Source organism: Mustela putorius, unplaced genomic scaffold, assembly GCF_011764305.1.
Source record: "Mustela putorius furo isolate JIRA1106 unplaced genomic scaffold, ASM1176430v1.1 tig00000721_pilon_pilon_pilon, whole genome shotgun sequence".
Lineage (NCBI taxonomy): Eukaryota > Metazoa > Chordata > Mammalia > Carnivora > Mustelidae > Mustela > Mustela putorius.
The window spans coordinates 227120-515477 of NW_025421456.1; the positions used below are offsets into that span (position 1 = coordinate 227120).

The 288358-nt window shown below is 37.9% G+C and overlaps 1 protein-coding gene across 4 annotated transcripts; it reads right to left on the minus strand.

The window, feature by feature from the left end:
* Nucleotides 1-5506: 5506 nt before the first annotated feature.
* Nucleotides 5507-155418, minus strand: PDE5A (phosphodiesterase 5A). Of its 4 annotated transcripts, none has more exons than XM_004747992.3 (21): nt 154905-155418; nt 133863-134451; nt 122417-122506; nt 94005-94076; nt 91841-91930; nt 89347-89484; nt 87304-87371; nt 76092-76200; nt 74987-75074; nt 64609-64784; nt 61012-61071; nt 41918-42064; nt 36709-36834; nt 35049-35143; nt 26505-26592; nt 19149-19249; nt 17087-17164; nt 14800-14863; nt 9196-9270; nt 7708-7791; nt 5507-6149 (listed from the first exon to the last, which is right to left on the minus strand). In XM_004747992.3, exons 1-21 carry the CDS (start codon nt 155024-155026, stop codon nt 6012-6014), a joined length of 2598 nt encoding a protein of 865 aa, XP_004748049.1. In that variant the 5' UTR covers nt 155027-155418; the 3' UTR covers nt 5507-6011. The 4 variants fall into 4 exon arrangements, with proteins under 4 accessions (XP_004748049.1, XP_004748051.1, XP_004748050.1 ...); XM_004747994.3 differs by lacking the exon at nt 154905-155418 and adding an exon at nt 154328-154406; XM_004747993.3 differs by lacking the exon at nt 154905-155418 and adding an exon at nt 153439-153563.
* Between the last annotated feature and the right edge of the window lie 132940 nt (nt 155419-288358).

The following is a 288358-nucleotide window of genomic DNA, read 5'->3' on the forward strand; positions in this document are numbered from 1 at the left end:
CAGATCAGCGAGACCAGAGAAGTCCTGAATTTCAGAGAGCTGGTTGGTAAAGGGTGAAGCTTGTTTCTTACAGGCATATGTTAGATCAGTGTTACATAAAGCCTAAAAACACTCCTGTTGGGTAAGGGGAAATAGTGATAAGAAGTGAAATATGGTTTTAAAAGTAATCAATATTGGGGATATGAAGGTTGAAAGCTATTGTAACAGTCCTTGTTTATTGCTTCTCCCCTGCCATTGGCCATGGAAGCTTGTCCTTTACATGGCAATTTAGAAAGAGGAATCCTAAAAGGTGCCATTGGGATTGCTGTCAGATGATTGAGAATCAACTTAGTTCCTGTATATTTTGCGCGCGCGCGCGCACACACACACACACAGTTAAAATGAGGCAAGCCAGAGAGAAAAAATCATGCATGCCATTTAATTAGTCAGATTTCTTTCAGTTTCAAATAATTATTTTGATTCCGTACATAACCTTTGTGAATGTTTATTTTGAAAATGTGGTTTGTGAGCTGGAAAGATAGCTCTTGTTTGTTTGCCAAGGCTGAATGTAGCTTACAATCAGAGAATATTCTCTTTAAGTTCAAAGAGTTTCTGTTAATTTAATGCCATGTGCCTTAAAAATAGAAAATCATATCCTGACATTTGCATATATCAAACACTTCCTTTTTCTACAGAAAGGGGTGATGTCTCCATGGTTGGAATATTGGCGACTTCAGGTGACCAGTTATTGTTTGGAGAACATCTTGATGAAATGATCACTGATCAAAGAGGAAGCAAGAACTGATTCTCTACTGATTATTTCCATTTTGCTTTTCTTTAGATAGTAAAAATTTTTAAAAATGCAGTTTTATTCATTGTTCCCAGTAAGGGATTACTTCTTTAAATAATCAGGAACTCTGGCGCCCTCAAGTGGTCAGGAGATCTAAACTATTATTTTACATGAGCTTTCATTTTATTTTTGTCTTCAGTTTTGTGAACTAGGCATAGCCTAGATATTCTGTCTCACATGAAGAGGGCTTGTCTAGTGGCAAAACTGAATGATGAATCAAAACCTCAAAATTTAATTATACCTCCACATCTTTACATTAACAGCGGAAGCATGGTGGTATCTGGAGTTCTGTGAAGGCCTGTCATTTGCTATGATCAGATGAACTCCAGGAATGTTAACAGTAAAAACCCAAACAAAACCAAATCTGCAAGGTCAGGGAAATTTTACCTCTAATGCTTCTAGATAGTCCATTTGATCCACCAAGAATGGATCTGAGATCTTTTACAATTAAAATTCAAGAAGAGAATTAAATGGAATAAATACCTGCTGTGAAACCAGACGTGTCTGGACTCAAATCCAACTCGTGCCCTTTGGCAAGTATGGAACTCCCTTAGCTCCTCCTGCAACAGGAGACTGTTACTATCACCCTTCATGGAGCTGTTAGGAGCTTTATGTGAAGAAGGTATGCAAAATGTTGCCCTCAGATTGGTAGCAAAAGATGTTAATACAAAGAAGACTATTACTGAAAGGGGTCTTGGTTAAGGAAAGGATTTGATTAAATCACATCTTTTTCAGCTAATAGGACCACAGGTTAGCTTGATTGAAGTCTCTCAAACCATTGGGTCCATTCTCCCTGCCTAAAATTCCCCTAAAAATCACACAATACTCATACCTATTTGTTCATTCTTCTTTTTATTTTTACAAAGCATAGCAAAATGAGTTAACAACCAACAGGTGAAGAGTTTGCACAACAGAAGACCACCCTGACCATCTCTTGATTTTATGGGCATCAGAGGTGGGGAGGTGTTCCTTTAAAGTGATTTTGTCATAGAAGAGTCATCGGAAATGGTTCTTATGGTGGGGGAGAGGAAACACATGAAATCAACAGTCGCAGTTATTTAAAAGGACTTAAAAGCTAAACATAATATACATAATAACTCCTTTATCCTAGTACAAAAATAGTGCCAGAAACTATATATTTGTTCAAATATATTGAAAAAGGTATAAGAATACAAATAGATATTAACAGTGGCTAGTGATGATTCATAAGGTTTTCTTAAACTGTAATAGAAATTTATATTTTCAACTATTTACACTGCTTTCAACGACATTTATTAAGACACGTTTACACAGGCTTTTGAGAAACATATGGAAAGGTGAAGTGAGCTTTAGTACTTTCTTCCTTGCTCCCTGGAGGGCAGCAGAAGGGGTCCAAAACTGTGCACAGTTTAACAATCTAAAAGAACTCTGAGTAATCTCTACCTGGCTAGCATATGGGAAAAAAAACTCTATATAGTAGAATACATGACTCCTTACCTAAGGTGTTCTCTAAGCTACCAACAGGGTAAATGATGCATATTTGTAAGAAGACAGGATATTCACTGATGGAGTCTTAGTAAGTTCCAGGTAAAGAAGGTCCTTGGAAAACTGTCTATAATACATATGTTATAGATGACAATGCAAGTGATATAATGTACCCTATATTTTCAGGTTCAGTTGGCAGGATCAGAAGCTGGTAAGTCTCTCATCTAGCCCTTTTTGCAGACTGTGGGCAACTTGAGGTCACTGCTCTATTTCCACGGCGGAGCACAGTGCCTGTTGTGTCACAGGGACTCAATAAAGGGTGGACTGTTCCATGTCTGATACTGAGCAATTCAGTTATACTACCTGATTTCAACTACACTCATTCACAGAACAGGACGGCAATTTCACCTTTTCCTCTTCTCATCTTAAAATCACTCTTGCAATCAAATCAAAATAAAAACCAAAACAACAGCAACTGCTTGTGATGACCTATCAAGCATTAGGAGTAAAATCTGGTGAAAAACACAGAAAACTTGAAAATCAGATCGGAGTATGTCTAACATTTGTGCTCTATGCTGAAAATAAAGGCACTTTACTGCTAGGCAAGAACAGATCTGTGACCAGTTTCCTCCCAGATCCCAAGATTTCCAGTGTATTTTCATACACTTTCTAATCTCAGTACTCCTATCTAATAGAAACTATTCTTCAGATTAACAAAAAACTGGTGACAACATGACTCCCCAGAGTTTGTACCTTGAGGCAAGGTACTCAAAATCTCACATTCACTTGTGAATGAGAAACCAAATAAATGTATTATCTTTTTTTCAGTCTTTGAAACAGAGGAAGTGACATGTGGGATTAGATACGTGCTCTGCAGCCCAGTATCCCACTTCTGACAGTGGTCTCCAGGGCCCATGAGGGTTGCCGTGGTGGCTGCCTTCTGTGACATCCTCCATGAAGACAGAGGCTTTGCCCAAACATGAGTCCTCTAATAACACTTGTTCAGGCACACAGAGGTTAAGTGACTCACACAGGTTCACAAAAGACTGTGACTGGCAAGGGCCAATCCTGCGAAAAATATAAGGCCTGGCAATTTTAAAGACATCTTTTTAACGACTTAGTAAAATAGTGGGCACTTCTGGGGCTGAAAATTGAAATGATATGTCATCATTCAGCTATAACTATAACAATGTTAGGAAAAAAACAGCTTCTTACTAGTAATACAGATACATTGCAGGGGAGGAAGGACTATAAATAGATTTTTTCCAACTTGGGAAGATACTGGAAAAAAAAAATTCATATAAGAACAAAAGCTTCGATTTGTGCCCATGTACCAGATAACCTACGTATGGAATGATTTTCCTAAAAAGTAAAAATTATTTGAACCATCTAACTGGTCCTAAAGAAGTACTCTTCTTGTAAGAACTAAAACTTCACAATAGAACAGGCATGGTGCTACCCAACTTCTTTTAATGCTAAACTAGTAAAGTAAAATAAACCATTATCTAAAGGAAACCAAACAATTTCTAATCTACATAGAACTTCTTGTTTGTTAAAATGGCACACATACAAAACCTCCATACATCTCAGTGACAGATGGGTCTAAAAAACTACTAAAGTACATGATTACAGATTTTAGCATAGCTACTAAATCACAAGGTGTATGATGAAAACGTTACCAAAGACTGCTCTTCTTTAAACGATTTTTCTATACTAAAGAATTATGTCTGCATGCATGGGTGTATACCAGTATATAGATACATTATTTTAGTGACAGCCTGTGTAATTTACACACCAGCGCCACCAAGAGGCAACTTTACAGATCTCACCTATAGGACATCAAATAAAAACTGAATAGCATCCTCAAAATACAAGTTTTACAACAATTACACATATAGTAAAAAACAGTTGGTAACTTCCTAGACCAGCATTTACCACTCTAAAGTAATGGCAAGACAATTTTTTTTTACATGAATGTTAAGAATAAAATCACATTATGTAAGATTCACACTCAGAATTTTAAAAACGCAATGAGGATATTGAGTTTTAGGCAGTTGAGAGAAAAAAACAATATGAATAGGAAACAATGTTTAGTGAAAGTCCTTTGAGGATGCTGCACCATGTCCCCAAGAGATTTTCTACCCAATTGGTGACTGAAACTCAGAAACTTTTTTTGGTGGTTAACAAATCAGACAAATACTTCTCTTCCTACTTTCCTTGAGTCCAAACGTTTCTGCATGCTTGGAACAGATTTTCCTTTCCTGAACCAGCTGCTCGATTCAGTATCTGCTTCTCTAATGATGAATGAATGTGTATTTAGGGTACACATGATCAATGGGCTCAAATCTAAGACAATGTTAACGTTTTCTAAATGTGCTAAAAAGCTCTAAAAAGTATCAACAACCTTAAGCTCAGGGTCAGCATTTAGTGCACACAGCCAAACTTCAGTGATTCCGAGTTGACTAGTCCTATAAACTGAAATATGGCAGTTTCTCAGCTGCAGACTCAATAAGCTTAAGTTTTATTCAGGCCTAAGCTCTCCTCCTCTCCTGCTTCGTCAATTTAATTTTTGACCTGAACATCAAGGATAGCCCCTTTCTGTTTATACAATTAAAACTACTCTCTATGCTTCCTTTGACAAAGAAAAATAATGATTCATTTTACCTTTTATCTGCAGTCATATCTTACCTCAGGTCAGTGCTCCAATGATCACTTTTATTCTCAGTTTTCTGTCAAGACTTAAACTGTTCACTTATAAACTATGGTTTGTAAGAGAAACGATAAGGAAGTTATTTAAAAGAGGAAGTTCAATATTCAAAACACTGACTCTCAGAGGACTCTTCCAACAGAATGTTTCTTTTCACTGACAGACAGATATGGCCATTCCATTTCTGGATCACACCCATCCCTCAGTAAAGTCAAGGACCATGGACTTCAGCCCATGAAATCAGTGTCTCCTCCTAAGGTTTTCCCTGCTTTCCATCAGAGAGGGTAGACTGCAGGGGTTTTATGGGTAATGTTTGGATAGACATATGTACTGAAATGAAAGAGTTCTCTCCTTCCTGCTCACTAACAAAAACAGCAAATCAATTAACAATACCTTTTCTTTACCATACTGCCTTATAGTACTTGCCATTTGTTTCAGAGTTTTACTTTTTTGTTGACAAATACTATCCTTTCCCCTTAAATCCACTAGGCCAGCACTTTTCTCTATCCTATGATAGAGAAAAAAAAAAAAAAAAAAGATAGGTTTTAAATGTCACAGAATACATTCAATTTTCTCCTAGACTATTTTTGAGAATGAGGATTCCAAACATTCTTTAAAAGATTGGTAATTCAGAAAACACAAAAACAATTATTTAAAACCCCCAAGCAAAAAACAAAACCCCTAAAATTCCCCCAAAATAAAACAAAAAAATCTCAGCACAAGAATTTAACTTGCACTTTGTAGTACACAACATATCACAAACAGAGCTCTTATCCATGTGCTAAGAGTGAGTGGGTGTCGTTGATAATCTCAGATCAGTGGCATAAAACAAATATACAGAAAATATGTAATAGTCCCCTAAAAAAATTTCATGCTGTGCCCTTAAAAGTTGTGCAAAAATAAAAATACAGCAGTGGCAAAGTATACACTAAACTCGTACAGTGTATAGCAAAACTAGACATATGGCAGAATACACGGTCTGTAAACTTGAACTCGGCGTGAACAGACCGCTCAGTTCCGCTTGGCCTGGCTGCTCTCCCCATTAATCAGCATTTTCTCCTGCTGTTCTGCGAGAGCCTGCCATTTTTGCCTGTTTTTTCTGCAGCCATCCAGCAAAGGGAAACAGTCCTCTGATACATGGGTCAGGGCCTAAAGAAAGAAAAAGAAAGCAAACAACTAGAAGGCATCCAGGAAATAAGCCCCCTCCTCGGGCTTATTCCCAAGAGCCACAATCTCACACTCATTTCACCAGCAGGCCCACTGTAGGGTTTTCACAAGCTGTGTGAACAACTATGCAGATCATTTATGACTGAGTTCTCTTAATCTGTGCAGACAAGGAGTAGGTGATGAGAGATAGAGCATACACATACATTCCAAAGTAACCTTATTGAGTTACAATAGAGACAGATCTGTATGGAATCCACTTCTCAGGGAAATAATACATTTTGCTTTTTGGTAGTACAGATGGCTCTCCTGAAGTGTGATCCTGTCAGGAACTGCTTATTTGTGTTTTCCTATAAAACAGTTTTATACAACGTACTTAAATAGACTTGTATCAAAGATCATGATAAAGATTAACTTATTAATGGTATTATTTACCAATTATCAGTGCCACACATATTTAGATACAAAATGCTCACTGCAGGTTTCTTTGTAACAGAGAAACTCTGAAAATAACTTTAAATACCCAACAACAGGGTCAGGTATATTATGTTACTATTTTGCAGCGTTTAAAATTATCACAGAAACACACATGACATGAAAAAATACACATTATGATGTATTATAAATTACAAAAACCAAATTTGCGAAGTGAAAAAAATGCAAAAATTTCATAAAGCATATACACTAATGTATTAACAGTAGTTGTCTGAGTAGTGGAATTCTCTTAGTTTTCTATAATGACTCTGTAATAAATAATAGTAAAAACACATATCAATATTACATAGAATTTAACAGCAGATTCAAATGAAATAAATCCATATACATATATGAAATGGAGGAGAAAGAAGTTACTGAATTGTGAAATGTCTGGATTAGAAGATTCTAGGGTTTCTTTGGGTCTTGACATTCTATGATAACTCTATGAAAAAATGTGCTTTTCCCAAATAATTAAAACTTAAGATGGTTTCCTATATAAACTTTAAAAACAAGGATAGTGTCTACTTTCTGTACTTTGGGAATAAGCATCTAAACTAGCAAACCGGGATGTTTTAGGGAGAATATCTTTATCTAAAAGAATAAAAATCCCAAGCCAGAAGGTGTAAGGAAATGGGAGCTTGTAATATTTGTCCAGTTATCTCCTTTACATCCTCATAGAAATTTTAATAATACTAAAGCTGCATTATACAATGAGAAAAAGCTGGATAATTTTTTTCTTTATTTAGGCCTAAACTTAAAAAAGAATATGCTGACAGAGTATGCACAGAATCCCTCCTAAAGGTAACACTGACATATAATTCTTTTTAGTGTTCTCACATCAGTTTGCTAGTCTAGCACAGAGTAGGCACTCAGCAGATAGTCATACACAGATGAATTAAAGTTTCTGAGAAAAATCAAATGTAAAATGTGTTCTTTCTTCAATGCAAACAGCATGTTCATCAGAAAAAAAAACCAAAAAACAGCCTAGTGTTAATCGCTTCAATTTACTTGAGGTTTTAATTCATAACACAGTCTAAGTTTAGCAAGTCTGTTTTCATATACATACCTCATAGAGTTGCAAGCAGATGGCATCTATGAACCCAACTTGCATACTTGGAATTTTATTTTTCTTCTCCCTGTTCATTAGATCCTGAAAATACAAACACAGAAAACAGACAGACAGACAGACAGACAGACACACACACACACATCTAGTTACTTAAAGAACACAATTCAAGTTGGCCCCCAAAACATCAATCGCTTTGTTAGCTGAGAAAGGCCAGACACAAGCCTATCTGTCTCTTTCCCCCTCGGTCTCCTGCACTCTGCTGGCACTGGGCTCAGGGAGACCCTAATCCTATCTGGCTTGTTCATCCTGGTTGGCTTTTCCCACTCTACCCGTGGCATTGATCACTTGTCTAGAGTCAACCATTGACCCAGAGTCGACCACTGCCGTTTATCTGGAGAACACACAGCTTTGAATCGTCTATTGATATGGAGTGGAACACCCTCAGCTTTGTGGAAGAAGTCACTGAGGCTACAGCTGATTACGATTCAATTCATGCAGAGAGCTTTCTGAAGGATAATTATGCAGATGTCATCCTGATTATTCCCAGGAGGTCATGACTGGAGCAGTAGACAAGCCCGGCACTGGCCATGGGAAGCAATGAGTCTGCACTAAGTGCTTGTTTAAAATGAAGCAAATTCCCCATTAGCGGTGATCATCACTCTCCTACCCACCACTTTCTAAGAAGGTTCTGAGCCTTGGAATAAACCCACCATTACATCAGAAGACAGGGAGTAACTGTGAAAGACTAGTGAGACACAGGATGTGCCCAGCTGAGGCTAAAGAGCGAGCAGAGTGGATGGAACTGTACACAGGGAGGGGGTGAGGACCATGTGCCCTTTAATACGGACTTGATAAATGTCCATTTGAATTGAAAAAAAAAAAAGACTCTATGTTTCATTTTTAGGAAAAGTGTACTCCAAAAGCCAGAAATGGTTTGAGAAGACTCTTACTCTTGTCTGTGAGAGCCACGCTCTATGTAAAAAAAGACAGTATGTCTCAAAAACCTTTAAAAATCTGTGCCCTTCAACACAGCAATTCGGGGAATCTGTCCTAACAAGAGAATGAAAACTGTCATTAGCAACAAAGACGTTTATCAAAGTGCTGCTGGTCCTAGTGAACGTTGCAGACATGACACCAAAGGAAGTAGGTAAACTGTGGCTCCGTCTGTTTCATGTGATCATCATAAATAATACGCATAAGAATATCCATTAGAATGAAAATAGCTTACGATGTTGAAATAGAAAAAACAAATTACAAAAAAGTAGGTACAATATGATGGCCCAAAGAGTCTTTTTTGTCTTCTTTTATTTGCTTTTGTTTTCTGTAATAAACATATTCTTTTTATATGTAATCTTTTAATAAGAAGGATGTTTTAAAAACTAAAATGAAAAGAAACTGTGTTCCTAATATCCCACAGAAAGTGTAAGAAGTCTAAACTAAACAAGTGTATTTGAATAATTCCTACCAACTAGGTCTCATACTTACAGCAGGCTCTATGTTGAGCTCTTTTCTCTCTCTGTCTCCTTGGTCAAAAAATTCAGTCGCTACAAGTTCTGCTATCTGAAATAAATAACCGATTAAGTTTTGGCAATTAAAAGCATATAACTCTGTAAAATAGAGACTTTGAATAAAGATAATGAAATCTACCAAAGCTAGTTTTCAACCACTTCAGTAAAAAGATAATAAAACAATAACGAGTAATAGAAATTATATTTTATTTGCTTTTAAATATGTGCCTAATCACCAAGGCTAGAGTTCATAACCTGTAATTAGGCAGAAAAAAGCAACATGTTATTTCAACTTTAGCAATCAGTGGGGGAAAGATAGAGTGTGCCCATCTGTGTATATAATCAATGAGCTATTTGTTAAGTACCTGTTATGCCAGGTGCTGTGAAAAACACGGTATCAATATAGGGGTGTATATGGTGATTGATAGATATGACTTTTAAGTTTATTTATTTACTTTTTAAAGATTTTATTTATTTGAGAGTCAAAGAGAGAGAGAGCGAGTGAGAGAGAATATGAGAGCGGGGAGGGTAAAAGGGAGAAGCAGTGATGCGGGACTCCATCCTGGGACCTCAGGATCATGACCTGAGATGAAGGCAGTGAACCAACTGGGCCACCCAGGCGCCCTAAATTTATTTTAATCTACATGTTCCTCCTCTTTTCAAAAATTGTCCTTATCATTTTTGTTTTTGTTGTTAGGTAAACAGGTTGTTTATCCTGCAGTTCTCCTCTATGTGGATTTTGCTGATTGCATTCCCATGACGTCATTTCATGTTCCTCTGTGCCCTGTATTTCCACACACTGCTAATAAGATCTAGACGCTTGATTAGATTTTTTTTTTTTTTTGGCTGCTTCATAGGCATTGCTGTGTACCTCCATCAGGGGCCATATGAAGCCTGGCTGCCTCTCTTTTTGTAATATTAAACACCAGGAATGATCTTTGTCTAGATCCACTACTTTAGGGGCTAAAAAAGGTGATATTCAAAGCGATCATTTCTTTTTCTTTTATTAGTTGAAGTACAATAAAAAGAAAGTTCCCCTCATCAATTATTTAGTTACTCTAAAGCACGATTCATATAAGAAAAGCAGGAGAAATGCTTGATTTTTTCCACTTTAATTGCCATTTGACAAAAAGCAACTTGGTTTCCAAGCAACTATCAAGGATGACCAGGGAAGGTTTCGTTTTATTATTTTTATTACTAATTCGGACTTTTAGATGGAAACATATTTAATGGATTTCAATCCTTATTGATACTCAGATTGTCCCATCTCAGCCAGTGGGAGCTTATTAATTTGGCTTCTCTGTTCTTTTGAAAAAACCCTACCAGTCTTTAATAGCTTCCCTGCTTTCTGATACAGTAAGATGTTCTAGGCTCATTTTGTTCATGTCCTGCTTTAGAACTGCTATCAGCTGTTTCTTTTCAGAGCCCTTATTCCTTCAAAATGAAGTACTTAGAAACCTCAATATGGGCACCAGGTTTGTTCATTACCACCAGGTTGGTCATTATTTTTAAGCCCTTTTAGAGGATGGAGCTAGGGCACAACAGAAGTCCATACAACATTTCAATTCAAATTCAGAACTACACCATTTCTGCCCAACCTTATCCACGTTTATCTTTCTACTACAGTATTTTTTATTTGCTTTTATCCCGCATCATCTAAAGCAGTGATTGAGTATCTAGGCAAAATCACCACTATAATAAGATTACTGAAAACAGTTTAAAGCTTTTTTTGGTAATTCCTTTTTGTTTTTAGGGTACACTCCACTAGAGATACATGGTCAAAGTATTGTTTTAATGTCACTTGGAATGAAATAGTTCCCTTCATGTATGGTTTTGCAACCAAAATCAGGCTTGTTTCACTTACTTTCAAGGCTTATGGATACTTAGAATTCAATTTCATAATTTTAGAAATGATTTAAACCGTTCCAAAGTTAAATCTATAGAACTAGTACACTCAGCATCTCTAGCTTCCATTTCTGTTCCCTAAGTGCTATTTCCTCCTTCCCTTACAGGGAATCATTAACTTTTTTGTAGTAAATCCTGGGTTTTTAAAATATGAAGAAAATATGTACACATATTCATATTTTACCCTCTTCTTAGATAAATGGTAGAGTACATTTTCTATACTTTTTTCTATACCTTGCTTTTTTCCCTTAAAAATACATTCTTGTAATCGCTCCGTAGTAGTATACAGATACTCCCCCATTTTTTTTTTCTTTACAGTTGCATAGAACTCATCGTGTAAATGTGCTGTAAATTACTCAGTCAGTACCCTACTGATGAATATTTGGGATACTTCCGGTCTTTGCCATTACAAATAGTACTATAGTGAGTAGCCCTGTATAAATATCTTTTTATGTTCTTTCCAGTATATCTTTGGGATAAGGTGCCTAGAAGTAATGGTAGATGAATATATTTATAAACTTCCAAAGAGCTATAGTATTTTGCATTCCTGTTTTCCCTCAACTTCCCCAGCAGAGTATCTCATGAAGTCTTTTGGATTTTGCCAACTGGACAAGTAAGATATAATATCTCAGTGTTTGTTTGTTTGTTTTTTAAGATTTTATTTATTTATTTGTCAGAGAGAGAGAGAGAGCACGAGCACAGGCAGACAGAGTGGCAGGCAGAGTCAGAGGAAGAAGCAGGCTCCCCGCGGACAAGGATCCCAGGACGCTGGGATCGTGACCTGAGCAGAAGGCAGCTGCTCAGGTGTCCCTGTTTGTTTGTTTTTAAATGAAGTAGAATTTACATACTTTGAATCGCACAGTTCATGAGTTCACTGTATTGACCAACGCATATAACTATGTAATAAATTCCCCATCCAAGATACAGAATACTTCTATCACTTCTATGACCCTTCCCAGTGATTTCCTGCCCCTTCTTTCCTCTCTCCCCTCCCCTTTTATTTCTTTCCCCAGAGATTAGTTTGCCTAGTCTGGAACTTCATAGAAATGGAGTCACAGAACATACTCTTCTGCGTCTGGCTTCTTTTGCTCTGTATGGTGTTTATGAGAGTCATCGTGTTATCGAATGTATCAATGGTGAGTTTCTTTTTACTGCTGAGCAGTACTCCACTGTATAAGTGGATACAATACAGGAATAAATATTACACTATATAAGGAATATATAAGGAATAAGGAATACACTACAATATTAAGTAGTTCATACAATTTGTGTGAGTTATATGGAATACACTACAGTATGTTTAGCTATCCTCCTGCTGATTGACGTTTGGGTTGTTTCTAGTCCTGACCAGAGTAATCTCCCTTATCCACAGTTTTGCTTTCCATGGTTTCAAACTGCGGTCCAGAAGCAGATGATCCTCCCTCTGATAAATGGTCAGAAGCCAACAGAAGCCTAACGCTCCATCCCAATGCCTGTATCATCCACCCCACTACCTCTCCACTTTATTATCTCCTATCATCACGAAGAGGAGGAGGGAGAGTGCAATCAAATAAGAGAGAGAGAGAGAGAGAGACCCTATATTCACATAACTTCTATTATAGTATACTGTTAGAATTGTTCTATTTTATTATTAGTTATTGTTGTTAATCTCTTCCTGTCCTTAATTTATAAGTTAAACTTTACCATAGTGATGTATACATAGGAAAAAACATAGTATATATAAGGGTTCAGTCCTATCTGTGGTTTCAGGCATTCACTGGGGATCTTGGAACATGTCTGCCATATATAATACTACCATGTTAGGAATGGAGCTGTTATGAGATTCTTTTTTTTAAGATTTTATTTATTTCTTTGACAGAGAGATACAGCAAGAGAGGGAACACAAGCAGGGGAGAGTGAGAGAGAGAGAAGCAGACTTCCTGTTGAACAGGGAGTTCGACACCAGGCTTGATCCCAGGACTCTGCGATCAGGACCTGAGCTGAAGGCAGACACTTAAGGACTGAGCCACCCAGGTGCCCCCTGTTACGAGATTCTATACCAGCTTTTCTGTGTCAAGTTTATTTGTAGTTCTTCTTATGAATGAGGTTCTGAGGACCTCTGCAAATGAGTAAGAGCCATTCACATTTCATCAACTTTTTGTTCAAAAATTTGGCCCATTTTTCTGAAGGATTGTTGCTGTTTTTCTTCTCTATTTTTATGAGTTCTTTAATGTTGGGGTATTAAATATAAAACATAAGTTGTAAATATTTTTATCAGTTTCTCATTTACTTTTACTTTGCTTACAGTGTCTTTTACCATGCAAAAGTTTGCTTTTTAAAAAATTTTTATGTAATCAAGTTTATTAATCTTTCCCATTGTTTCTAAATGTTGAGCCATAGTTAGGTAAGTTTTCTTACTCCTAAGTTATAGAAGAATTCACAGATGTTTTTATTTAGTACTTCTATGGTTTAATTCTCTACAGTGGACTCTATGCTCCATTTGGAATGTAAGTATGCAAAGTACATCCAATTTTGTCTTTCGGCATCTGGTTATGGAAGATGGGAAAGTCCCCCTAAGATTATTTCAAAAAAAGTCTCTCTCTTCCCCCAGTTATTTGAAATGCTATCTTTATTATACACTAAATGTTCTATGCAATTCTCAATGCTCTATTGTTTCCACTGGTCTATCACCAATACCAAACTATTTTAATTAGAGGCTTTAAGTATTATTTTTTATGTCTGGATCCCCCACCTCATGGCTCTACCTTTCTGGGATCTGATTAAGCTGAAAGGATAAATGAAAAAACAAATTCTTCCCTCTTCCACCCTCTTCCCTATTTGGAAATGGGCAGATAGTCCCATTTATTACAGAGCAGGACAGTCCATGAAGACCATCTTTCTTGAGTGCTTCCAGCACGTCGGCAGCTATGGTGCCTGCAGAGTCCATTTCTAATCTTGTTTTCTCAGCATTTGTGTTTTATGAGATGAACCTGTCACTGGCCTCCATGACTGTGCAGCTCAGAGCCCAGCCCTGACCAGCAGCAGACTGTCAACAGTCTTGCGTAGTGCACTTAGGATTAAAAACCCAAAGCACGATATATGTAGCACTGTATGTACAGCCGTCCCTTGTCTGAGCCCAGGGCCTTTACTGCCTCTGCGAAATGTTATGGCAGTTACTTATTTAGAGAGAAGGATATATTTCTAGCCTCCTGGCCACAGGCCCTGATCACATCCTTCCTGACACCTTATATCAACATTTCCTATATTTATAAGCCCCAGGAAATGTTTAAGTTCTACTCATTAATGCCTACTTGGAGCTGAGGTATAGCCTAGAAGGCAAACCATAAAGAAAAATCATAAAAAGAAAAATAATTTGCTGCTTCTGTTTTTCAAGGTTATTAAAAAAATGTGCTAAAAATATTCCCAAGTGAGCCAGAAGTACTGGAATTAAAGATTATCAACAGCTAGATTTTTGCTGTGTTAATACAGGTGCTCTCTCTCACTGTATCTTATAAATATTAGTAAATGCTAAGGAATCTTCTACAAAAGACAACCTGTTTATGTCCAATTATCTGCTTTTAATGCCACTTAAAAAATTAGAAAAAATACCACAAATACTCCCGAAGCTATTTTAGAATACAGACTTTTCTTCCTTTGACTGTTTAATCCCTGCTTTTACTATCAGCGAGCAACATACCCGTTGTTGAATAGGCCAGGGTTTGGTAATGGCAGAGAGATCGCAAGCTGTCATCAACATCGCTCTGTTAAGGGAAAAAAGAAGCCCAAGGCTACGATTTACTTTTTTTTTTTTTTAATTAAATTTAATTTTCTTCGGTGTTCCAGGATTCATTGTTTATGCACCACACCCAGTGCTCCACGCAATACGTGCCCTCCTTAGTACCCACCGCCAGGCTCACCCAACCCCCCCTCTAAAACCCTGAGTTTGTTTCTCAGAGTCCACAGTCTCTCATGGTTTTTCTCCCCCTCCTTTTTATGCAAATATATATTCTTGGTAAATAGTTACTGGTAAAAACTTTAAATTTAAAGCCCCCTAACCTATGTAGGATGGCTGCTTATAAAGACCAAAGAAACAGAAACAATTTTTCTAAAGTTTGATTGATTTAGCAACAGCATGTGTCACGGTTTTGGCTGTCTACTGAACTATTGGGATTTGCCCTAAAACTGCCTCCTTTAGTTCCAGATTGGCACAGGGAGAGAAATTACTAACCTCTGGGCAAAAGCTTACCTGCTCTTACTATTTTTTTTTCACCTTGGTATCCCATTCTCAGTGACACTAAGATGAAAACACATTGTCTACTAGTAATTTGCCATTAAAGGGTAACACCAGATATTCTACTGATAGAAGTTCTAGGAGAGCAAGAATGATGGTGGGTCATCCCAATGCTGACCTCAGCATATGAAGTGACTTCTTTCTGTGTGAAAAGTTCTGACTTAAACAGTATCTGCCAGAGAAAGGGGGAAATGAGAGGACAGTGCCCTTTTGTCTTTCTGTGGTTGAGAGAAGCGAAAGTCATGCTGAGCTCTGGTGTCGATACAGCTCTAGAAACTCAATAGCATAACTGTCATGACAATGGCTCTGTACTTAGTGCAATGTTTCCCTCTTGGAGCCAGAGGCCTGTCTGTAATAATTTCGTTTGAATGAAGAAGAAGAAAGGCCATTGCTGTAATACAGAAACACTTGCAGTAAAGGGATGTATCCCTCGTCCCTGCAGGGAAACCCAACCTAAAAGCACGTTCTCCTTTAAATTTGTGAGGCAAAAAGGAAGTGGTTTGCTGCTGCTACTCGACCTCTTCTACCAACTCTCTTGGAGAAGCAGGTGCAGGAGAGATATCTGCAATCACTATAAACCCGCTGTCATGCAGGATTTCGGTGCTCATCAGTATAAACTGTCTTCCCCAGAGGAGACTATGCCCCTCGGTGAGCTTCACTAAAATCTGAAAAACAGGTGCTCATGGGACATCGTGCTCTAGAACTGGGAGCTCTTCTCCGCAAGCGAGTGGGACCCGGCAGTGGGAGCAGCTGCAGACTTGGAACTGCCTTTAAATTTCTTTTTTGTTATTGGGACAAACTGTTCACTAACTACAGTAGCATGTCTATACTTTAAAAAAATTTTTTTTTTTTTAATTTTTAAGTAATCTCTACACTCAGTGTGGGGTTTGAACTTATAACCCCAAGATCAAGAGGTATGCTCTACCGACTGAGCCAGTCAGGCGCCCCTACAGGTCTCTACTTTTCTAAGGAACTGTTATGAAAAACATTTTGAGGCTAAGAAGTCAAGCATGATTGTGCAGAACAAAACAGACAAGCTGGGCATTTGTGCATTGTTCCCTTAAAATTTGCATCTTCTTTTGCATGCTAAGTAGTATCAATCCATTTAAAGAAATGTTGATTTCAAAATTATGATAGCACTCTCCTTGGTGTTCTGAGTCATTCTTTTCTCTATGATTGACCACCTGTTCTTTGTGATGGATCCGGTTCTTGCTGTGGCAAAGGTAGGAATGCTAAAACCGAAGGGATGGTCTCTGCAGCTAGAAGGGAAGGACAGGTGTACAGGGGAGGGGAATGGAAATCCTGATGTTCTGACTGTGCTACTCTGCCATCACTCAAGAGAAGTGAACACTTCACAGCGACCTTCTTGCTCCCACAGTCTTTGAGCCGCTATTTTCAGCTATTCCATTCCAAACAATTGAGAATATGAGCAAGGGAACCTTACAGCTTTGTATTGATATTCTACCACATTTTAAAGGTCCTTCTAGGACAAAGGAGTGATTTATTCACTTGTATTGGCAAATGCATTTCTTTTCAAATAAATATTCATATTCAGCCCTTTATACAACACTCTAGAGAAATCTAACAACCTCTAAGATCATCACATTGTAACAAATAATTGCAATAAAATCTGATAGTGATAAAATTAATTGGGTAACAAGACTTCAGCTTTAAGAACAGGAAACCTACTTACAAAAACAATTCTTTTTGATGAGGATCTTCTAAGTTGAATTGATTTTTTCTTATAAGTTCAAAAAATTCTCCTCGTCTCCTTGAAAATAAAGAAAAACATTTGGTAGTTATGATGAGTCTCCAGGCTCTTATTTCTTTGGTTGACAAAGACCCATAGAGTAAATTTTTTTGGAAAAAAAAAAATCTCTAAATTTTTTCCTCCACCTTAGAATCCAATATAGAAGTCATCATTTAAAAAACTAAAAATATTGAGGTGCCTGGGTGGCTCACTGGGTTAAAACCTCTGCCTTTGGCTCAGTTCATGATCCCAGGGTCCTAGGATTCAGCCCAGCATCGGGCTCTCTGCTCAGCAGAGGAATCGGCTTCCTCCTCTCTCTCTGCCTGCCTCTCTGCCTACTTATGATCTGTCTGTCAAATAAATAAATAAAATCTTTTAAAATAAATAAATAAAAATTAAAATTAAAAAGACTAAAAATATCTCACTCTCCCCCCTTCTACCATTTTCTTTGGGTAAAACAGATTATTTTAAAATTTAAATTATTTTCAAATTATTATTTCACTATGGCTCACAAATAATGGTCACTTCAATTCTTAAATATGATCTTCAGAAAATAAAACAAATATGAGTTAAAAATTTGATGCCAAGAATGACTTAAGAAATTTTAAGGGCATGGCATAATCAGATCTATATGGCTTTGGTTTAATTTCATTTATCTTACACATTATGGTATAGGGTAGAATAATGTTCATAATTACTCTATATTCTATACTCAGTATAAAGTAGCAAAGGTCTTCTGAAGCAAAGACCAAATAAAGTGTACAATGATATTCACTCAGTGTTGAGTGATATCTCCTCTGTGCCCAGCACTTGTTAAGCATGTTGGGAAGTTATAAGGCATGAGCCCTTCTGACCGTGTTTAAAATCTAGTTGGAGACACAAAACAAATGTAAGAAACACTTATATAACAAAACGGACTGTATGTGATTAGAGTATAAAAAATGGAAAATAGGTCTCATATGGGTTCAGAGGCAAGACCCTTGTGGCCTGGAAAGGCTGGGAAGTCTTTGTGCTCACAGAAATTTTTTTAAATCCTTCATAATCTGATAATCTCTGTTCTGCAGTCATTTTTAAATAAACTGAAGTTTGCGGTCTTTTCTTTCATCCTATTTAACTTTCAAGTGCTCCAAAATCCAATGACCCAGACCCTTTTAGATGCTGTTATTTTTAAATGTACAGGAGTGGGTATCTGGTATGTGATTTTGTGTGTCTGTTCTACTTGTTTTTACTTCTAATCAGAGTGGTTAAAGCCATGAGTGTGAATCTTTGTGCTTCAAGGAAATCCCGTGAGTGTGACCTCCAGACTCCTCTCCCCTCACTCCTACAAGTGCAGCAAAGATCTCAGTCTGCATGTGGGAAACTGGCCTGCCCGAAGGCAGCAAAGGCTTTTCTCGCTTTTAGAAAGGCAGTTTAATTATAGGTAAATGCATACATGCATGACAAATATTACTCTAATGCCCACTTTATTTTTTGAGTCTGTAACTTCACTAACTAAAGTTCTATATTAATAGTCTTCTGCCAGGATCAAATAAAAAGAAACAAGATTTATTTGTCTGGCACTTAGCACCTTTTCCTGCCCACCTAAGCTTAGATGACAGTGTAAAGGAGCTGTAACATGACCAGAGATCACAACTAACACTGCAGAGGGGCAGTGAAGGAAAGGAGGAAAAGCAAACAGACTATATCATCTTTAGGTTGCACAACCTAGCTTGGAATGACCTGGGTATGATAATTTACTTTGTACATCACTTTAGAGACATAGCAGTAGATCAACAGCACAAATAACTCTGTATTCTGGAACTTGTAGAATTAAGTGAGAATTCAAAGAAATAGCCTTTTCTGGCTTCCTTTAGGAAACTGCTTCATAGTTTGAAAAACAAGACATTTGACTCGCCAGGACATTTGTCTTTATAATCTAAAAATTTCCCAACATGCATTTTAAAAGTTTGAAACAGTGCAAACACCTCCAAGACCTATTTATTACAAAATATTTCTTAGGACTTACTTAATGTACAGTGCTAGGTCTGTAGCTAAAATAGCTTGCTTGATCATTTTCAGCGTGGTTTTATATTCTTCAATGGAGAGGCCACTGAGGATCTGGTTGCCCTTTATAAAAAGAAACCATCATTAGCACTCCACCTGGAGGAAGGGCTGACAAGAACAAAATCTGAAGCTAGAATGATGTATCTTAAACACATGCCCAGTGTTCTGAACTCATGAATACAGAGGACAGCTGCTTACTTCAGAGTAAATACCATCAAAGGACATTTGCCCTCTATGCTCCCCCCCCCACCTTGTCCAAGAAGAAAAGACAGCTTCATAATGGTACATTTGCCTACACATGTATGTCTTTCCAAATCTTATACACCTTGGGTCTTGGGCCAGGCCTGAAATCTAATAACTACATCTTTGACCTTTGGGCAGGTGAATTGCTGTAACAGCAAGAGAAACCTTTGAAAAATCAAAGCCATGTTAATGGACGTGAAGAATGGAGTAGTGGAACTTTTAAACAATTGATTATTAAAGAAACCAGTTCTCTATGGCTTTTGTAATAAATCCAAAAACACTTTTTGGGTGCAAAGTTATATAATTTAACTTAATCAATGTTGAGAACACTGTGCATTCTTTAGGAACATGCTAATACAGATGGGTACAGGACATGAGCCAAAGGTGCGCTTACTGGTGATAAATAGCAAACATGGGTTGAAACATCTATAAGAAATATTGAAAAGCTGGCTAATCCAGATGTAAATAATGGAACATTTTTGCCATATAACCATTTAAAAAATTTTTTATCTGTAATTTAAAGCATAGTAGTTCTCTCATCTTGAACTACAGAAAACATTCCTTGGGTACTCAGCATATCCTCAAAATAGTATCTGTAAATTAAGTGAGATGTGCTTCCTAAATCTCAGGTCCAATGGAAAAAAAAAAAACAAAACCCAGAAGTGTAGGAATGATATCTGGAGGCAAAGGATATGTTCTAAAGACAGGGAAACTGCTGAGTGCGGCAGGCAACACTGGTTTGAGGGTAACTAGATGCAAACACTGTGGTGTGTATCTAATTAATGAATCTGTGATTGTAACCATGCACATTGTTTTTAACTATGAAGTCATTTTAGATTCTAGGCCAGAAAGAAAACTATTTAGAAAATAACTCCCACTACTCTTACTTAACATAAAACAACTTCAAATGGAAAAGGAAGTATCTTTTGCTGTTATGTTTTTATTTTCCATTCCGAAATGGAAAATACAGTGACCGTAAGTTCTTATGTTTTGGTGCTTACAAAGACAGAATACACACATGGTCTTATAACATACTACTTGGTAAGCTATGTTATTGAATGACATGGGTACCTCTGATAGGGATACTGTTAAATATGCTTTAGGAAAAGGTTAGCATATTTTCTTTCTTTAAAACTGAACGGGATATTGGAATAAAAGTTTTATATTTTTCAATAAGGCACATAGATAGCAAACCCCAAGGAAAGTACAGATGCTTCTACTACCACACAATATGTGATTCCTGCAAAGTCTCTGTTCTGAAACCCTACACACTAAAAATGATATGGTTTGTGGGACAAATCGTGTTGGGGCAGATCACACAAAGCCCGTGCAACTTTAGGAAGCAGAGCATAAAGCAGACTGAAGACTGGTGCATGTGGAGGTAACCTGGACAGCTCAGACCGGCCAGTCTGGATGCCCTCTGCGAACAGTCAAGACGTACGGAACAAAGGCATGCATGCTGGTGTGTGGGGGCCCAGAGACAACGTGGCTGGGATTGGATCTTGAGACAGTGGGGCAGCTTAGGTCAGCACTGAAGGAAGAGCAGCCTCCTCCAAGCCCAAAGCCAGTGCCCAAAGCAAAAGATCAAGGCCTCAGGTGCAAGTGACCTTGTCAACTCCCTTAATATAGGACAGAAAGGGTACATGAGCAAAAGCCAAGGGGAGGGAATTTTTTTTTTTTTTTCTTTCTTGCTGAAGGTCAAAATTCAACTCCCACAATTCCAGTACCATACCCAAGGGAATGTGTATAGGAATGAATACAACCTGTACATTTATGCTAATGTCATTTAAGCACCAACCACACATGAACTAATTCATATTAAACAATCACAAACTTTAGCAATCTGTATGAGACTGTAGGCAGAATTTATAATGAGGATGCCAATCTGGTTGTGTAACTCTTAACCCCTCACCCACACTGAGATGTTTAGGGAGTGGTGTGATCGTGTTCCTCGTCACCTCAGGTAAGAGAGGAGCATGAAGTCCCTACATATGTCTCCTGTAGCCTAGTGGGTGTGGGAGGGCCCACAGTGGTCTCATGTCTAATTCCTGTCTGGAAAATCTAAAAGGCAAGACACAAGTTAACTAGCCACATTGACTTTGGCAGTAAAGAAGAGCTTACTACTATACAGGACGGCTTGCATTTTCCGAGTTTTGGAGGTGGGGGTTCCTTTCCACCCTGTCCTTTTCAAGAGGGCCACAAAGAAGGCTAAAGAACCTTCACAGAAAGGTTTTCAAAGTGAGTGATCTGACTTTCAGGAGCTGAGGAAGGAGCCATACATAGAGTAGACAGAGATGACCATTCACATTAAAAAAACATCTGGTAGAAAAACCCCACAATAAGGGAGCCTGGCAGGGATTATGAACTTGCCCATAAGAAAATAACTTGGTTTAAACACCTACTAGACCCAAAGAGTGAGACATTCCTAACAGTATCAGTCTCCAGTCTATTGAGAAGGTTCTTGCCCCTCTTCTTACTCATTCCCCCTTCCTACTCTCCAAGTCTGGAGCGGTAGGAAACTACATGGGGTTTAGGAATGAGGAAGGAGTTAGAAATAACACAAGGTAGGGATGAAAGAAGCCAACCAGAGCAGGAAGGGGAGAACCTGAAGACTTTAAACCAAATCCAGAATCCGGACTTACATAGGACTAGACATTTTGGTTTCTTTTTTCTTTTTCTTTTTCTTTTTTTTAAGAGACAGGGTCTGGCTATATGTTGCACTCAGGCTGGAGTGCAGTGGCTATTCACAGGTGCGATCCCAATTATTAATCAGCACGGGAGCTTTGACCTGCTCTGTTTCCAACCTGGGCCAGTTCACCCCTCCTTAGGCAACCTGGTGGCCCTGCGCTGCCGGGAGGTCACTATATTGATGCTGAACTTAGTGTGGACACCTGATTGGCATAGCGCACTATAGCCCAGAACTCCTGGGCTCAAGTGATCCTCCTGCTTCAGACTGCCGAGTAGCTGGGTCTACAAGCCTGGGCACCACGCCCAGTGATATTTTGGTTTCTAAATTGAGACCTGTACATATTTTGGGACTTAAGGTAATTAGAAGGCTTTTACTTAAAAAGAATGACCAGAAATGGGGCACCTGGGTGGCTCAGTCAATTGAGCGTCTGACTCTTGATTTCGGTTCAGGTCACGACCTTGGGATCATGGGATCGCAGGCTCAAGCTCTGCATCAGGCTGGCACTGGGCATGGAGTCTGCTTGAGATTCTCTCTCCCTCTGTACCCACCCCCACTCATTTGCTCCCTGTCTCTCTTGAAAGACAAGGAAAGGAAAGAAAAGATAAGAAGAAAGAATGACCAGAAAAGTTATGGGCCTCCTCAGTTTAGTTCTAGGGCTCAGAGAAGAGCTAGTCCCAGCGAGCAAGCATAAAAAGATGGAGGTAAAACTGCTTTAAGATTATTTACCATGAGGACCCAAATAAATAAAATCATGAATGAAAGAGGAGAGATCACAACTAACACCAAAGAAATACAAACGATTGTAAGAACATTCTATGAGCAATCCTATGCCAACAAATTTGACAATCTGGAAGAAATGGATGCATTCCTAGAAACATATAAACTACCACAACTGAACCAGGAAGAAATAGAAAGCCTGAACAGACCAATAACCAGAAAGGATATTGAAACAGTCATTAAAAATCTCCAAACAAACAAAAGCCCAGGGCCAGACGGCTTCCCGGGGGAATTCTACCAAACATTTAAAGAAGAACTAATTCCTATTCTCCTGAAACTGTTCCAAAAAACAGAAATGGAAGGAAAACTTCCAAACTCATTTTATGAGGCCAGCATCACCTTGATCCCCAAACCAGACAAGGATCCCATCAAAAAGAGAGCTATAGACCAATATCCTTGATGAACACAGATGCGAAAATTCTCACCAAAATACTAGCCAATAGGATTCAACAGTACATTAAAAGGATTATTCACCACGACCAAGTGGGATTTATTCCAGGGCTGCAAGGTTCGTTCAACATCTGCAAATCAGTCAATGTAATACAACACATCAATAAAAGAAAGAACAAGAACCATATGATACTCTCAATAGATGCTGAAAAAGCAATTGACAAAGTACAGCATCCCTTCCTGATCAAAACTCTTCAAAGTGTAGGGATAGAGGGCACATACCTCAATATCATCAAAGCCATCTATGAAAAACCCACTGCAAATATCATTCTCAATGGAGAAAAACTAAAAGCTTTTCTGCTAAGGTCAGGAACACGGCAGGGATGTCCATTATCACCACTGCTGTTTAACATAGTACTAGAAGTCCTAGCCTCAGCAATCAGACAACAAAAGGAAATTAAAGGCATCCAAATCGGCAAAGAAGAAGTCAAATTATCACTCTTCACAGATGATATGATACTATATGTGGAAAACCCGAAAGACTCCACTCCAAAACTGCTAGAACTTGTACAGGAATTCAGTAAAGTGTCAGGATATAAAATCAATGCACAGAAATCAGTTGCATTTCTCTACACCAACAACAAGACAGAAGAAAGAGAAATTAAGGAGTCTATCCCATTTACAATTGCACCCCAAACCATAAGATACCTAGGAATAAACCTAACCAAAGAGGCTAAGAATCTATACTCAGAAAACTATAAAGTACTCATGAAAGAAATTGAGGAAGACACAAAGAAATGGAAAAATGTTCCATGCTCCTGGATTGGAAGAATAAATATTGTGAAAATGTCTATGCTACCTAAAGCAACCTACACATTTAATGCAATTCCTATCAAAGTACCATCCATCTTTTTCAAAGAATTGTAACAAATAATTCTAAAATTTATATGGAACCAGAAAAGACCTCGAATAGCCAAAGGGATATTGAAAAAGAAAGCCAACGTTGGTGGCATCACAATTCCGGACTTCAAGCTCTATTACAAAGCTGTCATCATCAAGACAGCATGGTACTGGCACAAAAACAGACACATAGATCAATGGAACAGAATAGAGATCCCAGAAATAGACCCTCAACTCTATGGTCAACTAATCTTTGACAAAGCAGGAAAGAATGTCCAATTGAAAAAAGACAGCCTCTTCAATAAATGGTGTTGGGAAAATTGGACAGCCACATGCAGAAAAATGAAATTGGACCATTTCCTTACACCACACAGAAAAATAGACTCAAAATGGATGAAGGACCTCAATGTGAGAAAGGAATCCATCAAAATCCTTGAGGAGAACACAGGCAGCAACCTCTTCGACCTCAGCTGCAGCAACATCTTCCTAGGAACATCACCAAAGGCAAGGGAAGCAAGGGCAAAAATGAACTACTGGGATTTCATCAAGATCAAAAGCTTTTGCACAGCAAAGGAAATAGTTAACAAAATCAAAGGACAACTGACAGAATGGGAGAAGATATTTGCAAACGACATAACAGATAAAGGACTAGTGTCCAAAATCTATAAAGAACTTAGCAAACTCAACACCCAAAGAACAAATAATCCAATCAAGAAATGGGCAGAGGACATGAACAGACATTTCTGCAAAGAAGACATCCAGATGGCCAACAGACACATGAAAAAGTGCTCCATATCACTCAGCATCAGGGAAATACAAATCAAAACCACAATGAGATATCACCTCACACCAGTCAGAATGGCTAAAATCAACAAGTCAGGAAATGACAGATGCTGGCGAGGATGCAGAGAAAGGGGAACCCTCCTACACTGTTGGTGGGAATGCAAGCTGGTGTAACCACTCTGGAAAACAGCATGGAGGTTCCTCAAAATGTTGAAAATAGAACTGCCCTATGACCCAGCAACTGCACTACTTGGTATTTACCCTAAAGATACGAACGTAGTGATCCGAAGGGGCACGTGCACCCGAATGTTTATAGCAGCCATGTCCACAATAGCCAAACTATGGAAAGAACCTAGATGTCCATCAACAGATGAATGGATAAAGAAGATGTGGTATATATACACAATGGAATACTATGCAGCCATCAAAAGAAATGAAATCTTGCCATTTGCGACAACATGGATGGAACTAGAGCGTATCATGCTTAGCGAAATAAGTCAAGCAGAGAAAGACAACTATCATATGATCTCCCTGATATGAGGAAGTGGTGATGCAACATGGGGGCTTAAGTGGGTAGGAGAAGAATCAATGAAAGAAGATGGGATTGGGAGGGAGACAAACCATAAGTGACTCTTAATCTCACAAAACAAACTGAGGGTTGCTGCGGGGAGGGGGGTTGGGAGAAGGGGGGTGGGGTTATGGACATTGGGCTTTGGTGAGTGCTGTGAAGTGTGTAAACCTGGCGATTCACAGACCTGTACCCCTGGGGATAAAAATATATGTTTATAAAAAATAAAAAATTTAAAAAAAAGATTATATACCATATATTGTGTTTGTTCCATGTGATAGTTATAGCTTAACTTTTTTTCTTATTATAAAGGTAATACATGCATGTAGTAGATAGTGTGAATAATGAACAAATCAAAATGAGAACATAAAAAGTATTAATAATTTAACTAGGCAGAGACAACATTTGTTAACGCTTTGGTGTACATTACTTGATTTCCCTTCATACAAGTTTGTCTAGCGTAGCATATCATATGCTTTTTTGCATTGATAAATATTCATTTAACCAAACTGTTGAACAGCTCTATTTCTTAACATAACAGTTTGTGAGTAGTCAGAATATTCAATAAAAAGAGGAACAGGCCTGGTTTTGTGAAAGCAAACCTCTGACATTTATATAAACCACTTCATTTGACCAAAAAAAAAAGGAAAAGAAAAAGAAAAAGAAAGAAAAAAAAAAGAATTAACTGCCAGCCATAAAATACTAGTTTTGTTTGTTTCTAGTTTGCAAAAACCAAACAGAGGTGAGTAACCAGATATCCTTTATCAGGGAACATTAAGACAGGCTTGGTTGTCTAGAGAAGCGAGGCTGGGAAGATCTTAAATGTTTTGGCTTTGCCTTCCTTACCCAAAAAGGAATAAAGCAGGCTCAAGAATTTATGGTGCTGGGAACACATCCAAAACTTAAAAATAAAACTGAATTTATAAAGTTCTCTTTTAAAATTCTGCCACCACAAAGTAGGTACTTACTGGGCTATTAAGAATCATCAGGCACTGGTCAAAATGATGATGTTCCATGATTGAATGGCAGTAGAGCTGAGCAAGTGGGTGTTCACTTCTGAAACAGATTTTGTTGAAGAGAGAAAAACAGATTAAAAATTACCCATTTCCCCAACATGTCAGTGTATTAGTGTCTCCTTAATGCTGGTCAATGAAAAAAGAGGGTACTGCACACAATTAACCAAACTAACAATACTCTCTTCTTTCGCCGAGGAAGAGGTTGAATTAATCTCTGTGGAATACAGTGTCAAGTTGTTCTCAAATAATCAGTGTAATTAGTGCCAGTTCAGAGTATGAACAATTTCACTGATTTTAATATTGATAAAACAGTAGAAGGAATAAGGACAAGGGACTCATTCTTCTAAACATGAAAAAAATTTCTGAAATAATTGCACCAATTCTATTTTTCAATTTCAAAACTGCAATTAGTTTAAAATCTGAGACAAACGTCAAGGTTAGTGTTTCCTCTGAAACAAGGCTGAAGGTCAGCATCTTCACACGTGCCTCCATACCCAGAGAGAGTGGACTGAGATGGAATGATCAGGCGCGAGTGAGGAAAGGCACAGAAAAGGGGCAGAGTCGGCGCACATCCCCCTTTGAAGGCAGGAAGGAGACAGATGAGTCAGAACAAGTGCCCTTTGTGGGATCCAGGTTATTTGAGTATAGGATATCCCACGAGCTCGTTCATTTGAACTTGGGGAAAACTGTGGAGATCATGTGGCTGAGTGAAGGGAGTGGGAAGGACATTCTACTCAGTTCATTATATGTAACAGGGAGTCACAAATCAAGTTCTAAAGCATGACAAGCACCGTCCTCTGCCTCATATTTCTCATGACCCCTTCACATGTGAATATGAAGCGTAATTTTCACTATTTTTTTCTTTAAAAGAAGAAGTTAGAGTTCCTGCCCAGTCTCTCTTCCTAAAATTTATAGGACAGGGGTTTATGAATTGTAAAGTACAACACAAGTGTTAGATAATACAGTGGGCCTGTTATTTCTTTATACTGCTATTTGAATCAATAATTTATGAATCATTTAATTTGAAGACAGAGAAGCTGCCCAACACTGAAGGAACGGGACACAGGAAGAAACTGAGTAGAGTCAGAGATGCTTAAGGGAAAACAGAAACAATAAAAGGGAAATGAAGGCAAGAGAACGGGCAACCTCCTCTGTTCCTGTTGTTTAATCTACCGCTGATACTGCTGACCCCAGACCTCCATTTTCTGTGCTGTTTTAACCTTTCCAAGTCAACTCCTGCCTGCTTGTCTTTGCTTCTTCCACATTTAGTGAGTTGTATGATGGACCAGACACTGTGCTTATCATCAGACAACAGGAAGACAATAGATGAAGTAAAATGAGCAGATTTATTAAAAAGAGAGAGAAAGAGATTTGCTGAAATCGAAACTGGAGATGACTGGAAGTTAGTTAGGAGACTACTGGGAAGCTAGCAGTCCCAGTTCTAGTAATGTTGGTATAAGACAGCCCAGACTCGGGTGACGGAATCCTGCATATTGAGAAGCAGAATTACCTGAAAACTGTTTAGGAGGTAGTAGGAGTTGGCATGAATCCCAATGTGAGGACCCAGCAGGGATGATGGTTGGGGGAAAGGATGCCTGCCAAGTGTCTGCCTTCTCATTTACCGACAGAGGGAAAGAGGGAGAGAATGATCAGGGATGGGGCATGAAGGAGGGTAAGGTTTCTAGCCGAGGGTTGGATCTGTTGATTTTAAGGTGCCTGAGGCCTAGAAAGTACTCGGTCTGTAGTCGGGTCTGGGCTGGAGATGCAGACTTGGAACGCATCAGCCCACATAGGTAATAGTCCGCGTCCCATTCTGGATGGGCCGCTGCTGAGGACCGGAGGGCCCAGGGTAAACAGAATTATGGCCTCCCTTCTGTACGTTCTCTACTTTGGCCACAACCTTTTCTCACCACTCAGACCAGCTATGCTGAAGCCAGCTTCAACAGGGCAATTGCAGCCTTCCCCATTCCTTTCACTTCTAGAATATCTGCTTATTTTCATTTATGTAAGAAATCCAGGGACATATGGTATTAGTTTAATGTCCATTTTGTTCTGCCTGTTGTTTACTGTTTATACGTCTATTACCTTGTTAGACTGTAAACCTCTTGAACTTGGTCAGATCTGTTTTCCCTAATGATAATAATTAACATTTACTGAGAGCCTCGAACATGTCAGGCACTGTTGTACTAAGTAGTTTATATTTAATTTTTATTTAATATGGGACATTTCCGTTCTCCACATCCAAATCCTCAGCCCAGGTCTGACTCCAGCCCCTGGTGCAGCATTGAGTTTCATGTGAGATTTAACAGACCCCCTGCAGGGGTTGACTAGGAGAAGCTCTGCCTTCTAGAAGGTTCGTGGCCACCCCACCATGAGTCCCTCTTGACTCTGCCCGAAGCTCTCTGCCCTCACAGCTGGTGTCCACGGGAACTCTCGTGTGGCACCCCCACGTGTTGAGCCTAGGGGATGGAAGAGTTAAGGTCCACAGAGGTCATTTTTGACCAATGGGGCACGGGAGCTTGTGGACGGCTGCCCCTCTCTGCTCTGTCCCTGTCCATATAAACAGTTCTGGGTCTCATTTCCTAAGACTTCTCCAAAGCACCTGGCAGGACGGAGCCCCAGCTTCCTGGATGGGTGGACAGCTGGTAGCTCATCCTTCCCTTGGCTTCTCCTTCCCTGTTTCCCACCCGCCGGCCTGCGTTCCTGCTCCCTGGGGACCACATATACAAATAAGCTGTGTGCACACCAGCGTTCATGTCAGGCTGTGCCCTCCCGGCGGGACCCAGGCCTAGACCTCTCTAAAATGGGCATTTTAGCATTTATTTTTTAGACAACCAAGAGATCGGAGGGATTATCTAACTTGTTCAAGGTCAATATAAATGGCCGAGCTGGGATTCGAACACATCCCCTCACCACGTCACGCTGGCCCAGGACCCCACAAGCACTTTGCATACAGCAGCTGCTCACGGACCTAGTTAGAAGCCAGACCAGAAATGCAATTACGAGGCCGCAATGCAAACAAGTTTAAAATGCTGAGCGCACATCACATTTTTAGACAATGCAGAAAGGACTGTTTCATATTAGAAAAACTTCTCAGGGTGTGGGAGAGATGAATGTAAATTATGTGTGTTTGTCTTTACTTACGTTCTAAAAATAAGGATTTATGAATCAATAAAAGGGTGACAAATGCCCCAAGTTTCCTGTTTATAAAAATATTCATGGACACCCCTGTATTCTACATCCCATTGCTTTCCACTCTTTCAAATACAAGGCTGTGCTTCTTTCTGTGAGATCCTGTCAGAGGGACCTGTGTAAGCCCCCACCGCCACCGAATGTTATGCCCCCACTGAAGGCAGTGAGCAGTACGGACTGGACACCCTCCCACGTTTTCCTCTTGTCCTGCAGTCGTCTGTCCATCTCTGAGAGCGGTGTTAGGATGTCAGTGTCCAAATCAGAATGATGTTCTAGAAATAGAAAGCCTCAGAAATCAATAGAAAGTGTAAGCTCTGTGAGAAAAACAATGCCTGCTGCCCTAGGATTCCTTTTTATAGACTCTTCACACGCCCTGCTTCTGCTTCTCGTCCAGGTGGATGGCTCTGAGCTCGGATCTCTTCCCTGCTCTTGGTAAGCCCTGTCAGCCCCACCGAGTTCTTTACTTCCCACGTTCTCTCCGAATCATCGCTGCTGTATTTGAGTGGCTGGGGGTCATTTTACCTTCACATTCTCTGTGATCACATTAGATGCCACAGATGTTCAAGCTCATGACTCGTTGGGTCTTTGGACCCGCATTCTTTGACTACCTTGACCCCACGTATAGTCTCTGTTCACGTCAATGATCCGTGCGCCCTTCTTTGTTCTACAGCTGTGAGGTGCTGCCAGATGCACTATTTCTGCTGTGGCCTGCTCCATGTCCCACCATGGGACGAAGCAAGATCCTGAATTCAAATGTATGTCCTTAATAGTATCCCCATTTGAAAATGCTAAGATTAGGGCACCTGGGTGACCCAGCTGGTTAAGTGTCTGCCTTTGGCTCCAGTCATGATCTCAGGGGCCCGGGATCGAGTCTCATGTCAGGATCCCTGCTCAGCTGGGAGTCTGCTTCTCCTTCTGTCTCCGCCCCAGCCCCTGCTTGTGCTCTGGTGCTCTCTCTTACTCTCTTTCTCTCAAATAAATAATAATATCCTTACAAAAAAGAAAAAAAAGAAAGAAAGTGCTAAAAGCTGGAGAGTATCTACTCTGTGCTGGGTACTGTTCCAAGTCCTTTACATTTATTTATACTCCTTAATCCTTGTTAAAACAGAACAAACTGCAAGACAGATACTGTCATTATTCCATTGCACAGAGAAGGAAATAGAGAGAGGGATATTAAATGACTCACTCAAGGTCAGATGGAGTCAGTGTTTGCTTTTGCACCCAGGCGTCTGGCTCGAGCCAGCCTTTAACCACGGTAACCATCATAGCCACTGCGGGGTAGTCTAAGGACTAACTGAACTCATGTATATAAAGGACTAAAGAGTTCCCAGTGCCACATGGTAAGGGCCATAATAAGTGTTAACTTCTATTATTATGATTATTATTAGACAGTGACATTAGGACTCCTTGAACTAGCAGTTCTTGCAATATTGAGAGACTCTAGTCTCTCAAGCCCTCCACCCTAATAGGGAGCAATCTCATTTCTGGCTAATAGAAACTCTACCCAGCTGAACTTCACAAAGGGTGATTCCTGTGCTGTCTGCCCTGGTGAGGCCCTCGGAGCCCGCTGACCATCTACTGTCCGCATGCGGGCCTGGACTCCAGCTCACTGCCATTCCTCTGCTAGAGTCAGGGAGACCAGGGCACAGACCCAGGACGCAGACATGGTCTGATTATGGTTACCAGGAAACTCTTTTATTCTGGTTTTACAGAAACTTGGCAAAAAAGAAAAAACCCATTCCTTTAATCATTTACCTCTTCTAAGTACCACACTATTTATTATTTTCTCCTCATTGCCAACACTCCTCCCCCTTCTGCCCTTCTCGTCCCTTCCTCCCTAAGTACACACACATGCACACACTTCCCGGTTCCTCCATTTTCATCAATGGCTCCATCGCTGTTCCAGTTTCTTGGGTCACGAGTCATGATTTCCCCCTTCCTTCATGCATATTAGCATCTGTTTTGTAGTAAATGGAAAAACACTTTTTCCTCATCTCTTCCTCCCTGTAGCCAGTATGTGAGAGGCACCATGTACGCAGCAGCTGTTCGAGCCTCTGGGCTGAACTCCGTGCTCCCAATTATTACCCACTGCACCTTGTGTCTGATGTTCAGTCATCCTTCCTTCCTCAGCAAGGTCCTTATGACTCACTGCAAAGGCTCCTGGTATCTTCACTCTACCACAGCTCGAGCTTGCTGCTTAGTTTTATAGCTCTCCCTCCAAGGGGCCGCTACCTTCTACTTGTTCATGCTCTGACTCTCCGTCCTGGTCAGTGGAGCCTTTGGACTCTGCACTGGGCCAGCCATTGCTGTTCCCTGAGAATGCCTACCCACCTCCAAGTGTTTCTGGGCTATCTTCATTCCCTCTCCTCTCCAAATCCTACCCACATTTCAGGATCCACTTTGTCTCACTTGGTCCTTTGACTGGAGAGGGACTGCATGGGTCTTGACCCATCTCCTCTGCCGAATGCTTACAAGTCCACATTACAAAGCACCTCAGCACTTACTGGGTATTTTTCTTATATTGAGCACCACCATTTCATGAGACTTTGAAAATTACTTAATTACAGGAACCACATTTTATACTTCACAGCTCTCTTTCTGCCTCACAAAGTGCTGGGCCCTAGTAATTGCCCATTAGCAGGCTGCCTAAAAGGTAGGACACTTTCACTTATTCTTTTATAAAATACCAAACTCGAATCTAACCAAATAAATGCATCCACAACAGTCTTCTTATATTGACTGCCGGCCTAATGCAAGAGGATTTCAACATGAGCCGAGGGTCACGCTGTGCTTTCTCTAGTAGGTGTCTGTGACGTTTTGTCCCCATTACTGCCTGTTTTTAAAATAACAATTTAATATCTATCACAAACCACTCTCGGTTTTACCCACCCAAATGGGAGAAGAAAGCACAGCAGTGAACTCTTCCTCCAAATATTTCAGTGGCACACTTGTGGCTCTCTTCACAATGACAGTTTTCCTAATCAAGGAAGCCATCAAAGGACCAAATAATGGATCAAAACATGGTTTCCTATATATCTTACTTCAAATTAATTTTCTGAAAAGATGTTCAAGAAGAACGAATGACAGGAGAAGTTCAGTTTCTAACTTCAGTACGACATGAGTGCTTTCCATCTTTTTGATATATTAGTTTCAGTTCTGTGCCTTCTCTGACTGTAATGGTTTTCTTCATGTAGTGTTTGGTACTGACGAGAATGGACATGGTACCCCTTTTTACAAGTTAGCTCTATAAGGGAATGTTTATGGTACTCTTATTCCCCCAAGAGTCCCCTGGTTATGAAAATCCTCCTGAAGTATTACTCGTTCACCACTAAGGAAAGAAAAAAAAAAAAAGCAATATCCCTGGAAAATTCTTGGTTTCCTCTACTCAAACCACAGAGATGTAGGAAGAAATAAAAATCTCTGAAACTCCTTTAGCTTTTCTTCTTAAAGTTATTCTTACTTGGTGGAAGTCTGCTTTGTGGGGTGTGTGGAGGCAAGACTCCAGTCTCTGAATTTTTCCCAGGACTCTTTTTTTTTTTTTTTTAAGAGAAGATGACGTTTCTCCAGATGTTTTTCCGGGTAATTATTTTTAAATAAACAAAGGAAAAAATAGCTGAGTGTTTTTTTCACTCTAAAGCAGGGCAACATGCATCTTAAAGCCAACCAGAAACTAATAATATTACGTTCAGCTTTGAGGTATGGAGGCAATATACACCACTGTCTTGGATCTTCTGGCTGTGTTTGACCCACAATAACATCTTTCCATGTCGTTTTTCCTTTTTGTAATTACTCCCGTGTCAACATGAGGCTCAGGAGCACGATCGCATGGCAGAGCACATAGGACAAAGGACATGGCATCCAGCCTGTTCTCCAAAACGTTTCCTCCTTAAGTTCAGATCTTAAAGAGGAAAGAGCCAGTCTCTGACAGTTGGGCAAGAGCTTGCCATCTTTTCCCATCAAAGGTCAGCAGAGGACACGGTGGCCGCATCACTACAATTCTTGTTATATGAAGTTTTCCGTTTATTTAGATAAAGGGAATGTGACTCGAGAGCTCTCTGAAATTCCCTCGAGATATCAGACATCTGGAACTTCCTTAAGGGGTCTCCCCATTTGCTGCCTCACTTGCATACCTAAAGAAATGCTCAGTAGTAAGAGATGTTGCCATTAAGATGTAGGCTTCTTAACTATGTTGCTATGAGTAAATAAACATGTCCCAGTGGCTCAAAAATCTAAGTGATGTCACCTTTATCATCTCATTTGTTATTGCAAATGTTACTTAAGGATGGCCCAGGAGGGAGGAGCCTGAAATGCTTGTCTCCAGTTAGTATCTGCTATGAAAAGCAGCCAAAAAGCAGGCTTTTGATGTTGACAGGACCATCACTAGCATCTGTTGCTAAGAATTAACACTTAAATACACAAGGTGCATTCCACCCGCTATCAATACATGTTAGCTCTTAAAACTCACATCAACCCTATGAGGTAGGTAAGCTATTATCGCCATCATATAGACCGGGAAATTGAAGCACAGAGAAATCAGCTCCATTGCCCAAGGTCACACGGGAAACATGTGGCATAGTGAGGGTCTGCATCCTGTCTGACTGCAGGCCCCAAATTGTCTTCTCTAAGACCAACAGCCCCCTTCTACTGGGTGCTCACTAAGTACTCAGGATCGAGCTAAGCACTTTTTAGATATCATCTTCTCTATTTCAGGGTAAAATTCTATCGTTTTTGAACTGGTCTTAATATATTGTTTCCTAATGAAGCTCTTAAGCTGGGTATACATAAACCAAAGCAACACTCTTGGTAATTATCTCGTGAAAGATGATTCTCAACACAATGTTTTTTTGAATTTCAGGCCAGAAATGTTACCAACACAATATTGGATTTAGTTTTTTTTTTTTTTTCCCATTTCACTTAAGTAAAACCAGAGTATGTTATGGGGCCTCAATCAATTGAAATCTGGTACCATCAAATTTTGCTGCGGTTTTACTTTAAAAAAGACGGCCCTAGGGGCGCCTGTGTGGCTCAGTCGGTTAAGCGTCTGCCTTCAGTTCAGGTCATGATCTCATGGGTCCAGGGATGCGCACCGCCCCCCCACCCAGCTGGGCTCCCTGCTCAGTGGGGAGTCTGCTTCTCCCTCTCCCTCTGCTCCTCCTCACTGCTTGTGCTCTCTCTCACGTGCTCATGCTTTCTCCCCCAAATAAGTAAGTAAGTAAGTAAGTAAGTAAATAAATAAATAAAAAAAGACAGCCCTCCGATTTAATAGAAACATTTTCTTCTTTAGCTGGGGAAAAGGCGCCTTACCGCTGGATGTAAGAGTTATTCACACCCCGGTGGTCCAAGTCATGGCTGAGAGCCGCGATGAGCAGCGCAAGGATCTCCAGGTCAGTCAGCTTGCTCTGCTCCACCGGAGATGTCCGCGGAAAGAAAGAGAAAGACCACTTGGTGAGTTTCATTATTCTACCTCTGTTCACAAATCACGTGCTTGTTTTTCCGGGTGCTTTCCGCACTTAGGGTCACAAAGGACTCGGCCTAGAATCCTATTCTGCAGGGAATTAGCGGTACTTTGTCTTCAGAAGGGGATTATTATAAACGTCATTTATGCACACAAAAAGGGGAAGTGCCTCAAGCAATCGATCATCAGTCCACCTACGGTAAAATAGCATTAACTCTTCATTCTCTACATCTATGTGGAATCATTAAAATAAACTTTAACTAATTGCTGTCTGCCTTCCAGCTGCCTGCGGATTCTGCTGCGCTCGCTCTGCTGGTGACTGCTGGATCCTCAAGGAACAGAGACAATGTGAATATTAAGCAAAACAATACATAAAAAAGAGGACTAGAAATGAAAAATCTGGCCTTAAAAGGTTGCACAATATGTTGCAAAGCCAAATAGAGGTTATTTTGGTAATATCTGTCATTTGTATTATTTATCCTGCTGGTCTCCTTCATCAGTAAAAAAACAAAGTCGAATTCATTATCAGCTCCACTTTGCTGGAAACTCTCAACACTCTATATAGTATGTTTATAAGATTAGACAAAATCATCATTTTGTTATTCTTCATAAAAAGCACGGACAGTCTTCAGCTGTATAATCCTGATGACCTTTCCACAGTTCAAAATAAGTAGATCCTATTTTTTTAAATAAATGTTTGCTATGGCAGGGAAATACTACTATGGTATTTCATATGGCCTCTTAGACAACAACTCCTTCTTTTAGCTCTAGCCAGTTAAAATGTGCTCCCTATGGAAAGAGAGACAAAGAATAACATTTTTAGAAATTACTTAAAAAAAAAAAAAAAGCATGGAAGCTCTGAATGAAAATCAGTTATTTGATGGATGCCTGGAATCACCTACCTAGAAGAACTATTCAAGTCCCAATGAAGTTAGAACCTAAGACAGAGTTATGGATAAAATATGGCCTGGAAAGGAACGAATTACTTGAATGCTTTCTGTGTTGATCTTCCTTGTACACAGTCTCTGGTCAATGTAGATGATATTAAAACCCTTTCCGTGAGATGCGACTTAACAAAATTTAACTGAGTGCTCCAGAGAAAATGTGATAGAGAACACTGGAATTTGCTATGAAGCCACTTGAGTGGTTCTGCAGGAATTCTACTATGGAGCAGATTGAATGGGAACACGAGAAATTTGATACTTTTTCTTATAGAAGAAAATTCTTCTGGAGAAAATATTTGCCCAAAGACTATTAAATTTAACATGAAGTTATTTTAAAGATTTTTAAAAATAGGCCTTTATGTACTGCATATAGAAGAAAATTAATAACTAAGTATTTTGCCATGCTAGTCTTCTTCTACTGACAAGATGTCATTTATTTTGTAAGTGGCAACAAATATTATTCCAGTCATCGTTACTGATTGCATACTAAAAAAAGAAAGAATATGCTGTAGATTTTACTACCAAAGCAAGAAGTCTTAAATATAAGAATGGCTCTAAAAAGTACCTGAATCTTGCCTGCTTTTAGAGCAGCAAACATGCACTGAGCTGTATTAAAGGCGTGTCTCCAATTATGATAGGCAACATTCTTCCGATAATTCTTCTTAACACTTAAAATCCACCTGCAAAGAACCTTTAGGAAACAAAGCATAAGTAGTAAAAATACTTGCTAATATCACACGTTTACTATGTTCCAGGCACTGCACAAAGCCTTCACCGCTAACCCTCAGGATTCTGGGGGAGGCACTACTACTCAGATAATTTCACAGATGAGGAAATGAACATTCAGAGTGGTAACTCGCCCAAGGTCACGATGCTTGTAAAGGGAGGGGTTAAAATTCAAACTTGAATAGTCTGACTTCAGAGCCCACCATGTTGACCACCATGCTAACTAAACAAGATGTAAAATATAAGAGAGCCCTAAGGAAGGTATTTTTTGCATAGGTAGGGAGGGCACTGACGAGCTTTTTAAAAGATATCGTGTTCATGTGCCAGCAGGAGAATCCAAATAGATAACTATGTATGGATTCACTTTTAGAGAGTCATGGAAATAGTGGCTCTCAAGTTCTTCTCACGTTCCTGGTTTTTCGTTCTTTAAAGGTATTGGGTGCAAGGCTGTGCAGATGGGTTGGGGGCTGAGACACAAAGCACATGGCCAAGCACAGAATAGAGCTCCCAAGTCCTGAGACAATCAGCAGGTCTTTTGTCCCTTTTAAACTATGTTTAAGTATTCAGGCAGAGTTACTGCTTGGTTACCAAGAAGTAATTTTTAAAAATATATATGCAAAATAAAGCCCTGGGGTCCCCGTGAAAAAGATTTATTTTAAAAGATGGGAAAAAAGACAGACTTCAGAAAAATCTCAAAAGCTGGGTTTAATTCAATTTCTGAGTAGTGTATTCAACAAAATCCCCAGAGACTCTTGGGCCCTAAGCATGGTTATTTTTTGTTTGTGTTAGCATCAGAGTCTGTCTCTCTTCAATTCTGAATGATTTACTATACTTTGGGGGATCTGTAAAAATAAATATGTGCTTCTTCCTACGTATATCACTGGAGATACTTCAAACACAAAGAGCATTGCCCTGGGGTATGGAAAAAGTACCAGGCAAAAGAACGTTGCTCTAACAATATGCAACACAGAATGACTGGCTGCAGAAGCAGGCCAAAAACAAGGTTCCTTCTTTGTTGGTAGAAATTGCTTATACAGGATTTGGTGGAAAATGAGTGCTTTCATAACCCTCTTTTTCTTTTTCGGTCTTTTTGTTCCTGTTCTCTAACGCAGTTCACAGGGAGTTCTGGTAACAAGCAACTAGAATGTCCCCTAGCTCTTGCAGCTCCAAGTCACCTAACTCAGCAGAGGATTTCTGTGTGCCTAAGACGGGCGTCCATTAATCCCAAGTCCACTGCAGTTTCTTTCATCATGACCATTTCTGAACAAAACCAGCTAGAAGATGATAGTTCCCTCTTATTGGCAGAATTTAAGTAAGGGCTCTGAACTTGCTTTGATGTGCTTAGAAACTATAAAGTGTTATAGAAAATTGCTGGTGATGAATTAAAGAATCAAGGAAAGTAAGCAGGAAAACCCAAGAATTTAACCTATGAATATCTCTTTACTAATCATAAATCTGTAGATATAATTAAATGGGCACATATATCATATAATGTTAAATAAAATGACTCTTTGAAATACTAATTCCTGATGGACTATTCTATTATGCTTCTAATAACATGGACCTAAGAGGACTGGGTGATCCAATGGATACAGTAGTTAGGAACTAAATTTAAGTACAGTTTTGGATTCTATTATCAGGATAATCTTTTAAAAACATGGATTTTTTGAGTACAGTTGACACACAATGTTACATTAGTTTCAGGTCACAATGTAGCAGTTCAACTTCTCTATACATCATGCTGTGCTCACCACAAGTGTAACTTCTGTCTGTCACCATACAACCTTATTACAATATCACTGTGTTTCCAATGCTGTGCTGCTTTACTCCTGTGACCATGCCATAAGTAGAAGCCTGTATCTCCTAGTCTTCTTCATCCATCTTGACCACCCCCCCAACCAACCTCCTCCTCTCTGGTAACGACCAGTTTGTTCTGTGTATTTATAGGTCTATCAGGATGTTAACAGCATTTAGGAAAATTACGGTCAGATCTCCTCAGTGCTTGGTGGATATGTCTGGCATATTTAAATCCACAATACAGTCTTCTGTACAGGATTACTGAATGATTAGGCACCAGGTGGGTTACGCTAGGGAGCATGCTCAACCCACTGATCAATCTCCAACAATGACAAAGTCTTCCTATGTCCTGAGGGGCAGACTCGAGATGCTCTGGGAGAAAGAGAAGAACCAGAAAACAGCTCAGTTTCTGTCCTCAGGAATCTCAATCAGGAGTGAAAATGATAAAAGTACACATAGAAAAGGAATAAATAAAATCGAGACCACAAACTGTCAACAGTATTCTAAGTGGTATGAAGTCAAAACTAGGGTTGAGTCAGGCTCCTAGGAAGAGAAAAGCGTGCTGTGGCAAGAAGTGGAGAAGCCTTGCAAGTGGGGCAGTCCATTCAGACTGTCCATTCACATCACATCACATCAGGCAGTCCATTCACGTCAGAGAGGAATGATGTGTAAGATGGAAGGTGGAAATAAGCATAGCACATGCAGATTTGTTCAAGTAGAGTCAAGAGTCTGTTTCAGAAGTCAGCTGGAGCAATGGCTGCCATGTTTGTAGGAGAGTAACTCAAAATTTGGAAGACAAAAAGGGACATAAAGATTTGACAGATCTTTCAGTAAGAAAGATTCTTTGTCAGGGCAGCTTCATGATGCCAACATCCTCTCCAGCAATAACATTTTAATTTTATCACCCTTAAATTACACTGAGTATTATCTCAAATAAACACAACAGGAGAGTAACTAGGGCAGGAAGGCCAATCAGAATGACTGTGGTATTCAAGTTGATGTTGGCCAGAATCAGATAGCAGTTACTCAAAAAAAAAAAAAAAAAAAAAAAAAAAAAAAAGGGAGAGTAAATGAATGAGACATTGAAGAAAAATACCTGCCAATGAACAAAAATTCAAGAAAAGGTAAGAATAAAGATTGCTAAAGAATTCTGAGTGACCAGGGCACCTGGGAGGCTTGGTCAGTTAAGCGTCTGCGTTGGGCTCAGGGCTCCCTGCTCAGCGGGGAATCTGCTTCTTCCTCTCCTCTCTCCCTCCCCGCTTGCATGCACTCTCTCTCAAATAAACAAATCATTAAAAAAAAAAAAAAAGAACTCTGATTGACTATCATCATATCCAATACTCACACGCGATCTGAAAACACAAGTTTTTAAGAAATAAGAAATCAACTTCTAAAAACTTCATAAATAAGTATAAGGATCAGATTGCTTTGTTCTGACTGGGCCCTTTCAACACATCACTGCCAGTTTAACATATGGGAAATCTCAGAACAGAAAGGGATTTGAAATGCTGTCTTGCTTTTTAAGGTCATGTAACTAGCAAGAAGCAGAACTGAGTTTCACATTTAGAACTGGCTCTAAGTGAGGTCTTTAGTCCATTAATAGAAAAGGCTTTTAAAAAGGAACCCTACAGCCTCCCGTAGAGAAATCTATGGGGTGATCAATAAGAAGCAAAAACATCACGGGAGACAGGAACACATGTGTGTACACCACATACAGTCACATTGTGGGTACACGTGTCGTTCTCACAAGACTGCCACCGGGGAAGTCACACCATTATCCCAAGTAACAGATTGTGAAACAGAGACCGTAACGGAGACCGTAAGAGAGTAATTGCTTAAAGAAACAAGAGTGAATGACCGGTAGAGCTAGAACTCACAATCCATCATTTTTCTACTCTTCTCATGTTATCTGAATTTCAAACAGGGGCAATAACCACTGAAAAGTGTTCCTGAGAGCTTCCTGAAATGATCACATAATATGATGTCCCTCCATCAACATGAAGAGTGGATATTATGAGTCCAGAGATGGTCATTCTTTGTTTTCACCCAAGAGTCACGCCAACTTTGGCTACATTTAAGAAAGAATACCCCAAGAATTCCATCCATGGCTCTGTGTTCACCTAGCAGCATGAGGCCTTCCTTTTCATTCCCAGCTGTGAGGCTTTTGAGAGCAAGGACAATTCTCTGCTGAAATGAAGACTTAGCATGGTGTTGGGTACACTGTATACATTAATAAGGCTTCATTTTATGAATCTGTGGATTGCAAAATAGTCGAGACCTTCAAGGTATTTACATTTCCAGACAGGAAATCTGTATAAGACTAGAAATCTGATGGACCCGAAAAAAAATTAACTTTCAAGGCAAATTATTACATTTTCTTCCCCAAACAATCCTTTCTCTTCTCCCTTATTCTTCGATGCTATACACATAGCTATCCCCTGGTATCTCCAGATGGGTATTAGAAGATACTGATTGAGGGGCACCTGGGTGGCTCAGTGGGTTAAGCCGCTGCCTTCAGCTCAGGTCATGATCTCAGGGTCTTGGGATCGAGTCCCGCATCGGGCTCTCTGCTCAGCGGGGAGCCCGCTTCCCTCTCTCTCTCTCTGCCTGCCTCTCCATCTACTTGTGATTTCTCTCTGTCAAATAAATAAATAAAATCTTTAAAAAAAAAAAGAAGATACTGATTGAAGTCCTGTTGTTTTCTGAGAGGTGACTAAAGTAATTGGCAGGGGTTAAAATCAGTTTTCATCCCCCTCCCAACATGGGTAACCCCTGTTCAAACCACAGGCTTGGCCTCACATCAAGGCCTGGAGTCCCTCATTTCCAAAGGAGTTCACTGTGTTTTGGTCCTTCTCTGAACCATACCGTGTTATCATAACCTCTGGGATCGGATCAGGTTACTTCCCTGTTTACAACTCCTCAGTGACTCACCATTATTTTCAGGATAAAATCCACATTCCTCTGACTAGCTCACAGGGATATATATGACCCCCCCCACCCCCCACCCTGGCCGCAGCCCCAGCCCCACTCGCTCCTCCTGCCTTTGCTCTCCCTATTCTTCAACTAGGTGCTTGACAAATAGTAAGAAACCAGTAAATGTCGTTTTCTTTAAAAATCTCAGGTAGGCATTAGGTGACAGTGTATTGATTAATTCTCTCTCTCTCTCTCTCTCTCTCACACACACACACACACACACGCACACGCACGCTGTCTCTCTCTCTCTCCTCCAAAGGACATGACTGTATTCTTACCTCATGTTTCATCTGGAAGTTCTGCACAAGGTTGAGGTCAGTGAACATCCGAATTGTGCACAGTGCCGTTTCTAGGTCAGACAGCTCAAAGTCACTGAAGCTGAAGTCAGTAATTTTAAGTGTCTGAGCAGATGGTACCACAGCGGCCTTAGGTAAGACAAGAACAAAATGAAGTGGAACTGTTAATTTTTTAAAGCAGCAGTGATTCACAAAGTTTTCTCACTTTACTATAGGGAAATAGCAAAGGTTTTTAAGAAATAACCTTATTTTAAACTTTTTCTTTTTAAAGTATACCCTAGAAATCTTTGGATAAAAGAGCTACTTTTATTTTTTGTTTTGTTTTGTTTTAAAATGAGTCACTTGGGGGTAACAAATATGGTTCCAGGTAGGTTATGTGGAGGAGAGAGGGTGGCTGCCCGGAGGTTGTACCTAGAACAGTAAGCAGAACTAAGGACTCCAAGGATCTGGCCCCTTCATACCTCCCCCCAGTCTCAGTCATTCAACAGATAGTTATGGAGGAATTATTCTGGCCTTAACCTAGTACTATGAGCTGGGGATCAGGTAGGGAGCAAGACAGTGATAATGTTCTAAGTATTTTCTGATTAATTGGCAAGACAATCTTACTCAGCAGATACTCTAGCTCTATTTTTCAGGTACAGAAGCTTAAGCACAAGGAGGCTAGCTGCCTTACCCAGAATGGCTCTGCTGGTTAATCCAGGCAGACTATCCTACTTTCAGATCTGACACAATCTCTACTGTGGAGATGAACAGAACCCACTTCACTCAAGCCTGATCATAAGACTCACCCAGGGTGCCCATAAAAAAAAAAGCAAAAAAAAAAAAAAAACTCATTGATTCTGATTCAGTAAATCTGGGATGGGTCTTGAGAAGTCAGTTTTATTTTCTGGAGAGGAAACTCTTTTTTAATTAATACCTTTGGTTTTGAATTGATAATCATTTAATTGTAGTAAACACTTGTAATTTCTTCAAATATACCTCTTTTCATCATTGTTCATTTGTACCTCCAGCTTCTCCTACAAAGCACCTGCTCCCTTCAACTGAACTGATGGACTCCTTTAAGGCACAGCTCGCATCCAAAGAAAAGTTAATTGCCCTTCAGTGCAGACCCCACTTTGGGAATATCTGTTTAATTTCAGGAAGTTCATTGTCATATAATTTCCTGTTTATCTGTCTCCTCAGTCCCCTGGGACCTATAGGCAGGACTGTATCTTACACATCCCTGTATCAATCCATCAAGAATACCAATGGATACAGTTTTGTTAACTGCTAACATGAAGATTTATTAAATGTGCAAGAGGGGAAAATCTTATTCCCTTCACTTATCGTGAGTTATAAGTTCCAGTTTTAAGGTCCCAAAACCACCAAGGAGGGTGAAGCTCATGAACCTGAGTTAGAAAACTAGCAGACCTGGTGAGTGCATTCCAATCTGTTATACTATTTAAAAACTGGGAGATTTCAACAAGAACAACAAAAAATGGATTTCTGGCTTCTGAGAAGTCAGGCCACTCTGAGCCCCAATTCTCATGAAGCAACACTGGCCAAGGCCAAGGCCAAGGTGCCTGGCTCTCTTGGATAGCCCAGAGGTGTCAGGCTTCTCTCTTTGATTTCCTGCCGGCCCGGTGGGCATCAGAACTTGCAGGAACCCCCACCCCCCAACCCTCTTGACCATTTTCCCTGCCAGCCCTTTAACTGCTTTAGCCAGATTGGGCGCGATTCACCTGATGAAAAGAGGCTTTAAGTTGGTGCCAGGCAGAGGGAAGACAAATTAGGAAATCTGAACCCGGCTCCTTCCTTTTAATGTCTTTTCCTTGATTCCCTCCAAACCCCTGTTTTCCTAGGAGTGTCTAGGATATCACTACTCGGCTTTTCCTCCATTGTTTCCAAAGCAAAAAGGCCAAAGTAGTAAAATCTAACTGAGCAATGCACAGCTTTCCCGTACCAATCTCAGGGCACTTGCCCATTCTCCTGCTCTCCTGACCTTCACATGGTACTTACATATATCGGACTCGTTTAAACTTTAATGTCACCCTTTTCATAGTCCAGACTAAGACTCTTTTCCCAAGCCCAACATTCACGAGAAAATATGCATTCTCTTGAGATAGTTCCACAGGCTACTGCGTGGGCTGACATGGGGAAATGAGGAGGATTTAACATGTTGAGATAAAGGGCTCCATTGTTTACAGCAGCCTCAGAGAGGAGAGCCCTCAACTGCTGGGCAAGCCGGCAGTGCGGAGGTGGGAATGAGCCCACCTTGTAACTCAAAGCAGATTGCAGCTGCTTCCCAAAACGGGCTGTGCTCCACAAGAGAACAGATGTGTTTTTGTTGTTGTTGTTGTTGTTGTTTTCCTTAGGGCATCGTTATTCTTACAGAAGTTGTCTTTCGTTCCTTCCACAAAGAATATTCTAGATGCTATGGGATACGGACAGCCAACACAGCTTGCCCCTCTCTCCTTGACCCTCGAATTCCCAACCTCTCTACGGAGAGAAAGCAGTCTTGTCCTGGGCGTGTTCAGTCACCCCACACCACGACTCAGCCTCTCCGGAGCAGACCCTGGTGGGGACACGCAAATGTTTGCCTTGGGAACCTTGTGCTCGGTGTTACAGAGGTTCAGCATTTTCAGAACTGATTGCTAGCCAGCCGTGAGCATGTTGGAAGTCACTTACAGCCCTTGTAAACCGTCTCTTTGACCACTGCGGGGCAATTCAACTTTCTATGTGTCTTGAAATGGCTTGGGATAAAGGTGATTTTAAATAAAACTTATTGCCTGTAATTCTTACCATTTCATAAAGCAAGAGGAAATTCTTCATTTAAGTCACCTTTTAATGACCCTTTATTTCTAATTCCTCGACCCCTTTACACCATTTTTGCAAAATTTCTTAAAACACAACCGATTACGGAAGTGAAATTCATTAAGGGTGAAACTAAGCCTATCTTTGGGAGTAAGCCTGGACTAGGCTAAAGGAAGCAGTATTCAGAGTTTTTAAAATATTTTAATTTCTTATTGTTCTTAACTCAGAAGCAGTTGTTCTGAATGCCATCTGATAAGGAGCTAAATATTAAAGTGATCACAATTAGCTAGATTAACTACCACATTTACAGTTCAGCATTAAACAATGATCATAAAAGAACAATTTTAAAGCAAAGTGAAACACATGGAAAAAATGTATATTTGCGGGACACCTGAGTAGCTCAGTCATTTAAGGGGACAACTCTTGACTTTGGCTCAGCTCATGATCTCAGGGTCATGAGATTGAGCCCCACGTTGGGCTCTGCACTCAGTGAGGTGTCTGCTTGCCCCTCTCTCTCCCCTTAAGCCTCTCCCTGCTGCTCTATCAAATAAATGAATAAAATCATTAAAAAAAGGTATGTTTGCTATTAAGGGTTCTAGTCCCAGGGTTCCACTGACTTCATTCAACCTCAACAAGACATTCAGCCTCTCTGTTTTCTCATGTAAAATGAGAGGGTTGGGTTAAAGTGTCTCCGAGGTTTAATATTCTGAATTTACACTCTATTTATCTCTCCCGGCCAGAGGACTCCAGCATCTCTTATTGCCTCCCCACTGTGGAACGAAGTGACCACCCTGTAGGTGGCATCTGAATCTTCCCAGTGACTTCCCTGTACAGGGCTCCATCTCTTGTCTGGGACCCTCTCCTCAGTTAAGGGAAATGGGTGGGTACACCTTAGCTGTTACGTTATGTTGTGTCTTTCATGCTTGATTCCACATTCATGTCACTGTCAGGCCTCCTCACACGAGAGAAGAGATTGTCCACAACTCCTGACTAAATAAGGGCCACAACCTCCGCGTGCGTGTAGAGGATTAGACAGGGTAGCATCTCAACCTGCTGCAAGAATGCTCTAAATGAAAATTTGAGTTTCCTGAAATTGCCATTTGTATTTTTGTGGGGAAGGGGAAGGGAGGAGGCCTAAAGTTTTGCCATTTGTTTTTTAGGTTAATTAATACTCTTTCTCACTTCCAATCCTCTTTAACCATTTTTCCTCCTTAGAACGCACCACCCTCCCCAAGTTTTCATAAGCTAGTTCATCTCTCATCTTTCCCAGCTGCACCAGGGAAACACTCACCAGTGTGTCTCTTTGGTAGATATTATACCAAGATTCCATTAGCATCTATTTCAACCTTCTGCTAGTGAGCCTTCATTTTCTGAAGAGTCTAGAAGACTCAAAAATAAATTTCTGTGACTCCCTTGCAGCTAGGGTTCCAGACTGATTCTGGTTTCGTCAGTGAGGTACAGACATGCTTTGTTTCGCTGTGCTTTGCAGATGTTGTGTTTTGAACCAACTGAAGATTTATGGTAACCCTGCATCAAGAAGTCTGTCAGTACTATTTTCCACTAGCATTTGCTCACTTTGTGTCTCTACGTCACATTGTGGTAATTTTCACAATATGTTAAACTTTTCATTATCATTAATTACATTTGTTATGGTGATCCGTGATAAGGGATCTTTGATGTAACTACTGTAATTGTTTTGGGGCACCATGAACGTGCCCATATAAGACGGTAAACCTAACCGGTAAATGCTGTGTATGTCCTGCAGCTCCACTGACCCGCTGTTCCACCATCTCTCCCTCTCCTTGGGCCTCCCTATTCTCGGAGACAATAGAATAGTGAAATTAGGCCAATCAATAATCCTGCAATGACCTCTAAGTGTTCGAATGAAGGAAGAGTCGCACGTTTCTCACTTTATAAATCAAAAGGTAGAAATGATCGATCTTAGTGAGGAAGGCATGTCAAAAGCCAAGGTCAGCCAAAAGCCAGGCCTCGTGCTCTAGTTGGCCAAGTTGTGAATGCAAAGGAGGAAATTAAAGGTGCTACTCCAGTGAACACGCACATGATAAGAAAGCAAAGTAGCCTTATTGTTGATACGGAGAAAGTTGCAGTGGTCTGGAGAGAAAATCAAAGCAGCCACAACATTCCATTAAGCTAAAGCCTAATCCAGAGCAAGGCCCTCACTCTATTCAATTCTATGAGGGCTGAGAGAGGAAGCTAAAGAAAAGTTTGAAGCCAGCAGAGGTCGATTCCTAAGGTTTAAGGAAAAGACGCCGTCTCTGTGACATAAAAGTACAGGATGAAGCAGCAAGGGCTGACAGAGAAGCTACAACAAACCATCCAGAAGATCTAGCTCAGATCATCCATGAAGGTGGCTACACCAAACTACAGATTTTCAATGTAGATGAAGCATATCCTATTGGAAGAAGTGCCCGGTAGGACTTCTGTAGCTAGAGAAAAGTCATTTGCATATATCTCCCTCCATTCAGTAGGTTGCCCTTTTGTTTTGGTTTCCTTTGCTAGGTAAAACCTTTCTCCTTTGATATAGTCTCATTTGTTTATTTTTGCTTTTGTTGCCCTTGCCTGAGGAGACAGATCAAAAAAAAAAAAAAAAAATCACTGGGACTGATGTCAAAGAGTTTACTGCTTATGCTTTCTTTCAAGAATTTTGTGGTTTCCACTGTTACATTTTGAGTTTATTTTTGTATACGGTGTATGAAAGTGGTCCAGTTTCATTCTTTCCCATGTATCTGTCCAATTTCCTCAACAGCATTTATTGAAGAGGCTGTCTTTTCACCACTGTATATTCTTACCTCCTTTGTGGAAGATTAATTGACCATATAAGCATGGGTTTATTTCTGGCCTCTCTTTTCAGCTGCATTGGTCTGTGTGTCTGTTTTGTGCCAGTACCATAGTGTTATGATTACTTAGCATTGTAGTATAGTTTGAAAACAGGGAGTGTGATTCCTCCAGCTTTGGTCTTCCTTCTCAAGATCACTTTGGTTACTTGGAGTCTTTTGTGGTCCTGTGCAAATTTCAGAATTAGTCGTTTGAGTTCTGTGAAAAATGCTCTTGGTATTTTGATAGGGATTGCAACGAATCTACAAATTGCTTTGGGAAATATGGACATTTTAATAATATTAATTCCTCGAATCCATAAGCACAGGTTGATTTTTCCATTTATTTGTGTCTTTACTTTTTTTCATCAAGGCTTTACAGTTTTCAGAGAACAAGTCTTTTATGTCTTTGGTTAAATTTATTCCTAGGTAGTTATTCTTTTTGATATAATTGCAAATGGGATTGTTTTCTTAATTTCTTTCTAGTACTTTGTTATTAATGTACAGAAATGCCACAGATTCCTGTATATTAATTTTGTATCCTGTGACTCACTGAATTCATTTATTAGTTTTTTGATGGAGTTTTTAGACTTTTCCCTATATAGTATCAAGCCATCTGCAAATAGTGAGTTGTACTTTTTCCTTTCCAATTTGGATGCCTTTTATTTATTTATTTTTTTGCTTGATTCTCTGGCTAGGACTTAGAATACTATGTTTAATACAAATGGCATGAGTGGGCATCCTGTCTTATTTCTAATTTTAGAGAAAAACTTCTCAACTTTTCCATATTGAATATGATGTTTGCTATGGGTTTGTTATACATGGTCTTTATTACGTTGAGGTATGTTCCTTTTATACTCACTCTGTTGAGAGTTTTTAATCATAAGTGCATGTTAAATTTTGTTAAATGCTTTTTTTCACATCTATTGAGATGACCACATGATTTTTACCATTCATTTTATTAATGTGGTATATCACATTGATTTGCAGATACTGAATCACCCTTGTATCTCTGGAATAATCCCACTTGATCATGGTGATCCTTTTAATGTACTGGTGCATTTGGATTCTAATATTTGTTAAGAATTTCTGCATCTATGTTTATCAGCAATATTGGCCTATAATTTTCTTTTTTTGTGGTGTCTTTGCCTGGTTTTGGTATCATGGTAATGCTGGCCTCATAGAATGATTTTTGAAGCATTTCTTTGCCCTCTTTTTTGAGGGGGGGTTAATAATTTGAGAAAGGTAGATATTAACTCTTCTTTAAATATTTGGTAGAATTCACTTGTGAAGCCATCTGGTCCTGACTTTGTTTATTGGGAGTTTTTTAAATTACTGATTAAATTTCATCACTAGGAATTGTTCTGTTCGGATTTTCTATTTCTTTGTTGTTGGGGGTCTTAGAAAATTGTTTTTTCTAAGAACTGACCCAATTTTCACTTAACCAACTGATCCACCCAGGCGCCCCAAGTTCCTTTGTGTTTCTGTAGCATCTGTTATAACTTCTCTTTTACTTCTAATTTTATTTCTAATGTTCATATCTATTTGAGCCTTCTGGTTTTATTCTTTTTTTTTCCCCCTCCCTCAAGATGAGTATGGTTACAGGTTTATCTATTTTGTCTTTTCAAAGAATCAGTTCTTCATTTCTTTGATGTTTTCTATTGGATTTTTAGTCTATTTCATTTGTTTCTACTCTGATCTTTGTTATTTCCTTCATTCTATCAACTTTGGGCTTTGTTTGTTCTTTTTCTAGTTCCTTTAGACATAAAGTTAGATTATTTTTTGAACTTTATCTTCTTTCTTGAGGTAGGCCAATATGCTTTAACTTTTCCTCATAGACTTGTTTTTGCTCTGTCCCATATATTCTGGAACACTGTATTTCCATTTTCATTTGTCTCTAGGAGTTTTTTTAATTTCCTCTTTGGTTTCCTCATTGACCCATTGGTTGTTTAGTAGCCTATTGTTTAGTTTCTATGTGCTTGTGTTTTTTCCACTTTCCCTCTTGTAATTGATTTCTAGTTTCATACTGTTCTGGTGGGAAAAGATGCTTGATATATTTGCTTCTTACATTTATTAAGACATTTTTGGCCTAACATGTGACCTATCCTGGAGAATATTCCATGTGTACCTGAAAACAATGTGTATTCTGCTGTTTTTGTATGGGATGCTCTGTATATATTTAAGTCCATCTTGACTAATGTGTCACTTAAAACCAATGGTTCCTTATTGACTTTTTGTATGGATGATCTATCCATTTGATGTAAGTGGGTTTTAAATCTTCTACTATTGTTGTGTTACTGTCAATTTCCCCCTTTATGTCTGGTAATATTTTTTTATGTATTAAGCTGCCTGTATGTTGGGTGCATAGATATTTACAAGTGTCATACCCTCTCGATGGAATGATCCTTTTATCATTATGTCTTTCTCTTGTTACAGTCTCTGTTTTAAAGCATATTTTGTGGGGTGCCTGGGTGGCGCAATTGCTTAAGCATTCAACTCTTGATTTTGTCTCAGGTCATGATCTCAGATTGTGACTGAGCCCCACATCAGACTCTGCACTCAGGGCAGAGTCCTGCTTGTCCCTCTCCCTCTGCTCCTTCCCCGACTCTCTCTCCAATAAATAACAAATCTTTTTTTTTTTTTTAAAGTCATTTTGCTTTTTTCCCCCATTTATTTGCCTGTGAAATCTTTTTCCATCTCTTCATTTTCAGTCTGTGTGTATCTTTAGATCTCAAGAGAGTCTCTTTAGGTAATGTGTAGATGGGTCTTGTTTCTTTATCCATTCAGCCACACTATTTCTTTTGATTGGAGCACTTAGTCTATTTACATTATTGATAGATATGTACTTACTGACATTTTGTAGTTTTCTAGTTGTTTTTACAGTTCTCTGTTCCTTTTTCTCTTGCTTCCTTCTCTTGTGATTTGGTAACTTTCCTTAGTGTTACATTTTTATTCCTTACTCTCAATTTTTTTGTGTATCCATTATAGGTATTTTATTTCTGGTTACCATAAAGTTCATATACAACATCCTAGGTATATACCAGTCTATATTAAGTTGATGGTCACTAAAGTTTGAGCACATTCTAAAACATTAGATTTCTACTCCACTGTATGTTTTGTTTTTGACACCATATTTTACATATATTGTAATATATGTAATATATTATGTAATAGTCTCCGACTAATTATTATAAATGTAGAGGATTTTACTACTTTTGTCTTTTAACCCCCATAATAGTTATATAAATGGTTGACCCAGTACCTTTACTGTCTATTCACCTTACCAGTGAGATTTTTTCTTTAGTAATTTTCTTATTGCTAATTATGACCTTCCTTTTCCTTTTTAAGAAAGTACGTTCAACATTTCCTGTAAGGCCAGTTTATGGTGGTAAATTCCTTTAGCTTTTGTTTGTTGGGGATACTCCTCACCTTCCATTCAGTTCTGAATGATAACCTTGCCAGATAGAGTCTTTTTGGCTTTGTTTCTTCCTTTCAGCAGTTTGAATATATCGTGCAACTCTCTTCTGGCCTATAAAGTTTCTGCTGAAACACCAGTTGATAGTTTTGTAGGGGCTCCTAGTTGTTTTTCTCTTGCTGCTTTTAACATGATCTCTTTAATTTTTGACACTTGGATTATAATGTGTCTTGGTGTGGTTATCTTCGGGTTCTTCTTTTTGGGGCTTTCTGTACTTCCTGGAGTTGGATGTTTTCTTCCTTCACCAGGTTAGGAAAGTTTTTAGGCATTATTTCTTCAAACAGGTTTTCTGTCCCTTTCTCTCTCTCTTATCCTTCTGGGACCCCTATCTAAGTGTTAGTATGCTTGATGTCATCCCTTCAACTATCCTCATTTTAAAAAATTCTTTTTCTTTTTGCTCTCATTGGGTGATTTCCACTCCCCTGTTTTAGAGAAGTTGATTTGTTCTTCTGCATCATTTAATCTGCTGTTGATTCCCTTTAGTGTATTTTTAATTTCAGTTATTGTATTCTTTCAGCTGATCAGTTCTCTTTTTGTATTTTCTATCTCTTTGTTGAAGTTCTCATTGCATTCATCCATTCTTCTCCCAAGATCAGTAAGCATCTTTGTAACCATTTCTTTATCTGGTAGATTATCTACGTCCATTTCATTTATTTCTTTTCTGCAGTTTTATTTTGTTCTTTCATTTGGAACATAATCTTCTGTCTCTTCATTTTGCCCGACTCTCTGTCTGCTTCTATGGATTAGGTAGATCAGTTATGTCTCCTTGTCTTGAAGGAGTGGCTTTATGTAGAAGGTGTCTTATAGGACCCTGAGGTGCAAATTCCCCTGGTCACCCACCCGCTCTGGATATGGCAGGGTGGAGGACCACCCACTGGTTGTTGTAGGGTGAGATTACCTGGGGCTGTGCCATTGTCACCGGTCAGGGCGGTGGGGTGGAGTCACTTGGGAGTGGCGCAGGCCAGGGTGGGTGGGCTGCAGGGAAATGCCAGGGCAGGGCAAGCAATACTAGCACTGTAGATGGAGAATGTCAGAAGTGATACCTGCGAGGCAGGGCAGCTTCTCAGGGTAGCCAGGTAAAGGGGAGAGAAAAAAAAATGGCATCCACTACTATTTCTATCCTTGGAGAAGTTTCCAGCAGATCTCCAGATTAGTTCCATGCCCTAAATTTAGTCAATTAAATTAGTCAATGAATGTCATTCACATGTAACACAAACACTTTTCAAACTGTTGCTTCTGCTCTGGGAGTCAGAACAAGTGAGACTGTGCATAAGCCCTTTAATTAAGAGCAGAGTCTTAGTTTCCTACTGTCCTCTGGCTCTCCTGGACTTAAGCCCCACTGGTTTTCAAAGCCAGATGTTATGGGAGCTCATCTTCCTAGTGCAGGTTTCTTGGGTTAGAGAGCCCGATGTGGAGGTTGGGTCCTTATTCCTCAGAGAGGGCCTTTGCAATTGTGGTATTTTCCTGTTTGAAGGTTGCCATGCTGGGCGGTGTGGGTCCTGAGTAGACTGCATCTCTGCCTCCCTTGTCTTGATGTGACTTTTTCTTTTTATCTTTAGTTCCATAAAATCTTAGTTTTACTAGTCCTCAAGTCATTCTCAGAGATGTTTTATATGTAGTTGTAGTTTTGGTGTGTCTATGGAAGGCAGTGAGCTCTGAATTTTTATTGCAAATCCAAGCGTGCTATTTCTAGAAGCAGTCTGGTAGCCAAAACCTAGATGCATTTTTATCTGCAGGTTGCTGAATACAGTGCAGGATGAAATCACAGACTTGCCATATCTCTTACCTGAAAAACTACACATACCCCAGACCATTCATCCTAGAATGTCTCTATACTATGTAATTTCACAATGTAATATACTTTAAAGTCATTGCTTTTTGTTTCTGGCTATAATAATATAATACTGTATAATTATAGTATATATTGTATATAGCCCTATACTATTCAAGGTCTAAGAAGGTAGAGATTTATTATTTTTGTCATGTGGAAAACCTAATATAATGCCCACACAGAGTCAGAGATAAATACAAATGTGTAAATGAAAATCTTTTTGTGATCATTAAGCACCTAGCCAGTTCTCCATAATATTAAATTAAATTTAATTTACTTTGGCAAAGAGTTATAATATAAATGCTAACATTAATAATGAACCATGCTGTGTTAGAAACAACAGATATATGCTTTCTCATTCTATAGTTGTTTTTAATTTTATTTGCTTTAAAAATTTTCAAATATAGCTGAATACCTTTCATCTGCCCAATAAATATTTCATTTCTGTAATTTTTAAAAAATTGGCTTCAGTTTGCCTTCTCACTAAAGTTTGATTCATTCATTCATTCCAAGAACACTGGGAACACAGGATGGGATAGCTATGACCCCAATCCACTTTTTAGTAACTCTGGCAAGAAGTTACCAGTCAATTCTAGATTACTCCCCTCAAGTAGAGAACTGTTTGTACCGTATAAAAAAAGGTTTATATTTGTTCTTACGACACATGGTATTTTTTCCTACCAGATTTTCCAAAAAAAAAAGAGTGTATACTTTCTTGAAGTGCACATTATTAGAATCGCTCAGACAAAAAGAAATGAAACATGACAGGATACATCAAGATCTTGTTGCTGCTACTACTAGATTTTGAGAACTGATTTTCCTTTCGCTGTTACCACTACTAAAAATAACTAATACTTACTGGGCATAAGACACCAGAAACTCCAGACCCTACAGCTCCACTAGGTAATTTCTTTTGTTATCCTCATTTTATAGATAAAGAACCTTAGAGACGAAAGAAGTCACAGATTTGCCTGAGATGATGGAGCTGGAAGTTGAAGCAAGTTTTCCTCCAGACCCATGTGGCTTTATATATTTCATCAACAAGTGAATTATTTCTAGCTTCATAACCATTTTAAAGAAAAAAAAAGAAAGCAAAATCTTGTTGAATACTGAAGAAGCTTGAGTTGTGTATTTCAGGCGCGAGTATAGGCTCTCTAAAAGTCTGGATTCTCCAAAATCTACTGATTGATTCATTCACACAATCATCTAACAAGCTATGTAAACCAGGTTCCTGTTAAGCAACCAGTAAAGGGTAGCTATGACGATGAGGATGGGTCAAGAACAGGCTGGTGGAGAAGACAGGCACATAAATAGTTGAAATACAGTTTTTAAAGTGATGACACAAGTATGTTAGTAGTTCGCAACTGAGCTGTAACAACACAATGACAGACAATGTAAGTACACATTTAACTACTTTTTTTTGTCACTTGTGATGGTTAACTTTTTGTCTCAACTTGACTGGACAAAAGGTGCCCAAATTAAACATATTTCTGGGTATGTCTGTGAGAGTATTTCTGGATGAGATTAGCAATGAATCAGTGGACTTAGGAGAATACCCTCCCCAGTGTGGGCGGGCATCATCTGTCTGTTTAGGGCTTGAGGAGAACAAAAGATGGAGGAAGAATATGCTGGTTTTGCTTCCTATGGAGTTAGGATAACTCATCTCATCTTCTCAGGCCAATGGACTTGGATTTCAACCATCAGCTCCTCTGTCCTCGGGCCTTTAGACTCAAATTGAATTATACCACTGGCTTTCCTGGGGCTCCAGGCTTGCAGACAACAGACTGCTGGATTTCTCAGCTCCCATTAACTGTGTGAGCCAATTCCTCAGAATAAATCTCTCACCTACTGGTTCTGTTTCTCTGGAGAACCCTGACTAATATAGTCACACATTTTTTTAAAGTCAAAGAAAAGGGAACCTGGGTGGCTCAGTTGTTAAGCATTTGCCTTTGGCAAGGGTCATGATCCCGGGGTCCTGGGATGGAGCCCTGTGCTGGGTTCCCTGCTCAATGGAAGCCTGCTTCTCCCTCTCCCACTTCCCCTGCTTATGTCCCCTCTCTCGCTGCCTCTCTCTCTCTCTCTCTGGCAAATAAATAAATAAATAAATAAATATAATCTTAAAAAAAAGAAAAAAAGTCAAAGAGAATCTATCCCTAGCATCATCAGTGCCTTACATAAGATGAATGACAGACTTTTTAAAATTCAACTATTTCTTATTATGAAGGCTTTTACACAAGTGGAGAGGGCCGCTCTTTGTTCACTTAATAGAAAAATAAAACTTTATAGGAAATAAGCTATTTATAAGGTGTATAGTCTCCTTGAAGCCCAAAAAACATGTGTCCATAGAAAAATAATACACTTGGGTAAGGTAAATAAAAGAATCATTTAAAAATTATTGAGTTTCTTATTTTTGGTGGATGCCTCATGAAAAAGGTTTATATTTAGCCTGTGGCAAAGTCTCTGGTAACCTCAGAAGAAAATAAAGACATGTGGCTACATGGCTACACAATTTGCTCAATTGTATAATCTTTATACAAAAAAAGTCACATTGCTATCAAAGGCATTCTACCTGCCTTAGGTCTGAAGTATCAAATCTCAAGAGCAAAAATAGAAGTATGAAAACAACTCCTAATAGTCACCTTAAGAAAAGGCTCCTTACTCAGAAAGTTATTTATTAAAATAATTTTGAAAAGAAGAGCAGTGGGGCACCTGGGTGGCTCAGTAGTTAAGCGTCTGCCTTTGGCTCAGGTCATGATCCCGGGGTCCTGGGATTGAGCCCTGCATCAGGCTCCTCAGTTCAGTGGAAAGCCTGCTTCTCCCTCTCTCATTCCCCCTGCTTGGGTTCCCTCTCTTACTGTAGTCTCTCTCTGTCAAATAAATAAATAAAATTTAAAAAAAAAAGAAGAAGAAGAGCAGAATACTGAACTTGGTCTTTCATAAAATGTCAGATTTTTCCAATTTGCTTCAGTGTTTCAATGAAGGCATTTTGTTACATTACTCCTCCGGATGTTTATTCAATATAAATGTTAGGAAAAAAAGAGATTTTCTTTAATGATCCATTCTTCAAGGAAATTATTTTCAGGGATAAAATTAACGTAAGATAACTGAGGAGTTTATTGGTAGCTACAAGCAGGGATCCTCAGTTAGGGGTTTCGGGATCTGCCTATCAGTCTCTGATCCCTACCCCCCACCGAGTGGAGCACCATGTTAAGACGAGTGGACCAGTTTGGCTTCCAGGTCTTTGCATAAAGCCATTTGACAGCCATCACATTATACTTTACAGGAGCCTAATGTCTCTCTTCTCCACTTTTAACATGCACAGAAAATATGTTCTTAAAGAAAAAAAAATCCACACCATTCAAAAACCTTTTAGAATTTATCTAAGAACAAAGTGAATCCAAATGCATACAAGAAAGAAATCTACTTATATAAAGGGAGGTGAATATTCAAAGAACCAAATTTTACACAGAATAAAGAAGTGAATAAGGCAAAGCAGGACAGGAATAGCATATTTTCTTTAATAACTACATCAACATGTTTTATGATTTTTCTTTCTTTCTAATATTATATAAATGTGATCTTTTAAATCTCATGGTGAAGAGGCACAGATTGTAAAAAGTAATGAGCGCACAGTTTTCCAAAACCATGTAAAAATGGCACATGACAATGTCAAGATTCTGAAAAAATGTATATATGCTTTTAAGTAAAACCTTCAAGGTAAATTTCTGACTGCAGTGAGGAATAATTAGTGCAGATCTAGTTAACACCTAGTTAGGCTATAAGAAGTTCAAGAATGGCACCACTATACTTTGGAGCTAAGATTACAGTTGGAAGTAATCCACTAGGAAAATCAGAGCAGAAAAGATAAGATTAGCTTGCCAAAGGAAAACAGGGAAGAATCAAACAGAATCTATTGCCAATGTGGAAAAGATATAGCCCAGTTAGTGTTATAGACACCTATAAAAAATGAATGTATCAACTGATGGCGAACAGGAAGTCCAAAGGACTCAGATGGTTTCAGGGTAATTCTAGCACCTGTTTGAGGGAGAGGGCACCTTACTAGATGCCATAGGTTACTACAGTTCAGGGACACTGGTTATCGAGATCATAATGTCAACTCTTCTTTGTTAGTATCGGTTCAAAATTTTCCATTTGTAATTTGACTGTCCATATACATATTTTCTTCAAAAATGAGGGAACGTGATGATCATCTTGAGACAAGGAAGTGGATCTATAATCTGACACTGACCTAGACATCAGAGATGTGAGTCAGGGAGCCAGCTCTGCTGTAGGTGACAGCAGGAACACACACACCTGATCAAGGGAGTTCATGTGAAGTTTCTGGTTCTGAAAGATTAAGGTCATGATGAAATAAATTCTGTCCTAGGAAATCCTGCCTAAGTGGTCAGCTTCTTCCTCTCTCACTATTTTGAAGCAAAAAACCTTTCAGGATACAAAAGGGTCTGTTTGCTTTTAGATAAATTATGTTTGATCACAGAAGCTCTACGACTGAACTGAAAAAGCACCGAGTCCGTGACAAAACTGAGAAGCTAATTTTAAAAAACTAAACTCTAATACATATTTACTTACTGCTCTTCTAACAAGAGAGGAAAGCAGAAAAGGCAATCTGTCAATCAAATACTGGAAATAAACACTGATTACTCTCTGACATCTTAACTAATAATTTTCTAATAACCATAACCAGGTAGCTGGGGTCCATTTATTTTTATGTGATATCATTTGTGCCTAAAGATCATTAAATGGGATATGGTACAAGGCTTAATTTCTATTTCTTCTATACCCAATTTTAAGTCAAGAGAAATTAGATTAAAACCTCAGGTAAAACAAGGAAAAAAATAATAAGGATTCTGAGTTTCCTGTCAACTTTGTTATACTTCTGTTGTAATTAGAGAACTTTTCTGGACACAGGCATAAATATTTAGCATCCTGAAGTATATTATTTAATTCAAGAACTAATTTGTAAAAAATAAAAGTTAAGAATACATTACACAGCTTTTCGATTTATTTTAGGTTTTGAATTGATGGAAATCATCAGATACATGACAAAAGCAGCAGCTTTGGTAGTTGCTGGATAATGCAGACACCTGTGTAGTTGGGGCTGTAAAGGAATTTTTATTAGATTGGTAGAAAACCAGCATTGAACTCAGTTGCTGAATTTCAACCAATTTAAATAAAGTACTTGACCTACAAGCTTATAACCCTAAATTTCTCAATGCAGCTGCCAGAAATCTATTTTCCAAATGAAACAACAGATGGCTTTGAACAATACTGCAATATGGCAATTTTCAGTTACTGCAAAGGGTTTTTGTCTGGTTAAAATTATGAAAATAACTGAGAAAATAACTTTCAAATTTTTCTGAAGGACTGCTATTTTCAAAGTGAAAAGCAAAGTTTAATAACCTAAGTGATTTTCCCAGCATTATCTTTAGACATTGCTCTATTTGCTAGTTTCTATTTATCTAAAACAACACATAGCAGACTGTAACCTTGCCCTCCTTTTAGAACTAATTTAATACTCCTGCAGTGACTGCAAGCACTTCAAGATGTCTTTCCAAGTGATGATTTCCAATACATAGTATGTCTTTAGTTCAAAACTTCATCATCCTGGGAGGATTAGACAAGCGGGCCAATTAAGCCTGATGTGAAAGATATTTAAAACCTATAAACCTTTGTAAATGATTGAAAAACTGCTCATTCCTTTAAATACCATCGTGAACAAAATAAATACAGCCCACCAAGCCTCAGAATAAGGCTAACCCTAGAAGAAGCAGCTTAACCTTCCAGGACAAATCACCTCAATTTCTTAAAACTGTTCTTGCCAAAGGACTCCACTTCCCACTCACTGATTTCATTGAGAACGTCTGTAAGCTCTCCTCCTTCCTTCTTCTCGAACTCATTATACCACTCCAGTGCTGTGCGATGGAGTGCGGGCTCTGGGTGTGCGCTGTCTGGATTTAGTACTTGCACCATCACTTACCACCCAGGAGATCCTGAGATCCTCTCAACTTCAAATTCCTCAAATTCCAAATGCTAACCAGTACTGACTCCATGGGGTTGCGTGGACTAAATATACTAAACACATGCAAAGAACTTCACAGATGCCAGGTATATGGCAAGTGCTCAATAATACTATTATTATTATGACCCCTTCCCTCTTGTCTCACTCAATGCCTAGGCTGCTCCAAGGTCTAGATCTCTTCCCTGCCTTGCACTCACTCAACCCCTACCTTCACTCTCTGTCCAAGAGCATGCTGGTTTGGCTGTGAGCAAGCCCTGCACACAACAACAAAGCAAACCAAAACACAAAACTTCACATGGTTCAGTCAATACCCTTCTTTTTTTTTTTTTAATATTTTATTTATTTATTTGACAGACAGAGATCACAAGTAGGCAGAGAGGCAGGCAGAGAGAGAGAGGAGGAAGCAGGCTCCCTGCTGAGCAGAGAGCCCCATGCGGGACTCGATCCCAGGACCCTGAGATCATGACTCGAGCCGAAGGCAGAGGCTTTAACCCACTGAGCCACCCAGGCGCCCCCAGTCAATACCCTTCATAACTATTTCTCCACTCCCACTTTTATATAAAACTTCTTTTGAAACTAGGCTATGATTCATTTCCTCCATTTTGTCACCATTCACTCTTACCTCGGGCAGTTTTACACCTAAAGTTGCTTCCTCACCAATCAAGTGATCAGAGTCCGGCAGCTGTCTCTCAGTCCTGTTTCTCAACCTTCTTACCACTGATGGGCCCTCCTTCCCCTTTGAAACTCGTCCCTTTGCCTTCTGTGCCACTGCCCTATCCTAAATCTTCCTCCCTGCTTACCTACCATTTCTCAATAAGGTTCCTTTCCTACTTCTTCCATTGAAACCCAATTCCCAAGAGTTCTGCCCTCAGTCTTCCATACCCCTCTCCCAACTGCTCCACTCCCATGCGACACCTCCAAACTCCATGACAGGACCTCCAAATCTGGTTCCACACCCCACCCCTAGTCCTGACTCCACTGACTATTGAAAATGTTCATTCTGGTGATTCTACCAGAGCCTCACACTTACCACGTTCTAGGTCAAATCTACCACTTTCCCTTCTTAACATTTCCACTCTTGATAGTTAATGACCCCATCATTTTTTGAATTATGAAGGTCAAAGCACTTCAATCATCTTTAATCTTCTGTCTCTCTAACAGCTCATAACAGACAGCATAGTGGTCTGTGCATGAGCTCTGGAACTAGACCATATGGGCTCGCATCCTGACTTCCCTACTTTCTGCCAGTGTGACCTTGAGCAAGTCACTTGGCTTCTCTAGCTTCAGGGTGGCCTCCATAACACAGCTGTGCAGATTACATAAGGAAATGTATGTAAGGCCATAGCAGGTTGGCATTTGGCAAGCTATGATGACGATGACAATGAAAAAGAATCTTAGTCATCTGTTGGCACCCTTCTCATTCTTTACAGACTCTCGTCACATCTCACGTAGACCTTCTCCATGTTGCCCCAAGTAAATTTCAACTCAGAAGTCCACTTGCCTTTGTTGTCAATGTGTCAGTGTCTCAAATGATCTCAACCAAGACCGAGAGCATTTAACATTCTACTTACATATGAGGATTTTTTTCTCATAACATACTAAATAAAAAATGTAATGAGAATTCAGGAACTGACCTTATTTGAACCCAATTTCAAATAACATTTCATAAGCCACATGGTCAGACATTAAAATCACTCTCAATTCTCAATAAGGCAGAGCAGGTTATTGGCAACAAACTACAAAATCTTTGTTGTCATTACCCTTACCAAGCCACCACCTCATGGTCATCAGGCCACATTTCCCCAGGAACTGAAAGGTAAGTTATATTTTGACCTAAGAAAGATGTAACATTACTGGAAAAAAAAAATCAGAATCATATAATGTATTATAAAGTCAGTATGTTATCTTTTGCTTTGTATCCTCAGTGACTTTGTAGCCTTACAAGAAAGTAGAATTAAACAGTTTTATGAATGTCCATCTACGTATTTGCCACATTGAATTCAACGGGATCATTGCTACTAGAAGCAGTTATCCTAAGAGAACCATGTTTATGTATTAATTAGACATCAGCACTTAGTCACTTTAACCAAGAAAGAGAATTACCGCTAAGGACTGGAGTTCTCTTGTTTCTTCCTCTGCTGCTGAAGCATGATACGACAGAACCTATAGGATAAGAAACAAAGGAAAACAGGTTATCCAAGAGAGGATTACTGAATGTAGACTTTGACAGTCTTAAGCTTGAGATTCGTGCTCGCTTCGGCAGCACATATACTAAAATTAAGCTTGAGATTCTGCTAAAACTTCCTGGAGACCGAACTAGATACCTCAGACTGTCAAATCTTGTTTCCTGCTTTCTTCAACAGAAAGAAAAATCCCAGATTTTGATTCAATTGCAAGTTTCAGAAGACAAAAAGTTATATTCCCTACGCTCAGAGTAAGTCTTGTCACTTTTATTCTGCACATTATTTATCAGCCATGCTACTGGCTCAGACTTGGCAGGAAATTTGTTTTGTCCTTTTTTGTCTTTTTGTGTTGCTTTTTAAAAAATAATAGTGACTTTAATTTTTTTTCTTTTGTATTGAATTAAGAAAAAAATCTTTGCATACACTGACATTTTAACATTGATATTTGGAAAGATAGTATAGAAGTGGCCCTCAGATGAGGCCCATAACCAGCGTAGAATTTCATAAAGAAAAATTGCATGGCTGGAATATAATGTCATACAGATTCAGGGATTCCCTTCCACTCATATGTCAAGAGCGAAGAAGCATAGCACTGGCCTGTAAACCCCTCCGTTAACATCTGAGGACACTGAGGCACAGGTGTTCTCACGACTTGGTGGCAAGCTCACACTTAGTGACAGGACAGGGAGCCCTGCTTTCAACTCCTACTCTAGAGTACACTTCCGCTTACCTGAGTAGAGTTAAAAAGACAGGCTTACCATTTTCTTATACCTTAACGTAAGAGTCATTAATTCCTGATTTCAAAAGTAATAACTTCAAAGTAATGGGATAATATTTTATCTGAGGTAGTGGTCATATTTAAAATGTCTACCATATTTTTTAAAAATATTTTTGAAAGTTCATTTTTGACAGAGACAATTACAGATTTACTAAAAGCTCCAAAGATTTTAGTGTGATTGATAAGAAGGCGAGACATTTTCAGATTTTAAATGGTGACCTGAGTAACTGAGAGGTCTGAACTAGTTTTCCTTGAACGAGTCTTTAAAATTTGAAGTAATTCAGGGGCGCCTGGGTGGCTCAGTGTGTTAAAGCCTCTGCCTTCCGCTCAGGTCATGATCCCAGGGTCCTGGGATTGAGCCCTGTATCGGGCTCTCTGCTCAGCAGGGAGCCTGCTTCCTCCTCTCTCTCTACCTGCTTCTCTGCCTACTTGTGATCTCTGTCTGTCAAATTAAAAAAAAAATCAATATAAAATTTGAAGCAATTCAAAATCTAAAATGGCGTATGTGTCTCCTATCTTGTGATTCAGAACATTTATAATCCTGTACTACAACAGGCTTGTCCTCACTTTTGAACCATTAAGCACTAGGAAAGCCTGGGAAACTTGGAGCTGCTGTCTTCTGCTTACATGGCATCGATGGGTCATGGTGGCTAATGCGTTGCTGCTGGGACCACAGAGCTAGTGTGTTGGGGAAAGTGCGGACTGTGGCCACACACTAGTCTGATATAAATAAATGCAATGCAACACAGATGAATGGTTAGAACATGTCATTCTAAATTAAAAAAAAAAAAGATTTTTGTCTCAGTGAAGGTAAAAATAGCACCTTATTCATAAGGTCGTAAGGATTAATTTTGTTAATACAGGCATACCTCAGAGATACTGCGGGTTTCCAGACCACTGCCTCAAAGCCAATATCGTAATAGAGTGAGTCAAATGAATGTTTTGGTTTCCCAGTGCATGTGAAAGTTATGCTGACACTATAGTGTATTAAGTGTGCAGTAGCATTATGTCTTAAAAAATCAATGTAATACCTTATTTAAAAAATACTTCATTGCTTAAAAAAAAAAAGTGAACCCATCACCTGAACTTTCAACAGGTCCTAATCACTATCACAGATCACTACAACAAATATAATAACAATGAAGAAGCTTGAAATACTGTGGGAATTACCAATGTCCTACACAGAGACATGAAGGGAGCAAATGTTGTTGGCAAAATGACGCCAATAGACCTGCTCAACATAGGGCTGCCACAGACGGTGAGTGTATGAAAAATGCTGTATCTGTGACAGGCGATAAAGCAAAGCACCACAAAATGAGGTATGTCTGTACCTGTGGGTCTTAGAACACACAGTCAGCACATCTGATAAAGGTTAGCTATTATTATTGTTGTTGTTTTATTGTCATTATAATGATCATGGCTTCCAGGTCAAAATAATTCACCACCATAAGAAAACCTGACGAGTTTGGGTCTCTGGCTTTTATCCAGTGCCTCATAAGAACAGGAAAATCTTTTTCAGGGTTAAACTAAAGACAGCTAATGAGTACATGGGCGCTCACTAAGGTATTCTACTTCTGTATATGCTTGCAATTTCCCATAATAAAAAGTTTTACAAAAAGAGATAATTTCTAACTGATAACTGGCTTAGATTCAATTCAGTATAAAACTGTGGAACTATAAAAACTTGATTAAAAATTATACACTTACACACACATGCACAAACGTGTATATGTGTATATATGTATGAAACTACATGTGTACATATGTATTGTATAAGTATAACTTGAGTATGTGTGTCCAAGATCTCTTATATACTATGGCAAAACTATTAGTGTTATATATTCATTTTAGAAAGTAAAGTATACCATGATGGTTACTGGTAAAACTTTACAATGTATATCTTTTGAGCTACTTAGGTGAGGTGTTTTTTAAGAGGATCGGAGCAAAAGTTACCATGTTCCAAACACTGATACGCATTGATCTCAATCAACTAAGTAAGAGTAGGCAAACATTCAAATATATTTCATGGCAGTGTATGAATAAGACACTGCCATTTTGAAGTCTGTCCTAAACTGGTCTCTGATGTAAGACATTTCTGTGTGATACAAAGTGACATTTTCAGACAGTTCATGGAAGTCATCTGGAAAGGGCTGGCTGGCTCAGGCAGGCTAGTCCGACGTGGGAGGGAGTCTCCCCGAGGTCAGTGTCCCAAGCCAGTAGCTCACTAGCTGCTCGTACATTCAGAATCACCAGGGGAGCTCTGGAATAATGTCGATTCTGGCCTCTCCTGAAGACTTAGGAATCAGGATTTTCAGAAGTGGGATCCGTAAATCTGTCATCTGAAGGGGTTTCCCATGCCTCACTTCTGATTCTCCGAGTGCTTCAGGTTTCTGTTTTTATCTTTTAACATGTGTGACTACAACTGTTCACAAAGAGATGGGGAAGCTCAGGCAACAGGAAAGGGACAGGATACAGGTGACAGCAGATGTCTGTGTGACTGGATTCTTAAGGCTGAAGGAGTAAAGGGAAAGCCAGTCTGAGTTCTCGTTTGGTCATACGACCTTTGGTAAGTTTCTACAATATTCTGGGTGTCAGTTTCTTAGCTATTTATATGAGGAACTAAGGATTCAGTCTGATTCTCTGAGGAGACAGCGCCCCCACAAGTGGTTCCGGGGGGAAAGGGGAGAAGCTGAGTGTGTGGCCACAGAGACGGAGAGGGTCCCACGTGTGCCAGCCCACCTCCAGTGTGACCATTTGCTTGGCCATGGCTCTCTCCACCGCTTCATACATCTGTGTGTTCTGGATCCCCAAGCCACAAAAGATGACAAAAGCCTCCAGGAACTGTTCATCATTTCGGTTGAAAGGCTTAACCTTGCCAGTATTCTCCTCCATCTTATTAACAAGTTGGCAAACCCCTATAACAATCCAAGAAATCTGAGTAAATATTATTATTAGCATAGTTTTTATTGACTTTAAAATCCCCCTCCCCAAAGATTGTCTTATAATTTCGTGTTAGAAATGCTTGGAATCTCCAAAGAAGCAAACAGATCCTCACAAATATAAGCTAGAGAAGTAAACTGAATTAATTTATATGAGAACTTGTTTCACATAGTCCTAAATGTATGTTGCCCGTGTTCAAAAAAATCCTAGAGTACTGTTTTCTTCCAGACTCGGTCACAAATTTTAGATCAGTTGAGTCCCCAAAGACACTTTGTCCTTTGGAGACTAATTGGATTTTTGTACACTTGCCAAGAGAACAATTTTGATGCACATCAGAATTTGGGGTTACACAGACTGCCTTTCCTGACTGAGAAACCAAAAGTTAAAAAACACAATTACATACAAAATAGAATGCAGAAAATAGGCAATTCACATAGACGGTCTCAAATTTCAGATAAGCACGTCCATATCCAGGAGAATCCTATTTGCAGACAACTTTGGATACTACAAATAAATGCAAATGAAAATGACTATTTGTTTAGAAATAAAAGCAGAACAAATCTTTGAAGAAAATCATAACCACCTAAATCTTGGCTTCTCTTAGGTCAAATGTAGAGTCAATATAAATGGAAAATTACATCAACATTATGATAAATCTTTGCTGAACTACTTCTATGGGATTCTGAGCCTAGTGGCCTCTCTTTGAAGGGTTTGGTGATCTTCTACCTCTGGGTTTAACAAGTGTTGTTAAATCCTTATTTCTTCTGTCTCTGAATATATAATCGTGGAGTTCTGTTCAGGACACATGTGATCTTTAGGCCTTACAATCTCACTGTAAAGTAGTTGTGACCATCCCTATTTCACAGATGGAAAAACTGAGTCTCAGAAAGGTTAAGTCATTTGCTCAAGTTCACTTAGCAGGTAGGCTTAGATCTAAAATTCAAACCCAGCCTGGGCCAGTCCCCAAGGCCCCCGTTTCCCACACGCTGCTGCTCTGTGCCCTTGTACCTGCTTCCAGTCACTGCTGGTAGCAACCCGCTCGCTCACACCTTAACCTGTGCTTTTCCACTGGCCTCTACTGCTCCCATATACTCCCTCCTGTGATCCAGTTAACACCTCAGTCTCCTTCACCATAGCTCCTGGAGGTGGCTCACTTCTCTTTCCTTTGCCCTTAAGATGATGCCTCAGTATGTGTCTTTCTCCCACTGGCTTATTTCACTAAATTCTACTCCTGAAACCAATGTTAACACTATATGTGAACTAATTAGAATTTACATAAAAATTTGGAGAGGAAAAAAAAAAAGATCACTCGGTGTATCATGATGGATTTTATTCCTGACTCTCTTTCTAGGCTGCATGTATCGTGGGCCTAGAGATTTTATTTTTTCAGTTCCACTTCCTCAGCTAGCAAAATGCCTGGCCTATATAGCAGGAACTTGAAAAATGTTTACTGACTTAATGAAAGAATGCAGGACTGAGGCTCTGACCCAAACTACTTTCCCATGAAGACTATAGTCTGTTATCTCTTATTTTTCCCAGTGCACAAAAGGATTTCATAGGGGCCACAGTGACACATGCTTGCAACTTTAAGTCCATTTATCGCCATCGGTGTGCAATTTATTTTTAACCCTACACATTAACCATACTCCCATTTTTACTCTTTCTTGTTTGTTGTGGGAGTTCTTCTACATTTGACAGGAAAGACATCCTTATCTGTCTGCCTTAGTACCATAAGGATCACTTCTCTAACACTCCATTATCAAGAAATACTTTAAACGAAACATAATGAATTTGGACACTGCAAACTCAGTGACAATCGGCATGACCTTCGAAGCACATGTCCCATGTACATGGCACAACACGGGGGTCCTGTCCTCTAGCCTTTGCAAATTCCCAAATTATACATGTGGAACTGTTTATCGAGGATCTGACTATCTTCCAAATCACATTTTCTTGAGAGCCCCGTTTCATGCCTTATTCTCTTATCACAATAGAATTGCCTTTCAATTCTGACTAAAGTTGTCTCCTACTTGATGGTCCCTTTTCATAAACAAGATTTTTCTTTTTAACACTTCCTAAGAATCACTGTACATCCAGAAAGGAAAGGGCAACAGGAAGGAGTTGAAACATGGCTGTCAGGCAGGCCCCTGGGCTTCTGACCTAGCTAAGTAACCCTCCTGCACGCCTGTTCCAATCAAGGCCTTAAGAAAAGTCACTGAATGTGCATTAACAAGTATTAGTTTATACCTCTGGAATTCAAAGGTATCAAAGTGAATGTCAAATGCACCAATATCAGGAGTTGGCTGTCACAACCACAGCTCAGAGTGGAACAGCTAAGGTGTGTTTGCGTTACAATCTACCAGTCTAGACACAGATGTGTAGACAGAGCTAAGCTCAGTGCAAGAAAAGGGGTGAAGACGAATTATCTACTTAGGCGTATAATTTAATTCTCCTTAGAAAGCAGAATGGACAGTCATATTTATATAGCATCCTGCTGACTTCTTTATAGTTTTCAGAAAATTGAATTCTATGCAACAAAAATAGCCAAGTTAAAAAAAAAAATAAGAAGAAAAAGGTTTATAATAAACAAACAGGGTCCCTTTATGGGAGAAATATAAAGCCCGGACACATTTACAGATAGGGTTTTTAGAACTTCATTAACGTCTGGACGAGTACAATAATGCAGTTTAAAACTAATCACTTGAGATGCCACATCAACCAGCATCCCTATAAAATCAGAATCACTTCTCTACAAAAACAAAGTACTTAATGCAGAACCCAAAATAAAACGAAACCACTCAGCAAAAGTCAATTAATATACACAATCATAAAAGAAAATCCTCAAAAACATTAGGCAAAAACCAAGAGCTAGTGCAGTTAGCAAAATCTCTGTCACTTCATATTATTAGAGCACATGAAGTACTGGTACTGACGTTGTTTCAAGCAGTCATCACGGCAGCTCTGAGAGCTCAGCTGGTACCAAAGGCATCTCCAGCAATCACGTGGAAGGGACTAGTTGGATTTCTACAACCACACAATTATGTTTCCTTTTCCATAATTTCAGGGATCAATGTTGCTACCAACCAGTTTTTCTCCTGGCTTTATGGCAGAGCAGGGGATGGTCACTGAGATCCTGCTTTAGTCTCATGTACTCTCTACTGTATGGGCTGGACTGCAAAGCCAGCATCCTGTCTTGCTATGTAAGATCTGCCCTCATCACCAATCTTGAGAGTTTTGTTTTGTTTTGCACTTGTCATTTGTAAATTATCTTAATCTGAGGTTTTCTGCTGTATAGCATCTTGCTTTTAAGAGAAGCCTCCTCATTTTAAGATTATATATGAATCTATATTTTCCCCTGGTACTTTTATAGATTCATTGTATTACATTTAATTTTTTAATTTAACTTAGTTTTTTCCCCAAATTGCTACTAGATTCTTAAAATACTTGAACAGTTATCCCTTCTCCAATGATTTGAATTCTACCTTAAGTACTAGGGTCATATTTTTTTTCAACTACTATGTACTTTTTTCACATTTTAATGATTTTGAAATCAGTCTGCATCCTCATCAACTGCTTATCATAGTTTAATTGAAATCATTTTTTTTCTTTCTTGGAAGTACAGAAAATCAGCCAATGGCACCTTAGAAACAATGATCTATTATATACAATAATACTAATGTAAACATATGTACCAGACTTGGGTCTGTGTTTACACTTTCTATTGTATTCCATCAACCTTTCCATATTTTCTGGCACACATATGATACTTTCCTTTTTTATTGTTGTTTTTGTTTTTAAGATTTTATTTGTTTGACAGAGAGATAGAGAGCAAGAGAGCAGAAGCAGGGGGCGCTGCAAAAGGAGAGGGAGAAGCCGACTGAGCCATCCAGGCGCTCGATATATGATACCTTTAAATTATGTTATTTTTACAGCATTATTTTAATTTCTGACAGAGCAAATCTCAATTCATCAACTCTTTTCATATGTTATTCTGCCAGATGAGTTTTATACATGTTGGTCAGGAATTCCCCTTCCCTCTGAAAAAAACTCTTATGAGGATACGTATTAAAATTGATATAAATCTAATCTGGGGAAAGTTGATGTCTTACAGAATAGGTTATCATCGAGAAATGTTATGTCACTTCACTTACTAAAGATTTTTAAGTTACTCAGGAGAATACTATAATTTTCCTCATAAAGATGCTACATATTTCTGACTACATTTCTTCTTTGCTACTATTATAAATATTTTTTTTTCTTTACTATTTTCAAACAAACTTGTCTTGGCAAAAATTAAAGTTATTTCTATTTAGTAACTTGATAACCAGGAACTTTTAGAACTCTCTGTAGAGAAGTATTTTCAGCTGATTCCACTGGGTTTTCCACCTCACAATCTTAGTTTTTTGGAAGTTTTATTCTTTTGCCTTTTCTTTTTCTGTATTTCACATTGTTTCCTCTCCTCCCTTCTGACTGTTTGGGTTAGAATTTCCTTCGGGCAGTAGTTTTTTTGTTTTGTTTGGTTTTTCATGACTTTAGAAACTTTCTCAATTACTTCTATGAAAAAATTATTTTCTTTATTTTACTTCTATAAAAAATTTAATATTTGAGTCAGTATTGGTTATTACCAATTTTTATGGAATTTCTGCATTTCATCAAAATGTATTAACTTTTCGGTATATTGTATTACCTAATACCTTTAAAAATTTTTTCTGTATCTATAATTACATTTCCTTTCTCATTCTCACTTGTGTAATTCTCTTATTATCCTCAATACCTGTGTTGCTGGTTTATTATTATTGTGTTCCCTATTATCTATTTTTTTCACTCTCCCTTCCCACTTCATAAATTTATCATTTCAATTGCTTTTCTCTGCTTTCAATTTATTCATTTATTGGGGAGCAGGACAGAAGGTGAGAAAGAGAGGTGCTATTTTTCCAATTACTTCAGTTGAATGGTTAATTCAAATTTTATTATTTCTTAATTCAGAAATGGCTGGTTTGTGTTGCATGTGTGTATCATCAATACTTATAAGTTTCTGATGGATATCTGACAGAAGTTTGTATTTGTAAATTATGAACTATAAATTTAAATCTATAGTTGCTAATTAAATCCACTTCAGTTTTTATATTAATTTATTCTAATGTTCCCTTGTACTTTTACCCTCCATGGGATGCATACCAAAGGCTCCCACCACAATGACTACCGGTTTGTCCCTTTCTCCCTGTTTTTAATAGCTTTGGCTTTTATAGATCAATGATGTTAGTTTATTAGAAGCATTTATGACAATTATACTTTCTTGGTGGATTTTAACTTTAATCATGCAAAGCATCCCTTTACAGGATGTTTTTACCTTAAATTAGACTTTCTCTGATACTGTCATTGCTATCTGAATTTTGCCTATCTTATGTAAAATGTGCTCTTATGAATGTTATATATCTCATATCTTCCAGAAATTCCCTCATTGTTTCTAGTCCAGTAAAGGTAAGTTTCTGTTCTCCAATGCTGTGAAGTTCTTCTTACTATTTTGTCAATCAATTCTTGAAAGTATAATTCTTTTTAAAATTATTATTATTTTTTAAGATTTTTATTTATTAATTTGACAGAGAGAGAGATCACAAGTAGGCAGAGAGATGGGCAGAGAGAGGGGGGGAGCAGGCTCCCCACCAAGCAGAGAGACTGATGTGGGACTCGACCCCAGGACCTTGAGATCATGACCTGAGCCGGAGGCAGAGGCTTAACCCACTGAGCCACCCAGGCGTCCCTTTAAAATTATTTTTAATTTAAATTCAATTAATTAACATACAGTGTATTACTGATTTCAGAGGTAGAGGTCAGTGCTTCATCAGTCTTGTATAATATGCAGTGCTCGTGACATCACATGGCCTCCTTACCAACTGTCCCATCCCCCTACCTCCCTCCCCTCCAGCAACCCTCAGTTTGTTTCCTAGAGTCTGAGAGTCTCTTATGGTTTATATTTATTTTTATATTATATATTTTAACTTTTATATTTTAATCTTGTTTCCTTAGTTTTATTTTTTTTCTCATTTTCTTCCAATTATTATTGCCCCTACAGTCTTATTGCCTGGAGCTTACTATAACTAAGCATAATTTACAATTCTCTGGGGGAAAAAAAGCGGATACTTTAAGCATTATAAGCAATGTGCTTATAATGGATGACACTGCACAGTTTAATTATACTTGCATGAGGAATATCCTAACAAATATTTTTATAAACAAATGAGCAGTTAGTGATTTGCCAAATGGTAAATTATTATGAAAAATAATGTGAAGTAGCGTCAAATTTAAATGTATAATCTTAGAATATTTATCTGTGGCTTAGAATCAAATTGCAACACATAGAAGAGCAGAGAATTAGGATAGTAATCAGTTTAGAACATATATTCAGTAGGAAATATAGCTGACCTGTGAACAACGTGGATTAGGACTGTGAGGGCTCACTTATATGTGGATTTTTGGAATAAATATAATACAGTACTGTAAATGTGGGTTGTTTTTTTTTCTGATAAACACAGTATAGTACAATAAATGTATTTTCTCTTCCTTATGATTTTCTTAGTAACATTTTCTTTTCACTAACTTACTTTCTTGTAAGAAAACAATATATAATATATATAACATAGAAAATAAGTGTTAATCAATTATTTCTGTTACTGGGAAGATTTCTAGTCAACAGTAGGCTATTAGTAGTTAGGTTTTGGGGGATTTAAAAGTCATACATGGATTTTTGGGCACCTGGGTGGATCAGTGGGTTGAGCCTTTGCCTTCAGCTCAGGTCATGGTCTCAGGGTCCTGGGATCAAGCCCCACATGGGGCTCTCTGCTCTGTGGGGGGAGCCTGCTTCCCTGCCCCCACCCCTCGCCTGCCTCTCTATCTGCTAGTGATCTCTTGCACTTTGTCAAATAAATAAATAAAATATTAAAAAAATAAAAAAGCCATACATGAATTTTAGACTGAATGATGCTCCTAGTGCTCCTAGCCACACATTGTTCAAGAGTCCACTGTACATATTTCTCATACTTCACTGTGACAAAGGATTATAATTTTTGTTTTATTTTTTCATTAACAATGAGATGAATATGTAAGTTATTTAAAGTGGAGACATTCTCAGCATTTTTTTTTCCTTTGGATAGGAATGGGACTAATTTCTTTAAAAACTGTCCTGAAATTGGCATGGAAAATTGGAGTAAGAATTTCTGGTAAATATGATTTGGGGAAAAAGGCATATTTAGCCTAATAAATAGGGGAAATAATTGGTTAAAATTAATGAATGTTGAATGAGGAAAATATTTCCTTAATAGCACTGGAAGCAAAACTCTGGAAACACTCTGTATTAGCCAGAGCACTAAGAAAACATTTGATATGAAACAATACCTCGGGGAATACAACAGGCCCCATACTAGTCTAATGTCTATAATTTCATCTAAATGTCAGTAATGGAAAAATAGGAGGGGGAAGTAAGATTACAAAAAACACATGGGCCTGTCTGCCTTTCTGCATGTAGCTCTATGGGGATTCTCTATTAAAATTACATAATAGAGGAATCTGGCCTGGGCTATGCAAGAAAAATTATCTACAGCCATGACATTTTCCATGCTGCATCTGTGGGCACAAATTACAGGCAAGAACTCAAATTTTCTGTTTTGTCACACTTTTGAAAGAGCAGGGAGCACTGAAGCTGTTTCTGCCTGTATTTGGAATCAATTTGAACACCCACCCAAACCCCCATTTTTTCCTTTCTTAATAGGGAGTTTTTCCTCTCTGAAAATAACGTTTGCTTACTTTTGACTCTGTTATCAAATAGGGTGACATGAAATGCAGGTCAAGTCTGATTACTTCAAAGGGTTTTTTTTTAATGTTTTTTCTCACTTGAAGAAAACATGACAGGATCATAGCATATGAATCTGAGCAGAGCTGAAAGGTTATTTGGTTCAACTCCACAGAGCTTGAGTCATGTGCTCACAGTGTTGTATATGGTTAAGGGAAGAGTAGCGCCAAATGGAACCCTGAGTCTGCTCCCACCTGGGGCTGTGTGCACTTCACTGACCCAGCTTGCATTTACGTCAAATGCTGAGGAAGGCTGATATGTAACTTCCTGCAGTGACTCCCCATTCCCCATTATTATTCCAAAGAGATGCTGCTGAGGAAAAGCAAAGATGTGACAGGATGTGGTAAGGGGCCACTCAGTCCTCCTTATAAAAACTTACAAGGGAATAATGCATCCCTTCTGGAATTTCACTTCACATTTTCAAAGGTCAGAGGCAGCTTTGTAGTAAGCCTTCATGCTTATATCAAAAAGCTTTAAAAAAATATATTTATAAGGTATATTTCTAATGTAGTTTTCATCTTGCAATAAAATCTTATAGAAAATAAAATCTTATAATACAACGTTTCCTACAGTTTTCTTATTGCTTATGTTAGCAAACTGATGGGTGATAATCTTGATAAGAAAACCCCCACACTGCACACTCGTCAGCCTTTACTGTTCTCTCTCAGAGCTGTGAAGAGTGCAGGGGACCAAATAGCCCAGCAGCCCAGCCAGGAATTGCCAGTCTGGTTTCTGAGAGACTTGACGACGCAGTTCACTAGAAGACCATGGCTGACGACTGAACCATCTCTCTGGGGCAGAGTCACAGTTACTAAGTTCACAAGGCTGCTTTCTAACACCAGAACATTCACGTGGAGCACAAAACAGATCTGTCCCGGGGAACAGGTATGTGCACCTGCAATTGCACGGCCTCAAGCCCAGCTCAAACAATTGTCAAAGCAATCAATGTATTTCCGAGTATATTAAGTTAGGAGTTAAGCTACCTTCGGAAAAAATAATCAAAACAATGGAAGTCAGATTTGGGATGCTCAGTGGCAGACGCCACTGAAATCTCACAGGAAGGACGTACACCAGCAAAGGGGCTGGAAATCATCGAGCGTGACAACCTGCTACACCAGCTGTCCCCTGAGTGACGGCCTCACCACGAGGTCAGAATACTCTGCCCACGCCAATACAACTTACTACATCTGTCTCCGCTCGAGGGGCAAAGATTCCCTGACCCCTGGACAGAACCTCAATAGGTACGTTCAATACTTATCTTTTTTTTTCTTTTTTCATTAATAATACCCCCTACCCCTCCCTTTCTGACTGATAGCCCTCCTTCAATAAAATTACAGTTAAGTCTTGCAACCTGGAAACTACTGAGACTTTTTCAGATAAATTTATATTTCTAAGCCTCACTTCATTAGGGTTTCTAGTTAAAAGTCTGGCCTTTAGGGCACCTGGGTGGCTCAGTTGGTTGGAGACTGCCTTTGGCTCAGGTCATGATCCTGGAGTTCCAGGATCAAGCCTACATTGGGCACCCAGCTCCACGGGGAGTCTGCTTCTCCCTCTGACCTTCTCCCCTCTCATGTTCTCTCTCACACTCTCTCAAATAAATAAATAAAATCTTAAAAAAAAAAAAAAGTTTGGCCTTTAGAAGGTCCTCCTGTTTCCTCTATTTCCAAATTCTCGGGACAATGTTAACAGTTCAGACTACTTTCACATGTCAGTCATGCATGACTGGCATATAAAACCTCAAAATTTCTGTACTACTCTTAATATAACCTGCAATGCCAAATATGTCAATAATAGGTAACATTATTCCATATTTTTCAGAGAAAGCATTCTTCCAACATCCCTAAGTAGGCATTTTTCTATTACCTCAATATAAGAATATAAGCTCCCTGAGGGTGAGGATTTCCACTTAGCTCATCAATTTATTTCAAATCACTAGAACACTGGAGTGCTCAATAAATGTTTTTGAACTAATGAATACAATCTAAAATGTGAACCTCATATTTTAAAAAATCAGAAGAAATGAGACTCTTTAAATCAATTCACATTATCAACTCGATGTCTCTCACTCCACAAACTACCAACACATTCTTCAACAAACATCTCAACAATAATTGAAAAGCATTATAATAATTAATAAAATATATTATAGTTAAGATATTTAAGAATGTCTGCTAACATTTATCAACATAAAATTACTTCAAAATTCTTTTATTATTCCAATTTCTTTTTTACACATTTTATTCCTCAAAATTACACTTGAAGGAACGTGTCTGGGAACACATTTTTTTTTCCTTTGGTAAGTGCAGATTAGATGGTAGTAAAAGGTTTTACCTATCACTTTATTCTTCTTTCCATTTTTTATAGGTGTACAAAGCAAACTTCTAATGCACTGCTGGTTTATATTTCCTGTGTTTTCATTCTAAACAAAAACAAAAATAAAACAAAACAGTTACAAATTATGAAGAGACTGTTTTGCCCACTATGTGTTATATAAACTAGATCAGACATCTGAAACCGCTAACCTATTCATTTATCTTTTATTAGCTGTAGATAGCATCAGAGTATAGAAAATGTATAAATTATAATGAAGTTCACGTAAATGCAATATGCAGCAATTAGTCTTTATATAATTAAGAGTAATAAATATCCTATATTTCTTTTTTTTTTCATTCCAAACTTTCTTAGCAGACTTTGATAATATACAGCAAAATACTAACACAAATATTTACTATACTGGTGTAGCAGATGTCTCAATGACTTAAGACAGGCAGAATCCATAAAGCACTATAATACCTCGGACGCTACATGCTACACACTTGTCTTTCTTTTGGACTGCCACTGTTTCTATTGCCCATACTACTGAAGTTCTAAAGGGGTCTTAGAGATACTCAAATAACAAAATCAAGGCAGCTGCCTTAAAGTGCAATGCTTTTCCAGAGATGAGAGAAAAGACTAGAATTCAAAGTTTTCAGTGCCTGAGAAATGGACTTTTGTAGCTTTGCTGTCAAAGAAAACATACTCACTTCTCCACAGAGCTACTCACTGTAGCTGACTACTAAGTCTATAAGTTTGAGCCATATGGAATTTAATTTCTGAGGATAAACTCAAGAACTCCAGCAATACTATGTAAGGAATGCCATTGACATTAAATAGTTAATAATTAAATTATCTCATAAATTAGTTTAAGATAATTCATTATTATATATTACAGAGCTGGAAAGTACATGGGAAAAATACTTGAGTAGAGCTGACCACCCCTCAACAGATGTTATGAGCTATTTTATTTTCCTTCATCGGTCAGGGAAATCGCTGCTCACTCTGACATATAGCCAATTCTCCGGCCAGGCCTTCAGCTGAAGGCCTGAAGAGTCCCTAGAAGTACAGATCTGATGGGAAAACAGTGTTCAAGCTCCAAGTTTAAAATTGGTTTACTTACTGTCCAGGGAAATCTTTTGTCCTTACTGACATCTGGGATATTAAGTGGTTCCATAGTATTTTTGACATACTGAGCATACATGTAATTGATTCTGTTTGCATCACGTTCCCTGTGGAAAAAACAGATATGAGTTCTTCCTGTGCAGTGAAAAAACAGGGGCAAAACAAAGTTTAAATAAATGATAATATTAGATCCACAATAGCCTTAAATCATAGGTTAAAATGTGTCTCTTCATTGGAAAATGCACTTTCAATGTGATGATTTACAACTTCGTAGTTACTATAATTGAAATGCTTTGAAAAGACAAAGGCCCACGATTCCTCAGCCATCTAAAACAAATTTTAAAATGCTGTTAAGTCTCTCGTGATTCACCTCCCCTTCCAATTTACCCCAACTCCCTTCTCCTCTCTAACACCCCTTGTCCTCCATGATATTTGTTATGCTCCACAAATAAGTGAAACCATATGATAATTGACTCTCTCTGCTTGACTTATTTCACTCAGCATAGGTTGGGGGTACCAGGTGGTGGGTATTATAGAGGGCACAGATTGCATGGAGCACTGGGTGTGGTGAAAAAATAATGAATACTGTTTTTCTGAAAATAAATAAATTGAAAAAATTAAAAAAAAATGCTGTTAAGTAATGCTACCACTCCCGTTAATGGGCATGTTGATTTTTATGCCGCTTATGTAAAATTTGTAGGAGTTTTTCTTTTCATGTCTTTTCTTTTTCACCAGATTATAGAATGACTAAGATCTAGTGCCTGTTTGACTTCCTCAGTTATTTACTTTATCCACAATAGTCATTTACACATTTCAGACCAAGGGGAAATTCAAGCATGTCTAGAAGAATTTTATTAAGCTTTTTTCTTTTTTTCTGCTTTGAGATAATTTATGATACTTTTTAAAATGAAAAATGTATCTTCTTCAAAAAATTTTCCTGAGGTTACAATTTTTCCCCAGTTATTTCCCTGTTTCTTGCTTAAAATGCTGAATATTAAAGATTAATTGGATGTTAGAGGGTACATAAGCATAATGCCAGGACTGCAGCTGGGAAAACAAGATAGACCATGTTTTTACATCAGGAAACTTTGTTCCCAGCAATGGGGATGAATTGGGCAAAGAGTGTCAGGTTGTGGAAATTTACTCAAATGATAAAGATATGCCTATCTTAACTATAATATCACTAACTGAAGAAATAGGAGAGTCTAGTATTGAGAGCAGAATAAAATACATGCTTCTCGAAGTTCCAATATTTTCCCTATCTTCCATCTTCCTTCCCAACCCCTGCACCTCCAAACTGACCAAACTGCCTCTTGGGACGGCTCTCTTGAGCACTAGTGAGTCCACCAAGACTCCTGAAGGCGGTGGCCTCATTCCTGACCTTTCTTTGTAGTATATTTCAGTTTAAATGTAATTTGGTCAAAATGGGTGAAATTTGACCCCATGTCCAGTACTGTATATAAGTGAAAAAGAATAAAGAGCAAATGACAATAGTCACATAGGAGTACATAAATGCCAGCATGGACATTTACTGAGATGACAATGATGATCCGGGAAGGCATGTGGACTGTCTAACACATCAAACCTAGGACCTGACTCCTCTTTCACTCATTAATTGGGTGGAATCTAAAACAATTTAAAAAACTATTCATAAATAGCTAAAGTCTCGGGAAAAGAAAATAAGAAGCTTAATAAAGATAAGAAAAATGGAATGGTGGTTACACAGAGAAAGAAGTACACTGGAGAAGATACCCTTGTCTGAATCTTTTTAAAAATAACAATACTGTTAATGACTTTTATTATTCCTATCACCATCATTATGTTCACAGTGGGAACCAGATGAAACCCAAAATAGTTAAGGGACTTGCCAGAGATCTTAAAATCAGACCCACAGGCATTAACATAGAGAAGGATAAGTAATTTTAATTACCTTTAAATTAAATAGAAATTGAATTTTTTTAAATTTCCTGCAAATGTTCAGTTTTCTTAATGGTGACTTTAATGAAAAATAAGTATTCAGATTTATTAGGTTATGTGATACCATTTTGTTTCTTACTCTCTAAGAAATGCTGGTGAATTCTGAGTCCCCGCACTCAATACAGACTGAGCACCTGCTCCACAAGAGGCACCCTTGGTGTCACATGGGAGACAAGCTTATGCAGGCCAGTAGCTGTCACAAGGAGCTTACAACCTGGCAGAGGCCACGACACAGCACAGACAATCCTTTCAGCTGCCCGTCCTGTTTGGGTCCAGTCCAGTGCCGAGGATGCCAGCTGTCCCTCCGTAACTCTCCTCCGTTCGTCTTTATATGGACACACGGTCACCCAGAACAAACACTGTGCTGCCCAGCCACCATACTGGAAATTCTAGTCAATAGATGTAGGAAGACATATGGCGGCTTCTAAACCTCATGTACGAGAAAGCTGTTGCACGCTCTCTGCCTTTTATTTCACTGCCCTCTCCGCACCCCCTCCCCTTTAAAAGATGGCTGTGATGAGAGGAGCTACATCCCTGATAAGGAAGGCAAGGGCCATACCTTAGAGACAGGGAGTAGAAAGCCCCAAAGTGCCTGGGGGCCTGAGGCTTTGGGGAGCTCAGCTGCAGCACCCGGGCTGCTGACCTCTGGGCTTTTCGAGGAGAGAGTAATTAAACTGCATTCTAGTTTAAGCTACTTCTGTTTGGGAGCTTTTATGTGCAGTCAAGCCTAATCCTTGCTAATGCAATTGGCAAAATGCAAGCACCACACATGTGGAGCAGATCAACAGCTAACACCTACATGGAGAGGATTAGGGAAGAGGAAGCATTAGAGAAATGTGTAAAAGGCGGGATAAGATTTAAGGATGTGGAGAAACACATCAGGGATGAAAGGGAGGGTGTTCCAGCAGGAATAAAACAAAACAAAACAAAAAAACCCTCAGCATAAAACACATCTTTGAAATGCAAGAGTTCTATCTACGGATATTTGGGAAACACGAAATAGATTGTTAGGAATAAAGTGATGGTTTCAGGCTGAAGATGTTAGCCTGGGCAGACAGTGGATTATTCTGAAAGAGCAATGCAAAGAATATGGAACTCCTTCTTTAACTAACAGGACTCTTATGGAGACATACTTGAAAGAAGTTGCTGTGGCCAGTGTCGAAGTTGTTACTGCCTATGTTCTCCTCTAGGATTTTGATGGATTCCTGCCTCATGTTAAGGTCTTTTATCCATTTTGAGTTTATCTTTGTGTATGGTGTAAGAGAATGGTCGAGTTTCATTCTTCTACACACAGCTGCCCAATTTTCCCAACCATTTATTGAAAAGACTGTCTTTTTTCCAATGTATATTTTTTCCTGCTTTGTCGAAGATTATTTGACCATAGAGTTGAGGGTACATATCTGCGCTCTCTACTCTGTTACACTGGTCTATGCGTCTGTTTTTGTGCTAGTACCATGCTGTCTTGGTGATCACAGCTTTGTAGTAAAGCTTGAAATCAGGCAACGTGATGTCCCCAGTTTTGTTTTTCTTTTTCAACATTTCCTTAGCAACTCGGTGTCTCTTCTGGTTCCATACAAATTTTAGGATTGCTTGTTCCAGCTCTTTGAAAAATGCCAATGGAATTTTGATCGGGGTGGCACTGAAAATATAGACTGCTCTAGGCAGTATAGCCATTTTAACAATGTTTATTTATTCTTCCAATCCATGAGTATGGAATGGTCTTCCATCTTTTTGTGTCTTCTTCAATTTCTTTCATGAGTGTTTTGTAGTTCCTCGAGTATAGATCCTTTACTTCTTTGGTTAGGCTTATTCCCAGGTATCTTATGTTTCTTGGTGTTATAGTAAATGGAATCGATTCTCTCATTTCCCTTTGTATATTTTCATTGTTAGTGTATAAGAAAGCAACTGATTTCTGTACATTAATTTTGTATCCTGCCACATTACTGAATTGCTGTATGAGTTCTAGTAGTTTGGGGGTGGAGTTTTTGGGTTTTCCATATAAAGTATCATGTCATCTACGAAGAGAGAGAGTTTGACTTCTTCATTGCCAATTTGAATACCTTTCAAGATATGTCCCCAAAGGCAAAGGAAACAAAAGCGAAAATGAACTTTTGACCCTTCAGCAAGATCAAAAGCATCAAAAAATGGGCAGAAGACATGAACAGACACTTCTCCAAAAAAGATATACAAATAGCTAGCAGACACATGAAAAAATGTTCATCATCATTAACCATCAAGGAGATTCAAATCAAAACCACACTGAGATACCACCTCACACAAATTAGAGTGGCCAAAATTAACAAGTCAGGAAACAACAAGTGGTGGAGAGGATGTGGAGAAAGAGGGACCCTCTTACACTGTTGTGGGAATGTAAGTTGGTGTAGCCACTTTGGAAAACAGGGTGGATATTCCTTAAGAAATTAAAAATAGAGCTACCCTATGACCCTGCAATTGCACTACTGGGTATTTACCCCAAAGATACAGATGTAGTGAAAAGAAGGGCCATCTGTACCCCAATGTTCATAGCAGCAAGAGCCATAGTCACCATACTGTGGAAAGAACCAAGATGTCCTTCAAAGGACGAATGGATAAAGAAGATATGGTCTATATATACAATGGAGTATTATGCCTCCATCAGAGAGGATGAATACCCAACTTTTGTATCATCATAGATGGCACTGGAGATTATGTTGAGTGAAATAAGTCAAGCAGAGAGAGTCAAGTATCATATGGTTTCACTTATTTGTGGAGCATAAGCAATAACACGGAGGACATTGGGAGATGGAGAGAAGTGAGATGGGGGAAATCGGAGGGGAAGACGAGCCATGAGAGACTGGACTCTGAGAAACAAACTGAGGGTTCTGGAGGGGAGGAGGGGGATTGGGTGAGCTTGGTGGTGGGTATTAGGGAGAGCACATATTGCATGGAGTACTGGGTGTGGTGCATAAATAATGAATCTTGGAACACTGAAAAGAAAAATAAAATTAAATGGATAAAAAACAAAGCAAAACAGGAGTATTATGGTGGCCTTAAACACGTGCCTCTCAGAGCTCCAACTATAGGAAGCATCTCTGATGGGTGTCTCTAGCTACTGAACTCTATCTAGATCCCAGGGCCCTGATGAAGACTGCACCTCCTACAGCTGCTTCCAGATGAAGACTGAGCCCAGTGGGGATGTGAAGGCAGGTCCACTTCTGGGAGACCTGGGACTCTTCTGACAGGAGACCAGCCAGAGTTCTCCCCAGAAGTCTTGCCAAACTTTCCTCACAACTCCCCAGCTGTCCAGGATGCATCTACAAAATACTCCTTCCTTCTTCACCTACCTCCACACTCTATTGAAGTATAGTTGACACACGATGTTAACTTTGGTTTCAGGTGTACAACACAGGTTTCAGCTACTCTGTATGTTGTGCTGTGCTCACAAGTGTAGCTACCATCTGTCCCCATACAGTGCTGTTACAATACAACTATATTTCCTATGCTGCATGTTTCATTCACATGACTTATTCATTCCATAACCGCAAGCCTGTGTCTCCCACTTCCCTTCACCTCTTTTCCCATTCCTCTGCCCCCCTTCTTTTTCCTCTTTTTCACTGTAGGTCAGACTTGTGTGGGGATCCACGGGTCTCCTAGCTCTGTCTCCTTTTATTCTTACAGGGGATTCCCCTAATAAATTTCTTGCACATTTAATCCAGTCTTGACATTTTTTCTTGGAGGACTTGGGCTAATTTTGACATCTAAAGCTTTTTGCACAGTGGCTATCAATGGAATGTACATGAGTATATCCTTGGAGAGACAGGGACATGGAGCTGGGGCTCACTGAGAAATTTTTGTGCTTTAGAACTAAATGGGAATCATTGCATTTAATACTATGTGCCAAAATTTTCTGAAGCATTTTGTGTACATTATCACATTTAGTCCTTACTACAATCCTGCTATCAGTATCCCCATTTTACAGATAAAGAAATTGAGGCTTTAAGAGGTTAATTCATTTACAAAATGCTCCACGGCTCGTAGATGGTGGAACTTAAATTTCAATCAGCCTGACTTCAGAGTCTATACTCTTTTTCTACTCAGTATGCACGGTTGTTTTTAATACTACTTTTTACAGTGTTACTAGTATACATATTCCAAGAAGGTTTAAAGAATTAATTCTATGCAATTGTCATTTTATGATAAAGACGTGCATTTATAAATTAACATCAAGTTAACTGACATGGAATTACAGCACTAAAATATCATTTTTTTCTTCTAATTGGGTGGCTCTTATGAATAGAGGCACAGAAACTCCACAACGTCCCACCATCTGGAAATGAGCTAGTTTCCCTTCTGAAATTTGTAGGCAACCCAAGTTCCAAAACCTTCCTGTGCTTTATCTCACTGACGATATGATTCTGATAATTATGTATAATGTTCACCCTGAATATTTATTTTTTAGTTTTATGCTTAACATTGCAAGTCCGTCCTCAATGTGTTATTTTAATTTATAAAGGATAATTAGTGGGTTGGTTGGACAAATACCAAATGAGCAATGCTTTTCAACTGAAATGGCTGGTCTAAAAGAATGATTTGCTTACTGCTGACATCATAGAATTGCCTAGCATTTAATCTCATGGGAGAGTGTTTGGATTGGCAAAGTGTTTAAGAATGAGCATCGAAGAGTCCTGAATTCTAGCAATAATTTCAGCAAGGTGATAAAGAGTCTGCTGGTAAAGTGTCACTATCAGTTCAGTCCTTTGTCAAAATGCTGAAGGTACCACACATCATTTTTAATTCAGAGGTTTGGCAACATTAGGCCTAATATCTCATTTTTATTAAAATAATAAAGTATATTTATATCACTTAAAGACTTTTTATTGATTATTAGTATAAAGGCTAACTTTAAAGGGTGTCTGGGTTCTCTGTTGGTAAGGGTCTGCCTTCAGCTCAGGTCATGACCTGGTCTTGGGATCCAGCCCTGCATCATCAGGCTCCTTGCTCAAGGGAGCCTGCTTCTCCCTCTCCCTCTCTGCTGTTCTCCCTGCTTGTGCTCTCTTTCCCTCACAAATAAATAAATAATAAAATCTTTTAAAAAAAATTTTTTAAAGAAATAAAATGTCTAGCTGATATAAGGCATTAGTGAATACTTTTCAATACTGTAAAATTATTTAATGGATTAGTTAAAATGATCCATTAAATTACTCTCTTTTAAGGTAATCACACTGACTTATGTATCCTTTATAAAAATCTTTATACTAAGACTGTCTTGGAATGATTTTAAAAAATGGAAAAATACCTTTTGTTTTGTCTGCAGAGAGGGAACACAGTATTCATCAGAAATAAATCGAGTAAGACTACACTTTTTTAAAATGCATATTTACCAGTAGAGGTCACTATCACATCAAATGGCCTTGTTCAGCTACCAATAGAAATTAGAGGACCAGGCTGAATTGGTAATAAAATCAAAATGCCAGTATATAAAATGTAATTATGTAGACTTATGCTGCTGTACAAATATTCAAAGGTAAATGTAGATAACTCATCACTTTATACTTTTTCTTGATCTTACTTTTAAAATTCAACTATGACATATGGTGTTGTCTTAGTTTCAGGTGTACAATATAATGATTAAACAATTCCATATGCTTCTCAGTGCTCATGAAAATAAGTGCATTCCTAATCCCCTTTATCTACGTCACCCATCTCTAACCACCTCCCCTCTGGCAAACACCAATTTATCCTCCTTATTTAAGGATCTGTTTTCTGGTTTGTCTGTTTGTTTGTTCATTTGTTTCTTAAATTCCATATATGGTCATTTTATATAATTTATGTCATGTGTTATTTTCATATTATTTATAGGCTATAGCATTCCAGAATTTTGTCATACCTATGGATATATGTAAACACATTAAAAATACATGTTTATATTTATATATGTAGCAGTTCATGATGCAATTTGAAAAGTGAAAGAATCAAATATTTATGTGTCTTATAAAACATGTCTTATAAAACGTGTCTTATAAAAAGCAAAAATTTTGTAGCATCATAAATCAAAATTATATTAATGTTCTTCTTAGGAATAAGAAACTTCATCACTGATTTAGGCAGGAGATACCAGCCTTTAAAAGGGTTACACACATAATCACCAGACATGGACTTACTATCACATATTCAGAAAGGACTCAATCTAGCTAAAGAACTAAATGTCCAATATGCCAGAAAATACAATGGCACACAAAAGGGCTTAGGAAATGGGATACTTGTCATAACCAGCAATGCCAAGAGGGAAGCAGACATCAGCTATGTAATTCTAACTTTATGAACGAAAAACTCCAGGTAGTAAAAAAAATCTCTAAAGAGAACATGGTTTATCTACTTTTGACTATGCACCCCAGGCCCAAGTCAGCAAAAAAGTCCTAAGTCAGGTGTACCATGAGTTAAATGAATTCCCTTTCTGCCCCCAAGTTACATCTGTCCCTTTGTTAACTCCTCAAATTCTTTTAATCAGATAAAAAGTATTTCACTGTATCAGAATGTTAAAATAATAGTCTAGAAGTAATGAATCTTTATTTACAAAGAATCGCTTAGCCAACTAAACTTGAAGTCACTGTGGTCAATAGTGTCTCCATTTTGCTGAGGGAAGACATGAGAAGATAGAACACATGAAAGAGATAAGGAGAAGAAGGGGATGGAAGACAAGTATGCAGGCCTCACACTGATCCCAGGGGTCAGTCTTAAGAGGGTTTGAACAAAACCAGGTTGTGCACTTTAATCTTCTGTTCTAAACTCAGACAACTGTGTTTTGCAATTCTGCTTTACATGATCTACAGAAATGATTTTCATTTCCAATTTTTTTTAAAGATTTTATTTATTTATTTGACAGACAGAGATAACAAGTAGGCAGAGAGACAGGCAGAGAGAGAGGAGGAAGCAGGCTCCCTGCTGAGCAGAGAGTCCGAAGCGGGGCTCGGTCCCAGGACCCTGGGATCACGACCTAAGCTGAAGGCAGAAGCTTTAACTCACTGAGCCACCCAGGCGCCCCTTGTTTCCAATTTTTTATTACAAATATTTTCAAATTTTTAATGAACATTTTGAAATATGCAAAAAAGTTGAAAGTCAAATGAATATCCTACTCTAGATTCAACAATTTTTAATGTTTTACCAATGTATTTTATCTATATGTTTGTGTGTATATATTTATTTAAATATATGAAATTTAGATATATGTACTTATTTATCTTTGCCTGAACCATTTTTATTTTTTAAAAGATTTTTATTTATTTATTTGTTTGTTGGTGAGAGTGAAAGAGAGAGTGAGCACAAGCAGGCTCAGCCAGAGAGAGAAGCAGGCTCCCCGCTGAACAAAGAGCCTGATGCAGGACTTGATCCCAGGACCCTGGGATCCTCACCTGAGCTGAGGGCAGCAGCTTAACCAGCTGAGCTACCCAGGAGTCCCACCTGAACCATTTTAAAGTAAGGTGCAGATATCCTAATATTTCATCCTTAGGTACACCAGGATGTATCTCTTAAAAATAAAAACAGTTTCCTACTAACCACAGTATCTTCCTATTTCCAAAGAAAAGTAACAGCAATTCCCCATCAACTATCTACTACCTGATCCATATTCAGATTTCCAATAGTTCTCAAAAACTATTCATTGATAGCTGTTTTAATGTGAATCCAACCAAGATTTATACACTGTGTTTGGCTGTTATGTCCAAGATATTCCTTCCCTCCATTTTGTTCCATGATACTAATTTTTGAAAAAGATCAGGCCAGTTATCTCATAGAATGTTCTGTAGTTTAGATCTGTCAAAGGTTACTTTTAAAGCACTACCACCAAAGAGCTTGGTTACTGAAGACTGTGCTAATTGCAACCCCATACACTAAATGAAATAATGCTCTAAAAGGTCAACTGTAGTGAAAAAAATATGAAACTTTAATATCAGATAGTAAACTTAAGACAATGTTCTATTTCTATGGCCATAAAAAGCTTTTAGATATAACATCAATAATTAGGGATAAAATAATTTCAGACAAATGATTTTAGGAAGTGAAATAATTGGTAACAAATGAACAATAAAAATTATGATAAATAGCACTATACCCAAGAATTCCTGCCGCTTTATCCTGGCAGATTTGTATTTCTTAGAATATTCTGTCACTTAAACAAACAACGCCAGTTTTTTGCTAAGGGTGAAAAAGGGTATCTGTGAAAGAATATTTGGTAGTTTAGTCTAAATCCTTTCCCAAGTTCTTTGAAAAGCACAAATAAAATTGGGGCAGTAAGATCTCTAACCTCAATCATATCAAACTTTCTATTATCCAACAACAAATTAACAACAACAAAAAAATTAATACAAATTCTTAAGTTACCAAAAAAAAAAATGGCAAAGAAATGACCTGCAATAGAGATCTGGTTTGATTCTAGTCATTGGGTAGATGGCTATTGGTGTGATGGGCTTCATGGGCTTCCTTCTCTTGTTAATTAAATCCCCATAGCTGATTCCAAATCACAGCAGACTCAAAGAGAAGTTTGTTCAGAAGCCTATCAAATTTCCAGTGAGGGTCCAATATGCAATATGAATTACATACTGGAATCCAACTATCCAATATGAAACATGTAACTGCAATACAGACTTATGGATCTTAAATGAGCCAGTTCACAAAAATACCATACCCAGGTCTATACTAATCTGAACACCATTCACTGTTTTAGCAATTTTCCTATAGGTCAACTGTAGGAGAAAAAAATCCTAGAACTCTGTCATCAAATAGTTAAGTATTGTCACAAATAAAATTATTGATGGTCGGGAGGAAGCAGCAAGTAGCTTCTATGTCTTAAATTAAACAGGTCATGAAATAACCATGTAGCCAGCATTACATATACTGGCTTAAACAATGTAGGGATTAGGAGTGCCGACACCCAATACAGTAAAAAACCCGCAGATAACTTCTGTCTCTCTCAAAACTTTATCAATAGCCTGCTGTTGACAGAAGCCTTACTGATAACATATACCATCAACTGGCATATATTTTGTATGGTATATGAATTATATACTGTATTCTCACAATAAAGTAGGCTAGAGAAAACAAAATGTTACTCAGAAAATCACTTAAGGAAAAGACATCTCTAGTAATGTACTATATTTATAAAAAAAAAAAAATCTATCTCTCAGTGGAGCTCACAGGTCCAGTCATGCTGTTCAAGGGTCAGCTTACTTGTGGTAAAGACAGAGAATGAGTTATTTTACCTTGTTAAAGTATCTGACGATTTTTCTAATTCCTCACACTCCATGTGAAACACACTAGAAAAAGAATCCTGAAAACAAAGCGACAACACAGACTGAGAAGTAAGTTTGACAATGTTTTAACGAAATCTATCTAGATATACATACGCAAGTCAGTGGAATTGATGAAAGACACCAATACTTGTGATCTTTTTTGAACTTATTCTCAGACTAAACTGACACAAGTACTCACTGCCTGACAGCCTCAGGTCTGCTGCCCATGTTCTTACTATTTCTGAAACTCACTTGCAAAAATGCTCATTTGCGTATTTTTTTTTGTTCTTCTAGCAGGTGTTAATGAATATGTTAGCTTCAAATTTTCTTCTTATTTATTCAAAATGCTCGTGTTTTAGCTTTTATACATACATTGATTGCCATTGTTAGAGCTTTTTAAAAGACATGCAATTCAGTAATATTTTATGAATATTTAATGAAAATAATTGTGAAGGTTTTAACAACATAGAGAGGTACTTTGGAAAGTATATTAAAAAAACAGAATACATATTCATATCCATGCTGTATTTACAACTGAATAAAGATATAAAACAATGATATTTAATTTGGGGAGGGAAGAACTGAGTACTGTATATTTCTTGCTTACATTTGGATTTTTGCTCATGTTGTTGAAATAATTTTAATCAAAAAGTTATACTATAAATGATAATCAAGACACTTGATTCCTAAAATCAAGTTAAAAAGTGAGCAAAATATATTAACTGGCATATAAGTGAGCTATACTTCAAAGCACCAATGATCTAAGTCAGTTGCTGCCACAAAAGATGTTCACTGGTAAAAGCATGAGATGAATGTTAATTAAGGTGGCATTTAAGTTGTCTAAAAAAGGAGTGCTTCACATATAACTTTCAAATATTAAATGCTAAAGAACAGGTCACAGCAAAAATTGTGAATTGACTTGCTACATTAATGAATTCTGACCTGAACTTTAAAAGGATGGCTACTTGTAATCATCTCCATATTAAGGACTTTATAGCTGATTGAAAATATGAAATAACAACTATGAGAATAATGATTACCTTATAGCATGGTATATTCATTTGATATCCAGTGAATAAGAATTAGACACGAACACACAATCAAAATGACTGAGATAATGTTGAGTCATATCCTACAGTCTTACTATCTAAAATAATTTTTAAAATTTTAATTTAAGTATTACATATTTTCTATTATTCTACTTCCCAAAACCCCATCAATTCAGGTATCATATATGGATTACAACTGACCACACAGTGGTGGTGATCCCTACTCTCTTTCCTAACCCACCAATAAAGAGCCTATTCTCAGGGTCTAAAGAAAAAAGAAAATAAACGATGACCTCAAAAAGAAATATCCCAGGAACAGTGGCTCTAGGCTAGGAGCTCTGATTCTAAACACAACCTCAATTGGCCTGTCTAGATGAGCACTTGATGAGAACACTCCATCTTTCTACACATATCTGTTTCTTTCTGTTACACATCAATGAATTAAAATCTACCAAGTAGAACATTTAGTGGTTTTCCATTGCTGGTAAAAGATTTAGGACTGATAGGTACCTTTAATAATACTGCCTCTCTTGGGCCATGACTTTTGGTTTCTAAACAATTTCTGATAAAAAGAAAATTTTTTCCCAAGCCATTCAGAATGGGGCTCTACTTGCTCAGAGCAACCACAGCACCACTATCCCTGATAACGATGGGTGTGCATACTGTAAGGACAATGTATTTCTCCATCAAGGAAGTATGGCCATTGACAAAAACAGCACACAGACATTCCCAAGGTAACCACTCAGTGGAGGAACACGAAGGTGAAAGGGTGCTTTGAAGGCATCCTCCAACCTCCCGTCTACCCCTTTCAACCAGAACAGCTCACACTCTGATTGGCTTTGCATACACAACTGTATACCTGGGGTTCAGAGACATCTGAGGCTAACGTGAGGATTAAAAGCGACACTTTAAGGAATATAATTGCTGTCTTTCTAAAAATAAAAAAGTCATACTCTGTACTCACGGAGCAATCTTCATCCACTATGAAAATGGTGCATTTCTGCACCTGCATGAAAGAGATAATAGTGGCAGCTATTTTCTTTAGAATTACTTCTAATGATTGTTGTTCTTCAAAAATTAAGCTAGCAAGGTCAAGCAGCACCTAAACAGGAAAATTTAGAGCTTATTACTTAGTAAATATTTGTAATTATTAAAGCAATACAATGATTTATATGGTTTATAAGTTGTTTATTTATAATCTAACAAGTTACAGCCAAGTTTGCATTCAAGTATTAAATATGTAAGTCTCTATTTACTAACAGAGCTTCCTCCATATTGACTGTTAGTACAGTGGTTACAATCACAGACTTGAAAACCAGAGTCACCTGTTTCTAATCCTGCCTTCCCTTCCTGCAAGCTTTGTGATGTAGGGCCAGTTCCTTAAAAATGGGAATAACAGTAAAAAATAATGCCAAATGACAGGATTATCGTGAGGACTAAATATCCAAACATTTATAAAGCATTCTGAACAGCATCTCATACATGATATAACACTGATATTGCTGTTGTTCCCAACTGCTGAGATCAACATTTATACGCATTTTCACATAGCACAGTAAATATTTTCCAAAACAAAGTTATAAGAGCTCCTTTTGTGTTTTTCCTGGTAATCTCACTTTCCTTTGAATTCCACAGAACTTCTTCTAATCTCACAAAATATTTGTGTGATGAGGAGGAAGAAAGGGTATCACAGAAAATTGACTGGAGGAGATACTATCCTAGCTGAGGTCCGAGAGATAAGCAGGAATTATTTAGATGAAGTGGGGAAGAGAAATACTTCAGTCAAAAACAACTGAATTGAGAGAAAGTAGTATACTGCAAATCTTAATCAAGTCTAGAACATAAAGAGGAGAGCTGGGGAGATGGGATGACAGAGTCAAGTGGAGAAAGAACCTCAAAAGCCCTGCGTGTCTTTAGAGGCAGCTTGCGTGGTGAGGGGACTGCAGGAAGAAAATGACAGCCTTGCAGCTATGTTTGTAAACATGGGGACTGGATTAACGGGTGGCAAGAATGGAGCAGGGACAACAGTTAGGTAGAAACTACAGTTAAAGGCAATGGAAGATCCAGTATCTTATTAACACAAGTTCAAGAAAGAGAAAATGGGATGTGGGAGAGAGGGATTATCAAAGAAATAATGGAAAAGAATTATATAAAATGGAAGAGTCTGGGTCTCCAGGTGGAAAGGGATGTCCAGGTACCAGCATGATGAATGAAAAAAAGAGTCAGACTATAAAATTAAACTATAAAAGCAAAGAGAAAAATGATCTGAAAAGCTTACAGACAAAAGCAGAAAACAAAACAGAAAAAACATCTACATAGAGCCAAGAGTCAGAACAACATGGATGTTAGTTAGATGACAAAGCACCACTCTAAAGTCTGAGAAACTGATTTTTCAATTTGGAATTTTTTACCCAGCCAAAGTGGCAGGATGGTACAAGAGGCATTTTCATACTATGCAAGGACTCAGAAAACTTACCTGATCAATACTCTTTCTCAAGTAATTATTTGAGAATGTGCTGCAGTAAAATAAGGGTACAAACTGAGAAAAAGTTATGGGATCCAGGGGATAACCAATGGAATCCTTCTGAGAAAGCAGTGAAGGAAAATTCTGTGATGACACCTATGTAGTAGGCATGGGGAGAAACAGCTTAGCTGGGAAGAGAAACAATAGAGAACCTCAACTTGGAAATCTCCAAGAAAAAGAACTCAGCAGGATGCCTAAATAATGGGGAGTTTTGGGGGAAAAACCAACCTACACTAGCAAACAGATCAAGGGGGAAAAAAAAGAATGCAATTCAGAAACATCAGGAAAAACTAAAAGTCATATAACAAATGTAATAACAACATTTACACAGTCACGGTACTTATAAACACTCTATTTTAAATCACAACTCTAGAATTAAACTAGACAAAACTTAATAAAAGCTAACCATGATTGTAGTATAATATATATGTTATTGTCATGGGCAACAGAAAAAATCCATATGGGAAAAGCAGAGGTAAGGAGTAGCAGTTGGGAAGGAGAGATGAAGCATGCTAAGATCCTCATTTTACAAAGCATAGAATCATGAGATGATGTCTCTAGTTGAGAGAGCAAGAACTAAAAGCCTTATTTAACATGACAAATGCAGTCCATCCAGTAACTTAAAACAGAAATAATGATATTGGTAGGATAAGGACAACGGCAAGTAAAGAGTGATATAAATCAAATAAATCCACATCTGTTAAGTTAATGAAATACTGTCTAACAGTGAAAAGGCAACTGAGCATGGAAAATAGAAAATGGAAATAATTATTTCTAATTATTTTACAATTATCTAATTTATAATTATCTAATAATTATTTCTAATCCAGCTAAAATATTAACTAGATTTTAAATCATATACATATATTACTTAGACAAAATTGAACCACTAAAGAAACAATTTCTATAGTCTCTCTTTAGTCATCAGACTTGCCTGATTTCTCTTGTTCTCCAGCAGTGAAGTCTCATAGAGTTGAGCATTATGAAGAACAATACCACAAAATGCCAAATAAGCAGCAAAGTCCTAGAAAACAGGTAAGACAACAGCTAAATTAAGAAGTGTCTAGGGTCGGGGCGCCTGGGTGGCTCAGTGGGTTGGGCCGCTGCCTTCGGCTCAGGTCATGATCTCAGGGTCCTGGGATCGAGTCCCGCATCGGGCTCTCTGCTCAGCGGGGAGCCTGCTTCCCTCTCTCTCTCTCTGCCTGTCTCTCCGACTACTTGTGATTTCTCTCTGTCAAATAAATAAATAAAAAATCTAAAAAAAAAAGAAGTGTCTAGGGCGCCTGGGTGGCTCAGTGGGTTGAGCCTCTGCCTTCGGCTTAGCTCATGAACTCAGGGTCCTTGGATTAAGTCCCTCATCAGGCTCTCTGCTGCACAGGGAGTCTGCTTCCTCCTCTCTCTCTTTCTGCCTGCCTCTCTGCTTACTTGTGATCTCTGTCATCAAATAAATACATAAAATCTTTGAAAAAAAAAAAAAAAAAGAAGTGTCTACTAACTGGCCTTGTTATATTGCCTGAAACACAAAAAGCACCCAAAAATGTTTACAGTTGAAATAAAAATTAAAAATTCAAAGGGTACATGTTAATTCTGCACAAAATTAAGAACAAATGAAAAGCAAGTGCAAGTTAGCTAATTAGCACAACAAATAGATGATAAGTACGAACACAGTCTCCTCAAGTCCTACATTACTTACAAATTAACAAGAAGAGGAAAGGGAGTAGGACACAGCTCTCTTTATATCATTTGAAACTGAAATTCACTCTATGCAAAATCTAGTGTAGTCTCTGAATGATATTAAGAGTTGGGTCTGTGTTGAGACCATATAAATACCTTGTAACTCACTACTGGGGCAAATGAAAGCTAACACACTTACCTGAGAATATTGGCAATAGTAGTCTCATATAAAGTTGTATAAAATATTAGCTTAAATATGTTTTCCATGGATCTGTCATCCTCATTATACTATTCTAAGGTGATATGCTCACAATTATATTAATTATTGATTAAAAGAAGTCTCTCCATGGCAAACGTTATTCACAATCATAGATTTATTTTGCCAAGAGATGATACAGCCTAAGAACACAAATCCTTCAAGAGGGGTTTACATATATGGACTATAAAGAACTGATGAAATATAAAGTCAATCTAGAACCATTTCCCCCACCAAATATTCTCAGGTGTCATTAACAGAATAGGAGACTAGATGTCTACAATACTGATTTTAAAAGGTACTTGCTATGTTCTGAATCAATTAAGACACGGGGACCCAGACAAATGCCAATATACAGCCTACACCATGGAGACAATAATAACTCTGTCTTGTTCGAATGTCGTCCAAAAGCTCCGACTAATTTTCAGGGGAGTGACTTAAATAGCAACAGGCTTGAATAAGAAGAATTCATTGGGCTCCCATGATTTACATATAATTACGTATTCAAGAAGAAAAATAATAAAACCTACTGTCAGAATGAAGTTAGAAACAGGTTTAGGGCTTCTGTCCTTAAACGGAAAGCATGTCGACGTGGTGTATGGGATGTATTCCTTCAGTACTGGATGCGAAGAATAATAAAATAATGCTGACTGCTGCTCTTTCTGAAGCTAAATTCACATCACCCGCCGGAATTCACACCTTGGCGCCCCACCGTCTGAGTGCAAAGCTTATAAATATTCTGAAATTTTCTTCATCGGGAGGCAACTCTAATTTTTAGCCAACCTGGAGTGCTGAACTTGGAGCAGTGCTTCGAGGGTTTTTTTTACTCGGGTTGAATTTCTTTATAGCAGCGATGAAAGTTAAATAGGATAGTTAAAATACCGTGTCAGCCTCCAGATGGCCACAACACGCACACAGGCCTCCAGGAGGCTTGGTGGCACAGTGAGGAGGGAGCTGGGGGCTTCCAAGGACTGATACCACGAGTACTCTCAAGTTAGCACCGTATTTAGCCACAGGAAAAAGAGACTTTTGAACACTTCAGATCATTTTAAAACATAATCGCTTTTGTAATCAACAATTTCAGCTACAGCTAATTCTAGAGGTCTATACAGTATAAAGAAAAAACATCTTCTTAAACTGATACCATGTCAGACACAAGTTTTGGTACCTTTTCATCTTTTTCAGTGAATGTCCCACCATTTCCTGATTTCTTGTTGATGGCCTGGGCTACACCAACAACCTGGAATAGGAGAAAAAAGTGGTAATTTCATTGGCTGTAATTATTGGTATAAATTCACCAAAATGTGTTTATAAAGGAATTTCTATGTGTGCTTTAAAATAACAATAAGCTATGAAACCAAAACAAAACCCCTCAGCATTTGAGTTAGTTATCTATCATACATCTTTTTTTGCTCCTAAGAATTCGAATGTTGTCAATTTCTTGGGTCCCACTATTTTTGCTTCTGTAATTTCACCCTGCTTTGTGAAAAGAGTTATTGGCAATCACATTTTAAGTGAATATTTTTCAAGATTTTTGGATACAAAATAAACCATCAATTTCTATCACAATCAAAATAAATATAAGATAAACGCTTTACATTGCCTTTAAATTTATTATTTCAAATGGGCTAAAAATGTTCTTTTACTAAAAATGAAACAGGACCCTGTGGCCAATTAGGGTAAAAAATAATTCCTAATGTAATGGGGGTATTCCAACGTCTTTTGAAACCTCTGACCTTAAAAATTATTTTGCCTTCAATAGATTTGGTTTTGGGAGAGGTGGTTTCCTTGAAAAACCACAAATAGGAATTAGCAGGCTGAGTCTTACTTCAAATGGATCAAAGATAAACTATATCTTGAGAAGACTGGACTAAAACTCTGTCTGAGAATATGTTTTAAGTTTTCACAAAAGGTTTAGCAACACTGCAAGAATTTTCTCATCTTTCTGTATTTTACTTACCTGTGTACCAACTTCAGTTGGGTTACTACCTTAGTGTTTTAAAGGCCTTCAAAACTTACTTTTTTCAGGGCGCCTGGGTGGCTTAGTGGGTTAAAGCCTCTGCTTTCGGCTCAGGTCATGATCTCAGGGTCCTGGGATCAAGCCCCACATTGGGCTCTCTGCTCAGCGGGAAGCCTGCTTTCCTCAAAAACTTACTTTTTTCCTCTTTCTTTTATAAATTCTACTCTCTCCCTGCTTTTGTGATTTAACATCAGTAGAATAAGCTATTATTCCCTCCATGAAATCCTTGGTTTTTTATATATATTGCTCCTCCTTTTTTTTTCCTTAGCTCCTTCTAAGTCCCTTGGCTCTAAGACTAGGATATAAAATTCCCTGTTAGAATAGCAGAGAAGGAAGGGGAAATGGATTGCCTGATGTAGTTTCCTGGTCATCTCAACACCTTAACTCCAGGCACCATGCAGAGTAAAGTGATGTTTAAAAAAAAAAAAAAGAATTCTCCATTTATCCTGTACTTTTTTAATTGTCCTTAGTTCAACTCTCCCTTATTTTTATACTCTCTTTAGCTCTTCAAAATGGCTAACCGATTTCTAGATGCTCCAATCTCAATGACTAAATGCATACAAAAACTTCTGTCTAAGGTAAAAAACACCTGGATTGCAGATATAGTCACTTGAGTATAAGTGACAAGAGGCTCTTGAGGGTCACAGGGTCTGATATACAGTGGTACCAGTGTAATTTGGTTATTTCAAGTGTTTATTCATTCACCCAACAAATATTGAGGTGCCTACTATGTATGGAGGAATGATAAAAACTGGGAGGAATCTACTCTGAAGGAGGTCAGAGTCAAGAACTGGTGTCATAGGGTAGCTCTATTCTTAACATCTTGAGGAACCTCCATACTATTTTCCAGAGTGTCTGCACCAACTTGCACTCCCACCAATGTAAGAGGGTTCCCCTGTCTCCAGATCCTCGCCAACATTCGTTGTTTCCTATCTTGTTAATTTTTGCCATTCTAACTGGTGTAAAGTGGTATCTCATTGCGGTTCTGATTTGTATTTCCCTCATGGCTAGTGGTTGAACATTTTTTCATGTGTCTGTTAGCCATTTGTATGTCTTTTTTAGAGAAATGTCTGTTCATGTCTTCTGCCCATTTTTTGACTGGGTTATTAGTTTTTTGAGTGTTGAGTTTGAGAAGTTCTTTATAGATCTTGGATATCAGCCCTTTGCCTGTAATGTCATTTGCAAATATCTTCTCCCATTCTGTGGGCTGCCTCTTAGCTTTACTGACTGTTTCCTTTGCTGTGCAGAAGCTTTTTTTTTTATCTTGATGAAGTCCCAAAAGTTCATTTTTGCTTTTGTTTCAGTTGTCTTTGGAGACAAGTCATGAAAGAAATTACTGTGGCTCATGTCAAAGATGTAACTGTCTGTGTTCTCCTCCAGGATTCTGATGGATTCCTGTATCATAGTGAGGTCTTTTATCCATTTTGAGTTTATCTTTATCCAGCAACTGTACTACTGGGTATTTACCCCAAAGATATGGATGTACTGAAAAGAAGGGGCACATGCCCCTCAATGTTCATAGCAGCAATGTCCATAATAGACAAACTGTGGAAGGAGCTAAATGGATAAAGAAGATGTGGTACATATACACAATGGAATATTATTTAGCCATCAGAAACAATGAATACCCACCATTTGCACTGATGTGGATTGAACTGGAAGGGATTATGTTAAGGAAGTAAGTCAAGCAGAGAAAAATAATCGTCATAAAGTTTCACTCATGTGGAACATAAGCAATAACATGGAGGACCATAGTGGAAAGGAGGAAAATCCAAAGGGGGAGAAATCGGACAGGAGATAAACCATGAGAGACTATGGATCCCAAAAAACAATCTGGGGGTTTCAGAGGGGAGGGTGGGGGAGGGGGTAACAGGTGATCGGTATGAGGAGGGCACGTGCTGTTATGAGCACTGGGTGTTATACTTAACTGCTGAATCACTGAGCACTATATCAAGGACAAATTATGTACTATATAGTGGCTAACTGAACATAATAATAATAATAAAAAGAACAGGTAGAACCTAAACGAACACTTAAAGTGCATGGAGTGATCAGTTTGATGGTACAGATACCCACAAACTTCTAAGAGACTGAAGAGGTCACATAATATGGTCAAAGAAGCAGCTTCTCAGAAACGATAACATTTGAGTTTTTATTTGTCTTTAATAAATGGTTTTATAAAAGAAGACTTAAGTTTTACATCTTCATTTTAAGGAAGATACGTATACAAACTGTTAAAAAGACTCTGAAACAAAAATTCTCAGGTAATTATACAGTATAGAAAAGTATGTATTGATGTGCTCTATGCACCTGGAGCTGATTGAGGTAAGTACTATGCAAGAAAGGAAAGAGAAAGTTCCTGCTCGTTCAAAAATATAAAGACACAGAAAGCTAGCTGTTTATTAAATGGTCACCAGTCAAACTATGTTGGCATTTTAGTCGATCATGATGTCACCATAAATTGACAGTGGGATGACAATCAATTCTAAGTCTTAAAAGAAATGAGGAAGATCGGCTGTGTTACATATTTTCTGGAATCAGTTCTAGTAGAAGTGGTACTGATGGTCTGTTTAGATCACTAGAGTCCCTTGAGAATGAGGGCAGAGCTGGTACGGGCCCAAGAGTACACTGTGGTCCAAGGCTGCGGCTACAGATACCCTAAACCTAGTCAGTGACCTGTGGACCCCCCAGGGTGGGAGGGGAGAGCTGGGAGAAGGGAGGAGATGTTGTAGAGGTGGGTCAGTGAACAGAACCAAAGCGTGGCCTGTTCCCAGTGGGTCTGCAGCTACTCCATTTAAGAAGAACACTTCAAACAAGGCTTCTTTGTTATACTTGGATGATCCCTTCAGCTCTCCCTTAATTAGAACTTGCAGGCCAATTTCAACTTTGGTTTCAATCTGCATGTTTGGCACTCAGGACCGTTTATACGGTAGGCATTTTTCTAACTATGGGCTGAAAAGTTTTCTCTCTGGTTGAAAGAACAACATCCTTGAAACCAGACTAAATATCAGCCATTATTCACAATGTTCAACCAACCCAACAGTATTCACACGGTTCAATAACAATTTTCCATTCTGGGATTTCTTTCTTTCTTTCTTTCTTTCTTTCTTTCTTTCTTTCTTTCTTTCTTTCTTTCTTTTTTTAAAAGACTTTATTTATTTATTATTTCAGAGAGGGACAGAGAGAGATTGAGAGAACAAGTGAGAGGGGGCAGGAGAAGCAGACTTCCTGTGGAGCAGGGAGCCCAATGCAAGACTCAATCCCAGGACGCTGGGACCATGACCTGAGCTGAAGGCAGATGCTTAACCAACTGAGCTACCTAGGATGGTGTGAGGGGCAGAGGAAGAGAGAGAATCTAAAGCAGATTCCATGCTGAGTCCAGAGACTAAAGCAGGGCTCAGTCTCACCACCCTGAGATCATAACCTGAGGCAACATCAAGAGTTGGAGGCTCAACTGACTGAGCCACCCAGGTACCCTCCTCCTTCTCCTATAAATACTAGTACCCGATGTCCTTCATCTCTTTGAACACACTTAATTTTGCCTCTAAGTTCGTCTTTAGCAGGGACTGTTTTGCATGGGAGTCCCATGTTTCCTGAGTCATGAAGTGTCCATGCACAATGACTTCCTGTTTGTCTTGGCACTGTCCTGGGGCTGTGATTTTGAACCCCATACCAGTGTATGGTACAGTCTTGTGCTCTTATGGTTCACAGGCGTCTCTTCTTTCTCTCACAGCAGCAGACAGGAGGCAAGCTTCCTTGAGGCTTTCTCTGGCTGCTGGGTGGAGTTTGCTAGGCTGTTTCATGAATGGAACCACTGCTCATCTAGGCTTCAGCTCCCTGCCCCACCCTCTCACTCCCACAAAGTGGATACATGCCCTGGCCTGCGGATACTATCCCCAGACATTCATCTCCCTCCTGAATCTCAGACCTCCGTGACCCCATCTGGCCAATACTCCATGCTCACATTTCTTATCTTGGGTTCCGCTCTGTTTCTGCCACCTGGGGGTTTTCCCTTTCACGAGCTCATCTGCAATTTGTAAAACTGTTTTTGGTGAGATTTTATCTTCTACTTTTTGGCAGAATTGTGGAGGGAGATTCTTCTGCATCTATACAGTCTGGCAAACTGACAAGTCTTGTTTATAGGCTTTAAAACCCACTTTGTACCCTGTGAACACCACATCTTTACTATATTTGGGATTTTTTTCCCTCCTAACATTAGAACAAGATATTTACTTTTAGGCAATGTCATGGAATGAGGATTTCTAATGATGGATTTTTTATCCTTTCTGGTAACCAAATATTTCTCTAATAATTTTACAGATTTCAGATATTAGAGGTTAATTTGTTTAACATACAAATAATTAAATAAAATTGATTTTAAAAAATAGGCATGTTAGTTATTAGACCAAGTTATTAGACCAAGAAAATACATCTAATATATAACATGTGCCTCTATCCCTAGATAGATGGGTGATATTTTTAAAATAGCACTGATAAAAACAGGTAGAAAGAGGAGAAAAGACACAGTGTCTGTCCAAGGTCACATAATTCAGTAAAAGACCAAAAAGAGTTTAATTCTCTGAATTTCAAGGATCCTAAGCAAAACTAGCACCCTCTGCCCTCCTTGCACTGATCTTTTTCCTCTGTCATCTATTGCTCCTTTAAACAAATTAGCTCTTTGTCTTCAAGCAAAGTAACTGTTAACCATAGGTTTTTTACATGTCAATTTTGAAAGGCAGCTTTGATGACAAGTATATGTCAGACCTCACATCTGAGAGGCAAAGTCCCTGAACGTATCAGCTTCCGCACCGAAAAGCCCGGTCACGCTACCTACCTGCTGGCTACCTGGGCCCTCACACGCCTGTACTCCATGCTATTTTTTTAAGCACAAAGAAGCTTCTGTTTTCTATTTTACTGGCACTTTCCACAGCATAAATGGATATTATGTCCTCACAGGGTCAAGTGTTCTTTTAGGAATGCAAAGGGCAAGACTTGACTCTTGCTGAGTGAACAGTGTGGAATGTGACAGCTGGTCAATTCAGGGGCAAATGATCATTGCCACAGTAAGCAATTTCTTCTTCAATAAGCAGCTGCCCCAGACACTTACTGAGGCCATACATCAATCTCAATACACCTCCTCATTCCCAGTTCCAAAGGATACTCAGCATGGAGGCTAAAAGCAAGGGAGGAAAGGAAAAGACTCTACAAATCTTAGCTATCCCTCTCTCCCATCCGTGGAATATCTCTATCTATAACCTGAGCTGACATCTTACTTCACCAAGAAAATGAGAATTTAATATGTACAGGAGCCAGTGGAGAAGTCTCCCCAGTGCTCTACTGAAACTTTTTCATAACTCGGTCATTCATTCAACAAAAAATATTTTATTCAACAAATAATCACTGAGTCCCTCATGTATCATTTTTCTAGGCTATGAAGACCCAGTAGTGAACAAAATCCATGTCCTCATGGCCTGACATTCTAGTCAGAGTTTTAGGCTTGGAAGAAAATCCCACCTGTACATGGCCTTCTCCTTCCATTTCACAAGAGAGCAAACTGTAAGTGACAGGGTTGGTATGACCAATCAGGGCTTTCTCATCTCTCTTCCAAATCCTAGGCAATTATCAAAGCATGGCCATAGTCCATGTGGTAGGCAAAATAAAGTGCCCCAAAGATGTACTCATCCTAGTCCCTGGAACCTGTCAAAATGTTACCTTAAATGGCAAAAGGAAGCTCTCCAGATGCAATTAACTTAAGGATCTGGAGATGGGGACATTATCCAGAATTATCTGGCTGGGTCCAACTGTAATCAGAAGAATCCTTATGAGGGAAAGCAGGAGGAGATAGAAGAGTCAGAGTCAAAGATTTGAAGATGGTTTGCTCCAGGTTTTAAGGAGAGAGGAAGGGGCCACAGACCAACGCATGTGGGCAGCCTCCAGAAGCTGGAAAAGGCAAGAGAACAAATTCTTCCCTTGAAACTCCACACAGGAACACAGCCCTGCTGACACCCTGATTTTAGCCTAGTGAGAACTATTTTAGACTCTGGCATCCCAAACTATAAGATAATACTTCTGTGTTGTTTTAAGCCACTAAACTTTTGGTAGTTTTTTACAGAGGAAATAAGAAACTAATACATTCTGTTAGAATCATTCATTGCCTTTTCACTTTTCCTCATCCCATACTGTATCTTGTGTTTCACCATCTAAATCCTCACTTTCTTTGAAAGCCTTGACATCTCAATGCTAATTGTTTTTCCTCCTTCAGTTGACCTTTGACACTTATGCCAAATTTATCTTCTTGGGACACTGCTTTGCACAGACAAATTACCTCTTTACTCAAAATATTTTAATGTTCCACCCATCTACAGGATAAAAATTGATGACCAATTCCACACCCCCAATTTGAACTAAGGTCGCTTCAATGGCTCTCTGAATTAGAAGGCTACAGTGACCTTGTTCACATCATTCCTTGAAATATTACCTTCCCCTTTCTCTCTTGAGGCTGAGCCTACAAAAAACTTCTGTTCAAACCCTTCTGAAATTCTGTGTGGCAGCTGGGTATGCCATACATTTCACAATGAGGTATTCTCATTTTTAACCTCATTTCCTCTACTCTCACCCTGGCTCTCCAACTAGATTGCCTTCTAAGGACATGATTTATATCTATGCCTTATTGTAGCATCAGTACTTTGCTTTGTCCTGAATGCACTAAACGCTTGATAGATAGTTGCTGTCAACGATAATGGGAGAAGGGAGAGAGGGATCAACTATTTTTTAGGGTGATGTACTTACTCGACAATTCATATTCGAATAACAGTTAACTATATCTGCCCATTTTCTTTCTCTGCCATTTGCTTGATATTAAGTGATCTCTCCACATCTAAGAACTTTATGTAGCAGTAAGAAGTTTATGCTTTTAGTAAGCCTTTGGCTATGGAGCTGGAACTTAAGAGCCTAGAAAGATTTTGGGAGAGTGGGAAAGAAAAGCTTAAGATCGATCGTTTTAACACTGAATTTTAAAAATACAGAAAATCACAGAGAATAAGATAGTAAACATCCATATCTCTGTCGTTTACAACAGTGGCAGTGTGGGGCTTTTTAAACACGGTTTGTTGGGCCTCTCCCCCCAGTTTCAGATTTAGCAGATCCGGGTTAGGGCTTGTGAATTTTTATTTCTCAGAGCTCTCAGGTGATGCCACAAGCTACCAGCCCAGAGACAAAAGACATTTTGAGAACCACTGATAAAGAACTGCTATGTGTTAATATTTGGGGATATTCCCTTTTTAAAATTAAATTAAGAAAATTAAATTGAACTTTTTCCTTCCAGCCCCATTCTTCTTCCTCCTGCCCTTCCTCCCCGGAGTCAACCTCAAAACTTTCTTCTTCCTCCTGCCCTTCCTCCCCGGAGTCAACCTTCAAAACAATCTGAGGGTTTTGAAGGGCCAGGGGGAGGGAGGTTGGGTGAGCCTGGTGGTGGGTATTAAGAAGGGCACGTATTGCACGGAGCACTGGTGTGGTACATAAACAATGAATTCGGTACACTGAAAAGAAATTAAAAAAATAAAAAATTTAAAAAGAGAGAAATATATGAATCTATAAACAAGACATAGTACTTTCATCTTTCAAAAAGGTGGCTCAAACAAAATCATATAATATGCCTAGTTTTGCAACCCATTATTGTATTCAATGTTGTTTTTCTTTTTCTTTTCTTATTTTTTTTTTAAAGATTTTACTTATTTATTTGACAGACAGAGATCACAAGTAGGCAGAGAGGCAGGCAGAGAGAGAGGAAGGGAAGCAGGCTCCCCGCTGAGCAGAGAGCCCAATGTGGGGCTTGATCCCAGGACCCTGAGATCACGACCTGAGCTGAAGGCAGAGGCTTTAACCTACTGAGCCACCCAGGTGCCCCTCAATGTTGTTTTTCAATCAGTATCTATAGATCTGGCTCATTCATTTTATATATAGTGTCATACTACATACCAAATTTTGTTCATCTAATCCCCAAATGACAGATGTTTGAGTTGTTAGCAATTTTTTGCTATTAGAATAAAACCATCTACAACAAACACTTCTATTGTACACATATGCAAGAGCTTCTTCGGGGAAATCTTCAGAGGGATTACAGAAGTTATACCTTTACCAGCAATGCTTACGTGTTTTGTCAACCTTACATTCTACGCAGCACCTGGTATTAGCAGGCTTTTACATCTTTGTCCTTCTAGCGGCCATAAAACTGTATCTCACTGTTGCTCCAGTTTGCATCTTCCTGATTACTAGAGAGAATAAACAACTTTTTAAATTTTTATTGCCTATTCTGGTTCTCTTCTTCTGTGTTGCCTATGTGTATTTTTTCCAGTTTTGACCATTTTGTTGTTGTTTGGCATTTACTAAGAAATCTGAAAGTCGAGGGTTGATTTTTGAAGTTTGGGGAGACTGACTTTATTTGGTTGTGCTCCAGTTTATCCACGTATATGTAGAAGCACCACTGTTCCCACTGTTTCTCTCAAGAGCTGTGTATGGCTCTTCCAAGGTTATAGACAACACAAGTATGGACACAGAAGTGGGTGTTTTTAGTTTGTTCTCCTGGCCTGGGAGGCTAGGAAGAGGCAGCCAAGTTGAAAAGAAGCTTCGAGGAAGTTGCAAAATGTAAACAGCTACTGCCTAGGATAACTGGCATTGAAATACATGATTAATGGCCAATATCTCTAAGATAGTTAAAAATCTATTCCTAGCCAAAAAAAATTCACAATGCTAAAAAGTTTGCCATTTAAAAAAGGGAGAAGGAAAGGCCTGCTGTATTACAGGCGCTTTGTATCTGTTAATTCATTTAACCTTTGCCACAACCCTTTGAGGTGAATATTACAACTCTCATTTCATCACAGAAGTAGTGGATGTTCAGAAAAATTAAATAGGAGCCCCAGAATGTGCAACACAGATGCTCTGCAGGCCTGATCCCTAACCTGCATCTTTCTACTGCTCCTCCCAGCAGGAAAGTGAACCCTGCACGAGTATAAAATAGATTCTTAGGCATGATTCTTAAAGGAATCATGAAGACCAGGGACTTTCCAGTACATTCAAAGGCTATATACAAATCCCATATATATGCCTATCTTGCTAATGCATATTTTTACCAAAAAGAATGGAATAACTTCAAAATTATAACTTTTAAGAAATATAAACAAATCCAAAATGGCAGCTAAAAGTCATTTTTACTTCCATCGTAAATCTTTTTTTTTTTTTTTAAGATTTTATTTATTTATTTGACAGGCAGAGATTACAAGTAGGCAGAGAGGCAGGCAGAGAGAGGGAGGAGGAAGCAGGCTCCTCACTGAGCAGAGAGCCCGACGGGGGGCTCGATCCCAGGACCCTGGGATCATGACCTGAGCCGAAGGCAGAGGCTTTAACGCACTGAGCCACCCAGGTGCCCCTTCCATCGTAAATCTTATGGCACATCTTTATATCCAAGAATCTCTTATGCAACATAAAAAGGTCCTATATTTCAAGGATATATAATGCACTCTCAAAAATAAGCAGAATCTTTAAAAACAAAACACAACAATAACAACAAAAAAACCCGCAGAATTAACCTCTGGTAACAGAAATCAGAACAGTGTTGCCCAAAAGTTGTGAGATAACTTAATTGGGGTGTTAGTTACACAGATGAACACGCATTTATTAAAACTCATCAAATTGGACATTTAGATCTGTGTACTTCACTGTATATAAAGTTTAACCCACTTTTCCAAAACTATTCAAAAGTCTTAAAAGTAAATTTATAACTTCCGATGGTATATGCAAATGATGGTCCAAGTACTGAGTTCCCCGCTGTCCTGGCAATGGTAAAGCAGGCAGAGGTTCTGACCATTTGCTCTGTGCTGTTAGGCAGGATGGATGTTTCCCAGATAGGGCCAGGACAAATCCAGCCTCTGGGGGTCAGTAGCTGTCCTGCCTTGGGAACATCCAGTGGGAGAGGTGCCAACCCGAGACTGGGTTCCTTCCAGCCAAGGGGATGCTGGGCATAATTCTTGATCCTGATGTTTATTCTCATCCCTTTGCACACAAAAAATTCCTCTTCCCTGCCAAATGCTAAACTCTGGGCCTCACTAGCTTTTAAGCGTTGAGGTGAAGGTCCTAAATCTAGAACCCTAGGAAGCTTTTGCCTTCTTCTTAGACATTTCTGTCCCTTGGGATATGGAGATTTGGTCCTGAGACGAAGCAGCACATGGCCATTGTGCAAAGTCTCCTTCTGTGCCCTTTTAAAAACATGCCAGAGACACAAAGGTTACATAGCAGAGAAGAGCCTGCTGTCTTTCCCACGGCAGGGTACGCTCAGCATTTACTGTCATTTAACTTTTCCATTCCTCCATGTGTCTGGCCTCCCAGCACTCTATAAAGGGAGGAAACAGACATTTTTCTAAACCTTTACTAGGAGAAGAGCTCTGTGGTGGGCACTGTCACATTCCTTGCCTCACTAGGATCTTTAAAAGCACCCTGTGTGTTTGCATTTCATGTTGAAACTTTACAGATGAGTCACCTAAGGCACAGAGAGGTGAAGAAAATTGCTCAAGGAATTGCTGATTGGAAGCCAGCAGCATGCAAGACTAAGTCGTTTTTGCTACAAGTTCTGAGTCTCTCTTTCAAACAGCCTTTGCCCAATTGGGACTAAGTCCAAAACAGCAAAAAATATTACATACCCAATATATATTATATAATTGGAATTTGTATCAGAGTAAACCTAACACTGTTTGTGCCCACCTTTACACATGGCATTGCCAAAAATGACTTCAGAGCCTTGGATCTATTTAATAACTGAGATTTATTTTCAGGGCGGTGTTCTGCATTCTGCCAGTGGCCGGTGTGCAAAGCCCAGGCTTACTCCTGGATGGTGTTGTTGGATTTGGACTTTGTTAAACCAGGGTCAACTCTGTTCCGGCTCTGCTCACACTTATAACAGGTCACCGTCTCTACATCTTGGCAAGATGTTGCACTCCTAAGGCTTCCTGATAATTACAGGGTAAAGTGGCATGCCCACAATGTGCACTAATACAAACAGAAGAGAAATAACACAGCAGAAGTGGCAAAAGGCAAGCTTGGTGCATCAAAACACTATGTAGGCTGAATCTCATCTACAAGCTAGAGATGGCATCAAAGATTTTGAGAGAACATCTTCTCCATTAGAGCTGAACTGAGTGTTCAGGTGAGTTCTCTCACCTGTACTGGTCCAGCCAAGTACCTCATGGCCATCAGCTAGACAGTCACATCATTAGATCAAGGGAGTCAGGGTGAAAAGAGTGTATGTGCCTATTTATCATCTCTTTTTACATTCAGCAAATCCTTCACATAGAGAATACAGTCTATTATGTCATCAGAGCCAAAACATAATTTTATTCTGTTTTCTCCTTCAAATCGAAAATGAGCCTGAGAAGGTAATCATATATGAAACCTCAGATGCAGACATCTGTCTCACGAGCAAAACTCTGAACTGTAGGTGTCACCAGCAAAAAAAGACACGTCCTCCTCCACACAGCTGTGCCAAATAATACACAAAGAAATTAACAGTATTTGGAATCATTGCTTGCAACTCTGTATTTTACTATTAAATTATTCCAGTCCATAATTTGCATTTTCAAAAACTAAAATTGTAAAAGAGCTGGTTGGTAGCTTTTCAGGTACAACCATTAATAAAGATGAAAGACGGTAATAACTTCATGGTAAGAAAAATACAGCCTTAGAATAAAAACGATGTGTGTGGATCTAAATTCCAGCTCTGCCACTTAGAAGATATAGAATGTTGAGGAATTTCTGTACTTGACCAAGTCCGTATTTCCTCTTCTAAAATGCGGATGAGAGACCCGGGTGGCTCAGTCGTTAAGCATCTGCCTTTGGCTAGAGTCATTATCCCAGGGTCCTGGGAGGGAGTCCCACATCCGGCTCCCCACTCAGCAGGGAGTCTGCTTCTCCCTCTCCCTCTGCTTCTCCCCGTCCCCTGCTTGGGCTCTCTCTCTCTCAAAAAATTAAAATCTTTAAAAATAAAATATAATGGAGATGATAATATCAACAAAAAGTGTTATTACTGATCTCTAAGTATGTCAGCATGAAACCCCCAGCCCTACTGCTATTTAACATACAGCCTTGATTAAATTTCTACCTGAGATCATTTAACTTATCCATCTATTTTGGATACCATGCTTCAAGATGGCAAAGAAAAACTTCTGCAAAAGAAGTTCTTGGATCAACCAGATTACTGTATACCATAAAATGCAGTTTAAACATCACGAGCTCTGTGAAGCATTCTTGTCTCACCTTGCTTTTGTGGAGGGTACAGTCTCACAAGGAGAAATAAAAATATCCCAGTTAAGTTAATATGTAGTGTGCCAGATGGAGATTAAGTGCTCACACATTATGGAGAAAACAGAGCAGGGTTGGAAGTAATAGTTGAAATTCAATAAGGATAGCTAAAGAGAGTCTTGCTGAGATATCATTTGAATAAAAGCCCAAGGGAGATGAGAGAGTGAACCATGTGGATAATTAAGGCTGGGTAGGTGGCGGGGGGAGACACTTCTAGACAAAGGGAACAGCATGTGCAAAGGCTCTGGGGCTGGAGCTTCCCTGATGTACTGAGAAACGGCAAGGCTGCCAGTGTGCTGGAGAGAATGGGGGTGGACTAATAGGAGGTGCGATCAGAGGGGCATCAGGAGCCAGACCATGTGGAACTTTCTTATGGGATGAGGTGGTAGGACAGGGTTCTGAACAGGGAGTAATGAGATCTAACAAGTTTTATAAAATTTGTGTTCAGAATAGACTATTAGGAGTCAAAAGCTTGAAGCAGGGATACTAGCTAGAGGGTTACTACAGTGACTCACGTGCTACATAGCAGTGGCTTGAACCTGGGTGGTGGGCGTGCAGTGAGAGCAGTGACTGAAGGGAAAGCCAACAGTGTTTACTGATGAATTAGAGCTCTCCTGTGGGAGAAAGAAAGAAGGTAGAGATGGCTTCAAGATTTAGGGTGGAGAGTGGGAATGAGAGAAGTTGCTGAGTGTGGTGGGGATGAGCACAGAGCAGATCTGGTGGGAGGGACGATCAGGAGCCTGGTGTTGGATATGTTAAGTTCAAGAGGCCTATTAGACATACAGAGGTAGAGAAGTAAGCAGCTGAACAGAAGAGTCTAAATTGAAGACACAGTTCACTTGTACCTAAATGTACGTAAATGTACCTAAACCCATGGGGGCAGACAAAATCACTGAAGGAGTGAATGTAGTTAAGGGAGAGACAAGGGTCCAGGGCTGAGCCGCGCAGCACCGCTGTGATTAGCGGGCACCAGCCAACGGGGCAGAGAGGCAGCCAGAGCCAGGAGGAAAACTGGAGAGACTGAGGTCCTGGAGAGTAGGTGAAAACACTCTGTCCTGGAGGAGTAAGCGATCACCAACAAGGTCACATGCTGCTGACAGGCCTGGCGAGGTGAGGATGAAGGGATGATCACTGGCTCCCTGTGGAAGTCATGGGACCCTGCCAAGAGCGGTTTCCACAGAGTGGGGAAGGCCAAGGCTTGGATGGAGTACATTCAGGGAAGAATGGCAGGAAATGGAAAAAGGGACAACTTTTTTCAAAGATTCGCTCTGATGGTGATTAGAGAAATGAAGTGGTCCCTGAAAGGACACCTGTAATTCAGTGGGTATTAGACTTTTAAGATGGGAGAAATAACAGCATATTTGTATGCTGATGAACCCGGGTGATAGAGAGAGAAATTCTGGTGATCCTGCCCATGTGGGGGAAGGAAAGGGACCTGCTGAGATGTGGCTTTGAGCAGGTGATACAGAAAGAGATCTGGTGCACACGTGTGTGACTGACCTTTGCCATTTCACAGTTTGACAGTTTGACCCTAGAAGTAAAAGGGAGACTAGAGTATATGGACTCAGAGGCAGGGGCGGGGAAGGGAGACAGAATAACTTCTCTTGCAGAAGTATGCTTCTAATTGCTTTCTTCACTGAAATCATAAGCAAGGCCATCAGCTGAAAGTGGTGGGATTGGGGTGGGGCAGAACTGAGATTTGAGGAGAGAGAAAGTATTCAACAGTAAAATAACATGGCCAAAAAAGAGAGCTAATTGTTTTGATCCCCAGAAACCAATACTTTCTGTTGCATGTTTTACTTTAGAGAATATCACAACTCTCCTCTGTCAGATCTATCTAAAAAGCCTAGAATGTATTCTAAATTCTTCCTTCTGTTGATTTTTCCATTATATCAATCCCTCCACCTTCTAAACAGATGTGTAACAAATCCACTTCTTGTCTTCTCTGCCTCAGCCTGGGTCCTCTTCTAGCCTTGATTACTGCAAAAGCTTCCTTACCAACTTCCCTGCTTCTGGATACAGTACTTTCTCCATGTATGGACAAATATGGAAATTATTTACTTAGCAAAATCTATCAAGTGTCAAATTATGTGGCTTTGAGTCATATATTAAACAAAAAAAACCCTGTCTATCCTTAAAGCTGTGGCCATACAGATCTTTCGATAACAGCAAATATTTCCTGAACTAAAAAAAAAAAATTCCACACTCCCTCTGCATGACCCTGGAGGGCTCTTCACGATCTCGCCTCTGCTTGCCTGCATAGCTTCATCTCCAGGCTCTTCCCTCCTTCCAGCTTACACTCAAACACTGTGCCAAAGGACCACACACATTCCTTCTGCTTTTGATTCATGAGTAGACTTGAAAAACAATGGTGCAGAGAGAGAGTAAGGACGCCAGTGAGTGTTTCCTGTAGGTATTTGGAGCAAAACATTTAAATTACGTACAGTGATCTCATGTAGACTAGCATTTGTGACATAACATTTCAGAAGCCTCTTCATGTCTCAATCACTTGCCACAGCGGAAGAAGCAAGCATCTTCCTTGTTTCTCCTCAGTCTTCCTTTTTTTTTAAATTTTCTGCTTCCTTTCTTCCCTTTAACTTATACCAGCTGGGCACAGTATACATACCAACCCTCCACCTTTGTTTAAACCCAGCCTATGTCGCTTCTGGTAATTCATGTCACTTTTTTAGTACATGAAAAGCTGAGAAATAATCATTTTAATTAATGAGCAGAATTCCTTGTTTATCCTCTGGCCAGTTTTAAGGAAGGAGAATAAAGCATCAAAGTACATCTAGTACTGCTGGTGGTTTCAAAATATCTCCTCAAATTCTTTGATACTTCTCTCTTCAAGAGGTGGAGCCTAATCCCGCCCACCAACCTTGAGTCTGGGCTGGCTTGATGCCTGGCTTCTAGAGAACAGAATACCATGAAATGAAGGTGAACGGCTTTGGACGTTTGGTCAGACAAGGTACTGGTGCTTCTACCTTGCTCACTCTCGGCCACATGGTGAGGAAACTGAGCGCCTTGTGGAGAGGCCCATTTAGTGAGGAACTGAGCCCTCTGGCTAACAACCACGTGAGTGAGCCCCCTGGGAAGTAGGTACTCAAGCATGAGTCAAAACCCCTGCCTAGATGCCTAGTGTCACCCCCTGCAGGGAGCCTAGGCCAGAACCACTCAGCAGGAATGTCTGAGCCACACAAACTGAGAGAATATATGTTGGTGTTCAAAATCACTAAGCTTAGGGCAATTTGTCATGTTGAATAAGACCATAAGTACAATACTGATGATCATGAAATAATATGCAATCATCAAATAGATCTGGGATTCTAAATCTAGGTTACTTTCACTTTATTTCATTGCTATGAAGTAATGCAAAAAAGAAAAATACGATTCAAAATTTTTATAAGATCATCTCTTGCTCCTTTTTTTTTAAAGATTTTATTTATTTATTTGACAGACAGATCACAAGTAGGCAGAGAGGCAGGCAGAGAGAGAGGAGGAAGCAGGCTCCCTGCTGAACAGAGAGCCCGACTTGGGACTCGATCCCAGGACCTGAGATCATGAGCTGAGCCAAAGGCATAGGCTTCACTCACTGAGCTACCCAGGCGTCCCTCTTGCTCTTTTTTTAAAAAAAAAAAATTTATTCATTTATCTGAGAGAAAGAGAGAGAGCAAGCATATGAGTTTGGGGTGGGGGAAAGGGCAGAGAGACAAGGAGACTCCCCGCTGAGCAGGGAGCCAGACACTCAATAGCTTAATCACAGGGTCCCAGGAACAGGACCTGAGTTGGAAGCAGGTGCTTAGAAGACTGAGCCACCCAGGCACCCCTGCTCTTTGTTTTTTAAATCTTCTTAAATATAATAAATAAATAAATAAATAAATAAAAGTTTAAAAAAAAGTTCTTGAGCCTGGAATATTTATTTCCATTCTCTGGTAGAAGTAAGTAAAGATTTTTAGATGAGGATTTAAGAAGGAATACAGAGTACTTTAACAGTTTACATAAAGCATTTTACCTAAGTGACTTGGCTCTTAAAAAGTGAACACAGATGTGTGCACCTCTATCTATTGAGAGTAGGAATGTCATTGACAACACCTTAATACTTTAAAAGTACATGAAGAAAATGAAAATCATTTAATAATTAAAGACCCCTCCAAGGGCCTAATTATGTAGTTCTGGGTTAGATATCCTACAAAAAAACTGTTTATGCCATCAACAGATGAATGGATCAAGAAGATGTGGTATATATACACAATGGAATACTATGCAGCCATCAAAAGAAATGAAATCTTGCCATTTGCAACAACATGGATGGAACTAGAGCGTATCATGCTTAGCGAAATAAGTCAAGCAGAGAAAGACAACTATCATATGATCTCCCTGATATGAGGAAGTGGTGATGCAACATGGAGGCTTAAGTGGGTAGAAGAATAAATGAAACAAGATGGGATTGGGAGGGAGACAAACCATAAGTGACTCTTAATCTCACAAAACAAACTGAGGGTTGCCGGGGGGAGGGGGTTTGGGAGAAGGGGGTGGGATTATGGACATTGGGGAGGGTATGTGATTTGGTGTGTGCTGTGAAGTGTGTAAACCTGGTGATTCACAGACCTGTACCCCTGGGGATAAAAATATATGTTTATAAAAAATTAAAAAAAAAAAAAAAAAAAAAACTGTTTATGCTTATCCGCAACTTGTTCCAGACCTCTAATATTCATTATTCAGGGCCTACATGAAACTTCTCAAAATTAAATTTATAAATGGTTACATTAAAAATGTAATGCATTCCAACAAGTGCTGAAATAGTTATTCCAAAATTACCAGTGAAGATAAACTTTATATTGAATAAAACATAACCTTCAGTCTGGACTAAATTTTCTGTCCATTAAAGGTAAGATTTGGAGAAATACAGCCTATGGTGAATGTAATCATCAGCCTCAAGCCCTCATTCACCCTTTCTTCTCCTGGGTCAGCAGCGTGGCCTTAGGGATTTAACCTATTAGCACTGGAGTTTTCATTGGCTGCTGTTAACAAATGTTTTTTTCCTTAGGGAAGTGGTTACCATCTTCTTTGAAAAATATACTTATTTAAAGGGCAGTGTGGAAAAGCAAAGAGAAGAGATCATCACCATCATGACATCAAGTCCAGAACAAACGGAAACTTTGTGGACTACTTTTGTTTTGTTTCTAAAAACAAAGCTACAAGAAAGAGTATCGCAGGGGAATAAGAGCAATGAACACTTCTAATTTTTTTTTTTTAACCATGAAACTAGCCAATTCTTTAAGACTAAAATAGATTGAAATCAACTGACAATCTGCAATTCAACTCCGCTTCTTTTTGTAGCTGCATTTTCATCTAGCTTGATTTAGAACTGAAGGATTATGCATAAAGCAATGATGTTTATCTGTTTCAAGCTTATTTGTCAAATTTAAGACCCAGTCGACACAGTGAGCACGAGATCACTGGCAAGCATCTACTCCGCCTCAGCCCCCTCATTAAAGCATGTATGTGCCTCCCTTAAGTCTCTGGGATAAACAGCAAGAATCTGCCAAATGAGACCATAGCGTGTATCTTTCCTCTGTAACTTCTTGAGCTCTCAAAATCCAGTCTTTTCCTTCAAATTAGTGAGTTGAATAATGAACTCATTTAATATCTGTCTTTTACCATGTACTAATAGTTAATGTGTGGTGTACAAGATCTACATCTAGAAGTTGAAAAAAAAATTCCAGCGAGTATCTTCTTTGCTTCATTTTTTTAAATATCCTCACTGCCTACACCAGGGTTCTATGTACTGCAGTGACTTAATAGTTACTTGTTCAAACAAGAGAATTCAGAGGGGGAAAAAAATGAGATTACTTTAAAACAAGCAAAGAAGGCCATATAACTTAAATTCTAGAAAAAATTATGTTTGCAATTTATTACACATCTGATTCCATTGCTTTATTTTGTGATTTTTAATATGCATTAAATTTCTTTGATTCATCAAAGTACTTATAAAAACTCATGAAGATTAGGTTTTTAAATATTTTTAGATTCAGTTTGTCTTTTTTTTTTTTTAACAATTTATTTATTTTAGAGAGACAGCATATGTGCATGCATAGTGTGCATACAAGGAAGCTGGGGGAGGGGCAGAGGGCTAGGAAGAGAGAGCATCTCAAGCAGACCCTGAGCTGAGGGTGAAGCCTTGACATAGGGCTCAATCTCAGGACACTGAGACCATGACCCACCCTGAAATCTAGAGTCAGATGCTTAACGGACTGAGCCATCCAAGTGTCCTAAGATTTTCAGGTGTTTTTCTTTCTTTCTTTCTTTCTTTTTTTTAATTAAAGAAGATATAAATTTCGATAGCTAAAATGCTCCTTTATCACACTGGAAAAAAGTTATCATGTATCCTCTATTATAACTTATATCCACATTGGAGAGTTATGGGTACATCATCAAGTATGATAAAAATCAAGATGCTAAAATTAAAAAAAGAGGAGAAAAAAATCTGATTCCAAATTAGATTTCTACTGAGTAACTAGAGTTGACACACAACCAAGAGCCCAGCCTGAAAGACATTAGTGGATGGGGTGCCTGGGTGGCTCCATCGGTTAAGTTCTGCCTTCAGCTCAGGTCATTATCCTAGGGTCCTGGGATCAAGCCCCCAAGTTGGGATCATTGTTTAGTGAGGAATCTGCTTCTCCCTCCTCCCTCTGCTCCTATCCCTACTACTGCTTTCTCTTTCCCTCTCTCTGTCTCTCATTCACTCTCCCTCAAATAAATTAAATAAAATCTTAAAAAAAAGGAGAGAGAGACATTATTGGATATAACCTCCAGCACAGATCAGTAAGAAATTTTCAAAGAACTCACATTACTTCGAAATAATGCCTTCTACTTCACTGGTGTAATGCCTATTAATACAAAAGAACATATATCTCTACCATGTCATAATGAACAAATACTTCAGGGGAGGGCAGTGTTTCAGAAATAGGTCATCTGTGTTAGAAAGAGTTGCGCTTCCCTGCACTTCTTTACTAAACATAAAAGAATTGTCTCATTACAGAAATAACTAATGCCAAGTGACAAAAATAAAAACTGGTCCAAGTGTCCAGGTCCCAAAAATGCAGCATTAAGTATGAAAGAAACTTGACAGCAGCCCTAGAAACTCATACTTTGCTGCAGCTTTTCTCATAATGCTTCATGTGCATATCATCGTTCTCTGGAGCACACTGGCCCAGATTAATATGAAACACGCTCCTGTAACTCTTTTATCCCTGGCGAAAATTTCCTCCTGTTTACTGGACAGACTCCTCTTAGGATACTATAGAGGATGTGACTCTGATCCCTCTTTCTCTAACTTTAAAAAAAAAAAATTTTTTTAAATTAAAAGAGTCTGTCTGCAGAATGGTTTAAACACTTATCATTAAAAGTCATCAGAACACAGGCAACAGAACACTCCTTGTTTTCACCCTCAAATCCTGCCTCCATATGGAGCTATGCTAGATACATCAATGTATATCTCTCTCCTGCTTCCCCTGCTTGTGTACACACACACTCTCTGTCTCCCCTCTCTCTCTCTCTCTCTTTAAAAAAAAAAAAAAATCAGTATATTTCCCACCACCTCCTTCAGCCACCAAATAACTTAACTGCAGGGGGAAAAAAGTGGATACAGACAGCAGAATTTTAAGAAACCATTCTTCCCCCATTAATACACTATAGCCAGATTGCCTAGTTTGTGTTGTTGTTGTTGAACATAGTCAACAACATAGTTGGCCTACAATATTAGTTTCAGGTGCACAACATAGTGTTTTGACAATTACATATGTTATGAAATGCTTACCACAGCAAATGTACTCACCCTCTGTCACCATACATAGTTATTACAATATTGCTGACTACATTCCCTATGCTATATTTTTCATCCCTGTATCTTATTTATTTTTTAACTGGAAGTTTGTACTTCCTAATCCATATCACCTGTTTCACCTGCTCCTATCTTCCTCCGCTCTGGCAACTACCAGTTTGTTCTCTGTATTTATTTCTGATTTTTTTGTTTCCTTATTTTTTTCCTAGATTCCACATATAAGTGAAATCAGATGGTACTTGTTTTTTTCTGTCTGACTTCTTTCACTTAGAGTTTCCCTAGATTTGAATCTCAGCTTTGCCAGTTTTTAGTTACGTGCCTTTGGATGAGTTTCCTAAATGTTCTGTTTCCTCACCTATTAAGTAGGAACAAATAATGACTACCTGCTATGGATTCTAGGAAGATTAAATGAAGTAATATATGCCAGGTCCTTAGAATAGTTTCCATGGGACAGCAGTTATTTCCAAGGTCCTACCCCACTGTCTTCAAACCACTCTAATACACAGCCTGGGCTGGATCTCTTCTCTCCCTTGACCCTTCCTCTTCTTGTCTTCATTTATTTTTCTCTAGCCAACAGCTCTTTAGCCTTTCCAAAATAAATTATTTTAGCCTCCTCAAGCTTCTCCAGTATTTTTCCCCCCGGACTTTTCCCACTAACCCCATTCTCTTGGAAGGAAGCAGGAGAGAGAAAGATTGTCAAAACTTACTCACTATGATTCTTTTCAAAAATTTCTGCCACAGAACTTTAACAGTATCTATGATTCTTACTCCTAAAAAGGCACTGCTGTATCCATTACACTTAAGATTACAACATCAATGAAAAGAACTCCTGAAATTTTTTAATTAGTTGGGATATTGAACAGGAAGAAGATACAAATGAGATTATATGTTTCACTGAATCTTAAAAATCTTCCTCAATTTCCTGGACTATGTTATATTTCAGACTTTAGCATTCAATATTCAGCTTTCCCACTCAAGCAGCTTTCCAGAGTCAGTGCCTATGTCTTAACGGGTCATTCAAAAGTACCAGGACATTTTTAAACTGCCAGTGAAATAAACTGTTTATCGATTGTTCATAAGATCACACTTCATTTTAGGTTCCCTGGTAGTTAGATGGAATTGGTATTAGTTTACTCAGTAACACAAAGGGAAGGCACCAAATTCATTCTGCCTCATTTATAAGCAAAACAATGCAAATCATTTTTCTCTTTAAGCTGAAAGTTGGAGGATAACAGATCAGCTAAATCGGGGACTGCACTCATTATCACTTGAGCCTCGCTGGTTGGTTATCGTATGGTTCTGATGATCTCTTCATGTAATTTTATCATCCCTTATCTCTCAGAAAAGTTCTCTTAGTTCTATGTCTCCTTTTAAAAAAGTAACATTTATTATAAACACAAAATGGGTAAAAGACCTCAACATGAAGCAGGAATCTATCTCTAGATAGATATCATATCTCCTCTATGTTCTAGGAGAACATAGGCAGTAACTTCTTCGACACTGGCCATAGCAACTTGTTTTAAGACATGTCTCCAAAGGCAAAGGAAACAAAAGTGAAAATAAACTTTTGGATCCTTATCAAGATCAAAAGACTCTACACAGCAAAGGAAACAGTCAACAAAACAGAGTCAACCTACGGTATGGGAGAAGATATTCACAAGTGACACTACAGACAAAGGGCTGATATATAAGATCTATAAAGAACTCCTCAAACTCAACACACACAAAAAAGATAATCATGTCAAAAAATGGGCAGAAGACATAAACAGACACTTCTCCAATGAAGACATACAAATGGCTAACAGACACATGAAAAAATGTTCATCATCATTAGCCATCAGGGAGATTCAAATCAAAACCACATGGAGATACCACCTTACATCAGTTAGAATGGCCAAAATTAACAAGTCAGGAAACAACAAGTGTTGGAGAGGATGTGGAGAAAGGGGAACCCTCTTACACCGTTGGTGGGAATGCAAGTTGGTGCAGCCACTTTGGAAAACAGTGTGGAGATTCCTTAAGAAATTAAAAATAGAGATACCCTATGACCCTGTAATTGCACTACTGGGTATTTACCCAAAGATACAGGTGTAGTGAAAAGAAGGGTCATATGTACCCCAGTGTTCATAGCAGCAAAGTCCACAATTGCCAAACTGCAGAAAGAGCCAAGCCCTTCAACAGATGAATGGATAAAGAATGTATGGTCTGTATATACAATGGAATATTGTATTCAGAAAGGATAAATACCCAACTTTTGTATCAACATGGATGGAACTGGAGGACATTATGTTGAGTAAAATAAGTCAAGCAGAGAAAGTCAATTATCATATGGTTTCACTCATTTGTGGAGCATAAGGAATAACACGGAGGACATTAGGAGAAGGAAAGAAAAAGTGAATTGGGGTAAATCGGAGGGAGAGATGAAGCATAAGAGACTGTAGACTTTGAGAAACAAACTGAGGGTTTTGGAGGGGAGAGGGTGGGGGGATCGGTGAGCCTCGTGGTGGGTATTATGGAGGGCACGTATTACATGGAGCACTGGGTGTGATGCATAAACAATGAATCTTGGAACACTGAAAAAAATAAAAAAATAAAAAGTAAAACAACAACAACAAAATCATTTATTGATCACTTTTAGTATGCTAGGAACTATGGTAAACCTTCAGCATACAGGAAAGCCTCTGTCCTTCACAACAAGGTAGGTCCTTTCATAACACCCAGTTTGCAGATGAGAAAACTGAAAATGGAAGGGATTAACCAATTCCATCCTGGCTACTTATTAAGTAAGTGGTGAAGATGGGATTCAAGCCCAGAGCAAGCAGTCTTAGCAACTGTTTCCAAAAAGCCTTACTTATTTCATTTCAATTTAAAAAGTTTTGTGAGGGATGCCTGGGTGGCTCAGTTGGTTGGACGACTGCCTTCGGCTCAGGTCATGATCCTGGAGTCCCGGGATCGAGTCCTGCATCGGGCTCCCAGCTCCGTGGGGAGTCTGCTTCTCCCTCTGACCTTCTCCTAGCTCATGCTCTCTCTCACTGTCTCTCTCAAATAAATAAATAAATCTTTAAAAAAATAAATAAATAAAAATAAAAAGTTTTGTGAGAAAAAAAGTTTTGTGAGAAAAAAAGAGTGTGTCTGTATGTACTCTATACTTACAAAAGTAAACACTGTCTTGGGTTTGTCTACATAGCTATAAATTTTAAAATAATTCTGGAAGTCATATATTGCAACTTCTCAGTTGCCTTTGTTCTTCGTTAGCCAAATAACTTTTTTCTTTTCTTTTTTTTTTCTTTTTAACAACAGCAGAGTAGGTCTATTCTTCTGTTTCTCTTCATTCCTTGTCTCTGAAGAAAATACTCAGAGGAAATAATCATGAACTGAGTGGTGCCAGTGTTGGGGGCAGAGGGGGGAGCAGGTGGGAGAAGGCTGAAAATGAGGAATCAGCAAGGCCTCCCATCAGGGATGTGCCTAAGTCTCCAGGGAAGTTACTGAGGCTTCTTTGTCCCATGAAATGCTTGGTGTGAATGAATTTGTGGGGAGACCGGTGAAGAGCCCTGGTTTCCTAGTCAGTCATTAGAGGGTGAAGAGGAGATAGCAGGAGGATGCAGGAACATGGAGGCAGGCCTACCAAGGATTCTCAGGCACCCAGTAGGAATCTTAGGGGGAGTGCTGGACAATCACAATCTGGGGCCTGCAGCTGGACCCATTGTCATCAGATCTAGAAGTGAGCTGACAGCCATTGGCTGAGAGTGGGGTTATATATTCATGTAATCAAATACAAATCATCCTAGGAGTTCCTGGGTGGTTCAGTCAGTTAAGCATTTGCCTTCATCTCAGGTCAGGATCCCAGGGTTCTGGATCAAGCCCCGAGTCTGGCTCCTTGCTTAGTGGGGGAGCCTACTTTTCCCTCTCCCTCTGCCCCTCACCCCTGCTCATGCTCTCTCTCTGTCTCAAATAAAAGAAAACAAAACAACAAATTCAAATCATCCCTACTAAAACAGCTAAAAGTTTTAAAAACCAGTAACACCTTGGCAACATGCCAAGGAGTTGAAGCACTGAAATTCTCATATTACTGGTAAGAATGCATATGGTGCAGCCACTTTGAGAAAGTCTTTGAAGCTTCTTATAAAATTAAACACCAACTATATGACTTAGCAATTCACCTCTTGTCTATTTACCCAAAAGAAATGGAAGCGTTGTGTCCACACAAAGACCTGTATGCAAACTCTGACGGTGGCTTCTTTCAGAACAGTGGCTTGTTTCATAAAACCGGAAGCAACTCAAGTATCTATCAACTGACGAATGGATGATCAAAATGGTATATTCCCACCAGGGAATCAATCCCTTGCCAATAAGAAGGAACAAATGATTGACACATGCAACCACATGGATGAATCTCACAAATGTACAAAGGGGAAGAACCCAGACACAAGACTACCTACAACAGGATTCCGTTTACATGACATTCTAGAAAAGCAGAAAGAACAGAGACAAAAACAGACTGGTGAGGGGCACCTGGGTGGCTCAGTGGGTTAAGCCTCTGCTTTCGGCTTGGGTCATGGTCTCAGGGTCCTGGGATAGAGCCCCGCATCGGGCTCCTCGCTCAGCGGGAAGCCTGCTTCCCTCTCTCTCTCTGCCTGACTCTCTACCACTTGTGGATATCTCTCTCTGTCAAATAAATAAATAAAAATATTTATAAAAAAAAAAACAACAACAGACTGGTGATTGTCAGGGGTCCGGGTTGAGGGAGGGCGAGGACCTCCACAGCTAGGGGTACACGGAAATATCTGAGGTGACAGAAATGTTTTGTATCTTGATTACAGTGGTGGTTACATGACAGATGCGTGCACGTCTGTCAGAACACACTTAAAATGGGTGAATTTTCTCGTGTTAAATTATACTTCAACACAGTTGGGGCTGTTGTTGCTTGTTTAATTTAAATCATCCTCTCAGGTCATCATACACAAACACATATGTGCTGCGGTCACTCTTACAGGAGGAGAATCCCACGCACTTCATCCTGGTGATTTTGTTGCACATTCTCACGGGTTCCCCCGGGCCCCAGTTTCTATTTAGAAAGAGACGTTTAATTAGAGCGTGACTCAACCTGGCCTCTTGGCCACTATAAGGCTGTTTTGTGGGCCACAATGTTACCATATACTTAACTAACTGGAATCTAAACGCTCTCTTCTCAAGTGCACAGAATCACAGCCTATGGTTTGTACTGAGGGCTCTCAGATAATACAGGCAGGCTAGTCAAATTTAATTTCAGAGGAGCAAAAAATAATTTTTAGCATAACTATGCCCCCAGTATTGCATGGGGCATGCTTTTTATTTGTTTTATCTGGCAAACTCATCATTAACCCATGTATGGCCTTTTCTATTTTAATTATTCATCCACCTAATTAATGAACCAATTAAATTAATCAATCTCATAATCATGTTTTAACTGCAGGTATTTTTAGTGACTTTAACTCTAACTTTCCTCTTAAAAAAACATGTAGTGGCATGCCTGGGTGCTCAGTAGGTAAGTGTCTGCCTTTGGAGCAGGTCAGGATCCCAGGGTCCTGGGGTCAAGCCCTGCATTGGGCTCCCTGCTCCACAGGGAGTCTGCTTCTCCCTCTCCTACTCCCCCAGCTTGTATTCCTCCCTCGCTGTGTCTCTCTCTGTCAAATAAATAAATAAAATCTTAAAAAACAAAACAAAACCATGTAGCAACTCCAAGGCACTGAGAATTTATTTTAGACTACTGAGAAATGACTAGTTTAGGATCCTGTTAGTCAAATTGTGATCTGCAGACTTGAGGTGTCAGCATCAACTTAGTGTTTGTTAGAAAAGAATCTCTGGTCCCACCTGCAGCTATGGAATTCAGAAACTACATCTGAACAAAATCCCCACGGGATTCATGTGCACATTAATGTTTTAGGTGCACTGATTTAGAAAGCTGTGTTTTAGGAAAATTCCCAGGACATCTAGCAGGTTGGATGGAGAGAAACTGGCTACAAGTAGAGAAGCCTCTTACGAGAATATTTTTAAAGTTCAAGCATAACTACAATATCTGAATTATGGCAGTAGGTAAGAAAGGAAAGGAACTGAAGTGAGAAAAACTCTCAATGGGAAAAAAATCAATGGGACTTGGAAAAGGACTGGATGGAGGAGAGAAAGGAAAGATGTCAGAATGTGAATATAAGTCAAGTAGATTCATCAAAGAGCTTCTAGTATCTTTAGGAGTGGTTCTGTGGTTCTGGAACCTGGCTGCGTGCTGTAATCACCTGGGAGCTTTAAAATACTGATGCCTGAGTCCCAGGTCCAGAGACTCTGATTTAAAGTGAAGCCTGGCATTAAAATTTCTAAATAGTTTCCAGGTGATTCTAATGAGCAGCCAAGGTTGAGATCCCCCAGTACGGGTGCTTTCAATCTATTTGTTTTCAGTTAGAGTAGTGATTTTTTCAACCTGGCAACCCTTCAGAATTATTTGGAGAGCTTTAAAAATATATCAATGTCTATATCCTGCTCTTAGAGATTCAGATTTAAATGGTAATATATCAGAAGTTCCTCAGTTGATTGTAACCGGCAGCCAGAGTTGAGAGCATTTAACTGAAAGATATAATTTGATTGATAATTTATTAACTATTTTTTTTAACTAACTATTAATAAAAAGGGAATTCAGTGCTAACAGAATCCAAAATTCTAGTTAGGTGAAATATAAGCCCAAGCATTTTATTTTCTTGTTATAATTTCACAGTGAAACTTACTTGGAATTAGCCACAATTTTCATGTTTTCAAAACCTCATTTTGAATTGCCCCAAATATCAGCTGATAACCATTAAAATTGAATGACCATTTATGAAATGAGCATTATTCAGACACTTCCAATATAATATGAAATAGATTCCAACCACAACCACAGTTTTTCATCTTAGGATAAAATAAGGTCCTAGGTGGTGATGAAGGTGAGGAGGTAAGGAAATAAAATGTCTAAAATGTATTTCTTTTTTTTCTTTTCTTTTACAGAGGGAAAGATCACAAGTAGGCAGAGAGAGAGGGGGAAGCAGGCTCTCCGCTCAGCAGGGATGCTGAGGCAGATGCAGGGCTTGATCCCAGGACCCTGAGGCCATGACCTGAGCTGAAGGCAGCGGCTTAATCCACTGAGCCACCCAGGCGCCCCTGAAATGTATTTCTAAGTCAACGTAAAGTCTCTATCAAGATTCAGCCTTATCTAAATAATAAAAAAAGAAAAAAGCAAGCAGAATATTTAAGCACTTTGTAGTTAACTTGTCCCTATAGTATTATTTCATAAGTATGCAAAGTAAAACTTTTTTTTCAAAAAGAGAATGTTTTCAAATGACCTTTATAAAACGGAAAATTGGCTTACCTCTTCCCTGTGATTCTTAATTGGCATACAAAGAATACTCTGTGTCTTGTAGCCTGTAATTTGGTCAACTTCTGCATTGAACCGAGGATCCTAGTAAAGAGAAAGAAATTCAATTTAATGACTGATCTGTTCAAAGATTGATTTGATTTTTCTGATTTATAAGATTAGAAAAATCTAACCTTCGATTTACCTTATTGCTCTGAATGACAATTTTATCATTGGAAAGACATCATATCATGTAAACAAATCATCTTTGACAAAGATAAATTTACGTTTTTTAGTTGCTAGTGTTCGTGAGAAACAAAAAAATACAGACTCAAAATATGTTCAGAAATAAAGGAAATTCAAAATATTAACCAATTTAGACGGCACTCCTTAAATTCATGGAAAAGTGGCAACTCTCCACCACTATAATACAATTTGCCTATTCCCATCTCACTGTCTGATTCTTCTGTGCCATCCAAAGGAAAGCATCTCTGCTGTGAAATTTTTCCTGTAAAACCTACCACTCCAAAACAACCTGCCTAACACTAACTTTACTTCCCTCATAATGGTTGCTTATATATTCCCTCAGTATTCTGTTCTTCTATCCCAAGTGTTTGTAAGAATTTAAAATAATTTCATGTATATATGTGCATAAAAATTTTAAATATTTTCATGTATATATGTGCATTAAAATAAAACAAAACTGCATGGCCTCAATCAGACCGTAAACAACTCCTTAATCTTTGTACTTTTTTTCCCTTTCACAAAGTACGTCATGCATATCCAATAATCACAAAGGACTTCTGAAAGTTGTAAAGGTTCTAATGTGGGTTGAAGAAAGAAAGATACAGGCTATTTTCCCTTGAACTTTAGATTGAGAAGATTAAAGTTAGGTTGTAAATTCCAGGAAGGTTTTTTTTTTGGTTCCTCACCGTATTCCCAATACAACCACAAGAACTCAAAAGCATTTGTTAAATAAATGAAGGAATTCATTAACAAATGATATCATAGTCATCAGATGTGATCATTTTTAGCTTATTAGAGTTTAAAACAAACACTGTAGGTAAGAAGGAAAACATGCTAGAGGAAATGGACAGATACTACTATATGCAATAACATTAGAATGGAAACAAACATACCAGAACATGAACATTTAAAGGAGTGTTGTTCCCCTCAAAGCAAAAGCCTTGGGAAGTTTACATACTCGACCTAATAATAGCAACACTGCTCTAAAAACTCTGTTTTTGGAATTCCCTTCAGAGAATATGGAATAGCCACACTGGAAAACCCTCATCTTTGAAGGTCATTTATTTATTTTTTAATTAGTTCAAAGTCACACAAGGCCAAAGCTGTGAATGAAGTAAATGATTACAGTAGATTCCATCAACTGGGGTCAGAAATGGTGCCAATTTTCCAAGGAGAGCCATACTTGGCATTAAAGAAAATTTCGAAAGGGAAGTTATAAAATGGCAGAAAATCAGTATAAATATTTTATATTATTAATAAATACTACTGCATTTTCCTTTTTTTCTTGCAAACATGCTCAAAGTTATATTGAAATACAGAGAAAATGTTGGCTGAATAAATTTTTAAAAATTGTTCTAAAATAACATACTAAAAAGGCAGACAGGACACTGGTATTGATGAATTAAAGAAGTAAAACGATTATTAACTTATATAGTGGATTATTCTACAAGCTAATAATCAAAACATGAATAAAAATGCATCCTCAGAAATTATTTTGTTAATGAATATTTGAATTACAAACCAATTTATAAAGAAGAGGACTTAACTATCTAATCAAAGCAATAGAGTTTAACAAACTGAAATTAATAGGGCTTTCACAGCTTTGGGGCATATTGGGCATTTAAAATCAACAGCAGCCCTGGATTCCATTTCATTGAAGGAGTGGGAGTAATGCATGTTTCAAATTCACTTTAGGTGAATTCTGGCATCTCAAAGAATTTTCCTAACAATGCACTCAGTGCAAAGGCAATATAGAAAACTTTTAACCCCTTTAGGTCCAGGAAACACCAAAGAAAAAATGGAGCAGTACTACTACTGTGATTATTCCTTTCACTATTTATGAGAACATGACAGTGTAAAAAACAAAAACAAAAACAAAAACATAAGCCTTGGAAGTTCACTTGATGAAATAAAGCAATTGGTACCAGATTTGCCCCCCTACTGAAAACTGTAAGACTAGACCAAATATACAAGACAACTAAATCACAGACCATGAAAAAGGGAAATAGGACAACCGCTCTGGCTTTCTTCCTGGGACCATTTTTCTGCTGGCAAGAAGGCAGGCAGTACCCAAGTGTAGCAAGGCTTCCAAATGGAATTGAAAGGAATTCAGAGCTTCTAAAGTGGCTAATATTTGCAAGGAAAAATAACTAATAAGAAAGCTACATTGGGGGATTAGAGGGAGAGATAAAAGGAGTGGTAAAAGACTCAGTGACTACTCACTTCAGACATAGTCACTTAGAGACTTAGTGACTTAGAGAACTAGCTAAAAATCATGTATTGAAGGCTGAAAGCAGAATGGTGCTTTCAATTAGATAAAGGTTTTGAGACACTGGAGTTCCAGCTCAGCCATTCCACCTCAAGCATTCAGTTGAGACACAGAAAAGCCAATCCTTAGGAGTAAGAAACATTCCCTAGATTTGGATGCATTCCCTAAGACTGAGTTCAAACTAAAATGGATCCACCCCAACAATAACACCAAGCCTGACAGGGCAAAAAGTAACTGCACTGCCTGGAAGAACAAATGTCAGCTCCATTTAAAAAAAGATGACTATGATCCAAATATCTTGCAAGAAAACATGTACAATGTCCAGCATATGATCAAAACTCACAACATGTGAAGAAAACAGGAAACTGTAACCCACAGTGAGGAGAAAAAATAGTCAAAAGAGAATGACCCCAAGATGATTCAGATGTTGGAATTAAGAGACAAGGACTTTAAACACAGTATTATAAATGTTCTTAAGGACTTACGGAAAATGCGGTAATAATGAATAGATGGGAAACTGTAAAAAACAAAACAGTTATTTTAAAAAACCCAAATGGATGGGCGCCTGGGTGGCTCAGTGGGTTAAGCCGCTGCCTTCGGCTCAGGTCATGATCTCAGGGTCCTGGGATCGAGTCCTGCATCAGGCTCTCTGCTCAGCAGGGAGCCTGCTTCCTCCTCTCTCTCTCTCTGCCTGCCTCTCTGCCTACTTGTGATCTCTCTGTCAAATAAATAAAATCTTAAAAAAAAAAAAAACCCCAACTGGAAACTCTAGAGCTGAAAAGTACAATGTCTAAAATGAAAAGTTCATTGATGGTTTAACAGCACATTAGAAACAATGGAAGAAAATGTCAGTGAACCTGAAGACAGATCAACAGGAAATATTTAATCAGAAAGACTGAAGGGGAAAAATACACCTGTAAAAATTAGCAGCACCTTGGGTATTTTCTGGGACAATATCAAGTGGTCTAACATATATATAATTGGAGTGCCAAAGAGAAAAAAGAGAATCGAATGGAAAAATACTTAAAGACATAGACCAAAATTTCCCCAAAGTTAGTGAAAACCTTATAGTATGAAATGATACATAGCAAGAAACATGTAAGGTGAAAATACAAAGGATAGCTGACTTCTCATGAGAAAAAGGAAGACCAAAAAATGTAGGAAAACTCTTTTAAAATGTTGAAAGAAAATTACCATTAAGTGAGAACTGTCTATCCAGTGAAAATATCCTTCAAGAATATAAGCAAAAGAAAGGCATTTTCAGATAAACTAAAACTGAATTTGTCACCACAGGTCTGTACTACAAGAAATGTTAATGGAAATTGTAAAGCCTGAAGGAAAAGCTAACAGAATGTGCACAAAGGAGTAAAGAGCTTGGAACTTGGCTTAAACATATGCACAAAGATTAAGGAAGCTTGGGTCTTTATTTTTGGAGAAGGAACAACCCAACAGAAAAAGAAAAAATAAAACTAAAATACACCTTGAGGTGTTAGATTGAAATTGGAAGTATCAGTAAGATTTCACTGTTATTAACATAGGAAACTGTTATTAATATAGGTAGTAGATATAAAAATAAATAAAATATAGACATGTGTATTTATATATTTTATTCCTAGTCCTGTCTACTGACATATGGGCAGCAACAAACACATACCAGAAGCAATGAATGCATCTAGTGCTCACATCTTAGCTTCTATCTTGGTTACCATTCCCTCTAATGAAAGGAACCAGAGTTTCCTGGGAAAAAGTATGATTCTAGGGCTAAAAGGGGGAAAGTATAAATTGAGCATGGAACATATTGTTAATCCAGTTAGAACTTTCCGCCTACAAGGAAGCAAGAAAGCCCAGAGTGACAACGACATATCAAAAAGACACAGGAAGCTGGCCAATTCAATATAATTTGAGAATGTGAATAAATAAAGATAAAAACAGATCATAACTCATTATACAAAATAAAAATCCATGAGCCCACAGTGCTACTAATGAGTAAATGAATGAATGAATGAATCAAGAAGGTAAGTTCTTCTTCACATGAGAATGGCAACTAAAAACATAGAAGGTATGATGGAGTTAGAGGATCAGGGACACTAAAACTGGTAAATGTAGGTTCATGAAGAATAGAATATTTACACAATATCAAAGTATCTCACCATAAGATATTTATTGATTACAATAGGAAAACTATAACTTTATAGTGGAGAAACCTAGTGGACAATACTAACCAAGTTTTCAGAATTAACATCAACAACACTGGGGTAAACTAACTTCACATGCCATACTTCCTATTAACATATGCTGAGAAGACTATGGGCATTTAATAAATTATATATTTAGTCTTTGTCCCAGGTTCCTGGCGCAGAGCTCCTAAAACCCTCATAATTCCCTGAGAAACAGGAAAGTCTTTTGATAGTCATAGTAAGCCCCTTTCAACCATACCTGATTTCATACTAATAAGATGAATCATAGGGATGTGGACCCCAGGTGGCTTCCAGATGGGGACTGGCTACCAGAAAAACCAAACAACTTATTAGAGGGTTAGAACTTTGAGCCCTACCCCTAACCTCCAAAGAAGGGAGAGGGGGCTGGAGATTGAAATTAATCACCAATGGCCAATGGATTTAATCAATAATGCCTACATAATGAAGCCTTGATTAAAATAAGAACAACAACAACTACAACAACAACAACTCAGAACAATGAGGTTTGGAGGAGTGTCTGGATTGCTAAAGGTATCTATGTGCTGAGATGGTGGTGCACCCCCTGGAAAGGGCATGGAATTACTGTGTCCCCCCACTTCCCATTCCTTGCCCTAATGCATGTCTTCCATTTAGGTGTTCCTGAATTGTATCCATTATAATAAAATTGTAATTGTAAATATGGTGCTTCCTTAGGCTCCTGGGTAGCTCAGTTGGTTAAGCCTCTGCCTTTGCCTCAGGTCATGATCCCAGCGTCCTGGGACTGAGTCCTGAATCAGGCTCCCTGATCAGCAAGGAGTCTGCTTCTCCTTCTGCCTCTCCCCGGCTTGTGTTCACCTGCTCACTCACTCTCTCTCTCACAAAAATAAACAAACAAACAAACAAACAAATAAAATGCAGTGCTTCCTTTGAGTTCTGTGAGTCATTCAAGCAAATTATTGAACCCAAGTGGGGAAATCACCTAATTTGTAGATGGACATAAATATGTGAGTAGCCAGAGGACCCTGTTTGTGGTTGGTATCTGAACTGGGAACTGGGGACAATCTAGTGGGACTGAGTCTTCACTCTGTGGAGTTTGTGCTAATGGGTAGCAGTAGAGTATCAGAAGCTAGTTACTAGATGCTACTACTAGCATCAGAATTGAATTGGATTATAGGACACCCAGCTGGTGTTGACGAAGAGGAGAAATGACTGTTCTAGAAAATCAAAAAAGGTCTCAACACTGACATCTGTGGTATTTCTGTCCAAAGTACCTAACTTGAATCTCATCAAAATGCAGTCTACAAAAATAGCCTGTACTCTCAAAATATACATCAAGAATGATAAAGAAACACTGAGAAATTATTCCAGATTTAAAGGACATTAAAGAGACAAGGAAAGCATGTACATTACATAATTTGGGATTAGATCCTTGATCAGAGGGAAAAAAAGAACTGTAAAGAATATGAGTGGGACAATTGACTAAATTTGACTATGGACTAGTAGGTAACAGCATTGTATCATAAAAACTTTCTGATTTTGAAAAATGTACTATTATTGTATAAATGGATATTGTTAGAAAATATTTACTGAATTATAATTAGTAAAAATGTTTCCAACTTACTAAGTGGTTCAGAAAAACAGTATGCATAAGGGCACCTGGATGGCTCAGTGGGTTGAGTGACAAACTCTTGATTTTGGCTCAGGTCATGATCTCAGGCTCATGAGATTGAGCCCCTCTTTGGGCTCCACAACCAGCATGGAGTCAGCTTAAGATTCTCTCTCTCTCTCTCTCTCACTCTGCCTCTGCCCCTTCCCCTGCTCATGCTCCGTCTCTTAATAATAAATAAAATCTTAAAAAAGAGAAAAATAGTATGCATGTATTACTGACATGCATTGTATATAGAAGAAGAAAACGATAAAGCAAATGGGGCAAAACATAAACACCTGGAGAATCTGCATAAAGTATATATGAAGTTTTTTTAAGTCTTACAACTTTTCCTTAAGTTTGAAATTATATAAAAATCAAAATAACAGAAAGCAATACAGTATTCTTCCCGATTTATAGGCTAGTTTTCTTCCACAGAGTGGCATTTAATACGGTCCCTAAAGATTATTAGAACACTGAACAAAGATATAGCAGTTCCCAAACTATGTTCCCTGGGGCACAATTAGATCATGACAGATTAATAGATTTATCAAGATTAAAACAATTGCTAGTGTTACTTCTTTCTCCTAAAATTCATTTTGGACATCATTTTATTCATAGGAAATCCATTTGAGAGAGCTCATTTTTTTTTAGTAAAAAAAATTTTGACAAAGTGAGACATGCAAAACGAGAGATGATAGGGACTGATTTATCTAGATAAGGAATACAAAAGGAGGAAGGAAGTCATCAGGGTGGGAAGAATAGTAGCTACATGGTAAAGGCTGCATTAATGGCAATGAGACCCTTCCCTAAAACTCTGCAAGTCTTCTCCCTAGTCTTCCGTTTCCTAAGGAAACAGAACAGGAGCCCACGTTTTGCATCTCAGTTGACTTGGGACAGAGAGGAGTGTTTTGATCACATAAATCCTTTGAAAGGAAATCTTGGGGAATCTCAAGGCTTCCGTAGGACATGAAACTAGGTGTTCAAGGCAATCTGTGATGGTCAGTTTTAAGTGTCAACTTGACTAAGCAAAGGAATACCCAAATAGGTGGTAAAACATTATTGCAGGTATGTATGTAAGGATATCTCCAGAAGAGATTAGCATTTGAATCAATAAACTGAACAAACATCTTCACCAAGCAGGTTGGCATCATCTAAATCACTGAGGGCCTGAACAGAACAAAAAGGCAAAGGAAGGACAAATTCACTCTCTGCTTAAGTTAAAACATCTACCTTCTTTTGCTCACCTGCCCTCCAATGAGGTTCCTGGCTCTCAGGCTTTTGGACTTAACACTGGCTGCCTAATTCTTAGACCTTCAGACTCTAAATTACACCATGAGCTTTCCTGGTTATCCAGCTTGCAAGCAACAGGCAGATTGTAGAACTTCCATACCTCCATAATCGAGTGAGCTAACCTCTGTAATAATCCTCTTCATATAAATATGTATGTATATGTACTCATATACATACATATCTACAGATTGTTATATCTATATATATTTCTCTAAAGAACCCTAATACACAATCCATTCTAGATACTGGATAGTATCTATTTTCACATATAAGGAGAACACCAAATACATTTATACAGTTGTTCTGATCATTATGTGTTAATATCTTATTATCAATAAATGCTGTGCCACATTCAAGAAAGTTACACGAATCATGAATGATGGGCTGATGCAGGAGGAGATGCTGTGCAATTTAGGCAGCAAACACCCTCTCATTGATATTTGTGGTCTGACTGAGAATCACGGGTTTAAGCTGTGGATCTTGTTTTATACTTTAAATATACTAATGTGCTATCTTATTAGTAATAAAATAGCTCAATTCTCAAATGTATATCATTCTGTCATAAAGTTTTAAAAAAATGAATCAAATGTTGACCACTTCTTACAAATGACTTATCTATGAGACTGCTATGTATTTTTAGCTTCAAACTGAACTCGATTATATTTCACGACCACCTCATGGTTTTCCATTGCTACACTGCAACTTTTCAAGGGTTCTGTGGTCAAACAGGCTTTAAGAAATACTGCTGTCAGGTGTTATTTTTACAGATGTATGTTTAAAGAGGTAGGATTCAGAAGACAGAATGCATTTTCCTATCTGACTTCTCAAGAAACCATGAGACACAATTCTTATTATTCGAATTATGGGTGGGGCTGAATAATGAATTATCCATTAGCCAACTCACTTCCACTGTCAACACAGATGCAAACTGTATGTCACAGGTCAGCTCCACACCTTAAGAATGAAATTTCTGGGACACGAATGACTTTTGCTAAGGCCCCTGGAAACATGGATGAAGGCTGCCGAGGGTGAAGAGGCACCATGAAGAATCCACAGGCTAAGAGGCTTCACCCTGGAAGCACTGCAAATCAAGGACATGGGCCTTTTTCTGACCGTAGCATAAGAATTAAGTCATTACTAACCGAAACAAAAATCACACTGTCCAAACTTTGAAAATGGTAAGCATATTCAGCCAAAATGCACATAAGTGAAGAAATTCTCAGAGTTGCAGAAACTTGTAGAACCACACAGACAAATGAAGGCTTTCTCAGCAAAGCTGAAGCATATTTATGGTCCTACTGTACTTGGGACTATAGTGCCATTGAAAAGCGGAAACCCAGCTGTCACCTAGGACAGGAAGGGAATTCTGCAAATTTGGCAGCAATCCTTCAGCTGTGTCCTTAATACCACTGTTGTAGTCCGCTACGGTGTGGCGTTACTACAGAGCTCACAGAAGTCATGGAGATAGCTCCATGAAGAATCAAAATGAAATAGACTGCTCGTATACAGGGGATTCTGAAAAATATCTCATGATTTCACCTACCTAAACTATCATATCTCAGTATTACTCCCTAGTGACCATATTTATTCTCCCACATCTAAACCCTCAGTCATCCTCGACTCCTCCTTCCCCATTTCCATCTGCTAGTGGCTGCCAACTCTGGCAGATTCCACTTCTTCACTGGAAATCCATTCCCTTCTTTTGCTCCTTAAGACCAGTGTCCTGGTTCAGGTCCTCATTTCCTCACACCATTAAGTAATTTATCCTCCTGGTATCCAGTATTTTTCATTTTATGAACACTGTACAATTCATCATGCTTAATCAGTCTGAATCATATCAATTCCCCTTTGAAACCATCTTCAATTATTCCTCATGGCTTTGGACCACACACATACCCCTCAGCCTGGCATTCAAGGCTCCAGTAATCTGCATTCTCTGACCCTATAGCTCCTCAATATCAATACCGACTGTTGCCCACACATGTCCATAAAAGCACCACACGGTACACCTGCCCTGTTGCTTCTTTCAACTTCTCTTTACATCTGGACCTCACCATCTACACAAACCTATTCAAATCTTATCTATTTTCCAGGGTTGGTATCAAGTACTGCTTCCTCAAAAAAACATTTCTCAATTCCCCAAGTAATGTTATCTCCTGCTTCCCTGAACCTACCACATTTTCCTTGGCATCTGTTATGATCTGCTCTCTCTGCTACTTATCTATCCTACCTCCTATATAATTTTCATTCAGTCAATATTTATTAAGACTTGATTATGTGCCAGGCATTGTATTAACCATCAGGAATACAGGTGTGAATAAAACAGTAATGACTGCTTAAATTACATAGAGGAGTTGCAAGCTGGGATTTCCACAGAACATGCATACATACATTTATTTATTTATTTATTTGAGAGAAAGAGAAATCACAAAGAGGCAGAGAGGCAGACAGAGAGAGAGGGAGAAAGCAGGCTCCCTGCTAAGCAGGGAGCCCGATGTAGAACTCGATCTCAGGACCCTGGGATCATGACCTGAGGCAAAGGCAGAGGCTTAACGCACTGAGCCACTGAGGCACCCCACCATGGAACATTTAGAGGGCATCACATAGTTGGCTAAATCAATTTTCTATCAAGGTGCTAGAAAACACCTGATAAACAAGGCATCATTTAGTAAGATGCTGTTTAAAAAACACAATTCTACTAATAAAAAGATCATTTTAAATAGGAAATCAGAAGAATTATATAGTGTAATCTTTAAGTCCATAATTAAAGACAAAAGTGGAATACCCAGGGGCACCTGGGTGCCTCAGTGGGTTGAGGCCCCTGCTTTCGGCTCAGGTCGCGGTCCGGGGTCCTGGGATTGAGCCCCACAAGGGGCTCTCTGCTTGGCAGGGAGCCTGCTTCCCCTTCTATCTCTCTGTCTGCCTTTACCTACTTGTGATCTCTATCTGTCAAATAAATAAATAAAATCTTTCAAAACAAAAAAAGTGCAATACCCAGTATTTCCACTGAAATATTTTAGAGCAATATTGCTATTCTCCCATAGCAATATTTTTTGAAGACATAAATTTATTTAACAAACAAATGAAAAAAAGATGAAAAGAAAGACCATCAGATTTTTGTGTCAATGGGACTTCAAATAAATGAACATTATTAATCTGAATGAACAAATGAATGGAAAAAGACTACTGGTTTGGTTTTTTGAGTTTTTGGACCAAGAATTTTAGAACCTCAATGAAATCCTCCGAAGTTCATGTGCAGACAATAGATAAGGATATGGATAGTCAGTAGGCAAAACAGAAGAGAATACAACTGTGAGATGAGCTATGTTAAATTATCATGAAGGAGAAAAACAAGACAAGATTTCTCTATGGCCCATATCCTTGACTGAAACACCAGTAAAGAAACTCATTTAAAAGATGTAAAAGTTCTGGGGCACCTGGGTGGTTCAGTTGGTTAAGGATCAGATTCGTGGTCTGGGCTCAGGTCATGATCTCAGGCTTTGTGGGACTGAACCCTGAGTGGAACTCAGTATTCAGCACTGGGTCAGCTTGAGAGTCTTTGTTTCTCCCTCTCCTTCCTCCTACTCATGCTCTCTCTCTTTCAAATAAGTAAATAAAATCTTTCCAAAAATAAATAAAAGATGAGAAAGTTCTTATCACACTTACCCGTTTTAAGTAAGTATGCAAATTCCTACCTGTCAGTGATCTTATTCCATCTGACTTTGAAATACCCACCCTCCCCATCATTCACGGCAGGTGTCCAATGTTCCACCTTGTCCCATACCCTCTCCTTCTCACCCCACTCCCCCATCTCAATGATTCCCTATTTACCTCATAAGCATCTTTGATGTTCAAGGGCTCACCAAATGCTGCCACGTGCCCCACAATGCCTTTGTTCCATTCTAAGCGGATACAGTTATTTGAAGCTTCTTCCAGTGTTGAACCTTCCGCAACATCAAACAGACGGCTGATAAGAAACTTGTCATTGGAGCTGTCCTCACAGACCAGAAACAGAGAATAGCGATCGGCGGAGATAAGTCCATGAATATGCAAGAAAATTTTGTGACATAAGGCTGTGACATCCAAATGACTAGAAATATCTTTCACTAATTCCAAGAGTCTTGAGCACTGGTCCCCTTCGTCATTATCAAACCTTCGGGGGGTTAGAGGCATCTGTTCCTTCTTTTCTGAGTCAGCGAGGAAGCTCACAGTGCCCTCGGAATCCTTGACAACAATGGGTCTAAGAGGCCGATCAAATTCAGAGGCAGAGATTTTCCTGGTTGGTGTACCAGGCGCACTGCTGTCTGCACGAGGACTCGGCTGCGAGAGGCAAGAACAAGATTCCGTGTGGCTTCTGATGCCTTCCTTGCACACGGGGATTGTGTGAACTCTCTCAGCGAACCAGGCATTGACCATTTCTCTGCAGGACAGAATGCAGACTTAGTAAACGTTTAAGAAAGAAAGGGGTTATCCCTGAAAGCTGCTAAAAATTCTCCCATAGCAAACTGATTAGATAGTAATTCAATTTTTCATAGAAAATAAAAACAAGGCAGTTTATTTAAGACAGTTTTATTTTGAAAAACTATAAAGAACAATTTCTTCAATAAACATTTTAGTAAAGTCTGATGCCTATAAACATGGATTTTTAGATATCTGGTTTACAGTGCATAAAGCAGCAAGTCTTTTTCTCTCAAAAGCAGTTTACATGAGCATAAAAGACACTAAATTTGACAAGTCTTAGGAAAATATAAATATAAAAAATTTGCTGTCGAAAACATACAACTTGTTCTGAAGTTAAACGTCTGAAAATTTAAAACAAATATTTATCTAAATTTGGCTAGCTAATAATATGCTTAATTTTATATAGTTTTATCTATATTGCTATATAGAGATTAGATTTAGAAGGGGGGAAATATAAACAATTCGATCTGTTATGTAAAAAGAGTAGAGACTTCTGTAAATATTCTAATAATTCTTGTTCAACAATGGTAACAATTATCTCTTCTTCCAGATTATCTACTCCTGTATAAAAGAGAAAATCAGAAAGTAAGCAATACCTAATTTTAAAAATTTTGTCCAAGAAAATTTAAATCATTTGTCTTAAATATACCTGTCTGTTAAAGAAATCCACTTGAGCTAAAGGCTTCATGGTAGGCGATTTTTTTTTAAACAATCATCAGATCATATACATCAAAATGACTGTTCAGTTCAAATGATTTCCCTTGAAAAAAATGTAATTATACCAATTGACAGTGATATTACTTTAGACATTTTGGGGGCTCTTCTTTTGAAACTAACTTTTAAGAAAATTTATAAGGTAAATAAGGATATTAGTTTCCTCTAAAAGTTACATCTTATTTTTCACTAAGCCCTCCTCTCAAAACTAACAAATAAAACCAAAACCAAAACCAAAACCAAAACCAACAAAAACCACAAAAAACACCACACAAAAAAACCCTAGAGTAACAGCTAACTTAATATCTCTTATGCAGATTTGACTTTTCCCAAGACTCAAATTCACATTCAAAAGATAAAAACTAGCTATCACTGATGATATTTAAAAGAATTTGCCCATAATAAAAGCAAAACAATCCCCACTCTACAATGACATATTGATTATTTTCACTAAAAGGCCAGGATAAAAGTTGGACAATGCAATATTTTGGAGAGTGTTGGTATACGGACACTCTTCAATCGTTCTGGCTGTAGTAATACAAAAAAAGGAAAATAACATATTAGTTTTACACAATAGAATGATAAAACTACATTTATAGCAAAATGTTTTGTGATTTTAATGTTAAAGGACTATTTTTAACGTTTACCTACAAATCTATACTATGATTAAGATGCACGTTTAAGAGATTCAAGTTTGTTTTCGTCTATCTTTCTTGTATATATGATGCATGCAGTCTTGTGACAATTTATTTTTAAATACATTGTTCATTCAATATTATGCTTTATTTGCATGCATGTATATATATTCTTTAAGATTCCTTTATCTGAGGGCCCTGGGTCCAGATCAACACAATCTTCTGATACTGAATGATGTAAAATAAAATTCCTTCTCTACCTTAAGAGACTTTTCCAGAAAAAAAAATTTTTTTTACCACCTCATTGGAGGTAAACAGGCAATTTCTAACAAATTTTCAAATGCATTTATCCTTTATTCCAGGGATTTTATCCATGTGGCCAAAGAAGTTCCAGACTATTTATTGTAGCACCCGTTTGTTATAGCAAAGATAACAAGCTACCTGGACCAGCTGTTTAAATACATAATGATACATTTATACAATGGAATACTAGGGCAGTCCTGAAAAATTGTTGTATGTGCGGCTGTGAATAATCTCCACAATTTATTAAGTGAAAAAAGAAGAACAGAGAGGGAAAAAAGAAGAGGCTGACTTATTTCTGAATCTCTACTAAGTTTTCCATTTTTGAGATACTGTATTGATTATTTTGTATTGAACAACACTGTATTATTTGGTAAATATCTATTACTCTGAAATAGTACCAGTCTAGAAAGGATTGGGTAAAAAAAAAAAATAACAGATATTATCAGAATGACCTCAGAATTTCAAGTGTTGGATACAGTTGTAAAAACCTTTCAAAGATCGCTTTAAGAAAAAAACCTACATAACCCCCCAAAATTGCAGTAGCAGTGCCAAAGACATTGATGTCAAAAAAGCATGTGAAGCTGTCAAAAATGTACAGGAAGTTTCTGACTAAAATTGTTTTGTAAAATATAGATAGGGAAAAAGCTCTATGTCTAAATTAACATATTTTATGTGATTTAAACATATGTACATGTAACTTAAATTGTTAAATCAATATAAAATAGGCATTTGAGTTATTTCAGCTACCATTATAAAATTAAGTCCAATTTATTTCTTATCTTCTTATTGGAAAATGGTGATCAACTTTTTTTCTAATTTTTACATATTTTTAAAGATTTTATTTATTTATTTGACAGACAGAGATCACAAGTAGGCAGAGAAGCAGACAGAGAAGAGGAAGCAGGCTCCCCGCTTAGCAGAGAGCCAGATGAGGAGCTGGATCCCAGAACCCCAGGATCATGACCTGAGCCAAAGGCAGAGGCTTTAACCCACTGAGTCACCCCAGCACCCCCAACTTTTTTTTTAATCAAAATATCTACATGACAGATCCATGCAGCTATCTAAACAGACAACTTAAAATGGTGAAAGCAGAATTCCTAATGCCCTACCCATCATCTTACTCCAATCTCACTCTCTGCCATTTTTCCTCCTATTAAAAAGGGCACCATCACCTCTCTAGTTACTCAAATAAACATGTAGGAATTACTCTAAAGTTCTTTTTCCTTCAAATCTCATGTCCAAGTCAAGTTGCGTCAATGTGACTCCCCAAACCTTATATCCCAATCTGTTTATTTCTATCTCTTGCATTAAGTCCTGGTCCCAGTCCACTGTGGCCACAAGCCCCCATGGTCTCTCTATGTTATACTCGCCCCCGTTCAATCCATTCTCCCCACAGCAGTCAGAGCAATCTTTGAACATTGTCAAATTATCCTACTTGGCTTCTCAGTGAATAGAGAACAAAACCCAAAATCTTTTAATCCCCTACCACAGTTCCACTTGGCCAGGCTGGCCTCCCTGGTCCTCCTCAAGCACCCCAAGTACTAACTGTTCCCCGTCCAGAATGTTCTCCCCTCACCTAGGTCTGGCTGATCATAGCTTCTACATTCTCCACTCAGACAATTCTTCCCTGGTCATGCCCCCTAGAGTGGCCTCTGACACATGATGTTCTCACCTCCCAGCACCTAAATGTTTCTTACTGGATATTTTTCTTATTGGTTAATCTGTTGTTTTATTGTCTGTCCCCTTCAACCAGATGTAAATTTCATCAGAGCTACTTGTCTGTCTTAGAAAATGCCTGTCTCATAGTCTGTCTACAATAAATAATTCTTGAGTAAAGTGAATGGATCAAAAATCGGGCTCCTAAATTAACTACACCAAAAGGGACAACAGTCTTTGAATATATGAATGCTGGTATATTTGTTACAAGAAATCAACACTGTGGTTTAACTGTTAATATTCTTTACCTCTTGGACGTAAGTCTCCTAACTGACTATGGTTAATTTATTCTCATATAACCTGCAGGACCTACTATATGTCTTAAATGGAGCCAGTGCTTAAAAATTCTTTGTTTTATGTTTTTTATTACTGTATCTGCCTCACAAGTGTTTTTGTTTCTAGCTATTTTCTTGGTGATGGAATTTAATATTAAATTATACAGGAATAGCAGATCTTATATATTCACTCATTCAATCAACAACTTTTATTAACCACCAGTCATGGGGGATGGGGTTTCTCATGACCACATTATAATGACCACATTATTGATTATCTGAGTCCCTGTAGTTATATGCATATGCAGGAAAATATACCTTATCATAATATCAAAACACTCACTTAGGAACCACCCCACAAATAAAATTAAATCATTTCTTACATCTCTCTCTCATCACACATCCCTTAAAGTTTTGTAGTGCATGACCCAGGTGGCCATATGAAGTGGGCCTTTCCTCTTAAGACTACTAATCCTCTTCCGCTAATTTTTTAATATTTCAGTCTCTATACAAATACAAATAATCTGCAAATCAAAATTAAAATTCTTATATAAGATACAGAATTTCTAGAAGTAGATCAATGTTGGAGAACCATTACAATATATTATTTTTTTTACAATTACATTATATGACAACTATAATATTACAAAATGCCACTAACAATTAAGGGCTATGCCCAATTAAAGACCAGCTAACAAATACAAAAATAATCAACAAGGAAAATGACATGTTACTTGAAAAGAGAATTTTATTTAAATAATTATATTCAAGACTAAGATATATCCTTGAAAAATCTGAAGAAACCTCCAAAATAGTAATTTGAAAAACTATTTCTTGAAAAAAAAAAAAAATCTCTCACCCTGTTATAAAAGTCAAACATGGAGAAGTTAATTGATTATGTAATAGTTTTGTTAAAAATTGTTTATTCTAGTGCTCACTTTGGCAGCACATATACTAAAAATTGTTTATTCTAAAATTTAGCATGAAATATTCATTATAATATAAATTTTATTAAATCTAGGACAAGGTTAATTTACTTTCATAATCTGTGGGTCTGTTTTCAAGATAAAGTTGCAATCAATCCTTTCTACTGATTTTTTCCCCCATTTTAATTGGATTCATGCTTAAATATCATTTTTCTTACAGAATAAATTATTGTCCTAAGGTAAAGATCTGAGTGTGTCAGGCACTATGCTGCACACCAGAGAGTACTAAATTCCCCAGGCACACCATTGTGACCATGCCTCCAAAACTGAAGTTTATGTTGTGTTCGGGAGTTAATTTATATACATATTGGATTTTGCCAACATATGAAGTTAAGTGTAAATGGATTCAAATGAACAAAGATGGAAAAGACGACTGTGAACAAGGGTTAAAAAAAAAAAAAGCACTCGATGGGATTCAAGAAACCTAGATGGTACTTCTGACTGGGCAAATCACTCCTGTGGATAGGATAGGTTTTCTATTTTCACTTCTCTTCCTTAATTTTTAGGATTTTGAAAAGTACTTATATGAATGATACTGGGAGAAAAGGGGGGGCACCATTTTATTTAAACCTGGTAAGGGAGGCATTAATGACCCTGTTTTCTAAATTATGACGCTAAAAATAAATTGCTGAACCAAAGACCTCTATTTGATAGCAAAATCAGGAGTCAAATCCAGGTCTCCTTTTCCAAGGCTTATGGCCTATAAGAATAGAAGTGTTCCCAGAACATCAATGCTTATCCCAAAGGGGGTACTCTGTAACTTCTGGCTGCATCCAGAGGAGTCAAACTCAAGTTCAAGCATACAAGGCATAGAGAGAATAAGATCACTTAAAATAACACATTCTCTAACTTAATTTTTTGCACTCAGATCATAAAAAGATGGCCCATTAAGCCATTGAGGTAAAAAATGTCTCAAAGGACTCGGAAAATAAAGATTAAGGATTGTGTCCTGAAAAAAATCCCAGGTCTGTTTCTCTAAAATCCAGTCGTGTTTTATAAATCTAAAACAATGCACTGAAAAAAAAATGTATAATGAATGTGTTCAAGAGAATGGTGATTCTTAAGATTGCTAGATTCAGCAAAGAAAAATACAGAACACCCAGTTAAAACTGAATTTCAGATAAGCAATGAATAATTTTTAGTCTAAGTGGTATCTGAAATTCAAATTTAACTGGGTATCCTATATTTCCTCTGACCACACCACTCATTCTATATTCCTTTCCGCAACTGAAATTGTTGGCAGATAGACAACAAAGGAAAGGTAGGTTCTATACAGCATACTAATGAGCTCCAGGCTATCAAAGCACTAACACTAATTTTACCATCAAAAGAGCACAAAGGACTACCACACTGTGATCCTGTGTATAATAACTGAACCTTTGGAAAGCTTATAGATTAATGATTTGTGGTATAAAATTTCTCTTTAAACTAAGTTCTCTCATTTTACTCTCAAAACCACACCATGTATTTAATAGAAAAAAAATTATAATTGACTCATAAATGAGAGGCTGACTAATTGCTAAAAATCCTTGGGATTACAAAGCATCAAGGGGATAAGTTTTTGGGAATCCTAAATTCTAATCTAATCTAAGGATTTCCTACAAATGAATTGTATGGCCAGAAGCAAACAATTTTCCTCCTCTGAGTTTCAACTTCATCTTCTATAAAAACAGGGAAAATACCACCTCTACTGACATCTTGATGAAGTGTAAGGTGCTGTCTTCAACAGGGTATAAAATCAAGAATACCAAACAGGCCATCAGAAGCTATAAGACTACACAGAAGTGAGCCTGAACCATTTACAACTTTCTCTGGATTTCCAGTCTTTCAGTTGTAAACAAGGGCAGCTGTATTAACAGGCCATGAAGACACCCCCCACCCCCCAAAAAAGGCTTCCTTTCTCAACAGGCCAGTGGGTGATCATTAGGTCAGTCAACTCAGTAACTTTTTTTTTCCCCCTCCACTTCCTCTTTTTTAAATAGGAGAAGGACCTCCTTACTCCTTCCTTCACTCACCCTGCAGGACTGATACAGGAATCAAATTAGAAAACACTTATAAAAATATTTCAAAATCTCCTCCATATATTTAAGATTTTGCTATTTCCTGTACCCTAAGCACTCATTCCAATGGAGATGCAAGATGGTAGGAAGTGGTGCCTGTTCCTTTCTTCATAAAGTTCTAAGAATCAGAGAAACAACGAGGGGAAAAAAGGTGCTCCTGGTGTACAAACCCAGAGGCTGAGTGGGCTAACAGGTCTGGAAACAGGCTGGCTACGGGCAACCTGATGACTCAAAGCCCTTGGCCAAAGCAGATACTACAGAATGGCATTCTTAATAGAATCCCACGAAGTTCTCCCTCTTCCAAAAAAATAAGAGTCCTATCATAACTCTATACAAGTTGCAGCCTAACTATCAGAGCAAAAAGAAGGAAAGAGACACAGTTCTGCAAGTTATTCTGACCCAATGTACAAGCACTTAGGGGCTCTGCTTTCGTGGATAAGCATGTGCTTGCTAACTGCTGGCAGCAATTAAAAGCAGGGCGGCCCTCTTTAAGTCTTTCAGTTGATTTCACTTTACAAGGCTGTTAAGGAAAGCTAACAGGCTCTAGACACTTGAAATAAAGCCCCGGTCAAGGGAAATGCTGTGAAAATTGGTGCCAAAACTTTACATTCAGTGACAAGATCCTGATGTTTAACATCCCGTCCAAATCATTCCTTCTCTCCATTCCAAATTCCACTCACTTATATCCTTCCTTATTTTATGATACAAAGAATTTCTTACCTCATAAATGAGTGATACTCATTTTAAATGACTAACTTAAATTTCGTTTTGTGTGTGTTTGTTTTTAACTTTTACAGCATGTCTTAAAATAAGTAGAAAAACCCTGGAGGTTAGCAAAATCAATGTTGGGAGTTATTCCTCTCAGGTAACACAATGTGAGTATCATCTGTGGTTTCAAACTTGTATATACCTTAGATGTTGCTCAGGCACAACGGGACCCTTTCCCACACGGAGCAAGTAAAGAGCCCAAAATATTGATACTAATTCGATGACAGGAAATAAAGCTAAACGGCAGTTATCAAAAACTTGCCATGACTTGTCACAAATGTGACCTGAATTTTACATTTCAAATCCTTTTAAATATTAGTAAGTTCAATCAGAATATTCTACTTTAGGGAAGACTCTTGCAGTCCAAACTGCTCATGCAATGGCAATTTGAGTGTCATGAAGAGTAATGTTTAACACATTTTGATTTCACTGAGGTTCTTTATTAACACTACCAGCACTGCACCCTTTAAAATGGTGTTACAAAGTAGGTGGAGCGCCCTACAAAACCAAATGAGTTCATGCACTCAAAAAGCCAGGAAGCCGGGTTCTAGCAGCTGCTGCAGGAAAAGGCTGAGCTGGATATTTGTAGTTAGACATTTTGAATCTTTAGTAATACACAGAGGGATGACCAAGTTCGTTCATTTGTGAATGATAAAAAAGATAAAAAAAAAAAAACCTCGGGATAGTGGGAAAGCTTAGAAGGTAGATTGTCATTTTTTACAATGATTATAACAGAGTTTATTTCCTCAAAATTATAAATGTGGCAGAACCTTGTGTGCTTATATTTTTCTAAGTTGATGAAAAGTGTATCATTCTTAAAATGGTAACATCAACTAACTTAATGATTTAATTTAATGGTTCAAACCTAGCCATACCTTTTTTATGGATATTAAAATAGACTTAAGTTTGTTTATTGAGTACACTTCATCTTCTTTCTAAAAATATTACAAGTTGATTAGTAATCCTCACTGAAAATATGAAAGGTAACTGTAAGGCACATACACTGTTAACAATCAAAACTCTTCCTCCTTTTTCAATTTCTCATTTTTACTCAAGATTATTAAAAACCTATCACAGGAAAGAAAACTACAATTTATAGTTTGTGTTCTAGAAATTTTCCACTAATCTAGACATGTAACAGCTTCCTCAAAATGTCTTCTATCTAAAAATATGAAATAGGAAATGCACAACTTACTGACAGGACAGAGGGATAAAAACTCTTGCATAGTATTTCAAATATGATTGGCAAAGGACACACACACACAAACACACGCACGCACACAGGTGTCTGAGTCCATAAGGACTCTATGCAGCAATAACTTAACTTTCTACCAATGTTGAAGTGCTTACTCATCTTACAAAATGAATCTTAAAAAAGACAGAAATGCCTTAAAATATGTATTTAATATTCCAGATGTCCTGAAAGGGGAAAATGATTAAAATACTTTGCCTAGGTTTTATATAACATTTCTCGGCATCTGGAAAACTGAGGAAGAAAGAAGAAAAATTTACAAAGCAAAGTAAAATTGTGATATAAACACCATAACTCTCCTAAGTTAAAAACACAATTAAATGAAACCTAATTGTAGAGCAATAAGTTTAATGTGTTTGGTATTTTTGCCTAAAATAATGTATCTAAGGATAAAAATTCTTTGAAAATATACTGTACTTAGGGTATTTGTGTTCTAATACTAAAAATATAATTGTGATGGCCTAGTACCTAAATATTCAGCCATTCTATTTTAAAATGTCATTTGAGAGTTCCCACTTTTTATATCCTAAAATTATATATGGAAACTAAACCCACTTGGGCAGTCTCCAGGCACATTATTTAGTAATGCGCATGCACATTAAATGGCCCTAAGAGAAACCTGAACCTTTTCCTGCGTTAGAATCCACATGACATTAAATCTATGAGACTTTGCTTTGCTTCCCTTACCGCTTACACTAAACTCCAGTAGAGCCTAATGGGTAAGCACCCTATGTGGGACAGACTTGGGCTTCAACCCGAGTTGCTTCTTTCTAACAGTAAAACCTTAGGTACATTATTAACTCTTTCCATAAATGAATGGAGATAATGACAAACCTTCCTCGGGTTCTTAAGAAAACTAAAGTAGGGGTGTCTCGTTGGCTCAGTCAGTCAAGCAGCTGACTCCTGATTTCTGCTCAGGTCATGATCTCAGGGATCCATTGAGGCCTGTGTTGGGCTCCATGCTCAGCCAGGAATCTGTTAGAGGATTCTCTTTCTCCCTCTGCCCTTCCCCTGGTTCGCATATGCACACACACATACACACACACTCTCTCTCTAATAAATCTTTGTAAAAAACTTAAAGGAAATAATGCATATAAAGTGATAGCACAGAGTCTGGGACACACAAACTCTATGTCTAACACAATATTTAATATATGATAGTTATTATTTTTAAGTTAATCAAATATTATTAAATGGAGTATCCTCAAAACCAATCTTTTGTAAAAATAAAAATAATTTATTCAGTGGCCTTGTACAGAATAACTAGATGTGAGCCACTGCTTCTTAAGCTCCTAGTTTGGAAACACTAATGTCTCTACAGAAACACATACGAAAAACATAGTTGGTTTAATGATAGTATTTTTTCAAATTAGAACTGAAAAAACATTAAGACTCCCTAGACTAATAACTACACTTACATATGACATAATTTTCTGAATAATATATAAAAATGAAGAGCTGAACATTTTATTTTTTTATAATTTTTAAAATTATTTAATAAACACATAATGTATTATTAGCCCCAGGGGTACAGGTCTGTGAATCAAGAGCTGAACATTTAGCTCAGAAAAATAAATGCAAGAACATAACTTGTTTTTCCATTATCACTTAAAAATTAATTTTTTGCAAAAATAAATTAGAGATTTAAAGATGATTTTTTCAAAATACCGAAGATAAAATAAGACTGACAACAAATGTGAGAAAATATATACCTAACTACCTCTCATGAAAACCACAGCAATATTTCATAATAACCATAATTCTAAACTAGAGAATGGTTTTAATACTAGACAAAATAATACTTTAACACTCTGCTACAGATTTGGGGACTGAAGTTGGTCTGTTTTAGTTCCTATCCTAAGGGGCTCATGAGGAATTTCTCTAACTAGGCTGAAACCTGGGCTTCATGGAAGGCTATGCAGCAAGTCCTTGAGCAGGGTGTCTCAGATAAAACAGTAAAAAGTTGCAGGCCCTGAGTAATGTACAAAACACAGTATATCCCCATGTTTTTAAGTTTACTGTTAAAACATCATCCTTTTTTCTTTCTTGCCAATGCTTTTTTTCTTCAGTTGTGTGAATTTATCACTTTAAAACCAGGATTAGGAAAAGTGTACTAATTTCTTGTCTAGAAAGGGATGGTTAAAAACTCATATGGAAATCTGCCAAAATTATCTATAGGAAAAGCACAATAATTGCTTTTATAGTTTCAGTTATACTGCTTGCATAATTTGACCTGGATCTACTACTCATATTTGGAAAGCAGTTAAAGAAGAAAACTACTTAATCTGAGAATCTGATAATCTGTTCTTGTGAGAATCAAGAATGCTCAGAGAGGGGGTGCCCCAAGTGGTTCAGTCAAACAGCTGCCTTTGGCTGAGGCTGAGGTCAAGATCCTAGGGTTCTGGGATCAACCCAGTGTTGGGCTCCCTGCTCAGTGGGGAGTCAGCTTCTCTCTCTCTCTCTCTCTCTCTCTCTCTCTGCAGCTCCCCCTGCTTCTGTGCTCTCTCTCTCACTCTCTCAAATTACATTAAAAAAAGAAGGAAAGAGATTTTTAAACTCACTAATGAATTTCTCTGCCTTGATTCCTACCCTCTCCCACTTGAAAGGTCAGGGTTATTGATTTGGGCCAAATTGGGCTGTGGACAACACAGGGAGGTCTGGACTCTCATTCAAATTCCCTTTCCCGTACTTCACACAATCCATAAATGGTTCTATTCAAATCATTAATTAATTTTCACGTAAAAAATAAGGTCTCTTAGAATCTATGAAATCACTATTCATTGGTTCTAATTCCCACTTACCAGAATAAAAGAATGACTATTAAAATATATGATTATATTCAAAGTGCTAATGATTCTCAAGGTAAAACAGTAAACTACTGAAATTCACTCTAAAAAAGAAAAAGAAATATGCATTATCTCCTTTAAATTTCTTAAGAAGCCTATGAAATAAATGCTACTTACATTTTACAAAGAAGGCAGACAAAGCACCTAAGGTCATACTTTTTTTAAAGAGAGAGTTCTACAGTTGAAGCTAAGATTTTTCCCACCTAGGGCCCTTACCCACCATCTACCACCAGTAGAAATCAATATTAAACAGTTCAGAACAATATTAAACAGTTCAAAATACTATGTTTTTAGTATTAGAACACAAGCAATATGTATGTAGTAATATGCCCTTGGAGGCACTTGCAAATGTAGAGCATAATGATGGGGGTGCTCTGGGCCACAGAGATGTTAAACATCCTGCAGTGCGTCTAACAGCCTCTCACAACAACATAAAAAGGTCACCACTGAATGCTAATAGCATCCCCGCAACTTTTCTTTGTGGGGGGCAGGGGAGGGGCAGAAGGAGAAAGAGAGAGAGAGGGAATCTTTTTTTTTTATTTTTAAAGATTTTATTTATTTATTTGACAGACAGAGATCACAAGTGGGCAGAGAAACAGGCAGAGAGAGCGAGGAAGCAGGCTCCCTGCTGAGCAGAGAGCCTGAAGCGCGGCTCGATCCCAGCCAGGACTCCAGGATCATGACCTGAGCCTAAGGCAGAGGCTTTAACCCAATGAGCCACCCAGGTGCCCGACAGAGAGAATCTTAAGTAGGCTCCACACCCAGGATCAAGCCAGATGCGGGGCTCAATCTCACAACCCTGAGATCCCAAACTGAGTCAAAATCAAGAGCTAGACACTTAACTAACTTGGTCACTCTGGCACCCCCAATGACATCCCTTTTGAAGAGCACTGGCTTAGATGAAAAAAAGATGACTATACTATAATAGGCTATTAAATGAACCTGGGAAGATTTGGAGCATGTCCAAGTGATAACCTTGAATAATCTCTACGCTGATCTTATAGTGATTACTTCGCCTGGATCTGTCATGGAAAGGAAGTGAATGCTCTGCCTGAAGTTATTCAGTATTTCCAAGTTCACTTTAGTTATGAAAGCATCTGAGAAATTAACTGGGACCAAATATAAATAAAATACAGAATTGCATCTTATGGTTTTACATTCAAATTTGACCAAGAGTTGAATGAAACATGTTCTGTAATTTTCCGTGCATTCACAGTCACATGTGTGAAAAATATTCCTTAAAGGAAAACCTACTTATAGCTGAAAGGAAGCATAATAACTAACAAACACCGATGCTGTAAATATATAATCTGATTCGTTTTGTAGCTGAGATAAGGGAAGATTGCACTGGATTGGCATTTTTCAATCTAGGTATGTGAAGGCCTGAGAGTCCCAAACAAGTATGTCTTGAATATCTGTAATTTTTCTATGAAAAGGTCTTAATTTTGCATTTTCACACTGATGATAATTAAAACAAAACAAAACAAAACAAAAAGGTGAAAGACGTATACTTTAAAAGACTGGGATGACCACCTTAAAATCAAGCACTGTCCTGCAATCCTACCAGGTTTATACTTGTGTTTACAATCACACTACAGCTCCGTGGTTCTAGCATAAAAGAGAAAATAAAAAAGAGACAAATTTAATATATGCAAATATGCTTTCAAATCAAGTACAAACCATAAGCTGGTATGCTGTCCTATGGGAATAAAAGCTTGGTGACTGAGCAGACCCAGTAGGAGAAGTGAATCATCAGGGCAACTGTAGCAAAGGTGAGCTGACCTCACCAGACCCTTTACTGGGCAGTCAGAGCCATCTTCACTCTGCAATGTTGATTTAATAAATGCTGTCAATTAGCATCTGGCTGGAGATGTACCACTTTTATTCACAGTTCACTTATAAATTTATTTTGGTGTTATAATTGGGAAAATGCTATAATTATGATTAAACTATACCTACTCTTAAGAGTTCCACATTTAACTAACATTAAATGAAAGGAAGTCCAACACTAGGTGTGGTAGATATCTGGAACTTCTGTGTCTGTATCACCTTCTTTTGCGAATTCCCTGTCCCCTAAAGGCATTTCATCTTACAGGTTACCTGCCACATCAAAGTACTTGGATAACCCTATTCTTCTGAACACAGTGATTGGTCCAGAGCAGGCACATGACCCAAGCAAGGCCAATGTAATTTTGAAAGGACTGACATAAATAACAAGGTATTTATCTAACATGAGAATTTTAAGACCCATAGAAAGTTGCCCTGAAAATAGCTTCCAGCATATAATGAAAGCATACAGAATAAAGCCAACACAACATAGGGCCCAAAAATGGATGGATGTATGAATGGATGGATGGATGGATGGAAAGAAGGAAGAAAGAATGGACGGGTGGATGGACTGACGGAAGGCCAGATAAAAAGATATAAAGACAAGCAGAATCTTGACAATATTTGATCAGCTGAATTTCACAATCAAACTATCTCCAGGTACTTACTTATATAAGTCAATTTGGTATGAATTGAAGTAGTTACGACCAAACACTTTCTAACCAATATATTAGAGATGAATAAGAATGTCTTTTTTTAACAAAGGAACATTATTTAAGTGTAAGAAACACTGGATTACATGATCCCTCTAATTCAAAAACCCTCTGTGTGTGTGTGTGTGCTTTAATTATTTCATCAGCTTAAAAGATTAGGATCTTTTCTTACAACTTTGGCATATGTATTCAACGAAGAGTAGAAATAATGATTGCTATTTTTTGTAGTTATCACTAGGGATATGATACTAGAGGGGGAATCTTTCTTCTCCCAAATTTAGATTTAATAAAATTATTCAGAGAAGATAATTTGCAAAAGGTTGATTTTAAAATTGACAATCAAGGGGAAAGTCTTGAAGAATACCGAAGCTAAAGCAATGGCAGAAAACACTTGAAAAAGCATGTTGAGTACAAATTACAAACCAGAGAAATAATAAATAGATACCCTTAAGAGCTTTTTAGAAGTTTTTTAGAATACTTATCAAAATTAAAGATTTTACTTATCTGAGAGAAAGAGAGCATGCCCATGTGGTCCTGCACAAGCAGGGGGAGGGGCAGAGGGAGAAGCAGACTCCCCACAGAGCAGGAAGCCAGAGACAGGGCTCAAAACCAGGACCTGGAGATCATGTTCTGAGCCAAAGGCAGACGCTTAACTAACTGAGCCACCCAGGTATCCCTAGCAAAATGATTTTTTTTTTTTTTAAGATTTTATTTATTTGACAGAGAGAGATCACAAGTAGGCAGAGAGGCAGGCAGAGAGAGTGAGAGGGAAGCAGGGTCCCTGCTGAGCAGAGAGCCTGATGCAGGACTGGATCCCAGGACCCTGAGATCATGACCTGAGCCGAAGGCAGCGGCTTAACCCACTGAGCCACCCAGGCACCCCGCTAGCAAAATGATTCTTAAGAACTTAAGACTCAGTTTGCTTTACCTGCCTTAAACATTTGTTTAGCGATAAGTATAAATTCCTACCAGTTAAAGAAAATGAATAAAGCATTTATATCACACACACACAAAATATATATATATATATATATATGTACATATATATATATATATATATATATAATTCAAATTAAATGGGAATACCAAGTCAATAAATAAGATTACAGGGCTAAATATCAAATGAATGACTCATGTTGGAAATACTTTCTTCAATTTTTATTCCTAGGTATGTAGCTCACAGGGACTTTTTACTGAACACCTGATTCAACAGATATCTCCAAGACCACATCAATCAGCTGTAAACACTGGTCAAACTGAATCTACATCTGTCCAGCTAAACTAATTTCACAGGAAGTCCTGCAAAGTCAGTAGCAAGCCTGCATCCTAAATTCAGAAATTCAAGAAATTATCCTAAATTCATTTTTCAACCCTCCACGATCAATCAAATCATTGATTTATTCAATTGCCCTGCAGTCCTTACCAAAGGCTTTCATCATAGAAAGGGCCTGTGATACTACAACCAGCTCAGAGAACAAAAAACAAATATAACTCAACATAACAGTTACAGATTTAATAAATTATTAGGTTGAAAAATGTTTGGGGGATAAACTAATAAACACCAAACAGTTCTGTGTAGCCTTTTCAATTACAGAAGAAAGAAATCTTTCCTGAGCATTATTAAAATGCATTAGGAAGTTCACCTAAAAGCCAATTTCAGATATTTTAAATATCTAAATATTTAGGTGGAATTACTTTAAAAGAAAATTTTATTGCACAACATATTCAAAATGCTAAAAACTGTACACCTTGAGATGTTGGAAACATGATCTTATGAAAATATTGGTGATTTCTACAGATCTGAAAAAAAGTTACTGAATTGTACTGTATGCCTACTTAAGTTTTTGTTAGCTAAGCAAATAGATTTATTTGGAGATATCCATCTATGACTAATTGTCATTGCATTAATTCTACCACATTGTTAGGACTCATGACCTTGCACTGCAGATTTTAAAGTGGATCTGATTTTGAAACCTTGAGAACACTATTGATAGAAGGGCAATGAAAAATATCGTTTTAGGGGTTCCTATAACTTCTTCTAGGAGGAAAGAACTTGATACACATGAGTACTTTCAGGGCACTAAAAAACAGCTTAAAGTTGGCCAAATGAACCCTGCTTATAAACCATACGAAAAGAAAGGGTCATTATTGCATCAGAATTACCATCATAAAAATATTATAAATAATATTAAAGTCAGACTGAATCAATAACCACAGGGTTTTATAATCTTCGACACTAGTGACAGCTTAATAAAATATGCTTAGCAAATCATTTGTCTGAAAATTAAAAATTATATTCCTATACAATTACAGAAACAGTATTTCTAAAAAGTGGATGGCAATGTTTATTGTATATCCATCATCTGATTAGTATAAATATCTTGCAAATAAAAATGTTACAGTTTTTAGAGATAAGAAAAATTGATGAAAAAAAGAAAGAAAAAAGAAAGTAAGAAAGAGAAGAGAAAAGAAAAAAAAATCCCAAATACAGGACCCAGAATGTCAACTAATTCAGCACAGTTCTGCAGTGTCAAATAAAAAGTCTATCATAGAAAGCTACATGGAAGTGTAAAACTTCTGTTTCTGGACTTTGATCCAAGTGGTCATAAAAACTTGTCCTCACTTAGTAACTCCTATTTCCATTATACGCCAAATATTCTCAAGCTCTTGCCTAGTACAAAACAAAGCAATAAAAAGTCAATCACGTTACCCCTACTATACTAAATTCTAAAACATGCACAATGGCAGGAATGATTAGTTAACTAATGAAAGGTAACATTATTTTAATATGCTGTCAAAAACAACGACAGCTGTTAAAGTGGCATTAGCACCAAGAAGGCTTCATTTGCAAATGCATGAAGATTAGAGCCCTTAATTAACTAAGAATCTCAGGGGGGTAGAACTGCAAAGTTGTCTAGAATTGAGGTTGGGAGTTTCCATATGTTGTAGTTTACTAGTCTCAAATGAATTTTTATGCCAATAGATTGTTATGAATTGTTTGAGTGACACTCAAATTCACATAAACAGGCTGTGAATACTAAAAAGCATCTATGCCCCAAGCTTGCAGCTTTTAACTAGGTGCTTAACTCTATTTGAAGACAGTTATAGGAAACAAAGTAATACAGCAGCAGAACTTCTTTCAAGGTCAATGAAAATTCACAGGTATTTAAATGAGAATTAGGAATGCCAGAAACCTTCATTCTGTTCAAAGACAACTACTGAGCACAGATCATTCAGTCCAGGGATAGGATAAAAAAGCATGCATGAATGTCCAAAGACAATAATTAAATCGAATAAAGTAGGAATAGTTCCATTAACATACCTGTTTACAAGCACAGATGGCCAATCTAAGTGACTCCAAATTTATTTAAAATTTTAAAACATGTTAACTGTTTCTACAGAACTGTCTTGTTTCATGGGGTCCTGGATCACATACAGTACTCATTTTACACTTACAAAGTGTAACAAAGGGAAAAAGGCAAAGTAACAGCTTCCAGTTAAAAAAAAAAAAAAGGACCCTAGCTGTAGAGTTAGAATGTCTGCAATAAGTTTTTACCACAACCATATGAATCACACTGGGTTTAGAAGTTTGGAATTTTTATAACCAACTACTGTCTAATCTCTCAAACTTAAATCTCCAGTTAATGCCACCAAATATAAGGCCAAACAGGAACCTCTGACTATATTGGTTATATTCTTTAAACTGACAACTTTCAGCACTTTATATCTCCTAATGAGGGCCTGTACTACTCTTAAATATTTTACACTTCCGTTTTCAACTTACACTCAACATAAACTCTTACAAATATATAAAAATGTACATGTACACCCATACATGTCATATTATCAACATCAACTATAATATAAAAACCATAGCCAAAAAAAGTCTTTATATAGAGTTTCAGATGATCTAAATTTTACAGTGAACAGTGTAACTTTGAGAAATGAGGATTTTAATCGAATGCTACTTGGCAGAAAAAGGAAGGTGAAAAGAAAATTAAATTTAACCCTTTCCATTTAACTTCCAGTAAAATGTTACTTTCAAAGTACCAGCAGGCTTTGAGTGAAGTGTTCTTATTATGTATGACTACTTAAAAACAATCACCAAACTATCCCAAGTTTCCGTCTCTAAAGGGAGAGGGGAAAAAAGAAGAGGACGTTGATGCTGATTTAAAGACAAATCACTTTTTTCTTTCAACTACTAATAATCTGCCTACAGAACACCTCCAAAGAACACCCTGACACACTGAAAAATATCAGCCTGGCTCTCCTGCCCCCTCCCCATTCAGTAAGGACAGAAAAGTGGAAGTGGGCAAGGGCGAAAGGAAACTAGGGACAGATGGCCTCGGGTAGCAGGTGACCTTTGAAAACTGGGGGCCCACAACAATCAATATTTCCAGATCTAGATGGCCTTAGTGCCTCACCCCAAACTCGCAGGAAAGTGTCCTTTGAAAAGAAATCATTTTCTTTTCAGGATTTATCCTCTGGTTGCTCCAGATTTGGGATTTTGAAGGAGGACTACCAAAGCGGGGTTAGAGGACTTTGAAAGGAGGGAGGAGTAATTAAACGGAAGAGATAAGACTTGCCCTAAGCTGTCGTCTCAGTCCAAAACCCCCAAAAGTGATGAAATCGACACAAACTCGTTATGAGAAACAGCCTTAAGAAGAGCCCCCTCAGAGATCCCCAAGTAATTCACCGTAAAAGAATAAAGGAAGACAAAAATATCAGACAGTCCATTCTCAGTGAAGCATCCCCCCGCTGCTGTGCCCCGGGCGCCACCACCCAGCACCCAGCTCCGCGCCCCCAAGGGAAAGTGGGAAGTGGGGGTGGGGGCGATGCTGAAGGGACTACCTTGTTTTGTCTCCAAAGGGCAACATAGCAAACATGGGAAGTTCGAAGTGCAGACCATGCGGCCTCCGCAGACTCTGGACTCCAGGAGGCGTCGGGGGGCGACGACGTGCCCAGGTGAGGTGCTGACTCGAAGCCTGCTCCCTTACCGACCCCGCCACCGCGCCGCCGCCGGCTGCCGCCCGCTCGCCCCGCGCTGCGCCGCCCCCTGGCGGGGAGCGCCCGGCACAGCGGAGACCGAGTGCCGGCGGGTGGGAGCCCAGCGCCCTGCCCTGGCCGGCCGCTCCACCATCACCGCCTTGAGTGCGCTTTCCGGGCGGCCAAGGCAGCCAGCGTCAGCTGCCCGACGGCCCTTGCCTGGACAAGGCGGCAGCGGCGGCGGGTTCGGGACCGTTCCCCAAAGAGGCACTTCCAGGAGTCGGCCTGAGTCCGGGAGAGGAATCTTGCCCGGGCCAGCGGCTTCTCTCCAACTCCGCAGGCTTCGGGGGATCCGCCCGCCTCGCACTCTCTGCTCCAGCTCCTCCTTCCTCGACTTCAGCCTCAATTCCTCCCCAACTCCACAGCGAGCGTTTCCCACGCGCGCCCCAACTGCCCCCCGGGCAGCCACTTCCCAAAGGACAGGCGCCCTCCTCCCCGTCGTCCGCAGCGGCCGCCCCGGCGCTTGGCTCCCGACCAGGAAGAGCCGGCCTCTGGGGTCGGCTGGGGCCGCGCGGGACCCGTCCATCCCCCGCTGTCCGCTCCAGCCGCGCCTCCCCAGCGACCTTTGTGTGCGCGCGGCGAACCCCTCCGCGGAGCCCTTTCAGCGGCGCCGCTTTGGGAGCAAGAAAAGAGTGAAAGGAAGGGCCCGGGCCAAGCAAGGGGCTGGAGGGGGGCAAAAGAAGACAGCACTTACTCTGGGAAGATTCCGGCATGTTGCTGCCTTTGGGCTCCTCGTGGTCTCGCCCCTACCCCGGCTTCCCCGCCCCGCCAAGGGCCGGAGCGAGGGGGGACAGGGGAGGAGCGGATCCGCTAGGACCGAGCTGGAAATGGTGCTTCCGGAGCTGCAGGGAAGGGGCTCAAAAACTGTTTTGGTGTGGCTAAGGATATTTAGGGGGACCAGGAGGCTAGAGAAGGGCTGCGGGAAGGCCCGTGAGCGCGGACGTATGTAAATAATCATGCTCCCAGGGAATAACAGGGCAGCCGGGGTATGTGAATGGGGCTGGGGCGGGGGGCGTCCGCATGTACATTTCTGTATTTGAACTTTGTGAGCAAGTTAGATCGAATCCCACACTTGGGCTTTTCGACTGTACTGGCCATGAAGTCGAGGTCTTTACACCCTAACAGCACCAAAGACCTACTTAAAAAGCAAAGGGCCTGGGAACAGAGGTTGTTTAATGGTAAAGGAAGAGGAATATTCAGTAAGGGAGAGAGATGCGCCCCCAGGTCACTCTCAGCGCCCCGGGTGGGTCTTCCAGGGGTCCTCTTCTTACCTGGTGGCTTTCCTAACAAAGTAAGAGAAGGTAAAGTCCCAGTGATCATCCAGCCACGCTTCCACGCAATCCTGGTCCCGCTGCAGCTGCGACCCCCCGGAGCCGGGGCTGGCCCGCTCCATGATCCGCGCCCAGCGTCTCTGCAGCTGGTTTGTGCTGTTTTCCACCCCAGCTGGGGTCCCTCCCTCGGAGTAGCAGGACTCTGCCCCGAGACCCTCCCCCTCCTCCTTGCTCCAGTCCCGCTGGCTTTCAGCGAAGCCGCTCCCGCACTTCGCCGGCCTCTCGCCGCGCCCCGCCTCTCCTGGTCCTCAACCGCTCCCAGGTGTGGCGGGTGGGGCAGACGCAGCAGCCCCGCGTCCTCCCTGGGGTCCAACGGAGACTGGTCTTGCAGTCTGTCGGGTCCCCAGATTCTAAGGCGGCGGCGGAGGCAACTGGCTAGCTCTCCGGAAGCTAAGTGGCCACGGCTGGAAGGAGGCCACGCCGCCGCTGGGGTGCGCTGTGTGCTGAGCGGGTTCCAGGGGAGCGCGCAGAGGTGACTGTGGGTGTGTTCGCAGAGTGCCCCACAGTAAGAAAGGGAGAGTCGCGATGTGCGCGCCCGTCCCAAGTGCTGAAAGCTGGAGTTAGGGGAACTTTTCACCAAAAGTAAGACGTGCTGGTATTCCGGCAACTTTCCCTCAGGCCTGAGTGAATAATGACCATCGCGCCTCGCTTTCTTCCAAGCCAGGGCTTGGGTCTGGAAGGTGCAGGGATAGACCTCTGAGCCTAGCCAGCGCGGGGCACCGTGCGGGGAGAGTGTGTGCCGCAGATTTGCAGGCCCTGGTGGGTAACTTCCAACAAAGACATTCCCGTACTTAATATGTTAGTAATAACGACAGTAATAATTATAAACTACGTGTCTTTACATCAAGCATACCCTTTTCATGACTGGAACAAGTCTTTCCGGGAAAAGAAAATGGAAAACTCAAATAATCGTGATGGCTTGTGTATGAAGTCAGAAAACGGGCACCTCTGTACAATTAGGTTAACTTGAGAGCACAGGTGCTACCCGGGTACAGTGCGGAGCGGGCTGGTTAGCCCAAGTTTAATTATACTTATAATTAAATGGAATTAATACACACACCCCACAAAAAAACTATCCTTTTCAAAGGGCTCAGCCTTTCTACTCTGTTTTGTTCTATCCCAATGTTTTACAAAAAGGAATTGGTGTCTTCCTTTTGCTTTGTTCTCATCTCCATCTCCTTGTCCCTCAATTTGCAGTTTTAATATGATAATTTTCAATGACCTAATTTGGGGACAAAATTAGATTTAGAGTTGTATGTTTCACAACGTGTGAATGACACCATTAGCGGTGATATACCCATAGTGATTTAGCTGACATACTTTTAACAAAGTCCTTTCAAAATATTCTTGGCAAGAATGTAAGACATTACTCATAGAATGAGTATTACTACACAGAAATACATAATTAAATTGATAGTATAAGAACTTTAAAAAATGTCTTCCAATCTCCCAACGCAATTGTTTATCCTTCCTGCATTAAATAACTGTCCTTCTATAATTGAAGATTTTCTGAAACTTTACTGATGTATGCAAGTAAACAGAAACCAACAAAAACCAACAAAAAGTAAGCAAAGCAGTAAGAATGTGAAATAGCGTGTGATAAATTATATCAGATTTTAATGTGCAAGTTGTCTCTAATTTGATACTGTGATCCTGATGTGTGACTACAGTGCTCGTGAACTAGAGACTTTGTCCTCGGTGCTCAGTTTTTCCCTGTGGAAATCCATGTATTTCTCCTAACAGAGGGTCAATTACAATTTAAAACTATACTTTCCTACAAAAATGGAGTGAATTTTTGGCTTGAATCGTTTGCTTCAGTTGGCTGCTGTTAAATAAACAAGCACTACCTGTCCATTTTTCTCTTAAACTGAAAGGGTTAAATTATCAGAAACCAGAAAGATTTTTGAAAAGTTAGTGCAAGAAAAACAATCCGAGGATTCTGCCATAAATGAGTCTGAGTTCTGTGTGGTGTACATGGTAGTTTGGGGGTTCCTGTGAAGGCCTGTGATTTGAAGTGAGCATATCACAAGAGATTGGGGGATGAGCTATTTCAAACTGTTCTAGTCTCCAGAAATCTCAGATAAAATTTGTAACAAACCTCTGTAACTTTAAAGTTCTTAAAGGTGACTTCACCCTGACTTCTTGTTACCCAGCTCCATTTTATTTTTTATCTCTATTTGCTAGATTGCTTAATATTTTAACTTACTGGTATAGCTTGCACTAAGCACTTCCAATCTTGTTTTAGAATGAGTTGAAGATTGAGTAAATAATAAACATTACCAGGAAATAACTTTAAAAAAGCTGTTAATGGTGTTTACCCAAACAAATGTGCAATAGAGGCCTAACAGAAAGGCCTCCAATTCCCCTTGTACTAGAATAACACCCAAACTCTCTAAAGTAGCTTACAAAGTTCTGCATGATTTGACTTTTACCTACGTCTACTGTTGAGGTTCTGCCCATACAGCTAGAAAAAAATAAATCTGTGATGATCAAATTCCTTTCCCCAAAAAATAATGTGAATTATTAAAGTCATGAAACTTCCCTGCCTTGTTTTTTTTAATATTCAAATACCATATATATTTTTATTCAAATACCAATATATTCTGTCCCCTTTGCAACCTTACAGTATATTCAAGGCTTCAGAAAATTGATATATTTGCATTTATAATGAGATCCAATTTTCACACTATTGAAGAAAGAAGACTAGAGATACATTGTGGTGTTGAATGGAATTAGAGGTTAAAAACTAAGTGTGTGTGTGTGTATGTGTGTTATATCATGTGGAGAAATCCCACATGATGAGGAAATTCAGGCAGTTTCTAAGAGCTGTGGGATACTCCAGCTCAGAGCCTACAAAGGAGTTCTAGTCAGTAAGAAAATGAATCCCTCAGTCTTACAAATATAAGGAACTAAATTCTGCAAACAACCTGTGTGAGCACAGAAGTGGATATTTCCCCATTTGGCCCCCAGATGTGACCACAATTCCAGCCAACATATGCAGCCTTATAAGATGCTAAGGCATTTTAATAATTGACATCCTAATAATAATCTGAGTCCTATAATCCATGAACATAGTATATTTATCCACTTATTCCAGTCTTTTAAGATTTTTCTCAGGATTTTTAGTATATTTGTCTTACACGTATTTTGTTGAATATATTTCTGTATCTACTTCAGCTCTATCACTGAGAAGTACTAGAAGCAATGACATTTCGGTAGCAGTGAGTACACTTATTACCCAGATTTTGGTTTCTAAATACCATTCTTCACTTTAAAAGAAATCAGAACTCTTTGGAGAAAAAAATCCAGATCTAGGACACAAAAAGCATAAGATATGCCTGGAAAATCTTATTTAGCTAGAAAATTAGAAAGGTTTAAGATGATGGCAATAAATCAGAAGGGCAGAGGATGTATCTTCAGAGAGCTTTCAATGGATAAATCTAGAGCAATTGGAATATAAAAATATATGGTAATAGTAACAAATTTTAACAACTGACTAAAACAAGAAACTGTAATTTCACTCTCATATAAATAAATCACTAGATAAGTAAGTAAATAGGAAAGAAGAGAATGTCCCTTACAGTAGAATGCTACCTAATAAATACAAAAGGAGTTCTGTAGTAAGAGAATCATTGATGGTTGCTAAAACTAATCAGGGAGAGTTTGATGATGAATGGGTTTTTACATAGTCTTAAAGTATCTCCTTGTAAGTTTTTTATTAGTTTTCATGGGGAAATAGTATCTTTACAATGGAGAGAACTTATGGATACCTTTCTAAGCAAGTGATCTTTAATATTACTTATACTGAGACAAACCAAGCATCCATACCTTTTAATAGGATATTCTGAGAAGGACACAATATCACTTTTATGTTATTCCTGAATCTAAATCTAAACATGAGGATCAGATTGAGGGATTTCCAAACAAACACACCTAGTTTGAGATTGAGAACCTAGTTATTTACTACTTTGTAATAATATTACCACAATATTAGTGGCTTGAAGCAATGCACATTTTTTATCTCCCAGTTTTAGTGAATAAGGAGTCTAGGCTCTGCTAAACTGTGTTTTCTGGGGCACCTGGGTGGCTCAGTGTGTTAAGCCTCTGCCTTTGGCTCAAGCCATGATCTCAGGATCCTGGGGTCGATCCTAGCATCTGGCTCTCTGCTCAGCAGGGAGCCCACTTCCCTCTCTCTCTCTGCCTGTGTCTCTGCCTACATCTGACCTCCCCCTCTCCCCCCATCAAATAAATAAAATATTTTAAAAATAATAAACTGTGTTTCTGCTCAGGGGAGGTCTCACAAGGCAATCGGGGGTCAGCCAGAACTGCAATCTCATCTAAGGGTCGGTGGGAGAAAGATCTGCTTCCAAGTGCACTCAGTCTGTTGGCAGAATCCAGTTCTTTGTGGTTGTAGAACTGAGGGATTACTTTTCTTGCTGAGTTCTGGCTGGAGACCTAACAGGCTGTTGGCTGGGAGCTGCCCTTTACCTCAAGAAGCACCTTTGTTTCTCTGCCTTCATTATCCTAACATGACTGCCTGCTTTCTCAGAACCAGCAAGGGAGAGAGACCCCAGTGAGATGGGACTATAATCTTATGTACATAACCACACATTCGCATATGACATACATCCCATCACCTTTGCCATATTCTGTTTGTTGGGAGCAAGTCAAGGTTCTGCCTTCACATGAGGGGAGGGAAATCACAACAGGGTGTGAACCAGAGGAATCCATGGAGGCCATCTCAGGAATCCTTCTAGGATAACACTGTGTCATAAAGCATAGTGAGTGCGATGTAGCATGTGTCCAATAGATATTTGTGGGGCCAATTTGAAAAAAAAAAACTTTTCTTACTTTGGCAGTATCTTTGTATAGTGTATGTAAATACATTAGTAATTGATCTTTGAGGAAGGGTTATATCTTTTCATGGTCTTGGAAGTCTTATCACACTTAACAAAATCACCTTTTACTCTCAGCAGCCCTGGGCTCATGTGAAAGTTTTCTGAGGACAGTGTTGGAGTACACGCTTCAAGCTGTTGCACGGCTGGGATCAGCCCAGTATCTTAAATGTGTGAATTTAAATTAGATCATAACTTTTCATTTCAAAGACCGAGCCAGCTTATGAATAATGAAACTGTGTAACGGTGCAATTATTCCGATCAGTACATAGCATTTTCTTTCCCAAATCAAACATAGGGTTTTCTACTTAAGTCTCTTGTGGCAGCCTGGAATTCAGTTTGACATACAAAGGCTGATCCATGTGGAAAGACATTACATAGAAGATGGTGAGCAGCTGTTTTTTGTATCAGCGAAGGTCACACATAGAGGAAATGGACTTCCATGAAAACAGGAGGGATTTTGGACAGATACTAGACACACTTTCCTGACAGAGGGATGCAATACAGATGGATTTATGATGAAAAACAACTGTGGAATTTTTCCCTAGAGACTTTTACAAATGGGGTGGACAACCATCTGTTGATAATGCTTTGAAGTCCTGTATCAGAGACAGATTGACCTCAAGGGCTCTTCAGGTTCCTCACTGCCCTTTCACCTGCTTATGGACAGTATGTTAAACAGAGCGATTATGTGGTTTTCGTTGATAAATAATATTAACCGCTCATAGAAACATAACATATATCATAAATATTCAGACCCGGAACATATCTATCCTCTTCTCATCCACTTTCCTATTAAAAGAGAGATTCCATTCTCTGGAGAAAATATCCTGCACTAGTCAGAATGACTAAAAATAAAATAATTAGTTTAGAAAGAAATAGCAAGGACTGAAACACTTTTAAGTCAACTACATCCCAGGTGCGACACACTTAACTAAAAACCAGTTTAAAAGTAGGTCGTTTAAAATAGACTCTTTAAATGTTGGAGGAACAAAAATGTGTATTTTTAAAAGAAAATCTAGAGAAACAGAGATTTATTGATCTTGAATTTCTAGTCTAGAGAACCACTTGTCTTTTTAAAAAATATATAAATTACAGGTAAAAAATTTTCAGTTGATGTGGACAGTCTCATTTTAGAAATCTCATATCTTTTTGTAGACACCATGGTAGAGCCTGCCTTTTCCCAAGTTTCTAAGGACAAGTGTGGTTTAATTATTGAGCAAGAGAAAAAGAAGGAACCTCATGAACAGTGATAATTTCCATCTTTGGGGTAAATTTCTTTGAACTGATTCTCTTTTTTTTAAACCTATGTTTTATAATTTAATGAAAATCAATTTAGCAAAACTCAAGTAGCCTTCAAAATTAGCAAAAACTTTTCACTCAAATTTGATCCATGCCTTGAAAAAGTTGCATTTTTTAAATAAACAAAGTTTGTATAGAAATCTAGATTAAAATAGAAGTCCATTCTTCACAGATACAGTCACTGTGGTTCCATTTTCCCATTTTTTTCTTATAGGGAAATTAACAATATATTGAAAGGGAATAACTTGCAGCCATTCAAATCTAGAAGTTCCGTGGTAAAATTTTCTAGCGATGCTCACAGAAAATGTTGTCTTTACATAATTGCAGTCCCGAGAGACTCAATCAATAAATCAATAGAAAGAAGGAACTACATGCATAGAACAGACCCCAATGCCTTCAAGTTCATTTGTTTTCATTCTTCTCTGCCAATGAAATTACTGAGTGCATCAATTAGAAGCTTCCCATAAGCTATTCCAGCATGAGAGTCCTGCATAATCTCTTATTTTAGGGCTAGGAATCTGAAAAATGTTTCAATAATGTTTTAAAACTCTAGAATTTATCAATGCCAGTGATTTTCTCTTTGCAGTAGCTACCTTGGAAGGCTATATATTTTTATAAACTGTGTTGCCATTGCTGAAAAAATTTTGGTAAATTCCTCTTTGGAATGTTTTCAGAGTCTGAATTAGTTTTCTTGTGTCTCTTCACTAGTGACAATATTTTGGTTTCTTTATTTTATGATGAGAGGGAATTTGTTTCTTTGTATATTTTAAACACCCAAAAGTCACTCCTCCTATAGTCTGATGGGAAATACATTTTTTTTGTAAAATAAGAAATGATTATAAAGTAATGGGACTGATTTTTGTTCTCTAGATTGGAAGTTTGTATCATCTGCGATATATTTGCAGCTGCAGACCATAGGGAATTTATGTAACAACTTCATGCCTCAGTTTCTTTATCTACAACACAAGTTAAGAGCAGCCCACATACAGTTGTTGAGACTATTAAGTGATATAATAAATATACAACACTAATAATTAGAGTCCCCAGTGCATAGAGCTCAATAATTCTTTTTTTTTTTTTAAGATTCATTTATTTGTTTTAGAGACAGAAAGAGAGAGCCAGGGGGAGGGGCAGACGGAGATGGAGAAAGAGAATCTCAAGCAGACTCCTCACTGAGTGGGGAACCTTATGCAGGGCTTGATCCCATGATCCTGAGGTCATGACTCGAGCTGAAATCAAGAATCAGACACTTAACCGACTGAGCCACCCAGGCATACTAATCTCTTCTTACTAATTTCTACACCAGGCACTCTGAACTCTTACTAATAATTCTTATTGAGAGAATAACTATATAATGAGGATTCTAGCTTCATTTCCCCATCAAACTCTGTCCTCCAAGTCCAGCATGTTACTTGAAACTTACTGCAAATCTATCCTCTGAAATCAGTTTCCCCTCTTTGGTGTTACTAATTCATTTTGTAATTCTCTCTTTTCAGCCAGTCATGGAGTCCTGATGTGAATGCTTTACTAGTCTTTGCTGAGGACGATATTAACTATGTGATTTCCAAAATAAACAAAAAAAGTAAAGAGGATGTAGGATATAATTTTTAAGCCCTTCCCTGAGACTCTACCATTTCCTGCTCTCTACCCACAATTTTTTTTTTTAAAGCAAACTTCATGATGGACGAGGGCAGGCATAAGTCTAATGTTGCTAGACTCTTGAGGTATAAATGTACTGAACCCCAAGCCTCAACATACTAGCACATATGGACTGGCATGTTGCCAGTTTCCCTAGGGTAAGACTCACTTTCAATGAGGGGATTCCAACCAGAGGTGAGACCATTTTTCCTGTAGGCTTTGAAAAATTGATGTACCAGGAATGGAGGGTGTATTCTGGAAATGAAATTCTAGTCTATAAACATTACATCAGCAAGGTCTTTTGCCCTCTGACTAGTGGTTGCCTTGTTTAACAGGGAACATCAGTAAGAAATGATGAGGTAGGAGGAGAATGAGCTCAGAATTTTTATCAGCCCAATATGATGGACTAAACATGGTGGCAAATTTTTTGCTACTTCTCCCACTGAAAGGTAAAATCTGATTCTCCTCTCCCCTTTCATTGGGACTGGCCTAATGATTGGCTTAAACAACTGAGTGCAGGGCAGTGACATTTTGGGACTTCTGAGGCTAGGTCATTATAAGAAATCTTGCAGCTCCCATCTGTTCAGGTCTCTTGGAACATTCATTCTTGGAGATCTAATATATAGTGTAAGGAATATGACAACCCAGGCGCACCTGGGTGGTTCAGTAGGTTAAGCATCTGCCATCTGCTCAGGTCATGATCCCAGGGTCCTGGAATTGAGCCCCACATAAGGCTCCTTCATCATAAGGGAGTCTGATTCTTCCCCATCCCCTGCTCACACTCTCTGTCTCACTCACTCTCTCTTTCAAATAAATAAATAAAATATTGAAAAAAAATATGACGAGATTGCCCTGCTGGAGTGGGCTGTAGGGAGAGACCCCGTGGAGAGAGAGAACAATGCCAGCCATTGCCCAGCTGTTCCAACTTTTCCAGGCAGATATGTGAATGAAGACACCAACTTGAAGGACATTTTAACCCCAACGGATTCGGTGTGTGAAGAATCAGGAAACCCAGCCAATAGCAGAACTAAGACCCCAAGCATCTGACCCCTACTGATCTGTTGCAGACATTTCCAGCTGTTCAAGCCACCCCGGCTGAGGCTGAGGCTCCAGGCATTGTATCTCTGCTATGACCTGCCAGGATTTCTGCCCTACAAAATGGTGAGCATAATACATAATTAGAGTTTTACACTCTTAAGTTTGGGGGTGTGCGTTGTTATGGAGCAGTAAATAAGCAGACACCAGGTAACCTCCCAGCTGTGTCATCACTGGTTGGCCATGTTCCTCTGCCAGAGTGTCTTCAAGGCAGCCTTCTCCATATAGCTACTCATGTTTTCTAGCCTATCAGAGATAATGGCTCCCTGCTATCCCTAGCTCTACTTGCTTTTGTTTGTGACTTTCTTAAATCTTGCTCATCTTTTAAAACTAGCCCCTTAATTAAACTACCCTGAATTACCAGTTTAAGGACATTGTCTGTTTCTTGTTGGAATCTCAGCTCATGTGTCAAACCTGTTACACATGTCTTAGGAGCAGGGGAGAAAGCTATAGACTATGGAAAGAGGCTTCAGATAGCCACACAAAAATTTGCCTAGCGAAACAGTACATTTATAAACTTATATGAAGTAATTAGCGTGCTACTCTTAATGAAATACTTTAGAAAAGACTAAACTTTGAAGGCCATCCTTAAGGTTTTCTGGATTCAGTAAGTCTTACCCTTTTGCTTTGTTTGCGAGGGAAGCCATTATTCTCTAACACACTGCATTATTTTCTTTAACAAACATTTATATATTACACTTTCTATATTCCAGGCACTCTTCTTCTGCTTCTTTTTTTTTTTTCTTTAAGATTTTATTTATTTGAGAGAGAGAGCGTGCGTGCAGGAGCAGGGGGGAGGGGAAATAGACTCCCTGCTGAGCAGGGAGCCCTTCTTGGGGCTCCATCCCAGCTCCCTGAGATCATGGCCCAAACCAAAGGCAGACACTTAACCAAAGAGCCACCCACATGCCCCTTCAGACACTCTTCTAAGACCTTTACAAATAATGACTCATTTAATCACCCTAATAACACTATCAGCCCTGTGTTATTATCACCATTTTACAGAGGAAGAAACCAGGGGGTGTTGAAGTTACGTAACGGGCCCAAGGAATCACAGCTAGTAAGTGGCTGAACTAGCACTAGAAACCATAATGTTCAGCTGTAGTGTGTGTGCTCTTTACCCCTGTTTCACACCGTTAAGTCTTGCCAGGAAAGACTTAGAAAACAGGAGAAATGAGTCGCCCCTGGGGCGACTCATTTCTGTATGACTGTGCTCAATGATTGCTGGGGCCTCCTCTTCTCACAGACATCAGAGGTGATGGAGAGTGAGAAAGAGAAACAGACTGGGAGCTCCGGAGAGCACAAACAGTAGAGAAGACAAGTGGAATAGTTATGCGTTGCTGTGTAACAAATTGTCTCAAAATGTGGTGGGTTAGAGCAACAATAGATTGTTGTGTCTTATGGTCTCTGTGGGTCTGGGTTTCAGAGAAGGTCCAGCAGCATCTCTAATCTGCCATTTCTGGAATCTCAGGTGGAAGACATGGAGGCTGGGGTGGGAATCATCTGAAGACTTCTTCGGTCCCGTGTGGGCCTGGCTGAGTCTGCAACCTAGAATACTGTTCACCCTCCATCTGGTTCCAGGGATGCTGAGAGGAAATGTCCCCCCCCCCCCCCTGCCAAATGACATATGGTTTCATGTGTGGGAAGTACAATTTTGGAAAACCTAGCTTAAGTGATTTTTTGTTTCATCCAGGCTTTCTGAAGAAAGCAAAGGTCAAACTCAAACCTGGTAAAAGAATTATTATAAAAGTGTGAAGAGTGTTTAAAGAAATAAAAAAATAAGGGATGGTGTAGAACCCCAGGACTCAACAGCAGAGAGCCATTGTCTCTCCCAGGACTCAACAGCAGAGAACCACTGTCTCTCCCAGGACCAGAATCCTGAGGGGAGCTATTTGGAAAGTTGTATGACAAGAGCTGTGGCCTTTAGGAAGGAATTCAGATAACCATGGATAAGTTGGTAGAGTAGAAAGAGGGTGAATAAATACTCCTGTCTCATTGTATTCCTGCTCTCTGATCTTCTACTTATCTAAACCAAGTGGATGCCATATGGCCAGACCAGTTCATACAGGCTAGCTCCGCAGGACCACAGAGTAGAGTGATGGTAAGAAAGGTAGAGAATGGGCCTGGACAGAAGATACCTAACACATTAAAATATGACCGCTGGTAGGTGTGGGGAGTGAAGAGTATTTTTTTTGCGGGGGGGGTCACCAGACTTCTGGTGAATGCTACTATAATTTGTAATGTCACCCTTATCAGATTTTATATTATGGTGTACCATATGAAATTGCCATTTTTAAGGTTAAAACACTGGAAAAATTGGCAATTTCATATAGTTCAACCTAATATTTTGGGTACTTTCCAGTCAAGTTACAAATGAATAAATACTCACACTAGATAATGGAAATTTTTGCTTCTCATTGTTTTATGGTTGACTATTTTCTGAGTCAGGACTGTCTAAAATATTTAAGTGGGCTAGGTACTCTGATCAGACTTCATCAAGCATTTTTCTTTTGGTTGTTTAGGGGTGAGCCAAGATAAAAATACAAAGTCAGCAAAGCTTTTGAGGTAGGCTTGTTACTTACTATAGCTCATGGCAGTCTCAGTCTTAAGTAGTTTAACCTACCCACCAGTTTGCCCTTCAAAAGGTGGACAGTCTTGAATCCAAGCAGAGAATTATAAAGGATGTCCTGATACCAGAGTTTCAGGGAGGCCCAGCAGCAAATAGAAGAAACTTGGGATAGATCATGGGAATGGCAAGTTTTGAGTTTCATGTTCAAAGCACGCTGTTGACCATACTGCCCCCTAATCACACCTTATTTAGTAACTTACTGGATAAAGAAACTCTGGGGAGAAGTGAGTGAAGTTTAAAGGGATATATTGAGCTTTCCACTAATAAGTTTTGTTTTTACTGATTGGATTAATTGGAACGAAATAAGATATGCATCAATTTTTATTCTCTAGGTTTGTGGAGCAGATCACACTGGATATACATCTTTGTGTTCTATTGGAAAAGTAAAGAGGAAAAAAAATTCTAGGTTCCTTCTTATGTAGTTTTTGGAATCTGAAACTAACCTACACCAATTTCTATATTCCTTTTTTATTTCTCAGTTTCTGTATTCTTTATTGTTGCTCTTCATTAAAAATAAATCAAACAAATAATCTTGTAATTCTATAAAATTAAAGGAAATGCATTTATATGCATCACCTTCTTATAACATCAGCTTCTTTAATTGGGAGAGTCTATCAATGGGCATTTTCCAGAAGTTGCTTAACCTTTATGGATGGTCTACTTTATAGCACACATTATGATTTTACATAGCTTATCTTATTTAAATCTCCCCAAAATTCAGTGACATAGATTTTATTTCTATTTTATAAATAAGGAAATACATTCATAGGGTTCAGGAGTTTCTTCCAGGTTATAATAATAGTTGGATTTCTAACCATATTATTGCTTCCATAAGTGTTAAGATCTTACATAAACCAAGTAGCAAGTGAAGGATGAATGTTAGTAGGACACTTGAATGCATTTAGTGTAGTGACAAAAGCAAGACATAAACATAAGCTTTAATATAACAACAGTTTACATATCTCTTATTTTGTATCAGTTAATCACGCCAAACAAATCTTATCAGAAGCTAACCCAGTATATCCCGCATAAACTTTACCTCCTTCACCAATTCCCTAAACTATACATATGCCAATAGCTAATGATGGATGGATAAGGAGCCCCTAGCACAGTGCTTTAAACTGGGAGGAAGGCTCATTATAGTTTGGTTGAATGAAGGTTAGCAAAAACATAGTCTGAAATGCACAGTAACACATGGGAGAAGCAAAGAAAACGTTCGATACCATTTCCAAAGTTTTACAGCCTGATTTTAAAAATAGTAGCTATGGAATGACCAACCTGGTATATAACTCCTTTTGGCGAAAAGGATGAAAACACACCATGTATTTGAAGGACAGCACTGACCCAAAAAAAAAAAAAAAAAAAAAAAAGGACAGTCTCCTGATGATGATTCCAAAGCTACAAAATAAACATTCTTCTTTACCTATGGAAGAGTAGTGCCCTCTCAGAGTTTTTACTTGGTTTTGATTTTTGGAGGGACTATATTTTATATAGGATCCCCCATTACCATTTGAAATAGACATTTTTGCTGCCCATAAGCATTCATTTCTCTCTTCTTTCCAATAGTACCTGGACCTTACTCAAGCATCTTCCCCTTCCTCATACCCCATGGGCCTCAGGAGAACCTGAGCTCACTATTCCTTCCAGGGTGATTCTGTTACATCTTAGGTGAACGCCATCCCTAGAACAAGCCACGGGTGCCAGAGATGACCTGTGATCTAATTAATGTAAGGAGAGGTTTTCAAGGGGCATCAAAGAATGACCCATCATCACAATGACAGAGATTCTCAGAGTGACGCTCCTCTAGACATTACCATCATTCTTTGGTCATGGTTTTGCTACTGTGCTAGTACTCTGAAGAGGAAGCTTCTGTTTAGAGTGGGAAGAGACCTCTAGCGCTGCGGGAGTGTACCCTGGAAGGTTTCACCTCCTTCTCTTCTAGTCAACTGCGCCCATAAATCTCTGATTGCTTAACTAGTTTCAGTTGAGTTTTCCGTCATTTACAGCTGAAGGTATGCCAACGTATAAACCATCAACATTTTATTCTTATCAACAGTTCTGCTATCAGTATATTCTGGCTTTGAGTCAATAAAAGAAGTAAAAAAGACAGTCCTTCTCATGGGATCAATATGATGAGACTGTTGCAAACCTAGAAGTCTATACTTAGAGGTCCACAGAGCCATATACACACCCCCTAAAAACCCCATTGGTTAAAAAACTTGCCAACTCAAATATGCCATTCATCTGAAGTCATCAAGTTTTAGTTCCCTGACACTGTACATTGTGTGTTTTGTGAAATTAGATGTTTCCTGTGATAGCAAGAAACCTAAGTAATAATCTACCTGGCAAAGGACAATGAAGAGTGAAGATGAGTATGTAATTTAGGTATGGAGTGCTATAGAACTCTCGCATATTTTTAACATCACACAAAATGATTTGAATTTAAAAAAAATCCTTACAGAATTTAAAAATCCAACAAATTAAGAAAATACCATAAATTATTTTTTAGGCACACTTAAAGAGAATCACTAGACTCAGAGCCATTACAATTTGTTTCAAGCACTAAGAACATTTGACACGCGAGTAGATGATAATAGTATACATGATTTTTAAAAACCATTCTGAATTTAAATTATCATAGAACTATCAATATAGGGTTTCAAATTGAGACTACCTCAAACAATTAATCTAAAATAATGTGTCCATCTGGTTTAAAGACCTAGAAGGAAAGAATAATTAGCAACTTATGAATTATCATTTTAGTTACACTCAGATTTCAAAAGTATGCTTGTGACTTGAATAAATAGTATAAAATAAGGCCCCAATTTACTTTGAAATCTTAAAAGGTTTTGTTAAGTGATTATTTTGGCCTATAATCAAATTATAAACTTAAAAAAAATGGCATTTCTTTTCTTGTAAAGAAAGATTATTTTTTAAGTTTGCTTGTTTTCCTTCCCAACTAGTATTTATGGCACATTTATTTGGAGTAAAGGGGTTAAAACAAACCCAACTCTTATGTAAGCTAGAGAATTGACGTTTGGAGTCTCAGAGAGACTTCTTCTTTGTATTTTGCATTTGCTTTGTATTTATGTACTATGCAAAAAACAGTAATTCTATTTTTTTAAATTGAATAAGTAGCAGGATATCTGCTTTGTTGCTCAAAATGTGTTTGCATATAATCACAGTAGTGTCCCCGATTGATCATATAGTAACTACCTTCCAACTGGAAAATGAACAAATAGTTGAGACAGTATCCCAGTTGCTTTATTTACAGTAAGGAAAACCTAATCACTAACTATATAAAAAAATCTAGTTGCAAAACAAGTTGCAAAACAGAGATAGTGATCAGAATTATCATCTCAAACGTTCACTGAGTGTTGCATTTATAAAATAATATTTCCTAATGCCTTTGGAACCCTCTCTCACCTTGCCTGCTCAAGCTTCTTTCCAATATCCAATAAAGCCTGACTTTAGTAAGTAAGTGTATCCCTTTTGGTATTTTTTTCAATAAAAACTTATGGATTTAGAGTTTATAAAACTATTTTTGCTTTGTTTTGTAGTTGTTGCTTTAGGTCCCAAACAGGCACTGTTCTAGAAGGGGATATAAGTCATGAATAGAAGAATAATTCAACTATTCATAGGCTCTAGAAAGCTCCTCACTGTTTCTTCAAGGTTTATTCTTGTATTCATGTATTCAATGATAAAGGATTTTTGAATGCCCCCTAAGTAAAATAAATTGTAATTCCTCAAAAGTGTTCTCTGCAAGTATACCGTTACTGGGAGGACAGCTATTAGGCCATTCATTTTCAGTTTATTTTGCAAGGAAATGTACCCCTCTGAGCTTGTTTGATTTGGATATGTATTCCTAAAGTAAATATTGCTATTGATGGCTTCCTGTTTAATGTTAAGCAGTCAAGTGACCCTAGAAATCTTCCGGTTGTGTTAAAATTTCTTTTACATAGATTCCAACGTAATTGCTTTCATATTATTTGGTATGTAAAAACCAACGACCTCCTGTATCCGAACTTTTATACCATTTTATTCTTACAGCTCCTAAGAGACAAATTACTTGACAAAAATAACAGTATTATTTTAAAGTAATGATGTTATTTAGACCAACATTTAATGTATGTCACATTAAGTTTTAGACAGAAATTAAATTAGCTATGCTGGCTTCCTGGTTCTTGGGAAGTCATTTATTACTCTTTTTTCTTATCTGCAAAATTAAATTAAATTAAATTCCACCTAATCTATCAAGGTTCCTACATCTGGACCCAGATCATCTGCTCTTCCTGCAGGAATCAGCTCCTATCCTTTCACTTCTGTGTCAAATACAGTTCCTCTTTCACTTCCATGAGGCTCTGTGGACCCTTTCTCTCTTCTGCATCATCCTTTCTTCTGCAGTAAATTATTCACATCAGCATAAAAGCATGTTGTAATATCTTTTACCTTATTATTTTTTTTAAATCCCTCTTTTGACTCCACATCCCACTATAGTTCCGTTAATTTCTCTGCTCCCTTTTGTGGTGCTCCATCTCTGATGCTGTTTTCTTCATTTTCTCCTTCTCTACTTGGATCTTTCACCCAAACCCACTTCTTTTTCTCCTACACATCACTGTCTCTTGAACCCATTGCAGTTATGCCTTATTCCATATCCATTCCAGAAAAGAGTGCTTGTTAGGGTCACAAATGACCTCCATGGTATAACCAGTATAAAATTCTTAGTCTCATTCAACTTGGCTTATCAGCAGCATTTGGCACAGGTGACGATCCCTTCTCCATGTTCTTCACTGTGTTTCTAAGACAACTGTCTGATCTCCCTTTACCCCAACTCACAGGCTGCTTGCTTGTCTCTCTTAGTTGCTGGATTTTCCTCCTCTTCCCAACAAGGATCAGTCTTCAGCCCCCATTTTATTCTTATTCATGTCTTCAGTAATTTATTTTTTGAGCTGAAAACTTTCAAAATTTTATGCCCATCAATGCAGAACAAGACTGACTTTATTTCTAACTGTGACATAAAACTGGAAAATGGCATCCCTCTTTCCATGATTCCATGTTTATCCCCTCATTCTTGGGATCAAACATGAAGGTCATTTGTCCATTCATCTGACAAATACTTATTGAGCAATATGTGCCTGACTGTATTCTGGCTCATCCATAATCTAGGCTTCTAACAGTTTCTGGTCTTTGCCTTCTTCTTTTTCTTTTTTTCTATCATTTCTGCTTGTTCAACTTTATCTGTTCCCAACACTTCAGATATGTGCTAAGGACTGTCCTCCCGATTCATATACCCACTACCTCCAAATACTTTCTCCCCAAAGTTGCAAACCCAAAATTCTACGCACTAGATGTTTATACCTAGAACAGACACTTCAAATTCAAAAATGCAATTTAAGTGCAATTGTGTTAGGAAAGCAAACAACACAAATGCTGAAGCCCTTCCTGTCTAAGCCAGACATGAATCATTCTCAATTCTTCCTCTTCTTTTAGCTTACTGGGCCTTTTTAAGTATCTCTGTAATGGTCTGCTTAGCTCCATTCCTACTAATAGTGTTTCAGCACTTGACATGCCACAAGCATTTTTCCTGTAAGGATCTCTCCATTTCCATTCTTGTATTCCTCCATCTCTTTCCCACTTTGCTGCCAGCATCATTTACCTGAATTGAAATCTGAACATTGCACTGCTCCGAAATAACATCTATGATGGTTCTCCATTTCCTACAGAGAAAAGCTCACGGTATGATTCCTTGTAAGAATAAAACATGTGAACTTTATCAGCTCTTCTTGATGTTAAAGACTTGACATTTCTGTCCCAAAAGAATGACTTGTAGGTCTATGAGGTGGACATGGTTTTTCTGACCTTTTGTCTCTGAATACGTTTTCACACCCTCTGTATCTGTTGAATGTGTATCTTCCATCTAGATTCAGATCAGCTTAGGGTGCCTGAATGGCACAGTCAGTTAGCATCAGACTCTTGGTTTCTGCTTAAGTCATGATCTCAGGATCATGAAATTGAGCCTCACATCGAGCCCCACATGGGGCTTATGCTCAGTGTGGAGTCTGCTTGAGATTTTTTCCCTCTTTCTCTCCCCCTTCTTTTAGTCCTCGCCTCTGCTCACATGCTCTCTCTCTCAAATAAATAAATGAATAAATAAATAAATAACAGATCAACTTATAATATCTTTGAAGGTCCTTAAGCCCTGACACTCCCCATAATTAAGCCATCTCTCCTCTGTGTCATTATACCTTGTATATACATCTTTTTTTTCTATGTATTTCATATAGTGTAATTATTTACCTGTACATCTGTCTACTTCAATGTACAGGGAAAACTATGCATGTAGAGACCATGTATTATTAATCCTATAATTTCAGGGTTTTTTTCAGTTTTTTAATTTTTATTTCATCTTTTGTAAAGAACAGGGAACAGCTGATATGCACTATCATATAATGAATACTTTTAAACTGCAGAAGTTTAGATTATAAGACAAAATTTCTTTTTTCTAAAACAGAACTGTTTTCCTAATATGAGTTTCTCACTTATACCCTTATTTTTTAAAATATTGAACTATAACCCACATCATAAAATTCACCCTTTTGAGTTGTACAATTTAGTGGTTTTTAATATATTTACAAAGTTGTGTAACCACCACTACTGTCTGACCCCAGGACATTTCCAATTCCATTTTCAGTATCTCCAAAAAAATTCTGACCCCCTTTAGCTGTTATTCCTCATCCCCACCCTCTCTCCAGATTAATTAATCTGTTTTCCACCTCTAGTGGTTTGCTTATTCTGGACATTTAGTGTAAGTGGAATTATGTAATATGTGGCTTCTTACATCTGGCTTTTTTCATGTAACATCATATTTTTAAGTTTCGTCCATCTTGTAGCATGTTTTATTATTCTTTATGACTGAATCATATCCCATTGTATAGATATACCATATTTTGCTTATCCATTTTCAATTGATGGATATTTCAAAAAGTTTTCCATTTTTTGGGCTATTACGAATAATCCTTCAGTGAACATTCATGTACAAATTTTTGTGGAGGTGGACATAGGTTTTCAATTCTCTTGGGTAAATGTTAGGGATGGAATTACTGGGTCATATAATTCCATGTTCTTTGAGGAACTGCTCAACAGTCTCAAAGTGACTGCACTATTTCATGTTCCCATGAGCTATGTATAAGAGTTTCAATTTCTCTACATCCTTGCCAGCATTTGCCATTGTTCATCTCTTTGATTATAGTCCTCTTGGTGGGTATGAACTGGTATGTCATTGTAGTTATACAGGGTTTGCTATCATCCTCCCATAAAAGGATTATAAAAATTTCCATTCTATTTAAAACCTTTAATGGGGCACCTGGGTTGCTCAGTGGGTTGAGCCTCTGCCTTCAGCTCAGGTCATGATCTCAGGATCCTGGGTTCAAGCCGCGCATTGGGCTCTCTGCTCAGTGGGGAGCCTGCTTCCCCCACCTTTCTCTGCCTGCCTCTCTGCCTACTTAAATAAACAAAATATTTTTTAAAAATCCCTATAAGCAAATATTTCACTTTATATTACTCTGAAATAAATGGGAGGTAGGCTTCTCAGAAGATGGAGCTATTCTTTTTTCTTATCTAAAATATTGTTTAATGTTAAATTATGTCTTATTATTCGTAAAATACTTCCAAGATTCTCCTGCTTCCCCCCTCCCTTTTTTGTGGGGGGGGCACTATAAGACCTCCAAATGCTGTTAAGATTTGACTCATGTTGATTTTGAGGGAAAAATACTTTCTAGCTCCTATCTATCCTACATTTAAGCATTATATGTCAGTTTAAGGCTAGGGAAAAAAGATAACACATTTATTTGTCTCCCTTGTGACTTTAGACTTTTTTTCTTATTTTTCTTTATTCTTTTCTGATAACTAGCAATTACTTTGTTTTTGAATGCATTTAACCTGCCCAGATTAGTATTGTTTGAAATTTTTATAAACACACTATAAATTCCTTTCTGCTACACAACATGGGGATAGATATTCAGCATAGATAGTGTGTTTTAAAAGTCGGGTAATTTGTTTGAACATGTGGTAGTATGGAGTGACATTTGTTATAGTGGCTGTTTGTACCTTTACAGACACATTCCTTTGGCTGAGTCTTATGAATGAGGTGACTGTGATTGTGGCCAGCACTCTAGTCTCTAGTTGAAGAAAGGATATTCCAGCTTTTGCAAAAAAATAGTGACAATGATTTGCTCAGATGGATTCCCAAGCTGATAAGATATGGCCAGATGATACAGGACATTTTCTGCAGTGTTCGAGCTTTTGAGAGACTTCTGTTGACATGTCCCAAATATATTCTCATAGGGTTGTTTCTATGTTTTTTCCATGCTCAGAAGAACATTCATCCCATTCATCCAATGATCTTGTGTTCATGCACTTTAAGTATTTCTCACTTTTGCTCAGAGACTTTAGGTTAGTCATTGACTAAATGCTTTCTTCATTTAGTCACAATTTATTCACCATGGATCCTCAGTAGGGTGCCTTAGATTTTCATTATTATTATTATTATCACTAAAAAGATTTCTCTGACTTTTCCTTAAGCTTCTGTGTATTTATGTAGCTGTGTATAACCTAATTGACCCATTCCATATAATCTTACCTTAAATAGCTCAGATCAAATATTTTAACTTCACTCTCATGTGAGTGCATAGCTGAACATTTAGCTTAAATAGTATCATTCACCTTCACAAATAGGCACAACTACACATTGATCACCATATAATTCACCTTACCAATTATGCACATTTATTTTATTTTGAAGCAGAAGTCAAAATTAATAAGCATCCATATTTCTGTCTGTTACTATACGGTGATTTTTAAAAGGAAGGAAAGGAAATCATGGGGAATAATTTGTAACTGATAAATGTTTGAAAGTCACACGACCTTAAATATGTCTCATCAATGATGAGTGATTATGTCTAATTTTTACCTACTAATTCATTTTGAATATAAAGTATTTTATTTTGAGGGGCACCTGGGTGGCTCAGTGGGTTAAACCTCTGCATTCAGCTCAGGTCATGGGGGCAGGATTCTGGGATTGAGCCCAAATTGGGCTCTCTGCTCAGCAGGGAACCCGCTTCCCACCCCTCTCTCTGCCTGTCACTCTGCCTACTTGGGATCTCTCTCTCTCTCTGTCAAATAAATAAATAAAATCTTAAAAAAAATTTTTTTGTTTTGTTTTCAATTTCTTTGTTACACTGACTTTTCCTAAGAAGGGGATTAATATTTTTCATTGATTCTTAAGATTGATATTGGTAAGCATCTAACTTTCCTCTTCAAGTATATCTTTCTCACCAGTAAATTTTTTTTCTCATTATTTGTACCTCTAATAAAATTACACTTAATTTATGCCACTGGGAATTCTGAAGATGGACCATAAAAAAAGTGCCCTCTCTCCCCTTCCCCCCAAGAATATAATGCTTATCCAACTAAAAATTTGAGGCAAATTAAAGAGCAGAAATGGGTAAAGCCATGTGTTTTAGCAACTAGAATTAAAAGAAGCTGAAGCTCAGAACATATCCCATTTATCATGAAGTCTACATGGTGAGGAAATTTACCACTGCTATAGTTAGCATGTACACCTGCAAAGTCTGGGACTTACAGGGATGTCTGTAAATGGAAAGTGTATGAAGAGTTTCCGGTTACGCAGCATTTGTTTCAATCTGAATGTGTAATTTATCATATACCCACAGTGTATAAACTTGAACAGAGTGTAGCATTGGGCTTGGACAACATGGTTTTATGGTTTCAGATGTTTTAAAATTTTTCAAATTTGCTTTGAACTAAGTGATCCATCCATCTTTTTTAGAATTGTTTTTCTTTTATTGCCAATTGTATCCGTTTTATTTAATGACAAAGAAGCATTTTGACCCCCAAATAATGAATTCTTATTAGCTTCTAAACTAGTAGGTCCTATTCTATATCATATCATCATATTACTTTCAACAACTTTAAAAGTCAAGGATTTAACATTCTTCTCTTCCATTTTGTTGACTTCATTGGTCAAATTCTTCTTATTAGAATGATTTTAGAATCCTAATTTTAGTAGCAATGCACTGTAGAATGGAGACTGGATGTTGCAGATTAGATGCCTGGCTGTGTTATTGGTCAAGTTACAGATCAATGTGAAGCCTCAGTTTTCCTATATAGAAAATGGGTAATAATAAAATAGGAGAGCCTCCTTACCTGTGGAGAACTCATACTGGAAGAAAAACCCATTTATAATGAATATGCTTCAAATACCATAAATTTTATAGCAAATTATAAGAAGTTTGTGAGTTCATCTTTAAACATTCATGCTAAACTATCTAGTAATGAATTCATTTTAATTCATTGTTAAACGTTGCAAAGATAAGCTATTTTTAGCATAAAGACAGAATGAAGCAGGTATTAATTTTTGGCATAATTTTGGAGGGGTAAAGTTATACAATAGTATGATAGAAAATCTTCACTTCAGACTTCGCTTTTAAAGTGGGATCAAGATTTTTTGATATTTAAATTCCTCTTTTTTGAAAAACATTACCTGCCAACAGTTTGCTGATTTTCTTTTTCAGCTGTTAGCTGCTCTAAATTCTGCCAAGTCCTCATTTGTTCACGTCTTTGCTTGTGATTTGAATAGTGCTCCAACATATTTTTTTATCAACTTATGAAAATACACATCTTTTCCAAAATCTCAAGTATTATTTGCTGTTGGTTTTTACTGTGTTTCTGAATGTTTGGCTCAATTAATAAGAAACAGAGGGACAAAAACTTTGGCTCTTGTACTGGGATGCCGACATTAAATGGAAGGGATGTTTGAGCTCAATTCATGCTGTAAGTGGTCAATTTACTAATGAATATTTTGTGTTACAGTGACTTTTACTTCTTCTTAATATCTGAACTAAAAAAATGAATACTGACATAAGGGCGACCTAACACATCTAATTATATTATTAAGAAATGTAAATGCAGGGATATATGGACAATACTAAGCACAGTGCCTGGTATATATTAATCAAACAATACCTATTAGTGATTGTTACTCTTAAAATTATTTCATAATCAGGGCCCCTGGGTGGCTCAGTGGGTTAAGCCGCTGCCTTCGGCTCAGGTCATGATATCAGGGTCCTGGGATCAAGGTCCACATCAGGCTCTCTGCTCAGCAGGGACCCTGCTTCCCTCTCTCTCTCTCTGCCTGCCTCTCTGTCTACTTGTGATCTCTCTCTGTCAAATAAATAAATAAAATCTTTTAAAAAAAAGATTATTTCATAATCATTTTGTAACAAAGATAGTTGATTATATACAGTTGGTCTTTGGGATACCCATTTCACAGAATGAACTTAGCTGTCTAGCAATAACCCAACTGTTGAGGTCAACAGACCACTACTATGATTGGGGCCTCCTATTCCATTTATTTAACTCATCAGAGTTTATTTCCACAAACCAACTGACAAAAAATACTTTTTAGAAACTCTGCAGCCCAATCCATTCATGCTGATTTTTCTCTTCAAAGGGAGGACACAGAAAGTATAGATAGAGAGTTTTGTCTTGTAAGTCAGAAGTTGAGAAGGAGCATGGATTTTGGCTGAATTAGTGGCAGAGTGAGAGATAAGACAGTCATGTCAGCTGCAATTTCCTTTAGAGACTTTGTCTCCTTCCTTTCGCTCTTCCTTCGGTTTGTCTGCGGTCCTCTTTGAATTAAGATAGAAATCAAAAGTAAAAGGATCTAATCTTTATGATTTTTGTTTGAGACTGAGGAGAATACAGGCAAAAACTGGGATATGTGAAAAGATAAATAACCCTTGTCGAGAGCACACAGTGCCAAGTTCCCAAGACATGCAGTCAGAATGACCTTAGTAAAGGAACTGAACCTTATATGGGATGGTTGCCATTTCTTCAGTTGGACTCCCCCACCCCTAACCATTCTATCCTACCTTTCATTCCTAAATTTATTTTTTTTAAAGATTTTATTTATTTATTTGACAGACAGAGATCACAAGTAGGCAGAGAAGCAGGCAGAGGGAGAGGAGGAACCAGGCTCCCTGCTGAGCAGAGAGCCCGATGCGGGGCTCGATCCCAGGACCCTGGGACCAGGACCTGAGCCAAAGGCAGAGGCTTAACCCACTGAGCCACCCAGGCACCCCACCTAAATTTATTTTTTGAATGTGGGTTATCATATTAGTAGGTACTTGAACTATCTGTTCCAGTGCTTCTTAAAATTAAAGTGCATGAGGATTCCCTGGAGATTTTGCTAAAACGCAGGTTCTGACTCTGTAGGTCTGGGGAAGGGTCCAGGTCTGTTTCTAACAGTTCCCAGGTGATATTGCTGCTGGTCCAGGGCCAAGGACCATGCTCTGAGGAGCAAGAATGTAGTATATTCCCAGGAATGTTTGGTTAGATGAAATGAAAGGCCTTACTGATGATTAAAGAGATTAAATGTGCAGTTTCCCCTTTATCAATATTGCTTTGTTATATATCAGGAAATTAAATTGGTTTTTCTAGCACTATTTGGGCTTACAAAGGCATGTTGGTTACTTTATTTTTGGCCCTTCAAGGACATTTCAAAATGATGATGTTCTACTTTCTTCTTGGGTGTCAGCATTAAGCTGTCTCTTCTAATTTTGCTTTGACAACATTGTGAAAGTAGACAGTCTCTTGTTTTCCAAGTTACCTCATGATCTTTTGCTTTCTCCTCAGTGAAGCCTCTAAGTTTATTCCAATTATAGTGTAAATAACTAATAATGATAATGTAAGGCAGATGGGAAGGCATATGAAGTTCCTACTATGTGATGTAAGCTGTCATACGTATTGGAGACACAATGATGAACAGACGTGTATGGTATCTAATTGCCTCCCCCCTTTACATGCACAGTGAATTAAGTAAGGGCAGCAGTAACAGCTGGTACAGGGTAACCCTGAGAAATCAGTCCAGTTCATTTTGTCTCCAAAGCCCCTGTTGAAGCTACAGAACTATTTTGAATAGAAAGTTGCCTACTCCCTTGCCTCAATATATGACTGGGGTTTTTGTACTCTCTAGCATCCAAAAATGTCACTCTATTTCTTTCTTTAATCCTTTTAGAGGAAAGCCGCTGACCCTACAATGACAATTGCCTATCTGTTTTGTAAATAAAGATCCGGTCTTCAAACCCAAGTAATCCGGACATATATCGGATTTTAAGACTGCTTTGCAACAAAATAGATGTTCTCATTTTAGTGCCATTTCCTTCTTTCTATCTCTTGTCCTAGATAATTGACTATAATTGTTATTTTTTTCAAAAAGACAAAGGAAACTCCTACCATGCACGGAAATCAATTTGAAGTGATGTTGAGATCTAAATGTGAAACATGAAACATGAAACAATAAAATTATAGGTAACCCAGGAGAATGTCTTCATGAACTTGGAGGAGGGCAACTCTTCTTAAGCAGGATACAGAAAACATTAACCACAAGGGGACATATCGTTAAATCATACTATTTTAACACTTCTGTTGTTAAAAATATATTAAGGAAGTAAAAAGGCAAGTCACAGAATAGAAGATATTTACAATATATAAACCAACGGAAGACTCAGAATCAGAATACACTTAAAAAAAATTCCAGTACATCATTAGAAAAAAATAGAAAGCCTATTAGAAAAGGTTGCAAGAGACTTACAAGGGTACTTCACCCAAAAGCACATCCAAATTGCCAGTAACATGAAAATGTTCTCAATTACATTTGTTGCCAGGAAATACAGTTAAAAGCATAAAAAGATACCACTCCACACTCTGTAGAAAATCTAAAATGAAAAAGATAATACAAACTCAAGGAATGCTTAGAGCAACCGGAACTCTTATACACTGTTAGTGGGAATGTTAATTAGTACAGAAACTTCAGACCACCTTTTGGCAATAAATATGAAAACTAAACAAATGCACAGCCAATGAGTAAGGAATCCCACTCCTAAGTATATATGTAACAGATATATGGCCAAGAGAAAATAATATTTATGAATATGCATATTTCTAAACATCATAATAGTCAAAACTGGGAACACTTCAAATATTTATAAACACAAAATGGATAAATAAATTGTGTTTTATTCATTCAATGGCATACTGGTCAGCAGGGAACAGCAATAAACAATTGCTACTCACAACAATGTGGGTGAGCTCTCATAAACACAATGTCCAGCAAAAGAAGTCAGACACAAGGAAAAACACATTGCATGGTTCTGCTTAGATCAAGGTTAAAAACAGGCAGATCTGATATCTAGTGTGAGAAGTCAGGATAGACACTTGAGTGGAGGGATAAGCCACTGGCAGGGGCATGAGGATGACTTCCAGAGTCCTGGAAATATACTATTTCTTAACCTGGGTGCTGGTTACCTGTGTGTGTTCACTTTATGAAAATGCACTGAGATGTATATTTATGTATATGCAGGCTAATGAATATACCTTAGTATGCATGTGCTATTTTTTCAGTAAGAAGTAAAATGTTTGAAGGAGTAAAATTATTTAGACTCTGTGTTGTTAATGTCGTCTGTTACTAGTTTTTCTCCCTCTATAGCAAAGACGATTTTTTTTCCCTAATTTCACTCCTTCACCTTGCGTAACTGAAATCTGTTTTTTAAACAAATTTCATGACACTTACAATGTACATCTTTATTACTACTATTTTGTTCACAGGTTTTGCTTTTTTTTTAACCTCAAATTAATTCTGCATTATTATCTTTTTTGGAGTTCTGACCCAACCCTGCTTTTTGTCACTTTTCTATTTGCCTTTTCTATTTCAGTAGGGTTCTGGTAATAAATCCATTTGATCTTAAGACAAAAGCACTATCAAACATTAAATAAAGTGCAGCTGCCATGGCCTGATGAGTGACCTCATCCCTTCTAACATTTAAGGAAACAACAGCCCTCTAAGAATGATGGGACTTTTTTTTCCCCTGAGGATGTGAGGCTTATGACGAAATAGATGCTCTTTTAAAAAGAGCACAGAAGATGAGAGTCTAGGGCGCCTGGGTGGCTCAGTGGGTTAGACCTCTGCCTTTGGCTTGGGTCATGGTCTCAGGGTCCTGGGATTGAGCCCCACATCAGGCTCTCTGCTCAGCTGGGAGCATGTTCCTCCTCTCTCTCTGCCTCTCTGCCTACTTGTGAGATCTCTCTCTCTCTCTCTGTCAAATAAATAAATAAAATCTTAAAAAAAGAAGAAGATGATGATGATGAGAGTATAGAGGGAGTTTATCTTATCAAAAGGGGAAAACCACTGTATCACCATGGTGTGCTGGAAGCTGCTTCACTCACTGTCCACCACCATCACCCACCACAGCCCACAAAGCACATGGTGACAGTAGTCTGGAAAAGACGTGCGTTCCAAGGTCATCCGGTAGGAATTCAAACCCTAGATCTTACTAACAATGTATGCTTAACAATTCAGCCTCTCCTCTTAATCGACTTCCCTATAAAAATTGGAGTATAAAAAGTCTACATCACAAAGCTGTTGAAAGGAAATTCAATTACATGGATGTATAAAGTCTCTGACACAATATTTAACACATCTAGATGTTCAGAAAATGAACTATTTTCTCTTCTATATCCTCTTCCTTTTTAGGCCAAAATATGTTGTTAGAGTACTTTGCTATTTTGAGTTTTTTGTTATTGTTGTTTGTTTTTTCATTAAGTTTTTAATTTTAATTCCAGTATAGTTAACATGCAGTGTTATATTAGTTTCAGGTGTAAATTATGGAGATTCAACAATTCTACATATTTTTCAGTGGTCAGATCACTTAGTGCTCATCTTGATAAGAATACTCTTAATCTCTTTCACTTACTTCACTCATCCCCTCTCCCCCTCCCTTCTGGTAACCATCAGTGTGTTCTCTGTAGTTGAGTCTGGTTCTTGGTTTGTCTTTCTCTTTCTTTTTTTTCCTTTGTTCATTTTCTTTTTTTCTTAAATTCCATATATGAGTGAAGTCATATGTTATTTGTCTTTCTCTGACTGACTCATTTTGCTTAGCATAATACTCTCTAGCTCCATCCATGTCATTTCAAATGGTAAGATTTTATTCTTTTTAATGGCTGAGTAATATTCATATACATCCTATTATATAAAATATATATATAGGATAGTCCATATGCAGGATAGCTTATATATAAATAAAATGCATACACTTATCATGATAAGCACTTTGTTATGTGTGTGTGTATACACACACACACACACACACACCCCACATATTCTTTATGCATTCATCTGTCAATGAACACTTGGGCTGCTTCCATAATTTGGCTATTGTAGATAATGCTGCTATAAACATCGGAGTGCATGCATCCCTTTAAATTAGCATTTTTGTGTTCTTTGGATAAACACCTAGTAGTTTGATTACTGGATCATAGGGTAGTTCTATTTTTGACTTGTTGAGGAACCTACATAGTGTCTTCCAGAGTGGCTGTACCAGTTTGCATTCACACCCACAGTGCAAGAGTTTTCCCTTTTCTCTACATCCTCATTAGCATTTGTTTCTTGTGTTGTTGATTTCAGCCATTCTGACAGGTGTGAGGTAATGTCTCATTATGGTTTTGATTCCCATTTCCCTGATAATGAGTGATGTTGAGCATCTTTTCATGTGTCTATTGGCCATCTGTATCTTCTTTGGAAAAATTGTGAGCTTATGTCTTCTGCCCATTTTTAATTGGATTATTTTGGGGTGTGTGTGAAATTTTATTTGAATCTTCAGTTCACAGCAATCCAGTTTTGGACACGATAGGCTGTGGGATTTTTATTTTACAAATAGAGATTAGATCCACACATCTTTTCATATAGACTTTTTTTCCCTTTTGAATATTTCAGATGAACTCTATACCTAAAGATGATAAGAAAATGATGATATTGTTAATAAAATCCTTTAATGGAAAGAAAATATTTGATCTACTATCTATCTTTAAGGTAAAGAGAGGAATATATAAAAGAGAAGTCATTTTGTATTTCTAATCCCTATTTTAAATTCTCACAAATTTGGAAAATTTTTCAGTTGAACACATGGATATAATTATAGTTTTTAAAAGCAATGCACATTTGGCTACTTTTTATTATAGCCAGCTGAATCTGGCTTAAAAAACATGTTACCTACGAAAGTTGTAAATGAAATAGCTGGAGAGAACACTAGTATTGAGCAGTCTCCTCATTTTATATCTGAAAAATGTAGGGAAGCAAAATATTTTGCCTAAGGTGGCCATTGAAAGTTAGGAGTCAATGAATCATTCCTTCTCTTCTCTGAGTTTTAAGTGGTAGAAGGTGGACACAAATACTGGAAAAAAGAAAAGAAAAGAAAAAAAATCAGAGTCATGTATTAATAGCTGGTAATGCTGGATTACAAACCCAGCTGAGAATGAGGTTAGAATGGCAGTGTTCTGTAACTGTGCCTCAAAATCAAGACCATGGGGCTCTCTGCAAAGCTGACTCCACATACACCTGCCAACCCCTAGAGACTCCTGGGTCTGCCTAGCAAACTCAGACACTGCAGAGTGTGGTTTAAGGGAGAAAGATGAGCCCTGGTGACTTCTGCGCTTGACTCTTCTCAGATATACCCTTCAATTCCCCTGAAGGCAGCATACCCTGCTTTTAAAATGCCAGAAAATATTTGAGATGCTTGGCTAGCTCAGTCTGTTGAGCATCCGATTCTAGATTTCAGTTCAGACCATGATATCAGGGTTGTGGGATCCAACCCTAGATAGGACTCCACCCTGAGCATGGAACCTGCTTGAGATTCTCCCTCTGCTCCTGTCTGGCACCACCCCCTCCTGCCCGTGGGCGCACACATGCATACTCTCTCTCAAAAATTAAAAAATGCCAGAAAATATTTATTTCAAATACTACTTGCTCTGTAATCTTATGCAGAGTATTAACTTGTTTAGCCTACTTTTTTTAACTACTTGTGTCATATTGGGGAGAATGTCCACCTACACCTTGTCCAAATTATTGTAATTCCAGGTTATTATTATTCCTTCTTTTGTTGTTATCATTTTCTATATTGTTTGGCAGATTTATTCCTTAACATCAAACATCTAGTATAATACCTCACAAATGAAAGTCCCTAGAGGATTATACAGAACAATGTATCTTCTGCTAATTCAAATTTATGTGGGGAGAGTTCTCCCAATTCTTGAGACATTATTTTATAGTTTCTAATTGTAAAACAGCTCCATAAAATTGCAAAGCCCAAAGAGATAGAATGAAAAAAAAAAAAAGTCACCTAAGAGCTAAGGACTATTTACTACATGGCTGTCAATATAAAAATTAGGTAAAAGAGTGAGTTTCTGGTATGAATAGCAGTTTATTCCCTAAAGTTAAGAAGCTCGTAGTGAAATATAAGTGGAAAACTATAACTACTATTTTATTAAGTCACCCCATTAGCAAATCAGTTTGATATTAGTGCTAGAGTAAGCATAGGCAGGTTTGGAGGACATATTCTATTATACCCCCATCATGGCATAAAGAGTCTGAAGCAATTAAGCTGTTATTGGGAAAAGGACAAACTTGTTTTTTTTTTAGGAACTTGGTACCTAACACAACTGTATCTAGCAGTGTTGATGTGAATGAAACATACAGTGAAGAGTCCAGTAAATAATTCACAGATGTGGTCTTTATAATTTGCTAAATCCTTCATGCGTCTGGGAAACTCCAGGAACTAAAACAACTGAAAAGGCTGGGAGGGTTGACATTAAAAGGCACATGTCACATGTCTCTATGTGGACTCAACACCTCTCAAGAAAAGAACATGTTAGTTTTAATTCATTTCTTGGACATGCTTTACCAAGCTTCTCTCATTGCATCCCTTTCTTGCTCCTTTCCTCTTGTTTTCTCTCCTCCAAATAAAGTCTTGTTTTTGAGCACAGTAAATTAACCTTCAATCTCTGTGATTGTCTATCACAAATTAAAGTTGTGGAAGATATTTTGCCTTGTTTTAACCATAAAATATAAGTTAAAAAGGACATTCTTGTTCATGTAGTGAAAATGAAGTATGTGGTTCTATCTTTAGCTGAGTGGGTGGCTTTTGTTACAATGGTACCTCTTCCCATTTCTGTTTATGGGAAGTATAACTGACACAGGCTGTAAGGAGGTACCCTCCATCTGCCCTTGCTCACTCAGACTTTTATCTCTGTATTCTCTTGGAAATAGGTAATTACCTCCTATGGCTATAAATGCTGTCTTTTGTTGAAAGGAGAAAAACAGCTGAGAGCCTGGATATGGCTTGGTTTCTTTGGGTCATGAATATTCTCCTGTTTTATCATGATGACACTGCCCTCATCGTAGCATTCCTATATTCCACAGATTTGAGTGAGCCTGTTCAGAATATAGAATATCTTTTCAAAGTCTTAGTTGCTCTTCACTTTGTAAAGTGAAGCTGATGGTTCATCTGTTTCAATAGTTCTTAACCCAGGGGGCAAGAAGAGAATCACCTGCAGGGTTTTTAGAGAATATACATGATGATTTTCGAGTGGGGCCCATATGTCAGAATGTGTTTTTTTTTTCTTTTATTTTTTAAAGGCTTTATTTATTTATTTGACAGACAGAGATCACAAGCAGGCAGAGAGGCAGGCAGAGAGAAAGAGGAAGGGAAGCAGGCTCCCTGCTGAGCAGAGAACCCAATTCGAGGCTCGATTCCAGGATCGTGGGATCATGACCTGAGCCGAAGGCAGCGGCTTTAACCCACTGAGCCACCCAAGTGCCCCTCAGAATGTGTATTTTAACCTCCCACATCCCCTTCCAAAGATGCTACTGCTGAGCCTTTAGGATTGGTAATTACAGACCTAGTCACACACCTGTTTTCTGCTGTTTCGAGAAATAACGCTACATTATAGTATAATAGACTCTATAGCTAGCCTGCCTGGCTTCGAATCCTGGCTGCTGCTTTTCACTGGGATGCCTTTAGGCAAGATGCTTAGCCACTCTGATCCCGTTTTCTCATGTGGAAAATGGGGATGGTATTAACAACAGAATATACATCATACATACAAAATAATCAGACCAGTGTAGTATGTTAATAAGTATTTAATTCTACTTTTAGCATTTTTATGTTTCAAAATTGCCCCCAAATGATAGGGTAAGCCTTATTTATCTGTATATAATTTATGCATTTTTTAAAAGATTTATTTATTTATTTGAGAGAGAGAATGTGTGTGTGCACGTAAGTGGGTGGAGGGGCAGAAGGAGAGAGAATCTTAAGCAGACTCCCTGCTGAGCTTGGAGCCCAACACAAGGGCTCCATCCCAGGAATCTGAGATCATGACCTGAGCTGAAATGAAGAGCCAGATGCTTAAGCGATGGAGTCACTCAGGCACCCCATGATTTATGCATTTTAAGTGGTTAACAAATCGGTGTTCTAAGCAACACATTGGGATATTTTTACTGTTCCTTTGTTTCATCATCCCCATAATTACCCAGTGTGTGCTCAAGAAAGGCCAGCGGATTATGCAGTTTCATTAAAATTTGATTATTTATACCCTCATTTTTTTCCAAAAGGGTTTTGAGCAGGTACCTTACAAAATACATGTATAATATAACAAGTTATAAGAGATAAATACTAAAATCAGAGCAAAGGATAAACAAGGGCAAGAAGATAAATTAACCTTTTGAGTTTAGCTCTCAAGAGGGTACCCTATAAGGTCCTGTACTCTTCCAGCCCAGGCCCACATCACTCATTCAGGGCTAAATTCATACCAAAGTGATATTTTATGTTATCTGTGCAATAGCTTTCCTGTTAATACAGGAATAGAAAAATGACTTTTATTATTGTTGTTTTCAAAACAGGAAAGTTAAGGTTCTAAAAATGAAGCAAGTTATTCCAGATACTTTTATGGGTTAGTGACAATGAAATACCAATATTCAGATGTTATTTGTTTTACCTAAAAATAGCTTAATTTATATAATGTTACAAGATAAAATATAAATGCTTTAAAAATACCTGCTGGGCATTACCACCCCATAAAAGACAACTGTTTATATTCAACTGTCTAAAGAAAAGAGTCTACGGTGTGTGCCAGATATGGCATTTTTTTCCATTTCTATGATCCACTTTTATCGAAGCACGCAACTGCTTGTGGTTAGCTCTCAAGTCTATAAAAGGACACTAATAAGAAGTTAAGCAGTTTGGCCTAGAGTTCACCCCCAATCTCCTTCTGACATCCTTCCCCTGTGTTGCCAAGCAGCTGCCACAAGTACACCCTACAGCCCGATCTGTAGGGCGTCCATCCCAGCCTGCAGGCAGATGGGCTGGTGTGCATTCCCTCAGCTTCCGGAGAATACGCCACGTTCTTGTGGACTATTCCACAAGGACGGGAGAATGACAACTGTCAAATCTGAATTCGTTAGAAACAGGCCTAGTGCTCCAACACTTACTATCTCTAAGCTTGACTGTGACAGCTTTTTCTTCTCTGTGTCAGAGGAGGCAGGTTTGAGATGGAGCACATTAGTCACCGATGACCTTAAACTTCTTAGTATTGTTTTGTTTTGTGAATCTATTCCAAGACTAAAAATTTCCAAGGATCTTAAAGGTTACAGAGCCCCCTGGGACTTCCCAGGAAAAGCCACCTGTAGTATGTATGTAAAATATCTCCTCCTGTGTAGCTAACACATCTTAATCTCGCTGAAAATAATAGATTGGCAGGGAAAGTGGAACTAGGAGGTGAATGCCTCCTAATTAATCTAATTTTAGTTTTGGTCTTAAGTTCGGTCGTGTCTTCTATTTCAGACTGATAATTTTTATCATCATATTCTTACCAATCCATTCTGAAGAGTGAAGAATTAGAGTGTAGAAACTCCTTCTGTGTTTTTATTCAGAACATAGAAAATTACAGCTTTTCTTTTTTAAAGTAGGCTCCTATGCAGGGCTTGAACTCATTACTCTGAGATCAAGAACTGATCAAAGCTCAAGAGTTGGATACCAACTGAGCCACCCAGGTGCTCAAACAAATACAACTTTTAATTTCTTTCTTTGGCTGAAATATTACTGGTGGATTGTACTTAAAAATGTAATTATCCTTCTTTATATTCTGCTCACTGCCTTATAGGATAGCTGTTATTACCAGAGCATATTTATTCATTCCTTGGTTACTATTGAGTGTTTATTAAGGAAATGGTCCTGGGGTAGATATTGTGGAGAATATAGAGAACAACCCAGAAAACTTAGGTAGTAGTAAAAAAACAAACAGACATATATTTTCATGTCTGATCTGGGTTTGAATCTCAGCTCCATCATTAATTTGCTGTGAAAATTCTCAATTCTTTTCCTTTATCTGTATGACTATCCTTAGGCTCGTTCCACACCATCTTGATTACTGTAGCTTTGTAGTATTGAAGTAGGGAAGCGTGTTTTCTAGCTTTGTTCTTTTTCAAGATACTTTTTGCTATTTGGGGATCCCTTGAATCTCCATATGAATTTTAGGATCACCTTGTCAATTTCAGATAAAAATGTCAACTGGTATTTTGACTGGGATTGTGTTGAATCTATAGATTAATGTGGGGAGTATTTCCATCTTAACAGCATTGATTATTTCCATTCAAACATATCTTTCCATTTATTTAGGTTTTCATTGACTTAAATTTTAATGATGCTCTGTAGTTTTCAGTGTACTTACATTGCACTTCTTTTGTTAGATTTATTCCTTAGTGTTTTATTCTTTTTGATTCTATTATCAAATGGAATCATGGTCTTAGGTTCATTTCTGGTTTACTCATTTTTAGTGTATAGTAACATAACTGATTTTTTAAAAATATTTTTAATTTTTATTTCTTTTTTTAAATTTTTATTCAGTGTCCCAGAATCCATTGCTTATGCACCACATGCAGTGCTCTATACATGCCCTCCATAGTACCCATCACCAGGTTCACCAAACCTCCCACCCCTCCCCTCCAAAACCCTCAGATTGTTTTTCAGAGTCCACAGTCTCTCAAGATTCATCTCACCCTCTAAATTCCCCCAACTCCCTTCTCCTCTCCATCTCCCCATGTCCTCCCTGATATTCCTTATGCTCCACAAATAAGCAAAACCATATGATAATTGACTTTCTTTGCTTGACTTACTTCACTCAGCATAATCTCTTCGAGTCCTGACTGCTCTGATAGAAAAGTTCAGTATTCATACTTTCTGATGGAGGCATAATACTCCATAGTGTATATGGACCGCAACTTCCTTAACCATTCGTCTGTTGAAGGGCATATACTGGTTTTATATCCTGCAACAGTGCTGAACTCATGTTATTAGCTCTAATAGTATGTGTGTGTTTGGCATAAAAATCATGTAACCTGCAAATGGAAATGATTTTACTTCTTCCTTTCCGATCTGAATGCTTCTATTTCTTTTTCTTGTCTAACTGCCCTGGCTAGTATCTGTGGTTTAATGTTCCATAGAAATAGTGAGATGTGAACATTTTTTTCTGATTCCTGATCATAGGGGGAAATTTTTCAGTTTTTCACCATTGATGACATAAGCTGGCTTTTTTTTTTTTTTTTTTTTTTTTGGTAGATGTCATTATCAGGTTGAATGTCATTATCATTGGTTTTGTGTGTGTGTGTGTGTGTGTTTAAGATTTTATTTATGTATTTGAGAGAGAGAGAGCGCATGCATGAGCATGGGGCAGAGAGAGGGAAAGGGAGAAGCAGACTCCCTGCTGAGCAGGGAGCCCATTGTGGGACTCATTCCCAGGACACTGAGATCATGACTTTGAGCTGAAGGCAGACTCTTATCTGACTAAGCCACCCAGGTGCTCCTGATTGAATGTTTTTTTCATGAAAGAATTTTGAAATCTGGAATTTGTCAAATGCTTTGTCTGCATCTATTGAGATGATTATGAGACTTTTATCTTTTATTTAGTTAATGTACTATATTACATTGTAGTATAATATGCAACATAGTATATTACAATGTTTGATTTTCATATATTAAGCCAACCTGTATTTCTGGGTTAAAACCCATTTGGTTATTATTATTTTTAAACCACTGGTCTAAAACAGTGTTTCCCCAGTGTAAGCAAACCTTCCATAGGGATGCTAATAGCTGTTCCATGAAAAAAAGAGGTACATCATGTAAATTTAGGAAATGCTGGATTAGATTAAACAGGTATCTGTACAGCAGACTATCTCAGAGACTATAATATATTAACACACTTCAAATCTCCAAGATGGAGGTATAGAGGTATGGTAAGCCATATTTTATAAATTTATCTGGCAAGAGTATTTTGTCCATCAAACATACCTTAAGAAATTTAGTTCCAAGAATTTTGGTTAAACTTCTCCATCAGTTAGTAGTGACACAGAAAAACTTAAAATCTATAGGCTCATCAATGTTAAATTATGTTACTATGTAGAAAAATTCAATCAACATACAATAAATATTTATAGAATGTCTATTACGCTCTAGGTATTCTTCTAGGCACTGGAAAGACAGCAATGGGAAAATAGTACAAAAGAAATCTCTGCTTTTATGAAGCTTACATTCTGGAAGAGAGGCAAATAATGAATATAAAAATCATGAAAATTATAAAATATGTTAGAGAGCATTATATATTACACAAAAAAGAAAAATCAAGTATATTACATAAAAAATCATTAGCAATCATTTCTTGGATTTGAAAACAAAGCAAAGGCAAAAAAAGCAAAAATAATCAAGTGGGATTACATCAGTGAAAAAGTTTCTACACAGCAAAGGAAACCATCAACAAAATGAAAAGGCAATGTACTGAGTGGGAGAAAATATTCACAAATCATGTATCTGATAAGGCACTAATATCCAAAATACATTTAAAAATTCATACAAGCAGAGAAAGACAACTATCATATGATCTCCCTGATATGAGGAAGTGGTGATGCAACATGGGGGCTTAAGTGGGTAGGAGAAGAATAAATGAAACAAGATGGGATTGGGAGGGAGACAAACCATAAGTGACTCTTAATCTCACAAAACAAACTGAGGGTTGCTGGGGGGAGGGGGTTTGGGAGAAGGGGGTGGGATTATGGACATTGGGGAGGGTATGTGCTTTGATGAGTGCTGTGAAGTGTGTAAACCTGGTGATTCACAGACCTGTACCCCTGGGGATAAAAATATATGTTTATAAAAAATTAAAAATAAAAAAAAATTCATACAACTCAATAGCAAAACATTAAAAATCTGATTGGAAAATAAGCAGAGCATCTGAATAGACATTTTTCCAAAGTAGACATGCAGGTAGCCAGCAGATAGATGAAAAGATGCTCAACATCACTAATCATCAAGGAAATGCAAACCAAAACCATGATGCAATATTACATCATACCCGTCAGAATGGTTATAATAAAAAAGACAAGAAATAACATATATAGGTAAGGATGTGGAGAAAAGGGAACCCTTGTATACTCTTGGTGGAAATGTAAGTTAGTACAGTCATTACAGAAAACAGTATGGACTTTCCTCAAAAACTTAAAAATAAAACTTCCATATGACCCAGCATTTCCACTTCTGAGTATTTATCTGAAGAAAATGAAAATACTAATTTGAAAAGATGTATGCACTCCCAACGTTCAATGTAGCATTATTTATAATAGCCAAGACATGGAAACAACATAAGTGTTCATCAATGGATGAATAAAGAAAATAGGATATATAGATACAATGGAATGTTATTTAGCCATGAAAAATGAAATCTTGCCATTTGCAATAACATAGATAGGACTTGAGGGCATTTTGCAAAGTGAAATAAGTCAGAGAGAGATGAATACAATACAATATCACTTGTATGTGGAATATTTAAAACAAACAAAAATGAGCTCATAGATAGAGAGCAGATTTGTGGTTGCCAAAAACAGGGAGTGAGTGGTGTTTGCAATGGATGAAGGTGGTTGTCAAAAGGTACAAATTTCCAGTTATAATGTAAATAAGTCACAGGGATGTAATGTATATCATAGTTACTACAATTAATATTGTATTCCATATTTGACATTTGCAAAGAAAACGGAACTTAAAAGTACTTATCACCAAAAAAATTGTTTTTGGTAACTATGTAGATGATGGATGTTATCAAGACTTGTAGTTTTATTTTTATATTTTATTTAATATACTTAATATAGTATTTATATTTATCTATTTTGTTAAATGATATTTGAAATTTTAAAAATATATTTCATATACTTAAGGCCATATTTTATCTGTATTTTAATTTTTATATTATAATTTTATATTTCAAATATATTATATATTTTATATTATAAAATGTTATATTTTATATATTTCATTATATTATTTATATATTATATATATTTTATTTATTTATATACTGTATATGTTTTATTTTACATAGTTTACAATATATGCAAATATCAAATTATCACACTGCACACCTGAAACTACTATAATGTTATATGTCAATTACACCTCAATTTTAAAAAAAGAAAAAGGGAAATCAGTTTAAGAAGACTTGGAAATTCTGGTGGGGGCACTTGGATGGCTCAGTTAGTTGAGGGTATGCCTTCAGCTCAGTTCATGTTCCTAGGGTCCTGGGATCCAGTTCTGCATCAGGCTCCTTGCTCAGTGGGAAGTCTGCTTCTCCCTTTACTCCTCTCCCCTCCTTGTGATCTCTCTTTCTTTCAAATTAAAAGAAAAAAAGAAGACTTGGAAATTCTGGGTAGGAGGACGGGTGACACATTGGAATATTTAATAGGATGCTCAAGGGATAAGTCTTGTTTAGAAGGCAACATTGGGAAGAAAGATAAGAGAATATCTAGTTTGTGCCCAAAGAGCAATGAGGTCATTATGGCTGAAGCTAAATGAGTGAGAGAGAGAGTAGTAGGAGCACTTATTATTTCTAAACGTCATAACTGCAATAGCCTCCTAATTTCACTGCTTCTCCTTTTTCCTCTCCCTCCTCCCCCATGGGTTGAGAATAGATTCTGTGTGTGTGTGTATGTGTGTGTGTGTGTGTGTGTGTGTGTGTGTGTGTGTGTGTAAGAGCATGGAGGTGGTCATGGTGATGATGTTAGGTAGAAGTAGAAGCACTGAAATTATTTAGTGGTCTTTCTCAGTATCCAGGCAACAGAGGATGGGGGCTTGACACCGAGCAGAGAAGATGGGGAGAAGCACTTATGTTCTGAGCATTCTGAATATAGAGTCAACAGTATTTCCTGGAAGCTTAGATAAGATGTGTGAGAGAAGGAGAAAAGTAAAAAATGACTCTGAAGTTTTAGTCCTGTGGAAAAATTCAGATAGAGTTGCATCAGCAAAAAAGGGAAAAGATGTATGTGGAGCAGGTTTGTAGAGGATAAAGTCAACTTTTCAGTTTGGGGACATGTTACATTTAGGATTTCTATTAGATATTTTATGCGTGCCAGCTCAGCATAGGAATTAAGACATATGGTCTCTATTATTGAATTAAGATGCAGTTTTCACCTAATACCAGCAGCCACCTGCCTGGCACTATTTTACATTGTGAATAACTAAAGAGATGAGGAAAAAAACCAGAATTGAATAGATGCTATTTATAATATCTATTCCTTAATTTGTATCCCTCCTCCCTTTTCCAGAAAATTGACTGCTTTTTAGAATTTGCCTCACTTGTGAACTAAGGAGTTCGTGCTTAAAGTTTTTTTTGATCCTGATTTACAAAACCACCCACAAAACAACATACAACAAAACAAAACAACAACAAAACTCCTACGTGTGTCTTTTACCAGTGAATAACCATTCTCTAGGCTTCTGTTTTTAAATTGCACACCCAGGGCTGACATGTAACTGTGAATTAATTAATGAGTCTACTTTCCTCCTGCAATTGAAGAGATGATGGAGGCAGCTGGGAAAGCTCTAGTGACTGAGGAGAGGAAACTATACAGCCTGCAGGCTGGAGATTATTCAGAAGGGTAAGGCACTGTTGCCTGTCATCCCTGGCATATCTTAGGCTCTATTTCCCAGCTTCCTTTGCATGTGACCACGTTTCAGCCAGTGGAATATGAGTGGAACGCCTGGCCCAGGAAACCTTTCCACCTGATGCTATTTATTCTTTCCCTTTTTGATTGGTTGTAGGCTAGCATGGCCATATTGGAAACATGTTGAAAAGAATGGAGCCAAAACTGAAAGAAGCCTAGGTCTCTGAATTTCTGCTCAAAGGAGACCATCTGTCAAAAAAGAACTCCCATTTGGACTTAAAATGAGGAGGAGATAAATGTCTACTGTATTTGAGCTCTCATACCTCTGTAAACTAATAGTTTCAAAGCTAATACAAAGAGGCACGCCTGGTTGGTGCAGTCTGTTGAAGCGCTCGACTCCTGGTTTTGGCTTAAGTCAAGGTCTCAAGGTCCTGAGATTGAGCCCTGCTGAGCCCTGCGTCAGTCTCTACGCTCAGCAGGAAGTCTGCTAGGGGGGTGGTGTGTGTGGGAGGGGGGTTCTCTCACTCTCTCTCCCTCTGCCTTCACTCACCCTCCCCCATGAATAAATAAATACTTTTTTAAAAAAGCTAATACAAAGAGAAACAGGGGTTCAAAAGCACACTTGTCTACTGCCTACATTTCTCTATTTAGCTCTCCAATTTGGAGCCGATTACTTCCTTCAAATCTCCTAAAAGCATACAGTTGAGGAATCAGCTGGGGAACGGAATCACAAGTACATACCTTTGAAGGTGAGATTTAAACTAAACTCGTGGAACATTTCATATACTATACTTCTGACTTAAACATGGATTCAAAGGTCTAAATCCTGGAGGTTTGAGAAGCTGGCAGCATTACTGAGATGTTCAGGTTTCCCAATTTGATTTGCCTGGCCAGCTAACTCTGTTTACTGAGTGCATGGTGGCATTTAGAAATCTAATTCAATGCTCCACTTGAAAACTTCTGATCATGCTTTTGGACGAAAGCCTTTCACAAATACTGCATCTTTTCTTGGGCAGTATTCACTATAGAAAAATCTTCTTAGGAATTTTTTCTGTTTTTAATATATCCGTTCTTTGGCTTTATAGGCAGATAGAGTAAAGTCCCTATTTTCAAATCTCATGCACATGTCCTTCAGAGAAAAATGCACTTGTTTCAGCATGGGGGACATATTTTGCAGTAATTCTATGTCCAAAATATATTCTTCAAAACAAAGTACAAAAATTACAAAAGAGCATGGATTTTCCAATTTTGTACTGAGAAGAAAAAGGTATGTAAATTAACATTCCTTAAGAAAATGAAAATATTTGGAGGTTTTATCTACACATTTAGGTATCTGGAGCAAAAATCTTCCAGTATGTAAATTCCCGTTTAGTTTTCTGTGAAAACAGACACTGTAATAGTATGTTGACATTGGTAAGCTCCCCCTTGTCAAATACCTCCTCTGAGTAGATGATACAGTGTCCCAAATGTATTTAGTTTACCTTGAAAAATTCCTTGCAATTTTCTTTTTTTTTTTTTCAAAAAGATTTTATTTATTTATTTGACAGAGAGAGAGAGAGAGAGAGAGAGAGAGAGCAGAGGGAGAGGGGAGAAGCAGACTCTCGGCCTGATTCAAAACTCGATCCCTGGACTCTGGTATCACAATCTGAGCCAAAGGCAGCTGTTAAGCCACCCAGGTGCTCATCCTTGCAATTTTCATGAATCTTTTTATGTAACTCTCACAATGACCCGATGAAGAGATGAATATTATTTTCTACTTTCCCATGAGGAAACTGGAACACAGGAAACTGAAGAACAATGACTTGTTCAAAGGCATTTCTAGTATGTGGAAGAGCTGGGAATTGAACAGTGTTATAGTCTGGCTCCACAGCCCATGCTCAATGTATCTGGAAGGGTTAACATATTAAACCTCTTTCAGCATGTGCAAATCAATTCATAATTTCTATTAATGATGTTACACGTCAGGTGTTAACACCTAATGCAAGAAATTAGAAAAAGAAACTCTTAGTACTTATCTTTATATTAGTTCATATACTTACAGTTGTTTTATGGTTATGTAAGTATAGTTAAACCTATAGTATTTATTATGGGAAATATAGTACTTATATTAGTATTTATATTTATATTAGTTCATTAGTGTTATCTACTATACACAAAATTAAATCATGCTTTAAATAGTGGGAACATTTTAAACTAATTGTTACCTAAAAATGTAGCAAAAACCTTAAATATTTGATATAATACACATATATTTATACTGTACCATATGCAAAAGTGTTATACTAAAGAAACAATCATATAATCACTATAAAGTACAATTAAATAAAATATTAAAAATATCCTTATTTTGTATTCATCTTAGAAAGGCTTAGTATTATTTATGTGAAAATATGAAATATGAAACACATTAAAATGATGGTGACATATTTAGAAATAAAAGTGAGGTTTTTTTGGATGTTAAATGGTTTAGTGTCCTTGCATATCTTCAAGGAGTCAAATATATTAATATTAAATTCTACTAAGTCAAAAGTATACATTTATTCTTTCGGGAAAAAATGGGCTTCTTCTAAGTAAGTTTTTTAAAAAAATAATCTTCAGTGTTAGTCTAGTGTCTGGCATGTAGTTTGACTAAATGCTTAAGTATATAAATATTAAGGAATTGTATTGGGTAGGGTTCTCCAGAAAAACAGAATCAAGGGGCTATATATGTATATATGTAAGAGGAGATTTATTTTAGGAATGGGCTCACACTGTTACGGAGGCCAAGAAGCCCTATGATCTGCAATTTGCGACCTAAAGAGACAGAAAAGCCGGTGATATAATACAGTCTGAGCCTGAAGGCCTGAGAAGTAAGGGAGCTGAGGATGTAAGGGCCAAAGTTGCAATGTCCAAAACCCAGAAGTTCTGATGTCTGAGGTCAGGAGAAGAGGGATCTCGCAGCTCAAGAAGAGAGAATGAAAACTTGCCCTTCCTTCGTCTTTTTGTTCTATTTAGGCCCTCAGTGAGTTGGAAGATGTCCATCTGCAATGGTGAGGGCAGATCTCTTTACTCAGTTTAATTCAAATGCTAACCTCTTTTAGGAATACCGTCACAGACTCACCCAGAAATAGTTTTACCAGCTATCTGGACATCCCTTAGCCCAGTGAAATTGACACATAAAATTAACCATCTCCAGAGTGTTTCCATGTAAGGGCTCATTTAGACCTACTTCACATCAATGGATAATGAAAGTGATTCATCATTTAACAAATCTGCTATTAATTTATAAATGATTTATAAATAGTTTTAATGGTTCTAAATTAGTTTTTGTAGTTCTGCTCTTATGCAACTTTTTATCTTAATCTGATTATCAGTATTTATCAGCCATTTCTTCATTTTTTTATAGTTTGAGAAGTCAGTGACAGAGAATCTCTTAAGTGGATTCTGCACTAAATTTGGAACTCAAATTCTGCACTAAATTTGGGGCTCAATCCCATGACCCTGAGATCGTGACCTGAGCTGAAACCAAGGGTCAGTCAACTGACTAAGCCACCCAGGCATCCCAAGACAGGGAGAATTTTTAATATGAATCAATTATATTCATAGATAGTTAAAATAGATTAAATAGGTAATAAAATTCATTGATAATTTTAAAAAAACTTAACTTACGCTGGCAATTTCTTATTTTCCATAACCTCTTCCAGTAAGCCTCTAATAACATGGCTGGCCTAAATTTGAAGTCTTAAATTCCTCTAATTCAAGGTCTGGAGAAGGCACTAGCCATGGAAAAAACATGCCTAAAAGAAGCAAGTTAGTGGGCACCAGAATGGCTCAGTTGGTTAAGTGTCTGCCTTTGGCTCAGGCCATGATCTCGGGGTTCTGGGATTGAGTTTGCACTGGGCTCCCTGCTCTGTGGGGAGTCTGCTTCTCCCTCTCCCTCTGCCTGCCTTTTCTCCTCTTTGTGCTTTCTTTCTCTCTCTCTCTCTCTGTCAAATAAGCTAATAAAGTCTTTTTAAAAAATGAAGGAAGCAAGTAGAAAAGCAAAAAGAAGCAGCATAATACACAAATTTCACAGTCAGCTTTTATGAGATCTAGAAAGTTGTCTATAATACACCATAGATGAGTCATTTATTCTTACAACCTTTGGTGAGTAAAGATTTCCTTAAAAGAGGTGTAAAAGAACTATAGAGTCCTTTGTGACTCATCAGTTGGGTGATTAGCCTACAATCAATCAAACAGTACAAATAAAAAATTTAGAAACTGCTAGTATAAAAGGACATAGGTAAATTCCAAACCATCCAATAGCAATTCAACTACTGCAGAGGAGAGAATTTTTCCATGATGCTTCGATACTTACATTGTGGAGATTCCCAGGGCTTCCTTTCTTTCAGCAATCGGTCCCCTTCAGTGGATTCTTGATGTCTAGGTTTCCAAACACAACCACTAGCTCTCCTCTAGATATTAATCTCCTATTTGAACTTTTCCATCTGAAATTCCTTTTTCAAGCCTACCCCCCCAAAAAAGACTGGTTATATCCAAGTAGGTTTCCAAGGCAATGGTACAATATCAGCTATTTAAATGTTCCAGAATATTTCCTATTTCCATTACAAATACGTTCATTCCTAGCCTCTTGCTGACCCAGTTACGGTAGGTCACTGTAATTAGATCTCTTACAGTTACCATCCTCTCTTTTTCAAGCTGCATTTTAACCTGTCTCTTTTTTAAACACAATGTAATAAATATTAGATTTCAAGAATTCACAAAGACAAAAAGAAAAAGGTGTTTGCACATAAGCAGAGAAATAAATCACTGCAGTGTTTAATCTTCGTCTTTTTAAAACAAACTCTAGCTTTGTGAGGAATACTGCAGGAAACAGAAAAGGAAACAATGTCTCCAATGCTTCCAAATGTAGTTGAGACATTATAAATAAAATATTTAGTGATTTAACCAAAATTTTTTATCACCAAGCAATCCCGAGTCTTACTTGTTCATACACTGCATTGTGTAAGACACATCAATTTCATCTTAAGTAGGATTAACAAAGAATATTTACGGGAGTATTTCAGGAAGTCTTAAATCATTTTGGTGGCTTATTTTGAACTGAGCAAAAAATAAACATTAAAACTTACAATATCTAATGGTACCTTCTTAAACTACTGTGTCTAGTCCCCTGCTGGTTGTTCTCTTGGCATAAGACATATGCACGTCATTTTGGGCAGATTCTAGAGAACTGTGAGCCTCCTGGAGTTACTTGATTTATGGCATGTTTTTCTCTAATAGTAGGAGAGACACAGTATTTTCAGAGGTAAAACTTACCATGGTGTTAAGCTTGGGAGTATAATAATTTTTCCAGAAAGTCAAGAGGTTACAGACTTGACTCAACATTTTTAGTGAAATGGAGGAATAGATGAGATAATAAAATGACTGCTGATTGTCTAAAGCATGTTTATATGAAGAATTTAGGAACTTCCTTGGAAAGACGTCAAATTAAAGGAAAGAGGAATTTAGATATGACATATTTATCTATGTAAAAATACCCTCATTACTGGAGATGAGTTTCAGTTTTGAGTATAGCCATACTGGTGTGGCTCCAATTTGATTCCTGTAGGGAATGAGAGATGTGTTCTCTTCATCTCCAGCTTGCACTTTTTTAAATTATAAAAGTATTTATGAGATATATTGGTGCTGAATTAAAGTACTTTGTTGTTTCTTCAGTTGAGGCCCATATGGTCAGTGTTACACGTGGTCAAAGGAGCAGACAGAATGACATTTAATGTAGATAATCATCCAGTTCTTTATTTTTCATGGTAGGTGACACCATTTAATAAAATCAGACAGCATTCAAAACCCTTAGTCTGTGTATTAGGGATACAATAGGAAGCATGACAGACACAGTCTCATCCATGAGAACAGTTATAGTCTCATGGAAGAGGCAGAGCTCACAAATAAGTACAGCAATAATTACAAGAACGTGAGAACTTAAAACAGAAGGCTCTAATCTAATGGAGGTCATGGAGGGAAAGCCTCTTAGGGTGAGACTTAGGTTGACATCTGCAAGATAGATCAAGTTAATCTGATAAATGGAGAATGCAGAAAGCATTATAAGTACAAAGAAGGCCATGTGCAAAGATCCTGGGGGCAAGAATGAAGTTACTCTGTCTGAGGAAAAGAAAGAAGCTAGTGTGGTTGTTGCAAATAGACTGAAGAGAACGAGGTTGGGCAGGGGGTAAGTCTGCAGAAGTAGGCAAGCGCCAAATCACAGGGGGCTTTGTCAGCCTTGGTAAAGTTTTTAATTTTATCATAAGAGTAATGGGAAATCATAAAAGGGTTTTGAGTTGGAAAAGACATGATTAGAATTGTCTTATTCCAAGTCTACTTTGGCTCTTTGTCGTTGAATGGTTACAAAGTGGCCGGAATGGATAAGGGGAGCCTCTTGCAGTAACCAAAATTAAGAGACATTTGTGACTTTGGACTAGCGGGTATCTCTCAAAGTGTTGTACAAGGATCCCCAGGGCACCCCAAAATCCTTTCACAGGGCCTGAAAGGTTAAAATTTATTTTCATAATAACACTAAGATATTATTTGCCCTTTAAACTGTTTTGACATTTGCACTGACATGCAAAGCAATAATAGGTAAACTGAAAATTTAGCTTCCATGAAAGCTTATAGTTACTGGATTTTTCACTTCAACACATTCTTGATGAAAAAACCCCAAGTTTCTTTTCTTTTTTTTTTTTAAGATTTTATTTGACAGAGGGAGACCACAAGTAAGCAGAAAGGCAGGCTGAGAGAGAGGAGGAAGCAGGATCCCCGCAGAGCAGAGAGCCCGATGTGGGGCTTGATCCCAGGACCCTGGGACCATGACCCGAGCCGAAGGCAGGCAGAGGCTTTAACCCACTGAGCCACCCAGGCGCCCCCCAAGTTTTATTTAAAAATTTCCTTAGTGAAGTAGAAGTATTTACTAATTTTATTAAATCTCAATGCTGACTACATACCTTTTTAGTACTGTGTGACAAAATTGTAAACCATGTTGCTGAAGTAGCTCAAGGTGTTTGCCAGTTTCCCATAGCAGAAGTTGTTTTCTCTTTGTAGTAGCAGAGATCAGATGCTCAACGTAGCAGAGGGCTAAAGAGAGACAGCATTTGAGAGTGGACACTCGAAAATCAAGAGAAGACAAGAGATAAAGACAATGGGAGCATAGGTAAGTATGTCCATGTGCATTTAGGAGTTATTTTGCAAAGCTATTCAGTCTCCCAGTTCTGCCTGTTTCATAGTCATAAATAGGCTTTCAGTCTTAAGTTGTCCAGTGGGTACTAACAATTATGTAATTATGGCTACAGTGGGTTGATAATGAATCAGGAGAAGAGGTTATATGTATCTTTTCCCAATGCTGCATTCGGGGAGGTGAGAATACAGCTTGAAATCAAACATGACAATCATACTTATATCACATTAATTCATGAATGCTACAAATCAGACCTCCTTTTTTTTTTTTTTAAACCTGAAAAGCCAGTTGTTAAACATTTACTGCACATTACTGATCCTAGGAGGTCTCTGAATTCTCTCTCTCTCTCTCTCTCACGTTCCCAAGGCAAATCATTTGCTATCTCTGTTAACCCCCATTTATTTAATAATCTTTGTTTTTTAAAAAAATTTTGAGTTAATAGTTGGCATTATTAAAATGTAAATGTCTGGCATACAATATGTGCCCACTAAATGTTTACTGAATGTTAATTGAATAAAATATGGGTCAAAAAAAGGCTAAGAGTATATATCTTAATTGCTACTGATATATTTTATTGTCTGTCCTCCCATAGCACATATTGTGAATATAGCGATTACATCATATTAGAGTTATTTGTTTACATATAAATGCCAAAAATGCAGCCATTGGGACAAGCAGTTGAGTTTCTTAGTTCCCTTACTTCCAAGAAAATATATTTAGAGGAAGAACTAAAATCTTACTTAATTTCTTTTCTTGATGATATCATATTACTTTAAATATTCCTGGGGTTCACATCCATTTAGGGAAAAAACACCGACTTGAGCACTTTGGGAGATCCTCTGTTCAGCCATGTTTTATGATCCTCTGCAAAGCCATCCTTATCTAGTCAATAACTGAAACAAAAAAATGAGCTCACTAATAATCAATTCTCAGTCATTCAAGGATTAATGCTATAGTTTGTGGAGTCATTTGTTATCTCCATCTTTACTTTTCTTTTCTTCCTCCACTGAATCTTTGCATTATTCATGAGAACCTATACTAGTGCATGATTGAGGAAATAAAGGGCTCTGAAATGCAAATCTTTCTTTTACTGTTTGCTAGCAGTTCTCCAAAAAGTGTTGTTGCAAGAGGAGCAGGTCAAACAATTAACTTAGGTGAGATTTCTTTATATTTATAGGTTTCAAATATCCATTTAACATAAATGTAGATCTACTTAACTTTATACACTAAGGAGGGCCTAGAAGCACTGCTTCAAGTTGTTGAAAATCTCTAAAAATCTTGTATTTTGTCCATTCCTACAAAGAATGAAAAAAAATTTAAAAATCAGATAATAAGTGCTGCTCCTGCAAAAAAGCCTTCAAGTTTCACAATTTAAAAATGTATCTCCACAGCAGGTAGTTTGTCATGATGAGTGCATTTGAGCACGTTCCTTGGAAGATAAACAGTGGAAGATAAACAAAATGTTGGGCTTCAGTTATAGCAGGGCCTTCCAAAAGAAATAGAGTGACTAGTTAATCCTTAGAGTACTGGAATTTGCTGGACTGTTAGCCAAATAAATATTTAGGAGATTGCCTATGCGTTTCAGTGTACATGTCTCAAATCATGTGACTCTCTGGTATGAGGAAAGAGCAGAAGGAAGACGAATGTAGGACCACTGATCTCAAAACAGAGGGTAAGGATTGTAGAGAATATGTTCATAGGGATGTTTGTGTGTGAGTGAGCAGGTGGGGGCGAGGCAAAGAGGACAGCTAACTGTGGACACCACTTCCTTGGTGGCACTTGGGGTTAAGAAGCCAGAATCTCTAAGAGATTTTTCCTGATTTTCTTCAAAGCTGTCATGATGGAAAGAAACCTCTGGCCTGGGTGAGGTTTCAGGCAGTCTTACCCCAAATAACTTTTTTTTTTTTTTAAATTAACAAAGATACCAATGTCTCTAGTTTGAAGATTGAAAAAGTTTTATTACAACTCATTTGGTCTTTTTGCCTTGCTGCTGAGAGAGAGAGAGAGAGAGTGTGTGTGTGTGTGTGTGTGTGTGTGTGTGTGTGTTTCAGCAGTCTCTCAGGATATTGGATAAGACCCAGACACATATAAATGTCCATTACATTTATCCTGCAACATCTCAGAGTGCAAAGACATATTGTTCTGGGCACAGAAGAGAAATCCAGTTCCCTAATCCTTCTCACAAACTGTATCTTGGTAATCGGGCTTTAAATGAATCCACATCAACCACATCCCTCAATTTCTTGTGTCTGCAGCAGTCACACTGCTGGTTACACTGAAAACTAGGAAAAGCCCCAGTGTTCACATTGGTTGGCAGTGCATAGCACAGTAGGAGCTCAAGAAGCAAACCAAGACACTGAAGGTGCAATTATCAAGAGACGTAAATGCTGTGCAGTTTCCAGAAAAACTGTTTCCTGTCCTGGTGAGGTCACCCTCTGGAGTGATGTCTCATTTCTCTTCTTATGCCTTTCATATGTTAGTCAAAATGATGAAATTCTTTTATTCTTATTTATCAGGATGAAAAATTTAAGCTTCATCCTCTTCAAAATGACATAAAAGTAATTTTATTTGGAATCTGGTAGATATTTAATAATCATTCTAATCACTTACAGATGTTAATTACAGAACAGGATTCCCAAATATTTAGTATGAATAATATTTTAAATCAATAAGCAGAAGTCAGCAACTGTGTGACTACTCCCACTAAAGCACTCTGGATAAGCAAGTAATCTCCATCTAGAGTTACATTTTAATAACTGTTATCACAACCAGGTCTTTGTTAATTAGTTAATACTAACTAATACTGTAATGAGTTAATACTAACTAATACTATAATTAGTTAATACAAATAAAAGTTGATGTGTTTTCTCTCTTTCCTGGAGTGCCCCTTTAAGTAAGATCCACCTCTGTGCCTCATACCAGTTGACCCATGAGGTCATGCAACCTACGTTCCATACCCAATAATCCCATGACTTGCCACATGTTCCCATACAAGTCCAGTTGCACCTCTTTGTGGCCCCTTGGATCACACTCTCACAGGCAGCCTTGTTCCAGACTGTGGTTCTATTAGTAATACTTGGTTTTCCCAGCTATGATTCCTTGTGTTTCTTAAGGACAATGGTTTGTACCCTCCATTTTCTTTCTGGATTTTGGCTCCTTCCTCTCGAATTCCTAACCTAGCTTTAACATGTCAGGATCTAGTCCCTATGCTTTGTGGTATCTGGCCTGTGCCCCAAGTGAGCCCATTTAGTATAAAGCTGTTATATATTTAAGAGTGAATTAAGTAAGACTGATTGTAGTCGTGGTATAAGCATTCTTAAATGTTAACGAGAAACCACTTTTCTGACATATTTGCTCCGAACCTATATTTATTTTTTCTGTCAAGTCCTCTACTTACTTATAAGCAAAATGCTGATAAAAGTTACTTGAAATATGAAATCAGTTTTTTTCCTGCATTTTGACTATCCAAAGAATTTACTGATATTTGTAACTATTTGTGATTAAATGATAAATGGTAATGTATGTAAAGGCATTTTAAATAGTATTATTTAATTTGGTGCTTATGGGGATATTATTATATGCACACCCAGTAATTTCAAGATAAACCAATGTTTTAGCTTATTACTAAATGTGTACTTGAGTCAGATTTCTGTGGGAAGTAGCTTTTCCACCATATGAAATTTTGTATATTAATATCTCATTTGGAAAATTAGTTTATAAATGCTGGACAAAAAAGAGTATCAAAATGAATTCTAAGAATAAATGTCACTTTCAAATATGCTTACCGTTTTCAGTTTTACCAGTGTGCTTAAAATACTTGATTAAATACTGAAGACATGGATGAGGATTTTGTATTTTTAGAATCTCTTTCTCCATACCTCATATGAAAACAGTTTCTTTTCAAATAATAACGTATTTTAGCAAGAACACAAGGTAGCCAGCTAATGCAGTCATATGACAATTATCTTGAAGAATAACATGTAATTTACTTAGCAAAAGAACCTGAATTCTTCTACATTTTAAAATATAGTAAAATTATATAAATGTGGGTTTATATGGGTTTCATATTATTCCATGGGGAGAAATTTGAATGCTCTTCAAAATATGGGTCAACTGATCTTACTAAACATTTTAAAAATTATATAACTTCTTGCCTTGCTTAGGATGGAAGGATCATGTCACTGTCCATAAATTGAATTTATAACCCATGCAGGCCTGTGTTCAATACATTTAGTCTTTGTTCTACCTAGTATACCCTTAAATGAAAATATTGCTCACTGGAAAAAAGTTGTTCATAACCATGTATTTTCTAAATCTAAGTGGACTAATATGTTGAAATCAAAGTCACATCACAAAAACTAACCCCAAATAATTTGCTGGAGGGAAGTTCATGTATATTCAGAACTCATTGAACTCTAGTTCTGGCTAAAGACTTTGTAAATAAATCTTGTGCAGAACAGTAGACTGGGGGTTAGAGGCTATTTAGTATAAATAAGCAAAAACAGAGCTTGTATTTGACGTACCCTATTACAGAAGACTTTCCCTCAAGGTTTTCAAGTATTGGAATTCATAATAGAAAGCCAAATAGTCCTTAAAGTTTAATGGGTCTCATCAGTTATATGACATTTAAAACATATATATTGGGACCATGAGCTATGGACTATTTGAAAAATCTTTATGATTTGAAAAATCTTTCTGGAGATACGCCTGAAATTTCAATTCCCAAATTTGGGATCTCATTGAACTTTATTACAGGAAAAGATAACTCCAGACTCTGTGCCAAGCAGAATATAAGGTTTTTCATTTATAACTTTCAGTTTTTTGTAACAATCAACAAGGTAGGCATTCCACCCACAATTTGTAGATGAAGACTCTGTGACTCATGCTCAAAGAACTAGCTTTGTGGGGAGTTCTCAAACTCATTCATTCATTTATTTATTTATCTTAAGCAAATAAACTAATGCTTCATTCATTGAGAAAGATATATTTATCTACTACAGATTATAAAGGAAATGGCAGAATTCCCATGTCTGCAAGAACTCCAGGGATGATTGAATATGTGATGGGTCATTGATCCAAGAAGCTCATTTCAAGAATGGGATGATGGGGCAGGAGTTTAGAATCTAGAAAAGAGTATCAGAGAAAGACTAGAACACAGAATTATGCCTCTGGAAAAGGTACTGTCTACATACTTATAGATACAGATTTCACATTTTCATTTTGAATCTCAAAGCACTGAGGGACACCATATTCCTTAAGCTGGCTCCTAAGTAGTTACTCCACACTTAGGAGTTAGCCTGTTCTCCAGCTATCATACACATAGAACATACACATATCATACACCTAGAACACCTGAAAGAGTTCTAGGAATCAGAGAAAATACCACAAACATCTCATTCTCCAGGGTTTTGACCCTCAAATTCCTGTGGAGGAGAACCCGAGAAGCTCCTAAAATTCAATTCAGTTTAATTCAGTTAAAAAGTATTAATTTTCTCACAAGACCATCTGTTATGCCTCTCTTGACTGTTTTTTTCTCCCTTCTTCTGGGTTAACTTGAAAAACATAATCACTTCCACCTTGGGGAATTCTCCTCCTGTCCTCACCCCTGTTTGATGCAAAGATGAGATGAATGGTGCTTATATTAAATTTCTTATTTCAGTTTGCTTAAAGCCTTGACTTATTTGAAGCACTTATTCTCTTCTTTTAATTCCCTAGCCTGAGCAATCTGTTGACAACCTATGACCCAGCAGAAAACAAGATGACAGAGCTGGGTTTAGCAAAATACAGTATGGAGACAAGAGTGATTTTTATCACCTTCAACATAGCCTAATATGGGTCATATCCATGTCCGTCAGATTCAGTATTTTATTACCAATAGAATATCTGAAGGGTATGGCATCAAGTTTAAAATTTAGGTTCATCCAACTTCTTTTGGTAACATAAAATCATAATAATTTAGAGCTAGAGTGGACTTTTGTTTCTTCATTTAGTTCAATGCTCCCAGTTACCTTAGAAAAAAATAAGGAAAACTTCTGACACATGCCAAACAATATATTATATAAAGCTTTTTATACACATATTCTCTATACACATATTTTATATTCTCTCAAATTCTTATACTAACTATTGGTGTAGAAATCATTATCCTTAGTTTATAGTTGAACGCCCTGACATTCAGATTTAGGAAGATTTTTAAGATTTCTAAGAGTGGGAGAAGCAGATATTTAAAAAAACAAAACAAAACAACAACAACAACAAAAAAACCTCTGTACCATAGGAAAAAATTGTCCAGGGAACAAAACTAGATGTGAGGAAGTTAGTTCCAGCTATTCCCCTTAGTTTCAGCAAGTTATGATGTTGGTCAAGACTAGAGACTGATGTGATACAAAGAAGGGGAGAAGAGAATCAATAGAAATTTAGAGTATAGAACCAATAGGATGTAGTGCTAAATTTGCTGTGGGAGGTGGGAGGAAGAAGACAGACCCCAATTTGACAACCAATTATTGGCTTAAAGAACTGGCTGAATGGTGAGGCCACTTGCAAAATACAAAATCCTGACAAGAGGATTTGGAAAATGGGGGTGAAGAAGAGAGCAGAGCAAGGGTGCAGGGAGCAAGGAGATCATGAAATGTTGACATGGTACAGGCAACTTCTTCAAGCAGTTTTTAGGATTGGAGATATGAAGATTATATTTTCTACCAAATACCCTCTTACCCCTTCTCTTCCCTTTACCCATGTGGCAATCCAAATGGTACTTGGGCTTTGGTTTTGAAAATACAGCTGTTAATGGCATTTTCTGGGCAACTACAGAGGTTGGTATTTAGTAACTCACTTGTCAAAGACCTTGTGATCGTCTTGGATGTAGCTAGATTTTATGTAAGTTGGGAGAAAAGGGTACTGTCATAGAAGAATTACTAATATAATAGGGATCTCATCTCAGCCTAAACTGGAATTTGGAATTTTGACATTGATTTGATGAAATGTGCAGCCTAAAGCTCACAGGGGCTATTTGGGTAGAGTAGCTTACATAGTAGGAAAGTGTCTCCAAAAAGTAAGGCACCTGGAGACAGATATGGAAAGCGATATGAGTGGGCAAGGTGCTGTCACTGTAATTAATGGATAACACACAGTGAGCAGACAGGGGCTGCAGGAAAGAATCTTAGGGTTCTGTTTTCACTGGCACAGAATCACCTATCATGTGGCTTAGATACATAGGTGATGAATGAGGAACAGATTAAGGAAGAGCATCATTTTCTCTTGACACTGTACATATTTTGCTCCATTCTCTTCTTATTTTGCATGGCTTCTGAGAAGTCAGATGTCATTCTTCTCTTTGTTCTTCTGCAAATAAGGTGTTTTTATCCCCTCTGGCTTCTTTCAGAGGTTTTTTCTTTTTTTTATCTTTAATTTTCTGTAATTTCGAGATGATATTGGTGACATATAGGTAGGTTCCTTCCTCCCTCCCCCCTTCTTCCTTTCTTTCTCTCTTCTTTCTTTTCTTCTCCCCCTCTCCCTCTTCCTCTCCCTTTCCTCTTTTTTTCCCTTCCTTCCTTTCCTTCCTTCCTTCCTTCCTTCCTTCCTTTCTTTCTTTCCCTCCCTCCCTTCTTCCTCCCTTTCTTTCTCTCTCTCTCTCTTCCTGGCATTTATCATCCTTGGTGTTCTAAGCTTCCTGAACATGTGGTTTGGCATCTGATATTAATTTGGGGGAAATCTTCAGTAATTACTGTTACAATATTTCTGTTTCTCCCTTCCTTCTTCTTCTGGTATTTCCATCACACATATATTACACCTTTTGTAGTTGTCCCACAGTCCTTTGGTATTCTGTTTTTCAGTCTCTGTTCTTTTTGCTTTTTGAAGATTCAATTGTCATATCTTCAAGCTCAGAGATTCTTTCCTAAGCTTTGTCCAGTTGACTAATATGCCCACGAAAGGCATCCTTCATTTTTGTTGTAGTATTTTTTATCTGAAGCACATCTGGTTCTTTCTTAGGATTTCTATCTCTATCCTTACATTGCCCATCAGTTCTTGCATGGTTTCTATGTTATCCATTAGAGCTCTTAGCATATTAATAGTTGTTCTAATTTCCCTGTCTGGTAATTCCAATATTCCTACCATTTTTGGTGGTAATGCTTGCTCTATCTCTTCAAATTGTTTTGTCTTCTGGAATGTCTTGCAAGTTTTCCATGATAGTTGGACATGATAAACCCAATAAAAGCAACTGCTATAAATAGGCTTTAATAGTGTGGTGCTGAGGTATGGAGGGAAGGAGAAGCATTTTATAGTCCTCAGACTGGGTCTCAGTCTTTGTGAGCCTGTGCTCCTCGGCGATGGAGGAGTACCATTTCATCATGTCTGGGCATAACACAGCTTGAATCTGAGATAGCAAAGGCTGCTCAGGCTTGAGGGTTTGGCCTCCTGGAGAACCAGGTTAGGGGTCAGCTCTCTGATCAAGGAGCCAGTGTTAACTACCACTCTTAAGTGGTTCTGCTCAAGAGACCTCAACAAGGGATGAGAAACAGAAAAATCTGGGAGGAGTTCTTTCCAACCCCATGCTATGCATTTAGGGACTACAGAAATAGGTGGATGAGACCGTGCAATTACACACAGAGGACCATGAGTTTTCAGCCATTGTTGTTACTGTGGTTTTGTAAGCACAGAGTGGCCAAGCCTGGGGGAAATGTGGATTACAGGCTTGTAATTCTATAGTTTTTAAGATGTTCTTAAGATGTTCTGAAGAGGAAGTATGCTTCAGAACCACTGATTGAACTTATAAAAAAGATTCAGGCCCATGTCCCATTTTCAGGGTTTCTGATTTAAAAAGCCTAGGTTGACATCTTGGTAACTGCGTAATTAAAAAGCTCCCTAAGTAATTCTTGTGCTTATGCCTGGTTAAGAACCACAGAGAAAAAAAAAAAAGAGTTTTGGACGCATTTTCATTTTTGAATTCATTGTTTCATATCCTCATCTTTTTCTCCTCAGCTTTCCCCATTCCCATTAAAACAGCTTTCTTTCCCTGACGTTGGCTTTCTTTATTCTTCACTGAAGGCTTTTCTGAAGGAGCATTACTGAAAGATCCAGCCAGCCTTAGACTCTTAGATTCTTCATACTTGGACTCAGATGAAGGAAAAATTAAGAATGTAAACATCCTATTTTCTTCCTTAGAAGAAAATGGCTCACAATTTTATTTTGTTTGATCAGCTCAATGTTAAACAATTGTGTGAATATTTTTCTTGAAACATCCTCTCTCTTCCACTACTATTTCCACAGCTCACTCTACTGTTATTTTTGCTTAAAAGTTATCAGTGGAATTTAGACATCAAAGTACTTTCAGCTTCATTTCCCCATTCTGGCTCCACAGGCTACAACCACTGCCCTCCAGAGTTGTAAGCCACAGAAATGATCCCACATCACATATTCTTTCATTCATTGCTGTGTAAGCTAGAAGAGATTGTCTTTCTTTTGTAGAATGTATAGCATTGGAAATATATTAGGTTAGTGACCTAATTCCTGGTTAATGAGTCCTTTATTCCCTACTGTTACCGTTAATTTTTAATCCAATGGCATTCTTGTCTTCCTGAAATAAAGCTAAAATACAGTAACTGTGTAGTAATTATTTTTTTCAGTGAAAAAATTCCAAATGCCCATTCTCTTAATTAAGCAAATGGTGGTCATAGTTAACCACAGACATTAAACATATTTTTCCATTTACTCTCCAGGAATTAAAGAAGAGAAAACTGATCATGCTCCACTTTGAAAGAGCCACAATTAAGCAGTCTTTTTGTATTACTTCTCAGAGGAAGGAGCCTGAGATTCTAAAGAGAAGAATGATGCATTGAGTGTTGGGAAAAAAAAGGAGAGTCTTCATTCTTGGGAATGTAATAACTTGGTGGTCAGCTGAGTGCCCTGAGACCAACTGACCCAATCAGTGGCTGGGAAAAGTAACTCAACTGCTCCGCTGGAGGGACATACATTCTAATCAGATACTTCCACTATCCAGGGAGCTTCTGTTACCATGAGAAAAGGAAGTGCTTTTCCTTTCAACTGAGAAACTGTAGAATGTCTCACTCATCCTGTTTTTTTTTTTTTATTACTGTCTCTTTTTTTTTATTAGCTTCGTGATAAAATTTCAATTTAAAAATTGATTATATAAATTAGAAGTGCTTCAAATCCATCTCTTTTGTATACATAGAGGACATTTATCTCTCTAAAAAAAATTTTTTTTTTTTTGACAGAGAGAGATCACAAGTAGGGAGAGAGGCAGGCAGAGAGAGAGAGAGGAGGAAGCAGGCTCCCTGCTGAGCAGAGAGCCAGATGCAGGACTCGATCCCAGGACCCTGAGATTATGACCCGAGCCAAAGGCAGCGGCTTAACCCACTGAGCCACCCAGGCACCCTCTCTCTAAAAATTTTTAAAGAAAATTCTAATGTTCACTGCACAGACAATGAAATGGAAACTGAACCTCTTTATTACATTTTGTTCTTTATTCCTTGGCTTATTCGGTTAATTTGGATTTCCTATGGATAAGGTGAAAAGAAACTCTTTTCCCCAAAACTTTTGTGTTTTCTTGGGTGACCAGATAATTGATTTGCCCTACCAAGTCTCAGTATTTTACTTAGACATCAGGAAAAAATGTGAGTACCTACCTATTATCATTTCAGAATGGACTTTCAGATAAAACACTAAGAATTTACTCAAACATATTCCTCTGAACTATTTCATCATAAAAACTAACCCCATATGTGATGAAATTAATACTGCTGTTTCAATGAACTCCTTTGACAACAATTGCAAGATGCAATTTGAGGAGTTTTCCAGGCCAATGTTAAGGTTAGCCATACACTTTCTATTCTAAAATATCTGGTATCTTTGTATTATCCAGAAAATGTAGTGGAGTCAATGGATATGCCCTTGGAAATAAAAAAAAAAAAAAAAAAAGAAAAGAAAGAAAGAAAAGAAATGCCTTCTATTTGCCAATGCTTACTAATTTAAAATCCAAAATTCACTTACATTTTTCAGTGGAGGTATCATGTAGCTTAATACATAAAGTGCCTTATGAATAGTGTCAACACCAAAGAGAGGCTCGGGGACCAAGAAGTAACTATGTGTAAAATATCATAGATTGGATATAGATAGAAAGAAAAGTTAGGCATGGCCCCAGCTTTCAAAGGAGGTTTTAACCTAGTGAGTATGACAGACTGAAGGGAGTACACAAATCAGATTTAGGGAGGGAACAAGACAGAGGTTGTGGGGAAAGTGCTGAAGGTGAGCTGCAAAGGGAAGATTGTACCCCTGTGGTTCTGAAAACAGAAATGCTGTTGTTGGGATGTCTTCTAATCCCTATCCTTGAAGAGGGACGGATGTTCTACCCTCTAGGTTAGAGGGAGGATTTGTGAAGAAATTCCACCTGATTCTGAATCTGACAGTACTCATTAATCTACCCACAGTATCTAGAAGTTTTATGACATCTATACTTCAGTGGTTCTTAAACTTTGGAACAGCGTCTGTCCCTTAGAAAATGTGAATAAAATTTGGTTCCTCCTCACAAACTGGGGTGAGGGGGAAGAAGAAGATAAACAATTTCAGGGCTTCTTTCTAAAGTCTTTAGGCAGTCACCTAACCTCTGTGTGTCTCAGTTCCTCTATCTGTAAAACGGGAATGACAATACCTACTCCAAAAAGTAGTTGCAAGAATTAAACAAAATAATTATATGAGGTATCTAGCAAATAATTATATGAGGTATCTAGCACAGATCCCAGAGAAAATATTCAAAGAGTAACAGCCATTCTTTTGTTCCTTTTTCTTAATTTGTTTTTCCTTTTTCCTGTGAAACCGTATCTTTCCTGATGAGACATCGACAAAGCTTGGGAATTGAACAAGGACTGTTCACCAAGGAAGGTGAAGGACATAAAGAGCATGGATAGTCGAGTTTCATGCCCAGACATAAAATATGATATAGTACGGAAACCTGGGAACATGATAGGAAGTTATCTGTGGGAATATCTAGGAGAATTCTATTAAAAAAACAACAACAACCCATGAAGATGTTGCTCTGTACATATTTTATGGGATTAACATAATATTAATAGTATTAATTTCAATAACAATGGCAAAGGTACATGTATGGAGAATTTAATTACTATGGGCCTGACATTATGCTTAGCTTAGCTCACATAGATCACCTCATTTAATCTTCACACAATATGGAATCATACAGTCCATTATACCTCATCTGAAATTTTAAAACAAAAAAAGTCCCTGAAAATTAAAATTTTGAAATAATTGATTCAGCAACAAAATCTGACCTGAACTGACATGTGGCTATTCTTAGTCTTTATTTATCTCACTTAAAATGAATATTCATACATTTTGCTATAGAAACCTTAATGTTCGGTCATGGACATGGATATGTAGTTTCTTAGACCCCACTCAGGTAATGCTCCATATTGCCATTATAAAAAAGTCTCCAAATTTCAAAATTCACCTGGCCTCCAGGATTTTAGATAAGGTAGGACAGACTTTGAAAAAAGCTAACATTTATTGAGAACTTGCTGTGTGCCCAGTTCGGGTCCAGGTTCTACTGATCTTAATTCATTTATCCTCATAATAATCCTGAAAGGCATATACATTTATCATCCTTCTGGCTTTATACTTGATGCACCTGAGTACAGTGAGGTCAAGGAACTCAAAGGTACCAGCTAGTATCTCAGAAACACAGAATTTGGATTCAGGCAGTGTGGATGCAGGAAGCTTTTGCTTCACTGCTACACATATTGCCTCATTTATATTATTGCAACTGTTATGCTTACTATGTAAATGAATATTTTAAAAATGAAAGATTAGTAATTTTATTCAAGATCTGGGTGATCTTGGGCTGGTGTTGAACCTCTCTGTGCCTCAGCTTTCCCTTCTGTAAAATAGGGGTAATGATAATATATAGGACATGAACTTGTTAGAAGGGTTAAGTAAGTTTAAAGCATTTACAGCAGTACATACATAGACCAGTGATTGTATACCTCACACAATCATGATGCTTTAGCTCTTATTACTATTACCGCTAGGCCATGGGGATGTTACTAAGGATGAGCAAGATATAAGGAAAGTTAATTCTCATGCAAAGACTTACTACAGAAAATACTTTTCTCAGGCATTAAATCAGTGTTTTTTTTTTTTTTTTACTTTTTGTTTCCTAGTCCTAGATGATTACTGGCTGCCTTAACTGTTGGATCAAAGGTATTGCTTCAGAGTGAAAGTAGGTACAGAACAAAGAGTTCTTTTATTCCTCTCTGAGTCCTCAAGCTCGCTTCTTTTAATCCATTGCAAAAGTTTAGTCAGGAAGCTATGTTGTTAAAGAACAAGAGTGTTTTTAAATTCCAAAAATTTATCTTTACAATTGAAAGTCTGGGCTTGATTCATGCAATTCCTACAGTATTGTATATATAAGAAGACAGCATAAGGAGAATTGAGACTGGGGTGCCTGGGTGGCTCAGTGGGTTAAGCCACTGCCTTCGACTTAGGTCATGATCTCAGGGTCCTGGGATCCAGCCAAAAGTCAAGCTCTCTGCTCAGCAGGAAGCCTGCTTTCCTCTCTCTGCCTGCTTCTCTGACTACTTATGATCTCTCTCTCTGTCAAATAAATAGATGAAGTCTTTAAAAAAAAAAAAAAAAACCTGAGACTATATTACAAAGGAAGTTTCCTTATGACAGGAAAGAAAGTTTCCTTCACTAAGAAGAATTGGATTTGGGAACTAGAGAAAAAGGAGAGTATAGATATTAGTGACTTTCCCACCTACTTGGGCACTAATGCCCCAGAGAGAGGGAAGATGGAATGCTGTAAACTCCTTAGCAAAGCCTTAGATTCAACCTAGTATTTATGCTATGTAGTCACTGGGCAGAGAAGCAATATCTGAGGAAATGTTTGAAGGCTGCCTCAAAGAATTCTGCATACTGGGGCATAATGAGGAAAATCAGCTGATGGTTCTTGGGTCTCCAGTGAGGATCACAGATTTGAGACAATCAACAGGATGGAAATGAATCACTATGAGGACATTAGGATGAGGGAACATGACAAGATCCAGAGGCATTAACAGTTGTGACATCATGGAACAAGACCAGACCAGTCATACCTCAGAAGGCACTGTTGTGGGCTATCCAGTGATGAGAGAAGGAAAGGAAAATTCCAGAAACATGTGGTTCACATTCAGCATGTGGACCTCCCTATACTCACCATGCTGGCAAAGACCCAGAAGCCAGTTGCAAAGGAAAGAAAGTTAGAGAAGATTCTGTAGAGGGGAGAAATAATTGTGTCTGATATTTAATTGACTGATTCCTTCTCCCAAATATTCTAAAAATCAAAAGAAGTTGAGTTATTTTTATTTGGCCAATTTTATTTTTTCCTGCTAGTAGGACTAGACTCCAGAGGATTTGTGAGATTAAATGACAAAGGCAGCTAACTTTTTTTTTAACAGCTGAATTTACATTGAATTCTACTATATGTCTAAGACACTAAATTACAGGATTTTCTAAAACCAAACTCTGTTCTAAGTTTTGTCAGAATTTGGCCATGAGAGAGAACAAAAACTTGTAATTAATCAACCTCCATCCATAAACAACTAGAAAACTGGACAAAGTTCAGGAAATAACTGTTTTAAGAAATCTGATGATAGGCCGTACAGGGCAAAAATCTTGGAGGAAAGAGAAACACATGAGAGGAGCTCCACTTTTATAGAATTTGTGTAATTTCTACTTAAGTACAAGAAGGGGAATAAAAACAAAACTTGGGTGTATCAATGAATTGAGGAGACAGAAATCATCATTTGGGAAAGCCATGGCAATTAGAATTTGTGGGGCAGACTGCCTATAAGAAGAAGAAGCTATGCAGAAGTGCTCCAGGTATTTTCATAGGAGTCCCGTCAAATCTTTGGCTGAATATCAATCTACAAATAAATTACTGGACATGAACAATTTCAGAGGACAGAACAATTACCAGCAAGCTATATGCTGAACAAATTCCTGGAGCTCGTAAAGGTCTGAGAATCATTCAAGTTCTTATAAGCCCAAGTGAAGAGACCTTCATGAATATATGATACATCTAGTAGACAGCCCAGAAAAAACTCACCTTAAAAGTGGGGCTAAATCAGCATTAGAGATATACTAAATTCACCCAAAAAGATATAACAAAATTCAGCATTCAAGAACATAAAACCATGATGTTCTGCATCCAACTAAAATCACTGCATATATAAAGAAGCAGAAAAATGTGAGCCATAACTTGCAGCAACGTCAGTCAATAAAACAGACCCCAAATTAAAAAGATAATCAAATTAATCAACAGACAAGAACTTTAGCACAAGTCCAATATACATATTGGATAGTGATACAAGTATCCAGAATGAAGCACAGAGAAAAACAAAGATTGAAAAAAATTACTCTTTAGTGACCTCTGAGACAATAACAAATGATTTAACACTTGTGCAATTGGAATTCCAGAAAAGAAAGGAAGGGAAAAAAAAATATTTGATGAAATAATGGCCAAACTTTTTTCAAATTTTATTTAAAAAGTTATAAACTTTCAAAACCAAGACAAAATGAAACCCAAGTCAAATAAACATGAATCAAATCTGTCCAAGTTTTATTGTAATCAAACTGCCAAAAAGGCTTTAAAGAAGTAATCTTAAAAGCATCAAGAAAACAAAACAAACAAACAAAAGCATCAAGAAAACAAAGCAAACAAAACCACCAAGAAAACAGACACATCGCATGCAGAGAAACAAACATAACAGCAGACTTTTTGTCAGAAAATATGCAAATCAGAGACAACAGGCTTATCTCTCTAAAATGCTGAAAAAAATGTTCAAACATATATTCAACAAAATATCTTTCATAAATGAGGCAAAGGAGAAATTGACAAGCTTATTATATAATTTATAGGGAAATTCAAGTAATCTAGAATTTGCAAGTAATTTTTTTTTTTTTTTACAAATAATAAAGTTGGAGAGTTTACACTATTTGATCTCAAGATTATAAAGTTACAGGACTAAGGCAGTATAGGAATGACAGATACACAAATAAATGGAACTGGAATGACAATGCAGAAATAGACCAACAATTATATAATCAATTGATTTTTAACAAAGGTGTCAAAAATTCAGTGGGGGAAAAGATTGCCTTTTTTTCAATAAACTGTGCTGGAATAATTGGATATATGTACACACACAAAAATGGATCTCAGCCTTCTTATTATCCCATCCACAAGAAATCATTCAAAATCACCCCTATACCTAAACATAAGAGCTAAAACTATAAATCTTTTTAAAGAAAATATGGGAGAAAATCTTTATAACCTCTGTTGGGTCGGCGGCCCTGGGAATGCAGGAGGAACGATAAAATGGCCACCGGGCCGCTATCTTCCCCTACCAGGACTTTCCCGCCAGAAGGACATCTGTCAGGACAGGTCACCCTGAGTAAACAGAAACTTATGCGAGAAACAGAAACCAGCCACTTTGGGACTTTCCAACCCCCAAGGTCTAACCTTACCAAATATGGTTATGAGCCCCCGCCCTGCCCCGGCCTAATAAAAGCTCACTCAACCCCTTCCGGCTGCCTGCTTCCCCCACTCTCCTCTCCTGAGTCACGGAACCTCAGTCGAGGATACCTTTAATAAACCTTGCCTTCCACCTATCTCGCCTGGTATCCTGTGTGTCTCGCCTGTAAAACCTTACAACCTCGAATTAGGCAAGGATTTCTTAGACAAGACACAATAATAAGCCATACATGAAAATTTTGTTAATTGGACTTCACCAAAACCAAAACTTTTACTTGTCCAAAGACATGATTAAAAATGAAAAGGCAAGCCACAAAATGGGAAAAATATTTGCAAAACATACATTTGAGTAAAGGTGGATCCACACACATAGCCACAAAATACACAAGGAACTTGTTTAACACAATAACGAGAAAAGCGACACTTCAATTAAGAAATGAAAAAAAGAATAAAGATTTGAGTACTTCATAAAAGAAGACACTTTGTGGCTAACAAGCTCATGGAAAGATACTCAACATCATCAATCATTAGGAAAATGCAAACTAAAATCACCACAAAATACCACTATCCATCCATCGGAAGGCTTACCTTGCAAGGGCTGACAAATTCAGTTGTCGTGACAAGAATGCCGAGAAAATGGGAACTCTCGTGTGTGTCCCGTAAGAAAGTAAACACTGCAATCACTTTGTGTAACAGTTTGGCAGTTTCTTAAAAAGTTAAACATACATTTTACCATAGAATCCACATAACATGGTGGTTTTTTAAACAAAACATATACACAATGGAATACTATGCAGCCATCAAAAGAAATGAAATCTTGCCATTTGCGACAACATGGATGGAACATGGGTTTGGGAGAAGGGGGTGGGATTATGGACATTGGGGAGGGTATGTGCTTTGGTGAGTGCTGTGAAGTGTGTAAACCTGGTGATTCACAGACCTGTACCCCTGGGGATAAAAATATATGTTTATAAAAAATAAAAAATAAAAAAACATATGTCATATGTCGTAAATTGTATGAATATCTGGGCACAGAGAATGAGCTAAGGAAATGGAAAATTCAGGTATGTGAATTAGCATAATATTATTTGAAGGATAATTGGGACCAGAAGGAAGAGGAAAGTGTCCCGAAGTTTCTCTTTCCCGGCTCCAAAAATGGTTTCATCTCTCAAATGAGGCGGCTTTTCCTACATTGCTGCCTCGACCTCCGTGCAGTTCTGGCACGTGGCAAGCCGGGCTATGCGGAGCTACCATCCTCTTCCTCTCTCCCCGCCTGCTAGGCGGCGTGGCGTGGGCTGCGGGCTGAGGCCTCTTCGCCTAGCGCAGGTCAGGTGGGGCTATCAAGTTCTCCAGCCTCTTCCTCCTGTTCTCCTGAGGAGAGATCCCGTTTCCCAGGGCCCTTGTACCTCGCTGCATGTCAGTGGGTCGCGGAGAGCTGGGTTGAAGGTCATGACGCGAAAGCCGGGCCGGGAAACTCGCGGGCGCAGAGAGAGCCTTCTCGCCATTGCGAGAGGTGCTTCGGTTTGGAAGAGCACAGTTCATTTCACGTGTGGGACAGTGGCCTCCACCCAGCAAGCAGATCTGTAGACTGCTCTCTACCGCTCGCCGAAGGTGAGCGGGTTTCGGGCTGGGCGACACGAGGCCTAACCCGCGTTCCGCTCAGGTGTACTGAACAGGCTCGGTTCTGACAGGCTTGGACCGGATCCGACTGGCACAGGCCAGTTCTGAGGAGCAGCCTGGAGCTGCGCGCCAACAGAGAGGCTCACGGGAGCCGCCGCTGGCGGTCCGCGGGGCTGCAGGCACCCACACCCACCGGCTGAGGAGCAGGGGCTCCGTGAGAGAGACGCCAGTGTTTCCAGCCGGTATCAGAAGTTCAGGGTGTTGTGGCGGGGGAACCCTGTGAATGGCAGCCTGCTTGAAAATACCCGCACTGCTGCGGGCGCCTGACCCAGACCACTGTTCTTGGCCTCCCTTTGCGGCACTACCCAGGACGGCTCCCTCCAGACACCACCTGGGCTGCTGGACTCACACAAACCACTGTGCCTGCCACACTCACCGGCTCAGTGCTTCCGGGGGCCGCGGTACGGTACGTCTGGCATCCTAGTCTTGCCATCTCCACATCCCCCGGGTGGGGCGAGAGTGGGGGTGGAACCACACAATGAGAGGGTTTTAACAAAAATTGGTGATGGGGGTTGGAGGGGCGTCTGGATGGCTCAGTCGGTTGGGCGTCTGCCTTGGGCTAGGGTTGGGATCCTGGGGTCCTGGTATCAAGCCCCCAGTCCGGCTCCCTGCCTGGTGGGGAGCTGCTTCTCCCTCAGCCTCTGCCTGCTGTCCCTGCTGCTTGTGCTCTCTGTGTCAAATAGATAAATAAAATATTTAAAAAAAATAATAAAAATTGGTGATGGAATGTTTTGGAGAGGATGGATAAGGGTGCAATGATGGGAATTTGTTTTTTGCAGAACGTTTTTAAAAGTTCAGGCTATAAAAATGAATTGAGATAATGCATTCCTACTTAGATGGAATAAATTTACCTTAGTAAATCTATCACATTAAAAAATGTGTATGGTGCTTAGGAGAATAAGAGGGAAAACAATTTCTGGCAAAAGATCAGTTGGTCATTACTACTGAACTTCACAGAACAACTCTGCCTTCTACTTTATCCTTCATTTCAGTGCCCTCAAATATAATCACAAGTTCAGGGGGTGAGCTGCAGCTGTAAGAGTGTCCCTAATGCACACTCATTCTTTAAAGAGTTTGATCTTTTTCAGGATTTTCGCTTTTGTCATTTCAAGTTACGCATGAGATGGAAAGGGGCAGTGGGATAGGTGTGAAGGTCACATTGGTGTGGGTAAAACTCTTGCTTGGTCCATAAATAAATAAATTATTCATAAATAAGTTATTATTTCCTGTTTTGCATTCCATTTTTAGCTTCTAGAAATCTTATCAACAAGTAAGTAGGGCTATGTTCTTCCTATTGCTTTAGTGATAGATAGCTTCGTGGTTGTCCTTTTATTTCATTCACTGAGCTTAAAGTACCAGAACTAGATAGAATGGAAATAATTTCAGAAAGGAACACAAAGTAATAGAGCATGTCTTGATTTATGTTTCACAAATGTAGATATTTGTTAATATTATTTTTCCATAATGTATTGATATTTGGAATCATAAAAATAACAGTTTTATATTTTCTGTTCTAGAAGTCCACATGAGTGGTTTATAATGTTGGTGAAATATTCTCTACAGTACCACAAAATGTCATCTTGAAACCAACTGATGTTGATCAGTGAATTTGCTTCTTCAGTGACCTCCATGGACAGAAGAGGCTGAAGCACGTGAACAGGAGTGCTCAAGACTGTTGGGATCTCTAAGGTGCTTTATGAACACGTGAGGCTGCTCATCTGTAGCTCTAAGATGGTAGTTCACTTTGGTGGTGGGAAGATTTCAACTTTTCTTCCTTTTAAGAAGATTTAAATAAAGGTACGTGGAACATTGATTAATAGTGTACACAACAAGTCTTAGAATGAGATCTTAGAAAATTCCATACCCTGAATTTTGGTTTTGAGTAAAACTCACATAGACTAGAAGTCACGTTTATTTGAATGGTATCTTGTTATCAAATAGTCTGGATTTGCTGTGCAGGTCTTCATGGGATCCTGGATTGCACAGGACTGGAAGGGCCTTTAAGAAATGAGCTAGATATTATGCTGGGATTATACTGGAATTAAAAGAAAAAGAAGTTAGCTGTGTAAGATAAGGGTCTGATCTTCATTGAGATTTTACCTTCTGTTCCAAAAAGCTGACATGGCAAAAGTAACTGAGTAAAGCATGCATATGAGGGAATGCCTTTGCCCTACCTTTCCCTTGTTTTTAGAAAAACCAAAATGATCTTTTTGACTCCAAGATCTTAACACTTGATATAAATGAAAATATACATAAACCAACATCATTTATCTGTCTGCAACAGCTAAGTACTATTAAATGCCTTCTAGGGAGAAAGAATAAAGATCAGAAGCTTAGCTGTGTCTTTAACTGCTTTCTCAATATCTAGTCTTTCCCTTCCAGGAAAAATCCAGAGCAATGTACTAAATCAAAGCAAGTAATTTGATTGCTTTAGCTAATGGTAACTTGAAAGTTTAGAGAGTTGTCAAACTCTTTATGTGGTTATTGTTTGTATAAATGACGTGTTTTATGAACCATAATGATATGTGATAAAATCTCATAAACACCTATAGAAGTACTCAAATCACCTTAGATTAAATAGTGGACTTTTAATGAAACTTCTCCACATTTGCTTGTAGACTTCCTGGTTGATTTCTTAGAACACCGGAAGCTTCTGAGCAACAGTTTTTCCAGGACTCTGACATAGTAGTTATGTCATTTAAGAATCCAATTAATAATTTTAACCTTATTCTGGATATGCTTACATTATAAACAGGTACAACCCCCCCACACACACACACACGTGCACCAGCATACATAGGTCCATACATAAAAGACACTTTCTCTTATAAATTTTTCTGAATTGCTTTTGGTCTTTTTTTCTTCATTCAAAGAGTTCCCCTTAATATTTCTTGCAGGGCTGGTTTAGTGGTAGTGAACTCCTTTAGCTTTTTTTTTTTTTTTTCCTGCAAAACTCTTTATCTCTCCTATTCTGAATGACAGCCTTGCTGGACAGAGTATTCTTGGCTGCGTATCTTCCCATTCATCACAATCATGGTAATCTCATTCTTCTTGGTTGTTCATATCTTAGTAATAGGTATGATGCATTTCTAGTCAATGGGCTATGAAGTGGAATCTTCTGGGGTCTTAGAGAAAAACTGTGTCACAATTAAAAAGAGACTCAAAAAGACAGTATTTTTTACTGGATAGTACCTTGTCTGGTTACAAGATAGTTGACCTAATGACAAGCTTATATCCTAATGCATTATAAAGAAATGGAAAGATCCTTAATTATGTTGTTGAGGCATTGAATTAAGCAGCCCTGAAGCTGCCTCAGTGCAGAATTTCTCATATGAAATGATCAATTTCATAAGACTTCAGCTAGTTAGGTCAGGATTTTCTGGGTTTTCTTGTAGCCAAAATCTTCCTAATTAATACACTAGGGGAAATACTTCATTAGTGAATGATTTACAATTAAAGGATTTATCAGATTATGTAGAAAGGTTTTTATCTCAGCCTGTCCTGCAAAACAATTATCTTAGAAAGGAGAGGGAAAATTGGATGATTAGAAAGATAAAACAGGGGCGCCTGGGTGGCTCAGTGGGTTAAAGCCTCTTCCTTTAGCTCAGGTCATGATCCCAGGGTCCTGGGATCAAGCCCCACATGGAGCCCCACATCAAGTTCTCTGCTCCATGGGGATCGTTTCTTCTTCTCTCTCTCTGCCTGCCTCTCTGCCTACTTGCGATCTCTGTCTGTCAAATAAATAAATAAAATCTTAAAAAAAAAAAAAAGATAAAACAGAGTCAGTAAGCTTAAACAACAACAAACAAGATGTGGCAATAGCCTAGACCAGGAGTCGGAATCTATTTTAACACATTCTTTTGGATTAAAAAATGTAAAAAATATATATTGTCAATGTATATGTATATATAAATGTTTCCTCTAAGGTTGTTCAGATAGTTCATATAGTTTATGCTTCTGATGAATCTTTTCATGTTTCTTCAGTTGCTAAATCTAAGTTATTAACATTGTGTTTACTCAACAAACCTCTTATCTACCCATTTATTGAGCTTAGCTGCAATAAACTTTGAACATAAATTAAAGGTTTTTATGAACTAAGCTTCTTTTATGAAACTGATTTTTGTATCATCTCTGTATAAGCAGTGTAAGTGAGTATGGTTTAAATAAAAGGGGTGTAGGAATCCCCTCCTCTAGCCATCTCTCTTCCAGAGCAGCATGGCCCAGGGCTCTGAGGCTGGGGTAAAGCTCTTTTCCCCAAAGAGGGAACCCTCTGTGGCTGTTTCTTCTCAATTGCTTGTGACCTACTAACCTCTGGAAGAAGGAAGGGCAAGATGTGGGGACTTCTATGTAACTTTCCAAGTTACTTGAAGGGCCAAGAAGGAGTACATTGCATATCAAATAGACAGGAATCCTGACTATATATTTAAAAATGCTCAGTATGGTTGGCTTAAATTTAGGGGCAAAGAGTTCTTCATTGTGATTAGTTTTCTATTCTTTTGGAGGCAGGTATCTTAGCTGTCTACCTGTCCGTCTACATACCTATAGCTTCCTAGGTCAGCCTCTCTGTCCTATGCTCTATTCTGCCAATGAAAAGGATATAGTACACCATGACATCATTTGACAGGAACTTTACATTACAAGTTAGAATTATATAGAAAGGACAGAAATGTTTTCTAGGATAAGTCAGGTAAGTAACAGATAACTTCTCTCAAGGTACATAGTGAGAAAATATAAGTAGGTGTTCAGAGTCTTGGGGAGAGTTTGTGGGGGAGGCAAAGTGTTGGCTAAGCACCCTAATCTGTAGGCCAAATCCCACTGGCTACTCGTTTTTGTATTGTCCACAAGCTAAGGGAAAGTATCAACATTTTAAAATGGTTGAAAAAAAATAAAAGAATATTTTGTAATAAATGAAAATGGTATGAAATTGAAATTTCAGGCTTTATTGGCATAGAACCATGCCCATTTATTTACATATTTTCTTTGGCTCCTTTTGAGTTAGGAAGGCAGAGTCAAACAGGTATAACAGTCTGGAAACAAAGGTTTAAATATTTACCGTTTGATGCTTTACAGAAAGTTTGCTAACCCCTGGCCTAGACCACTGCTTCTCAACCCTTAATATGCATGTGAATCATTTGGGGATTTTGTGAAAATGTATAGTTTCTATTCAGTAGGTCAATGGAGCCTGAGTCTGCATTTCTAATGAGCTGAGGACCACATAGTAAATGGCAAAGCTCTAACGCAGGCCTAACAAACTTATTTTTTAAAGAGCCAAATAGCAAATAGTTCAGAATCTGCAGCCTATCCAGTCTTTTTTACAATTATGTACATTTTATGGGTGAAGCAGACATAGGCAACATATAAAAGAACAGGAATGGCTGTGTTTCAATAAACATTTATTTGCAGAAGGAGGCATTGGGCTGGATTTGGCACATAGATTTACTTTACTATTCACTGGCTTCAGGTGTTAGTGTTGGGCATCCTGTAAGTAATAAGTACAGTCCTGCCCTCAACTTTCTTACAAGTTTATAACACATTCCAGTAATAATGATGATAAAGATAGCAGTTACCTTTTATTGGGTAATTATTGTATGCCAGGCTCTATGTGAAGCACTATGAGTCTTCTCTGGTTTAATTATCATAACAAATCCTAGGAAGAAGATACCATCATTATCCTTGCTTACAAATGAGAATACTGGAGTTTCAGAGAAAACAGAATTTACCGAAAGCTGCCAACAGCACACCAGTGGTGGGCCTAGGATAAGACATAACCCATGCTTATTGAATGACTGTTGGATTATTAGTGGACTGGATTCAGTGGTACACTCATGGGAGTTCCACAAGCTGGAGAACCAGACTAGCTGTACTGGCTTCCTTCCACAAGCTGGAGAACCAGACTAGCTGTACTGGCTTCCTTCATTGTGAGGCCTGTGCTCAAAGACCTGAGCATAAGAGCTGAGACCTCTGTTTAGAGGCAACATTAAGTGTCAGAAACAGAATGTTTGATTCAGAGAGGGCAGAGCTTTCTTTTTTTTTTTTTTTTTTTTTTTTTTTTTCAGAGCTTTCTTTTTCATGATAGATTTAACACCTTCACTGTATGTTTTTGAAGTTAAGGCACAGAGATCTCAGAAAGCACATTTTTTCATAGTCTTGGATTTTCTGTGCTCCAAAAATGAAATTGCTTTACTTTATAACAACATGTTATTTTAGGCATCAAATAGTATGGCATTCTGCCTTCCTTGTATACTTTGGAATTTTCAATTATACAATAAATGTCCTTTCTAACCACAGTGACTGAAATTACATTTCTCTTTACAAATTCTTCTAAAATTTTTTCCCCTTCTTTGGTAGCTACAGTTACTAAAGTAAAGAGTAGACCTTGATTCTGGCCTAGAATATAAGATTACTTTCCTCTGTCTTTACACCGTTATTTCCATGTGAATGAATGTTTCTAGATAAGATGCTTATCAGCATAAGTATATTATAATAAATTAAAAGATCACTAATAGCAAATATGTTGTAAATAAAAATGCTTTGGAAAAAAGTTTTTTAGAGTCTAAGACACAATAGCTTTAGATTATAGATATCATATAGAGATGAATAGTTTTTTATGAATCCTCTGTTGAATAACTTTTATACATTGCTTTGATGAATAATAATAGTTTCCATTTTATGAACAGTCAATGCAGGTACAGGGCAAGGAGGAATATGGCAACATTTTCTAAGTCTTCAGAATCAATCATCTTAAGTTTTTAGATGGGGAAGGAAGCTGAAATATGACACTCAATTATGAAATTGCATACTTATAGATTCTTAAACCCAGACTTAGGATGTTCTAATATAGGCATCTATAAATACTCCTGTTTTTCTATGTAAGTCCAAATTGGTGAAGTGAAATCCTTAAAGTCATTTGCTTCTTCAACACAAATATATTATGGGTTTTTTTTTTTCTTTCTCCTTAATCTGGGAATATGTATTGGTTTCCTTGGGCTGTTACAAGAAGTACCATAAATTGATGGCTTAAAACAACAGAAATTTATTGTCTCACAGTTCTAGAGGCCAGAAGTCTGAACTCAATGTATTGGCAGGGCCACACTCCTTCTTAGGGTATTGGGGAAGAATCCTTTGCCTCTTCATGGGTTCTGATGAAGGCCAGCAATTCTTTGCACTCCTTGGCTTGTAGATATATCACTCTGTCTCTGCCTCTAGCTTCATACCATGATTTCTCTGTGACTCTCTGTCTTCACGTTGCTGTCTTCTTATAAGGACATCATTCATATTGGATTAGGGCTCCACTCTACTTTGATCTTGTCTTAACTAATGACATCTGCCACAGCTCTATTTTTAATTAGGTCACATTTTGAGGTACTGGGTATCAGAACTTTACTATAACTTTCTTGGGAGGGCATAGTTCACCCATAACAGAATATAGGGATGCAAAGACATTATTGTTTTCCATGCAGATCTTACAGTATAGGGAGAAGTCTTATATGTAGATTTATGAAGACACAGGTTGTAATAGTGCAATATTCACAGAATGCTGTAAATGTACCGTATTGGGGAAAGTTACTTTTTTCCCCCCAGTAAAATGGTAAATGAAGACTTTCAAAGGCAGTTGCCTTTTGAACTAGGCTTTGAGGGATAAATGGGAGTTCATTGAGAAAAGGATGCCAGGTGGGAGGAAAACATCAGCCAGAGAACTTTGGATAAAGGCATGGATGTAAGAATGAGTTAAGTGTTTGCTGTGCTTAACAGCAATTATTGCTAGCTACTTTTTACTGAGTATCAGTATGTGTCATTTAACATTGACAACACCTTTGATCCCCATTCTGCGGATGGGAAAACTGAAATTTCAGAAAACGAAGTACTTTGTTTCAAGCTAACACATCTTGAAGGTAGTACTCTTGGGGTTAGAACCCCGACAGTCTGGTTACATAGTCTGTATTTTAGCCATTGTGATAAAAATTACAGTTTAGGGTATTTGGGAGTACATATGGATAGTTAGCCATTAGGCTGAAGAGATTGGTTTATCAGTTGATTGATTGACTTATTAGGGTTTGAACTATAAGGAATATAGGCAATTGAATAATTTCCAGAGCTTTAAGGACAGGGGTCAAATGGCTACATTCCTGTGGAGTAGAGGGTGGATTGGAGGCCCAGAGGTAGAGAGGAGGCTGCTGTCATGAGCCATGTTAGAATTAATGAAGGCTGGAACTAAACAGAGACAGTGAGGTGGGAGGGGTGATAGAGTCAGAGATACTTGGGAGTCAGGGTCAGTCAGGTATTGAACCTGAGTCAGTGCCTCTGTTGGTTAGCCATTCCTGATCCTTTGACTCAAATGCTGAAAGTAGAGCTGTCTCAACTCAAGTGGTAAAAGCAATACTTTTTTTTTTTAAAGCAATAATTTCAATCCATAACCCTAACCTTAGAAAGAGTCTAGTAAGTATGTGTGCCAATGCCAATGTTATATTAACACACATATAAATGGTTATATTATAGAAGATATCAAAGTATCTAAAATTCCAAAGACTGTGTTAATGTATTTTATTTTATCATTTATTTTAAAAACATTTTATGTATTTATCTGACAGAGAGATAACACAGCAAGAGAGGAAACACAAGCAGGGAGAGTGGGAGAAGGAGAAGCAGGCTTCCTGCTGAGCAGCGAGCCTGATGCAGGGCTAGATTCCAGGACCCTGGGACCATGACCTGAGCCGAAGGCAGATGCTTAATGACTGGGCCTCCCAGGCACCCCGTATATTTTAAAACAAACTACATACAAGTGCCAGGAAATATTTTGCCATTTGCTCTGATGCAATCTCATTGATCTCTATTAAGTTGTAACTACTTTCGATTACATTCATCCAAGTATTATTGGACATATAGCCACACTTCTACAGCTCAGCTTATTCAACTAAAGCCTTGTTAATATTAAAAAAAATCTATTATTTCTTAAAAATAGCTTAATTGATTAGTGGGTTAATGTAACAACAGTTTGCCTGAATTTGAAAGCAAGGCATTAATCAAGGGCCCCAGGTTGTCTTTGTGTGGAACAGAGGGAACTAAGACTGTGTCTCCTTGTGACTTATAGCCCTCATATGAAAAGCTGCCCAAACAATCATGAAGATCCAGCAGTATATTTATGGGATTTCCTAAAAAGATATCAATTACTAGAGAAAAGTTTATTAAAACAAGCTTCATTTCTCTTAAGTGAATTTTCTTTTATTTTGAGGAATTATTTTATGCAGGTATCTGGTGCCACCACAGACCGTTCCTTGTAACTTGCTTATCTTTAGTGACTTTTGGCTTGTCTGTGTGTACTTGGCAGCTTTACCCAAACATTGGCCAGGGCCTTGTGTTACAACTGCCATTAGTCAGGCAAAAGCAAATATAAACAATGTGAATCTTTTTTTCACTTTCAGCCTGTAAGTTAAAAGTATAATATCACAAATGAGACATTTTCCCCAAATAAGTTGACATATTCATACATGCTATATCTTGCTAGATGAAAATCTAGTAAGAAATGAAAAGAATGCTAGAAATTCTTTTTTTTAAACAATTCTTTTGAATTGGTCGTATCTTGCATAGTGAAAGCAGACATGACCTGAAAATGGCATACATTCTTTCCCTAGTGTTCTTGTAAGCATCTGAACTCACAGAAAAACAAACCCTAAACTGTGGGGGAAAAGTTATGTCTTTTTGTGATTGATTTTCAACTTGATATTTTGCATCATTGTTAGATTAAAAAAATTTCCTGGAATGTTAATTTAGAATGTTGAGCACTAAATTAGAATTCAGTGTTGTAAGATTGGAAACACGCATGGCAATTAAAGGGTTTAAAATTCTTTACTTCATCACTTATGAGAGAACATTCTTTTATAAATTTAAAAGTGTTTTGTAAAATAGGAGCCCAAAGGATAAAGAGAGGAAGAAGGAAAATCGAAAAACAGGAAGGCTTGTCCTTCTTTGTTCAATTCAAAGGCACATCCAAGAAGAGTATTAAGTATAAATAGTGAGGCAAAATGCTGACATTGCAAACTTAATAACATTGACTAAGCAGCTCAGACACATTAATATTGTGATTTTCAGATTACTGGTAAAATTGTAATCCAATAGGAGGGAAAAAACCCACAGCTTTATTCTAGTATCCAAACTGTTGCTGCCAACAAGAAGAAAAGCTGTGTGTCATTTAATACTCTGCTGGGCTTACAATAAATTAGGTCTGTGGGGACCCCTAGAGCTAGTGTGCCAATACCTGAAGGTGAGATAAACTGTGAAGGGCTTTTTCCTTTGCTTAAAACTCCTGGAACTTAACAGGGAACCAACCTGGAATCTGATGGCTCTGTGGGATTTGCAATGCCTTTTTCATAGTGAAGAGTCCAAACACATCTAGAGAATGACCATATAGATATGTGGTTCATATAGATATATTGTCTACCCAGAATTCCCTATCAGTTTAAAAATGGGTCTGTAGGTAAGGGGGATAGACCTAGAGACAGAACTGGAATGCTTTCCAAGACCACCAGTTCTCAGATCCCTGGAAACGGGGCAGAAATAGCTGGTTCTGTTTGACCTATTCAGAGAGTCATTGATTTGGAGTCAGTCTGGATTAGATCACCTTGTACTTGGACACTCTGAAATTCTAGTATTATAATGCATGGCCTCAAATTATTCAAAGTCAATGGCACACGGTCAGGGAACCCTTGCAATCCTGTCCCTACTGGTCACCTTCTGTTCACTGCAGAGAGAATTTAGCAGAGAATTGGCAGGTACCTGACAATTCTCAATGCCCTCATGGACAATAAAAAAATGGTGGACACATCCAGATTCACACCAACCAGTTCATATTCTAACCTAATAGGTTTCTTAAATGATTACACATTGATCAAGTTCATGAATATCACTGGTGCAAGGAAAGCAGCAATGTTTCTGGTATTTGGTACATTCTAAGAAAAAGCCACTTGTCATTGAACTTTTCAGAGTTATAGTCATTGAAGTAGGATTTTAGTAAAGAAAATTAATAGTGTTATAATTTTTACATTATGCAATTTTACAAAGACACTTGATTTATTTTAAAACAATTTAGAGAAAAATTATAAGTCACAGCAATGATGTGAATCAGAGAAGAGGTAAGACTTCACTGATCAGGAGAGCTTGCCCTGCATGCCCTAGAAGACTTGGTTCTTAGGTATTATGTGGAGTGTAGACCAAGTGCTCTGGAGGGCTTGAATCTGAATCTGCTGCCATGAATTTGGTAGTAAGCTTAGCATATTTTTTTAAAACAGTTATTTAAAATGAGACATTAGAACTGCTAGTTAAAGTTTCTGAAAAACCGTGAAAGAAGATAGTTTAATGAACAAAATAAATGGCAGTGATTTGGAATGATCTTCTTGAATCTATAACAAGTGGCAGAGAAAAAGGAATTACCAATTTTCCAGCTGTTTGGAATGAAATGGCACTTTCTGGGATTCACATTTCATATCAGAGTTGTTTAACCAACATTTAGAATGGTGAAGTGATTAAATATGAAACCGTGAAACTAAAGCTCAAGAAAACTGTTTGGTCAGAAATGTTTCTGGAATGAGCCTTTGGCTTTAGTAGTTATTTCTTTTCTTTGGTCAGGGATGAAATGTGCTATGATCAGCCTGCTAACTTATCCACAGAGGAAGGTTTGCTTTGGTGGTTTTAAGGTGTCTTCTTTCAGAATTGCGTTGTGGCAGCACATCCCTGAACCGCTCATTTCCTGAGGGATACTAAGCAAGAGCCAAACCCAGGAAAAAAGAAAAGTTAAGGATCTCTCCCCTTACTGTGAACCCTTGGAACACAGATGACTCCTACTTAACAATCTGACCGAAACTGAACACTGTAACAAAAGCACTAAATATTTATTATGTAGAGACCCAGGGCCCATTTTTCACCAGGAAAATAAGAGCTGTCTTTAGCAGCATTGTGCTTTGCTCAGATGTGAAACTGAAGCCAAAATTAATGAAACAACCTTATTTTTGCTATGACAATTCAGTTGGAGAAAATTTCAATAGATTGATGTACAAACTATATTAATGTGTTTTGACTGCCTTTTAGGAACTGTCAAGAGTTTAGGTCTTAATTACTAAAGCATGGTGTCTCTTTAGGGCTAAATCTGGTCCTTCTATGCTGGAAGTCCTCCCTGGCCACCGCTGTCACCAAATAATGTTGGGCCTGGGAAGCTGTCTCCTCCTCTGGGATTTTTGTATTTTACATTTGTGTTTACTCTGATTTCTATTGATTTGACCACTGTCTTCTGACTCCTTTTGGTCTTACTTCAACAGAGTAATGTTCAATGACTAATTATGTAAGTATATATTTTTTCATATATGAAGCTACTCGTAAAGATAAATGCATTCTTAGGATGTCAAATTGCTCTATCAGTAGAGCTAAATCCTAGGAACAGGTGGGACAGCAGGAAGAGACGAATAAATGGAGAAACTCACTAACTTACTGGGTTTGAATAAAGTGAGCATATATCTTTGAAGGACATCATTTCCACCTTTAAAATAAGAAACAGAGTAAGCATAATCTAACGTGATTCGATTGGCCCATATTCTCTAAATTTAGTAGTAGTATCAATTCTTGAAATTTTGAAATTATTGATTGAAAAGATAAACATAAAATGTTTCAGAAGGCTTTTTGGTCAAAGTTGTATTATATAATAGTTTTTATTTTCCTTGGCATTTTATGAAAAAGTCAAGAATAGCTCTGACTAGTGGTGTACTAACTGGTAAATGTTTATTACCCAGCTCTGGAAATTGGGTAGGGAAGTCCTGATTCATAACATTTGACAGTTAACATGGTTTAAATACTCCTACATGGCCAGTTTCAGACTACCACTGGGATGTCTGTTGGCTTGAAAACCTCCTGAAAGTTTAATAATGAGCTCTTACAGGGCAAAATGAGTCAGCTCCAGCATATTGGGCAAGACCAAATTTGTACAAGCCATAAAATGATCTTCAAAACTTAAGAGTTTGTCAAATCAGTTTATCTAACATGGACATGGAACCTTAAATACTCTGACTTATGATCCTCCAAGTACCTGTAGAAAAACGGACAACATAATAGGTAGAAGAACGGAAACATTCTACTATATTTGCTATAGTTGAATCTTATACCAAATATATTGGAAGAGTATATTAGATGGAGTGAATAGTTCCTTAAGACTTTGGGATAAATAGGGGCAGCTGGGTGGCTCAGTGGGTTAAACCTCCACTTTCAGCTCAGGTCGTGATCCCAGGGTCCTGGAATCTAGCCCCGCATCAGGCTCTCTGCTCAGGAGGGAGCCTGCTTCCCCCTCTCTCTCTGTCTGCCTCTCTGCCTACTTGTGCTCTCTGTCTGTCAAATAAATAAAATGTTTAAGAAAAAAAAAAGACTTGGGGATAAATAAATGTGCCTCAAAAATAAAGATTTTAGTAATACTTAGAGCATGTCGTTGGAAATGTAATATCAATAGATGGACATGAATAAATGATTTGCTACCAGTCACTGAAACTTTCCCTTGAATTACTTTTTAATTTATATTCTTTCATTGTGTTTTTGGTATCCTTTTTCCTTCAAATTAGTTTCTGTGCACCAGGGCCAATTTATTTCACCAAAATGAATATTCTTATGAAACCTCTTTGTCAACTAGACTGTTTACAATATATAACTAAAACGATTTTTTTCCTCCTTCAACACTGCTCTTTATTTAAATGAAAAGGACATTAGATGGATATTGCTAATCCTGTGCTAGTTTCAGGAACTTTTTGAAAAATAACCTCTGAATAATCCCACTCTACCTGGAAATGTTAATAATTTAGGGAAAAGAGGCTTAATTGTTTAATCTGCCAGAATTAAAATTTACAAGAAAAAACTTCTTAACTTTATTCATTCCTTTCAGCAGCTCAGGCCTGGGACTCAGAAGGTCAATGTTAACTAAATTCTTTGCTGCTTGAGTTTTTTTTTTCTTTTCTTTTTTTAAATTGGCAGCTGGTAAGGAGTGCAGGCCAAGAAATAGATTTACCAAAGAACATAATCTTTACTGAGTTTTTTTTTTTTTAGGGCTTAAATTTTTTAACTTGCCTAGTCCTTGGAGAGGCATGATGGTGATGCTCTAGAACAATGAAGAGGAAAGGTGGTTCTAAAAAGAATGATTAGATCAGAGAAAACTTGGAAAATGACACTTCTCTTTGCTGGGCTTTAAGAGGTACTCAGGTAAAGCAAGTAGAGTGCATTGATTTTTTAGAATTTATTTTGTAAAGCACTGGCAACTCTCCCTTCCCCAAAGACTTTAGCCCTTTGCAGAAGGGCTGCCTTTAAACACACTGTATGTGATCATTTTTCTTTCCACCTCCAAGGAAATGATTAATCCATGTTCTTCCTAATCCTTCAGCATTGGCTGTTTGTCAGTTGGAAACATTGATAGATGAGTAGGTGTTAAAATAGCGCATTTGTTTTAAAAAGAAAAACAAACAGATACACACCTTACAGAGGTCACCAGTCACACAATGTACTGTTTGGAAATTTCCGTTCACTTACATTTTTGTTTCTATATATATTGAGATTAAACTCTGATTCTTTAGGGAGCTGTTTTTCAAATTACCCTATTAAACAAAATAAAGCACCTCTCTATCTGTAGCTTCTTTGGTGAAAAAAAAAAAGAAGAGAAACAAAGCTTTTGCCTCTTGGTGGATGTTAGAAAGAGATCATGATGTATGGCCAACATAAATTTGTTAAAAAGAAGAAGGTAGGGTAAATTGGTACAGTAAGCTAGTGAGTACTCCCGTGACCCAGAAACCTCCTGGACACAAATTTCCTGAAGACTTTCCTGTCTTTGAACAAGTTGTCAAGTGTTAAATCAGCTTATCTTTTTTCCTTGAATTGAGTATCATGGTTACTTAAAACTATAATCTCTCGGGACGCCTGAGTGGCTCAGTGGGTTAAGCCTCTGCCTTCAGATCAGGTCATGATCTCAGGGTCCTGGGATCAAGTCCCGCATCGGGCTCTCTGCTAGGAAGCAGGGAGCCTGCTTTCCCCTCTGTCTCTCTGCCTGCCTCTCTGCCTACTTGTCATCCCTCTCTCTCTCTGTCAAATAAAAAAATAAAAAAAAATCTTTGAAAAAAAACAAAAAACAAAAAACTATAATCTCTCTACAATCTGAACCCTTCCCACCAAAAAAAGTAAACAAATTACCCATCCAAGGAGATTACTAATCTGGTGGGTGACAGGTTATGTGATTATGTTTGTGATTTTGCTCCCTTTAATTTTCTTCCCAGATTTTCTTCTGTAGCATTTCTTTTTATTCTGTAAAGCCTTTTGAATTTCTGGTTATCTCTGGAGTATCATCAGTTGGTAAAATATTAGGTCAGTTCATAACAGTTGGATCCTTTCTACTCATATGTGCATAATGCAATAGGATTCCTGAAAATGGAAAGACTTCCATCTTCCTCCCTTTAAGGTATATAATACCAAAACAACTTGTGTCTTCCTCTTCCCAACCCCTTGCTCACCATGAGCCAGAGGAAAAAGTGTAAAAAGGACACTCATTTCTAGGAAACTGTTAGTACCTGATCTGAGCCTTTGCAGACTTCAGAGGAGAAAAACAATTCTACAATTGAGAATATTCTGCTAAAGAATGTCTGTTTTCTGTGCTTACAATAATGGAAATTAAATAAAAGGGAGAAAATTTCCTTCTAAGAAGAATGGTGGGGGTTGCCTGGGTGGCTCAGTTGGTTGGAGACTGCCTTTGGCTCAGGTCATGATCCCGGAGTCCCGGGATCGAGTCCCACATCAGGCTCCCAGCTCCATGGGGAGTCTGCTTGTCCCTCTGACCTTCTCCTCGCTCATGCTCTCTCTCACTGTCTCTCTCTCAAATAAATAAATAAAATCTTAAAAACAAAACAAAACAAAACAAAACAAAAAACCTCCTTTGCAAACCCCAGGATTTAAAAAAAAAAAAAGAAGAATGGTGGGATCAGGGGGCACCTGGGTGGCTCAGTCGGTTAAGCATCTGCCTTCGACTCAGGTCATGATCCCAAGGTCCTAGGATCGAGCCCCACCTCCAGCTCCTCACTCAGTGGGGCATCTCTTTCTGCCCCTCCCCATGCTGTTGCATGCTCTCTCCCTCTCTCTCTTTCTCAAATAAATAAATAAAATCTAAAAAGAAGAAGAAGAAGACAGCAGTAAAAGTGCAACCCTTGCTTTCAGCCAATATGTATCTAAATTTATTGCTAAAGTCCAAAATGTATAGGAGTCGTCTGGTCCCAAAAGCTGGTCAGGGCCTGCACCCTTGGTTCAGGAATAAAGAAGAGACATTAGCAGATCCATATGAGGACTGGCCAAAAAATAATAATAATAATAATAATAAAAATAGTGGGATCATAGAAAACAGAAAAAAAGAAAGGCAAATAAATATTGTCTTTGTTCTCTGGATTTGCTTGAATATTGTACGGCTCTGCATCTAGACTCATCTCTGTTGCCATCAGGGCTCTACAATTACTTCAGATTCTCCTGAAGCCAAATCTCTAGGCAGACCAATAGTTAAACTCTATCGAAAAACCACAGAGGGTAACCTACAAAACTAAACCCAACCCAAATTACCCAAACCAAAAACTGTTTAATCAAGTGAAATTTTCTCGATTTCTTCTCTTCTGAGTAAGTATGTCATTACTTAAACAGCATGGTCCTTTGCATCGTTAGTGTGTATTTGATTGCATCTCTTCATGGACCTTAATCTTCAAATGTGGTGTTTCCTTTAATTTAAAAGGTTTTCAATATTCCCATCCCCTTATTTTCTAACAGACTTGCTGCTGGGAGAGATTAACTGTTGCCCTAGAAACACTCAAAACATCAATTTCCCTGGAGCAGTATCTCACTAATCTCAGCACTCAAATCACAATGTTTAGTTAGAGCTTGTTCAGTGAGTACTTGAAGGTTGATTAAATGACTGTTAAACTTCCCAGAGCAACCAGAGTAAAAGCTCCAAAGCAGCAGGTCATCCATGTTGGAAGGCAACTCCTTCAATTCAGAGGAGATCAGTTGTGTCAAGACTGCCTAGAAGACACACAATTACCATTTACTAATGGTGACTACAGAATTACATTGGTGGTAATCCCTATGCTTAACGTGGATATAGTTTATCTAAAATTTCCTAATATTTCTTAACTGTGGTGTTTGGTCAAAGCGTAAAGAAGGATCCACGTATATATGCATGTGCATGTGTCTGTGTGTGCTCCTTCTGTAGATTATTTCTTTGATTTGCTTACCCTTTCACTTGTTGAGGTACCTGTCTTCTGTTCTCCTGGTAGAGGTTTGGCAGTTTAGTTTATGTATCTTGAGGGACACAGAGAGGACTGATTTGAGGATTTCAGATGTATTTCAAGGGTTTGATTTCATCAGGATGACCAGAATAAAACTGGGTGTTTGTAATATAGTTTAGAGATTAGATCATCTTCTGACAGAAAAACAGTGGTAAGAAAGATACAGTTTCAAAATATGCCTACACATTAACACATCTACTCATAATAGTTCCTGGAGAGGGAAGACCAAAACAAAAATAAAACAGTAGATGGAACACTGTCAATAACAGCAACAAAAACTTGATTCGTAAATCAGGAATCAAGTCAGAGAGAGACTTTGCAGGATGCCGGTAACATTCACCAAGGGAAATGCCATTTTCATCAGTTTTGAAATGATTTTCCATTAGACCATTGACAAGTGCTTCCAATCTAGCTTCCAGTCTAGCTTAGTGGAACATAGTCCTCGTCTGGGAAGGTTAGAGGGACTGTGTACGATGTCGCTGTTAGCATTCCTACTTCCTATGTGACACTGATAAAGGGTTAGTCTGTTTCTTTGCGTTTACACAGCTCTCTGAAGCAAGAATATCCAGATGAATTCTAAAAGAACAATTACACTGAAGCCTATTTTAAGATTTGTATAATATTTTGAAATAGAAGTTCATTGGAAATTTTAGCTGTTATGAATGAAAATCACCCAGAAAATGAAATCTGAGCTGCTATGAATGAACGAAAATTGAATGTCTGAAAGTAATTCATAAGGAGGCTTTCCTTTCTATACTTGAGGTTTCCATGTAAAATACATTATATTTATAACATGCTGTGCCTTATTTTTTCACATTTTTTGCTAGCCACCCACCTTTTGAAATAGTTGTGATTTTAAAAATGATAATCCTGGGGCACCTGGGTGGCTCAGTTGGTTAAGTGACTGCCTTTGGCACAGGTCATGATCCCAGAGTCCTGGGATTAAGCCCCACATCAGGCTCCCTGCTCATCAGAGAGCCTACTTTTCCCTCTTCCTCTGCCTGCTCTGCCTACTTTTGGTCTCTCTCTATCTCTCTAATGAAAATAAAAGATAATCCTGAGAGATCTGTTTCTATGCCTAGGAAAATATTTGAATACTCTTGCTGTGTCATTTCATTTTGTATTGGCTCCAGCTGCTAATTGCAGTCAATTTTCCTCCATCCAGTGGCCACTGAGATGCCTTTCTAAGGTGTCTTAAATCCATGTTTTTACTTAAAATGTATGCTTTCAAAGGCGATCACGCACTTTAAAAATAAGACACCAAAAATAAATGAAAATACCAAGTCGCTTATTCCACTGAATATTGCAGCTAGAGGGAGTGTGTGGGGTCCTGCAGTCTGAGCTCCTCATCCTCTCTTTTTTAAAGATAAGGATTCGAAGCCTATTGAGATGGAGCAGTTTGCCAAGGCCACTCAGCCAGTTAAGGAGGAGTTAAGGAGCCTTGGAGCACACATCTCTTGGCTTGCAACTGAGACCTTCTCCACTGTATTTCAGGGAGACCATATTTAGGAAAGATTAAAATGCTGAAATTTTCTCTCCACATCTGTATTTTTAGTAAATCAGGCTTGGACATGAATTATACTCACCATGTCTGGTGTTTATCTGCAAAGGCCTAGAGCCTGAACATTTTGACGTTTGCCTTTCATTAGCTACTTTGAAAATAATGAAAGAGCCAGTTCGACCTCCTCTCCTGAATGTACTGCTCCTCTCCAGTATATTCTGTTTACAGCTGCTTTGAGCCTCTCGAATACCATCCTCTTTACCTTATTGCAGAGTTATTGGGAATTTGGGAAATCAACTGAAATATTTCATAGTTTACAACAATATGTTCACCATTAAAAATCACAAAGATAAAGATACTCATTTATAGTCTGTCTTCTCTCTGGTTATTATAAATAATTTAAATAATATTAAGATAGTGTTTCAAAGGAAGATTTCAATTTTCAACATATGTGACATTTATCAATTTAATGCATAAGAAGAAATGCTTGACTCAAGAGGAATTTTGCTTTTTCAACCAGTAGGAAGCATATTATCTTAAGTATTTGTATCTGCTTTGGTTCCCTTGAGGAGCAGAATAATACTAATCATATTTTTCTTGAGTGCTTACAAGCTGCCAGTCTCGGGAATAAACACTTTATGTGCATTATCTTATTTAATTCTCATGGCTGCCCTGTAAGATGGTTGTTACTGACTCCATTTTACAGATGAAGTAATTGAGGCTATGGGATTAAGATCACAGAATTGATAAATGACAGAACTGTGGAAAAATCCAAGCAGTCTCAGTTCAGTTCCCCAGCTCTGTGCCAGAAGGTAAAACTCTCTGAGGAGGGGACAGCTTCCTAGGCCCAACATTATTTGGTTGCCTCAGTGGTCCTGGATGCAGTAATGGCCAGGTTGAGACCTGAAGGAAAGACTTGGGATAGTGGTTTCAACCTGGGCTGTAGACACATAGTGCTGATCCTTGCATCCCTGCTTTGCTCATTATGAGGCTTTATTGCCCCTGTCTGTATAATAAGGAATATGTTTTTACATATGTCTACAGGTCTGCTCTGAGCATGGGATAAAGTAATCCATGTAAAGAATTTTGCACAATGCTGGGCATGTAATGTGCACTCAGAAAAGTTTAGCTCTGCATGCTCTTGACTGGTAACAAAGACAAAAATGAACTCATAACCCATCGTTCATATCTCCAAACCATAAAAATAGTAAATACCCAGTATACAATTGGTAGGTCATAGGATAGCTCTATTTTTTATTTTATTTTTTTAAAGATTTTATTTATTTATTTGTCAGAGAGAGAGCACACACACAGCAGGCAGAGTGGCAAGCAGAGACAGAGAGAGAAGCAGGCTCCCAGCTGAGCAAGGAGCCCGATGTGGGACTCAATCCCAGGACCCCAGGATCATGACCTGAGTCAAAGGCAGCGGCTTAACCCACTGAGCCACTCAGGCGTCCCTATTTTTGACTTTTTGAGGAACTTCCATACTGTTTTCCAGAGTGGCTGCACCAGCTTGCATTCCCACCAACAGTGTTAGTTCCCCTTTCTCTGCATCCTTGCCAACACCTGTTGTTTCCTGACTTGTTAATTTTAGCCATTCTGACTAGTGTGAAGCAGTATCTCACTGTGCCTTGGATTTGTATTTCCCTGATGCCGAGTTATATTGAGCACTTTTTCATGTGTCTGTTGGCCATTTGAATGCCTTTGCAAAAAATGTCAATTCATGTCTTCTGCACATTTCTTGATTAGATTATATGTTCTTCGGGTGTTGAGTTTGATAAGTTCTTTGTAGATTTTGGATACTAGCCCTTTATCTGATATGTCATTTGCAAATATATTCCCCCATTCTGTCTGTTGGCTTTTGGTTTTGTTGACTATTTCCTTTGCTGTGCAAAAGCTTTTGATCTTGATGAAGTCCCAATAGTTCATATTTGCCCTTGCTTCCCTTGCCTTTGGTGATGTTTCTAGGAAGATGTTGCCGCAACTGAGGTCAAAGAAGTTGCTGCCTGTGTTCCTCAAGGATTTTGATGGAGTCCAGTCTCACATTGAGGTCCTTCATCCATTTTGAGTCTATTTTTGTGTGTGGTGTAAGGAAATGGTCCCATTTCATTCTTCTGCATTTGGCTGTCCAATTTTCCCAACACCATTTCTTAAAGATAAAGAAGAAGAATTTGTGGTCTGTGTGTCTCTTTCTCTCTCTTTTCCCCACACTCACACTTCCATATTCCCTAATTGGACTATCTCTTTATCCCTCCTCTCCCCACTCCTCTCCTCCTTGCTTGACCAACCCATGTAGTCTTCAGGTCTAAACTTGAGGTCTTTCTTAAAAAGTCCTCTCTGACCATAGGCTGGGTTAGGTCTTTTCCTGTGTGTACTAATAACATCCTCAGCTTACTTCTGTCCAATCTGTTTTCTTTATCTATTGCCATGAGATAAATTACCACAAATGGAGCAGCTTGAAGCAACAAATTTCTTTTCCCCCAGTTTTTGTGGGTCAGGTATCTCTGATATTCTGCTCAGGAACTAAGGATAAGATCAAGATGTTAGCCAGCTGTGTCTTTGTCTGGAAGCTTGTCTAGGGAATATTAGGCTTCCAAGTTCCCTTAGATTGTTGGCAGAATTTATATCCTTGTAGCGATAGAATTAAGCTTCTTGTTTTTTAATAGCTGTGGGCTGCGACCCACTCTCAACTCAGGTCCTTACCATGTGGCCCTGTCTACAGCATGGCAGTTTGGTACTTCAAGATCAGCAGGAGGTCTGCTAAGATAGGAGCTTATTTGTAACATTACATAATCACGGGAGTGATATCCCATCGTATTCACAAATTCTGCCTTTAGTAAGGGGAAGTCATCATACTGGGTGTGTCCACCAGAAGTAGGGGATCTAGGGAGCCCTCTCAGAATTCTGCCTACCAAAATATCCCTTATCACATTGCATTATAATTGCCAAATCGCTGAGATCCCAGAAAGACTTTTCTTGGTGACTCTAGCTTCTGCTTTCCATAGCACTTGGCAGATATTGGATCTCCGTGGATACTTCTCAGGGGCTTAATAAATGTTGACAGTTCAGTTTGGATAGTAGAGAACATGGAAGCCTAGGGAGAAAAGATCTTAATAACCAATATATTTAGTAGAATTATAGGTGAAAAGATGTTGCCAAATGGCAAAGAAGGACAGAGAAATTTTGAACTAAATCTAGAATCTATAGACTCTATTAATGAGGTATTTGGGAGCAAGAATTTCCTGTCCCCCATAGGTCCTTCCAGGTGGAATAAATCAAATTGATATGAGAAAGATTCATAGGAGAATATCAAATTTAATTTCCTGTGCATGGAGAAACCACACAGACTTGGAAATTCCAAAGAGTCCAGCAAAAGGAGGTATATATTTCATTCTGAACTAAGGAAAAAGGGGTATGCAGTTCACAGGAAGATGTAAAAGAATAAATATTTGGTTAACTAATATTTGCTGGTCCACTCAGAAAAACAACGGGCTATAGAGGACTTCAATCAAACAGGCACTGCTACCTTCTTTCCTGTCTACTATATTTAGTTTATAGTATAATGTAGTTAGATCTGATAATAGCCCTCCTCCTGGAGCAGGTTCTCTATCTAAACTATTTCTAGGCACCTGTGGGGGAGATAAAGAACTTTTCCTGAATCTACTGAGTTTTTATTGCTTTTTAACTCATAGTAATCTTCATGCCAAAGTTGCCCATCTTTGGGGTGGTCTGCCTTTGGCACCGCCAGAAGATGGTGCCATCATTGTGGTGATGGGGAAACTGCATGCTTTATTTTTGGAGGTAATGATTAAGTGATACTCAGTCAACAATGTTTGGTCCATTATACTGAATGTGGTATCGAATAAGTAAGAATGAACAGCTCTCACTAATTGTGCTGAAGTGTGGAAGGCTATCTTGATAATCATTGCTTAAAAAATACTTATTTGAGCTTTTCCTCTGATTGAGGTACAGGAATAAATACTGTTGAAGAGAGTATAGCGGCTGAACCAAGAAAATATAGGAAATTTAAAGCAGGGAATTGGTTTACTTACATGATAGCAAAGCTGAGAAGCCAAAGAAGGGACAGCGAGGTTAAAAAAGAGATTTGTGACCCCAGGAAGCCACTACTGTTTGGGTTTCCAAAGGGAGGAGGTGATCATGTAGGATCAGAGAGGAGGATTAGCTGTCTCCAGAGATGCTGACTGACTCAGAGAAGGAGGAGGAATGCTCTGACTTCTTCCTTCCTCCCACCCTTCAACCTAGTGTCTCCTATTAGTTGAACCCAACTGGAGGGAGCAGGGAAAATGCAGGCTGCAGGTATCAGAATGTTTCCCCCAGTGTCTCCTGAAGGTGGATGGTGGTGAGCATGAGAAATGGAATTGAGGGCCAACAAGCTCAGGACCAGCACAGGGACATAAAGACAAAAGACAAGAATTTGCCCTCAAGGGGCTTGGTAAAGAGCCATGCATACAGATAACTATAATAAAGGAGAGATCCATACTTTCTGAAAAGCATTTAATTTAAAAACAACAAGAACCAAACAAAACACAAGTTCTGGTATTCAAAATGGAATTTGAACAAGGAATTAAATCAGATATTAATTGGACTTGTGTTTTACCATGTAATTACCAAAAACAAAAAGTAAAGTTTAGAAGAGAAGTTGGAATATATGTATAGCTAAGGGGAGAATATTTAAAGAAAATCAAAAACCCCAAAAGCTGTAAGATAGACATTATTAATTATGCAGATTTTTAAAAAAATGGTAAAATACCATAAAACCATAAATAAAGTCAGAATTCATATGATAAATTGGGAAACAAAACACAAAAGGAGTCAATACCTAAATGTGTCTACAAAGTAAGAAAAAGACAAATAATCAAATAGAAAAGTGAGCAAAAATATTGGCCATTCACATAACAAAATCAGATAATACAATTCAAATTTTGTAAAGCAAGACATTAAATAGAAGTCCTCCATGGATAATGAAAATGGAGAGAAATGTGAAAGGTGGCATAAATGGTTGGCTTCTTACCTTAGTTGCTGGAAGGGAGGACCTTGGAGTGTGGGATGGAGATGAGGGAAGAAGAAAATAGAAGAAAAAGGAATACATAAGAAAAGTTTGAACAACCCATTCAGCATATACATGGCTCCATTCATGTAAAATTACTGAAGCATGTGGCTGTGTATGTATGTGTATATACTACTGCCATCACCCCCTCTCAAGGTCAAGCACCATCAGCTCTCACCTGGATTCCTACAAGAATTTTCTTTCTCATTACCCTCTTCCATGCCTGTCCTCTCACAGCGCTGTGCACAACAGCTGGAGTGGTTCTTTGAAAAGCTGGCAGATCATGATCCTCCTCTGATCAGCACTGTGCTGATCAATACTCTCCTGGGGCTTTTCACCCCACTCTGAGCGGGATCTAATCTCGTGTTGTTCTCTCCCCTTCTCTCAGGACACTCCAGCCAAGCTGGTCCTCACTGTTTCTCAGATGTCCTGCATGCCATGTCACCCCACAGCCTTAGTACATGCAGTCCCCTTTGCAGTCTCCATCTCCCTGCACTCACTTCCACACTTCTGTTTAAATGTCACTTCTTTACAAATGACTTTCCTGATGACCCTACCCAAAGTAACATATTTACTCTCTGACACTAATACCCTTCTTTATTTTTCTTTGGAGCATCTATTGCTGCCTGATATATGACGAGAGTATAAACACCTTGAGAATTAGGCTTTGTGTCACATGGCACACAGGAGGCACTCAAAAATTATTTGGTGAATGAATGAATAAATGAATAGAGATGTTTGGGCAAGGATAGTCACCAAAATGTTAACAATTATAGGTTTCAGGATCTTTTTGTTTCTTTTTTGTAATATTCTCTATTGCTGAAGTAGCAAAATTCTTAAACATTATTTTTCCCCATTGACATATCAGGGGATTTGGCTTGAATTTATAGCAGTCTGCGATAGGTTTAGATGAAGAAATCTAAGGAAAAACGAACTTATTGCCCTTCCTCTTAGGAATGCAGGATTATTAAAAATCTCTGTAGCTTTCATTTTTCCACAGAACTTTGGGTTGTTAGTTTAGCTGTTGCCTTGCTTATTTTCTAGACATGGGCAGAAATTCATATATCCAGGATCCTAGCTTCTATGCCTATATATTTGCCCTGCATCTTATTGTTTACTGCAGCGGAGGTAAATGTATCTTGTCCATGTTAAAAACCAAATCACTGGTGTTTGCTGTAGCACTTAAGAAAAAAGTAGGCTGACGTTTCCATTTACTCTGAGGTACATAAGAAAAGAGCAAGGTGGATTAATGGATGAATAGAAGGATGGATAGATACGGAATGAAACAAGATGGTAAGATACTAATGTTAGAATCTAGGTGGTGGGTATATAGGTCTTCACTGTGAAATTCTTTCAACTTATAAATATTTGAAAAATTCCATAATAGAATTTCTGAAAAATTAAATAGCTAAATATAATGGAATTTAAATAGTATAATATTTGAGGCTACTTATTTCTTTTTGATGAGAGGGCAAAAAGGAATTGAAATATTCTGATGAAAGCATTTTATAATATTCTTGGAGATAATAAATATTTTAGCTCATGTATTGTCTTACTTAGATTTGTGGTTGTGTAAATCACATTTGTTTGATTGGAAAAAGTCCATTTTGATCACTTGGTAGTATGGTTTCATCAGTCCCCTTTTGTATTTTAAGCATGTATAGAAGAAGCAGTGAGAGTCTGGTCTTTTCCATTAATTAGGGCTTTCAGAAGCTTACTGAAAAACACCCTCTAAACATGATAAGCCATTGAGAGCTGTTGAACTGAACTACAATTAGCACAGTTAATAATAGCTTTTCCAGGAAAAGAATTTAATGACTGTGCGGAACCAAAAAATCTAAATAAAGCATCATTATGTATATCACTCCAGTGTGTTCTTTGTTTTGCATGTGATAAATAGGCAGAAAAGTTTGTGTCACTGCTAAATACTATTACCTTCTAAAACGCTAAAACCCCATTCATTCATTTCAATGTGCCACGCTGCTTATTACACAGAGGACTTAGAGAGGCAAGGACAGAATTTCAACTCATGAAATTCAACTCAGAATTTCAACTGCCCCTCCCCCTTTCATCTTCCCCTCCCTCTTCTCTGATCCTCTTTCTCTGTCTCCTTGTTTTTTACCCTCTTTCCTTTCATTTTCTTCTCCCTTCCTCCTCCTTCTTTTCTCCTTTCTCCTGCCTTAGGCTGCCACAGAAAGGTGCTGGGTCATTCCTAATACGCATTTCTCCTACTAAAAAAGATTATGCTGAGGTAGAATATGAGAGATATATGATTCTCTATTAAAATATATATTAGCTATATATTTTTAATTGTTGGTTACACTTTTCAGTTTCTCTAGGTCTTTCTTTTTCTGTTAGGTCTCTGATTTGAAAAGAGATGTATTTAAATTTCATGCTATAAGTATATTTTTTAGTCAAGTTCTCCTTCCATTGTAATAGTTTTTGCTTTATATGGTTAGCACTTGGGTGCATTCAGAGTGCATGCTTTTGTACCTTATATAATGACACAACTTCCTTTTTTATCTATTTTAGTGCTTTTCCCTGTATATCCAATTTAAGACAATACCTTAAGTTCTGTATTGTCCGATATTAACTTTGGTATTCCTCTCTTTAATTTTGCTTGCATTTCCCTGTTATTTCTTGCCTATTTCTTTATTACAGTTTTCTAATTATTTTAAACAATTTTCTCTAATTTATTTCTTCTTTTTTAATCCGATATGACTGACTCTTTCATGAAAGTGTATGGTCCATTGACATAGAAGCTATTAATTGATTGATTCTATTATTTTCCTTAATTTTGCTCTTATTTTACATTATTTTTGTAATTTATTCTTATTTCTCTGGTTTGTTCAAGTTACTATTCATCCTGTTCCCTTTTATCTGACTTTATGTACCCCTCTTCTGCTGCTTTAAGTCAGACACACATCTCTCTGCTACTGTCTAAAAACAAGATATATATATATATATATATATATATATATTTAAACCCAAACTTAAAAGAACTATACTGAATCACAGAAAATGATGTCCAAGAGGCACAGCAGGATGAAGAAATTAAAAACCTCATGAGATTCTTGTTTTTTCTGTTTCTCCCTGCTTTCTTCCACTTTTTTTTGTTTTATTGAGGTATAACTGACAAAATTCGGATATATTTAAAATATACAATGTGATGATTTGAGATATATATATATATATACATTGTGAAAAGAGATGTTTGTATTTCTTTTCCCCATGGTGGCATCCTTCCTAATTATCATTACACTCACACCAGTAAGATGAACCCTTTCACAGACTTTCACTTACTTCTTTTCTCTTGTTTCTTCCCACCAGATGAGAGGTTTGGAATGTTTTTATTATCCAGTCTCTCCACCCTAATCCCACCCTGCCACTATTCCCAACTTCTAGGTTTTGCCGAGATAATGAAATACTTTTAGTCTAAATTGATTTGACTTTCAGTTCAAGAATTCTTATTTAGTACTTTTAAAAACACATTCCCAGACAGTCTGCCAGTATCTATTTAGACGTAAATGTATATTTAGATTGTGTGTGTGTGTACTCCACTAAAATGCTCTTCAAGTTTTTTGGTCCAACTTGTTGTAATTCTCCCCAGCAGCTCTATTTCGTTGGGTACCTATATTCTTTGGTCTTTCACTTTCAGGTTGTTATTCTAACAGGTTGTTATTTTTCTGGATGTAGACCTGGGTACAAATCTTGAAGGTTCCATAAGTGATGGGAAGTAAAGCATCACCTGCCTAACTCTCTGGGGAATTGTGTAGAAGGTAGACAGCCAGACTATCTAGACAGCAGAGAGAGCCTTCCTGCCTCTCTTTCTATTCACACTGTCCTGCACTCAGAAAAAGGGAAGTTTCAGCATACCAGATATAGTCCTTGAGCTTTGTGAGAGTCAGACTAAGAACTTCCACAAGTGGGAGTCATCCTTAGATACTTGGGGTACACAGAACTTTGAAGCTATCCCCAGCATTCATCAAATGCTTAATCTTGAGAGTTTCTGAATTTGGCTTTCAAACTCATGCCTCGCCCATGTTGGAAAAAGCCCCACATTTTCTCCTCTGCCAGGATCTTTTCAGAACTCAACATCTTACTTATACTCAGTGGTTTACCACCACCAACTGCTGCTTGGCTCAAGGTGGACGGATATATTTAAGCCAGAAATGGATAGGAAATAAGATATTCAAATTTGATCACTATTGTCTCAGAATTCTCTTAAAACAGATTCTAGTTTTTAAAAATTGATTGATTTTCAATGTTGTTAGGATGTATTTAAAACTGGGAAATAGAAATACCAAAGGTCAGGATTTGGTCATGTACAGTTTGTGATAGGAGTTATTTTTATTGACTGTCCAAAATTCTTCCAGTAACCACTGCCCTTCTCCTCAGTCAGTTCATGCAATTTCAGGCTTGATAAACTGAACTGTCAGTTAAGAATACATCTTTTGCAGATAACAGAAAAATATAATAAGGCTTGTATAAAAAAATTGTATTTGCTAGTTTCTTGAGCCAAACAGACTTTGGGGAAAATAAGTAGAGATCTATTGAACTTTGGATGACTGGATAATTACGTCATCAGTGACTAGTTTTTGCTTAGCTCCTATCTCTTCTGTGGCAGAAATGTTCCTTCTCAGAATTGTAAGATGTCTGCCAGCAATTCCCAGGGATAGCGATTTTCCTGGTCACATCCAGTGGCAAAAAGTCTTTCCATTAGCTATCTGAGAAGAGGATGTAAACTTCTTTTCCAGAAGCCCCCAGAAAACATCAGGCACATTTCATGTTCTTTATTTGGATCATATGCAGTAATGGACAAAAATCTGCCCTCCTCAATGGCTTGCACATAAATGATCAAGGTCACACACATGGGCTAACATAGGAACACAAACTGTGTCCACCAACTCTCTCTTGCCAAGGTCATCAGACATTTCTGTTTTGTGTTTTTTTTTTTCCTGCTAAATCCAGTGATCAATTCTCAGTCTTCATTTTACTTAACATACTAGTATCATTTTACTCAATTGATCATTCCCTGAAACAATTTCCATTGCTTCCATGACTCTGCACTCCTACTTTTCCTCTTACCTCACTGGCTGCTCCAACTTAGTATCCTTCACTGTTTCTTTCTCAACATCCTAATATCTTACAGCCCTGGAACTTCTTGCAGCCCTAGACTTCTCTTTTCTACATATACTCACTGCCTTCATGGTCTCATCCAATTTCATAGTTCTAAATATGAGCTATACAAATTGTGTGTAATCAATAAAATCATCTTTGTTAGCAAAATATTCTAAATTAGCATTATCATTCTTATCACTAAGTGCCAGAGAAATGTTATCTCGTTTACTCCTGAAGAACTTGGTTATATATGAGTTATTTTGGTTATGTATGAGTTATTTTTTCCATTTCACAGGTGAGAAAACTGAGATCTAAGACAACATAAGTAACTCTGGTATGGTCACAGAGCAAGTGGTAGAGCCAGGCCTTGAATATGGATAGGTGGATTCCAGTACCATTTTTTAAAAAGATTTATTTATTTATTTTAGAGAGAAAAAGACAGAGAGACCATGCATGTGAGTGGGGGGAGGTGCAGAGGGGGAGAGAGAGAAAGAGAGAATCTCAAGCACATTCCCCACTGAACACGGAGCCCAATGCCACTGAACACGGAGCCCAATGTGGGGCTCCATCTCACCCTGTGAGATCATGACCTGAGCTGCAAACGTAAATTGGATGCTTAACCTACTGAGCCATTCAGGTGCCCCCAGAACCATTCTTAACCACCATGCATTACTGCCTCCACAGTGTCAGTAGCTTCGTGATATGCACAACTCTGAATGACATTCTTTTTCATGCCAATATCTGACATTATGGTGCCCTGCTCTCAGAAGCTTATTTTCTCTTTTGCCAAGGATTTCCTAAAATCTTAAAATTTCTACTGTTTTAAATGACTTCAAAATTTTTAGTAGTGAATTTTCCTGCTACCAGGAACATTTTAGAGGCCAGACTGCTAGTGAATCTATTTTCTTAAAAGGAAGACTATGAACTGACATTAAAAAGAAGCCTAAAATACTCCTTGACACTTTTCTTTCCCTGGCTAGTGCTTCTTTTATTTCTTTCTCCACCGTTTTCCTGGAATAATATCTTTGTAAAATAAAATATTAAAAAACTGAATAAAATAAAATAATAAATACATAACAAAAAAGAATAAAATAAAATACCTTTGTTTTATTGCCTTCCATTTGAAATCTGAATTCCACCTTCCCAATTCCACTGAAATTACCCCTATATTATTTTTACCTCAATTGCCAAATCCAGTGAATGTTTTTCAGTCACTGTTTCACTCAGTTTCTCTGTTGATTATTTTTTCCTTTAAACTATTTTCTCCCTTGAGTTCCATGACAACATTATCTGTATTTCTTTGTGTTTCTGTGATATCATCTTTAGAGCACCCCTTCCTTGAAGTATGGTGAGCTTTGCTTTTCTCCAGCCCTTTTTGCTTTTCTCCAGTCCTCTAGTCCTTTTCTCATTATTCTCTCCCTGGATAATATCATCTGTCTCTGAATATAATTTAAAAACAGATAGCCCTACATATGTACTTTCAGCTGGAGGTTTTATAAGTCTCTTAGTCAACATACCCAGAGCTGAGCAATGTGGTTGCCCTTTCTCCACTCTGAAACTATTCTATTTTCTTTTTGCTGTCTGCGTTAATGATATGCTATCACTGCTATCCAAAGTCCAGGTCATTCTAAGTTATCCTCTGTTCTCCCATCTTCACTACCCAGGTAGTCACTCAAGTGATCTGTCAAGTCTGTCTTCTCTACAGCATCACCGGTGATCTTGTGTTAGTTCAAGCACTGTTCACCTCCAGCTTGAACTATTTAAAAAGTTCCTTTTGATCTTCCTGATTTCAGACTTGCCCATGCAATTTTTTCTTTTTCCACGTTGTTACTGGAGTAACCTTTCCAAATTTCAAACCTGACCAAGTCTTTCTCCAGTTGAGTTCTGTTGGTGACTCCCGAAGCTTAAAAGAGGAGCTTCTAGCTCAACAAAATCCTTCTTAATCTGGTCCCAGCCTACTTCTCCAGCCTCATTTCCTTCTTCTTACTTCCTATCTTCTTTTCTTTTTCTCTTACTCCTATTTTTATCTTCCTTTCCCTCCTCTTCTTTTTTTTATTTTTCTCTCCATACCCTCCTCTTCTTCCTTTTCTTTCAGCATTAAATCGTTTGTAGTTTCTGAAGATGACAAGGTTGTTTTATAGGTCTAGGCCAGTTGAAGCACTTTCCCCACCCACTGAACTCCTAGAAGGTCAGTTCGCATACTATCCCTTCCGGTTTCTCCAAATTGAATTCATTACTGCTTTCCTTGTATTACTTTTGTAATGTGCCCATACTTTATTATGCATAAACACTCTAGTGACAACTTTTTGGATTCTGTGGCTCCTGTTGGATTGTAAATTTCTTAAAGGAAGTAATTCTGTCTTTATTATCTTTTTATCTCCTATTACAATGTTCAGCATATAAGAGAGAGTCAGGATTTGTTGAGCAGGTTTAACTGAAACCGTAAGTTAGACAATTTCCCTTGAGATTTTAATAATTTTTCTAGAAATGATATCATACACTTTAATATCACCTTACTGTGTACTATGTATTCCTCTGTGACTTTCTATTAAACCCAAGTGATTTTCACCATAAATTAATCATATAAAGAATCACATCTATTATTATATGTCATTGAGATACCATTAATTATTATTAACAAAATACATATGTTGTTTTGTTCTAAAAATCCTTAAATTTTTCCAAGTGGAAAAATCATTTCTATTTTCTCGTAGAAATGACAGCAAAGGCAGTGCCATCTGGGAGAACATTAATAGCTGAATCCAAATAAATTTGATTACATCATTCTGAAAGAATCTAAGTCTCATATTCTTTAGTCATCTATTTTTGCAGTTTCAAATTTATGGCATGTATTGAGATAGATTATTTAATAATGACAAAAGAATTATTCTGATTGTTATGAGAAAGAGAAAGAGCTAAATAACTTTAGCTTTTAAAAACAAATTTAAGAGCTGTGGAAAAGTGAACCTTGCAAATTCATCTAATCCTTCTTATGGTAAGGGCTTACCAAAAATTAATTGATACAGACCTTTTATCCCAAGAGTTTTGTTCTTCTGTTTTTTCCTCTCTGTCAAACCTTTGAAACTTGAACAAAATAGAATACGGTCAGGGAAATTTAGCTTTCCATAAATGAAGAAGATTTATATCATATGCTAATTTTTCCTCCCCTTTAGAGCTTGGTTTATGTTGGGAAATATTTAAAAAATTAACGCCTATGTATCTATTTTTGTCTTACTTCTAATCAGAAGTATTTTTTTTTATTGAGGTGAAATTCACGTAATCTAAAATTACCTTGTTGAAGTAAACAGTTAAGCGGCTACTAGTACCCTAACAGTGTCATGCAAGCACTACCTCTGTCTAGTTTCAGAACATTTTTATCATGTCAATAATAAACTCTGTATCCATTAAGCAGTTGCTTTTCTTTTCCCCTGCCCCAAATTCTGGTGACCACCAATCATGCTTTCTGTTTTTATGGATTTACCTGGTTTAGCTATTTTTATATAAATGGAGCCATACAATATGTGGCCTCTGTGTCTGGCTTTTTTCACTTAGAATAATGTTTTTGAGGTTCATCTATGTTGTAACATGTATCAGTATTTCATTTCTTATGACTGAATTTCATTGTGTGCATATACCACAACCTATGTACCCATGTGTCCACATTTGGGTCATGTTCATCTTTTGGACATTGTGAATAGTACTGCTATGAACATTCATGTACAAATAATTGAGTACCTACTTTCAATGGATTGATATATTTTTAATAAGGATATAATAGCTAGTCTCCTAAATTTACAAAAGCTGTTTGCAAATTTGACTGAATGTGGACAATTTATTACCTCAGGATGTATCTAAAAAAACTAAATTCCAAAACTTTGAGTACTTTTTCTCTTGAAACTGACTACTCCTGTTCCTGGTGGGTGGAAAGGGAGGAACATCAGGACTGATAGTCATGGGGAATTAAAATCAATTTTTCATATTTGTTGAATTTCTAGAATAGAAAAATCAATTTCTATTCATTTTGTAGGGTAGTAATAAATTTCACTTTTAAAAATCTTATGGATAGTGGGACAGATACTCAAATAACATACTACAAAAACTCCTTGGGATGGTGCTATCACTAGAGTTTGCCCAGGATGCTGTGGAGTGGGAAGAAGGAACATCTAATCCAACATGGACAGTTCCATCAGACTTCCCAGAAGTGAAATATGAACTCTTTCCAAACATTATGAAAGTGAAGTAAAAATTTCCTGAACAAATTCTTCCATCCCACTCCTTAGAGGTAGATGTTGTACCCTTCCTTCTTGAATATTTTTGTGTAAGAAAATATATATTTGGATTGAATGTACAGAGACAAATATATCTTAAGACAGAGTCAAATCATACATATTGCTTTGTGAAATGCTTTTTGCAATTAACTATTGTGATGTCTATCTTTAGACATACAAATTAGCTGAGACTAAAGATGTATGAGCTAGCTAGTGAAGAAGAGTGGAATGGGTATTTTATATAATGAATTGCAGCATGGGTAAAGTCATAGAGGTGGGAAAGAGGATGGCATATCCTAAACTTCCAGATAACTTAGTTGTTTTCTGTGTAGGGAACATGCAACCAGCATCAGAACTTGATAGAGTTGAAATATAAAAGATTAATGTGTTTAGATAATCTGTAACTAGATTTGAATTATTTTAGGATTATCAAATTTGCTTTATAAGGCCTCTGCACTTTCCTTCTTGTTTCTCTTTTAGGTTCTTAGTGAAGCTTCACTAAGAAGTTAAGTTAAAATAGATTTTAACTTTCCCCAGGAGCAATAATTTCATCTTGTTTGTTTGCCCAAGTGTGGCCCTGAATTGTGTGTAATTATCCAAAACTTTAGTTCAACATTGATTGTGGAGTGACTTAACTAAAGCACCATTATAAGGTGCTGGAGACAAACAGATGTGTATGACAACATCTGTATCCTAATGGAATCAGAGTCTAGTGGAAGATACATATATATATAAATAAAGATATCGTACAGATGATTTAGAACTATACATCAAGACTCTTAGCCTCCAGACTGATGAGGTCAGTGAAGTCTTCTTGAAGTCTTCTTGCCATAACTGAATACAAATTATCTAAGATAAAAAGTGTGGGCAGAACATTTCAGGCAAAGGATCAAGCAAAGACGTGAGGTTTAGAAAACTGCATACAGTTTTCTTTTAGAGCACAATATGGCACATTGTGTTAGAAGAGACAGAGGTAAGGAAGTAGAGGTCCTAGCGTATGGTGTTAATATCATTCAGAAACCACTGAATGATATTTAAGGGAGACAGACATGGTCAGGGAGGGTAGATTTGAGGAGGGCAGATTACAGCTGGGGAGACTGAAGGAAGCCTCATCGGCAGGGGCAGCTGAGGCAGCAGAAGGACCTGCTGGTCACCTTCCCTCCTGAATCTCTGCTCTAGCCCTCTGCCTGCTCCCAGAAAACCAGAGTGGACCCTCCTACACTCAATACTGAGTTTTGACTTGATCCTTTTTCCCAATGATCCCTTCCCCAAACAGGGTAACCCTCTGATTTCCCCCCCAAACCCCATCACCCTCTCTCTTTTTAAGACCACTTGGAATTTTTAAAAAAGCAGCAGCATTATCTGGGAATGGGGAGCAGAAAGGGCTTGTGATTTCCCAGGAGGTGGAGTCAGAGTAAAGCTGGGATGGCAGTCCTCGAACCTACCCAACTTTCCAGCCCTGAGAATTCCTAAGAGTGTCTAAGTCCCAAGTCAAAGGGAGCCCTCCCAGCCCATCACCATCCTAAGGGAAGATTAAGGAGCAGGGTTAGGGAAATAAAGAAGCATGTTCTTTGCTGGGGAAAAAAAAATTGTCGAGTACCCCAAAGAGCTTTAGTTTATATGGGTTTTCTTTAATCAATGTTTACTGAATTAGAAATTATAACTGAGAAATTAAAAAGATTTGTTTATTAATTTGAAAATAGAAGTAATAAACCCATTACATATAATCATAAGTAACATATTTTTCAGGATGTATATTTTAAAAATAGTGAAAACATTGACATTGTTTTCCATAATTGCAAATCTCATGCCTTCCTTTAAAAAAGCAACTGGATTCTCATTGTACTTACGCATTTAAATCTTTTGCAGTATGTTGTTTTGATTGAAATATGTGAAGAACATCTGGCTGCATACACTTGTGTAGTTGGAAAAGGGAGGATTTGATGGATGCCTGAGTGTCTCAGGCACTGCTAAGTGTTTTTGGACAGCATTTTGAGAATGACTGATATAGCTGTAAGTGCTTAAAAAACATTGTTCCCATAAAAGGTAGATGAGAATGGAAAGAATAGTGATGACATCTACAAACTTAAAAAATACTCATTACATATGTTCCTATTGTCAAATACTATTTTCATCTTTCTGTTAGCTAATAATCAAATCCTCTTTCAGTTTCATTGAAAAGAAATGATTCAAATTTACAAAAGAATTTGTTACCTAATCTTAGAGTCATTTATTTTCTCAGTATTTGGGAAATACACCAAAAGGATCTTTTGAAGAGCTAACAAATGACAATTAATCATACATAGTATTACTCTTTCTCTTAGACACACACTATTTTGGTTTTTAACACAGAAAGGGTTGGAAAAATTGAAGTGTTGTTAATTTCAATAAACTCTGATAGTAGAGTGTGTTAGTTGAAAGTGTTTGTATGCAGTGACAATACTGTGTGTGTGTATTCCTCTCCCTTGCCCCACCCCTAGCACTAAGTCACTGGAGTTCTAATTAGTTTATTCAATTCATTGAAAATGTCAGGTCAGTCATCTAAATTATATTTATTAACTTTTTTTTGAAAAAAGAATAAGCTCAAATAAATGTATTAATGTTCATGCTCATGACAAGCATGTGGGAATTCTAATTCTTTTTTTTTTTTTAAGATTTTATTTATTTATTTGACAGACAGAGATCACAAGTAGGCAGAGAGGCAGGCAGAGAGAGAGGAGGAAGCAGGCTCCCTGCTGAGCAGAGAGCCCGATGCGGGGCTTGATTCCAGGACCCTGGGATCATGACCTGAGCCAAAGGCAGAGGGTTTAACCCACTGAGCCACCCAGGCACCCCGGGAATTCTAATTCTTAATTAGGGAAATGAATAGTTTGAGAACCATGAATGAATCTTCGTGTGGGGTCATGTATGGATGAGTTTATAACCTGGAAATAAGCTTTCCTTCTTCAAAATTTCTTTTCAAAGTTCCTTTTGCTTCATTTTTACAGGGCTCTCTTTCAACAGTATGAATTCTTAGGGTGCCTGGGTGGCTCAGTTAGTTAAGCACCTGCTTTTGGCTCAGATCATGATCCTAGGGTCCTGGGATTGAATCCCTGTGGCTGGTGAAAGTGTGTGTGTGTGTGTGTGTGTGTATGGGGGGGGGCCCTGGTCAGTGGGGAGTCTGCTTCTCCCTCTCCCTCTGTCTTTGCCCCCACTCACTCACTCTCTTTCTTTCTCCAATTACTCTCTCTGAAACAAATAAATAAAATTTATTAAAAAGAATCATTAAAAGTATGAATTCTTAGAAAAAAGTTGGCAGATGGGTATAGCTATTATGGAAAACAGTGTGGTGATTCCTCAGAAAATTAAAGATAGAACTACCATTTGATTCAGCAGTTCCACTTCTGGGTATATATGTAAAGGAAGCAAATAAAAGAGATAGCTCCACTCTCATGTTCATTGCAGCATTCTTCACAATAGCCAAGATACAGAAAGAACTTACAGGAACAACCTAAGATGGATGGATAATGGATAAAGAAAAGAAAATACACGCAGTGAAATATGATTCATCCATTAAAAGAGGGAAATCCTAACATTAGCAGCAATAGGATGAACTTTGAGGACATTATGATAAGTGAAATAAAAGAGAAACAGACGAATACCATATGATCTCACTTATATGTGGAATCTAAAAAAGTTGAACTTACAGAACTTGAGAATAGAACTATAGTTACACAGGGGTCAGGAGGACTGGGAGAATGAGGAAATGTTGGTCAACAGGTACCATTTTCAGTTATAAGATGAATAGGTTCCAGGGATCAAATTTACAGCATGGTGATTATAGTTAATAACATTGTATTGTCTACTTGAAATTTGCTATGAGAGAGGATTTTGTATTCTTACCACACAAACACACATAGTTAATTAACTATGTGAGCTGATGGGTGTGTTAACTTGAGTGTGGTAATTCTTTCACAATGTATGTGTATATGAAATCATCATATTGTATACCCTAAATAGATACAATTTTTGTTTGTCTATTACATCTCAGTAAATTTTGGGGGGTAGAAAATAGTTGGTGGGCAAAATAAAAATGATCATCACTGTGACTGTGTCACTCCCAGAATAAATTTGATTTAGATACATTGGCCGAATACCACAGGTTCCCACCAACATTTTATATTAACAGAAATTTCTAAAAGATAGGGACAACTCTATAGGATTGATGGTGACTCAATTAAATAAGGCTGCAGTAACACTATTCAGTTTTTTCTTTGAAGTTTGCCTTCCTGATGGTATTATATCCTATGAAATGCTCCATATTAAGATTTGGCATCTGTGAGAGGTAGGCTTTTCTTTCATGAAGTGAGAAAAGGGTGATTTTGAAAAGAGAGTGAGAAATGAGGACTGGCATTCATGCCTTGATCTTAGGCAGGTTTTTAGGCAGATAAGTTTTGGAAAAGTAGATGTGGAAGTGGAAGGTCTGGTAGCAGAGTCCTTTAAAACTACTTTTACCCATGTGTTTTGAGGAAACTTTTCATGTACACCTAGGAACATAACTACTCTAGTTTGAAGAATGCTATTACACAACACAGACCCCACTGAATTATATATAATGTTATGGAAAATGCAGACAATTAAAACAGACAAAGAAAAGCAAACCCACCATTACAATAGTGTGTAATGAGGGAAGTATGGGCACTATGACAACATCAGTGAGAGTCTCCCAAGCTGGGTGTGTGGGGGGGGGGGGGGGGGCGGGGAGGGGGGTTGCAAGTACATGACATTCAAATGGAGACTTGAGAGATAAGGATAATTTAGTCAGGTGGTGAAGGTGGAAAAGAAGAAAAAGGGGAGGAGTGTGCACAAAACCCAAAGGCTGGGAAATAGAGCTCAGTGTGGCTGTTAGCGAAGAGGGAGGGGGTGGGAGCAGGAGGATGGACAACAGCAGGCAAGGAGGAGGATGGAAGATGAGGCAGAGGCCAGCCTTAGAAAGATCTGTAAGTCATATGCAGGACTTGAAATTTTACCTGGGGTAAATAAATGGGAGCCACTGGAGATTAGGGCAGATAAGGAAAATCATCATATTTGTGTATTTTCAGTTACTGAGATGACAAATCCTGAAACTAGCTACTACTCAGTACATTCTTATTTGAAGGTTTCAGCTTAAAAAAAAAAAAAGATTTTAATTATTTGTTAGCGAGAGAGAGAGAGAGAGAGAGCATGCACAAACAAGGAGAAGGCGTGGAAGGAGAAGCAGGATCCCCACTGAACAAGATGCTCCATGTGGGACTTTATCCAAAGACCCTGGGATCAGCATCTAAGCCAAAGGCAGATGCTTAACCAACTGAGCCAACTAGGCATCCCGGTTTCAGTTCTTTTTACTTTTTGAGAGTTTTCCTTAGCTCTCCTTAGGAGAATTTTTTTTTTAATAGAAAGTATTCCAATCATGATTTCAAGATATCACATACTTCATATGGTGAAAAATAGCAGCCACAGAACAGAGGATCACTCTTTTATCTACTGTGTGGGTAGCAAATTTCCCTTTTTCTTGAGGTTACATAAGTCTTCTATTTTCTTTTGAAGCATTGATCTAGAGGAAACTGCATATGCTACATATTTGATGGAACTTCAGGTCAGTCTTAATATGGATTATCTCTTGATTATTGAGACTGGATGCACAGCATGTGTATGAGGCCCTGTCCTAGGCACCACAGTAACTTCTAGTCCTCATATCACAGGAACATGAACCTGCCATCTGGACAAAATTGATACTTTCATTAAGGATTCCTTTTTTAAAAAAAAATTATTAAATTCTATTTTTTCTCAGTATTCTGAAAATCATTGTTTATGCACTACACTCAGTGCTCCATGTAATATGTGCCCTCCATAATACCCATCACCGGGCTGAGCCCCCACCCAAACCCTCAGTTTGTTTCTCAGAGTCCACAGTCTCTCATGGTTTGTCTCCCCCTCCAATTTCCCCCATCTTACTTTTCTTCTCCATCTCCCAGTGTCTTCTGTGTTATTCCTTATGCTCCCCAAGTAAGTGAAACCATATGATATTTGACTCTCTCTGCTTGACTTATTTCACTCAGCATGATCTCTTGCAGTCCTGTCCATGTTGTTACAAAAGTTGGGTATTCATCCTTTCTGATGGAGGCATAATACTTTATTGTATATATGGACCATATCTTCTTTATCCATTCGTCTGTTGAAAGGTATCTTGGCTCTTTCCAGTTTGGCGACTGTAGCCATTGCTACTGTGAACATTGGGGTACAGGTAGCCCTTCTTTTCACTGCATCTGTATCTTTGGTGTTAAATACCCAGTAGTGCAATTGCAGGGTCATAAGATAGCTCTATTTTTAATTTCTTAAGGAATCTTCACACTGTTTTCCAAAGTGGCTGCACCAACTTGCATTCCCACCAACAGTGTAAGAGAGTTCCCCTTTCTCCACAACCTCTCCAACACTTACTGTTTACTTGTTAATTTTGGCCATTCTAACTGGTGTAATGTGGTATCTCAATGTGATTTTATTTTATTTTATTTATTTTTTTTTTAAAGATTTTATTTATTTATTTGACAGAGAGAAATCACAAGTAGACGGAGATGCAGGCAGAGAGAGAGAGAGGGAAGCAGGCTCCCTGCTGAGCAGAGAGCCCGATGCGGGACTCGATCCCAGGACCCTGAGATCATGACCTGAGCCGAAGGCAGCAGCTTAACCCACTGAGCCACCCAGGCGCCCTCAATGTGATTTTAATTTGAATCTCCCTGATGGCTAATGATGATGAACATTTTTTCATGTGTCTGTTAGCCATTTGTATGTCTTCTTTGGAGAAGTGTCTGTCCGTGTCTTCTGTCCATTTTTTTGATATGATTATCTGTTTTGTGTGTGTTGAGTTTGAGGAGTTCTTTATAGATCTTGGATATCAGCCCTTTGTCTGTAGTGTCATTTGAGAATGTCTTCTCCCATTCCGTGCGTTGCCTCTTTTGTTTTGTCAACTGTTTCTTGTGCTATGCAGAAGCTTTTCATCTTGCTGAAGTCCAAAAAGTTTATTTTCACTTTTGTTTCCTTTGCCTTTGGAGTAATATCTCGAAAGAAGTTGCTGTGGCCGATGTTGAAGAGGTTCCTGCCTATGTACTCCTCTAAGATTTTGATAGATGCCTGCCTCATGTTGAGGTCTTTTGTCCATTTTGAGTTTATCTTTGTGTGTGGTATAAGAGAATGGTCGAGTTTCATTCTTCTATACACAGCTGTCCAATTTTCCCAGCACTGTTTAGTGAAGAGACTGTTTTTTTCCATTGTGTATTTTCTCCTACTTTGTTGAAGATCATTTGACCATAGAGTTGAGGGTCCATATCTGGGCTCTCTACTCTGTTCCGCTGGTCTATATGTCTGTTTTTATGCCAGTACAATGATGTCTTGGTGATCACAGTTTTGAAACTGGAACTCAACCACAAGAAAAAGTTTGGAAGGAATTCAAACACTTGTAAATTAAAGACCACCCTGCTTAAGAATGTTTGGATTTACCAAGAAATCGAAGAATTTAAACAATTCATGGGAACCAATGAGAATGAAGACACTTCGGTATAAAAACCTATGGGATACAGCAAAGGTGGTCCTAAGAGGCAAATACATAGCCATCCAAGCCTCCCTCAAAGAACCTGAAAAACCCAGAATATACCAGCTATCTTTACACCTTAAAGAACTGGAGAATCAACAGCAAATTAAGCAAGCCCCATACACAAGAAGGGAAATAATTAAGATTAGAGCAGAGATCAATGAGATAGAAACTAGGGATACAATAGAACACATCAATGAAACTAGAAGCTGTTTTTTTTTTTTGAAAGAATCAGTAAGATTGATAAACCACTGGCCAAACTAATCTAAAAGAAAAAAGAAAGACCCAAATTAATAAAATTATGAATGAAAAGGAAGAGATCATGGCTAACACCAAGGAAATAGAAATAATCAGAGATTATTATCAACAGTTTTATGCCAATAAGTTAAGCAACCTAGACGAAATGGATGTATTCCTGCAAACCTATAAACTTCCAAACCTGAATCAGGAAGAAATTGACAACCTGAGTAGACCAATACCTAGTAACGCGATTGAAACAGTGATCAAAAACCTCCCAAAAAACAAGAGCCCTGGATCTGACGGATTCCCTGGAGAATTCTACCAAGCATTCAAAGAAGAAATAATACCTATTCTCCTGAAGTTGTTTCAAAAGATAGAAACAGAAGGATTCTTTAACATTTCTATTAGCCTTCTTTAAAATGACTTCCAATAACTGTTTAGAGCAAACCCTAAAACTGTTAATGCTTTAGTCAAAATTAACTGGTTCATGATGTGCATATTGTGAAGGATTTTTAACAATGGCCACTGAATTAGCTGAAACACTTGAAGTTGAAAGATGACTTTATGCCACTCTTTTCTAATCCATTTATATGAACTCATTCAAATGAATAGTTATGGGGTGCCTGGGTGACTCAGTTAAGTGCCTGACTCTTGGTTTCAGCTCAGGTTACAATCTCAAGGTCCTGGAATTGAGCCCAGCGTCAGGGTCGGTGCTCTGTGGGGAATCTGCTTGAGACTCTCTTTTCCTCTCTCTGCCCTTCCCCACCTCTCTCTTTTTCTCTAAAATAAATAAAAACACATCTTTTAAAAAAATGAATACTTACCGTTAGGCTATAAAAAAACAAAAAAGGGTCTGAGTCTATTTGGTGCAATGAAAAGAAAGAAAAATAAAAAGAGTACCAGTTCCCCCATTTTGCACCCTTAGTCACAGGGCAGGATATTTGCATGAGTTAAGTATAATCTATTGGGATAAATGTGGCTAGTAATGATGCAGTGTTAGTGATCCCAAAAGCATCCTTGTCAAGGATCTCTATTCCAGCAAAAGCCAAAGGTGAGATGGGTTTGTTGTTTTCTCTGAGTAAGAAAAACATGCACCGCATGGGTCTTTGACCAGGCCTTGATCCTCCTTCAGTGAGACCTCTTTTGCTTCTGTAATCCAGAGTGGAGGACTGCTCCTTCTCCATGGCTACTTTATTAAAAAAGGGAGTTCCATTTCTCTCAAGTCCTACTCTTTACAAGTTAGGTTGCTGGTACTATTGGTTCAATTGGGAAACAAAGCTTGGAAACGGTTTGAACCAAAACATCTAGGTGGTCAGGTCAGCAACCTCTAGCATGGACTTGGTGCTACTTTAATCTGAGTTTATGAATACACCTGGTTTTTATACTCCTTTGCTTATCTTCTAGAGTGAAATAACTGTAAAATAAACCTTAAGAAATTCTCTACACATTTATTGTTTTTTCTTTTTTGTTGTTTTCTTTGGCTATTAATTAAAAGCACTTGAAATAGCATCATTGACAATGCAGATTAAAACACAATAATCTCCAGATCAAAGGCAAAATGTATCAGAATATTTTCTTTGAATTGATACCAAAGAAGAAGGTACTTCCATACCTCCTTTTTTTTTTTTTAAGATTTATTTATTTATTTTAAAGAGACAGAAAGATAAAGAGAACACAAACAGTGTGGGGACGGGGAGAGGGAGAGGCAGAGGGAGAGAAGCAACTGCCTCCTGAGCATGGAACTAAGGCAGGGCCTGATCAAGCAACCCTGAGATTATATGACCTGAGTTGAGATCATGACCTGAGCTAAAACCAACCAAGACTTGGACACACTTAACCAACTGAGCCACCCAGGAGTCCCTCCATGCTTCTTAAGGTGTTGCAAGTGTATGCGAAGATATTCTAGTTGATGAAATAAAAATAGCTTTACTACCGAAGTTATCCTATAAGAATTTAGGGACTGATATGTAGGCAATAAATGGCATTTCACCATACTGCATATTCATCCGTGTGAAATATGAATTAATAGCAAAATATAAGAAAAATGAAAAGAGATATTTTATAGAATAACAAATAACTTGAAAGTGTATCTAACTGGATAGACCCATGCCTGTCTATGCTGATTTTGTGTACAGTATTTGTGTCATAGGTCACTTCTGACATCATCTGGTGAAATCACCTCTGTTGGCCTTCTTTATAACCTCTCTAGGTTTGTAATTCTTTTTTTTTTTTTAAAGATTTTATTTATTTATTTGTCAGAGAGCGAGCGAGAATGAGCACAGGCAGACAGAGTGGCAGGCAGAGTCAGAGGGAGAAGCAGGCTCCATGCGGAGCAAGGAGCCTGATGTGGGACTCGATCCCAGGACGCTGGGATCATGACCTGAGCCGAAGGCAGCTGCTTAACCAACTGAGCCACCCAGGCGTCCTTAGGTTTGTAATTCTTGATGTCTGCTTTCCTATAGAGGCACTGGATTCTTTAAATGGGACAGAACAATTAGTCTTCTGAGCCCTCCTGGGAACATGGCCCTAAGGTTTAGTCTTATGTTTCCATAACTGGAAATAAATTTTGCAAGAAGGTAGTCTTGCTCTCTGTAGTTGAATATATGGTCTCTCCATCCTGCAGCCTCATCTCTTATTAGTAGATTATCTCCAAAAGACCCCAGGATTAGTTAGGGGCTTTTTTATTGCATCTTGTTTTTTTCTTGGAAATAGCAAATCAGTTTCATTGCACAGATATTTACTAAACTAGATTCAATACACTTTGTGGAGTGCCTCAGAGGTCCTGAGATGGATAAAACAAGATTACCGACATCAAAGATTCTATAAATTTGTAAATGATTGTTTTTTAGGTAGATGATTTTAATACAGAGTAAAGTTAGTGCTCTAAGGTTTGTATAAATTTCTAAAAAATAAGGCAGAGATCACATCTAGGATAGAAGATGAAGAAAGCTAAATGGAGTAAGAACACAACATTTGAGGTTTGTCTACATGAAGAAAGCAGGTAAGAGCAGTATGTACTGACCTCTTTTGCTGGATTATCTCATTTAAAGCTCAAACTATAGTTGTGAGGTAAGAATCATATATGAAACAGGATTTGAAAAATTAAGTAATTTGCCCATAGTCATACAACTGATGAGTAGGGATTTTAATGCAGTGAATCCAAAGCTTGAAGCTCTTCTTTCTACCATGTTGAACATGAGGGAAAGTAGTAAGAAATAGGATTGGGAATGTGGACCAGGTCTGTATATTAGAAGGATCTTAAATACCAGGTTGAAACTATTAATATGATGGGCAGTAATGAGCCTTTAAAAGTTTTAGAGCTACTGTCAAGACCTGCAGCTAAGGAAGAATAATCTGTCACTGTGCTCAGGACAGACAATAAAACAGAAGACCCTCTCCTTCTTCTATTATGAAACTTTATTTAAAACTAATAAGGACATACATAAGATGGAGGAAATGAGCACAAGAAAAATTTTGACTTGATGAGTGCCAGAACTTAAGGGATGAAGAAAGAAAAGTTGAAAATGACTCAACAGTTGTGAACATTAAAGTATGAAAAAAATGGAGTTACTATTACCTGCAAACCAGAGAAGGATCTCCTTTGGAGAAGAAAGCTGTTAAATTGGTTTATGATAAGATGAATTTATGGTTTAGATAAATAATCTAGGGAATAATGGTCAATAAACAGCTGGAATGTGAGAATGTGAGTCTGAAATTCCAAAAGAAGGCTGGGATGAGGAGGTAAATTTAGTGTCATCTGAATAGAAATGATGATTGAGGTGGGAAGTGAATATTATCCTTGAGGAAAGAGCCATATTTGAGGCAAAGTTGGAAAATAAAGATGGTTAGGAGGCAATTGATATATTAAGTTCTCTTAAACATAATAGAAACAGTATATCTGAATTATTAATCCTCATGTAGAATCTGCAAAGGCAAAACTTTTCTTCCATGCTTATGGATATCAGCCATTTGCTAAAAATACACACTCCAAAGTGCACATTTCAACTGATAACTCTGCTTCATGATTTAGTCATCTTCTGAGCCTCACCTTTTGCTCTCTGCTTTAATAAAGATTTGTAATGTCAAGCATAAAAATGAATCCTCTTGAGAGTAGAGCATATTTAATATATATTTAATACTGAAGTTCATCAGAGATGATTAGATGTATGTTTTGACTCTTATGTACTATGTACTTCAGAAGGCCTTAAAGTTATTTCAGCTTCTTTTTAGATTAAAAGCTTGAACATATATATATATATATATATATATATATATATATATATTTTACTTACTGACAGCAATGAGCAAAGTATATGGTAGAAGGGATATAAAAGGGAACATTAGAGAACCATGGTTAAAATATCATAATAATAAAAATATAGTTTAACTTTTTCTCTGTTTTCCTTTTTTTTTCTCTTAAACATGCTATTCTTTTAAATATCAGGACACAGTGATGTGTGTTTTAAGAAACATAACTTGATGGAAATATATTAAACATAAATTCAGAAGTATTAATTTATATTTAGAGAAAAATATTTGCCTTATAAATTTATTTAGCATTTAAGCATTTATTGGCAGATCCTTAATTATTTTATGGGAACAGATGGGGTTTTGAGGCTTAAAACAACACTAACAAAACAGCTTTAGTGAAAGTTATTCTGGTCTGCCAGTGTATGGCCTCATGTTTCTGAAACCATGAAAACTATACCACAGCTTGTGCCTCTCCCCTGGTTTGTTTTCCAGCCACTTCTCCCACCCTTGGATTATTTGGTTTGTCAGCTAGAGTCCTTTCAGCATTTTCTCCTCCTTCCATAATGAACATCTTTCTGAATAGCCTTTACATTTGGCTTTTATTGTTGTAATTGAGGTTCTTTTTTTATTTAGGACTTCCACAGAATTCTCTTGTGATCAACTTTCTCTATGGCTGGATCTTAGCTGCTCAAATTCTGGCTTCCATGTTGGCCTCCATTTAGAATGACCCCATACAAGGAATTTAACTTCTCTCATTCCAAATATAGGAGAGGGGAAAAATCTTTTCTTCTACCCATCTTGGGTTCTCTGACTGGGGCCCTGTAAATTAGATTAGCAAAAGACAGATTAACAAAAGAAAAAAAAAAAACAGAAATTTACTGAAATGTGCATTGTGCATACACAGGGGAACACTTAACAGCATTTAACTCAAAAGGATGGTTAGAACTTGGGCTTATATAGCATCTTAATAGGAGGATAAATTTTTAGAGAAGTGGCAAGAAAAAGGAAGAGAACTTTGAGCTTCTAAGGGTGGCAAATTGTAGTAAGGCAAATACATGGAGAAACTAATGGTGAATAAGGTTTAATTTTAGAAGATTTGTTGTATACAGATGCCTCTAGTGCCATCTTTGGGCTGATAAGGATCTAGAGTTGTCTTTAGTGATTGATTTACTGTCCTTCCCAATAGCGAGCTTATATTCTGCTTTTAGGCATATAGGTGGAGGGAAAAGAGATTTCTTGTATTTACGTCTTGTTTTGGCTCAAAATAATCCTATGCCAAAAATGGCATACTTTGGGACAACATGTTCTGCTACCCTCGTAAGCTTTCTGCTGGGGCTTAAAAGTTACTGTTAGTTGAACATGAATCATAAAATAAAATTTATCTGGAATTAGATCTAAGTTAATGAAAAGTTCAGCTTTGATCACATTGTTTTTATTTACATTCAACTTTTCAAGATTGTAACTATTCCTTGTCTTTAAAAGAATCATCTGTGGTGTTTGATAGCATAACTCAGGTTTCTTCCTGGAGATTCTGATTCAGTGGGTCTCAAATGGGACCTGGAATCCCAGATCCTTGATATTGAAAATGTGATCTATGTATCAATAACTTTGGCATTATCTGAAGCTTTTTGAAAAGCATACTCTGAGAACTCACCTCAAACTTAAGTCAAATCAGAATTTGAATTTAATAAGGACTTCAGATATTCACACAAATTTGTGAAGCATTGCTTTAAATTAGTGGTTCTCAAAGAATTTTCCAGATCAGCAGCAGCATGGCCAAGGAACTTATTGGAATTGCAAATTCTTAGGCCCCACTCTATACTTATTGAATCAAAAACTATGGGTTTGGAGCCTAGCAATCTGTATTTTAGAGCCCTTCGAATAATTCTCATGCTTGCTAAAGTTTGAGAATCATTGCTATGTATGATAATTATCATTGGGGAAGATGGAGACACATGATATAATCCCACATGGGCTGTTAAAATCAGGAGTCTAAATTTTGTATGTTAGAGTCGCTTAAAACTCATGGTGGGGTAACTGGGTGGCTTAGTAGGTTAAGCATCCAACTCTGGGTTTTGGCTCAGATCATGATCTCATAGATCATGGGATTGAGCCCTGCCACTAACTAGCTCCTCACTAAGTGGGAAGTCTGCTTGAAGATTCTCTCCCTTTGCCCTTCTCTCTACTCTCATGTGGGCACATGTGCTCATATTTTCTCTTTAAAATAAATTAGTGGATGTTTAAAAAATACTCAAGGAAAACTACATGATACACCAGTCTGATTAAATTCTGATTAGAATAATTGATATGTGGATTTTTAAAATGTTCCAGCTAAGTTTGGTTGAGAGATGATTGCTTTAAGTCATCAGTAAATCTACTAGCTAGATAGTAGATAAATAGAATTCTAGTATCCTTTCACTTCGTACTGTCTTAGTTCTGACACATTTGCCTGATATGCTCTAGTACTTGTTGGGAGATCTGCCTCCATATTCACTCCTTCACATCTTGTTGGGTATACCAAAATTGCAAGGCCATGACTACTCTACCTGGACCATTTCTTGTGGTTTTATTTTCAGGGAACATTCTTGAGGAGTGAAATAATATTTTCTCTCTTGCTGTGTATGAGAAATAGTCTTTTACTTCTGACCCACAAGTCTTATATCTTCTACCAGTATTTTTTAAATAGTTTCAGGCAAATTTACTGGCTTATAAATAGGGTTTGATCAAATCCCAGATCAGTAGTAATCTATACCAACCTATTCTCAGTACTCTGGCCTCTTCTGTTAGATCTTGCTCTTTAGCCCACAGTTGGGCATAGATTCCTAGCCAAGTCATATATTTCATTCTTTCCCAAGAAAGAATGTTACTGTTAGCTTCAGTCTACTCAGGATAGGCTCTTGTAATGGCAGCTTTACTCAAGAGATTTTCTGCCTGTCACTGTCTGTGTTGAACTACAAACCAGGCCAATCTAAGCCCCAAGAGAGGACCAAAATTTATTTTGTTAATGCATATAAATCTTCCTTGTATTAATAGTAATAATATCATACATATGTATAACATGTTAAAACTATCAGTGTGTTTTCATAAAGATCATCTTATTTGGTCTATTTTTATTTCATTTTTAATAACTAGCTTGACATCTTGCATGTAACAGGCATGCATTATTTATTTCTTTGAGCGAATGAATGAATGTGCTCATGAACTTAGAAATAGATGAAGAGAGGAAAAAGAAAAGTCTGTGTTTGTGGACATAGATAATGTACCTTACCTCTTTGATAAAAGTACCTGAACTGTATTAAACATCCTTTATCACCAGTCTCTTTGTGATTATCATCATCAGTTGTGTTAAGTGAATTTATACATTGTGTTGTTTTGTTAGAATGATTTATTTTCTTCTTCTTAAAGAACCTCTGTACTACAAAGACAGATGTATGCTATTAAGTCAATCAACAGCCTTTATTGATTATCTACCTTAATTCATATATTGCTTGTTCTTTTGTCCTTTTGGATTGTTTTCTTACCTTGTCTCTTTGAATTTTACCAGTAATCCTTCCAGTAATTTGCTGATAACATGCCTTGAGAAGGATGAGGGGAGATTTGTAATTAGAGAGTGGTTGTCTGCTCTTCAACCTTGTCAGTGCTTTCAGACAAATCAATTCCATCTCTCCTGCGACTCAGGAAGACTCTGCTAGGCTTCGTTATTCTCATGGTAGGGCCACCCCCTAAATCACATCCAGGGATTGTTTCCTGATGCTTGGGGGCTAAACCAGGGAGGGAAGGGAGATGTTAGGAAATGTGAATCCTCAGTTACCCTACAGCAATAGGATGGTTGGAAGAGAATGTACAAGATAAAGACTATCTGGCCTTAGCCTGGCTATCTCTGATTTATTCCCCACCTCCCAGATCTGCCCTTGGGTGAGTTCAGGTGACTTAGAGGGGCACTACATTTGAGGATTATTAAAAATAAGAAGGGGAGTAGAGCAATTAAACTGAAAATTTGATTAATTAATATAGTCTTAAGTCTCCCTTTATGGTCAGTAGTAGAATTTTTCTTTCTATGAATAACCTAAGTAAATATGTCCAGTCTTTATTTTTTCATATCAGAGAGAAAAGCAATAGGTATTGAATAGGCTTATGAGGAGTCCAGCTGGGAACCCTGTCTTCAACCTTCTATGCAGGATGTTTGTTTCTATTCAGGAAACAAAAATCATTATTATTTTTTTAAATGGAAGCCTAGTAACTTCTAAGAACATCTCACAGGTTTAAAGAAAAAGTGACAAAATCTTTGGCCATTTTCAGACAATATAATTTCCTGTTTTGTTGTTGTTACCCATGGCACTAGACAAGAGTTCAGATTTCTTTAAAAGTCCTTTAAGTTGCCGTTGGAAACAAGAGTATTTTTGAAAAATGTAAAAAGGTGAATTTGAGGAATATGGATTCCATACTGACAAAGGGCAGGATGAAAAAGGGTTAAGTATTGTCCACTCTGTAGTGATTATAAAATGGTGTCAGTGGTGAAAGGGGATTTTTCGTTGACTAGGAGAACATCATGGAATCATAATTTATTACAATAGGAATTGAATTTAACACAATATCATGTGAAATTGGTGAGAAGGAGTCTTTTTAATGTCAAATATTTAGCAAGATCATCTCATTAAATAAGGTAAGGATTTATCTATTTCATCCTTTCCACTGATGCAGTATGAAGCAAATAAAAAGATGAGGGGTTCTGGAAACAAAGAAACACAGAAAAGAAGGACTTTATTGGACCTTGTAGAGAAACTCAAGGTGCCTGCAGGCAGAACAAAAAGAGAAATTGAAAGCCATGTACAGCACAGCTAGAAGTCCCATTTCTTGCATATAAGCAGCTGCTGCAAGAATTTATAGCACATACTGGTTGGGGAGAAAGAGCATTAAATTCTACACAACAAACAACAGAACTCAAATGCTACAGGAATTGTTTATGTATAAACTTTAAATAAAACGGAAACTTAGAACAATTGCAGTGGGATAACCTAAGAATATTTGGTATTTATTTCACTTACTGATTTAAAAAATTGTAACAAGTCTCATATGAGATGTGGATAGTGTGGAATACAGAGGAAGTTAGTTTATAGTAAAACCTCTGGGTGGTAAAAAAATGGAAGATGTTAATTGACTAATGAAAACTTTTCGTAGTTCCTGCCTAAAGTTTAGAGTATAACTTGTTCTTTAGCTTGAAATAATTGAGTGAAATAGCAGAATCACATAATATTATTTATAAGGTTTTGGCCTATCCATAGTCATACCCAGTTAAAATTTATTATATGTTTTTTTTCATTCTATGCCTTGGATCCTGTCATTATCAATATTTTAACTCAGGATTTTACAAAGAAAGAATTCCTTTAAACATTTTAGATACAGGAATTGAGTAAAACTACCTGACTTTTTTTTTTAAGATTTTATTTTTATTGGGGCACCTGGGTGGCTCAGTGGGTTAAGCCTCTGCCTTCGGCTCAGGTCACGATCTCAGGGTCCTGGGATTGAGCCCCGCGTTGGGCTCTCTGCTCAGCAGGGAGCCTGCTTCCTCCTCTCTCTCTGCCTGCTTCTCTGCCTATTTGTGATCTCTGTCTGTCAAATAAATAAATAAAATCTTTAAAAAAAAAAGATTTTATTTTAATTTGACAGAGAGAGACATAGCTAGAGAGGGAACACAAGTAGGAGGAATGGGAGAGGGGGAAGCAGGCCTCCTGCTGAGCAGGGAGCCTGATGCAGGACTATCCAGGACCCCAGGATCCTGCGCTGAGCTGAAGGGAGACACTTAACGACTGAGCCACCCAGGCGCCCCCAGTTGACAGTTTTAATCAAGATTGAGTATTAAGGAGGGCACGTATTGCTCGGAGCACTGGGTGTTACACATAAACAATGAATCTTGGAACACTACATCAAACACTAATGATGTATTGTATGGTGACTAACATAACACAATAAAAATTGAAAAAAAAAAAAAAAGATTTGTACTCACAGTGGTCAGAAGTGGTATGTCATCCCCCAGCTCTCCTGAAAGTAGTGTGTGTGTATGGGGGTGGGGTGTGGTGGTGCGTGGAAGGCTATTTCTCTTTGGCTGTGCTGTTTCTTAGTCTAGCTTTTTTCAAAGAAGTTATATTTGCCTGTGTTTGAAAAGCTGTTCTCAGCATCACTATTTCTTCATATCTCATATAATAACTATTTTAAGTGATCAATTTCCAATTTCATGGTATTGTGTTGTAACAGTATCTTTGTGTTTTAAATAATTTGAATACTCCTGTCCTCAATGCATAATTAAGCATGGCTTCCCATTAGTTTTGATGATTTCTGATAGATTTTCATTAGAACTGAGATAAAATGTTTGTGATAGTTCTGTTCGAAGTTTTTTTTGTAAAAACCTTTATGACTTTTATAGGGAAAAAAAAGGAATGTTTAGAATGTGATGCTCCATGGTAAAATATGTTAACTTAAAAGAAAAAGTTTGCGTCAATAATTTACAGGGCATCAAAGTCATATTTACCAGTGAAGTGCCACTGTTAAGTCTTAATTTCACAAAAAGTAACAAACTAGAATTTTAGAATAGTAGTGCTGAGAACCAATATCTGAGAAAGAAGATCTATAGTATCCATGAACTTTATTAAAATTGGATATTAGGAGGAAGTTTAGAGATATTTTGGGACCAAAACTTGACAGTTTATGCATAGGAAAATAAATTTTAACATGTAAAAAATGTCTTTAAAAATTTGACTTTTGAAGAAAAGACAGATACATTTGTTAATACAATGGAAGACGAGTGATAAAGGAGCCAAATTAGAATTGGTTTAAGCTTTTACATGAAAACTTATATTTGAATCAAGTATTTTATTATTTAATTTTAATGGGTAAACTTAAAAAATATGTTTCCACTAAAAAATGTGTTCCATTCCAGTAACATCTTCTAGTTATCAGTGTTTTTCAGCACATCTTTACTGAATAGCTGGTATGCATGGTTAGTGTTAGGGTCTCAGTAGGATTGGATCCAGAGGTAAATGACAGGACCTCTGTCCTCAGAAGAAACAGAAAAGTACATCAACATTTAATTAAAATGAATTAACTAATTAGAGTAGGACTTTCTCAAGTTATTTTTATATCAGAACTCTCCTTTAGACTCACTAAAATTATTGAAGATCCCAAAGAATATTTGTTTGTATAACTAATATCTATCAGTATTTACCACATTTGAAATTAAAACTGAGAAAATTTCAAATACAAACAATAATACATTTCTCTAACAGAATTACAATTTTGTTACATGTTGTGTAGTCTCTGGAAAACTCTTTTATATGTACACTTGTGAAAAATGAGAATGAGGGGTGCCTGGGTGGCTCAGTGGGTTAAAGCCTCTGCTTTCGGCTCAGGCCATGATCTCGGGGTCCTGAGATGGAGCCCCGCGTTGGGCTCTCTGCTCAGCGGGGAGCCTGCTTCCTCTTCTCTCTCTGCCTGCCTCTCTGCATACTTGTGATCTCTGTCTGTCAAATGAATAAATAAAATCTTAAAAAAAAATGAGAATGAAAAAGGCAAATATCTTAGCATTATTAAGAAAATATTCTTGACTTAACAAAGCCTCTGAAACAGTCTTGAAGACCCCTGGAGACCATACCTCCGTCCATCAATGAACAAGAAATCATGATGTTTGGCGCCATAGTAGGTGTGTAATGAAAATGCCATGAGGATACAGAAAGTGATCCGTCCATGTATATCAGTGCTAAAAATTATTAATATCATGTTAATATTAGTCTCCAACTGAGTCTAGATTATAATAAAAAGCAAATAATTAAAATAGCAGGACTAGTTTTTGCCAAATGGTTCAGTTCATGAAATGAAGGTATTCCCCTGCCACCTGGTGGCAATGTATCCTAATTAGGGATTGAGGAAGTTTTTGAATGGTGCACAATTACAATATATCTTAAATGCAGATTTAGAATTGAGTGTGGAACCTATTCATTGAACACTGTAAAATTATATTTGGGACCTCTGAAACATGCCATCTTACACTAAACAGTTCCCTAATGCAATAAAAGCAACAAGGTTTAAAACCAACCATATTTTAAAGAACCAATAATTATGCAGGATTTTCTCTGTGTTTTAAATATAGTTGTGATCGTATTCATGGTGGCAAAAAGAAGAGCTCTCTTTGTTTTTGTCTAATGCATTTTTCTCAGTGCCTAGAAAAAAATAGAGGAGACAATAAGAGGGAACTACAACCTGACCACCATCAGATTTTGCGGACTCAGTCTAGAGGAGTTGAGAATATACCCTAGAAAAGATCAGGATAATGGGCTCACTGATTCACACTCCATTTAGGAATGTATGTTGCTGCAGCAAGTAAAGCTGTTTGGTACATGCATACCTGGAAAGACAGGTATGGGAGTGATGGAAGGCCAAAAGAACTTTGAGCCTGAAAAACATGGTAGGATGATACAGATTTACCTAAGGTTGCCCTCCACTTTTTTTTTTTTAGCATTATGTTAATTATAATGTATTTTTCAATAGGACAATAAAAATAGCTTTTATCCTTTTACTGGTTAGTTTTGAACTTTTGTGAATCAGTAACTCGTGATTTTGATGAGCTTTTAACATTATTTGGAATATTTGGAAGAATGCAATAGCATAGTGCTGTGATCATCAACCTGGAGATAGTGCCTTTCCAAGAAACTAAGCATAAATGATTTTTTTTTTAAATAAAATTTTTTATTTTTTATAAACATATATTTTTATCCCCAGGGGTACAGGTCTGTGAATCACCAGGTTTACACACTTCACAGCACTCACCAAAGCACATACCCTCCCCAATGTCCATAATCCCACCCCCTTCTCCCAAACCCCCTCCCCCCAGCAATCCTCAATTTGTTTTGTGAGATTAAGAGTCACTTATGGTTTGTCTCCCTCCCAATCCCATCTTGTTTCATTTATTCTTCTTCTACCCACTTAAGCCCCCATGTTGCATCACCACTTCCTCATATCAGGGAGATCATATGATAGTTGTCTTTCTCCTAAGCATAAATGATTTTAAGACAACAAATTTCCTTATAGTTTACTTCCCTATGTAGTTTCTCTCCAGATTTGGTCTGCTTGGACACAAGCTTATATTTACAAAAGCTCAAATTTCACTTTATAAAGCATATTCAAATTCCTCATTATCTTATAATTCACTAAGGAACATTGCCTGAAGGGTAAACCTTACTGGGTGCATTACAAAGGAGAAGTCTCCACAATGATTAATCACAGTACCATGAACCTATAGGGCTTTGAGTCTTCCCTGAGTTTATACATATTTCTATTAAGGATAAATCCTGGGGTTGAAACTGGTACTTTGACTTAAGAATGTGGTGAATTCAGATATGTGGCATAGAAGGTAAGGTAGTAATATCAGTTTTTATTTAAACAATGTTGTTTCTTTCATCTTCTGACTATTTAAAAAAAAATTGATGGCGTCTGAGGAAGAGTCCATTGAGGAAAAAGTAGAAAGAGCATCAGTAACAAATTTTAAATGCTTAAAAATGGCCTTTTCTACATTATTTAAACAATGGAAATCCTTTTCCACTCTTCTCATTGTTATTGTCTAGTACCTGAAAGCACCCAAGAATAACCAAAGAATACAGAGTAGGAAAACTTTAAATATACATAATCTGATTATTCTGAAAATATCAGAATTTTCAAAATATATTGGAAAAAAACTCTGGGTAAAACTTCAGTGTGAAGGGTGGGGCATCTGGGTGGCTCAGTTGTTAAATGTCTGTCTTGGGCTTGGGTCCTGATCCCAGAGTCCTGGGATCAAGCCCCCACATCGGGCTCAGTGGGAGGCCCACTTCTCCCTCTCCCACTCCCCCTGCTTGTTTTCCCTCTCTCGCTGTTTCTCTCTGTGTCAAATAAAGAAAATCTTAAATACAAAAACAAAAAACTTTGGGGCACCTGGGTAGCTCAGTGGGTTAAAGCCTCTGCCTTCGGTTCAGGTCATGATCCCAGAGTCCTGGGATCCAGCCCCGCATTGGGCTCTCTGCTCAGCGGGGAGCCTGCTTCCTCCTCTCTCTCTGCCTACTTGTGATCTCTGTCTGTCAAATGAATAAATAAAATATTAAAAAAAAAAAACAACTTCAATGTGATTTCTTTCAGATTTAATGCATATTGTTCACTAAAGTAATTAAAATTTGCATTTTAAAGTCATGCTGTGTAAGATTTATTCTAGTTACCATGAATTCTCATTTGATAAAAAAGTTAAACATTTTCTCTGTCTTACTATCAAAATATAAAATTAGGCCCTAGCTGTCAGACCAATTGCCACCTGAAAGAAGCTGACACCATGACCTTACAGGGAGGGTACAGAGGAAAAAAATTACTCTGCCCACAGTCTCCACTCTCAGATCAGATGGTGGTACCTCTCATTGACTAAACACAAATAAAGCCTCCTAGAACATTGCATAGAGTGAAAAAGGGTGAAATGAGGATCCAAAAAATCTGGGAAATGTCCCAAAATTAAAAAAAAATGCATGATTCTGATAATTGTTTTTCTTAGCTTTGGTCCTTTAGAAAGTGGATCTGAAGGCAAAGATTAAAGACTTTTCGGGGGGGGGCAAGTTTCCATGGTGTTTCTGTACATCTGTGATAGCTTTGTCCAAGATTATGTTTTGAAAGATGTTTGTGTAGCAAAGAACCTGGAAAGATAGGGATAGTGTCAACTCTGGGAACAGAGTGCAGATTTTTTTTCTGACCAAGATAATAAAGATAATATGCCCCTGTGGGAAAAAATTTGGACAGGTTTCCTAGCAGCCCCTTTAAAATATTGGGAGTTTCCAAAGCTTGGAGTTTCTCAGCAGTAACACAAATCTACTGTATACAAAAGTACTCCCCACTCCCCCGTTTCTTGGTGGGCAAGGAGAGCCAACATAAACATAAAGTACACAGTGCCTGCTGTGCTGTGAGTAACAAAGTCCTTCATCTGACTTGTGTCTTCTCTCAGCATCTGCAACTGTGGCAGGCCCACTTGTTAGCTAACCAGCAGGGGTGAAATCTCAAGCCTTTTACAGCTCTTGATAGGACACTTTATTTAGGAGGTACAAGCCCAGGTGGAGGTCAGGGAAAAGAAGACAGGCAAATAAAGATGTGCTGCAATGCTGGTCACAATAGTCAACTACAAAGAGACATTAGTAGTCACAATTCACTCTGCGTTTGGAACTTTCCTGGAAGGTTCGGATGGAGGAACTTCAACTTGGAGTAGTCCATAAGAAAGAGAGAAAGGAGAGGGATATTTTTTCCTTGTCTCCATCCCATCTGCTCTTCCTCTTGATCAAGGTTTACCTCTGTAAGGATCTCCTCCATACTTCTTGGTTGCATCTTGGTGGCTACTCAGGAAACCAGGCCCCATGCCTTGAAATACAATGTTTCATCTAAAGATGAAAGTGGAGGATTAGTTCTGTTTAAGTAAAATACTGAAAAAGACAGCAAAAGGAAGAGATGGACAAGAGAACTGGAGAAAGTACATAAGATTTATATTTCAGCATAATGAATACAAATATATTTGCATGTCAAGCAATTCCTAACTTTTTGCTTTCCATAAAATTGGATGGTAACCCAAGTTTTTAGCTGACTACTTAAAAAAAAAAAAAAGAAACCCCTTTCTAAGAGATCATTATGTGATTTTTATTTGTCATTAAACTGGAAGACTTAAAAGAAATGGTGCTAATGTTCTAACAAAACCCTTTTCTGTTTTTATCTACTTATTTTTATGAATTAATTTACTTATTATTTCTAACTATAAATAGACATGGATCCATTCATAAACTTGTTTATTTATTTGTAAATACTTGAACTAATTGGGAAAAATATAGCCCCATTCAGCTTATTAAGATGTATACTTCTAGTAAAATGTTTAAATTTAATGACTATTTACTAAAATTTGTAATATATATAAGTTCTTTTGATTAGTTGTGAACTAATAAGAGTTGTACTGATAACTCAAAGGCCAGAAGAAACTTAAAAAACTCTGTTGGTCATAAGGAAGAAAACAAAGTGCAAATGTTCATATGTATTTTTGGTATAGGAAAGTATGGTAAAATGATCAATAAAAGGCTTCCAGGTACAAAATATTATATTATTAGGGTAAAAACCTGTGGGTTGGAATTGCATGGTCAAGTAATAAAGAGAGCTATATCAGTTTTCATGTTTAACAAGTTCATTCATATATTTTTTAAGGTGGGTATCACATATAGTATGTATATAATAAATATATAAATATTTTTCACTTCTTATTAAAGCATAATTTATGTATGTTAAAATTTATCTTTGTTAGTATATAGCTATATGAGTTTTGACAAAAGTCATATAACCACTCCACCACCAAAAGCATTGTGTAGAATAGTTCCATCATCTTATCAAATTCCCCCATGTTCCTATGTAATCAGTCCCTATCCATATCTCCAGGCCCTGGAAACTGCTGATCTGTTCTACATCAGATAATTGTGCCTTTTTCAAAATGTCATTTAATGCTATAATGTAGTAGGTAGACTTTTGAGTCTTTTGAGTCTAGTTTCTTTCAGTTAGATAATAAATTCGCTAAGTGTTTTTGTGTAAATCCACAGTTCATTTCTTTTTATTGCTGAGTAGTATTCCACTTTATGGATAGACTACAGTTGACTTATTCACTCACTAGTTAAAGAACATTCAGGTTGGTTTGCCTTTTTAAAGACATGAATAAATCTTCTATAAACATTAATTTATGATTTTTTGTCTGAATGTTGTTTTTATTTCACTTGGGTAAGTGCTGAGCAGTGGGGTTGCTAGGCCATATGCTGAGTGCATATTTAACTTTATAAAAAACTGACAAACTGCCTTCCAAAATGGCCGTACCATTTTTCATTCCCACCCCCAATGTATGGAGTTCCAGTTGGTCCACATTCTTGCCAATAGCACTGAGTATTGTCAGGATTTGTTGTTAATTCTTTGCATTCTGACAGTTTATATAATGATAGCTCTAGGTGTCTTGTTAAGTTGAACATCTGTTCATGTGCTTATTTGCCATTTGTATATTTTCTTTGGTGAAATGTTTGTTCATGTCTTCTACCCCTTAAAAAAATTGGTTGTCTGTTTATCATTTCTGGATTCAAGTTTGTGTGTTTTGTCTTTTTTTAAATCAGATAATGATTTGTATTTCCAGTAAGCTCCCAGGTGCTGCTAAGGCAGCTATGCTGTTGGGAGTAGCTCTGTTCTAGCATACTGTTTCTTAAATTTTAACATCTGTAAAAACCACCTCAAGTGGGACCCAATATGTTTGGGGTAGAACTGAGATTCTGCATTTCTAACCAACTTCTGGAAGAGTCTGATGTTTTTGTGATCACAGTTTGAGCAGGAAGTTCTTAGGAAAATCACAGAAGGATTCCAAGAAAGGATTAAACTTCAGCTGATTTTGAAGGAAGAGTAAATTTTTTCCAGATATATAAGGAGTAAAGAAGAATGGAAGGTGTAGGAGGGGGAAAACAGAAGAGAAATTTTGCAGAGGAAATCATAAAAGCAAATATATAGAGGAATGAGTCATTTAAAGTTGAAGGAAAAAGGCAATTAAAGATATTGGGGGTAGGTGGTGAGACTGGGGAGGTAAGCCAGAATCATATTAGAAGAGACATCTTTGGATTTTCTTTCCTGTGGGTGAGTGTACACAGAAATGTTTCAATCACGAGAGGAATGTGATCAGATTGTCAGTGTGGAAATATGTCTGTCTCTGATAGCAGAATAAAGCAGTGATTTTAGAAGAGAGTAGAGGCTAGGGCGCCTGGGTGGCTCAGTGGGTTAAGCCGCTGCCTTCGGCTCAGGTCATGATCTCGGGGTCCTGGGATCGAGGCCCGCATCGGGCTCTCTGCTCAGCAGGGAGCCTGCTTCCCTCTCTCTCTCTGCCTGCCTCTCTGTCTACTTGTGATCTCTCTCTGTCAAATAAATAAATAAAATCTTTAAAAAAAAAAAAAAAAAAAAGAAGAGAGTAGAGGCTAGAATATTGGTTGTTGCAATGCACAGTGAGAGATAAAGGATGCTTGCATTAAGGCAGTTACAACTGAGTAGAAGAAGAGGATCCAGGTTAAGAGATGCATAGTTGACACAGTCATGGTAAAAACTGGATGTAGGGGAGAGAGGAGGAGGAGGCTAGGATGGCAACTGGGTTGAGCCATTTACCAGTATAAGGAATCTGTGTAAGGACTAGGTTTTGTACAGAAAATCATGAGGTTCAATAGATATGCTGAGGCTAAGGAACTTGTAATATATCCCCCTGCATGTGATTGGAAGGCATTTTAAAAATATCAAAGTATAGTTGACATACAATGTTATATTTGTTTCAGGTGCACAAGTAGTGATTTGACAATTCTGTCATTCAGTGCTCACAAAGGTAAGTGTAGTTACCATCTGTCACCATACATTATTACAATATTACTTTTATTTATTTTTTTTTTTTAGACCAAAAAATCCTGATATTTATTTACTTCTCATATATCTTGGTATCTGTTGATGGGCCAACAATGTTAGAAATACATACATAATTCATAACTTCACCTATTTAATGTATAATATTGATTTTTATGATCTTCATTTATAATAAAAATACAGATTGTTATAATTGAGATTTTTACATAATTATGTATTAACATAGTTTACATTTCTATTGATAAAAATGATCTAAGGATTTAAAAATAAAATGTAATTGTGTTCAAATACAAAATTTCACAATAAATGAGTATTAAAGTAAATGGAAAAATTGAAGTTATTATTTTTGAACTGATTTCAAAAAGTTTTCTTCTAAAACATTACAATTATGTGTGACAGGCAAAATAAAATTTAAAATAATAAATATAAACTTTTTACTGAATGAAATAAAAACTATTGATTTCTTAAAATTTTATATCATAAAAAATAAAACGATTTTCAAATTTAGCATTCAAAGTTCATCCAGTTGCCAACGTAAACTGTCAAATCATATTTCATACATGTTATATTGGCCTACATGTATAAACATTACAAGTAATATAAATCATTTAATATTTCAAATGTTTTCGATAAACATATATTTTTATCCCCAGGGGTACAGGTCTGTGAATCACCAGGTTTACACACTTCACAGCACTCACCAAATCACATACCCTCCCCAATGTCCATAATCCCACCCCCTTCTCCCAAACCCCCTGCCCCGGGCAACCCTCAGTTTGTTTTGTGAGATTAAGAGTCACTTATGGTTTGTCTCCCTCCCAATCCCATCTTGTTTCATTTATTCTTCTTCTACCCACTTAAGCCTCCATGTTGTATCACCACTTCCTCATATCAGGGAGATCATATGATAGTTGTCTTTCTCTGCTTGACTTATTTCGCTAAGCATGATACGCTCTAGTTCCATCCACGTTGTTGCAAATGGCAAGATTTCATTTCTTTTGATGGCTGCATAGTATTCCATTGTGTATATATACCACATCTTCTTAATCCATTCATCTGTTGATGGACATCTAGGTTCTTTCCATAGTTTGGCTATTGTGGAAATTGCTGCTATAAACATTCGGGTGCATGTGCCCCTTTGGATCACTACATTTGTATCTTTAGGGTAAATACCCAATAGTGCAATTGCTGGGTCATAGGGCAGTTCTATTTTCAACATTTTGAGGAACCTCCATGCTGTTTTCCAGAGTGGCTGCACCAGCTTGCATTCCCACCAACAGTGTAGGAGGGTTCCCCTTTCTCCGCATCCTCGCCAGCATCTGTCATTTCCTGACTTGTTGATTTTTATTTTTTAAATTTGAGCGTAGTTGATACACAATGTTATGTTAGTTTCCAGTGTACAATGTAGGGATTTGACAAGTTTATACATTATGCTGTGTTCACCAGAAGTGTAACTACCATCTGTTCCTATACAATGCTATTATGGTATCACTTAATATACTTTTTATGTTGTACCTTTTATTCCCATGACTTATTAATTCTGTAACCGGAAGCCTGTATCTCCCACTCCCCTTCACTCATTTTGCCCAATTTCTCATCTTCCTCCCCTCTGGCTACCATCAGTTTGTTTTGTGTGTTTTCATCAGGTAGAAAGAAGCTAGACACAAGCAGAGGAAGGAACATCTTGAGGCAGAGTTCCAAGTCCGTGAAGGGGAATGATAGAGACATGAGCTGAAGGCAAGGACAGTGATAAATAAGCTACACCTTAAAAGCCCCAGGAGCATGACATCCTGACCTTCTGGCTTCCAAGACCTGGGGCAGACAAATCAAGAGCCACAGGTGCAGAGCATGCTCTCTCTCCCTCTACCTCTGCTTCAGGGTAACCCCCAGACTTATTATAATGCATTTTTATTAATAACCCCCACCACCCTGGCCCCTCCACCCCTTGCAAAGCCTGCCTTGACTGTTCTGGTACAAACCTTGTAAGGTCAAGAAATCCCACTCCCAACCCCTGGGAGGGTTTTCTCAAATGACTGGAAGCAGCCTCTGTTAGAGACCACTCCACTGTATTACATAACTCCTCTCAGCTGAGAGAGCTGACAAAATACCCAATCCCAAAACAAGCTAGGTCTTGTTCTACTTCTTGCAACCTGCCTCCTCTCCCACCTTCACAGTATACTTTTGCTTTATATAACAAACTGCTTTGTGCTTGCTACTTTCCTTCTGGCTATCCTTATTCTAGTACAGATCTCCATGTTAATCTAGTGGGGAATCCAAGGGTGGAGACCTCCAATCACATAGCTCACACTGTCCTATAGATAACATTTCTTGGTCTGATTCTGCTTTAAGTTTATTTGTTCTTTATTTTTTTTAGATTACACTTATGAATGAAATCATAAAGTATTTGTTTTTCTCAGTCTTACTTATTTTACTTGCCATAATACCCTCTAGGTCCATCCATGTTTTCTCAAATGGCTTATCTCATCCTTTTTTATGATTTCATAGTATTCTGCTGTGCGTGTGTGCGTGTGCGTGTGTGTGCACATCTTCTTTATTAATTTGTCTATTGATGGACACTTAGGTTGCTTCAATAGACATAGGGGTGATGTATCTTTTGAATTCGTGTTTTTTGGGTTTTTTTGAGTAAATACCCAATAGTGGAATTATTGGGTCATATGGTATTTATATATTTAATTTTTTGAGGAATGTCTGTACTGATTTCTGCAGTGGCTATACCATTTTACATTCCCACCAACAGTGTATGAAAGTTCTTTTTTTCTCCATATCCTTGCCAAACCTGTTATTTGTCTTTTTTATTTTAGCCATTCTAACAGGTGTAAGGTGATATCTCATTGTGGTTTCGGTTTGCATTTCCCTGATGATTAGTGTTGTTGAATAGCTTTTCATGTCCATTGGCCATCTGTATGTCTTCTTTGGAAAAATGTCTATTTGGGTCTTTTTCATAGGATTTAAAAATTTTTTTTGTACTGAGTTGTAGAAGTTCTTTATATGTTTTGGATATTAACCCTTATTAGATATGCCATTTGCAAGTATCTTCTCCTGTTTTTTGTTTTATTGATTGTTTGCTTTTTGTTTTATTGATTGTTTCCTTTGCTGTGTAAAAACTTTTTATTTTGATGTAGTCTCAATAGTTTATTTTTGCTTTTGTTTCCTTTGCCTGAGGAGACATAATTATGAATATGCTGCTAAGGCTGATTTCCAAGAGATCACTGCCTGTTTTTTTGAGGACTTTTATGGCTTCAGGTCTCACATTTTGGTCTTTAATTTAGAAGTTTACACTATTTTGAGTTTATTTTTGTGATGATGTGAAGAAAGCAGTTAAGTTTCACTTTTTTTTTTTTTTTTTGGCTTGTTGCTATCCAGCTTTCCCAGCACCATTTATTGAAGAGACTGGCTCTTCCCCACAATTGTATGTTTTTTGCCTCCTTTGTCATAGATAAATTGACCATATAAATGTGGGTTTATTTCTTGGCCCTCTATCCTGCTCTGTTGATCGGTGTGTCTATTTTTGTGCCAGTAGCATATTGTTTTGATTATTATAGCTTTGTAATATATCTTGAAATTGTGATACCCCCTGTTTTGCTCTTTTTTCTCAAGATTGCTTTGGATATTTAGGGTCTTTTGTAGTCACATACAAATTTTAGGATTATTTGTTTGCCTTTTGTGGAAAGCACTCTTTGTATTTGATTGGGATTGGATTAAATCTGTAAGATTGCTTTGGCTAGTATGGACATTTTAACAATATTAATTCTTCTAATCCATAAGCATCGTATATCTTTCCATTTGTTTCATTTTCAGTTTCTTTCATCAGTTTTTTATAGTTTTCAGAGAATAGGTCTTTTACCTCCTTTGTTAAATATATTCTCAGATAATTTTTTTTTTTTGGTGCAATTGTCAGTGGGATTGTTTTCTTCATTTCTCTTTCTTTTACTTCATTATTAGTGTATAAAAATGCAACTGATTTCTGTATATTAATTTTGTATCCTGCAACTTTTACTGCATTCATTTATTAATCCTAATAGTTTTTTGGTGGAGTCTTTAGGGTTTTCTGTATATGGTATCATGTCATCTGCAAATAGTGACAGTTTCACTTCTTTCTCACCAATTCTGATGCTTTTTTTGTTTTTCTTGTTAAATTGCTGTAGCCAGGACTTCTAGTACTATAGTGAATGAAAGTGGTGAGGGTGGACATTGCTGTCTTGCTTCTGATCTTAGGGGAAATGCTCTCAGCTTTTCACCATGGAGTATATTAGCTGTGAATTTTTCATATATGACTTAATATGTTGAGGTATGTTCCCTCTAAACCCACTTTATTGAGTGTTTTTTTTATCATGAACAGATGTGTTTTGTCAGATTTTTTTTCACATCTCTTAGGATAATCATATAGCCTTTTGTCCTTCCTCTTGTATGTGATGTATCACCTTGATTGATTTGTGAATTTTGAACCATTCTTGCATCCCTAGAATAAATCCCACTGGATCATGGCAAATGATCCTTTTAGGTATTGTTGAATTCAGTTTGCCCAAATTTTCTTTGAGGATTTTTGATTTTGTGTTCATCAGGGATATTGGCTTGTAGTTTTTTTCCTCTTTCCTTCCTTCCTCCCTTCCTTCCTTCTTGTCTTCCTTCATTCCTGTCTTCTAGTTTTGGAATCAGGATAATGTTGGCCTTATAGAATGAATTTCATGGTTTTCCTTTCTCTTCTATTTTTTGGAATAGTTTGAGAAGACTAGATATTAGCTCTTCTTTATATGTTTGATAGAATTCACCCATGAAACCATCTGGTCCTGAACTTTTGTTCGTTTTGAGTTTTTTTCATTACTGATTCAATTTTTTTGCTAGCAATTGATCTGTTCAAATTTTCCATTTCTTTCTGATTCAGTTTTGGAAGATCATAGGTTTCTAAGAGTTTATCCATTTCCTCTGGGTTGTCCAGTTGGTTAGCATATAATTTATATAGTATTCTTTTATAATTTTTTGTATTTCTATAATGTCTGTTGTTATTTCTCCTTTTCATTTCTTTCTTTATTCCTGATTTCATAAAGTTTTATCAATTTTGTTCATATTTTCAAAGAACTAGCTCTTTGTTTCATTAATCTTTCCTACTGCTATTTTAGTCTTTTTAAAATTTATTTCAACTCCAATTTTAATTATTTCCTTTCTTTTCCTAACTTTGGGCTTTGTTCTTCTTTTTATGGTTCCTTTAGTTGTAAGATTGGATGTTTGAAGATTTTTCTAGTTTCTTTAGGTAGGCCTGTATTACTTTAAACTTCCCTCTTAGACTACTTTTGCTGTGTCCCAAAGATTTTGGACTGTACTGTTGTCAATTTAGTTTGTCTTCATGTGTTTTTTTAAATTCTCTCTTTGACTTCTTCATTGATCCATTGGTTGTTTAGTAGCATGAATTCTAGCCTTCAATTTTTTTTTGGTAATTGATTTCTGGTTTGAGATCATTATGGATGGAAAAGATGCTGGATATGTTTTCAGTCTTCTTAAACTTATTGAGACTTGTTTTGTGGACTAAGATATGATCTATCTTGGAGAATGTTCCATGTGCACTTGAAAAGAAATGTGTATTCTGCTGTTTTTAGATGGAATGCTCTGTATGTATCTGTTGGGTCCATCAGGTCTATTGTGCCATTCAAAGCCATTGTTTCCTTGTTGATTTTCTGACTGGATGATCTATTCCTTGATGTAAGTGGGGTATTAAAGTCCCCTACAATTAATTTACCCTTTATCCCTTTATGTATGTCAATTTTGCTTTATGTATTTGGGTGCCCTTATGTTGGGTACATAGATATTTTCAATTGTTATATTTTCTTTTTGGACTGACCCCCTTATCATTATATAATGCCCCCTTTTGCCTCTAGCTACAGTCTTTGTCTTAAAGTCTATGTTGTCTGACTACCCTTGCCTTTCTTTTTCTTTTATTAGTATGGTACATGTTTCTCCAGCTCTTCTTTTTCTCTGTGTCTAGATCTGAAGTGAATGTTTCCTACCTTCCTTCCTTCCTCTTTCTTTCTTTCTTCTTTTGTTCTTTCATTCGTTCTTTTCATTTTATTTATTTATTTAACAAAAAAGGAGCATCAGCAGGGGGAGTGGCACGCAGAGGGTGAAGCAACCTCCTTACTGGGCAGGAGCCTGATATTGGACTTGATTCCAGGACCCTGGGATCATGACCTAAGCAGAAGGCAGACACTTAACTGACTGAGCTCCATTCAGGTGCCCCTGAGCTGAATGTTTTCTATTGGCATATAGATGGGTCTTGTTTTTGTATGATTGTTTATTATGATAGGTATGTACTTATTGCCATTTTGTTAATTTTGTTCTGGTTGTTCTCTAGTTCTTCTTTTTTCTTTTATTCTTTTGCTCTCTTCCTTTGGTGGGTTTCTTTAGTGTTACACTTGGATATCTTCCTTTTTATTTTTTGTGTATCTAGTTTAGGTTTTTGATATGTGGTTACCTTTACGTTCATTATAATAACATCCTATATGTATAGTAGTCTATATTAAGTTGGTGATTGCTTAAGTTTGAGCACATTCTAAAAAACACTAAATTTTTACTATCCCCTCCATATTATACATGTGTGGTATGATATTTCCCATCTTTTTATTTTGTGTATCCCTTGACTAATTTTTATAGATACTAACTACTTTTGTGTTTTTATATCTATACTGACTTTGTAAGTAATCAATTCACTATCTTTATGTTTGCTTTTACCTATGAAATGTTTTTCTTTTCCTAATTATCTTACTTCTAGTTATGGCCTTTTCCTTCCACTTAAAGAAGTCCCTTTAACATTTTGTGAAGTTGGTTTGGTGGTGAGGAACTCCTTTAACTTTTGTTTGTCTGGGGAACTCTTTATTTCTCCTTCAATTCTGAATGATAACTCTGCTGAGTATTCTTGGTTGTAGGTTTTTTCCTTTTAGCACTCTGAAAAATCATCTGAAAACCTTACAAGATTTCCCTTGTAGATAGCTGTTTTCTCTTGCTGTTTTTAAAGGTTTTCTCTTTATCATTACTCTTGGGCATTTTAATTATTGTGTCTTGGGATGGACATCCTTAGATTCATCTTGTTAGAGGTTCTTTGTGTTTCTGGACCTGGATATCTGTTTCCTTCCCCAGGTTAGGGAAGTTTTCAGCTATTTCTTCTTCAAGTAAATTTTCTGTCCCCTTCTCTCTCTTCTCTTTCTGGTGTTCTTCTAAAGAAGAGGTTATTGTGTTTGATAATGTCACAGAATTCCTTAATTTATTTTCATTTTTTATTATTCTTTTTTCTTTTTGCTGTTTAGCTTCAATACTTTCCAGTACCCTGTCATCCACATTGCTGAGCCATTTTCTACATCTTCTAATTTGCTGTTGCTTCCCTCTAGTGTGTTTTTGTTTCAGTTATTGGATTCTTCAGTTATGATTGGTTCTTTTGGTTCCTTTTTTATATTTTCTATCTCTTTGTGGCAGTTCTCCCTGAATTCATCCATTTTTTTTTCATATTGAATTCTTCAGCTATGATTTTTTTAATGTTTTCTCTTTGTTGCAATTCTTATTGAATTCATCCATTTTTTTCTTAAGTCCAGTGAATATCTTTATAACCATTACTTTTAACTCTTTATCAAGTAGATTGCTTATCTCCATTTCATTTAGTTCTTTTTCTGTGACTTGTCTTATTTGCGACTTACCCTCTGTGTCTTGACTTTGTCTAACTCTCTGTGTTTGTTTCTGTGTATTAGGTAGATAAGCTACATCTCCTGGTATTGAAAGTAGTGGCTTTGTGTGAGGATATCCTGTGGTGCTTTATAGATAAATCTGCCCTTGTCACCAGAACCGAGTACTCTGTGGGTATCTTTGGGCTGTGTGCAGCCTCCTATTGTGGCCGAGCTGTAATTACCTTTAGACCAGCTAGTAATAATAACCCACTTTACCTGCTGTGGGCACAATGGACAGAGTTTGCTACTCAGGCTTTCAAGAAGTTCAGCTGTGGCCACTGCAGGCTCATTGGTGGGCAGGGTTGGCATTCAGTCTAGCTATCTGCAATTAGTCTCTGCCACACAGCTGCAGACACACCAAAAGGTAGGGCCTGCTCCCTGCACAATCAGCTAAGAGGACTGAATGCAAGAACTGTGTACAGGCTGGTGTGTGGAGTTATATTCCTTGCTTTCCAGGCAGGAGTCACTTGGAATGATCCCAGTGTACTGGGGCTGCCTGTTGGCATAGTAGGGTAGGAACTGCTTTGCAAGGATGCCTGTCAAAGTGGGTGGGTTGTGTGGGGTGGGTCTGCAAAGAAGACCCTGGGGTGGGACACCTCGTGCTAGCAAGGTGAATGAGAATGTTAGAACTGGTTCCTGTAAACACCAGGTTATCTAAGCTAGGAGAGAATAAGAAAAGGGGTGCCCAACAGCAACTTTTGTTCCAGAGAAATCTGCAGCCCCCTGTCTCTCTAGTCCACTTTCTAAGATTAGTCAATAAGTCTCCTTTATACCCCATGTCCTTTTCAAACTGATACTTTTGTGCTTTGTCTTCGACAAGTTATTTAGCATGCTGGCTTTTTTAATGGTGAGGACTTGGTTTCCTATCACCCTCCTGCTCAACCAGAGTTAAACTCCCCTGATTTTTAAAGCTCCTGGAGTTAAGCCCCACTGATTTTCAAGGCCCAGTGTTATAGGGATTCTTCCCAGTGTAGGTT

What these genes read in the sequence shown, in the direction of transcription:
- PDE5A (XM_004747992.3), bottom strand. Translation starts at nt 155,026, where the DNA reads ATGGAGCGGGCCAGCCCCGGCTCCGGGGGGTCGCAGCTGCAGCGGGAC. An exon ending in TTTGTTAGGAAAGCCACCAG is followed by an intron (nt 134,452 to 154,904) that starts GTAAGAAGAGGA and finishes TCTGTCCTGCAG; the next exon opens with AGAAATGGTCAATGCCTGGT. An exon ending in TCGTCAGATACTTTAACAAG is followed by an intron (nt 76,201 to 87,303) that starts GTAAAATAACTC and finishes TTTTTTCCACAG; the next exon opens with GGAACGTGATGCAAACAGAA.